The 258,753-nt window shown below is 53.2% G+C and overlaps 81 protein-coding genes and 1 non-coding gene across 82 annotated transcripts; 41 read left to right on the top strand and 41 right to left on the bottom strand.

The window, feature by feature from the left end:
• Positions 1–8,572: 8,572 nt before the first annotated feature.
• On the bottom strand, positions 8,573–10,367 carry BDP81DRAFT_396536 (major facilitator superfamily transporter; the record flags this gene model as incomplete). Its single annotated transcript, XM_060588201.1, has 4 exons — positions 8,573–8,892; positions 8,965–9,203; positions 9,262–10,104; positions 10,165–10,367. 4 exons carry the CDS (start codon positions 10,365–10,367, stop codon positions 8,573–8,575), a joined length of 1,605 nt encoding a protein of 534 aa, XP_060442399.1.
• Positions 10,368–13,258: 2,891 nt separating this feature from the next.
• Positions 13,259–14,529, top strand: BDP81DRAFT_451773 (uncharacterized protein; the record flags this gene model as incomplete). The annotated part of the gene is made up of 5 exons (XM_060592674.1): positions 13,259–13,274; positions 13,344–13,658; positions 13,707–13,799; positions 13,853–14,094; positions 14,152–14,529. 5 exons carry the CDS (start codon positions 13,259–13,261, stop codon positions 14,527–14,529), a joined length of 1,044 nt encoding a protein of 347 aa, XP_060442400.1.
• A 4,425-nt stretch (positions 14,530–18,954) lies between these two features.
• Positions 18,955–19,997, bottom strand: BDP81DRAFT_451774 (uncharacterized protein; the record flags this gene model as incomplete). Its single annotated transcript, XM_060592675.1, has 2 exons — positions 18,955–18,994; positions 19,045–19,997. 2 exons carry the CDS (start codon positions 19,995–19,997, stop codon positions 18,955–18,957), a joined length of 993 nt encoding a protein of 330 aa, XP_060442401.1.
• A 1,703-nt stretch (positions 19,998–21,700) lies between these two features.
• On the bottom strand, positions 21,701–22,788 carry BDP81DRAFT_325735 (glycosyl hydrolase family 61-domain-containing protein; the record flags this gene model as incomplete). Its single annotated transcript, XM_060585001.1, has 2 exons — positions 21,701–22,550; positions 22,634–22,788. The coding sequence occupies 2 exons, from the start codon at positions 22,786–22,788 to the stop codon at positions 21,701–21,703; spliced, it is 1,005 nt and encodes a 334-aa protein (XP_060442402.1).
• Positions 22,789–25,259: 2,471 nt separating this feature from the next.
• On the top strand, positions 25,260–26,942 carry BDP81DRAFT_396540 (uncharacterized protein; the record flags this gene model as incomplete). Its single annotated transcript, XM_060588202.1, has 5 exons — positions 25,260–25,482; positions 26,023–26,204; positions 26,382–26,439; positions 26,529–26,653; positions 26,718–26,942. 5 exons carry the CDS (start codon positions 25,260–25,262, stop codon positions 26,940–26,942), a joined length of 813 nt encoding a protein of 270 aa, XP_060442403.1.
• Positions 26,943–26,946: 4 nt separating this feature from the next.
• On the top strand, positions 26,947–27,536 carry BDP81DRAFT_61225 (uncharacterized protein). The gene has a single exon (XM_060596050.1). The coding sequence runs from the start codon at positions 27,164–27,166 to the stop codon at positions 27,488–27,490; it is 327 nt and encodes a 108-aa protein (XP_060442404.1). The 5' UTR covers positions 26,947–27,163; the 3' UTR covers positions 27,491–27,536.
• A 9,149-nt stretch (positions 27,537–36,685) lies between these two features.
• Positions 36,686–38,097, top strand: BDP81DRAFT_353506 (pectinesterase). Its single transcript, XM_060586249.1, has 2 exons — positions 36,686–37,464; positions 37,521–38,097. The coding sequence occupies exons 1-2, from the start codon at positions 36,846–36,848 to the stop codon at positions 37,886–37,888; spliced, it is 987 nt and encodes a 328-aa protein (XP_060442405.1). The 5' UTR covers positions 36,686–36,845; the 3' UTR covers positions 37,889–38,097.
• Positions 38,098–45,625: 7,528 nt separating this feature from the next.
• Positions 45,626–46,915, top strand: BDP81DRAFT_325734 (uncharacterized protein; the record flags this gene model as incomplete). Its single annotated transcript, XM_060585000.1, has 1 exon — positions 45,626–46,915. One exon carries the CDS (start codon positions 45,626–45,628, stop codon positions 46,913–46,915), a length of 1,290 nt encoding a protein of 429 aa, XP_060442406.1.
• A 754-nt stretch (positions 46,916–47,669) lies between these two features.
• BDP81DRAFT_482865 (major facilitator superfamily domain-containing protein) lies at positions 47,670–50,210 on the bottom strand. The gene is made up of 9 exons (XM_060595033.1): positions 49,857–50,210; positions 49,771–49,801; positions 49,365–49,448; positions 48,689–49,298; positions 48,366–48,591; positions 48,275–48,309; positions 48,139–48,219; positions 48,006–48,066; positions 47,670–47,941 (listed from the first exon to the last, which is right to left on the bottom strand). Exons 1-9 carry the CDS (start codon positions 50,059–50,061, stop codon positions 47,736–47,738), a joined length of 1,539 nt encoding a protein of 512 aa, XP_060442407.1. The 5' UTR covers positions 50,062–50,210; the 3' UTR covers positions 47,670–47,735.
• A 546-nt stretch (positions 50,211–50,756) lies between these two features.
• Positions 50,757–52,349, top strand: BDP81DRAFT_462960 (Six-hairpin glycosidase-like protein; the record flags this gene model as incomplete). The annotated part of the gene is made up of 8 exons (XM_060593956.1): positions 50,757–50,771; positions 51,078–51,136; positions 51,167–51,296; positions 51,387–51,480; positions 51,667–51,832; positions 51,866–51,933; positions 52,036–52,252; positions 52,283–52,349. The coding sequence occupies 8 exons, from the start codon at positions 50,757–50,759 to the stop codon at positions 52,347–52,349; spliced, it is 816 nt and encodes a 271-aa protein (XP_060442408.1).
• Positions 52,350–52,612: 263 nt separating this feature from the next.
• BDP81DRAFT_482866 (uncharacterized protein) lies at positions 52,613–55,118 on the bottom strand (the record flags this gene model as incomplete). Its single annotated transcript, XM_060595034.1, has 5 exons — positions 52,613–53,766; positions 53,835–54,069; positions 54,122–54,744; positions 54,802–54,882; positions 54,947–55,118. 5 exons carry the CDS (start codon positions 55,116–55,118, stop codon positions 52,613–52,615), a joined length of 2,265 nt encoding a protein of 754 aa, XP_060442409.1.
• A 112-nt stretch (positions 55,119–55,230) lies between these two features.
• On the bottom strand, positions 55,231–57,585 carry BDP81DRAFT_433127 (X-Pro dipeptidyl-peptidase). Its single transcript, XM_060590834.1, has 4 exons — positions 56,523–57,585; positions 56,296–56,465; positions 56,076–56,244; positions 55,231–56,022 (listed from the first exon to the last, which is right to left on the bottom strand). The coding sequence occupies exons 1-4, from the start codon at positions 57,440–57,442 to the stop codon at positions 55,479–55,481; spliced, it is 1,803 nt and encodes a 600-aa protein (XP_060442410.1). The 5' UTR covers positions 57,443–57,585; the 3' UTR covers positions 55,231–55,478.
• A 199-nt stretch (positions 57,586–57,784) lies between these two features.
• Positions 57,785–59,500, bottom strand: BDP81DRAFT_353513 (ASST-domain-containing protein; the record flags this gene model as incomplete). The annotated part of the gene is made up of 2 exons (XM_060586250.1): positions 57,785–58,570; positions 58,625–59,500. 2 exons carry the CDS (start codon positions 59,495–59,497, stop codon positions 57,884–57,886), a joined length of 1,560 nt encoding a protein of 519 aa, XP_060442411.1. The 3' UTR covers positions 57,785–57,883.
• Positions 59,501–61,200: 1,700 nt separating this feature from the next.
• On the bottom strand, positions 61,201–61,858 carry BDP81DRAFT_473437 (uncharacterized protein; the record flags this gene model as incomplete). The annotated part of the gene is made up of 1 exon (XM_060594654.1): positions 61,201–61,858. One exon carries the CDS (start codon positions 61,856–61,858, stop codon positions 61,292–61,294), a length of 567 nt encoding a protein of 188 aa, XP_060442412.1. The 3' UTR covers positions 61,201–61,291.
• A 2,141-nt stretch (positions 61,859–63,999) lies between these two features.
• On the top strand, positions 64,000–64,653 carry BDP81DRAFT_451784 (uncharacterized protein; the record flags this gene model as incomplete). Its single annotated transcript, XM_060592676.1, has 1 exon — positions 64,000–64,653. The coding sequence occupies one exon, from the start codon at positions 64,000–64,002 to the stop codon at positions 64,651–64,653; it is 654 nt and encodes a 217-aa protein (XP_060442413.1).
• Positions 64,654–65,273: 620 nt separating this feature from the next.
• Positions 65,274–65,798, bottom strand: BDP81DRAFT_396551 (uncharacterized protein; the record flags this gene model as incomplete). The annotated part of the gene is made up of 1 exon (XM_060588203.1): positions 65,274–65,798. One exon carries the CDS (start codon positions 65,796–65,798, stop codon positions 65,274–65,276), a length of 525 nt encoding a protein of 174 aa, XP_060442414.1.
• Positions 65,799–65,961: 163 nt separating this feature from the next.
• Positions 65,962–66,886, bottom strand: BDP81DRAFT_433137 (acetyltransferase). Its single transcript, XM_060590835.1, has one exon. It carries the CDS (start codon positions 66,809–66,811, stop codon positions 66,305–66,307), a length of 507 nt encoding a protein of 168 aa, XP_060442415.1. The 5' UTR covers positions 66,812–66,886; the 3' UTR covers positions 65,962–66,304.
• Positions 66,887–67,109: 223 nt separating this feature from the next.
• BDP81DRAFT_61390 (Tim17/Tim22/Tim23/Pmp24 family-domain-containing protein) lies at positions 67,110–68,810 on the top strand. Its single transcript, XM_060596053.1, has 9 exons — positions 67,110–67,308; positions 67,368–67,394; positions 67,527–67,580; positions 67,637–67,705; positions 67,770–67,788; positions 67,894–67,916; positions 68,278–68,366; positions 68,426–68,527; positions 68,589–68,810. The coding sequence occupies exons 1-9, from the start codon at positions 67,266–67,268 to the stop codon at positions 68,628–68,630; spliced, it is 468 nt and encodes a 155-aa protein (XP_060442416.1). The 5' UTR covers positions 67,110–67,265; the 3' UTR covers positions 68,631–68,810.
• Positions 68,811–69,238: 428 nt separating this feature from the next.
• BDP81DRAFT_396554 (asparaginase) lies at positions 69,239–70,791 on the bottom strand (the record flags this gene model as incomplete). The annotated part of the gene is made up of 2 exons (XM_060588204.1): positions 69,239–70,522; positions 70,654–70,791. 2 exons carry the CDS (start codon positions 70,789–70,791, stop codon positions 69,239–69,241), a joined length of 1,422 nt encoding a protein of 473 aa, XP_060442417.1.
• A 533-nt stretch (positions 70,792–71,324) lies between these two features.
• On the bottom strand, positions 71,325–74,050 carry BDP81DRAFT_451788 (WD repeat domain-containing protein; the record flags this gene model as incomplete). Its single annotated transcript, XM_060592677.1, has 2 exons — positions 71,325–72,980; positions 73,028–74,050. The coding sequence occupies 2 exons, from the start codon at positions 74,048–74,050 to the stop codon at positions 71,325–71,327; spliced, it is 2,679 nt and encodes an 892-aa protein (XP_060442418.1).
• Positions 74,051–76,262: 2,212 nt separating this feature from the next.
• BDP81DRAFT_325893 (uncharacterized protein) lies at positions 76,263–76,757 on the top strand (the record flags this gene model as incomplete). The annotated part of the gene is made up of 1 exon (XM_060585015.1): positions 76,263–76,757. One exon carries the CDS (start codon positions 76,263–76,265, stop codon positions 76,755–76,757), a length of 495 nt encoding a protein of 164 aa, XP_060442419.1.
• Positions 76,758–76,965: 208 nt separating this feature from the next.
• Positions 76,966–78,922, top strand: BDP81DRAFT_494134 (uncharacterized protein). Its single transcript, XM_060595376.1, has one exon. It carries the CDS (start codon positions 77,174–77,176, stop codon positions 78,563–78,565), a length of 1,392 nt encoding a protein of 463 aa, XP_060442420.1. The 5' UTR covers positions 76,966–77,173; the 3' UTR covers positions 78,566–78,922.
• A 310-nt stretch (positions 78,923–79,232) lies between these two features.
• BDP81DRAFT_325400 (uncharacterized protein) lies at positions 79,233–80,117 on the bottom strand (the record flags this gene model as incomplete). The annotated part of the gene is made up of 2 exons (XM_060584973.1): positions 79,233–79,703; positions 79,761–80,117. 2 exons carry the CDS (start codon positions 80,115–80,117, stop codon positions 79,233–79,235), a joined length of 828 nt encoding a protein of 275 aa, XP_060442421.1.
• A 313-nt stretch (positions 80,118–80,430) lies between these two features.
• On the top strand, positions 80,431–82,592 carry BDP81DRAFT_61474 (Gpi16 subunit). Its single transcript, XM_060596054.1, has 2 exons — positions 80,431–80,836; positions 80,887–82,592. Exons 1-2 carry the CDS (start codon positions 80,484–80,486, stop codon positions 82,280–82,282), a joined length of 1,749 nt encoding a protein of 582 aa, XP_060442422.1. The 5' UTR covers positions 80,431–80,483; the 3' UTR covers positions 82,283–82,592.
• Positions 82,593–83,421: 829 nt separating this feature from the next.
• BDP81DRAFT_451793 (subtilase) lies at positions 83,422–86,729 on the top strand (the record flags this gene model as incomplete). The annotated part of the gene is made up of 11 exons (XM_060592678.1): positions 83,422–83,553; positions 83,612–83,953; positions 84,003–84,066; positions 84,126–84,237; positions 84,287–84,344; positions 84,395–84,454; positions 84,507–85,804; positions 85,861–86,073; positions 86,130–86,307; positions 86,389–86,558; positions 86,618–86,729. 11 exons carry the CDS (start codon positions 83,422–83,424, stop codon positions 86,727–86,729), a joined length of 2,739 nt encoding a protein of 912 aa, XP_060442423.1.
• An 825-nt stretch (positions 86,730–87,554) lies between these two features.
• Positions 87,555–87,642, top strand: BDP81DRAFT_t234. The gene has a single exon. It is a non-coding gene; the product is annotated as a tRNA-Asp (tRNA).
• A 2,289-nt stretch (positions 87,643–89,931) lies between these two features.
• On the bottom strand, positions 89,932–91,819 carry BDP81DRAFT_451794 (major facilitator superfamily transporter; the record flags this gene model as incomplete). The annotated part of the gene is made up of 3 exons (XM_060592679.1): positions 89,932–90,481; positions 90,536–90,773; positions 90,829–91,819. The coding sequence occupies 3 exons, from the start codon at positions 91,817–91,819 to the stop codon at positions 89,932–89,934; spliced, it is 1,779 nt and encodes a 592-aa protein (XP_060442424.1).
• Positions 91,820–92,970: 1,151 nt separating this feature from the next.
• Positions 92,971–93,473, top strand: BDP81DRAFT_408356 (uncharacterized protein; the record flags this gene model as incomplete). The annotated part of the gene is made up of 2 exons (XM_060589046.1): positions 92,971–93,175; positions 93,241–93,473. The coding sequence occupies exons 1-2, from the start codon at positions 93,157–93,159 to the stop codon at positions 93,471–93,473; spliced, it is 252 nt and encodes an 83-aa protein (XP_060442425.1). The 5' UTR covers positions 92,971–93,156.
• A 389-nt stretch (positions 93,474–93,862) lies between these two features.
• Positions 93,863–95,039, bottom strand: BDP81DRAFT_473448 (oxidoreductase ucpA; the record flags this gene model as incomplete). Its single annotated transcript, XM_060594655.1, has 2 exons — positions 94,054–95,039; positions 93,863–93,896 (listed from the first exon to the last, which is right to left on the bottom strand). Exons 1-2 carry the CDS (start codon positions 94,812–94,814, stop codon positions 93,863–93,865), a joined length of 795 nt encoding a protein of 264 aa, XP_060442426.1. The 5' UTR covers positions 94,815–95,039.
• Positions 95,040–95,277: 238 nt separating this feature from the next.
• BDP81DRAFT_325867 (dehydratase) lies at positions 95,278–97,259 on the top strand (the record flags this gene model as incomplete). Its single annotated transcript, XM_060585012.1, has 3 exons — positions 95,278–95,722; positions 95,788–95,999; positions 96,054–97,259. The coding sequence occupies 3 exons, from the start codon at positions 95,278–95,280 to the stop codon at positions 97,257–97,259; spliced, it is 1,863 nt and encodes a 620-aa protein (XP_060442427.1).
• Positions 97,260–97,317: 58 nt separating this feature from the next.
• Positions 97,318–99,728, bottom strand: BDP81DRAFT_462976 (fungal-specific transcription factor domain-containing protein; the record flags this gene model as incomplete). Its single annotated transcript, XM_060593957.1, has 4 exons — positions 97,318–98,319; positions 98,375–99,422; positions 99,477–99,571; positions 99,630–99,728. The coding sequence occupies 4 exons, from the start codon at positions 99,726–99,728 to the stop codon at positions 97,318–97,320; spliced, it is 2,244 nt and encodes a 747-aa protein (XP_060442428.1).
• A 263-nt stretch (positions 99,729–99,991) lies between these two features.
• On the top strand, positions 99,992–101,581 carry BDP81DRAFT_433161 (malate/L-lactate dehydrogenase). The gene has a single exon (XM_060590836.1). The coding sequence runs from the start codon at positions 100,190–100,192 to the stop codon at positions 101,258–101,260; it is 1,071 nt and encodes a 356-aa protein (XP_060442429.1). The 5' UTR covers positions 99,992–100,189; the 3' UTR covers positions 101,261–101,581.
• Positions 101,582–102,145: 564 nt separating this feature from the next.
• BDP81DRAFT_396567 (uncharacterized protein) lies at positions 102,146–103,657 on the top strand (the record flags this gene model as incomplete). Its single annotated transcript, XM_060588205.1, has 2 exons — positions 102,146–102,559; positions 102,974–103,657. 2 exons carry the CDS (start codon positions 102,146–102,148, stop codon positions 103,655–103,657), a joined length of 1,098 nt encoding a protein of 365 aa, XP_060442430.1.
• A 394-nt stretch (positions 103,658–104,051) lies between these two features.
• BDP81DRAFT_462978 (methyltransferase domain-containing protein) lies at positions 104,052–105,028 on the bottom strand (the record flags this gene model as incomplete). The annotated part of the gene is made up of 2 exons (XM_060593958.1): positions 104,052–104,221; positions 104,278–105,028. The coding sequence occupies 2 exons, from the start codon at positions 105,026–105,028 to the stop codon at positions 104,052–104,054; spliced, it is 921 nt and encodes a 306-aa protein (XP_060442431.1).
• A 331-nt stretch (positions 105,029–105,359) lies between these two features.
• BDP81DRAFT_433164 (uncharacterized protein) lies at positions 105,360–106,337 on the bottom strand. Its single transcript, XM_060590837.1, has one exon. It carries the CDS (start codon positions 106,142–106,144, stop codon positions 105,662–105,664), a length of 483 nt encoding a protein of 160 aa, XP_060442432.1. The 5' UTR covers positions 106,145–106,337; the 3' UTR covers positions 105,360–105,661.
• BDP81DRAFT_433165 (uncharacterized protein) lies at positions 106,318–109,517 on the top strand. Its single transcript, XM_060590838.1, has one exon. The coding sequence runs from the start codon at positions 106,740–106,742 to the stop codon at positions 109,347–109,349; it is 2,610 nt and encodes an 869-aa protein (XP_060442433.1). The 5' UTR covers positions 106,318–106,739; the 3' UTR covers positions 109,350–109,517.
• A 3-nt stretch (positions 109,518–109,520) lies between these two features.
• Positions 109,521–111,570, bottom strand: BDP81DRAFT_379029 (autophagy protein). Its single transcript, XM_060586810.1, has 2 exons — positions 111,001–111,570; positions 109,521–110,462 (listed from the first exon to the last, which is right to left on the bottom strand). The coding sequence occupies exons 1-2, from the start codon at positions 111,304–111,306 to the stop codon at positions 109,911–109,913; spliced, it is 858 nt and encodes a 285-aa protein (XP_060442434.1). The 5' UTR covers positions 111,307–111,570; the 3' UTR covers positions 109,521–109,910.
• A 6,797-nt stretch (positions 111,571–118,367) lies between these two features.
• On the top strand, positions 118,368–119,267 carry BDP81DRAFT_61631 (uncharacterized protein). The gene is made up of 2 exons (XM_060596056.1): positions 118,368–118,537; positions 118,605–119,267. The coding sequence occupies exons 1-2, from the start codon at positions 118,524–118,526 to the stop codon at positions 119,122–119,124; spliced, it is 534 nt and encodes a 177-aa protein (XP_060442435.1). The 5' UTR covers positions 118,368–118,523; the 3' UTR covers positions 119,125–119,267.
• A 446-nt stretch (positions 119,268–119,713) lies between these two features.
• Positions 119,714–123,652, bottom strand: BDP81DRAFT_462981 (uncharacterized protein; the record flags this gene model as incomplete). The annotated part of the gene is made up of 6 exons (XM_060593959.1): positions 119,714–120,212; positions 120,265–120,918; positions 120,967–121,068; positions 121,122–122,663; positions 122,722–122,831; positions 122,891–123,652. 6 exons carry the CDS (start codon positions 123,650–123,652, stop codon positions 119,714–119,716), a joined length of 3,669 nt encoding a protein of 1,222 aa, XP_060442436.1.
• A 2,552-nt stretch (positions 123,653–126,204) lies between these two features.
• On the top strand, positions 126,205–127,102 carry BDP81DRAFT_61638 (uncharacterized protein). The gene has a single exon (XM_060596057.1). The coding sequence runs from the start codon at positions 126,577–126,579 to the stop codon at positions 127,036–127,038; it is 462 nt and encodes a 153-aa protein (XP_060442437.1). The 5' UTR covers positions 126,205–126,576; the 3' UTR covers positions 127,039–127,102.
• A 1,704-nt stretch (positions 127,103–128,806) lies between these two features.
• On the bottom strand, positions 128,807–129,473 carry BDP81DRAFT_408365 (uncharacterized protein). Its single transcript, XM_060589047.1, has 2 exons — positions 129,171–129,473; positions 128,807–129,091 (listed from the first exon to the last, which is right to left on the bottom strand). The coding sequence occupies exons 1-2, from the start codon at positions 129,319–129,321 to the stop codon at positions 128,994–128,996; spliced, it is 249 nt and encodes an 82-aa protein (XP_060442438.1). The 5' UTR covers positions 129,322–129,473; the 3' UTR covers positions 128,807–128,993.
• Positions 129,474–133,407: 3,934 nt separating this feature from the next.
• On the bottom strand, positions 133,408–134,163 carry BDP81DRAFT_61677 (uncharacterized protein). The gene has a single exon (XM_060596058.1). The coding sequence runs from the start codon at positions 134,005–134,007 to the stop codon at positions 133,624–133,626; it is 384 nt and encodes a 127-aa protein (XP_060442439.1). The 5' UTR covers positions 134,008–134,163; the 3' UTR covers positions 133,408–133,623.
• A 1,529-nt stretch (positions 134,164–135,692) lies between these two features.
• On the top strand, positions 135,693–136,590 carry BDP81DRAFT_61691 (uncharacterized protein). Its single transcript, XM_060596059.1, has one exon. It carries the CDS (start codon positions 135,869–135,871, stop codon positions 136,367–136,369), a length of 501 nt encoding a protein of 166 aa, XP_060442440.1. The 5' UTR covers positions 135,693–135,868; the 3' UTR covers positions 136,370–136,590.
• A 625-nt stretch (positions 136,591–137,215) lies between these two features.
• On the bottom strand, positions 137,216–137,935 carry BDP81DRAFT_61742 (uncharacterized protein). The gene is made up of 2 exons (XM_060596060.1): positions 137,777–137,935; positions 137,216–137,601 (listed from the first exon to the last, which is right to left on the bottom strand). The coding sequence occupies exons 1-2, from the start codon at positions 137,839–137,841 to the stop codon at positions 137,352–137,354; spliced, it is 315 nt and encodes a 104-aa protein (XP_060442441.1). The 5' UTR covers positions 137,842–137,935; the 3' UTR covers positions 137,216–137,351.
• Positions 137,936–137,966: 31 nt separating this feature from the next.
• BDP81DRAFT_61750 (uncharacterized protein) lies at positions 137,967–138,320 on the top strand. Its single transcript, XM_060596061.1, has one exon. The coding sequence runs from the start codon at positions 138,092–138,094 to the stop codon at positions 138,287–138,289; it is 198 nt and encodes a 65-aa protein (XP_060442442.1). The 5' UTR covers positions 137,967–138,091; the 3' UTR covers positions 138,290–138,320.
• A 30-nt stretch (positions 138,321–138,350) lies between these two features.
• BDP81DRAFT_325387 (uncharacterized protein) lies at positions 138,351–139,163 on the bottom strand (the record flags this gene model as incomplete). The annotated part of the gene is made up of 2 exons (XM_060584971.1): positions 138,351–138,970; positions 139,028–139,163. 2 exons carry the CDS (start codon positions 139,161–139,163, stop codon positions 138,351–138,353), a joined length of 756 nt encoding a protein of 251 aa, XP_060442443.1.
• Positions 139,164–139,912: 749 nt separating this feature from the next.
• Positions 139,913–141,411, top strand: BDP81DRAFT_325904 (WD domain-containing protein; the record flags this gene model as incomplete). Its single annotated transcript, XM_060585017.1, has 2 exons — positions 139,913–140,130; positions 140,193–141,411. The coding sequence occupies 2 exons, from the start codon at positions 139,913–139,915 to the stop codon at positions 141,409–141,411; spliced, it is 1,437 nt and encodes a 478-aa protein (XP_060442444.1).
• Positions 141,412–143,130: 1,719 nt separating this feature from the next.
• On the bottom strand, positions 143,131–143,532 carry BDP81DRAFT_61765 (uncharacterized protein). The gene has a single exon (XM_060596063.1). It carries the CDS (start codon positions 143,441–143,443, stop codon positions 143,186–143,188), a length of 258 nt encoding a protein of 85 aa, XP_060442445.1. The 5' UTR covers positions 143,444–143,532; the 3' UTR covers positions 143,131–143,185.
• BDP81DRAFT_61766 (uncharacterized protein) lies at positions 143,533–144,152 on the top strand. The gene has a single exon (XM_060596064.1). The coding sequence runs from the start codon at positions 143,622–143,624 to the stop codon at positions 143,964–143,966; it is 345 nt and encodes a 114-aa protein (XP_060442446.1). The 5' UTR covers positions 143,533–143,621; the 3' UTR covers positions 143,967–144,152.
• A 2,892-nt stretch (positions 144,153–147,044) lies between these two features.
• BDP81DRAFT_473458 (uncharacterized protein) lies at positions 147,045–148,830 on the bottom strand (the record flags this gene model as incomplete). The annotated part of the gene is made up of 3 exons (XM_060594656.1): positions 147,045–147,458; positions 147,513–148,289; positions 148,343–148,830. The coding sequence occupies 3 exons, from the start codon at positions 148,828–148,830 to the stop codon at positions 147,362–147,364; spliced, it is 1,362 nt and encodes a 453-aa protein (XP_060442447.1). The 3' UTR covers positions 147,045–147,361.
• A 5,153-nt stretch (positions 148,831–153,983) lies between these two features.
• BDP81DRAFT_325083 (membrane-associating domain-containing protein) lies at positions 153,984–154,558 on the bottom strand (the record flags this gene model as incomplete). The annotated part of the gene is made up of 2 exons (XM_060584946.1): positions 153,984–154,205; positions 154,286–154,558. 2 exons carry the CDS (start codon positions 154,556–154,558, stop codon positions 153,984–153,986), a joined length of 495 nt encoding a protein of 164 aa, XP_060442448.1.
• A 2,298-nt stretch (positions 154,559–156,856) lies between these two features.
• On the top strand, positions 156,857–158,953 carry BDP81DRAFT_482888 (very-long-chain acyl-CoA dehydrogenase). The gene is made up of 2 exons (XM_060595035.1): positions 156,857–157,028; positions 157,083–158,953. Exons 1-2 carry the CDS (start codon positions 156,932–156,934, stop codon positions 158,906–158,908), a joined length of 1,923 nt encoding a protein of 640 aa, XP_060442449.1. The 5' UTR covers positions 156,857–156,931; the 3' UTR covers positions 158,909–158,953.
• A 705-nt stretch (positions 158,954–159,658) lies between these two features.
• Positions 159,659–161,540, top strand: BDP81DRAFT_353564 (uncharacterized protein). The gene is made up of 5 exons (XM_060586251.1): positions 159,659–159,712; positions 159,778–159,882; positions 159,939–160,104; positions 160,240–160,381; positions 160,431–161,540. Exons 3-5 carry the CDS (start codon positions 160,083–160,085, stop codon positions 161,077–161,079), a joined length of 813 nt encoding a protein of 270 aa, XP_060442450.1. The 5' UTR covers positions 159,659–159,712; positions 159,778–159,882; positions 159,939–160,082; the 3' UTR covers positions 161,080–161,540.
• Positions 161,541–161,737: 197 nt separating this feature from the next.
• BDP81DRAFT_433206 (SNF2 super family protein) lies at positions 161,738–165,287 on the top strand. The gene has a single exon (XM_060590839.1). It carries the CDS (start codon positions 161,905–161,907, stop codon positions 165,061–165,063), a length of 3,159 nt encoding a protein of 1,052 aa, XP_060442451.1. The 5' UTR covers positions 161,738–161,904; the 3' UTR covers positions 165,064–165,287.
• Positions 165,288–165,639: 352 nt separating this feature from the next.
• On the bottom strand, positions 165,640–166,861 carry BDP81DRAFT_462987 (family 8 glycosyl transferase; the record flags this gene model as incomplete). The annotated part of the gene is made up of 2 exons (XM_060593960.1): positions 165,640–166,625; positions 166,825–166,861. The coding sequence occupies 2 exons, from the start codon at positions 166,859–166,861 to the stop codon at positions 165,640–165,642; spliced, it is 1,023 nt and encodes a 340-aa protein (XP_060442452.1).
• A 4,682-nt stretch (positions 166,862–171,543) lies between these two features.
• Positions 171,544–177,871, bottom strand: BDP81DRAFT_396581 (ATG C terminal domain-containing protein; the record flags this gene model as incomplete). The annotated part of the gene is made up of 3 exons (XM_060588206.1): positions 171,544–171,561; positions 171,624–177,614; positions 177,698–177,871. 3 exons carry the CDS (start codon positions 177,869–177,871, stop codon positions 171,544–171,546), a joined length of 6,183 nt encoding a protein of 2,060 aa, XP_060442453.1.
• A 1,871-nt stretch (positions 177,872–179,742) lies between these two features.
• BDP81DRAFT_433213 (flavin-containing amine oxidoreductase) lies at positions 179,743–182,304 on the bottom strand. Its single transcript, XM_060590840.1, has 3 exons — positions 181,834–182,304; positions 181,040–181,625; positions 179,743–180,962 (listed from the first exon to the last, which is right to left on the bottom strand). The coding sequence occupies exons 1-3, from the start codon at positions 181,984–181,986 to the stop codon at positions 180,064–180,066; spliced, it is 1,638 nt and encodes a 545-aa protein (XP_060442454.1). The 5' UTR covers positions 181,987–182,304; the 3' UTR covers positions 179,743–180,063.
• Positions 181,898–183,812, top strand: BDP81DRAFT_433214 (uncharacterized protein). The gene is made up of 3 exons (XM_060590841.1): positions 181,898–181,957; positions 183,179–183,639; positions 183,689–183,812. Exons 1-2 carry the CDS (start codon positions 181,931–181,933, stop codon positions 183,449–183,451), a joined length of 300 nt encoding a protein of 99 aa, XP_060442455.1. The 5' UTR covers positions 181,898–181,930; the 3' UTR covers positions 183,452–183,639; positions 183,689–183,812.
• Positions 183,813–186,168: 2,356 nt separating this feature from the next.
• Positions 186,169–186,693, top strand: BDP81DRAFT_61955 (uncharacterized protein). Its single transcript, XM_060596066.1, has one exon. It carries the CDS (start codon positions 186,317–186,319, stop codon positions 186,578–186,580), a length of 264 nt encoding a protein of 87 aa, XP_060442456.1. The 5' UTR covers positions 186,169–186,316; the 3' UTR covers positions 186,581–186,693.
• Positions 186,694–186,806: 113 nt separating this feature from the next.
• Positions 186,807–188,643, top strand: BDP81DRAFT_325519 (acyl-CoA dehydrogenase; the record flags this gene model as incomplete). The annotated part of the gene is made up of 4 exons (XM_060584984.1): positions 186,807–187,625; positions 187,770–188,046; positions 188,123–188,231; positions 188,307–188,643. 4 exons carry the CDS (start codon positions 186,807–186,809, stop codon positions 188,641–188,643), a joined length of 1,542 nt encoding a protein of 513 aa, XP_060442457.1.
• Positions 188,644–194,423: 5,780 nt separating this feature from the next.
• BDP81DRAFT_62050 (uncharacterized protein) lies at positions 194,424–195,809 on the top strand. The gene has a single exon (XM_060596068.1). It carries the CDS (start codon positions 194,779–194,781, stop codon positions 195,628–195,630), a length of 852 nt encoding a protein of 283 aa, XP_060442458.1. The 5' UTR covers positions 194,424–194,778; the 3' UTR covers positions 195,631–195,809.
• A 1,531-nt stretch (positions 195,810–197,340) lies between these two features.
• BDP81DRAFT_353586 (DNA repair protein/CtIP) lies at positions 197,341–199,959 on the top strand. The gene is made up of 2 exons (XM_060586252.1): positions 197,341–197,456; positions 197,513–199,959. Exons 1-2 carry the CDS (start codon positions 197,369–197,371, stop codon positions 199,582–199,584), a joined length of 2,160 nt encoding a protein of 719 aa, XP_060442459.1. The 5' UTR covers positions 197,341–197,368; the 3' UTR covers positions 199,585–199,959.
• A 783-nt stretch (positions 199,960–200,742) lies between these two features.
• BDP81DRAFT_325784 (uncharacterized protein) lies at positions 200,743–203,691 on the top strand (the record flags this gene model as incomplete). The annotated part of the gene is made up of 3 exons (XM_060585008.1): positions 200,743–202,287; positions 202,338–202,607; positions 202,660–203,691. 3 exons carry the CDS (start codon positions 200,743–200,745, stop codon positions 203,689–203,691), a joined length of 2,847 nt encoding a protein of 948 aa, XP_060442460.1.
• Positions 203,692–204,418: 727 nt separating this feature from the next.
• On the top strand, positions 204,419–205,263 carry BDP81DRAFT_62081 (uncharacterized protein). Its single transcript, XM_060596069.1, has 2 exons — positions 204,419–204,656; positions 204,981–205,263. The coding sequence occupies exons 1-2, from the start codon at positions 204,519–204,521 to the stop codon at positions 205,224–205,226; spliced, it is 384 nt and encodes a 127-aa protein (XP_060442461.1). The 5' UTR covers positions 204,419–204,518; the 3' UTR covers positions 205,227–205,263.
• Positions 205,264–205,775: 512 nt separating this feature from the next.
• On the bottom strand, positions 205,776–211,020 carry BDP81DRAFT_62093 (uncharacterized protein). Its single transcript, XM_060596070.1, has 10 exons — positions 210,549–211,020; positions 210,308–210,442; positions 210,216–210,245; positions 210,094–210,158; positions 209,603–210,044; positions 209,174–209,546; positions 208,116–209,113; positions 207,923–208,066; positions 207,379–207,868; positions 205,776–207,329 (listed from the first exon to the last, which is right to left on the bottom strand). The coding sequence occupies exons 1-10, from the start codon at positions 210,720–210,722 to the stop codon at positions 205,879–205,881; spliced, it is 4,302 nt and encodes a 1,433-aa protein (XP_060442462.1). The 5' UTR covers positions 210,723–211,020; the 3' UTR covers positions 205,776–205,878.
• A 2,701-nt stretch (positions 211,021–213,721) lies between these two features.
• BDP81DRAFT_62137 (uncharacterized protein) lies at positions 213,722–216,077 on the bottom strand. The gene is made up of 3 exons (XM_060596071.1): positions 215,925–216,077; positions 215,026–215,587; positions 213,722–214,970 (listed from the first exon to the last, which is right to left on the bottom strand). Exons 1-3 carry the CDS (start codon positions 215,933–215,935, stop codon positions 214,059–214,061), a joined length of 1,485 nt encoding a protein of 494 aa, XP_060442463.1. The 5' UTR covers positions 215,936–216,077; the 3' UTR covers positions 213,722–214,058.
• A 708-nt stretch (positions 216,078–216,785) lies between these two features.
• BDP81DRAFT_433236 (Mur ligase) lies at positions 216,786–218,533 on the top strand. Its single transcript, XM_060590842.1, has one exon. The coding sequence runs from the start codon at positions 217,124–217,126 to the stop codon at positions 218,369–218,371; it is 1,248 nt and encodes a 415-aa protein (XP_060442464.1). The 5' UTR covers positions 216,786–217,123; the 3' UTR covers positions 218,372–218,533.
• Positions 218,534–218,692: 159 nt separating this feature from the next.
• On the top strand, positions 218,693–219,810 carry BDP81DRAFT_494177 (uncharacterized protein; the record flags this gene model as incomplete). The annotated part of the gene is made up of 2 exons (XM_060595377.1): positions 218,693–218,898; positions 219,080–219,810. 2 exons carry the CDS (start codon positions 218,693–218,695, stop codon positions 219,768–219,770), a joined length of 897 nt encoding a protein of 298 aa, XP_060442465.1. The 3' UTR covers positions 219,771–219,810.
• Positions 219,476–221,295, bottom strand: BDP81DRAFT_433239 (uncharacterized protein). Its single transcript, XM_060590843.1, has 2 exons — positions 220,465–221,295; positions 219,476–220,341 (listed from the first exon to the last, which is right to left on the bottom strand). The coding sequence occupies exons 1-2, from the start codon at positions 221,063–221,065 to the stop codon at positions 219,851–219,853; spliced, it is 1,092 nt and encodes a 363-aa protein (XP_060442466.1). The 5' UTR covers positions 221,066–221,295; the 3' UTR covers positions 219,476–219,850.
• Positions 221,296–221,893: 598 nt separating this feature from the next.
• BDP81DRAFT_462997 (ICE2-domain-containing protein) lies at positions 221,894–223,339 on the bottom strand (the record flags this gene model as incomplete). Its single annotated transcript, XM_060593961.1, has 2 exons — positions 221,894–222,682; positions 222,818–223,339. 2 exons carry the CDS (start codon positions 223,337–223,339, stop codon positions 221,894–221,896), a joined length of 1,311 nt encoding a protein of 436 aa, XP_060442467.1.
• Positions 223,340–225,435: 2,096 nt separating this feature from the next.
• Positions 225,436–226,378, bottom strand: BDP81DRAFT_62185 (uncharacterized protein). Its single transcript, XM_060596073.1, has 2 exons — positions 225,735–226,378; positions 225,436–225,654 (listed from the first exon to the last, which is right to left on the bottom strand). The coding sequence occupies exons 1-2, from the start codon at positions 226,069–226,071 to the stop codon at positions 225,527–225,529; spliced, it is 465 nt and encodes a 154-aa protein (XP_060442468.1). The 5' UTR covers positions 226,072–226,378; the 3' UTR covers positions 225,436–225,526.
• Positions 226,379–227,908: 1,530 nt separating this feature from the next.
• BDP81DRAFT_325324 (fatty acid desaturase) lies at positions 227,909–229,261 on the top strand (the record flags this gene model as incomplete). Its single annotated transcript, XM_060584962.1, has 3 exons — positions 227,909–228,103; positions 228,234–228,512; positions 228,587–229,261. 3 exons carry the CDS (start codon positions 227,909–227,911, stop codon positions 229,259–229,261), a joined length of 1,149 nt encoding a protein of 382 aa, XP_060442469.1.
• A 938-nt stretch (positions 229,262–230,199) lies between these two features.
• BDP81DRAFT_62194 (MSP domain-containing protein) lies at positions 230,200–231,866 on the bottom strand. Its single transcript, XM_060596074.1, has 7 exons — positions 231,635–231,866; positions 231,505–231,575; positions 231,420–231,442; positions 231,307–231,365; positions 231,139–231,254; positions 230,931–231,071; positions 230,200–230,877 (listed from the first exon to the last, which is right to left on the bottom strand). Exons 1-7 carry the CDS (start codon positions 231,672–231,674, stop codon positions 230,479–230,481), a joined length of 849 nt encoding a protein of 282 aa, XP_060442470.1. The 5' UTR covers positions 231,675–231,866; the 3' UTR covers positions 230,200–230,478.
• A 1,097-nt stretch (positions 231,867–232,963) lies between these two features.
• On the top strand, positions 232,964–234,130 carry BDP81DRAFT_325561 (ubiquitin-related domain-containing protein; the record flags this gene model as incomplete). The annotated part of the gene is made up of 3 exons (XM_060584988.1): positions 232,964–233,048; positions 233,130–233,349; positions 233,488–234,130. The coding sequence occupies 3 exons, from the start codon at positions 232,964–232,966 to the stop codon at positions 234,128–234,130; spliced, it is 948 nt and encodes a 315-aa protein (XP_060442471.1).
• Positions 234,131–235,093: 963 nt separating this feature from the next.
• On the bottom strand, positions 235,094–235,662 carry BDP81DRAFT_396597 (60s acidic ribosomal protein-domain-containing protein; the record flags this gene model as incomplete). Its single annotated transcript, XM_060588207.1, has 4 exons — positions 235,094–235,140; positions 235,207–235,342; positions 235,416–235,493; positions 235,594–235,662. The coding sequence occupies 4 exons, from the start codon at positions 235,660–235,662 to the stop codon at positions 235,094–235,096; spliced, it is 330 nt and encodes a 109-aa protein (XP_060442472.1).
• Positions 235,663–236,333: 671 nt separating this feature from the next.
• BDP81DRAFT_62248 (uncharacterized protein) lies at positions 236,334–238,387 on the top strand. The gene is made up of 6 exons (XM_060596075.1): positions 236,334–236,651; positions 236,705–237,090; positions 237,143–237,309; positions 237,358–237,571; positions 237,624–237,809; positions 237,861–238,387. Exons 1-6 carry the CDS (start codon positions 236,438–236,440, stop codon positions 238,011–238,013), a joined length of 1,320 nt encoding a protein of 439 aa, XP_060442473.1. The 5' UTR covers positions 236,334–236,437; the 3' UTR covers positions 238,014–238,387.
• Positions 238,388–240,165: 1,778 nt separating this feature from the next.
• Positions 240,166–240,711, top strand: BDP81DRAFT_396599 (uncharacterized protein; the record flags this gene model as incomplete). The annotated part of the gene is made up of 1 exon (XM_060588208.1): positions 240,166–240,711. The coding sequence occupies one exon, from the start codon at positions 240,166–240,168 to the stop codon at positions 240,709–240,711; it is 546 nt and encodes a 181-aa protein (XP_060442474.1).
• A 418-nt stretch (positions 240,712–241,129) lies between these two features.
• Positions 241,130–242,853, bottom strand: BDP81DRAFT_396600 (AMP-binding enzyme; the record flags this gene model as incomplete). Its single annotated transcript, XM_060588209.1, has 4 exons — positions 241,130–241,234; positions 241,290–242,158; positions 242,215–242,251; positions 242,311–242,853. 4 exons carry the CDS (start codon positions 242,851–242,853, stop codon positions 241,130–241,132), a joined length of 1,554 nt encoding a protein of 517 aa, XP_060442475.1.
• Positions 242,854–243,687: 834 nt separating this feature from the next.
• BDP81DRAFT_62306 (uncharacterized protein) lies at positions 243,688–245,766 on the top strand. The gene is made up of 5 exons (XM_060596076.1): positions 243,688–244,011; positions 244,079–244,564; positions 244,638–245,326; positions 245,409–245,492; positions 245,562–245,766. The coding sequence occupies exons 1-5, from the start codon at positions 243,831–243,833 to the stop codon at positions 245,655–245,657; spliced, it is 1,536 nt and encodes a 511-aa protein (XP_060442476.1). The 5' UTR covers positions 243,688–243,830; the 3' UTR covers positions 245,658–245,766.
• A 604-nt stretch (positions 245,767–246,370) lies between these two features.
• Positions 246,371–247,682, bottom strand: BDP81DRAFT_396602 (uncharacterized protein; the record flags this gene model as incomplete). Its single annotated transcript, XM_060588210.1, has 3 exons — positions 246,371–246,653; positions 246,705–247,560; positions 247,628–247,682. 3 exons carry the CDS (start codon positions 247,680–247,682, stop codon positions 246,371–246,373), a joined length of 1,194 nt encoding a protein of 397 aa, XP_060442477.1.
• Positions 247,683–250,765: 3,083 nt separating this feature from the next.
• On the bottom strand, positions 250,766–251,725 carry BDP81DRAFT_433262 (uncharacterized protein). The gene has a single exon (XM_060590844.1). The coding sequence runs from the start codon at positions 251,335–251,337 to the stop codon at positions 251,080–251,082; it is 258 nt and encodes an 85-aa protein (XP_060442478.1). The 5' UTR covers positions 251,338–251,725; the 3' UTR covers positions 250,766–251,079.
• Positions 251,726–253,884: 2,159 nt separating this feature from the next.
• BDP81DRAFT_325245 (DNA glycosylase) lies at positions 253,885–255,063 on the bottom strand (the record flags this gene model as incomplete). Its single annotated transcript, XM_060584955.1, has 1 exon — positions 253,885–255,063. The coding sequence occupies one exon, from the start codon at positions 255,061–255,063 to the stop codon at positions 253,885–253,887; it is 1,179 nt and encodes a 392-aa protein (XP_060442479.1).
• Between the last annotated feature and the right edge of the window lie 3,690 nt (positions 255,064–258,753).

A 258,753-nucleotide genomic window follows, 5' to 3' on the forward strand; every position in this document is an offset into this window, starting at 1 on the left:
GCAAAATGAGGAGACGCGCTAGTGTACTGACCTGAGTCGACCCGAGGACTAATTGACACCTATCCCGCCGTACTCAAAAAGTAGTAGCCCCGCCAATTGTCTTGGCTATAGGTTCACCGGTCTTACCTACCTTACTTACAAGCTGAACTCTTGAGACTCAATTCTCATCGACTTGGCATTTCGGACAAACACCACCCCTATCAACGCAATCATGACAAACATGAACACAGCCCCAAACTCTGCGCATCGCATCGACGTAAACACCAGGAGGCTACGAAACTCTTGTGATTTTTGTACCCGCTCAAAGTTGAAATGCGATCAATCAAAACCAGCTTGTCACCGCTGTCTTCGCCGCGGGCGAGATTGCGTCTACAGTCGGGTACGGAAAGCTGGCAGACCACCCAAGGTTTCAAATAAACGTCACAACGCCGCCGCCCCGATGTGGGAAACTCAAGCAGACCGCAACAGAATCGACTTCCTCCCGTGCACGCCCAGCCCGAGTGATGCCTCTTTCGGCAGTATTAGCAGCATCAGCAGTCGTATCGGCAGTATTGACTGCATGGCAGACACATCGGCAACCGACTTCTCAGACAGTCGGACGTCGACCCCCTCAATCGGCGAAAACATGGAGGCGAAGCTTCTCGACTATTTTGACGGCACCCCATCCAACTGGAGCCAACGTCCGGGATGCTTGCCAGCTCCTCAAGATCTCGATTGGTTGCTGCTTTACAGTATCGATATTACCAGCCCTCTTTACGACACAAATTTTCCCATTGATGACCTACTCACTTTGGATATGCCAAGTCCCACCTTCACCTCATCATGCTTCTCAATGGAACAATCATCGCCCTCTCAACCAATGCATCAGTATATGGGCATTTCAACTCCAGATTCACTACCAGATTTCAGAATGTCTTATCCAAATCACACTTCAGGAACCGAACAGTCAAAATTGAGCCCGGTATCAACGCCAGATGTAGGGCAAGGAAGCGAAATACAACAGCGGCTCACTGATCCGATGAGCGCCCCTGAACCCACATCTCATCCCACAAAGGCCAAAGACTGCAGCTGCTTGTCTCTCATCTGCCAACTACAGGAGTCTGTCTATCATCACACGCAACTTTCCAGTAAGATGGACTCACAAGTACCACTCGGCATCCTCCTCGACATTGAGAACTCCATACACCAGACGGAAGAAACCATCCGACACTGTGAAGACTGTAAGCCACGTTTATCTCACTTCATGCTGATGCTATGCCCCGTCATCGACTGGGTCGTCGACAGTCTGGGCAAGGTTCTGCTCCGTGGAGTTGCTCCCGGCAGCTCATCACCGTCATACGAGCCATTAAGCAAAAGTTCGCCGCAGGTCGGCGACGCGGGTCTAAGCGGCGGTAGTGGAATTCCTAATCTGTGTATCTACGAACTGCTCAAGGGCCGACTTCGGAGACTTGGGCGGATACTCAACGGGATGGGTGACGAAACACAGAAGGAGTCGGTTGATGAGCCTGCATACTTGGAATCGGAATGTTTGGTTGAAGCGATGGGGACTATGGGGCAGGATATCCGCACAAAGTTGAAGTACCACCTTCGGTTGGTGGAACTATGGTTGTCTTGATGTAGCTTGAAGTGAGAAAATGACAAATGAGTATTACCACCTGGTGAGCACGTCTCTCGGAGAGCTTCTGTGAACAAACGAAGACAACTTACACTGGCCCATGACTGCTGGGGAGGCTTCTGGGCTGCAGGTGACAAGTGTCAAACTCACTTTGTGTTGGATCTCTGAGCAGTCGGCAGAAAAGATGGATCCGGAAGGCGGTATGGGCACTTACAAACGGCCCTTTCACTTATATACCACTTCTGGGAGATCGTGGGCTCTGCCCACAATCTCCTCCTTCCACCTCTAGACGCAGTAATAATAGACTATTATTGACACTTCGTTCTAACCGTACGGTTGCCCTGCTGACTTGTATACTAACACTGATCAGTGGTTGAATTCCACTACCTTAGATCAGTAAGGGCACACGGGCTTCAGAAGAGTTAGTTCCGATTTGGTGATCAGCTCTTTACTTATTAATTTAGGTGACTGGGACTCACTGGTAGAATCCGGTCCGTTCTGTACTATATATATTCTACCTTCTCGATAGCGGAGGTTTCGAGAGCTCATATCGTTAATTACGATCATTTCTACTAGTCGACCGCCACGGAAGCAGCAAGATCACTAACTTTAATATATCATACCTTTATCTTTAGTCGTCCGACCTCACGGCTCTCTTTCTACTTGCCGTGCTCCAATTACGGCTACGAGGAGCGGCAATTTTTACGACCTCGTTTTTGCCTCCTTCCGTCTCAAGAGAACAACCAGAGACCCTTGGGTTTTGTCAGACGAGGGCATCGACCGTTTGCTGTGAAATCACCGCCAAGCCAGATTCCACGACCTTCCGGCTTCCTCGCCAACCTTTCGACCTTCCAGCCCGTCAAACAGAAGCAGCATAATTTTTCAACAAACGGAATCCGTGGCCAACCAAGTAAACGACGCTTCGATTACGCGGCTTAACGTCGACGCTGACCGCCGAGTTAAGTGTGGCCGTCGAGCTGCCTCGCGGTTCCTTCTGTCTCTTCTGAAGTCAACCTTATATACTATACTCCTCTAATTATATACTTTCTATCTTCCAGTACTTTGCTTACTATAGCCGCAGCGTTAGATTCTGTAACGCCGTCGTTGCCTTCCTTGCCTAGAGGTCACCTAGCCTCGCTCGTTAAGTCCCCGTTTCTAATTCTACCTAAGTACTACTACGAGGTCGACTTTGAGTAATGGGGTAACTACGAGTTCGATGCGGGCTAACTGATACCTAAGAAAGCCAAGAGCATTGCGCTCTGCATCCTCGCCTGCTACGAGCGTCAGCCCAACCTCATTGGCGAGCTTCTGTGGAGGGAGTACAAGGCGGACTTTGAGATGTGGACCATTGATGACATTAAGCTCATCGGTAGCCCGATCTTGAAGAAGTTGAGGGACTACCTTGTTGACAATGGTGTTAACGTTGGCGGCGCTATAGGAGGCTACCACCACCGGCTCTGCCGGCTAGTCGAGTTGGATAATATGCCGACGTGGACCGACGAGGAAATCCACGCGGCCCGCAACAAGTCTGCCCGTCTTCGCGAGATTACGAAAGACCTCAAGTTCCTTGCCACTCTGCTCCCCGATAGCACTTCGACGGCAGACCTCCTTCGCGAAGTCAGAGGCACTGCCCCTCCTCCTCGAACACCCGCTCGACCTCAAGCTCGACCTCCTGCCCAACCCGCGATTCCACCGGTCACATCGAACCCGCTGGGCCACGACCTTCCTCCTTCGGGCCAACAGCTCCTCGGTAATACCATACTCGACGAACACCTCGTACGTCAGCAATGTCGAAGGAAGTAGCAGCTAGGATCTTCCAGGCCTGGCTCAAGACTGTGCCAGGTCAGCATACAGTCGTATACTCAGACGGCTCCAAAGCTCCTGACGGGGCTACAGGGTTCGGCTTTGTTATCTACCGCAACAATAAACGTATAGCCCAGGGCTGCGGCCGTCTCGGCTTAGCAGAAGTGTTTGATGGTGAGGCGGAGGGGGCGAGGGCTGGGCTCCGACGGGCTCTTCAGACCTCCCAAGGCCAGCCTATACACATCTGCATCGACAATACCAGCGTTATTCAGGGGATTCGCGGTAAGGTCCCAGACTCCTCACAAGCGGCCTTCCTTGAGATCCAGGAGGTAGCTAGGATACACGATATACAAACCCATTGGTCTCCTGGGCACCAAGGTATTAAAGGAAACGAAGAAGCAGACAGCCTAGCTAAGGAGGGAACAACTCTACCAGTCCTTAGGGGCCAACTAGCTACTCTATCAGGTATCAAGTGGCTTGCTAAAGAGCGGCCAAGACGCCAATATAGACGATGGTGGAAACAAGAGGCAACTCCCCGCTATACCCAACTAGGGCTCAAGGCTACCCTTGCTTGCCCTCCTGAACTTGGCCTCCCTAGGGCTGCCCTTCATCACCTCCTCGCGGCACGGTCAGGCCACGGGGACTTTGAACAATATCACCAACGCTTTAACCACACAGAAGCACTACTCACCTGCTCCTGTGGATGGGTTAAGGAGGCAGACCATCTAGTCTACTGCCGAAAGACCCTACTGAGGAGGCAACAGTGGCCCACCCTCTACCCCTACAGCCGCCAGGAGCCCGTAGGACCTATAGGGTCCCTCGATCGCTACTTCAAGGGGCTAATCACTGACTCTGAAGGCTTCCAGGCCTTCCTCTGCGTGACAGACTTCTTCCAGAAGATCTGCCCGCGGTACTAGGAGATAGGTCATAACCTATCCTCCAAACGACAGACTACCTCCAATAAGAAACCAGATGGTTATAACGGAACTAGGGCACCAGTGGGAACTAGGGATGGATAGAACACATAGTAGCTCACGAGCAAGATTTGGAGGACGTCAGGAGACGGCGTGTACTATATAGTATATAGCTAGAGCCTGCGACCCTTCACGCCACATACCCTTCGGGAGGTCTGCCGCAAGGGCGGCTGCGCCCTTGCCGCCATGGCGTTAAATAGAACAACAAAAAAAAAATCTACCCCCTTCGGCGATATCACATTTCACGTCTTGCTAAGTAACACCTCTTTCTTGCTTTGTCTGGCGGATATGGATAAGATGGACGTCTACTTTAACAATGTTACTAACCTCATGGTGAAGGGAGACATCACTGCTCCAGTCGTTCGCAAGTGGGGTCATCTATGGCTGTTGCTTCTCGACGACGAGAGGGTAATGGTCCATTACCTCACGGAGAACGAATTGCGCCGTCTACACCGACGCTTTGGACATCCATCGGTCCCGCGTCTGCTGAAGGTGCTTCGGCAGTCAGGTAACGAGGTGGAGAAAGTGGCCCTCGAGCACATCACGAAGGCATGTCAACAATGCCAGTTGAACAGCCAAGCTCCAACCAGGTTCAAGTTCACCCTGCGCGACGAGTGCGACTTCAACTACGAGGTCATCATGGATGTGAATCATGTGATGTATCTCGAGAACCGTGAAGGCGTCAAGTGTCCGGTTCTGCACGTCGTCAACGTAGCCACCGGCTTCCAGGCGGCGAAGTTCCTCAATAACATGACCGCTAAGCACACGTAGGAAGTCTTCAGGCTCTGTTGGACTGATGTCTACCTGGGGCCCCCGGACTGGATTGTCACCGACGCTGGCCGGAACTTCCACTCTGCGGAGTTCAAGGCGGCAGCTCGAGCACTTTCGAACGAGGTCAAGGAGGTGCCTGTCGAGGCTCATAATAGCGTGGGCATGGTCGAGAGGCGCCACAAGGACCTCAGGAGGGCATACGATATCCTCATGGCGGAATGCCCCTCCTTGAACGCCGAGTCTGCACTTCAGACCGCGGTCAAGGCAATCAACGATACCGCCGGTCCCAATGGCCTCGTCCCTACACTACTCGTCTTCAAATTTGAATGAACCATCGCCGGCGCAAGGCCATGCGATTCGAGAAGTTATTATGAATCACCAGTGAGCCCCGAAGGGCATTGGTTTTTAATCTAATAAATCGTCTTCGGAGCTTTCCCTCGCACCACAGACAACTCTCCCCCATCACCAGAGATCACCCAGCGTGCTGAAGCAGTCAAGAAGGCAATGAGGGAGATCCGCCGTCTCAACGCCGAAAGGAAAGTCGCAGACGCACTCGCCACTCGCAATGGACCCGACATCACTTCAACCATCACTTTACCATTGCAATCAGACGTCAAGGTCTGGCGGGAAGGCAGGGGATGGGAGGGCCCATTCAAGCTGATCTCCACCAACGGCACCACTTGTACTCTCGACTTGCCGAGTGGTCCAACTGATTTCCGCGCTACCATAGTCAAGCCGTGGTATGCGGAAGCAGTCGATACCTCGACGGCGATGGAGCACGTTGAGCGCCCACCAGGAGGGTTGCCTGCTAATCAGCCTGTTGAAGGTGCCGGCCGCGCAGACGAAGTCATTCTGGATGAGATCGTCGTCGCTGCACCCGGGCCAGACGAGTCGTTAGACCGACGCAGCAAGCGGATCCGTCGACCGCTGGGAAGACGGAATGCTACTGCCGTCGTCCACTTGATAACCAAGGAAGCGGCCAACCTTAAGCTAGCTGCTCAACTTCGCAAAGATGGCACCATCACCGCACCCGGCAAGCCTTTCCAGGAGTCCACTAAGCTGGAGCTCGCCGGCCTCATTGAGCGTGGCGTCATCAGGTTCGTCAATTTGGGCCCTGAACACGAGGGCATCAAGATCTTCAAGTCCCGCTTCGTCGACGAGATCAAGGGCATCGGGTCCAAGCTATACGAGAAAAGCCGCCTCGTCATCCAAGGCTACAACGACGACGGTAAGAAGGTCATCCTTACGCAGTCGCCGACGATTCAGCGTGCAAGCCAGCGTCTGCTTCTGGTGCTCGGCCCTACACTTCTCCCCCTTGGTTACTTCATCTGGGGCCGTGATGTCACTCAGGCATACACCCAGGCCAAGGAGGCACTCAGAAGAATGATTCTCGCCTACCCACCTACTCGGATCCGTGACAAGTATCCCCCTGGCACTGTGATCCACGTCGTCTGGCCATTGTACGGCTTAGCAGAAGCGGGCACATACTGGTACGCGACATACAGCAAGCACCATATCAAGAACCTCCAGATGGTAACTTCGACGTATGATCCATGCTTGCTGATCTCAACGGCTGAAAGTGGCTCATTCGGCATCATTGGCATGCAGACTGACGACACCATGGGTCTGTCTGACAAGGAATTCGTCAAGAAGGAAGACGATGAGCTCAAGCGCGCCGGACTTCTGGCCAAGCCCAAGCAGATGCTCACAATTGACGAGCCGCTGATCTTCAACGGTGGCATCGTCTCTCTGCTAGGCAACGGCAACGTCACCTTACGCCAGAAGCACCAAGGCAAGAAGCACCAAGGCAAGAAGCTCAAGTTGGTCGATCCCGTGGCACGAGACGCGCAGAAGCAGTTTATCGAGCAGCGGGCGCGAGGCGCCTATATTGCGTCGATCTGTCAGCCCGAGGCGTCTTTCGACATATCGTACGCGGCTCAGCATCAAGTGAATCCATCGCCAGACGACTACGTAGCGCTAAATCGTCGTCTAAAGTGGCAAATGGATCACTTGGAACGCGGGCTCACATTTGCGCCGTTGGATCTACCCACCGCCAAGCTCTTCGTCTTTGTGGACGGCTCATTCGCCAACAACGCCGACATGTCGTCTCAGCTTGGTTTTGCCATCATCCTCGCCAATGAGACCCAGACAGACGACAGCTTCACGATCCACGGCAATCTCGTCCACTTCAGCTCCATGAAAAGCAAGCGGGTCACTCGCAGCGTTCTGGTATCAGAAGTCTACGGCATGGTCGTAGGAGTCGATATGGCTTACGTTCTGTCGACCACACTCGAGCTCATCACTAACCGGTTGGACATGCCGAAGATCCCAACCATTGTCTGCCCCGATTCGTACTCGCTCTACGAGTGTATGGTGAAGCTCGGAACGACAAAAGAGAAGAGACTCATGATTGATATCATGGCTCTTCGGCAGTCGTACGAACGCCGCGAGCTCTGCGAGGTGCGTTGGATTAGTGGTGACGATAACCCCGCCGACGGATTCACCAAAAGCAATGCCAACAAGAGCCTTGAGCGATTCGTCAGCGATAGGACCATCACGGTCAAAATGGAGGGATGGGTAACGCGCAGTTGAAATAGCAGCACACTACAGGCGGCAAGTCGTCCAGCGAACGTATACGCCTCTCGGGCTTCGGCTTGGAGAGAAACGCACGTGTTCGGGGCGCAGTTAGACCGATAGAAAGCTCTTTTTTAACTACGCTGGATTCGTCGATTTCCGACGAGTGTTGGCATTCGAATTATCGAATTAGAGGTTCAGGAGAAGGATCTGGGGAATGGGATTTTTGGAATTTTTGTACGGTAATTACAGCGGAAGCTATCCCAAATTTTCAGTAATCGGTTGTGGCAAGGCTGGAAAGGGGATGCTACCCCTGGATTCTGCGGTCTCGACTTTAACCGTAGAACTTAGCCCCAAATCCACTGCCTTTTCTGCTCATAATTAAAAGACTGCTAGTGTTGGATCTCTGAGCAGTCGGTAGAAAAGATGGATCCGGAAGGCGGTATGGGCACTTATAAATGGCCCTTTCACTTATATACCACTTCTGGGAGATCGTGGGCTCTGCCCACAATCTCCTCCTTCCACCTCTAGACGCAGCAATAATAGACCATTATTGACACTTCGTTCCAACCGTACGGTTGCCCTGCTGACGTGTATACCAACACTTTGGCATATGTTCAGTCCAGTTAAACGCCCCTAGTCAGTTTATACTTTAACCTGGCGGAATACATCTTCCAACGGTTAAAGCCATTGCCGTGCGTACCGTAGAGATTGGAAAGCTGACGTCGCACTCTCGTTTTCGCTATTCTTACTTTCTTCACGGGCAAAACAGCGGTAAAATGACTGAACACGCGTATTCTATCACTGTAACTATGACAAAAAAGATAGCCTACAATCAAGCTTCCTGTACAATGTCATGATCGTACTCGGGGTTAACCCAGTCCGGCTCTCCCGCCTTCTGTCTAAGTGCACCTCCAAACTTGTGCAACAGACCCAGCGCCGGTATGCAGAAGAAGATTGTAATGATGCCGTGTCCGGCAAACGTCCAGGTGTAGCCCACATCCGTGACCCAAGGTGCGATGAAGAAAGGATCGATGAAGGCGCTGAGGTTGAGCAGCACCGCGTAAAAGGTAACGACTGCCATGCTCTGGAGCGGATACGCGTCGACAATGTACGAGCAGATGGCCGTGTTGCCCATTTGGATTCCTGCGCCGACTATGATTTGAGAACGAGGTTAGTCTGTGCTTTGGGGCTTTGTTCTTGGGAAAGGGATTTGGATAAACATACAAAGAGCAAAGGCAACCTGTCCGACCATCCAGTGGTATGCCTTGTCGATGCTTACACCCCAAATAATGAGGCCGATGGACGTGAGAAGAGCCGCGGGATACGCCAGCCACAGACGCATCTCTGCAGTCTTTACGCCTCCGTTGCTCTTCGCGAGCTTGATCACAAGCCAGTCGCTCAGCTGCCCGGAAAAGAAAATTTCTGAGATTAGAGTTCCGACAATCAACCCGATAAAGAAGAGTCTGCAACGTCTATTTTTAGCTCCCGATGCTCAACTTGTTTGGTTCCTATGTCACTTACCCCTGGACTTGCGGCGAGTAATCAATGTAGGCTACGGGAATCATCGTGATGACCGACAACACCCACCAGTACCATCCGAAGCAGTACACTCCCGTCGCGATGGGCACCACGGAGAACTTGAACAACTTCCCGAACCGCACAATCGACGCCCACGGCTTGGGATGCTTCATCGCCGGCACGGGCTTCAGATTCAAAAAGCCCAACTTCTTCGTCCTCGCAACTTCCATTGCCTCCGGCGCCGCCGTCGAGCCAATAGCCTTCTCGTCTACGGCTCCGCTCGTGGCACCAGACACGACGCCTTTGGTCTTGGAAAGCATGTAGTCCCTCGGATACAACGTCTCAGGCAGAAAAGCGAGCTCTGCGACGAGGATGACAGCAAAGAAGATGGCCGTCATCCATTGAATCCAGTAGTGATCAATCAAATCCATGAACCCACCGATCAGCGGACCCGCAAGGAGACCCAAGTCGATGGCCAATACCCATAGACCGACCTTTTGTCCGCGCTCGTGCTCGAAGAACATGTCGTTGATGATGGCCAGACCGACGGTCGCAGCGGGACTGACGCCAAGCCCTTGGAAGAGGCGAGCAGCCATGTAGCCCCCGTACGAAGGGGCTTTTGCGGCGCCAATGGTCGCGGCGAAGGCGACGATGGTGCCTGCGATGAAGATGGGCCGGCGGCCGATGATGTCTGCGGGGGAGGACCAAAGCAGAGGTCCAATGGCGAGGCCCAGGGCCGGGATGGCGACGGTCCAGTTTACCATTTCGAGGGTGAGGGAGTATTGCTCCTGTAGCTCGGGGAAGGAGGGGACCGTTGTTGTCGTGATGTAGGTGAACATGAAGTATCTGTGATTGAATGAGGTCAGCACCAATATTGTTCATTGAGACGCGAGGGACCAGACGTACAAAGCCATCACAATGGCGAGGATAGTATTCTTCTGGAAGGCGGACCAGTTGAGGGGGTCCATAGCGTCGCCCGCTACGGGCTGGGGGTGTACACTGAAGCCATCCTTGGTAAGTGTAACCTCCTGTGTCGTCTTCCCGATGCCGTTCTCCTCAGGTCGTTTTGGTGTACCAATCTTCTCCTTCTCATTCACCGAGTCTGCCATTGTGAGTTGCAGACTCGTTGTCTTTCGTAAGGGTTCGTTGTTGTGGCGCAATCGAATGATCAAGTGGTTTGTGAAGGTGATTAGGACAATGGGAAACGCTAGGGGTATCGTTAGAAAGACAAAAACAACCTCCAAAACCACAGTGATTCAGATCAATCTTTCATTGACGAAACGATGGGACGGACCTGCGCATATGTATATCAGAAAGTCTGCACCACCACCCTCCCCTATCTACAACAGTCAATGATCAATCGATAGCCTGCAATGCAAGGACACCATCCGCACCCTTGTAGCCTTGTCTGTACCTCAACCCACAGCAGACATTGACCCAGGACTCCGGGAGACAAGCTTTCGGATGGGCACAAGATTTGCAGCATCCTCAAACCACCATAACAAAACCCCTGCCATCGAAGACCGTCCCCCCAAAGTTGTGTTAGGCAATGCCATTGAATAATTCCTTCCTCGCATCTCACTGGTCGATTCCTGGTTTCCTGTCCTGGCATGAATTGCAACTGGGCATCTCTGCTCGGTAAGTGGTCGCAGAACGTCAAGAGATAAGGCCGGGGGGTGGAGAAATTGGAAGGGAAGGGGCCTTCGGAGGGACGGGAGTGTGCCGGGGCAAGAGGGGAGGACCCGCCAAGAGATAAGGAAGATTGCAACGGCAGTCCTTCAAGTCCTTGTCTCTCCCTCTCAAACCCTCTCCCTCCTTTTTCATCCCAAGTCCCACGCTTCGCCAAAACTGGCATTACCGCTGAAGATGACGCTTCCTAGTCAGATTTTCTGCCGTTCGACTGATAAGATGCCGCGTCCCAAGATGTTGGAACTGACGTTTGTTGTCTCGATGCAGAAAGTCTGTCGCAAGACGTGCAGCTACCTGCTTAAGTTTTTGCGGGGAATCTTCAATCGTCTCGCGTGGCGGTCCGGGTCTAAAACTCGTGTCACTCACGACCTTATTACTGGGTCTGAAGATGACTTCATGCTTGATGATTCTGGCCTTTGGCTGGATGAGATGCCGGCGATGCGAAATCGAACAGTCATTGAGCGATTAATCGACGAATTTACACATCTCATCTCGCGAACGCTTTAGGGCTTATCTTGGCGGGGATGACCAACGTTTCGTCGGACATGGCAGATCTTTCTTTCGACGCCGAGACCGATCCTTCTTTACACAGTAGAAACACAAGCCCGGCACTTGAGCCGTTCTTCATTTCTAGGCGACTGCGACTCTGCGTAAGGCCGATGAGGGCAAGTCACTCACTCACTGCCTCCCTTGGCGGTACTAGGGATGGCCAGACTCACTGAGCCTAGACTTTTCACTCGTACTCATGTAACACTCGAATCTGTGACAACATCTAGCCTCGTAAGCTGTGGCACTCATGTGTGACGAAGACAATAGAAAGGGACGAGAAACACGCTCAAGACTACCGCGCCTGAGTTGAGTCGACCAACCCTCTATGATTGGGCTAAGATGAAGCGTGTTTGAGCAATACAGATGATTAAAAACCATGCAACATCTTCATGCCGGGCGATAAGAGAAATCGCTCGGCGGGAGCCAATAGCGACTGCAGATCGGACTATCCCCAGACATCACCATCCCACGCCACATCATCAGGACCTGCAGGGGAGTAATCAGTGCGGCGCAAAGAAGGTTGTGGCTGGTTAAGTCCGACCTCTCGTGGGTAGGTACTCATCTCATTCATAACCCAACCACAATCCCCCCCAAATCAGCAAGACAAATCTTGCCTTTGATGATCTATGAAGAATCAGATGAGTGTTACTTCTTACCGGGTTCTGTCTAATATGAGACGTTTGGCAAATGAGCACAGTGATCCCGGATATCCGCAACGTCGAAGCGCTTCACGCAGTGCAATCAACTTCATTGAGGCCTTTCAATTAGTCGGCTAGTATTAGTATTGGTTCTTCTTATTTTTCTAGGCACGTAAGTGCGTCAAAAAGCTCACCCTTGCAAATATCCTAGTATAGGTTGGTATAATACTTGTTGGTATTCCTATCACAGGGATGTTGATTCGAACCGTAGGGTCCTGTGGGTGACGAAGTATCAATATCTCTGTATTGATTGATTCTGCGTAAGGAGTAGAAGGGAGATTCCAACCGGAGGTTGGGTGGGTAGTCGAGTTCTAAGTGTACCCCCTCGAGGTGGCCCATGCTCTGCCCCTACTCGCGGCCGAATTGGACTTCCAATCCGACAATACTGGTGTCAGGCCCATCCCAGTACACTCGTTACAACGATTGTCACACTATGCCTATGAAACAATATGGTCTTACACAAGCATGACTAAGTTTGCCAAGGATATGTGTCACGAGTTATGGCACACAGCAATGGGCATACGGAGTGTGGTAAAGTGGCTTAACCTATCAAAGTGGAAATAGACAAAAGAGAAAGGTCTATATACAGGATGTATGTGATATACACGTGATACAGCACGTGACGGGCGCTTCGTGAGATGCTTTCTATTCCTGTTACGTGACACACCCCCCAATTGCTCCCGCTAGGGAGCTATTGTGCCCAGGATAGAACCTCTGAATACCCTCACAAAGGCCCGATTTGGTCGAATGTAAACAAAGGAAAAATAAACGCAAGGGATACGCGTCTTATGGAGCGCGTTTGTTGTGAATAGCTCCCTCGTCTGAAGTGAATGGGATCCCAACCAGGAATAGCGCGTAGTCTGCTGCTTCCGGTGTGTGAATTAGTGAGGGCGAGGCTGCCTGGCCGCCTCGCGTATATCCAAATTCTCGCGGCGCCGCCTGGCTGTTGTTTTTCTTTCTCCTTTCAACCTCTCGCAGTTGCCGTAGGTGCCCCCGTCTGCTGCGCGCGCGCACCAGCGCCGTCGAATCGCTTGCTAATTTTATTCTAGATACAAATATCCAACATGCCCGGTAGCAATAGTAAGTTTCGCGCAACTTTTACGATGTGTCCCATGTGCGGATTGTGCGGTTTGCTAAAAGTTTGGACAGACGACGTTATTGACAAGCCCCTCGTGGTGGTCTCCCCCCCGCGGCCCGCCTTCCCTCCCGCGCATCCGGGCCCCGTTCCCGAGCTCCCTCTCCCTGGCCAGGAGGACGTTGCGGCTGCTGGCGGTGATGCCGAGAACTCTAAGGAGTTCGAGGCTCTCGTCGGCGGTGAGGACGTGGGCGATGATGAGGGTGAGGGCGGTTCTGGAGGCTCCGGTGATGAGCTTTCCGACCCCCCTCCCTCGGCGTCCGAGAGTGAGGAAGAGTCTGAAGAGGAGGAGGATGATGATGATGAGGACGATGTGCTCTCCGAGAAGGGTATGTGGTGTGCCATTATCTTCGAAGTTCGCTTCTGACGTTGTTTAGACTCCAAGAAGCGCAAGGTCTCTGCCCGCTCCGCCAAGAAGAAGGGCGCCAAGAAGCAGAAGAGAACGCCGAGAGGCCAAGGCAAGCCCCGCGGTAAGTGTGGTTGGTTCTTTTCGCTATTCAGGACTTGTCTGACGTGTGCTTAGTCCCCAAGAAGCTCCTGGGCGAGGCTCCCGAGGAGCGGGATGTCCAGTGCCTGCCCTGCCTTCGGGCAGCCCTCCGGTTTAACAACCGTGATGACGGTGGTCGTTGTCTCGTGGGAAGTCGTGGCCGGTGTGCGCGCTGCTTCAACGGCCGTTCGGCCGAACATTGTGTCGACGTGCCCGTCGTCATGCGGCCAATGGCCTGGGCTCTCACAGAGGCCATCGTGGGTGGCGCTTCCGCTCTCGTAAGTACATTGTCTTTTGCTGTTACTGAAATCGCACTCCTGACACGGGTTTGAAAGGAAATCTCCAAAATCCGCAATGCGGTGAACTGGATAATGGCCCACCAGGGCGAGTACGAGGATCACATCCGCTTCTGGGCGGACAAGTTCCCCCCCCCCGCGAGCCCCCCGGCCCCTCCCCCGAGTGCGCCTGTGTTGTCTGTTGCGCCTGTTGTGGTCGTTTACGACCAGGCTCCTGTCGCTCCGCCCGCTCCCACCCCCCAGGTCGTTGACCTGACGGTCGTTCCGCCTCCGGCTCCCCCTGCTGCTCCGGCTGCTCGTGGTTTCGAAGACTTCGAGGCGCGCAAGGCGCGGTTCCTGGCGCGCGTTTCTTCCCTCCTCGCCGCCGACGCCATGGTTCCGGCGGTTTCGTTCTTCTTGGACCAGGAGTTCAAATAGTGGGCGCAAGCCCGAGTCGTGTTTCTGTGTGCGTGTGCCCTGCGGGGCATTGAGTTTTTCTAGGCGTGGCCCAAATTGATTATTTCTGACTACTTTGGCTGTTTATGATGATTTCTCGCGCATCGTATAGGTTGAGAAGTGTGCGGAAATGTTCGAACTTGGCTCGTGAAAGGTTTTTGGTAAGTCCATCTGCTGGCATGTCTTCTGTTGACATATAAGCAACCTCGAAGCTGCCTCTGGCGTGCTCTTGTCTGAGCCACATGTTCTGTATATCGATATGACGAAGCCGGGTAGCTATTCTTTCCCCTTCCCCCACGACGAGTCGAATCGTCTGCTGATTATCGCAGTTGACTGACCATACTTCTCCTAAGTCTAGGGCAATGTCCATAAAAAGGCGCTTCAGAGCCATGGTCTCTTTTGCGGTTTCCTCAAGGCAAAGAAGCTCAGCCTCGGTAGTTGACGTTGTAACCGTCGCTTGGCGTGCTGATTTCCATTGAATTGGGCCGCCAAAAAGGAACATTATGTATCCCTGTGATGATCGTCGTGTTGCCTCGTCGTCTGCGAAGCTGGCATCTCCAGCTAGAAGCAATGATTGCGCACTCGGTACGCTGCCGTAGGAGAGCGCAAGATATCTTGTTGCATAGAGATATCGGATACACTGGTTGATTGCTTTGATGTGGGTTGCGCTTGGGTTGGTCAGGAACCGTGATAATTGCGAGCAAGCAAAAGCGACGTCTGGTCTGATCATTATGGCTGTATAAAGCACACTTCCGACCTTCTCCTGGAAGCTTTTTATTTCTTCCTTCGTTGCCTGCCCCTCGTTTGGTTTGAACTCGTACTGCGGAAGAGGGGTGGCTGGATTTATTGAATCCATGAGGTCGAAGCGCTTAGCAACCCGTTCGATGTATGCGTCGTGGACCAGGTAAACCTTGTGAGCAGTACGGTCTCGTATAATCCGCACTCCGAGGAAGTAATTGATCGGTCCATTCTCCTTGAGGTTGATGTATTCTTTTATGCCGTCGACGACCTCCTGAGCCGCCTCTCGGTCGTCTCGATGGTATAGAACTATGAAGTCGTCGACATAGAACACCAGCATCACCTTCCTGTCTGCGGTTTGGTAGATACAGATCTCCTCGTGGCTGTATATCATATCCATACTACGAAGTATGGAGGTAAAAGTCTGGAACCACAAGATTGGCGAGTCTCGCAGACCGTACAGAGCGCGTTGGAGTCTGCCTACTTTGCCAGTGATCTTGTATCCCTCGGGGAGTTCAACAATCACTGGTTTTTCGCTCTTGATGGGCGCGTTGAGGAATGCGTTGATGGCATCATACTGGTCAGCCTCAAGGTCGAATTGGGCAGCTATTGCCATCACAAGCCTGAAGGCCTTTGCGGCGAGCGTTGAAGCGTACGTATTTTGTAAGGGGTCGAGTGGTTGCATGTCCCCCCTTACACATATACGTGCTTTTACCTCGTAGACCTCGTTGTCAGCGTCGTGCTTGTAGGTGTATACCCACTTCAATGGAAGTGGGATCCCTTGTTTGGGATCACGGTCGACCTCCTCCCATGTGCCAATATCCTTCAGCTTTTTCATCTCAGCGTCCATGGCATCCCTGAGCAGCTTCTGTAGTTGCTGTGGGAGGTGTTTGATATCGCTAAACTTCTTTGGTGGGCTCAAGAAGTCAACTTTGTTGGGCCGTGGTTTTTGACCCATGCCGGGGCGCTCCAGGTAGGTCCTGTGGACTGCCCCTTTTATCACTTGGTGAAGTGTTGTATGTCCTACACTGCTTTCCTCCATAGCTTTCTGCTGATCAGGCATGAAGGTGGAGAAAAAGCAGTCCCAGCGGCGGTTGTGGTAATCGCCGTCTTCTGTATTCGAATGTAAGAGCGTCGCGAAGATGCTGCCGTCGAAGCGTTGTGGAGGTCTGCGGGCCCGGTTTGAACGTCTGGGACCTGACGGAGCTTCACTTGGCACTCGCTGAGGCGGTTCTTGTGAGCTCTGTTCTTGTGTAATAGTAGAGGTTTGTTGTGAGGGTCCCCTGCTGACGTCGACTTCAGCGTCAGGAATTGCATCCTCGTGATCGGCACCTCGTCTGCCGCGTGCTTCAGCTTCCTGCTGAGAGCCGTCAGGAATTAAGGGCTCAAGAACCTCCGCGGTATGTGTAAGCGCTCGTGGGGAGGACTGTGGACTGCGCAGAGCCGTCTGTGACCCGGTTGCTACATCCCTTCCTCACCCCCACCCCCGAGCTCGCGCAAGGGGGTCATCTCAGGGGTTGGTAGTGCCGGCAAGGCTATGTCAGCCTCGTCAGTATCATTAACCGCACCCTGGAGTACGTCTGTCGGTTGCTCAGCGTCCTGAACAGTTGAAAATCCAACAGTAATACTATCCTCGACCACAGAGTTGTCTTGAGTGTTGGCATTTCCGAAGTCCAGATCCACTTCCCCGAGTGCTCGAACTAGCTCATCGTTGGCGTTGAAGAGTTCTTGCATTTCTCGGATTACCAGATTTGCTTGTTCGCCCACGATAGCTTGCTCCTCGTGTGCGGGATCATAAAAGACTTCTTCGTTGAACCTAACATTCCTCGTAACAAACACCTGCTCGAGCGCGGGCACCCAGACCCTGTATAGGTTGTGCGTTTCTGGCACATATCCAACCAGGTATCCTATATGCCCGCGGGGAAGCACTTTATACTCCTTCCGACGTATGCCCCTCTCACGATCCCTGTGAAGAGGGTATGCTCGGCAACCATATGCGTAGAGACCGCCAAGATGCGGGGTAACCGGTTCGGAATCCCGCACTCGGTGGCCCGTCTGCCACCAGCGTTGATATCGCTTCTGCCAGTTGATTTCCATTGTGATGGGCGAATCTCCATCGTTGGCCTCTCGTGGGGTAATATTATGGATAAAAATCGCTGCCAACACTGCTTCGTCCCAGAGATTCTCAGGGAGGTTCGCAGAAAGGCGCATCTTGCGAGCTTTGGTGATTGCGAGTTGACCTGCTCTCTCGGCATTGCCTACTGGTTCCTTCGTATGTGGAGGTGGAAGCTCTATTCCAATTCCTAGCTCACCACACCACGTCTCGTAAGCGCGTCTGACGTTTGCGGTGAGGAGGGCGGTCTCATTGTCGCTTCTGAAGAAGCAGATTGGGGTTCCTTTCTGACGACGGATCGCTGCCTCGAGGCTCTGCAGTGCGAATAGCACTTCCTCCTCGGTTTTGTTCCTCAAAGGGAACCCCTGAGCTGTCCACTGTATTCGTCTGAGGCGATGAGCATGTATTGTCGTCCACTCAGAGATGGCTCGAAGTGGAAGAGATCCCAGTGCACACGGTACCATGGCCGTGAGGCTCTTTTTGAGGGTGGTCCTCTTGAGATCACTGACTTGGCTTCGGATATTGCACATGCCTCACACTCAACTTGTGATGGGGGTTTAATACGCACACCACGAGTCTTGTAGAGGAGTTGACGAAGGGCATTAGGTCCGAGATGGCCAGTCCTGAGGTGCCAAAGGAGCGCGCTGTCAGATCTCTCACGGGTGCGCTGGTACGAGCGACGGAATTTTCCACGGCTGACTGGTAGCATAATACCAGCTGGGCTCTTCAGGACACGCTTGAGGTCTGCGGAAGAAGGGTAGGATTGGAGGAGCTTGTATTCGAGGAAGACTAGGTTGTTCTTTCGGATGAGCTGCTTCTTGACAGTGCTCTTGCGGAGCGTTCCTTGTCGTAAAGTGCAATCCAGACCGCAGTACCAGAGTGCGCTTCTGTTTAGAAGAGTCTCCGAGACTATGTTGACATGGAATCCCTCAACGTAGGCAACGTTCTGAAGCCTCAGATCGCATGTTCCCTCCCCCTTAGGTCCGTCCAAAACGCCTCTCATGATACGAGTACCGCGTGCGGTAACAGGCAGTGTGGTAGTTCCTGATTCGACGTAGTCATCGTCGCCTGACAGCACACAGCTCTCGGGTTCAAGTAGGCTCTTATCGTTGACTAGGTGCATTGCTCCACAGCTGTCCATTACCGTGCTCTGGGACAACGGATGAGCGCCACCCATAGGGGTACTGAAGATTGCGTTTATCTCTGCCTCCTGACTCTTCATGAGTACAGCGACGATGTGGCCGTCATCCTGGTCTGCCGTTGAGCTCGCAGTGGGTTGGTTGGAGGATCCCTTCGGTTGCCGAGGCTTCTTTGGGGTTCCATCGCTCTTGAGCCAACCAACTTTCTTGAGCTCACCATGGAGGGATTTCCATTTGTTTGATTTGACCGCGGCAAGGACTTCCTCCACATGGCTGTCTGTCATTCGCATTGGCGACCCACTGGTGTTACGGCTTGTAAGTGCCCATTCCAACTTTCGGCACGCCGAAGGCCTCCAGCGGTGTGCGTGATTGCAAGGGCAAGTAACGTCCCCCTTGTCGTTTGCGTTCTCAACTGAGTCAGAGCGTCCAGCGAAAGTGGAGTAAGCCCCTCCTTGACCTGAAGGCCGTTTGGTGTGCGCCTCCTGGGTTACCAGGCTAAACGCATACGCAATCTCCTCGAGGGTCCTGGTGTGTGTTTCGAAGGCCATTGATTCGCGGAAAGTCTCATAAGTGCGTTGGCCCCATGTAGGGTTGAGTCTGGACTTAACCGCATCCAGGAAGTCGATTATGGCGATCTCTCCGTCAATTTCCGGGATATCGTACGTTTTGGCTCGGAGGTAAGCAGACTGCCACTCCTCGTACCAGCGTTGGGGGTTAACTCCGGTCCTCGCTTTGCTGAGGACTTGTCTGTACTCCTGGCGAACCGCACTCCTGACCATGGCTTCGGAGGGCGCCAGTTCCTGCTTCAGTCGTCTGACGATTCGTTGTACGCTGAACTTGACGCCGTTCTCGGTTGCTTTCTGGAATGCGTGTTCGTAGAGAGTGGCGTTAACTGATTTTCCCAACCACTGGGCGAGGAGTTTGATGTGCGTATTAACACTGTTACGTTCAGGGGCCATGATTTGATGGTATTTGGCAGAGAGCTCCCATTCCTTCTGAATATTCTCGAGCGTATGGATCCTCTTCACGGGTGCGGTATGGGGATAGATTTGATTGCGTGAAGTAGGTGGCATAGCTGGTATCGTAAAAGGAGTTCCAGCTGGATCCTGTGGGTTGCTCGTGCTCGAGGAAGTCGAAGGGGTCATGCTGGGAGTTGGGGCTGGAAGTTGCTGGCGATGGATTTCCCAGTCCTTTTGGTCGTTTTCGAACGCCTCACGGCGTGCCTCGTAGGCTCTTTGTTCTTCTTCATTACGGGTTGAGAGTAATAGTTCGAAGTCAGAAGGTGAAGTGAACGCCGTGAGAGGAGTGAGGAGTGCGTCGGAGTCTGGAGCGTCTGGGTCGACGTACTTCCAGACCTCGAGTCCCTCACTCATAAGGCGGAAGGCCTGGAACCATTTGATCCAACTGTCGCGGCCAGTCAATTTGGCTTGGCCAAAAGTGGATGTGAAGATGTCGGTCATCTTGAAGAGAACGTAGGAATCGTGTTGATGAGTGCGTTATCGTGGTATGGGGTCTTAACTAAGAGCTGGGCTCATAACTGTCACGAGTTATGGCACACAGCAATGGGCATACGGAGTGTGGTAAAGTGGCTTAACCTATCAAAGTGGAAATAGACAAAAGAGAAAGGTCTATATACAGGATGTATGTGATATACACGTGATACAGCACGTGACGGGCGCTTCGTGAGATGCTTTCTATTCCTGTTACGTGACAATATGCCAGTATAAAGGGTCTTCCACTCACTATATAGATAGTCGGGATATTCCCATAGCCACTCGTTCTTCATACTCATCAATACATCCCATTGACCACCTACCTGATAATCGCTGCCCAACAACTGGCAACTGACGGCGTTGCCTGGTCGTCTGCGTAGTGTTGAGTGGTGTACTGCCCGGGATCTTATCATTTTTCAACCGGTCTTGGCATGGTAGATTCGCAATACCCGAGAGAAGCCAGAAGTAGGTTATTTGACGAGCATCGTCTGAATGAGAACCCCGTGTGAATGCTGCCGTGTGCTAATACATTTATCTTGCCACCCGAAAAGTGAAGCTTGCATTTCGCTGATCGAAATTAAATACGGCCGGCACAGAATGGCTCATACTGGTGATACAAGTTCATGAATTCAACGTACCTAGAATGAAGTCTTTGCATTCATGAGAGACAAATTGCTACATTATCTTTTGAAGTTTCTAAATAGGCATACCTCATTATGGAAGACAGCACTACTTCAGTTACTATAAGGCGAGCACTGAGAATAAAAAGGAGCCAGCCGGCGAATAAGATGAGAGGCGCACTGAAACTAATCTGAACGGGAACTCACCTACAACTTGATGTCGAGAAGAGCAGAGAATAGCAATTACATAAAGTAGGTTGCAAACATCACCCAGCGAAATGTTTCCCAATCAAGAGACCTCAATCAAGCTCACTTTTGCTTATGATTCAGCGAGTCGTCAACTCCTCGATCAAATCTTCGGGTGAACCGGCGCGGACGGACCATCCAGCACGCTCCAAACCTAGGGGGAACCCGCAAGGAAACAAAGTTCAGACGAGACATGGATACCGAAAAATGACCATCGTTTCCAACATATTATTCACCTGATGCTCGAACTTCAAGTACTCGATATGACGAGGTAACAGGCACCGAACTCCCGGAGGAATCGGCTCTCCACCCCTAAGAGAATGCCCCACAGATCTGCCGGGCTGATTACTCGCCTTCCCGGCTTGTCCAGGTCTTTTGGGCGGATTACTAACACAATTAAGGCGAATTAAACTGCATGTAGAATGGGTCATGGGATAAGCATAACAGCGACGGTTGGAAACTCTTCATCACATTTCAGGCACAAAGCAAAAATAAGTCACAAAGGCGAGGGAACATCAAGTGAGGTGTATAAGCAGGACCATTGTAGTCCGCCCTTTCCATTCGTCTAGTATACTCCGGCACGGCCGTACGTAGCTAGGTAGTAAGGTAGAAGTCTTTTATCCAAAGTCCACGTCGGTGATGTACACGAAAACCAAGTGTTGTTATAGTATATACAATTGAAAAAGTCCAACAAAGCAATCATGTCTTCATGAGCCTAGTGGGTTGAGCTACCACCATCACCAAAACGGCTCAGTGTTCGCTCGAAGTGAGTCTCGCTGCTCGCTCTCGGTTGAGATGCGAAATTTAAACGCGGCGGACGATGTCACGAGCGTGCTGGCGTGCCATGCGGCGGGCCAGGCTGCGCTTGCGCTTCTCGGCGCAGGAGGGCTTGCCAGTGGCGGCAGGCTGCTGGGCAGAGACAGAGCTGGAGGCAGGGGCGGAGGTGGCGACGGCCTCAGCGGCGGCAGTGGTGGTGGCAGCGGCGGCAGAGGTGGCGGCAGCAGCGGAGGTGGCGGCGGGAGCGGCGGAGGAAGCAGAGCCGGAAGAGCCGGAGCCGGAGCCACCGAAGACAGAAGGGAGGGCAGGGCCGGGGATGGAGTAGCTGGTCAGGGAGTTGTAGATGGAGATGAGGATACCAGCGTCGGAGGCCGTGTAGAGAGCCTCACCCTTGGTACCAGCGGGAAGGTCAGAGCCGGAGCCGGTGACCTCAATGTTGAGGCACTGGGGGTAGTTCTGGGCACCGTTCTCCTGACCGGCGGAGTGAAGGGCAATGATCTCGTGGCGGAGAACGTAGTTGCCAGGCTTCAGGGAAGTAGGGATGGTGACAGCCCAGGAGTTGTTGGCAGCAATGAGCTCATCGGAAGCCCACTTGTTGGCGGAGGCGTCAACGAGACCGGCCTCGGCGATCTTGAAGAACTCGAGGGAGGTCTTGTCGACGGTAGAGCAGTCATCACCGCAGGAGGCGAGGTAGTCGATGACGGGACCCTTGTGGGACTCGGGCCAGGTGTTCCAGAAGATCTGGAGCTTGTCCCCAGCGGCGACCTTAGCGGTGAGCTTGGCGTTCTCGGAGTTCTTGTGGCAGATGATGTCGGCAGCGGCGTAGGAGGCGGGTTCGACGAAGCCGTTGTCGGTGGCGGTGTTCTTCCAGCCGTAGCTACAATATTGTCAATATCAAAGTCGCTGATGAGGCTCTCTCTCTCTCTCTCTCTCTTCCGAGCTGGATGCGGGTCTGCTTACACGTCGGGGGGGTTGCTCATGTAGGCGAGCGAGGTGACGTCGTAACCGGCGAACTGCTCAGAGCCATCGGTGAAGTAGTTGACGTGACCGTGGGCCATGACAGAGGCGGCGCCGGCAATGGCGGAAAGGACAGCGGAGTTCTTGAAGGAAGGCATTTTTGCAGATTTTCCAAAAGTGTGAGTTTGGTGTTGTTGGATGTAGTTTCGGTCGGTGGAAAGAGTGGATATTGACTTCAAGTCGTAAAGATAGTGAACTTCAATCAATGAAGTCTTCAGATGAAAGAAATGTGCTGAAAAGCGGAAAAGAGTGTGGGAATGGAAAGCTGCGGGAATGAGCCTGTTGGATGAGGAGAAAGAGAGTAAAAGCAGACGATGTGAACGAAGAGGAGAGGACCTTATATCTCGAGATGAACTGGAGTAGCGCTCATGGTCGTGGGTCGTGGCGTATACTTGCGTGGCGTGGATTCAAGCAATTTCGACCACGCCCATCAGGAGACAGCACCGATTCTCATCCCATGTAAGCCATGCTAGCACCACTGCGGTCCCGTCTCCGTCCCTCACGGAGCAGAGCCAGGGGCCATGTCCAAGGAGTCCCTGTGCAAATCCATGGCCAGGCGGTGTCCAGGTTGCGTTGCCCAGGCACAAGTTGATTGCGAACGGGTTGTGATGAAGTGGAATGGCAAGGCGGGGGTTCGACGTTGAAGCAGGAGGCGCCCACCCTGCATCGAAAAGGAAGGGGGCCGTGGGGCCGGCGTCTGCCCCCCGTTGTTCACCCGGGATCTAGAACCGCAAGCAGAAGCCGAAGCGAGGCCATCGCGGCTGGAAACGTGCCCATAGGTGGAAAGGCGGGAAACAAGCGGGGGCAGTGGCCATGCCGAGCAGCCATGGCGAGATCAAGCCGTTTCAGCATAAATGAAGGTGGTGACTTGTTGCATCCCGCAGTGCAGGGTTGAATCAAAGGTGACCTAGTGCACGTTGGCCGCTGACGGCGCGGCAAACAGATCTATGGCGCCAAAACGGCGTGCTTACGGCGGGCATCTTGTTGCTCGCTTGTTGAGAGTGGTAAGACCTGTTGGTTCAGAGGTGGTGGCATAAGAGCGACGACGAAAATCATAGTAGCATCTGCTGTGAAGATCTATGATCCACTCAAGGTTAAGCTTAGAGAACGACCAGCCTTCTTGGGACTGACAAAGACATAAATCGTAGGTTACTTCGGAGTCGGTGAGCCGAAGCGCACTTGCGCCCACATCATATTGGGTCAGATAGCAAACTCTAAGCCAGGCTTGCAGTAAGCATAAGTGGCAGTGAGGAGCAGAAATGAGATTGAGGGTGACGGGATGGCAGTTCGTCTGAGCGTTGGAAAAGGGAGGTGGGTCGTCAGTGCTGGCTGTTGACTGATACTGGCGGCAGGGCAGTGCTTGGCTGGCAGCACACTGCAGCAGCAAGTGACCCTCGGCTGACTGGCTGACTGGGCAAATGCTGGCCGGGTCTGGACGAGTTCCAGTGTGAGCCGATACCCGATTGACTGGAGACTTGGAGATTGAAGCCCGGGAGGGATGGGATGACGAGTCGAGGCGGGTAAAGAAGCAAACTGGGGTGGATAGCAGTGGAGGAAACGGGTTGGTACGTCTGTGGTGAGGCGAGGAGGGATGCAGGCCGTAATTCTTAGGGTTTGACGCCTTGTTGATGGATGATCCAGCATGCTGCATATCCAGCTGTTCGCAACAAGGAAGCATGGCAGGCTTGGCGATGCTTGGTACTCATCTCGAATGTCTGGCTTCCCACCTGGACTCCGACCTGGAGTCTTGGGCCGTGGACGACGGAGCCGAACTGTGAACATCGTCGAGCCCCCTGGTGTCCGTTCTCGAAGCAGCGGATCTGTTCATGGAGCCTTGCTGACCACAACCTCGATACGGACTTGCATGCAGGCTTCGTATCAATAACGAGCAACAGGCCATTCACCCCCGAAGCCATTGCCTTCCTGGTTCGAACTTCACGGGGCCCAGTGGAACTGCCGGTGGGCGCTTGCGCGAGCGGTGAGAATCTCGACGATGAACATGGTGGAAAAGCCGAGAATCGAGATGAACTGGTGGAAAGAAAAGGGCCAACTGCCGCCTAGTCCCAGCAACGCAAGCTGGGTGACCGCATGTCGTTGGGCTTCGGGACAGCAATCTATTCGCGACTTTGTGTAAAGGTCTCCATCTGTGCTCGACGGGGTTCAGGCGAGTAAAAAATCTGTCTCTTTGGTGTGTGTGTGTGCAGAGCAGTTGCCAGTGCAGTGTCCCGTGTGGTGTCACCAAGGGGTAATGCTGGTCATGCAGCCATGCTCATTGCTGCTGGTTAATGAATTCGGTCTGGTCAGGGGTGCAGCTGGAAGTTGGTGATCGTCGTCTCCTGCTTCCCGCAGGGTGCAGCCGCAACTCTGTGCTTGGACCAACCCTTTTTTTTTTTTTTTTTCTTCCATTCTCGACTTTTCCTCGGACTCCTACTCTGACTCATCGGGATCCTATGGGACTTCCGAGCTTGGCGGGAAGGAGTGGCCAATAGTGTTGCAGGGCTCCTCCCCTTTTCGGCCGTCATGTCCGTAGAGGTTCCAGGGGCAAGGCTGGGCAGCTGCGTGGGAAGGCATGGCCGCATGGGTTCTTGCCGCTGGGCGCAAGTTCGGACGACCCAGCCAGGGCTCATCTCAAATCGTTGCTGGTCGAATCATTGATAGCCATCCTTGCGCCTTCCTGGAGACCCAATCCGCGCGGCCTGAAACTGCAACCTCCACTTCCACCTCCTTCCTCTCCACGTTCTCGTGGGTACGTACCACCGCAGGGATGGAGCTGGATGGATCCATGGATCTCTGTCAGTGCATTCCCCTCCTCGATGTATCCACCCATCATCAATTCTTGGCAGCCATGGGCCAAAAATGTCCATTTCTTCCTTCCTTTTCTCCTCGGTTCAATTTATTTTGATTGTTCTTTCCAAGTGTCCTGCACGGCATCGCCAGCTTCTGCCTTCCGAGCCCCTCGTTTCACGCGGCCCGTGCTTCTTGCCCATCCCCAATTTTTCGAGTACACTATTTTCCAATGCTTTCCTAATTCCTCTCCAATAGGACGGATATTGGGTCGAAAAAGGAGATGCTTCCCTGTCTCACTGCCTTCTGTCAATCTGTCTAAAGTGCCTATGGATCAATATCTCCGTGCTCCCATGTCTCATCCCGTGTCTGTTTATCCGATGACGTTATGCTTCCATCAATGTTCCTTCCCCTCCAGGCCCCGTCCCTCCCACCTACCGTGACTTTTGGGGGCCCCTAGCGGCCACTTACCGAAACCGGCCCACTCGACGCGTCTCTTACGTAGACAGGGAGAAGCTCACACACGGGCATAGAACCACTTCCTGCAGACACATTGAGAGGCGCCGAAATCATTCCCATCCAAAAGACATCACCCGACTCGGAGACCACTTCCGCCCACTTCACCAGACCCGTGTCCGCTCTCCGTAAACCGCAACGTTTTGACAATGCCGCCCAAGGAGGCCACTGCCGCCGCGCCCACCGCGTCGCGGGCCAAAACACGGCCGCAAAGGTACGCAGCAGCGCCTAGAACTTCTTTACAGTCTCAAAAGAAAACGCATCTCATTGTGCCATCTCACAATCGCCATTTATCACAATATGAATACCGAAGTCTTCTTTTTTGTTGCCTTGGGATCCAATGCCGTGACACTACTCCGTACTCCCAACGCTGACATCGTGACACGTCCAGCCCGCCAAGAAGCCGGCGCCCAAGTCCCGCAAGCGCAAGTCGGACGCCGCTACCGACGGTGATACTACCGCCGCCGCTGCGCCGGCTCCAAGAAGCAGGCAACCAAAAAGGCTGCTGACAAGAGGGATCCCCTCCCGGACCTCTCAGAGATCCAACTCCCGGGCGACGAAGATATGAGCGTCGCTGTCTGGGACACGTGCGACATTGTCCGCACCAAGATCCGCGCCATACTCAAGGAGGGCGTCACAAAGACAGCCTTCCTACGCGCCATCGTCAAGGCCGCGTACCCCGCCGGGTCAGACCACAAGATTGCCCCTCACTAATTTCATGAACAAGAAGGGCCCCGCGTCCGGCAACACCAGTAGCGTGTTTTATGCGGCCTATGTCTTTTTTGAGAAGCTTCGTGTGAGAGATGGCAAGCCCAAGACGAAGAAGAGAGAGGAGATGGAGGAGGAGTGGCCTACTGGCATGGACACCAAGCAGCAGCTGGACGGTTGGGTTACTTGTCTCGCCGGTGAGAAGCCTCACATTGACAAGTACGGCAAGACTCGTTTCCACTAGCCGTAGGAGGCTGCGTAATTCACGATTTTGACTTTATGCTTCCTTTTCTCTTGCTTCGTTTAAGCATGTTTTCTTTGGGATATCAAGGGCACAATCTGGGCTAGTGCGAATGATCACAATCTTTTAAGACGAATCATACCATTGCATAATGATCTACAATGGGCCCAAAGACTATCCGATATATCTCGAATATCTCGGCCGTGGAGATGTAAGCTAATCATATGCGGTTGGAAAGATGGCTCGAGTACCTGGACCCAAGCGGAAGGGACGGCCACTTTACCGATATATCTGCGACGGGGGTGGGCCAGGGATACCGGGCCACCGGCACGGACGAGTCATCGGTACCCTACGGAGTACCTCGGCTTCCCCCGACCACGAACACTGTTCACAAACGCCCTGGCCGCTACCATCCTGGCCCGTCTCAGGGCCCGATGCTCCATCCAAACCAGTCAAGCATTTCATTCCATCTCTCGCTCGCGGCCGGCTGGGCACACTCTGCCCGTTACTTGACACAAAGCTTGGCCCCTCGTAGGCGCCTTCACCCCTGACCCACTGCGAACAACGACGCGTTCGAACTTCGGCTTTTATCCATAATACCCGGTCACCGGTTGGCCCTGGTTGGGATTTGTTTGTTGGGATGTCATGAGCGGGAAGATCGGAAAAATCGGAACTGATGCTTGCTGCTCTTCATCAATGAAAAGCAAGCCGTTGTTTTCGCGTCAGCGGCTATTGTTTCAACGATAGGGGAATCGTCCACCGCTTCACAGTGGAGGTCGACATCCATGGCAGCATGGTAGTATGATATCAGTTGGATCCAGTGAATCATACATTCAGTACGGATGTGCCTTTTGATACAGACTCGGAAAGGGGGCTCGCAATGTGCCTTAGACTCTTCCATCTCTCGAGGCCCAGGTGGATGTTTTGAGGACGTATCTTTGCTTCTGAGAGATTGGCTTCCATTTACACAAGGTACTGCTACATGCAGGGAGGCTATGGGAGTGCTTTGTGTTTCTCGGGAATACAAGCCGAGACTAAATGGTAGAGTCCTGTCTCCGCCGTGTCCAAATTTCATTACCTAATATACCGTAGGTCAACGTACTAGGCGAATGATAGCTATGTCAATTGTGTGGTATGAACTACTTTTCAAACAACGGATTGGCACAAAGAGATCGCCCAATATTTCACAAGGACATTGATATTCTTGATACCGTAACAGCATCGTCTACTGACTTATGTGCCCCCCTAGGTACCCTGAGTTGTGATTGCCTAAGAACCCAATCGCACGCCCCATCAAAGCACTTCAACAACGCCAATCTCAAGATCTGCTGATTCCTGGGAAACTGCCAACTCAACTTGGGTTGTCGGTCATTTTCCAGGAATTCAGCAAAATTTCCGCCTCCAACGGGTTTGTCGTCTTCACCACCCTGTGCTGGCCCTTGCTCCCCAATGACTTGATGCTTGCACCTTTATTCCAAAGAAGTCTCATCATCCTTTCATCCTTGTTATGAATGGCACAGTACATGGGCCTCCGTCCACGACCGATGGGTTCCAGGGCAGCTTGCCTCTCCAGGAGCAAAGTCGCTGATTCGTACTCGCCTTCGCAAACGGCCTTGCATAGAGGCGTTTGCCCTGCACCGTTTAACACTTCGACGTTAGGTCATGCTTTTCCTTTTGTGAGGAGGAATCTCAAGGCATCCGGACGTTGAACAGCCAGATGCAATGCCGTGCTGCTGTAGAGGGTCTCAAGTGGTTGATAAGGGCGTACACCTTCAGTCAGCTTTCGAACGATGCGGTCGTGTGTTCCATCGTCTTGAGACAGTGCCCAAAGCATCATGTGATGCCCATATCTGTCGATGACATTCTTCAACTTGAGACAGGCATCGATGAACGAGTCCTCGACAAGGAACATATGCTCGTTGGAGTCATGGGATCTAAATTTACATCTAGAGATGATCAATACCGGACTAATGCCAATGTCTGCACCACTCTCTATGAGCATTGAAAGGGTGGACGGACCCTACATATTGTTTCCTGGATAGACCGAGGCCTCCGATATTGCCGCGATGTACTCATAAGGTCGGATGTTTAGTGTAGCCAACAAGAGATCGACTGTGTCCTTTCGTTTAAGCCGGATAGCCTCATTCAACTCTTCCAGTCGCCGAACTCTAGGCACGCGAATAGAAGCTCCAAAGCTAATCAGAACTCTCGCAAATGTTTTGTGACCATGTTCCAAACAGATAGAAAGAGGCGAAGCACTCTTTCCGCTAGTCTGGTTTGGATCGACATCAAGGTTTAACAAGATGAATAGCACACCCACCCAGCCTTTCCTCGCAGCCATCGTCAAGACATTGAAAGCCAACTTTGGAAATGGCAGACTCTGGTGCGCCGTATGAAAGGCTACCTGTGCAAAATAAGACAATATGTTTGTCAAAGTGTGAGATCCCAAGGACCCTGCCGGTTTCGTAATATCAAGCATAGGCTGGGTGGCCTTCTCTTGAATGGTGCCTTGGATAGCGTCTTCACTCAGAGACGTGAGCTGGTCTAGAAACTCGTGATAGTTCTCAAGTATTGTTTTGACCTCAGGAACATATTTTCTCATAAAATCACGTCGCTGGTACAACGCTGCAAACAATGTCCTTGAGTCGGCTGACCAGTCTTGCTCTTTACTCGTGGCGTGCGTTGATCTCAGACCATCGCATAAAAGCCGGTAAAAGGGGCCGATGGAATGCTCATTCAGGCGCTCAAAGTCACCCATTCCAAAGTAGCATGCTAATTTGAGCTGATTAATCGTGCTTCTACCGTCCCTTTTGGTGAGGTCTCTCGAAATCTCAAGCTCAAGGTCGTCGGTAGGAAATTGACTCCCCAACGCTGGAACCACACAAAGCATAGCCTCTGGATGTGTTCCCAGATTAGCATTTACAAACACATCCACCAGCCTTGTGACCAAAGAACTTTCCATGATGGTGTAACCACCGGGGCGGACGACTTCGGATTTGGCATCGTCGAAGTCATTCCCGAGAGGGCCCCAAAGTAATTCATTTTAAGTCCGATTAGAAGGCTCGTGAAAAGTTCTTGGGCACAAATGTCAACCAGGGAACTTTTCGTCCGAATGAATGCGACTTCGACTGAAATCCTTTCAGACTGGCTGTCTTTGGCTTTCTCTACTTTCGTCAGCTGGTCTTGTAAGGCAGTCCAGCCCCAAAGTCGAATGATCTCTTTTGGAAGGGGCTCACACCCTGTCGGATTGGAAGCCCAATTCGACCGTAGAGCAGGGGCCACCTCGAGAGGGTACAATTACACCTCGACGGTCCACCCAACCTCCGGTTGGAATCTCCCTTCTACTCCTTACGCAGAATCAATCAATACAGAGATATTGATACTGTCACGAGTTATGGCACGCAGCAATGGGCATATGAAGTGTGGTAAAAGTGGCTTGTATTAACCCAAATAGAATCGAGCAAGGAAAGGTGCTGTATCCCATCGGGTGCAGATGGACAGCACTTTCGCCAAGACCACGAAATACCCATTGTTTACCCACTATTACCCCGCATTTAAAGGGGTACTTGACAATACGTCACTCACCCCTATGCTCTTTTGCCTATTATCATCACTATTATTACCATTTTGATTGATGCTATCCCATCGGGTGCTGATGGACAGCACTTTTGCCAAGGGCGGGGTAGAGCCAATAAGGTGTTGAGACTCTATTAAGTTAACCAATAGGGTTATAGTACCTCTATTGCCTATATATTCTGCGTATGCCAGAGGTACCAGCAATTCCTATCGATACATAACGGTACATCACAGTCTAAGCAGCCCTTTCGAGTTGTCTGCCGTCTTCGCCGTATGAGGGTATTCCCAGATACCTCGCATAGAGCCCTCCTACTTCCACAATAGGTACAAGGTGAAGATACCTTTCGTGACCCCTTTCTATGCTGCTCCCATGAAATAGAGGTATTCCTCTTGTCTGTAGCCCGTCTAGGTCGTGATAGTCTTCGCCCGCCTGCTAACGGGCCAAACTGCTGGATAAGCTGGGCAGCAAGCAATTGCCGCCATTGGTAGTGGGTTTTAACCTTCTACCACCTAGGCTTGCCCCAGAGCTGTAGTAGAAAGCTATTCACAACTACCACTTCCAGCAGGAAATTCCAGGCAATTGACTGCCAGCCCCCTCGGCGAATAGGGTGGTATTATTGATAGTAGGACCTCATCTGGTCACTAACATCAACCCCGTTCATCTTGTGGTTATATTCATCGATTGCCTTAGGTACTGGAAGGTCTTTGCGGACGTCTGGGCCAAACACCTGCCGGGCAGCCTTCTTAGCAGCAGTGTCCCCAGCTGGGCGGCGGCGGCTGCGAATAACCTCTTGGCTGCTCTTGAAGACAGTTGAAAGGAAGAGTACAAGGGCATTGTCCTTCCAGGTGAACTGGTTGACCTACTCACTAGTTAGATAGGCTGGCTGGGCTGGGCTGGGCTAGGAAAGACGGGCAGACAGCTTACCTCCCCATCTAACGTAGGGATACAGTGTATTTGACCCCAGGGGATACCCCGTCCTTCAGTCTCTTTCTCAATAACTAGGATCTTATCTATCCCACTATCCTTCCGGCAGGTACCAGAAGCACCAACTTGTTGTTTCCGTAGGGCACTAAAGAGACGTATAGAGGAAAAGAGGTTATCTAGGAAGACGTGGTAGGTTGCAGCTGGAAGTAGGGAAATAAGGGTAGTTACTACCTGCTGCGTTGGTGTCAATTGGGCCAGCTTTCCAGCAGCTGGCCGGGCAGACTGCGCCTGGGGGACTAATGCGTATGGGCCCTTCCCGTGTACGTTCCAAAGCCACCGTATACAGTAGCCAGACTGGGCAAGGATCCAGATCTTATATCCAGTCGGGATAGGCTTCTTTTTAATTGTTGTTGTCTCAAGAGATCGACCTTCAAATCGGACCATAGCCTCATCAACTGTAAGATCTGAACCAGCTGTATAGAAGGAGTCCCCAGTCACTTGGATATGGGCTGACCACTGGTTAACCTTTCGATATATATCTGGCATTTGATCCCGGCCCTGGCCTTGACGCTGGCGCTGGCTGGGCTGGACGGGCTGGTCAGGCTGGCCAGGCTCGAATTCTGCACTGTTGAATATCCGTAGTCGCCGGAGCAGTAGTTGGAAACGGTCCCTGGATATAAACCTCGTGAATAGGTGGATAGGATCCTCTCTCTGCTGCTGGGTTGACCAGTAGGTTGATAATCTAGATTCCCTATGTATTCCTATATATAATAGGATCCCTAGGAATAGGTAGATCTCGTCTGCTGAAGTCTTCCTCCACTTATATACTCTTGACGTTCTAGGCCAAGGGCCCTCTTTGGATAACGGTGCCGCATTCGTCCACTGGGCCCACTGCTCCACGAGGCTCTGCGGGACGTATTGGAGGAATATTTCTAGGGGACTTGCTGGAAGCCCCCGTACCTCTTGGGCCCGGACTGGCACGTCAAAGGGTCTGAAGGAGCCCGGAGGACCATGCTCAGTAGCCGGAGGTTCGTGGGGCCGGACTGTTGCTGCGTCACATTGCTCTGGCGTACAGTCTGTATTGCAGGCAGCAGCAAGGTCTTCTGGGTGGACCTCAACTACTATACAGCTGCGTACAGAAGTAACAGAAGCATTAGATGCAATAGAGGTATCAGAATCGCCAGAAGACATTACAGCATCAATCAAAATGGTAGTAATAGTGGTGATTATAGGCAAAAAGGCATAGGGATAAGTGACGTATTGTCAAGTACCCCTTGGAATGCGGGGTAGTGAAGGGTAAAAAGTGGGTATTTCGGGGTCTTGGCAAAAAGTGCTGTCCATCAGCACCCGATGGGATAATGTCTTCTAGTGATTCTGTCGGAACGGCAAGGCTGATAAGGAGCAATGAGCAGGTATCGTGGGCTGGCTGGCGCCTGCCCTGGGCGAAGTGGGACAACTGGCTTAGTCACCACGGCCGGTTAAGGTGGGGCAACCACCCAGGCCGTCCCCACCTACTTCGACCGACCCCTGCCCACAATGTAAATAGGAAGAACAACAACAGCAATTATCACGGACATCGACGTGATTGTTGCCGAAGATACACCCTCATGAGGAAATGTATCACGCCTGTGATACCAACACCTAGTATTAATGGCGGTAGTTACTTATAGCCCAGCTTATTTAACAGTTTGGGCCATTAGTAAAAGGACGGCAGAGGTCACGGCCTAGACGGGCTACAGACAAAAGGAATACCTCTATTCTATGGGAAAACTACAGGAAGGGATCAAGGGGGGCTAATTCACTTTGTTCCTACTGCAGTAATAAGAAAGCATTAAGGGCCCGCCAGACCCTAGCTGAGATATCTGGGAATAGCCTTATATAGAAGAAAAGGACGCGGAAGGGCTGCTTGGACTGTAATGTAGCTTTATGTATTGAAGGGGACTGTAGGTACCTATGGTATACCCAAAATATATAGGGAACAGAGGTACTGTTACCCTATTGGTTGACTCGATAGATTCACAAGTCACTATTGGCTCTATCCCGCCCTTGGCAAAAATGGAGCTATCTGGCACTCGATGGGATATCAGCAAAGATTACTGGTACCTCTGGCACACCCAAGATTTATAGGAAATAGAGGTACTGCAGCCCTATTGGTTAGCTTAATAGATTTGCAAGCCCTTATTGGCTCTATCTACCCCGCCCTTGTCGAAAGTGCTGTCCATCCGCACCCGATGGGATAGGAACAAATGAGAGAATCACGTGATAACGCACGTGATGGACTGATTACAGAGTGCTGATGCTATTCCTATTTCGTGACAGATACTTCGTCACCCCAGGGACCCTACGGTTCGAACCAACTTCCCTGTGATAGGGGTAATACCAACACCTGCCGACAGCCTCCCATCTCACCACGTATCTAACAGCTATTCAATTCTAAACAGACCGCCCTTTCGCCAACTCGACGTGGTTTTGAGAAGCACTACGTTGTGCTTTAATTTACCAATATTCTTTGTGATTTGTATTCTCTCTCTATAGAGTTCTGTCGAAGTACAGAAAGGGAAGAATTATCTTCGCGTAAGGTGAGCTTGGGAGCGTTCCTCATTTGTTTCTCGTTTCTCAACTAGGTAGTGATTGGAATCCAGCGTGAAGTTATCTGGGAAACGGTTTATTGCTAGAGAAGCTAGGCACCGAGACTTGGAAGTTTGGAACTCGCGCTCTTGACGTTGAACGTTTCGAAATATCTCCTGCCACTCACATTTGATACCTATCGAGCTCGCCTCGTCAATAAGCATGACTTGGGCATTGACAGGCATTTCAAAGAGGTTTCGCATAAGGTCGCAGCGATAAGTTAGATTAGGAGCAATAGCATTGGCACAGACAGACTCTCGACGCTGCGACCTTGCCTGTCTGTGAGGATCTCCTATGTTGCCCACACCTGCGGCACTGGCATCGTCGTAAAGGGTTTGGCTGATCATAAGCCTGAGACAGCTAAAAACCAAAGGTTCTATACTGCAGTTACATGAGCAATGAAGGCAAGACGTGAGTAATAAGGATTATTGGAAATCGATTTCGTTCATTTCAGGTAGGTACGTTTGCAAATTGAACTTGTCAGGGCTCGTGAGAATCACACGCGGGCGCAGCTACTAATACAGTGATAAATTGGCACCTAAAAATTCCATACATGCAAGGTTACAATATCTTGTTCCGTTCACGAAACCCGACTTTCTGGTCACCTGTTAAGTGATGCCGCAAGGGAACAGCCACACAAGAACCTATCATGCGGGGGGACTAGGCGCCATATACTACAATTTACTATGTCAGAAAAGCGTTTTGACTGAACTCGCAGAGCTCAATGATTGCATCTCACTCAATTTCAATCGGATGTCGGCAACGAAACATCCATGTCGCGTGAACTTGTGGCCCGAGAACCCTCAAGTGCAAATATGACGTGAAACTTGCTAAAAGTCCTTTAACATTCAATTGAGCAATACGACCGGAATTGGGCTCTTCTTAGACTGTAAGCCTTGCCGATTGCCCGATAGCGTGGAATTTTTGAGGCCGAGATACCCGCAACCCCTGGGCCTGCTGCGCCCCAGAGTGCATGCAACTCGAAAGTTTCGCTGGCTGGATGAGATTACTGGGTAAAAATATCGAGAGAAAGCTTACTCTCCAAAGTCACTGTGAGAGCAGAGTTGAATTTGAATTAGAGATCCTACCTAGCTGCATGGACACTTAGTGTTTGCTGATTGTTAGCCCTAGATAGATGGCGCCTGTGTCACGTGCGACTTTGTCAATACAACGATCGCATGTTTGTAGTGATTTGATTTGACTTTGCAACCGCGGCTGGGGCCTCAACCTAGTCCAACGACACAGACAATCAACACGACACTTAGCTGAGAGTAACTCGCTTGTGTAAATGCAGATATTTGTCGGCTAGCCGCGCGAATAGCAGTTGTTGCATGGGAGGAGTACTCTGCGTTATGTAATAATTGGTAAATGACAGGCCTAGAAGGTCTCAATTTATCTAATAGAAACCCATCTTCCGATCACCGTTGCGGCTTACCGTTTTGTATCATTACTGGACGTATCCTTAGACTTTTTTATTGGTGGAAGGAAGCAAGCAGAAGTTTGGACGATCATAGGAGACTACAGTTGCATTTGAGGCTAATAGTTACATCGGCCCAGTGCGGCCCTCATAAGTCTCAACTAAATTGCCTTATTGAGCTATGTCACTTGATACAGTTGTCAGGTGCGGTTTGGTTCACTATTACTTTTCCAACAAACTGCCAAGCGCCCAGCCACTATATAGCTTCGTGTTAATGGATAGCTCTCCAGAATGGATTATCATAGGCTATTACGAAGAAAAAAGGTCGATAAATAACGTAAACTCGGGTGGCTCGGAGGCGTAGAGGCCCAACAGATCGAATGTACTATCATTAATTTCAACTCCTGCCGCCATCCGCGAGAGTCGCAAACCTGATGCACACCCTGACCCAGCAAAAGCTGTGGCGCTTTCTGTTCCTTCTAGTAGAGTTGCCGCACAGGACAAATAGGCCATAGATTGGGCCTGATGCCGACAATAGCTGACGACAGCCAAAGCCACGATGGAAAGTTTAGTGTTCTTGCTCGGCCAAGCTTTCTCTAGTACGTAGTCTAAAAGCCCAAATGTTTCGTCAGCTTCACATCAGACGATCCACACAACCCCTATCTCCCCTGTTGGGATGAGGATGCAACGGCGCTCTGGGCTCATCGCGACTGTCTGACTCGTCGGTCGCCTGCGTCGCAGTGGGCATTGTTCTAGAAACGATACCAAGCCAAAATCGCTCTCGGATTACTGAACCTCTTTGCCCATTGCTGGGCTGGCCACCCCGCAAATTTCATGCTCTCCACCATCGACTCTTTGGCGAACTGCACAGTCAACCTCCGTGGCGGTACAAGATGGGGTCATCGGTAAATTAATCCGCCAACAGGATGAGGCCGGTCTAGAAGGCTCGGTTCCAGAGTAATGAGCCCCCTGTGGCCGCGGACTGCATCTACGGGGTGTACCCCAGCTAGCACTCTATCCCTGTTAAAGTTCAAAAGCTCGGGATTGGTTGTTTAATCGGGTTTAATCTACGAAGCAACTCATGTCTGCCGATGGCCGTCTCCACCAATCATGCCCGGGCAGCTGGAGGAACCCGGCATCTAACAGAACACGCGGAGAGGGAGGGAAGGCGAATCTCTCGTAACTTTTGAACTTTCGCATCCAACCCCTCGGCACTAGAAGCCTTGTGGGCCTCTTGATTGAAGTACATAAAGGAGAGCCAAGCCGCTCTATAGCTGCTAGACCGGATGATCTCCTCTTAGGCCAACCTTGGGACGAACCAAGACCACATTCTTTTCCATTCTTCTTTTCACTCGACATAATGAAGTCTTTTCTTACCGCTCTTACCTTCGTCACGGCGGCGCTGGCAGCCAGCCGCACCTCCGCCCCCTCTGGATGCCTGACTGTCAAGAAGTCTGGCGGCCAATACAGCACCATCCAGAAGGCCGTCGACGCCCTTTCTACCACCGACTCCGCCAAGCAATGCATCTTCATTGACCAGGGCACCTACAGCGAGCAGGTCCTCGTCCCCGCGCGGACAGCTCAACTCACCATCTACGGATACACGGCCGATACGAGCAGCTACGCCGGCAACAAGGTGACCATCACCGCCAAGAAGAGCCAGGCCGACGGCCTCAACAACGACGCCAGCGCCACCCTCCGCATCAAGGCCAAGAACTTCAAGCTCTACAACGTCAACGTTGCCAACACCTACGGCAAGGGCAGCCAGGCCGTGGCTCTCAGCGCCTACGCCGACAGCGCATACTATGCCAGCGCTTTCACCGGTTTCCAGGATACCCTTCTCGCCCAGCAGGGCAACCAGCTGTACTCCAAGTGCCTCATTCAAGGTGCTACGGACTTCATCTTTGGCCAGATGGCCATGGCCTGGTTCGAGAGGTGTGACCTTCGTGTGGTGACTGCCTCTCTCGGCTATGTCACTGGTAAGAGCTTCCTGACAAGCCGCTATCAAGTGACAGACAGCTAACAAAGACAATAGCCAACGGCCGTGCCAGCTCGTCCTACACGTCCAAGTACGTCTTCAACAGCTGCAACATAGCAGCCGCCTCCGGAAACACTGTCGCCGACGGGGCCTACTACCTCGGCCGTCCCTGGGGCCAGTACGCTCAGGTCGTCTTCCAGAAGACCTCCATGACAGGCATCATCAACTCCGCGGGCTGGCACCAGTGGAACGACGGCGACCCTCGCACCGCCAAAGTCCTCTTCGGAGAGTACCAGAACACCGGCATTGGTTCCCAGGGCACTCGTGCTAGCTTCTCCAAGAAGCTCAGCGCTGCCGTTACTCCTGCCAGCGTTCTGGGCAGCAGGTACACCAGCGCGGCTTACTACGATTCCGCTTACATGTAAGGGATGATCAGGATTTCATAAGCTGGAAAAGCTTCGGGTCGCCGGGCAGAACCATACTCATTCTTCGTATATACTCTTTTACTAAATATATCCGCCAGTTCCAATTGGAACTATTGTGAATACCAACCAACGCATTGCGTGCCGTCCACATCAGTCTCGGTATGACTTTATTTTCATCTTCTGGTGGACTGAGTCCCTCTTCAGCACCCGTGACGTAGCTCTACTCTTGAACCATAATTGCAGTCGCAGTATGCGCATCAATTCGTGCCCCGCAATCGACGGCTCTTTCACAGACAGAAAGTGCAAACTCAAAAAGAAAATGCTGCGCGTCCACTGTTTCTACACCCCGCGTGGAAAAGAATGAGCTGCTTTTCTGCTCATCGTGGACTGACCCTGCTAGTTATGGCCCGTGGTGAAACATTGCAAATTGAGGCTTAGTTTCAGGTACAAAAGGACGGGCGAGGAAAGAAAAAGGGCCTGGGCCGCGCAACATCTGCCCCCGCGCCAAGCGCTATGTTCAGCTGGTGTTACGTGACTTAGTTAACAACTGCCCACACCAAAAAGTTCTGCCTGTCCACAATATCGATTTCATTTCTGTTCCCGGCGGAGCTCAGAAGCTCCTTGTCCTGAGGACGAGGACAAACGCGCCATTATTTGCACTACATATTAAACTCAATCTCGGAATCAAAGCTCCGACAAATTGGCCATGGTCTACGCATGTTGCGAAGCCGAGCTAAGTCTCGCTTTGCATACGAAAAAGACTACCCGATGATCCAAGTTAGCTTGATCGAAACAAATGACTGACAATTTGCAAACGCGCTACTCAAGTTTCACGCAGAATCACAGAGTGTCGAGAAGTTTCGGATAGCATTGCAGTGAAAACCTCGCCGTCTTGGTCAGCGCACAATCCATGGAACACAGTTGCGTACTTACTGAGACACTCAGTTGTCTCTGACGGAAAGAGTCTAGAAGCGGAAAGAGATTGTTCAAGTGGCTCGCAAAGTAGTCTGACCATGAAAGGTGAGTTTCGTAAATGAGAAACGGTGTCGGTGCGATTTCTTCTAAATTTGATGTGTGAAGTGTACTGAGGTATTTTGGTTTCTGACTAAATAGCTCAGCTTAGGACATTCCGCCAAGGAGCATGATCAATCGGGCCCTACTGCCAGGGTAAGTGGATGTTCGACTGTAATACCCTGTGATGATCTGTGGTCACGTAATGTCAAATTAGGCACGGTGATCAGCCAGAATTTTAAGCAATGCCCAGTGGATTCTCGGAAATAGATTCTCGGAAATGTATTCTCGGAAATGGATTCTCGGAAACCTAGAAGACGAAGGGAAAGTTAGCAAGCCAACTTCCTCGATGAGCTTCATAAAGAACCAAGTAGGCAAAGTTGATTCAAATCAATCTCCGCCGAGCCACGGCAAAATTTCCCCTAAGTCTATGTCGAGATAACTGAAGAAAAACGAGAAATGCCTCTATCGCAATAGGATCAGTCCTAACGAAGCGACAGGGTTCGAAAATCAATATCTTTCAAAGGTTAATGCAGTATTCTAGAAATCAGGCGAGTTTCCTCCGCGATTTCAGAGGTAGCTATTGAAAAGTCGACGTATCTTCGCGTTGAAAGTACGTACATATGACAGACGCTCTTTTAGCCACTCTTTCAACTCTCACATTGGTTCAGCATACCCCTGGCACTACAAAGTTGACACATGGGGCGAGAAACTGTCGGAATTCAAGTGAGACATAGCTATTGTCTATGGTTTTTTATAAGAACATAGTATGAATTATAGCTACTAGGCTTTTGAGTTATAACTAGGTGAATTGTAATTAATAGGGGGAATCTGCAGGAAATTCATCGCGGGCCAAGAGCAAAGAGAAAATGATCATTATAGTCAGTCGCAAATGACTTATTATACTTAGAAAAGGAAGAGATCACTTGTGTTGAAGTGCGGAAGTGGAATTGGGCGGGTATGCTCGGACCAGAACGAGCAATCTGAACCCATAATAATCTGGGTGAGACCAACCAATGAAAATGCAGGAATCCAGGTGCCTCAGATGAGGGATATTCCTGGCTGCATCTGGAAAGGAGAGAACACAACATAGACAACAATATAATAACAATAATCCACGACAACTTGAGTCTCCCTGGGATACAATGAGATAGCTTTCAAGACGTCGTTCCTGAAAACATCTATATCCTCTAAGACGCCAAAAGGCTCGCTAAGTTATTGTTACGTCCGCTACAGTTGGTCGCTGTGGGCGCATAGCTATATAGTGCAGAAAAAGGGACAATGATGCCGGAGTTATCATTATCGAAGCTTTTACTTTGTGCTATAGTTGGTTGCCTTGACCTGCTCGTAACACTATATTTATTAGTAATTACTAGGTAGATACCGGTAAGCGCTCACTTTAAGTGATTATTATAATCACTTTATTATATAACGATGTTACGACCCAACATGCATGACCAAATTCAGGCCTGCCCCGTAGGTCACGGCGGCTATAGCGCACTATATATATAAGTGAAATAGAAATACCAGTAACCCTCCATAGAACGGAAGAATGTTACGGCCAGCTAGTCGTAGGGGTAGTTTGCAGAAGTTGAGGCTGCGGAACTGGTAACAGTAATCATTGTCGTGGAATAGTTTCAAGGAAACTATGTCTGTCAATCGTAAGGGTGGGTAAGGCTTCGGTGATCAATCGTAGTCTTGTCAAGGTAGTAGCTGAAAGCGGATGTTAATCCTGATACGAAGTTAATTGCTGAAGAGCTATGGAAGTCTGTCCTAGAGTCCGGCTCAAGTCCATCCTTATATACAAGTCCTGATTCTGAACATGTCCTTTGTGCTGGACAGTGTCCTTGTTTGGATATGTTGGATAGCTCATATCCTGGTTATCCAAGGATCGCTTGGATAACTCATATCCAACATATCCTTATCCTTATCTCTTATCTCTTATCATCACGTGACTTGTCCATAGTTCTTCCGTTCCGTGAGAGGGTGCCTAGTGTTCCTTGTCCTCTGCATAATAGAGGAGACCAATTTCTTTTCCGAAATTTGCCCGAGTCATTGAACAGGAACGTTAGGTGAAGACGGTAGCCTGTAATATAGTTTAGATTAGTATAGACCATGTCGGCATAGCGCCCGGCACGTCCTTTTGTTACCAGACGTTAAATACATCATCATCATCATCAACAACTTGTCCTCTGCATACATGGTGCGCTGTAGCCGCCGCGAACCTGCGGGGCAGAGCCTGCGGGGCAGACCTTGTTCTTGGTCATGTATGTTGGGTCGTAACACTGGGCTCTCTTTGATGGACCCCCCTCCTCATCCTCTTGAGGTGCTGGACGTTTCCCTTTTTGTTTCCCTTCAAGCAAAACCTGAGATTCCTCTATACTAAGCGCCCCTCCAAGCTGGACCCGCGTCCTTTTAGCCCTTCGGCGCTTACCAAGTGTAATATTCGCATCCTCAAGGGTACGAAGCCGATCAGTCAAAAGAGTGATTGAGTGCGCCATTGCCTGCGCACCCTTTGACAATTGCTCAACTGCAGCAATAATTGGCGTTGGTGAGCTTCCTTGATGAGCAGTGATCCGACTTTTGATAAAATTGGACTGCGAGACGGTTTGTTGTGGGTTAGAGGGCGTTTGCGACTGCCAAGGTGGTGGTGTTGAATGGTTGGCCACAGGAGGTGTAGGCGTCCGTAAACGTACATCAAGCTTTTCAATAACATGCTCTGGGTCCCATGGTGAAATTCCAGCGCCTTGAAAAACAGCCCTAATGTTTTCTTTATTAAAAACTTTGTTGTGGGCCTGGTAGAAGGCAATAAAGAACTCCGACTTGGTGATGTGGTTTATGGAGGCTTTGATGAATAGGTTGATTTCATCACCATATGCGCGTTTTAAAGGCGAATAAAGGGCAATATCTAATGGCTGTAGTAGATGTGACGAATGTGCAGGCATACTGACGGTTATAATATTGTTCTGCTTGCAGTAATTGTCGAATTCGGCCGATAAATGGCTCTCGTGGCCGTCGATAATAAGCATCCGGTAGACGCCCTTCGTTTGGTTCTTAGTATGTTTGTCGAAGTGTTTAATCCAGTCAAGACCCGTCTGATTATCCGTCCATCCATTATTGGTAGGTTTGATAACCCAGTCGCTAGGAAAACCTGATTCCGTGGTCCAACTAGCAAGGTGATATGCGCCTTTGACAATCACGAACGGAGGGATGCACCACCCGCCCGAATTGATACATTCAATGACTGTAGCCCATTCACGGTTGCCAGGCTGGACAGACTTTGCTTTGCCGCGTCGATCAGCGCGTGTTACTACTATTGACGCGGTGATCATGCCCATCATAAAGCCAGTTTCGTCGAAATTATATAGGTCCCCCTCTTGGATGCCATACTTGGCCATCATATTGCGTAACAGCGCAAACCACTTTGATATAACCTCAGGATCTTCTTGAAGAGCCCTTTGATAATCGTATGGACGATTAAACTTGGTTTTCAGAGCAGGCTGCGAGTCCACAAACCGCCTGGCCCATCGCTTGCCAACAGGCTTGCCATTACGCGCTCGTAGCAGGAGATTGGCCATATCTTCCACACCAGCGAGACGCAAGGGAAACCCTCTTTGATCCTGCTCAATAACGTATTGGAGAAGCGCTTTCTCTTCGATCGCATCAAGTTTATGTCGTTGGGGTTGGGCACGTTCGCGTCGGGGTCGATCGTTCATTCTATGGCGTACGGAACTTTCGGGGACACCGTAAGTCTTCGCAGCACGCAACATACTTAGTTTTCGGCCGGCGGCGCGGGCTGATCGGATAGTCTCGATGGCTAGAAGTATCTTGTCTTCTTGTGTGTAAATTGGCATAATGGTTGTGGAGTTATTACGCGTCAAAGGTTGGAGTGGTTTAATGCAAACCGCATTTGGGAAAAAGTTCGTCGCTGACTGATATTCGTCGCTGACTGATGAACCACGTTACTATATGAGAATTAATAGATCTTTATTTTCCTGGGATAGACTTCCGAAAAGTCATGCTTGCGTTGGTGGTTGCTGAAGAAATTCGAGCGGCGAGATGTCCGATACATGGCGCTAGCGCAAAGCAAACGATTGCTTAGAAGCCCTGGGCTGTCTTTACTCAACTTCATGGATTGTGAAGGTGCACGCAGACTTCAAGAGTTATTAGTAGGCGACACTTTAAAACGTTGGAAGACACTGAATGAGACGGTATGTCGATATAACCAGGACAATTGCTTGTAACATTGTTGGAAAACGAAACTGAGGTTATTCGGGCTACGACATCTTGATGACCAAACACACATGTCACGTCAGGTGTCAAGAAACATTAAACATGAAAGTTTAATCGTAAAAATTGCTGGAGTTGTATGTATCTGGGATCAGAAATTTCTTCCAGCGCGAGGCAAGAGTTGCTGATTGACGTGTGCAAGCGAAATCGCCGAGAGATGTTGCCATCCCAACGCGGGTGGGGTGAATCCGACATCGTGTTAGTGGGCATCGATAAGCATTCTACCTACTTCAGTACCCACACATGGCAGGTATGCCCCCCTGACTCGGAATAGTCTCAGTGCGCTTTTGAGTCAAGGAGAATTCGAAACGCGCAGCGAATAGAGGATTTGAAGTGAACCGGAGCACACATCGAGCGCGGTAAAATACGTGACTTCTGACGGCTTGCCTTGAATACCAGCGGTTCACAAGGCCAGACAGCGCGTCATTGTCTCAGCTTACTTAATTAGGCACTAAGTCGTAAGCAAAGTCGAGATCCCACTCTAGATCTCGCTGTGCTAATGCACTCGGTATCAGACTTTTCATGAGACCCAAGTCCCAAGCCTCGCTTTTCGCTGCGCAGTGCACGTGTTGTTTTCCAGGTGTCCCGTGATTTGCTGCCGATCGAACGATAATCAGGCGCGGGGGCCATGCTCCGGCGACCATGAGCATACCGTCCCGACTTGGCAATTTTCTCGGCCGGGCCGGAGCACCTCCGGAGATAATGCGTAGGGTGCTAGGAGTAGCGTTTGCCCGCAAGCTATGCACAACTCAGTCAATAGTCAGAAAACAAGGTTGATGGAGGTGGGTAACGAGCGAAAAGTGAGGGGCCGTTGTCTTAGATGCAACGAGATGCCCAGCTAATGCAGAAGCTATTGGAGTTGTTGGACGATGCGAAGACTAGCATCAAAAGCTCATCGCCGAGTGGCTGTGAAACTTTGGGGCTGAAGTTTATGCTTCGGCCGGAGCCTCTTTGTACATAAATCCGAGAGCTGTACGGATAGGTTCCGGGGCTGTTACGACCTGTGGAGATCATACCAACAGTGCTGCTGAATCACTGGGCCCAGAACCTAGATTAGTCGGGACCGAAGCTCCAATTTACTACCCGAAAGCGAGCAGGGGATGACGTTTGCGTTGCCGCCACCAACGACCAATTATCAAAGACAAACAAGGTCTGTGGAATGGACACGCAAGCATGCCTCCTGTGTCAACCCGCCTAGCACCTAGAGCAACTCTCAAGACGTTTGCCTACGGTGCGCAGTAGCAGCATTTCAAATTCCGTGGTGTAATGTGCTCGTGGCATGCCATCGTGAAATTAGCAAAAATATAATGATATATCGAGCCCTGTCATAAGTTTAGCAGTGCTCGTAGCTATTGTCCTAATTGGCCAGTGACAGCTGTCTGTGCGTTAGCAGTGTTAATTTTGGCTTTGGTTCGAACTTCGTAGAATCTTAGATTGGCGCTGGTCAAATTACGGATAACACTATTGCCCGAGAATATCTCTTGAATCTGGGGGATGGGGATTAGTTGATTATTAATGAGTCTAGAACTTGGTCAGCATCCAAAGAGTGGTCAAGAGAAAGGATGAACTGGGACGACCAACAGGCCGGGGGAACGGCTAGATAGATGCTAATGAAAAAAAAGTCCGGTGCTCGGCGAACTTAAGCACCGATGCGCCGTCTAGCGGCCGGGTCCATATTAGATAACTCAAACTAAGGGGGCCACCCCTTGCGCCCTCTACCGACGCATCGGAAGACTTTTCGACCACACCAACACCCAAGTCAACCCACTTCCCTGTTCTATCGCGGGTTCTTCCATGCCTGAAAAGGAGGCCAAGTTGCCAACGAGGTTGCTTCGGCCCTTCGCTACCTCGCATCTTGGACTTAGCTCCGAGGTCATGGACGGCAGCCTAGAAGAAATCCGAAGCTATCCATGCCAGTTTAGACTCAATAAGAGTCACGACGAGGAGGATGATGACAAATAATGGCATCCAAAGTGCTCCGAGCCCCGGCGGATTCACCGTACCCCGTTGACCGTCCGTCTCGGCCGGTCTCCGCTCTCTCAAACTAATGGGTCTCCCTTTATCTACGGAGTAATAGTATACCTACCTTTCTGGCGCCACATAGGGAGCCACATAGGCCAACATAGGATCTTCGTTTTTATGGTCCTCTTTAAGACTACGAGTCTCCCCATTGTTGACTTCAGCCCTACCCCTTGGCACATCATCAGTTGCTTTCCTTTCACACCACATCCGCAGGAGATCAACTACCCAACTACACTAGATTTGGCTCTCAACATATCTAACCTAGCTGTGCGATATCGCCTCTCGGTTGTAACGTGCCGGTAACAAATCAGAACGAGAAATTCATTCGCCATGTCACCCAACAACGTCCCACTGAGGACACCACTCTCACAATGGAGTGCTGCCCAACGAAAGGGTATCATCATACCTATGGTCATGTCATCAGTACTGATCTTGGTCCTCGTCCTTGCCAACATGTCATATCTCTTTGGAGCAACATTCGAGCAAGGGAAGCGCACACACGCACTCAAGATCCTGGCCGTTGACCTGGACGGGGGCGCCATTGGTTCAGCAATTGTAGGCGCATCAAAGAGCTTCCAAGCCGCCAACTTCCCGACCATCGAGTTCGGTTCCGCTTCAAAGTACTCGACTCCCGCAGCGGTGAAGAACGCAGTATGCAAAGGAGACTACTGGGGGGCCATTTACATCAACGAGGGTGCCTCTGCGAAGCTCGCCAGCGTCATCAACGGCACCTCGACCTCAGCCTACAATGCCGCCGACTCAGTCACATACACTTACAACCAGGCCCGATACCCTGCGATCGCCGACTCCACCATCAACAGCAATATCCAAAAGGTCGTCGGCGCATCGAGGGCCTTCTACTACCAGTCGCCCAACGGCACGGCTGCCCTCCGATCTCTGAACACCAGCAACCCGGCAGCCCTCGCCGCCTACCTGAACCCGATATCGTCCACCCCCGACCTCATCGGCGCCCAGGCGCAAGCGAGCCGCGTCTTCTTCAACACCGTCAACATTATCGTCCCCACCCTCGCCCAGTTCTTCTACATCTTGGCCCTGAACGGCATCGGCATGAGTTCCGGCCTCCTCGCCAAGATGAGAGTCCGCGACGTCTGGCTCATCCGTTTCGCCATCGGCAAGATCTACGGCTTCCTCACCGCCGTCACCGTGACGGGGTACCTCTGGGCCTTTAGGGAGAACTGGGCCGTCGGCGGACCAGAGTTCGGCAAGACCCTCCTCGTCTTCTGGCTCTACATGGACGTGCAGTGGCAGGTCTTGGAGTCCCTCATCGGATCCTTTGTGCCCATGCAGCTCGTCCCCTTCTTCTTCCTCACCTGGATGCTCACCAATGTCGCGAGCAGCGTGGTCCCCTTCGAGATCGTGGCGGGCTTCTACAGGATTGGCTACGCCTTCCCGGCACACGAGGTCTACTCCCTCTTGGTACAGGCTTGGACTGGCTGTGCCGATCAGACGCGCGTTGCGCTGCCTGTTCTCTTCTCGTGGTGGCTTGTGGGCCACGTCGGCTCTGTATTCTCCATCCGCAAGCGCTGCGCTGATGCTGCTGCCATTGTTGCAGCTGGTGCTGCCGCTGCTGCAAAGGCACCAACCCCGGCTCAGCAGGACGACACTGTCTCCATTCCGCCTCGCTCTGCTAGCACAGAAGTGACTTTGCAGTCCGATGAAGAGCAGGTCAGGAACGAGAAATAAGCGATGGAGCTGCATGGATTGTGAAAGATATGGATTCGAATTTGACCGCTGAAGGGATTGAAGTTTTATGCGACAACATAGCGGACGGCACGCTTGATACCCAGCATAACATAGAGTTATTGGATTCTGCATCGAGACAATTGGAGAGTCCGATGTTTGCTTTTAGTGCTCGGATGATATAGACCCAACTTAGACATAGCATCTTCCCTTTATAAGGGATTAATTCAACCCATCTCAATATGCATTTTGTTCGACCTTGAATTGCTATTGCCGAATGAAGGTAAAGGACAGTAGTCACTCTAGACTTTTGTTAAGTATTACGGACATTAAGTTTCTTATTCCACTCCTAAACGTCTCCTGATGTATTTGTAAAAGAATACCCAGGAAGGGAAGAAGGAGAACGAAGCAAAAAGAGTAATGCTAGAACTAGGAATGGGGAAAATTAGAGGAGTAGGAGATAGAGTTAGCCAACGAGGGCGGGAGACATATTCTGTTAATATAACTTCTCGGTGACTTCCGGCTCCTTGACTGATTACATCAAGACAAGAGCCAAGGACATTGGAATGACAGAGGCAATCAAATTCCACTCCCCAGGAAATCCGCCGCTGAGACCATTACCCAAGCCTATGGGCTCGACGTTGCCCGCCAAGTAGTGTGCCATGACACCGGGAGCGCGACTTTTCAGCGCTCATACCTTGATCTCACTAAGGTCAAGTTGAGCTAGAACCCCCAAGAGGTTTTAATGAACTAGCAAGTGCTCTAATCTTCCCATAAAGTCGTAAAATAGATAACGGCTACATAGAATCACTGTAGAGATGTTCTACACCTTTGTCTCCTTCTCGCAAGAAACTTCGACATGCATCATGTCGTCTCCTTTGATATCTTGTACACTGCTGGCGTCCGCGTCGGTTCTGTACTTTCCCTTCTTGATATCTCGACGCCACAGGTACTGGCCAACCATGAAGAGAGTCCACCAGATGGCCACGAAGGTGGTATTGACTGTGAATCCTTTCCTCCACTTGGGAGCTAAAGTAGAGGGAGACTAGTCAGCCTGGTTTCGAGCGTCTAGATGTTGTGATTGTTTGCTTACCCTCTAGCTTTGGAAAGACGGTGATTGGGTAGAAGCTGAAAAAATTCCACCCGCAAGTCATCTGAGGGAAAGGTTGTTAGCAGAGACTTCGTTACTAGTTAGTGGTGGTAACGACGGTGATGTTTCTACTTACCATAGCTCCGGTAGTGAAAGCTTTGGCTTCGTTGTCGTCTTTCATAATCATGTTGATCCAAGGGAAGAATATCGGCGTGAACTTTGCAAGAGTAAGCAACCATGAGCGTGTTGTCCACACATAAGCACAGACTTACACAACTAGTGAGGCCAAGCATGTAGTAGGCGGCAACTGTATTGATAGTGAGCAAGCAAAAAATAGCCACGTCGTTTAGAAGGAAACCCCACAGTGCAGCCCAGTCGGGATGTCCCAGATCAGGAGACATACGTTTGCGAAGAAGAGGATGCTTGCCACGACGCACATGACGGCCCAGATGGGGTAGATCATACACAATGAAGTGGTAACGACACCGGCCACGATGGAGATTGCTTGTACGCCGGCGGGGATGACATTGATCTCAGCAACAGTGTATGTGCCATGCAAGGTGGCCTCGTGCTTGAGCCAGAGTGCCATCTGACCAGCGACATAGGAGGTGCATTGGAAGTTGAACAGATGGCGATGTCAGTTTCGTGCGAAGTCCGGCCAGAATGCTGCCCATGACTTACAAGACGTAGGTGAAAACGGCGAGGTAAAAGTGCCAATGAGTAAAGACGCGCTTCAGCATCTTCTTCCCAATCCTCTTGCTCTCCTTGACCCCGTCATCTCTCATCCGTGCTTGAGTAAGTTTCTGCTCAGCATCCGTAAGCCACCAAATCTTGGGACTCGTCGGCAAGCCAGGGAACAGGAAGAATCCCGCAATGGAGATGGGCAAGCTGATGATGCCGTCAATGATAAAAAGCCACCGCCAGCCGGCCATGCCGGCGACGCCGTTGAGGTTGTTGTACGCCACGGCCTGCAGGTATCCGCCAAACATGGCGCCAATGTTGGACGAGACGTACCACACGCCCGCGCGCTTGAAGAGCTCGTCGCTGCGGTACCACGAGGTCAGGAGGTAGATCGCGCCCGTTGCTGCCGGGGTCTCGAGGACGCCGAGAAGAAAGCGGATGCCATAGATGTCGTATTCGTTGCGGACTTTGCATTGAACAAAGGTCGTGATGGACCAGAGGCATTCCATTGTGGGGAGGTACCAGCGGGTGATGTGTGGGCGGGAGATGATCATCATGGAGGGGATCTCGAAGATGAGGTAGCCAATGTTGTAGAATGTTCCAAAGAGTGAGTATCTAATAATACTTGTTAGATAATAGCAGACTAGGCTGTGGTGGTTCATCAATTGAGGGTTTACTTGCTGGTTTCCTGTGAGTTTCAAGTCCTCTTCCATGCCAGAGACATAGGCGTGGTTGATGTTGGCTGAGTAAAGCCATTTTACAAGACTGGCCTCAAGTTAGTGCTCACATTTAAGGAATAATTATCAGCAAGTCATACTGTTGGTTCCACGGGGTCGTATACGACAAATAGTGGTAGCAATTATCACTCGTCTGTTGGTGATCCTATTGCTTGCTCTTCTTGTTTTTCTATCTTACATTGTAGGCAGGAGTCGGTCGAAGTAGGTAGTGACGGCCTGGGTGGTTGCCCCACCTTTATCCGGCCGTGATGACTAAGCCAGTTGTCCCACTTCGCCCAGGGCAGGTGCCAGCCAGCCCATGGTACCTGCCTATTACTCCTTATCAGCCTTTGCTGTTCCAACACATACACATCAAACAGCAGAGTGAGAGAAGAACGCTGTCTGTTGAGAACCTTCATTAGCTTTAACTCAAGCACAGGGATGAGTGGAACTGTACCAAGCTTCCGGAGCAACTTCTTCTCTTCCTTGGAGTAGTGGCTAGGGTACCAATCGAAGATGTAGAGCCAAGCCACCCACAGCGACTTTGTCTGCGGCTTGAGCGTCGAAGAGCTCACAACCAGCTCTCGATCATCGAGCGGCTTGGTTGTGGCAACTGGTACCGCATTTCGAGCCGTCCTGTCGAGGCTGACCCTGTCCGCCATGTTGGAGACGTGCTAACGCGTGGACGGTAGTCAGGTCCCTGTGAGATTGAGAGGCAGTCCAGGTTGTAGATTATTGTAAAGGTCAAGAGGACCGAGTATAGAAGTCCAGTCGTTCTAAAGTCTCGAAAGCTCAGAGTGAAGTTCTTAGTAATATAACCCCATGCTTTATATCATAGAAAATAAGCCGTCATCCTCAAAGACTTCGCATCTGTGGTGACAGGCTAGAGTAGTCCGCCGACTATAGAAAGGCCAAGCTATGTTGTCCCTAATGCCCTCCCCGCAATCATTACCCCAGTCTGCACATGCCCGATTCTAAGAGCGGGGTATAGGGGGGGTTTACTTACGGTCGACAGCCGTACTTAGCCAACAACGCCCGCTCGGGGGATTTTCCTCAGGAACGAGGGGCATCGATACCCCGACTGCTACGTTACAAATAGGCTACTCAATTTATAATACATCGCGAGGATATTTCACCAAGAGACCAACCGCAGGACCGATTCAATAAAATACCTACCTTCGCTTCCGACAGCCCGTTAGAGTAAATGAATCTACCTCAAGGTGTTAGTATCTATCAATTATGTAATGGCTCAGGTTTTTAAAAGATGTACAAAATGACAACTTTAGTATCTGTTGCGTCTACTCTCAAAGCAAAAAAAGATTTACAACTCCAGGCTTAGAGCAAAGAAGTATCCAGCATGGCCGCTTCTATTGTAGAAAGCTTGCCAGCCAGGTTAAAGCACACTCACTCTCATAACGACGCTACGGACAGGTCGTCACTAGTTCCTCGTCACGACAGCATGTCCTCCGAACCACCACTTTCAATATCAGCCATACCGTCAAAAGAACTATCGCCAGACAGAAATAGTAAACCCTTATAGTCTAATGCCGCGGTAGAAACCAACGAATGGTTAACCTTTTAACCATTCATTCCGCTCTCTACTCATCTCACTAAGCTATTCAAAGAGAACCAAGTCCCTTCAAGAGCAGATATCATCAACATCTAAAAGATCCGGAAGACTCCAATCGCCTTCCTAGAGATCATACCCCAGGACGGCCCCAATATAGGCCACTACGAGTTCTAAGACCCAGACTTCTAGACCTATAGTTTCTTCCCAGGAACGCTATATACCCTATTAGAGCGAAGCATTAAGTATCCGCAGATAGTAGGACTCGCCGATGCCGGGCCCGGTATTAAATTCGTAAGTCTCCGCCAGTATCTGCGGGGGCTATATAAGGTCTAGGCTAATCCTTTATACAACATAGCCGGCCGGACGGATATACACGATATCGGCTTTATTATTATGCCAGCTTTATAGAGAGACTAGGAGCTAAATAGTAACGAGAAAAGTCTCGCTTCTATCGTCAAGGCTACTTATTCTCTTACAACTCGGTATATCCCCGCCGCTAGAGCTATCCGCAGTTAGGACTGCCTTTTAAAGAAGGGAATCACCGTAACGGACATAACGACGAATCTTCTCATAATCGTCGACAGCCTTTATAATCTAGACCTCCTATTCTACGCCGCAGCGCATATAGGCGATAATATACTCGCCGATATCGCCACCACGCACGCACATACACTATTCTAGACGCACCTACATCCAGAATCCGTAAGCGCGCTCGCAAAGAACGGATACAAAGGTCAGCTCTATTCGACATACCACGTCGCTAACATCGATCCTACCACCGGTAATCTCAAATGGCGCTGGACGGCACAGGGGTACGCGAACGATTCCACGTGGGCCCGTGGCCAGTCGTGGGCGATCCTGGGGTATGCTCAGACCTACCAATAGACTCAAGACAGAGCTTTCCTCAAGGCCGCCTTGGGTACTGCGGAATACTTCCTATACCGCCTCGACACGGCGCCGTCATGTATGGATACACCGGTGGCCAACGAGGAGACATACTATTACTCTCAGGACGGGCAGCAAAAGAAGACGAAGGGGCGGAGGGTTCCTCTTTAGGACTTTAAAGCGCCGATACAGAACCCCATAGAGCCTCTACGAGACTCATCGGCCGGGATAATTACTACTAACGGCATGTTAGTGCTATCACAGGAGCTCAAGGGCATTCAAGAACATGATTTAGCACAGCGGTTCTTCGACGCGGCGGTTGATATCGTTAGAGACACCCTCGACTACTCTCTCGCAAATAAAAAGGCTCAGTTCACCAGAGATAGCAGCAAGGCGGGGTAGGAAGTCAAAGACTCCATCTCTAGCAGATGTTTCGACGGCATCATCAAGTACGGAACGGCAAATAACAATGAGAATGCTAGACGAAGGTACTAGAATCATGATCTCGTTTACGGAGATTTCTATCTTGTCGAATTTAGGAACAGGCTTTTAAACATGGGATTGGCGTAGAGTTTTAGTGTCGGGATTCCGCTCATAGATCTGGCTTACGTGACCTCAATAGAGATTGTTTGTTTTCACCACCCTCCACCGTCGTATTCGGTTTCGAAGATGCCGTCATCGTCTGATGATCCATTCCATGTCCATGAAGTTTGAACTGTTGGTCAAGAAGCATCTGGGATATGTTGCTCAACTCGCCGCTACCGATGCTGCTTCTGTTGTATAGAGAAGGTTTGAGCCATTGGCTCAACACCATTCAACCCTAGTCCTGGGGGTGCGAGCATGGTGTTTTGCGGCGGGTTGGAGAATGATGCCGGGTTGTTGGGCGGGAGTTGTTGAGCTACAACAATAGTGTTGAGGCTGCCTGGAGGCTCAAGCTGTGAATCTGTAAACCGCTTGTTCCGCCCCTTGGAAGCAGTTCCCCCATGCCCGCTACCATTCCGTCTGATCTGGGGAGATGCCAAAGGCTCTTGAGGAGCCGTGTGATCGATTTCGGTGGTGTAACTTAGAACGTTGATGTTGAAAGACGCATCATCGCGGCAACTGGAATGCATCTCTGTGAGCTTCCTCGAATACTTCCCAGCCAGGTTGTCTCTCGCAGGCTCCAAACTATGCGGACCAGCCCACCGCGTCGCCATATCATTCAATATCTGCACCAAAGTCCAGAACTCAGAAGCCAGTTCGGTCCCGAGATCATAACTCCAACGAAGGAGGAGAACCCTGGCAGCGACATAGACACAGAATACGAACTGGCTCGAAACAGGCATCGCCGCCGGCGCGTGCTTCAGATAATTATCCGCAATAATGGCAATCTCCACGGCGGCAGCCTGGCACGTGTCCGCGCTCAGGATACTCGGCAGCCGAGCCCTGAAAGGCCACTCCCTCGGTGGGAAGGCGATTAGCTGATGGAGCAGGATCATTGAGGTGTTATGCGTGACGTGCGCCAGCGTGAGGTTGGGGTCCATTCGCGTCGACTGCCGCGCCATGTTGGTCTTCCACTTCTGGGGCAGAAGCATCTTCCAGTGGACCAGGCGCAGGTCGAGCTCCTTGAAGCGGGTGAGCCAGCTGCTTATGTCGCGCTGGTCTCGCATGTTGATCCTTTGCTGGAGAAAGTAGCTCGTGACCCTGCTGAGGGACTCGGTCGCCTCGATGCAGTAGACGAAGGCGCCGACGGTGGACATGTCGACGCTGGCGGCCGGTGCTCCCGGTGATGTTCCGGCGTCGGAGGGCGTGTGGATTTCTTCCTCTGCGGCACCTGTCTGCAATGTCGGCGCGTAGTGGGACGGGATAAAGGCGATGGGGTTCCCGATTCTGCCGGCGGCCTTGTCCCAGATACCGAAATAGGGCGTCACTCCTTGTCTTCTTTGCGCCATAGGACGCCGTCGCAGGGAAGGCGGCAGTGGACGTCGTCCGAGTTGAGACTTGTGTTCCAGCCCATGGTAACTGAGATGAGTCTATCGAGCTTGAAGACGTTCCAGAACACCCGGCGCCTCTCTTCGGCTTCAGTCCAGCTGTCTGGCGGAGCGAGCGAGACGAAAGGCTGAGATAGTGATGATCGGTCGGCATCGTCGTGTTCGACGGTCAGTTGGAGATACTCGACGGTTCGCGTTAGTGAACCAACGAGGGACCAGGCTTGTGCGACCTCGCCACTTCCGATCTGTTGATATTAGCGAGGATCATATGAGGCAAGTGGGCATCGAGACACATACGTCATTGAATGCGACAATGATGAGAGCTTGATGGCTTTCCACGTTAAAAGTCTTCATCGAGGTCGATACGATCCAATCTCTAGTCATAGTTCTTTGCTGGTGCGAGCCGAATACGCTGGTTGCAATATCTTCATCTGATATGTATCTTGACGCAGAGAGGACCACGGCATGTAACACTGCCAACACAAGTTTGGCTTCTGCGGGCTCGCGAAGTCGACGGCGGAATCTCGCCTCGTGTATAATCGTAATCCACGGGTGAATGTGTGCGAAATAAGCTTTCAGTACAATCTCCAGGTCTTCCTCATCCGGCAAGGCAGGGAGGCCAGGGCTGGAGCCGCCCGTGAAGGCAATGTTAATCGGCTCTTGATCATCGAGTCGACGCCGCTTGGCTCGTCCTAGTGACTCGATCTCTGCACGCTCTTCGCCAAGTGAGCTTCCGTTTTTAGAGTTGAACTTGTGTAGCTCTTTGGCGAAGAATGCCATTATGCTGTATGCACTATTCTCAAGGCCGCCATTGGTGCCATTGGCACTGTCTTGATTGGGTGAGTGATTTAACTCGGATCGTCTCTTGTCTCTTGATGTACTCTTAGTCCGTTGTTGGTGAACGGTTCTTTCTAAAGCATCTGAGACCTTGTAATCAGTAACGATGAAGCAAGGTTACTCGGTATATCGAGACAAACCCAGTCTCCGATGCAGGTTCTCAATGGCCCCAGCCTTCATCCCCGGCTTGGACCGTTTCGACTCGTAGACACAATCGCTACCTATCACAAGTCAACTCCTGAAAGAGGAAGGTTCATCATCTGCAGAGTGAAACTAAGGACCCACCTGTCTTGCGGCATTGCTGACATGCTGGCACTTCTCGAGAACACCGCAGCTTACGGCGCCGGCAACAGTTGCAAGCGAGCGCCGCCGCAGCCTCCGACGCGCCCCCCGAGTCATCATGGCCCGCATCGGCGGCTTCTTCGCCCTGGTGGCTCAGCTCAGCACCGTTATCCATAGTCAGGCATTGGTCGGGGACAGGAAGCGAGCTCCGGGTTTCTGCGAGTTACGCGTAAAGTAGAGCGGAGGCTGGTATAGTTATGGTTCCACGGCCAATAGGCCGCGCTCCCGCTCGACATAACCCGAAGACCGAGGCGGCCCCGCACCGTCTTCCCCCGCATTGCATATTGGCGGCTGCATGGGGATGGGGCCGTCCGGGGTTGCGGGGAGAAGGAAGCTGAGAACGATCAAAAAGAGGAATTCTTCCAACTGAAAAATGCTAAGATTCTCGGCCGAGTGCAATGTAACGTACAAGAGTGGGTGCCGCGTGTCATTCATTTGCCATGTGGGCGATGATGACTGTGAGGCTCCCTCCCGTTCAGTCGTAGAACCTCCACTGAGCCTCCGTGTCCGGACTCAATGGCTGGTTCAGGAGAAGCGCTCGGAGCAGCTCGATTGGCATCGTGTTCGCCCTCAAAATTTTATCGTGGAGTTCCTTCTCGCCCATCAACCCCTTTGTCAACACCTCCTCCCGCAAACCGTGCATCTGCAATGCCCCCAGCATGTATCCAGCCTGGTACAGAGGGGAATACTCCCCGCCAAAGGATCTCGTGACCTCTCCCTCTGCGTTGGATCGCTCGTGACCGACCCAGTCGACCAGCAAGTCAACGCACTCTTGGGGCGTCATCTCGCCGAGGTGGTACTTGAAGGAGAAGATGATTCTCGCGCACCGGTGCATCCGCCAGAAGAGTGTTCCGATCTTGTCTTCGGGGCTCACGAAGAAGTCGCCTCTGTTCCAAAAGACGAACTCCCAGTACATGGCCCAGCCCTCGACAAAGAAGGGCGTCGAGAAGAGCTCGCGATAGGGATGGTGACGCTTGCCCATGAAAAGCTGCAAACGATGACCGGGAATTAATTCGTGGCTGCGATCACGTCAGCAATATGTTCTAGAGGGAAAAGAGGAGGAGAGACTGACAATGCCGTCGCCCGTGAGAAGTGAGGGTTGTTGCCGCGCATAACCATCATCTTCAGGTCATGATCCATGGCGGCGGTGGGATAAGAGACCCAGAAGGAGGAGCCACCGAGGAAGAAGGGCGATTCCTTTTGACGTTCTGCGGAAATCATGAACATACGCCACGTCTCGCCTAGAAGGAGTCAGCTTGTCGTCCCGCCGAGAAGCTCATAGGAATACTTGCCCGCGATTTCTGGGACCGTGACTAGGTCGTGCTTCTTCACAAAAGCCATGCCCTCGTAGGCCAGCTGGCGCACCATTTCAGGCTGTTGACCGGGCTCAACATATGAATTTTTGACATATTCCTGTGCCGCCTTCCAGTTGTCGCCAAAGCCAGCGTCTGGAGCCTCGAGACTAGAGAGTGAGAGTTATTTCCTGATCCGGGGCAAAGGGCCAGTCGGCTTTACATACCCCGATACGCTTCCTTGACTCCCTTCCGGTCGAACGGAGCCCACCTTGATGCTGCGTGAAGCCTTCTTCATCTCCTTTTCGCACCAATCGTACTGTTCCTGCGCCAACTTGAGGAGCTCTTCAGGCGTGTAGGGTATCATTTCCGCTTCGAGCTCAGTGATCAGCCCGGAGCGCCCGATGGGTTCAACTGCAGCACGGATAGACCCGGACCCGTTTTTCTCAATGAGCTTGGTGTCTATCGCCGTCTTGATGCCGGTGAAGGCCTCGTCCAGTTCCCTCTTGGGCGCGTCACACCAGAATGGGAACAGGGGGTCGTATGGGGCGTAGAATCCATAAGACTCATCGACGTGGCCTCGGATTTGGTCAATGGTGCTCATAGCACGTGAGAAAGTCGAGTCATTGGCCTTGATTTCATTGGTTTTAATGGCTTTTGTCGTTGCGGTAATCTTCTTGGCCGTCTCGTTTAATATCATGGCCGTCTTTTTGCTTTCGACCGGGACCATGTTTTGGCGTGTTTCACAGATCTCGATGAGCGGCTGGAGAAATGGTAGAACCGGCTTTACCAGCTCGTCTCGCTCGCGATCCAGAAGCAAGACTCGGAGATTACGCCTCAAGTAGTTGCGCAGCAGTAAAAGGTTTACCTTGTCCTCCTGATTGTAGGTATCGAATGGAGCCTTGAATAAACTGTCGAGCTCCTCATTGTAGTATCGTTCCAGTCGATGAGACCTCGTGGCTGAGAAGTTGATACTGTAAAACTTGTTGAGATTCTTCTCGTCCGTGGTAACACGTGTGATACGCTCCGGCATGGACTCCGGGTTGGCAGTAGCTGCATGTTGTTCACGGCTGTCGCTCACATCAACCCACTCGCCATCCGAGACACTGGCCAGATGAGACCGCGTTACGAGATGATGTGCGGCCATGGCGATGACGTGTAGCTTGTGTTCCTGTGATAAAGAGAATTCTGAAGTTGGTGAGATTCGTTACCGAGACGTAGCATCCGGCAGTGATGATTATATGCAAAGAATGCGGGGAAAGCTTCGTTCTTGAAGCAGCGGCCGAGACACGAGGCGTGAACTCCGGACGGGAGGCCGCGGGGTCTTATCTCGGCCCCAGTTGCCGAGTCTTAGAGGGAACGTTGCAGCACGGGCATCATTCCTTCAGTGGGGCCGATAACATCCCTAGTGGGAAGGTCATGCCAAGCTCATTCGCGATTCACACACGATTCATTCGCACTGCGCCAGACTCATTCATTAAAGATCATTCTGAGATTACATTATTTAGCTAAGCAATTGATCTTACGTGTTGTAAGCGAATTTGATATCAGTCACAAGTGAGTGCGTTGGTATGAACATCAGACCACTCTAGCACTGGCTCTCGACAGCGACAACCTCACTGACACCAGTCTCAATGCCCTCACCAGCGCTCTCGACGCGCACAAACTGAGCCGAAACGGAGAAGGTAGCCTTGGTCTCGAAGCCAGTCTTCTTAACGGAAGTCTTCTCAGTCAGCACATCCTCTGAAGCGCCGGCGAAGACGGTCCACTTGTTGTTCTCCGTCGCGCCGTTCCAGCTCATGTAGACCTCGGTCTGGTTGCCGGCGTCGCAGGCGAAAGCCTTGGGCGCGTAGTAGGGCTTGCCGACCCAGGGGTAGCGGTGGTTGCGGTAGCTCTGGACGATCTTGTCCTCGCCAAACTGCGCGGTGAAGACGCACTCGCCCTCGGCGTTGAACTCCTTGATCTTGGGCGTGCTGCCGTAGCCGATGACGGTGTGGCCGCTGCCGTCGTTGAGGACCTGAACGTTGCCCTGGGAGACGGCAAAGATTGTGTCGTTGGGGTCGATGAGCTCCTGCTTGAGGGTGGCCTCCCAGGTGGCGGTGTTGACGGTGAGGAAGATGCCCGAGGTCTCGTTGACGCCGCTGCGGATGCCGCTGTTGTCGTTGTTGAAGAGGGAGATGAGGGCGGTGCCGTTGCCCTCGGCGTGGATGCGGGCGTCGTGCTGGTAGCAGAAAGACAGGCCGTTCTTGAGAGCGAAAGAGCCGCCGGTTTGGCCCTAGGTATTGTTAGCTGAAGCCCGTGTTCAGGCAACGGTAAAGCAAGTACTTACGTTCAGGGTCCACTCAACAGATCCATCCTTGGCGATCTTGAAGATGGAGCAGTAGTGGCGGGAGGAGATGAGGAAACCACCATCAGCGAATCTCTCGATCGAGTTGATGTGGAAAGGTCCCCAGGGGTAGGTCTGGTTGAGTCCAAGGTCCTCCAAGGGGTAGGTAAGGGCAGCAGAAGCCAGAGAGATCTCGTCCAAGTGGTCCAGGTGGCTCCACTGGAAGAGGATCTCGTTCGTCTTGATGTCGATCTCGAAGAAGAGCGAGTCCACGATCCAGCCATCAACAGGGCCGCCAACGGAAGTGAGATCCGTGTGGGTAACGTTCACAGCAGGAGCGAACATGGTGCCCTCGGGGGTGATGTAGTCCTCGTGCATGTCCAGCCAGCTGCCGCCGGTGAGACCGGACGAGTCCCAGCCGGTGAAGGTCTGGAGGTTCAAGCCGTTGGCGTACTGGTCCAGAGTAACATTGTAGATGTTTTTGTAGGTCTGGTCGTAGATGAAGACAGCTCCGTATCCGAAGCCGTAGGGCTCCGGCATCGTGATTCCGGTGTAGAACGTAAGGACGGGCTCTCCGAAGAGAGTCTGGGCGCGCCATGCGGAGATGTCGCCGTACGGGCCCTCCCAGATGAGCTCGTTCTCATTGCTCATGATGAACACGGAGTAGTTGTGGCCGCCGGAGCCGGACTGGTCAAAGAAGAGATGGCCCTCGGCGATGTCACCGGTCTGGGTGATCTTCAGAGACGGGGGCTGCAGAGCGGGCTCTGAGCGGTAGGTCTGCCACGGCCAGGGGTTGCTGGTGCTGTTCTGGGCTGAGGCGGCATGGTTCAGGCCGAGCAATGCGGTGGCCTTGAGGAGGGAGGTAGAGCGGACCATGGTGACTGTAGGCTTGGTGGTATGGTTGACAGGAAGCGAGGCCTTGAGAAACAGAACAAGCCAGACTCAAGGAAAGGAGTCTCGTCGAGGCTTTTGTACTCTGTAGTTCATCTTCAAGGGCATTCGTGTGGTTCCCAACATCGGTCGATTGACTCTGACTTCACATCCGACTTTTTCTTCAACAAACACTATAGGCTGCCCTCGCCCCTGTCATGGATCCAAGGTTTTCGACCGTTTTTCTCGCGATCTTGCATGGTGTGTGGGTCTGTTCCGAGAAGTACGCCGGTTGTACCTGAGAGATCATCGTCATTCGTCTCCATCCAAAAGGCAATCAGGATCTGATAAGATGAGATTGATAAAAATCATCATCAGCAAATTCCCTCAAAGTGCCGGCTAGGGGGGGATCTTCGTATGTTTTTGGTTACATCGGGTCCCAGTCTATAAATCAAAGAACCCACCGTGGAGGCTTCTTTGCTAAAATTTCCACAACTTTGAGGAGTCAGCCCGCAGCGGAATTCGGTGCTCGGTGCCGTTTGCAGAATGTGAGATCCGACTTCCGATCATGCCAGTTGCATGTCTGCGAATGGCAACATTACTAATGGTAACTACCTTATCTAGACGGACGCCTTAATTCACATAACGCCATTGCTTCGGAGACTTCACTCGATGCTGTCAACTTTAATATCGAGGAACGCCTGAGAAATTGAAGTTGAATACCCCAGGATTCTGCGAGAGAGTGGGCAACAAATGCCGCTGCCAAGTGAGCGCCAAGTTGAGTCGGACTTTTCCCGACGGGCGGGACGGAAAGTAATTAAGCATGGATATTGGTGGATTTTAGTCCAAGTTACTACTTAGTACTGTGCTACCTTACTAGTCCCGGGACCAAGCTCGTTTTTGGACAGTCAATTCTCGGGGATCGAGGTGGATTAACGGTCTTCGGTTTCGGTCGCTCACATACTGGCCGACTGCCGGATCCTCTTTCACGATGATTTTGAGCTATCTATGCTATCTATGACGGCTGCTGTAGACGAGGAGCACAACTTGAGTATATCTAGGAAGACAAGAATACTACAAGCCGAATTTTCGGCCAAAAGGTGGCCAGAAGTATTGCATCAATGGAGCAATTTGTGCCAATAGACCAAGAAAATTGTTCGAAGCGGGTCATGTTCGAGTATTATCCCACGCTTGAAAGCCGACGATGTAGCTGAATGGTAGGCAAGCTTTTCACGCACGCATCAAGTATCCGCTGGCGACTCAACTCTGATAGTAGTTTGAGCCATGATGGCATCTGCATGTGTTGCAGAATAGGCCATGCAAGGTCCAAAATAAGCTTATCCTCTGTGCTGGGACAACCACATGGCGTGCTTGGTCCACTGTATGGTGCAATGTAAGGCTCGATGCATCCTGGGGTAACGGCATATGCCCATCTGAGCTTTAAAGATGATGAACAACTTGAGTCATGCTCGAATCCGTGTAAGTTGCTGAGAGCATGGCAGTGAATTCCCACTGCTAAAGACCAAGCACTCATGGGTGCTCGGATGAGGTCTCTTTGCATGAGAAAGGAGCTATATGTGCGCAAGTGATTACTACATTTGAGTTTCAGCTCGTTCTCTTTTACTGCTACTTTCGAAGCCGCGAGCAAGCATTCACGATGAACCACGTCACGCACAGAGGAAGTGTGTTTCAATTTGTTGTGCCTCACCACTAATCACTCTTTTATCGCAACCCGATTTATCATGAGTCTATGAACGCCTCACCTTTCCTAAAGTACCTTAGCACGAGACCGGCCAACCTCTAAGCAATCTTTTCAACATCGAGATCAAAATCGCCATCGCCTCGCATGATGCAGCTTTCACCTTCCTTAGCCCAATCAGAGTCACGACAAAGCAGAGTAGCAGCCCGACACTGGCACTCCTGTCCAGGCCTACACTTGCCCTCAGCACAGCACGTCCACAAAGCCTCAACATGCGCCTTTCCAGAAGGAGCAATCGACTGTATAGTCGACTTCTTGCCAGTCTTTGAAACGAACTGAGGCTTTCCCGTGCCAGAGCAGCTGTTGCACTGGACGCGCGAGTTGGTCTCCAGCTCCATGATGTGCTTCGAAGCGACCTGCGAGAGGACGAGCTGGAATTTGTAGTTCTCGAGCAGGTCAGGGCAGTTTCTGGGGACGGTGGAACAGACGGGGAGGTCCATGAAAAAGCGGTCGCTGATGTAGTTTAGGTCGAGGGCCGCACCGCAGAGGACGAAGGCTGTTTCCGGGTGGGGGATGAGACGCATCTGAGGCTTTCGGAGGCCGTTGCTGTAGACGTTGGAGCAGTGCTGCTCGCAGCAGACGATGAGGATCTCGACCTTTTGACACATTTTGGCTGTTTGATGGAGTTTGGGCGCTTGTGGTGACTCAGGTTTGATTAATAGTTGTCCTAAGAGAAATGATGATGATACTGATAGCTCTCGAGATGTATCGATAGTTGAGTGATGTTGATAGTTCGGAACTGTAGACACATTGATTACAAGAGGGTTTCGTTGCTCGACACATCAGATATATAAGCAGTTGAATCAACCGCCAATGTTGCCTGTTCAGGGGCTCATCTGAAAGGACTCGTCAGGCAGAATAACCGCTTGTGGTCACAGAGTCCTTGATCGAGTCGCCTGGAACAACGACGTCTGTGAGGAACAACCATACTGGCGTCGGACTCGACGAGAATGATCGAGTATTAGGTCGACATTGAGCAAGTTCTTTGTTGGAACAAGAACTCGGTTCAACTTTCCAACCTTAAACCTCAAAGGGACCCGTACAAGGCCTTGATTTCTGTCTGAAGTCATCGAAGCCCGGGAACGGGAAAAAGGAGTCGAACATGTGGATAAAGAGGATCAAAATTTCCTGCGCGCGAGATATCAAAGGCTTGATGCTCCATCTGCGTGCTGCCGTACACCATGATCTGGTGCCATTCGAGATCGAATAGAAAAAAAATGAACAAAGAGTTTCGAGCACCTTTGTAGTGTTTGGTATCTAGTAACTCAATATCACGATTGATCCTTTCCCCGACTTGACTTTCCACGAACTGTTATTACACATTACCTGATAGAATGATTTCAGCAATCGCCCGAACAGATCTTTCATCTCCATGGGCCTTTTCATCATGTTGATGTGCTCAAATGTTTCTCCCAATTCATGACTTACGTATCCTTGACCTGGAAAAGAATGGAGGCTTTGTCAGAGCTTGGAAAAATTCGCCATACAACCATCTTACCTTCAAGTACAGACTTGACAGGGAAGAAGCAGTTCACAACTTCGCCCACGGTACAGAGTCTCCAGGCCGCATAGTCTGTGCTAACTTTGCTGTTTTCGTAAGTAGTTAAAATGCTTCTTGAGGGTTGAAATTGTTGGAGCATCGACCTCTTTATTGTTGATCAGCCAAACGTCCATACAAGCGATTCCATCTTCGGAGATTTGATCGACAGTTAGAAAAGTAGATACGCAACCGGGCTTGTGACATCTCAAATTCGAGCTCACTTGAGGAGGACTCGAGCCTGTCATACATGCACTTGCAAGGGGCCCAGAACGTGGTGTCATCTGGGCGGCCATGGCCAACTTTCAAGAGCGTCCCTGGCGAACGGCTATTCTGGTGTCCAAAGGCATGGCAGGCATGGCAGGGACTTTCACTCAGCAATATATGCATGATTTCATTTCATCTCAAAACAAACGACTATTGGGACCACTCTGCTTGCTTTTCGTGTTACTGGTACCTGCAGCAAGGGATTAGCATACGAAGCCCCAGCAAATAGGATTGAGGGGACCAACAATACCACTGGAGAAAAAAAGCGCAATGCAAGGATCGAGATCCCGGCGCGGTGGCCCGCGCCGTATTCGCCCGTTCGAGACCGGCGGACTACCGTCAAGGGGGCGGTGCAGTTTTTACGAACTTGAGGATTATTTTTGGCGCGTCTTAGTGCGTTGACGTTTTCATCCAAGGAAGAAAAGCTTTTTTTCCTCATGGAACGATGGATCATTGGATCTGCGACAAAATATCTGACCGGAACGGCTGCAACGGCATCTCAATGGGCCCCATTATGAGACATACCAAACAGCCACAGCATCACAGAGCCGTTGGGATCGGGCGTTTGTTGGATGGCCTTAATGACCGCTAGGGCGGCTTCCGAGATGAGGTGGCGCAAGACTCCCGTCTCAGACCCCGCTCAGCTCCGTCCAGGGGCGTTGTTTAGACCCGGGGTCAAGGCAGCCGTTTATTGGCAACTCGAAATACAAAAAAGTCTGCGAGGAAAGGATCTTTTGACGACGAGGAATGGTCTGGCTCTCTTTTCTCTCTTCATCCTTAATACCGGCTATCAATCTCGAAGCCTACACTACCCCTCGGGTCATTACATTCGTTCGAAATCAACACAATCGTTTAAGCTGCTCTTACATCGCTACCGGAGCTACTATACCATCTTATTACACAAATACATCAAACCAAACATCATCAAATCGAAACCACATCAAAATGTCTTTCAGATACATCACCTCCCTCGCCATCATGGCCACCGCCGTCCTGGCCAAGACCGACCTCGCCGGCTGCGTCTCCTCAGACTCCGTCTACACGCCCACCCAGGGCGGCACACCCTACGCAACCCGCGTCTGGTACGTCCCCGGCACCGGCGAGATCTGCGCCGCCCTCGACTGCGGCGGCGGCCGCGCCCCTCCCAAGACCACCGTCCCCGGCTGCCCTTCCTACGAGGGCACCGAGACCTACTCGCCCTCCTTCCTGCCCCTGCAGACCAGCGCCGCGGTCGAGGCCTCGACGACCATGGCCGCCGTCACCACTGCCGCTCCGGAGACTACCGTCAGTGTGACTGACAGCGCTTCTGTCGCCACCGTCACCGCATCAACGGACTCCGTTGCCGCTGAGAGCGAGACTTCTGCCTCTGCCTCTGCTGTTGTCATTACCTCGAGCGGTTTCAGCAATGCGACCATGACAACCATGACGACCTCTGCTGCGTCGGGATCTGGAAACCAGTCTGCCCGTAGCACGCGGGCTGTTGGTTCTGCTGCGACATCAGCTGCTACCAGCAGCCCCAATGCTGCCGTTCCTACCGGCGCGTCTCGCGAGCTGTTCGGTCTCGTGGCTGGTGTTGCTATCGGCGCTGCCTTGTTGTAGGGCGTATGTGGATACATGTATATATGGACGTGGCACGAATAGACCTCCATAGCTGATACTGCGAAGCTGGTCATGACTTGAACTTTTAGGACTCAATATCATAATGCTGTAATAGACTGGATAATTTTCTCATACTCACATGTGTTCTGCTCACCTAAAGTTGCAAAGTGAGTCCTTGTTCGAGTATTAATCATGCCCCAAAGGTTCGCAGAAAGAATCTGCACTCCATGCATCCACAGACTTTGGCTCCTCTGGCTTTGGTCAATGAGGACTCTCTTGGTGGCTGGGTTGTCCTTAGCAGACTAGGAAGTCAAGACCCTAATGCCAGATGTTCGCAAGAGATGGCGTTGGTGTGAGAGGCGTAGGAAGCTCACCTTTTCCAGCGTTGGGACATTGACCGTGTTATTGCTGTGTCGACTGGCAACAACATCCAATATGCTACTGCACCTCGAAGCTCAGCCAACGCCCCAGTGTTGACTGTTATTCAGCAATGCGTCAAAAGACGAATGTCACCAATCAACCCTGTTGGAAGAACTCTTGAACGCCTTCGATTCCGCTCTAACCGATAAAACACCGTCAAAGAAACCTGCGGCCTCGGTTCATATACACCTAGACCAGACCTACCACGGAACCTGCATGAACAACCACAATGTCGGGCCATGGGACCGCCTACACAAATTGATCCTGTCCGGAGCAACGCAAAGCTGCATCATAGTATGGGTCCAGTACGGCGACAGCAGCTGGTAGCCTCCATCTGGATGTTGCCTTGGAACCCACGACTCCCACTCATTGAACTCTCCAGCCCACGCACCTACGTCGCTCTTGCTGTTGTGACCGATGAACTTTCCCCAACTCTTGTTGAGAAACCCAAAATACCCTTGCTTCTCGACGCAATACCACATGGTGGCGGGATCGCGCACGCCTTGGAGGTCCATGAGGACTGGCCTGTCATCGACCAGTGTGATGGCTTTGCCAGACTCTTTGTCGATGATGTAGAAGTACTTGCCGGGCCAAGGTATGTCGCTTACTTGATCGTCTTTGTCATCATCGCCTGCTATGGATGTTGTTGCAGGTGTCATGATCGGAGTGTGGAACTCTGAAGCCGTATCAGAGCCTGTCTCGTCTGGCTTGGTCTCGGAGGCCATGATTGCGGTGGCGAGGGCCTGGACTTTGTGACGACGACGGCGTGTCCAAGAGTCAAAGATGAAGTGATGCAAAACTCAGAATTCAACGAATAAAGTAGCTGCCGTTGGAAATGAATGAGTCGCAGAACGGGGCTTTGATGTGAAGGTGGATTAGCTGTCCGTACGTCAATGAGATGAATGTCAATAGAAGTGAAGGTGAGGTGAGGTACATGACGTGCCACATGAGTTGATCCGCTGACGGAACGGAAGACTGCTGTTGATTCTCATTGGTTGGGCTGTCTCGGTTCCAATGGGCCAATCGAGTTTAGCTCGCTGAAGGCCTCCAGCACTTGCAATGTCTTACATCGACAGACTCGTAGGCATTGCTCATTGTTGATTTGTTTTCAGACTCTCATTCTCCTGGAACGATAGAAATTGGAGTGTACGGCGGCCGTTGCCTTCCGGATGTTGCGCTCGTGAGGTCCTCTTCATTCACTGATTGTGGATTCACAGACCGCGGTGGGCGTCTAGGCGCTATCCAGCTCCCTACGAAAGTACACCCTCTCGTATTCATCCTCCGTCCTCCTCTCTGTCTCGACGAACCCCATCTTGGGATACAGGATGAGGTTTTCGTACATTTTGATGTTGGTGTACAATTGCAGAGATGTGCATCCAGAAGCTCGAGCCACGTCCTCAGCGCATTTCATCAAGACTCGGCCGTAGCCGCGGCCCTGAGCCTCTGGGGCTACGACCAGGTTGTTGATATGCAGTGCGCTGGCTGATGGATCATGGCGAAGGAGAATGGCGCCGACCACTGTGTCATTCTCGTCTTCGCCAAGTATGTAGACCAGTTGCGTCTTGATGAGTTCGTAATAGTCAGCTTTCATGGGCGCTGGTTCTTTGCCGATACGGTCGATGTACTTGGAGTACGCAGCTCTGGTCATGGATTGAATGTGAGGTACATGTTCCGCATTGGCTCTCTCCAGAGTGCAGCCTTTACGAGAAGAGGTTGGTTCGAATTGCTGTTCGGCCATGGCTCAGTATTGATAATACATTAAATTGAGTTGCAGATAATTCAGTTGAACATTCCATCTCGTCGCACGAGATCTTGTGTTCAATTAGTCACCAGGAGTGACTCTGACTTGTTGTAGCTTAAGACGGGAGGTACATTTCCCAATTGGGCCAATGACGAGATAACGCCGATAGTGGAGAGCTGCTGACCCCACTGGCCAATCGGAGGGGGCGAAGGGCGATAAGATAACAAATCAGACGAAAAAGTCCGCCGTCGGAGAAATCATTCACGACACCCGTCGCATCCTGACCCGCCGTAGCCACCCAAGCATCACCAAAATCGCATCTTGAGCCTGGTTTTTCACCATCCACGTCAACCACCACCCAGCGAACCCACACCGAACCGTCGCGTCCTAAAGCTCCCAGCTTCACGCCAACCATCACACGATATTCCGACCGCACACGAAATCATTCACAATGGACCACACCCGTGATCCCTGCCCCTGGGTCATCCTCAATGGTAACGTCCTCAGCCGATCATCCTCGCCCCCTGGAAGGACAAGGCTAACGATTCTGAAGACTTTGGCGGTGCTTTTGCTATGGGAGGTGAGTAATCTAGCCACTTGCGATTGCCGACATCGATACCCTTCTCGAATCTCGAATCCAGCCCGTTTCCGAATCTCGAGCTTCCGAATCGATTAATCTCGCCACGACTCTTGCATTCTGACATACATCTAGCTATCGGTGGAACGGTATGGCACGGTATCAAGGGTTACCGCAACTCACCCTATGGTAAAGCCTTCCCCTCTGCGCAGTTTTGGAGATGGTGATGATTAACAGCGCATCAGGTGAGAGAAGAATCGGTGCCATCTCAGCCATCAAGATGCGCGCTCCCGTACTGGGAGGAAACTTCGGAGGTAAGCACATAACTCTATGGAGGACTCTTGATCTCGTGGAAGACGCTAACACAGTTTTCTCTAGTTTGGGGAGGTCTTTTCTCGTGAGTAACTTCGACGATTCCCGAGATATCGATCCCGAACGCCATGCCATTACGGACTTTCTGGCGACGTTTAAACATCTTACTGACTGTAATGATGTAAAATAGAACATTCGATTGCTCCGTAAAAAGTATGAACCGCTTCCTCCACACCCGTAAAGTCACAAGATACAAGAGAAGCTGGCTAGGCCTCACACTGGCGAAGATTGCATTGCAATATTGCGCGTCAGCTTGAGCTACCATTTCAAGGCTCCAGGCCCGGAAACTGCAAATATCCCATTCAGAGCTTTGGAGACGGAGCAGAAGGCGCTGTACCTCGACTCTAATGCTCTTCAAGGCCTTGATAATGGGGTTGTGGGTTGCGGCTTGATCGAGCAACTGGCTAGACGACAGCTTGCCAGGTGCCTCCTAGCCAGAGCAGGGCCAGCAATTTCCCTCTGTATCCTGTGACACGGGAATCCGACGTCTTCGACGCTAATATTCTATGCTTAGGTCTTCGTGGACACAAGGAGGACCCTTGGAACAGTATCGCAGCTGGTTTCCTCACAGGTGGTGCGCTAGCCATCCGTGGAGGATACAAGGTAAGGCTGCTTGTCCAGCTGATCTATTGTCGCAAGTTGCTAATATAATGGCTCGCAAGGCCGCCCGAAATGGTGCCATTGGTTGTGCGCTGCTCCTTGCCGTCATCGAGGGTGTCGGTATCGGTTTCCAGAAGATGTTCGCGGGTAGCACAAAGCTGGAGGTGCGTTGAAACAGTCACAAGCGCTTGACTGGCGAAGCGAGACTGACAATTTGCTTGGTAGATGCCCGCGCCTCCTCCTTCCGACGAGAGAGCTCTTGCATAAACGATCGATTCTTCGCGAAGCATCCAATTTTACCGACGAACGGCGGGTGATCGAGACGACCGCCTTGCCAACGAGAAGAATAACTCGGACCCCTCTCTACTCCACAACGCTCGAAGCCTGTTTTTTGTCCTTTTGACGAGGGCTCGACAAGTTTGTTTTCCACATCACAAGGGAGCGAAGCAATTCAATCCCAATTTTTGTAATCCATTGAAAAAATCGCAACATCGGAGAGGGTGGCGTTACATGTAGAATAGGGGCAAAAAGTTTGCTACCAGTCACCGGAGACTGGAGACAAGGGGGTGGACGGCCATCTTGATCTCTGAGGGGATCTTTAACCCATAGACGAACGGCGTGCGGGAATGCTGTCGTCTTGGCGGCAGGTCAGGGACAGAGAGAGTCTGACTGCGCTTGTCCTTGACGCGGCTGGGGTTTGGATCCGAGGAGAGAGACAGTCTCTTCTCCCATTTTTTGACACGAGTACTGAAACTGTATGGGATAGAGGTGTTCATAATTGTACCATCAACTCGCTGATTTCTTCTCATCTCTTGGCCTTATTCCACTTGATCATTTCCCGAAATCTAGATCTGCGTTCCGCATCCCCCTTGAGCTCACCACTTCTCAGAGTACTCCCTCACATCAACCCCCTCAACACCATCCCGATAAATCTTGGCATACGCCTTGCCATCATCGTCAATCCAAGCCCTGTACATCCCATTGCAGTTGAAATCCTGCAGAACCTCGGACCTCACACCCACAACGTTCCCCTCCTCGTCCCTCGTAACCGCAATCTCGATCCCGATGATGCCGCCCTCGCCCTCGCCAGTAACCTTCCACCGCGGACCCGCACTACTCTGCAACTCCCCGCCCGGGCCAGAAACAAACGATACGGCGTCAGCCCCGGAAAGCGGCTTCCACCGCGCCACGGCGCCGACGGTCCGGCCGGCGGCGACGCGCATGAAGGAATCTCCATTGCCCGTGCCGGAGGCTGCAATCGCCCTCGTGGTCTTCAGCCCCTTACCAAAACCAGCTACGCCGCTCGGCAAAGGGAAATAAGTCTTCAACGAGGGAAGGCAATCAGCCATCAACGCCTTCAAACTCTCACTCAACACAAGGAACCCATCCCCACCAGCACCAGCAGCGCGGGCAAACGCCCCCGTCGGATCCCCTTCCTCAACCCACTCCTCAGCCCAGAACCCGGCCCCGACGACAGGCGTATCCCCAATCCGGCCCGTCAACTTATTCGTCAGCCCGCCTGTACTCGTAGCAACGCACACGACGCCCTCTTCATCCAGCGCCACGGCGCCGACGGTGCCTTGCGGGAGGAACTCTGTCGTGCTGTACGTGCTCAACCCCTGGCCTGCTTTCTCCCGCTCGAGGGCGCGGATGTGTTCATCCCACCGCCGCTGGGTGAAGAAGTACTCCGTAGAGACGAGGTCCAACCCGTACTTCTTCGCGAGGGTCTCGGCTGTGGCGCCGTGGAGGAGGGTGTGTCCCTGTGCTGAAGGGGCGTCGATGCCAGTAGCAGCAGTAGTAGTAGCAGTACTCAGAGACGAAGAAGAGGGATGGCTACTCTCCGGATTGCCACCCAAATCCTCGTCCCCGTGCTCCAAAATCACTTTGGCGAGTAGAATGGGGTTCCGGACGTGTTGCAGCCCCGTGACGCCTACGCCGCGCTTGGCGAAGCCGCGGGAGACCATGACGGAGGCTTCGAGCTCGTTGATGCCGTCGCGGGTGAAGACTGCGCCGTGGCCGCTGTTGAAGAGCGGGTTGTTTTCTAGGAGGGTGACGGCGTGGGTTGCTGTTTCTAGGGCTGAGGGGAGGGCGCTGCTGGTGGTGGTGGTGTTTATGCTTGTGAGGGATGGGGTGTTTTGGTAGGCGTTTGTTTTGCTGACCTGTATGTGTGTGAGTTACATGTGTGAGGGAGTTGAAGTGCATGTGGTGAGAGTTTGGAGTAGGGACTCAATCTGGTTCTCGGGCTGGGAAAGGGTGGGGAGGTGAGTTGATTGATGGTTCTTGAACTTACAATCGTCAGCAAGGCGTGGCGGTACTCTGCGTATTCTGGCGGCTGCAGATTCGACGGCTTGATGTTGCCCGCTCCGCCGTGGATGATGAGGCGCGGCTTCACCTTTACGGCGGCCGGAGACTGACGCTTGTAATCCATCTTCTGTCTCACTGGTTTATCCTTAACGATCTCTTAAATCCAAAGCCGATAAGTAAGAAACAGGCAAGCACAAGTAATTACCTCGTGCAAGTATTTCATATGAGATGTTCTGTAATGCCAGCAAGTCAAGTTGGTGTACGGAAGTCGTCTCAAGTGAGACGTGAGGTGGGAGCGAGAGTCGTGGTTGAATGGTAAGATAAGACTGTCTGAACCGGCAAGCCGAATCGGGAAGCTCAACGGCCGACGCTCGGCTTCAGCTTGCCGATGGTCGGATCACGTCAACGGAGGGGTTGAAAGTGCCATCTTTGCAGTGTTAAAATACGAGTCAGGTGCAAGAGCAAGTAAGTAATGGCACTTTCACCAGAAGCATCACAGGTAAACGCAACAAGCTCTAAGAATGCATTGATTTTTGGGGTATCCATCTACTTTTCTTTCTCTTTTTGTACAATGTACCGTTGGACATGCCGCTGCCCAATCTCCATAACGCCTTCTAAAGTATACCTGTCTGGATAATACTCAGATGGTCTCTCCATCTACAAACGAGCAAACACGGACCCGATGATTTCCCGGCTCTTGAGGAGGTTCAGGACTCTCAACCTCTCATTGTCCAAGTGCGCTGAATCCGAGGACTGTCCGCAAGGCAGATGCGCGGCCGGTGCGCCAAATTCCTTTTCGAGGAAACGGATCGCGGGAATAGAGCCGCCCTCGCGAATGTACAGGGGCTTCTTGGGCTTCTGCGTATTCGTGTCCGTCGTCTCGACCGGCTCTGCCCCGGCACTGCCGCCCGCGGTCTCTCCGCCCTCGAACACGGACGACCACGACTGCATGATGGCCTCCTCGAGCGTCTGAAAAATGGCGTTCGTGGGATCACCCAGCCACGGCTCGGCTTTGTTGTCAATCTTGATGGTCAGCGAGTTCTTGGACTCGAGGTGCGCGAACTCGCTCTCGAGGTACGAGCCCAGCGAGGCGATGACGTCGTTGACCTCCTGGCCCGGCACCAGACGCAAGCTGATGTTAGCACTCGCGTGGCTGCTGACCAGGCTGCCGTCCGGTCCTGATACCTTATACCGGTGGATCGTCAAGTTGGGTTCCCTCCAGCGCGCCATCAGCGCCGCCTTGAGCTTGTCGGCGGGCCCCTTTTCTGGGTTCTGGCGCATGAGCGTTGACGCAATGTCATCGTAGCGCGTCTCCTCCTCGGCCGTGACCGGGAGGATGTCGTCGTAGAAGCCGGGGATGAGCACCTTGTTGCCGGGGCCCTTTAGCTTTGACAGCGTGGAAGTAAGGTCCGACAGGGGTTCGTCGTTCATGTAGGAGCCGTCTACACCAGAATGCTGGTCGGGCAAATGTGAGTCGATGCAGACAGTGGCGTGAAGGACACCGCGCAGACCGTAGGTCAGGCAGGGGACCTCATCGTCGAGCCAGTAACTGTTGGCAAGCAGGATGTAGTCGACGTCGCCGATAAGGTCCTTGTTCTTGCGAACAATCTCCCTGAACCCGCGAGAAGCCGATTCTTCCTCTCCTTCGATCAAAAAGATCACGTCGTTGGCAAGCTTCTTGGTTTGCAGCAAGTCCGTTACAGCGAACAACGCAGCCATGATCGGGCCCTTGTTGTCACTGACACCTCTGCCGTAGAGATATCCGTTGACACCCTTCATCTGGAACGGGTCCGTCTCCCACTTGCCCTTCTTGGTATCTGCCGGGACAACATCGTAGTGACCGTAAAACAGAATCTTCTTCCGCTTCTCAGCCGGCTCCAAAACGCCGTCAAACTTGGCGAGGACAACGGGGTTATGGGGACTGCTTTCCGTGCTCAGCATCTCGACATGACCGCCAAGCCTCTTGAACAAGGATCCGAGAAACGTTGCACCTCTTCGGCAATCCTCTGCGAATTCTGGGCGTGATGACACTGTCCGGTAGGACACAAACTCTCCAAGAGTCTTGATCATGACATCGTTGGCTTCCTCCACCTCCCTTTGTTGATCCTCGTACTGTGAGCAGTCAATGTGCCAGATGGCAACATCATTGTCGTTGGCGCCGGTGATGTAGTACTGTCTGTTATTGTATGTTGTTACTGCTGATGACAGGACCTTGCCCTCATGGGCCTTCCAGCGCGCCACGCACTGGTACTTTTGGCTAATATTCGCGACCTGCTTGTCTTGGTACTTGCCGTAGTGGGCAGTGGTGTGTTTCTATGGATTGTCAGCCATGAAGCAATTAAGAAGACCAGAGAACTTACACTCGAAGAACCAGAGCGAGAGGCACTTAATAGATAGCCCCAACCCATCTGTAGTGTCATCACATCGCCCCTGTGACCCTTAATCACTCGCAACTTGGATTTGGTGTCCAAGTCCCACAGCTCGATAACTCCCTGTAGCTTGCCAGCATACAGGAAAGACCCGTCAATCGCAAGAGACATGACTGATTCCGCATCGTCGGCGCCAAGTGACATCAGTTCTTGAAGGCCGGGTTCGCGGTCGTTTTCAGCCGCCTGATCATCCCCTTCAGCGCCAAGCTTCCACAACTTGATGGTACCGTCTCCGCCGCCCGAGATGAGCACCTCCTCGTCAGGCTCCACAAGCACCGTCGGGCCCTTGGCCATGAGCATCGAGTAGACATAGCCATAGTGGGCAAACATCTGTAGAGCCCCCGGATGAATTTCCACCACCTTTTCAGATCGCGGGATCAAAGTCCACCTCTCATCGTTACGGCGTGGCGTCGTGGTGCCTCCTACAGCTCGCGAGTCGAAGAACCTATGATTCCGACGGTCGGGATGTTGTGCAGAGTCGTGGGCGGTACGGTTATTCGGATCGGTGAGGCTGACCCATTGTATCGAGGTGTTTTGCGCGCCAACGTACACCGTCTCGTGCTGGGCGCTATAGGCCACGGAAAAGATGTCGCCAACGTCGTAGGTGCTATAAATCTCGTACAGCCGCTTCATCGTCTTGGGGCACCAGACGTTGATGAGAGGGTCTCCGGCGCTCGAGAACAGCATTGAGCCGTCGGGGGTGAGGAACAGGCTCAGCACGCTGTTCTTGTGCGCCTGGACGATGCGCTCCTGGTGGAAGGTGGCCAGCGACCACACGACGATCTCACCATCCTGGGTGCCGGCGTATATGCGATCGTTTTCGGAGCTGACGGCGAGGGCGAGAACGGAGCTGTCGTGCTTGAGATTGTGGAGGAGTTCGGGGGCGACCTGGGGGCAGTCGTCCGTGTCGCTCAGGTTCGTGGAGAGGTCGGAGGCCGCAATGGCGGACCGCATTGTGTCTTCTGTCGCGCGGGGAGGGCGGAAGCTTGTCAGCGGTGGTGTTTGGGAGAAAGAATGCGACGGTCGACCCAATGGTGAGAAAGGAATGGGCCGATCGAGTTTGAAGGAAAAGGAAGAGTCAAGTGGCGTGTCGAGACAGGAAGCAAGAAGTAGCGAACGTCAGGCTGTGACGCATTTCCCAAGATGAATCGGCCAAATTGGCTGCGAACTCGCAACGAAAATGGCGAATGACGAAATGCGCCTAAAGGGGAGTCACTCCGCCCACCACCCCCCAGTGGAGCGTGGATCCCCCCGTAAGGGACCTCTCCCTTAGGGGTGGGACGCTGTGGACGTCCCAAGAATTTGGGCTGAGTGGATCGTCCCTAGGTGCAGTTCCTGCCAGCCCAAGTGCTCTAGCTCTCGTAGCTACAAGGTCCACTGCTGTTTTCTCAGGGGAACTACAGGGACCAATGTGACACGAATTGTCACTTTGAAGCATCAACGTCTCGTGACACCTGTCCTTGTTTGAACTTTTCTCAAAAGCCCAGCAATGAAATTGACCAAGTTACAATAAGAGACTGAGAGAACTCACCATCTTCGTATTCTTCAGAAGACTCGGAGCCAACCGATAGCTCAACCAGGTCCCGGTGAATCTTCCGGCACCCCTCGCAGTCGTCCTCGCCTGGAGCGTGGTGCTCCCCCGACTTGTATACCACAGCCATCTAGATCCTCGAGATCGTTGTGGCTGTGTCCGCAATCCTGACTCGGGGTCTCCGTACGCTAGGGGAGCAAAGATATCCGTAGATGTGCTGAATCCGCTTCGATCCTGGGGTAACTCGCCCCAAGCCAAAGGTGGGGAGTTTTTTCTCTATTTGTACGGACGTCCTGATGGCTTTGACTCTCTCACCGCTTCATGACGCAACATTGGAGGGGATGGTATCATACGCCCGTGATAAACAAAGAGGATACTGCAAAACTTTGGTATGATTAGGTATGATTCAGTTGAAGGAAACGAGATTAAGGAAAACGGGCGGCCATGACCTTAAGCGTCAAGGAAGAAGTGTCCGTAGGACCGAGATCGGTTGCGTGATTTCACATTTAACAACTTCCATTGGTACGAATACAAACGTCGGGCGCCAAGCACTTATTATCGCCTGGATCTCTATTCGTACAGTACGGACGTGGAGTCTGTCCGCTTCGGCATCCATCCCAAGCCATCCACGATCCTCCTCAGCTAGTGACACCTAGCTGAGACAGCCCGGGATGCTCGCCGACCTCCCTGTAAGCCTGTGAGATATGGCAGAGGGCCTCAACAGCAGGCAGCGGCGCAGCTCACCGCAAGATTGGTATCTAAATGTGCCAGCATAGCAGCACCAGAGTGACCAGACGGGCAGACCCCCAATCCACTTCCAGGGTGCGCGTGGTGATCTTCCGAAGCCGCGGCCCCCAGCAATCTGCATTCTGTCCTATTGGAGGGCACCACGCTCCCGGCGACGAAAACGGAGCACCAGTGAACGGCCAAGTCTGTCCAAGAAGGGACACGGACCGGCAAGGGTGTTATTGAAGCAGCTGTGCGTTGGATTCACCCGATAGGCCTCTCTTCTCACACATAGTCACAGACAACCTGCAGATCCGAGACGTAGGAGTCTGCCGTAAGCCGTCTATCATTGTTTGGTTGAATCAGACGGCGGACAAGATATCATTGCACAAACAATTCTACCTGGGTTGAGGTGGTGGAGCAGTAGCTGATCATGGGGCTCAAACATTCGCCTTACTCCCTAAAGTTTTCACCATCGATCATCTATCCAGGGAATGCAAGGGAATCTTGGGGCATTGCGAAACCGCCTTGTTCACAGTAGACCGGGGAGAAACAGCGGCGACGCTGACTTGAACAGACATGGAGCCTCCGAAGGCGTTGCCTTGGGCAGACAAGACTGAGATACTTTACACTACGACCTTCAGCCAGGTAATGAACCGAACGGGAGGTAGCCAGCTGGAAGCCTACTATAGCAGTGGCCAATGATAGAGCTGCATGATGACTGTCATCCGTCTTAAGGCTGACCAGCAGGATTGATATATCTCACCCACCAACTTCTTCCGGAAGACAAATTCACGAAATCCAAGCGTCCCCTGGAAAATCGTCCTCAGTTTGCACAAATTCATCAAAAAGCCGAGTTAAGAATTTGGAGACTTACAGACGTTGTCTTGAGACTGTGCAGTCACCGCCATGAACACTCCACCACCCAAGAAGAGCAGGATCATCCGCCCTTTAACGAGGGAACAGTCAATACACGAAACAGCAATCTTCCTTGCGGGCACAACAAGCAAGAGAGACTGGCGCAAGGGTCTCGCCGACTCACTGTCCCATCTGCCGGTGGTCATATTCGACCCCTTCCGACCGGACTGGGACAGCACCTGGAAGGAAGACATCTCGGACGAGAGGTTCAACAGTCAAGTCAAGTGGGAGCTGGACATGCAGGAGAGGGCCGACATCATTGTGGTCTATTTTGAACCAGAGACAGAAGGCCACATTAGCTTGCTCGAGTTGGGCCTCTGTGCTCACTCGGGGAGCAAGGTCATCGTCGCTTGTTCTGAAGGATACAAGAAGAGGGGCAATGTTCAAGTCGTCTGTTCGAGATACGAGATTCTGCTTGTTGAAAGCTACGAGGCTCTGTGTAAAGAGCTTATACAAGGACTGGCGCGAATCGGTGTGAAGGCTTGATGAAAATAGTCTTGCTCTTTTGGAGATCTCTACTTCATGCCGTAATTAATGTGTGGCCTGGATGATTCAAGCTCGGAGAAGAGGCCGCTGTTCATGTGTGAAACACTGTGTAGACACGGCTCTATTAAGTCCGACGACGTTCGACCCGCTTTCTCCGACATGGCGGGCCGAGAGTATTTCCTTTCAGCGGGTCCCGCTCCAGACTCGATTTACGCTTGACAACCCCACTTGCCTAATCCGACATGGTTCGCAGGCCCTCCAAACACCCAGAGCTTCGAGGGCAACTCCTTCGCAAACCAACCTCGTGCATCTATCTGCTCCAAATATCTTAGCTTCCCTTGCTGTAGCTTCTTACCAACGACCTCTCCTTCATACCTTTTTGTCTAGTGTAATTGTTAGAACACATTTCTGTTAAAATGGACGACCAATTCGGAGGCCGCACAGACGACGACCTCTTCTTTGACGACTTTGAGCCCGTTAGCAATACCCAGACAGTCGAAACTGTTGTCGCCCCTCATCCTCCACCCCCTCCTCCCGCAGCTATCGCGACGCCACCAGTCGAGCCTCCGAAACCCGCACCCGCGCCCGCGCCTATTGCGCCCAAGTCCGTAGAGCAGCAGCAACAGAAGCCGCAAAAGCAAGCCCCGGCCAACAAGAAGCCACCAACGGCGCCGAGGGGTGGTCTCGCAAACTCCAGATTCGCCGACCCGAAGCCGGCCCCTGCTGCCCCGCGCACCCCTCGTCAGCCAGCCCCCCCGGCCGCCGCCGTCTCGACTCCCCCTCCGACCGCGACCGCGACCACTCCCCAGCCGCCGACCGGTCCCGCGGCGCAAAACTCATCTGCTCCCGCTGCTGCACCGACTGCTCCCGTCGCCGATGCTGCTGCCGCCGCCCCTTCCCCAGCCGCCACGGCCGCTACCCAAGGCGACGCCGCCTCGCCAAAGAGCAACTCTCCCGCGCCAGCAATAGCACCTCACGCGCCCCGCGAAAAGAACGCCGCCGCCGCCGCCGCCGGCGCAAACACGGCCCTCAACGCCGAAGCCCGCCTCGGCTCAGGCGCGAACCCGCGCACAAAGCTAAGCGAATCGCAGCTCGCCGCCAAGATGGAACAGATGCGCATCCTCAACGCCGAAAAGACGCGCAAGTTCGAACAGGCGGAGCAGGACGAGCGCAGCCACGCGGAAGCCTACGCGCGCGGCATGGAGGAGGCGCGGCAGCGCAAAAAGGTTGACGAGGAGAGGCGGCGGCGCGGCGAGGAAGAGCGCCGGCGCATGGATGACGAGAGGGCCAAGAATCGCGAGAGGAAGCTCAAGGCGATGAGTATCAAGGAGGGCGGGTGGGATGAGGGCAAGGAGGCGCTTGCTGCTGAGGAGGAGAGAAGGGGGTTCCGCGGGGCGAATGGTGGGGTTCGGGGGACGAGGTCTGCGGGGCTTGCGGGGAGTCGGTTTGCTTCGCGGGAGGATGAGGCGCCGCAGGGTGATCGGTATGCCGGTGGTGAGGAGCGTAGAGGTGGAAGGGGTCGTGGGAGAGGTCGTGGCCAAGGGCGGGTTGGGCGCGGCGGTCGGGGCGGGTATGGGAATGACCACGAACGGGGAGATTCAAACGGTGCTCGTGAAGCCAAGGCACCTGTCGCCCAGGCTCCCGCGCCGGCGCCCGTCATCAGCACCGAGGAGTTCCCTGCCCTGCCTGGCAAGGCTACGGGCGGTGACATTTCGCCTCCTGTGTTGTCGCCTCTCGGCAGATGGGACGACGAGATGGAGGCATTTGACGAGAAGCTCAAGAGCGCCGCCGCGCAGTCTTCTTCGTAAAGACTATGCCTGAGCTGACGGTAAAGCTTTGCGACGAGGAATAGCATAACGAATTGGATCACAAAAAACACAGCGACGACGCATTTTGGATACGCTACGGAGGGGGGATGACGAGGAATTGGAGTACATTATAGTTCGCTTCTAACTAAGCATGGTTCCTTGTCAAGCGGGCACCCAGGCTGCGAGTCTCGTGTTTAGCAGGTACCGTTACGAGCGTAAATAGAGAATGCCGTCCGGGACTACCCAACGTCGCCACCTATGTGCCCTTAACTTGGATCCTTCGCACCGTTGAGACCATAATTCTGGTCATCATGCTGTCGCCGACTGGACCAGTTGTGATCGTGGGCCTAGAAGACTTAGTATGAAGCAAATCGACCTCCAGTGGCATTGTCACCCACGTTTTACATCCTATAGGTATCCTGCTGAACGTTTGTTTGTTTGTTTGAGTTCGACAGGCTTGACTCGTGGATCGATGAGTGTTGGCGTCCGGTCTCGGCAATATTGATTCATATTTCAAGCGCTCTGGGTATCTTGCTGCTCTTCTCCGAAATCTCCCGGAGAGCGTCGACCTGATCTCCGAGATCGGATTGTTGCCCAACAGTTCTTCAGTCTCTGGTTCGGGTTGAGCTGCGATCTTCTTCGACTTTTTCTGTTCCCCCGGATGGGCCTACCATCCACCGCCACCGCCACCGCCACCGCGGTATCCCCTGCCACCCCGTCCGCGGTACCCTCCACCGCTTCGAGGACCTCTGGGGCCGCCGGACCCCATGCCATCGTCATCCATCGGTTGCCGTTGGCGGTGGCGCATCTCCTTGGGGAACGCGTCAAAGGTCTTGCGCATCTGGGCGTAGCCGAGATGCATCTTTCCGTAAAAGTGATCCGCTAGACGGCGGTCGTTATCCAGCCTGCTGAGGTAGGCGCCGCAAACATCGCAAACTTGCAGCTTCTGGTGACCAGACGGGCCTGAGGTGTCTGAAAGGGCCTTGAGCTCCTTCTCGCGGTCCAGTTTTGTTTGCTGTGCTTGGCGTACTCGGTAGAATTCGTCGATCGCGCGGGATACTTCGGCCATTTCACCGAGGATTTCGACTTCGAGGGTGCCGTTGTGGATTGTGGAGGAGAGTTCAGCGATGCTTTTGAGCTGTCATTTGGTTAGCTACAAAGTACAGTATAATGCGGGAGAATGCTGAGGCCGTACCAAGGCATTTGTTTGGCGGATCTCGTCGGGCGTCTTCTCTAGCCTGCGCTGTGCAGAGTCTATCCTCCGGTTGCAATCGTCGATGTACTTTTGAAGGTCGCGCATGTAGTCGTACTCGAAGCCGTACTTTTGCTTCTCCTTATCTGACAGTCCTTCGTACTCCGCCTTCAGTGCTTCAGAGTGTTGCTTTGGGCAAGGGCCGAGATCTTGCTTAGTATTCGTGAACAGATCGTGAGGGCATGTGCCGACGAGGAATGATCTGCAGACTTTGGGGTCTGTCATGGAGAGCGAGGCCGCCCGGGTGCTAGCCGAGCCGCCCATGAGCTGCTCCAGCAGCTTTCTCTGTTCTGCCGCCATTGTACGTGATGCTCAATAGTATGTGTTATGATTCGTATCGTGTGTCGTCTATCGTTCTTGGGATTATGTTTCGTGGGCGGGTCAATTGGGTATCTTGGATAATGGAGTGTAAGGAAATTCGCAAAGTTCTGGGGAAGAAAGCGTGTGGCGCGGGATGAACCATGGGCGGAATGTGGAGAGCTGTAAAAGGTACTTTCCCCAAGGTGTGGTTACATAAGAGGGATTCTGCCAGACTCCACCGCCTCGGCATCCCTCCAAGCGACCACCTACACGACCTCACCTTCAACGATACTACATGCGCCGCAGTGTAGGGGAGAGAACGCAGCAGACGCGAATCTCGTTCTTTTGCGCTGCGACACTCTCTCCATGATGCGCCATCTCCTGGCGGCCGTTCTTTTCTCTTGCCTGGCCTCTTTTGGCCTGGCTGCGGATTACCACGAGCAGTTGAACCTCCGCCCGCTGCCCCTGTCCGCCCTCCTTGCGAGCTTCAACTTCCGATCCAATACGTCGCTATCCGATTTCGACTTGCAAAACTTTCGATACTTTCCCCGGTCACTGGGACAGATACTACAATATGCCGGGACGAGAGAGCTTCATCTGAGATTCAGCTTGGGAAGATGGGATGCTGAGAGCTGGGGAAGTCGGCCTTGGGATGGTCAGCGCGAGGGCGGGACTGGTGTGGAGCTTTGGGCGTGGCTTGAGGCCGAGACGGACGAAGAGTATGTCACTCATGTCGCAATGCAGAGTAATCATACTAACACATATATAGGGCCGACCAGAAGTGGTTGACTCTCACCAATGCTCTTTCAGGACTCTTCTGCGCATCGCTCAACTTCGTCGACGGAACCCGAACCACCAGACCGGTCATGTCATTCCAACCCGAGGGTGACCACCCCGAAGCGTCCATCCCCAACATGCAGCTCCTCCACGGTGTTCTGCCGAAAGAGGTAGTGTGCACGGAGAACCTGACGCCCTTCTTGAAGCTGCTTCCTTGCAAGGGAAAGGCGGGAATCTCGAGTCTGCTAGACGGCCACAAGCTCTTCGATTCCTCCTTCCAAAGCATGGCCATCGATATTAAACCTGTCTGCCCCGAGGGCCAGGAGTGCATTCTGCAAATCGAGCAGACTATCGATATGGTTCTCGACATTGACCGATCCAAGCGACCCAGAGATAACCCGATTCCCCGTCCACCCCCTGGACACGAGCTCAAGTGCGATACCTCTAAGCCTTACCACAACGACGAAACATGTTATCCTACCGGTCTTACCACTGGCCAGGAATGGACATTGTCCCAGATCTTCGGAAAGTCAATCAAGGGCACCTGCCCTCTGACAGACGAAGACGTACCGCCGGTCTGTATCGAGGTTCCTCACACCCGAGGTGTGTACACATCTGGCGGAGCTACAGAGATCTTGAACCCGAATGGAGCATCGCGCTGCTTCAAGATTGGTGCAGAGTCAGAGCTGGAGATTGTTCTACCTCTGGAAGATAAGGAGGGTCAGGACCCCACGAAAGAACTGGTCGAACCGCCCACTCCTCTCATCTACGCCGAGCGCAGTTTCACTGGACACGGACAGGAGCATGGTGGTATGCAAGCCATTCTCACAAACCCAAGCAAGGACACAGAGGTTGAGTTCATCTACATGGAGTCACTTCCCTGGTTTATGCGAGTTTACCTCCATACACTTAACGCGCGCATTGAGGGATCATCGGGTTCGCAGCCGTCAATCGTCGAGGACATTTACTACCGCCCCGCCGTCGACCGTGCAAGAGGCACACAGCTCGAGCTACGGATGCGTATTCCTCCTGCTTCTACAGTCTTCCTCACCTACGACTTTGAAAAGTCAATTCTTCGGTATACAGAGTACCCGCCGGACGCGAACCGTGGTTTCGACATTGCCGCGGCAGTCATTACTACACTCAGCCCCCGTACGCAAAGTACACGCACCACCACGCTGCTGCTGAATCTGCCCACACCGGACTTCAGCATGCCTTACAATGTCATCATCTTCACCTCGACGGCGATCGCGCTCGCCTTCGGCGGCATGTATAATATCCTAGTTCGGAGATTGGTCGGCGCCGATGAAGGCCCCAGTCCAGTGCTCAAGGCCAAAATAGCTGGTCTCTTGGCGAAGCTCAAGAGCATTCGGTCAGCCAAGAAATAGAGAAATGTGTTTGTGTTATCCGTTCCGATGTTCGGCTTTGTCAACGTTCCGTTGACGTAGACGCGTGTTCCGCACCGATTGTTGTCCGAGCTCACAGTCTGTTTGCCATCGTATCCGATCCGAATCCGTCTGCCACGAGGTTTGCCATACGGGGATTTGACATGATTCAGGGGCTGTGGAACGGCCTCTTCCCGTCGTGTAACGCAAGTTACGCTGTCTCTATCGTCTGACAGACGTCCCCAATCTGCTGTCATGTCCTTCGGCTACAGTTAGGCAGGAACCTGGACGGGTGATACGATGCCTTGGCGTCTTCAATTGATCCTTCGTGACCCTTCCCTACCCTGTTGATTATACCCGTCGGCATCGTGACCCCGGGAATGGCAAGGTCTTCCTGCCTTCGGCCCTATCTGCAAACTCGTCAACAACCTCGCCTTACTATCCGTAAGTCCCTGCTGGTGCCCGACTTCACCACCTCGATGAGGTCCAGTCTACTGATGTCTATTCTAACAAGCGTAGGTGTGCTGTATGAACAATCTCACTACTACTCGTCACCGCCTGTTCCACACGAATGCCGTGGACATGGCAGTTGATGCAGGTAGCCAAGAGCTGCCAGCCTGTCCGATTCTGCGCGACGAACGGCCTACGAACGAGATCTCCCTACGTTTGTGTGCCTTGTGAATGGCAGTTCATCAGATTACGCCCATTTTCCCACTGCTGATGATCGACTTCGAGTGTCGAGATGTAGCCCGAAAACCGCATGTACTTCTCAATCTTGCGACTGTCCTTACGAAATACACAAGCTTAAACGCTAGGTCAGCCTTCAAAGCCTCTTCTCCAAGCTGTGATGCGCCCATCATCGCGCCCATCGCCCCGGGGAGAAGCGGTGTCAGAAAACCTGTTTGTTATATGAACGGGTATATATGTTTGTTTCCATTATGGATCTTGAACGAGGCGAGTATGCAAGTGTCCTTGCACCCGGCATCTTACATGGGTCTGCTGGGTCAGTCTACTCATTCATTGCCAAGAGCACAGCAGGAAATTTTACAATACATATGATGCGAGAATTACCTTGCTCCTCCGTCTCTTTTGTTCTTCACTAGACGATTTCAAGAGCTAGTGTCTGTTCCACGCTAGCCATCATGCGCCTGACATCAGCACTCGCGATCTTATCTCTTGCGGGCGTGAGTCTGGCTCGCTTTGGACAACAGCAGCAGACCCCGAGCCTGAGCCCATCATCCAGAACGAGACGCTTTATTGTGGAGCTGGCGAAAGTAAGATATCACGGCGTTGGTCGTTCCGAGACATCACTAACAAAGTCACTCGGCATAGGACTCAGACTTTAAGCAGCTCACGTCGGATATATCCTCCTTCCCCGGTGCGACAGTGTACAAGACATTCCGCAGCGATGTCTTCACCGGAGTCAGTGTCGAGCTGACGGGAACCAACGAAGAGGACCTGCGTTTCCTTCGGGGAGCGAGCAACGTTTGGCCGTCACGCAGAGTCCAGAGGGCCGTGGTCGAGAGTAGCCAGGAGTTCAGCGGGGATGTTTCGGGGAATAACTACAACATTCACGGTATCACTGGTGTTCAGAGGCTTCATGAGAAAGGTATCCTAGGCAAAGGTGTCAAAGTTGCTGTTGTTGATGCTGGGATTGATTATACACATCCCGCTGTAAGTGCCGTTTCCCTTCCTGACTAGAGGGTGATATCTAATGTCTTAGCTCGGGGGTGGTTTCGGTAAGGGCTTCAAAGTCATGGCCGGCTATGATCTCGTCGGCGACTCAGGTGAGAGCAGAATCACCAACACGTCTTCAAATAGCAAGGGCTAACAAGCAAATGTGAAGACTGGCCTGGTAGTGATGGACCCAAACGGCCCGACAAGGACCCATACGAGCAGGATTCTCTTGGTGGGCACGGCACGCATGTCTCTGGGATTGTTGCTGGAAAATCAGATACGTCAGTATTCGCATCCGAGGCTTGGAGCAGGAGGATAACACAATCACAGCTGGCAAGGAGTTGCTCCTGAAGCCAACATCTTGTCGTACAAGGTGTTTTCCGGAACTGTATGCAGCAGTCTCTCTATCCCATATCCTTGCTGACGCTGTGAACACAGAGTGGCGACACAGATGAAGAGACCTTGATCGAGGCGTTTCTGATGGCTCATAGTGATGGCGTAAGTCTGATCATCTAGAAACATGTTGTTGTCTCATTTAACCCCGTGGTAGGCTGACATCATCACCTCTTCGATCGGCGGCCGCGGAGGGTTCTCGTCCAACGCCTGGGCGGAGATTGCTTCCCGTCTCGTGGATCAGGGCGTCGTCGTGACTATATCCGCGGGCAACACGGGCGAAGGTGGTGCCTTCCTTGGGGATAATGGTCAATCTGGACGAAGTGTACTCTCAGTGGCGTCAACAGAGCCCTCCTACGTCCCCGGAATGCCCTTTGAGGTGACATTTGACTACGGAAACGGCGATATCAACAAGTCGAGGTACGGGTTCTTCTACGGCGGCCTCACTCACAGCTTCCCACTCAACTCGAGTCTTCCCATCACCGCGCTGTCCTACGACCCCCTGAACACCACAATCGGGTGCCGCTTCCTGTCACCAGGGACAGTAAACTTGACTGGCGCTCTCGTGATGGTTCCTCGTGGTGGCTGCAACGGATTCAACAAGCGCTATGCCCTCCAGTCTGCCGGCGCGAGATACATGTTGCTATTCAACGATGACGAGATCTTCCCGATGCCCAGCAGCTACGATATCTACCGCACAGAGGGTATAACCGAGCACGCCGCCGGCGTCGAGATTCTTGCCGCGCTGGCAAAGGGCGCCAAGGTTACGGCTAGGTTCTTCAACGAGTCCAACTCGGATCTGGTCAACCTGAAGAACCCCGCCGTCGTCAGCTCCTATTTCACTTCTATGGGTGGGCTGTATGATCTCCAGATCAAGCCAGACATCGCGGCTCCAGGTAGCAACATCTTCTCTACCATTCCTCACGGCAAATACGGTCTAAAGTCAGGCACGTCGATGGCTACGCCGTACGTGGCTGGTGTAGCGGCACTCTTCATCTCAAAGTATGGAGGCAGAAACATCCACGGCACTGGGTTCGGCAAGATGCTCTCGGCTCGGATCCTGTCCAGTGGCGACTCGCTTCCGTGGAATAATGGGCTGAACATGACAGAGTACGGGATGACGCGCGCCCCGGTCTTCCAACTCGGCAACGGCCTGGTCAACGCCACCAAGGTCCTGGACTACCGGACGGAGCTTTCGTACGCCAAGTTTGCGCTCAACGACACTACGAACTTTCGGGCGTCACACTTTGTCATGATTACAAACAACTGCACAGGTCCCATCACTTACAGCTTCTGCGTTGAGGCTGCGGGGACGTATGAGGTTATCGATGATAGAGACAACATTAAGACGGGGCCCCAATACACGGGTCTGGTACCGTTGGCCACTCCGTTAGTCCCGAAGGTGACGTTTCCTGAGGAATTTACAGTCGGCCCGGGAGAGACTAGAGAGGCAAAGTAAGCAACCCTCGTTGCCTTCCTTGTGACTACTTTCAACTAATACCTTGCTCTAGATTCACCTTCGAACAGCCCAAAGGCGGGAACCAGACAGCCATGCCCCTGTACAGCGGCAAGATTCGCATCCATGGCTCCAACGGCGAGCAGCTCTCGGTGCCTTACATGGGCGTCGCCTCCAATCTGCACAAGACCTTTAGAAAGATGTTTGTCGACGACTACCCGTACGTCAACTCGGGAGCGGATGACCTTCCTATGATGTATAAGACCAAGTAAGGCCCAACCGACATGCCTCTTATAGCAAAATTGCTGATGTGTTGGTTCCTAGCTTCTCCTTCGACCTCTCCTTGGAAGCGCAGGATTTTCCGAAACTCTACATGAACTTCCGATGGGGTTGCGCCGTCTTGCGCTGGGATATTTTTGAGCATGGCTGGGAGGAGAAAAGTTGGGGGACGTATCCCCCTGTTCCTGGTGAAGGTGGATTCGTCGGGCATGCTGCGACCTGGGTAAGTTCATCGCATCCGATATATTCCATGGCATCATTTTAAGGTATTCGTTTGTTTGGAAAACGCTGACTTAATACACAGGATAACGAGAAGCACGCCACCGTCTTCGACCCAGACAATGACAACGAATTCGACCTCACTCGAGGTCCCATGGGAGAGTTCTCGAGGGAGGATTACAATTATTCTCCCTGGCGAGCTTGGTGGCTTGGACGATTCTCTAACGGATCAAAGATTAAGCCTGGAAATTACACGTGAGTTATCTTGGTGTGAGTATGCCATCCTGTTGCCAGACCTAATGAATCATCATCAGCATGCGTGTCGCTGCGCTGAGCCCGTTTGGAGACCCGAACAAGAGCGACCACTGGGATATCTGGAGGCGTGATTTCGAGGTTATTGGCAACCAAACGTCGTCTGACAATTAAGTCACAGATCCTGACTTGGAATGTGGGTGTTGCTCGTGAAGCTGGGGACGACTTGCTCGGGAGCTGAACGTCGTCCAAGTAAGAACTAGACGACTCCCATTGGACGACTCCCCGCTCCTTAAAGGTGCATTCGTCACACTTGTTTTCTATTCAAGTACATAGGTAGTAGTCTAGGTCAGAATAAGGTGGAAGAACTAGAGTGTTTGTGCGCCACTTCCATCCCACAATGGTATCGACTGCGGCATTTGATGAGGTCCGCCAAGGCGCTGTGATGAACGAGTCATCCGAGTTTACAGTACCGAGCGCCCTTTATTTCTCTATTTGTACTTGATGAGTTATGGATACGATGCAAATCATTTTATCCGGGCGTTGGATCGAGGTCCACGATACGATGACAGAGAGTAGAGGAGAGAACCGTGGTGAGAAGTAGCTTTGCATTACTGCCGCCTTGAAATCCCTGTCCGGCGCGCTCAGCGAATGGGAACAGTGCCGTCTGCCCAATCGAGCCTTCGTCTGCCGACGCCGCAACCTTATTCTTCACATGTTCATCCAGTCTTTCTTCCCACGCCACAACCGAATTCTATTCAACAACACTGGCTCATTGATCAATCAAAACGAACATCAACGCGGATTTTTGGAGAGAGAAACTGGTAGCAGACGCACGCCCTGAATTACAGCCCGAACGAGGTAGCAGCGTAGCTGCCGTGGCCGACCGGAGTCCCCACCCGCGCCCTAAGGCTAGTGTGGGGTCGTGTCCTACCTTAGTTATAACCTTGATTCGCTTGCCTTCCCAACCAGCTATCATTGGATGTCAACATCCACCAATCCCCGATAGTCTAGTGGTGAGGATATCTGCTTGTCATTGACTTACAAGGATTCGCAGGGGACCGGGGTTCAATTCCCCGTCGAGGAGTTTCTTTTGCCTTTTGTAGCTCTATCTATGAGTATTGCGATGTTTTTGAGTGAACGCTGGGTTCCCTGGCTTGGTTCTTGTGTGTTATGATTGTTGGTGGTGTTGCTGTGCTTTTGGGCGCAAGGTGGATGTAGGTGGCAAGTTGCAGTTCTGCCTGTGGACCCCGGGGCTGCTGTCAAGTGCCCACTTCCCGACGACCTCGCACCTTCCTCTCCTCACCGCAGCCACTGCTCAGCTCAACTGCTGACCACGAATTCTTGCATTCATGACTACCTCAACATATGATGAGACTCAAACGATGCATGAGAATTAGAGAACCCCTGCGCGACTAGATGGGGCTCTCCCAGCGCTTGTACTTTGCAAGAATCCTGTGAAGCCTGAAAACACGCCCCTGAAGCCGAATTATACCTTTTCGACTGGAGGCATGGCCTTTAATGATGAACAAGAAGGTTCCGATTCGGTTCTCGAGTTGTTCATAGACTGACCTGTAGCACATGCACTAAAGGGCTCGGAACACTTCGCATGCTGGTCTATTTCGTGTCTGACCAGAAACACCTTGTCGACGAAGTCGCTGACCATCAACGGCCTCTTGCGCATTTCGGCCGGCCTGCCGCCCGAGACTTGCGCCTTTAGCTCTGTGATTTAATAGCCCACAACGATAAGCAGATTCTCCTTAGAAGCAATGGCCTCCACCACGCGCTCTTCGGTGACCTCGAGGTCAAGGGGGTCGACGGTAAAGACTGGCTCTCGACCGAGTCCAAACCAAAGATGGACTGGAGTTTTTCGTACTTGGTCTCAACTTCCTTGTCTGACTTCTCCTTTGTAAATCTGGACGCAGTGGGCGTATATTCTGCCATTTTGATTACTACTACTGTAGTTACCATGACTTTATCTTTCTCTTCACTTAAGATAGTCTATTGGTTGACGAATACATTCCGGGAGGCATAGAAGGCAATGATAAGAAGGGAAATAGTCATACCTTAGGTGAGAAAATAGATACTTCTATGTTAATCGGAATCTGATCCTGTTACCCGATGTCCTAGCTCTCTCTCTCTCTCTCTCGTTAAGCTCCATAGCCGATGTAAAGTGAGTAACTTGATATTGCTCTTTGAGGACTGAGTTGCTGGCAAGGGCGTCTTGGGACCGCCCATCTTCATGCTAGGGCAGTCGGAAATCTCACGTCCTTCTCTAAGCTCATGCATGCCTTTGAACTCCCAGCTACGCGACTTGCGCTGTCTAGCGCCGTCGTTTTTGTTTCGCTGCTCGACCATAGTAGAGACTCGAAAGTCGGGGGTACATGTATCCTAGCCTGACTCTGTCTTGAAGGTATCATAGCGCTTAATGACGTCGGGCTCTTCTACTTAAGAATGGTCGATGTCAGTCAAGCCAGCAGAGCTTGAGGTATCGATGTGACTCTCCAGCTCCTCAATTGTCTCGAAGAACTGCACAGGGCACTAACGGTCACGGCGGCAGCCCGTACCTGATCATCAGCGTCGGGCTCGGCGATGGCTTCTTGGGGCACGAACAGGCCGACATCGGGATTGATGGATGGTCTAGCTCTCCACTAAGCGACCAATCGTTATTATACCACCTGATCCTCGTATTATTGCACCGCGAATAATCTTACAGCCGAGGAATAGGTGAAGAAAGAACGAGTGTGGCCGTCTGTGGCTCTTTGCACCTTAAACGCCACTAGGTTCTCTTGGTCCCCTACCAAGCTGGCCATGCGCTGCGTCGAATTCACGGCCAATCTCTATCAGGCCAAATCATTGAGAGATGTCTCTGTCGGGGTTGAAACTGCTCTACTATGGCTGGCAGAACTCTTTTCATGCCGCTGGGAACGGCCAACCGCCATTCCGGTATCCTATCTAGTCAGGCAACTGGAGTATGGGGCACCTTTTATGAACAGTTGTGAGAAGCTGAGACGTTGCAGGCTCTTTTTCATTCATTTACTTGGCATGGAAGGATAGATTACGTGCACATTCCCAGTTCTTAACGTCGCTCAAGAAGTGTGGAGAGAGGAGACTAGGCGGGTGAATCTTATAATTATGTGTACCAGTTCTTCTTCCCAGACGCTTGCTTCATTTACAGGGACCTCTTCCCCAAACTTCCCACTTTTGTTATTTTCCTCGAGTTCCCACGCCCAGAGTGAACACCCATCGGGCATTGGGCTATCGTACAATATTACACACTGGTAGCCTGTCGGGGCAAAAGTCAGAATTCCTTCCCAAGTGATTAGTATACATATTCCATCCGGTCAATTCCATCCTAATTATAACACAGCCTTTGTCAAATATGATCACCGAAATGCTCGGCAGGCCACCTCGTGCGCCAAGCAGGCCCATAGAAGTAGACCGCTGGAACGAAAACAGCAAATGCGCTGATCAAGCCGGTGTAGATCATCATCGCGTTAAAGTAACCCATGTCCACAACCCAGTCGGAGATCTTGAATGACAGAACGAAAGCCAGCAAGCCTCTGAACGAGGCAATATTGACCAGGGCCGGGCCCGCGAGGTGGGGGTAACACTCGAGGACGTAGACCGCGCCGATGGTGTTGGCACCCAAAAAGCCGAACGCCATGAGGCCGAGACCCGTAAGGAATGTGAAGTAGGAATACTCTGCCTGGTTCGAGCCAGCCAGACCGAAGATGATGGAGCCAATGATACCAGCGAGGGTCGGGATGATGAGGTTCACAAGTTGGTTTTCGGGGACGCGGACGCCGCGTTTCTTCGCGATGCGGTTTGCCATCCAGTCGGCGGCACTTCCAGTGACCAAGGCAACAGCGACAGCGGCAATAAGAACCGGCACGAGGCAGAGGCCGAGGTTCATAAAGTCCCATCTGTATCGGTGTTAGTCAGGTTTCTCAACCACATCCGGGAACCCAAGTACTTACGACCAGGGTGCAGTCAAGAGAGCTGGGGCCACGGTGTATCCAGCAGCGAAAGCACAAGCAATCATGACGCTGTTAAGCATAGTGATGAAGAAGATTTGCGGATAGAAGAACGTGCGAAGAGTGTCGACGAAAGCATTCCAGCCCTTGCGCCAGTCCATCTTGCCGTGGAAGAGAGCAATGTTGTAGCGGAAGGTTCTGGGGCCACGCTCATGACCAATCTCATTGCGAGGAATGCCATCTTGAAGTCCAAGGTTAGCCGATACCCTCAAAGACTCTGTATAATTCCAACTTACTCATCTCGGCACGTGTCCGTTGCCATCTCGTCTCAGGCATAAAGAAGTAAACGCCAACGAGGAAGAATGCCGCGCCGATGGCCGTGATGTAGTACATCCACCGCCAGCTCAAGTCGATAATCATGTACGGCGCCGCGATTCCAAGAACGATGATGATGAGACCCTGAGCGGCAAAGATGGAGGAGATCCAGGCATTGCGCTGGTGCACAAAGACCATATCCTGGATAATGAACGGGATCAAGCTCTCAACAGTGCCGGCACCAACAGCCTGGACGCAACGAGCCAACAGATGTGACTGCAACGACTGGCTGCTGCCCGCCCAGAGGCATCCAATGATTGCAACAACACCGGTGCTAAGAACGACGGGGCGACGGCCGACGGAGATAGCCATTGGCACGAGAACCAAGTTGGACAGTCCAATCACCAAAACAGGAAGCGAAGCCAAGAGATAGATTTGAAAGATTGGCGGCGCGCTCGGCAGATTCGAAAGCACCTTCAGGGGGTCGAGGCCCGCAGGGAGACCACCGCTGTCGGTCAAGGGCTTGAGGATCTTCGGGTCGAGACCGGCGTACTCGAGAGCAAAGACGGGCAACATCGCACCGAGAATCAGCTCGGCGGCAGCGGCCAGCGCACCGAAGCAGCAGAGACAGAAGCATCCCAGGACTTTGCGCGACATGGGCAGGTTGAGGGGATCCCGCGGATCCTTAGTCGGTGCCGGCTGTAGGATGAGCTGTCCGTCTTTGTAGAGGACGCCCTCTGGAGCCGCCACATCAAACGTCTGGAAGGTCTCTCCATGCTTCACCCCCTTGTTGATGTCTGTCACGGAGCTGTTGCGGCTGCTAAAGTGAGATTTCTGATTGCCCTCAAAGCCTCGCTTGCCGTCCTTTTCGTCATTGCGTCGCCAGAGCGGTTCGAAGAAGCTGGAACCCGCTGATGATCTCGCGGCCTGCACGGGAGCGGGTTGCGTAGTTTCTTGGACGTGATAGTCCATGGTTTCTTGATTGACTTGTCGCGAATCCGGTGCGGCTGCAGCGTTGAACTCCAAGCTGAGCCTTGGTTGTGTGAACAGGCAGGTAAAGGCAGGAAACGGTGAAGAGATCCAAAAATCGGAAGAAAGATTCACATCGAAACAACACAGAGGAATCTCTTTGAATAACATGCAAAAGCCACGAGGGGTCTGGCCATGTTGATACCCTGAATTTCAACACAGACCAAGACGCCATGGCGCACCGAAACACGGAACGCGTTCAGAACAATGCACCCACACAGACAATGGCCGCAATATTTGACATTGCCCCGCAAGATATGGTTAATGGCTAGCCTTGTAGGGCAGCACTGCATCCCTCAATGTCTCTTAATTAGACCAATATTTGAACTTTCTTCATTATTGGATGTTTCGTTGACGTCGCCGGGTCTGTGTTGATGCATCTCTGCTTCCGGTTTACCCCCGCATGCTGTTTCGCCAACAAACAAAGAACGGATGAACAGGCGCCCGTGCCGAGCCGGCCGATCTTGCTCAATACCGGAGTGCTATCAAGACCGAAATCTGGATGACCGGGACCATACATCTATGTGGCAACCTTGGAGAATAGTGGGAACGCACTGAGGCAACCAAGCTAGTATGTACTAAAGGAACCTATGACCGCCTTTTTCATTATCACCGTCACTATCCTTACCTGCCTTTTACCAGGATACCTTGAGTGTATTTGTCAGGGAATACATGACAGGAACCAGCTGGAAAAAAAAGCAAGAGCGACGTGAAAAGATGTAGGAGTAATGATAGAACTATAACCCGAGAATGTGCTGAGCGGTTAACTATTTTATTATCTGTGCCTCTTGACGAGGCAGTGACGACCAAGTAGGCATTCCCGGACCGTCCCCGTCTACTTTAGCTTGGCTATGTGAACTCAAGCTGCAACTCAACCAGTCTTGATGAGATAGTTCCTCAATAATTTGGGATTATGCGCAAGAGAAACAATCTCCGCGTCTTCGAACAGTGGACTCACACGGAATCGAGTCCGTCTTTCAAAGCCGCTGCGACGGGGTTCGCCCGTTCGATGCGTGGAGCCGGTGGGCTCAGGTCGCGGGGTTCACCCGTTAGTGTCTTCCAACCACCACGATGGCCATCTCAGACTCGCGGCAGGGCACAACACAACTCGTTCCGAAGTCGATTCAGCCACGAAAACCATTGTTGAATCTCCAGAACACCTCCGATTTCCCTAGTACAATTCGTCAATTACTGGAGCAAAGACAATTTCACTCAGTCAAGAAATTTGGGAAAACAAACGCACTGTCCCGTTCTCTCAACCCACCCAAGACGTCTTCACAATGACTGTAGTCCATATCGGTAATATCCAAAACCTTACTTTCTCTCATGTCCCATGAGACGATTCTAACCTCCCTTTTCCAAAGTATTATTCAAGTTCCGCCCCGACGTTCCGGAAGAACACAAGTCCACATTCGTCCGCGAACTCAAAACCCTAAAGTCCCTCCCCTGCGTCAAAGACCAACGCCTCATCGTCGGCGGGCCCTCCATCACAGACCCCATCGAGAGGAGCAAAGGATACCAATTCGCGCTCCTGAGCTTCCATCAAGATCGGGAAGCGCTGGAGTCGTATCAAGCTAGTCCGGAGCACCACAGGTAAGGTCACCCCGCGTTCTCTGTCGAGGAACCCCAAGTGTAGAAGTCGAACTCGAAGCTGAAGCAAGTTTGGGGGTTCTAGAGTGACGAGCACGTATTTGTGGCCGTTCAAGGAGGATGTGACGAGGTTTGACTTTGAGGTTGATCAGGAGGATGAGTATATGTGCGAGTTCATGGCAAAAGGATTGGCGAATGGGTCGGCGTAAGGTAGGAGGAATGGCGTCTACGTACAGGTCGGATGTTGCGATTAGAGTATAGACTTGTTAGAAATCCAAGCTCAAGCACGAGATTCTCATCAATACCATAAAAAGGCTTTTGCTCCTCGCTACAGGCATGTGAATGAAGCAAGATGCTTGCGTTGGTCGAAGATCACGAACAGGACCATTCTTGACTTCAGTCTAGGAACTCTTCCCTCAGGTTGTAGAATCTAAATCCAAGTAAGTGACTTCTCGACCTTACGTGGCAACGACTGGGAGAACGTAGATGATACAGCATGCGCACCCCATGATGAATTACAACTCTAAGTACGCCCCGTAGATGAAGTGATCCCCCCATCAATAACAATCTTCTGGCCCGTAACATACCTCGCCTCATCACTCGCCAAAAACGCCGCCGCATTCGCAACGTCCCACGCATCTCCCATCCGTCCCATCGGCACTTGCTCCTCTCGCATCCTCTTAAACGCCTCATACCCGCCGCCGGTGCTCCCATCCTTGGCTGGAAACCTCTCCGCCAATTGCCTCGTATACGGCGTCTCCATCAATCCAGGCACAACCGTATTCAACCTTATCCCCTTCTTGGCATACACCACGGCCGTCGCCTTGACAAACTGCATCACAGCCGCCTTGGTCGTGTTATACGCAACCTGCGGCTTGCCAATATACCGCATCCCCGCAATACTCGACACACAAACAATACTCCCGCCCGTCGCCTGCGCCTCCATGATGGGCAAGACGTAGTGGCAAGCGAGGTACACGCTCTTGAGATTCAACTCCACCTGCGCATCCCACGTCTCCTCGTCCATGCTCGCCGCACAACCCGGCTGCGAGCCACCGACATTAGCAAGCAGGATATCGATCCGGCCGTGCTTTGCAACGCACGCGTCCACAAGCGCCTTGACGGACGCGGAGGACGTGGCGTTGGTCGCGACGACGTCGCATACACCACCGGCTTCCTCGATGGTGGTTTTGGTCTTGGTGGTGGATTCGATGGTGCGGTTGCCGCCGAAGATGGCGGCGCCTTGCGCGGCGAAGGTCACGGCGCAGGCGGCACCGATACCCCAGCCGTCTGAGCCTGTTTGGCCGAGGCCGATGACCAGGGCGACTTTTCCTTGGAGGTTGAGCATTGGTGATGGATTTCGGCGGATAAGGAGGGTCTGCTGGAAGCGGAAAAGCGGGCGGCAATGTTCAAGATGCAGTGACAAGCCCTCGGCGAATTTGCAGAGATACCGAACAAAAAGTCATCTTGAAGCTGGATATAAGTAACAATGGTGCATGTGCCTACATGTTCTATGCATCGGGCATATCTCAAGGTCCTATGAGGACATGTCCGTCAACGGCCCCGTTGTCCGCGAGCACTTAGACGGAGAAATCCCGACGGCGCCGAAGACGATTCGGCCGCTTTGCTCGTGTTATTACCGAATTAGACCGGACGATTACGACATGCGGAGTCCCCACATCTACAACACGACTCCGGATAAGTCTGATTCGGACCAACCATAAGATGAGGGATTGTAATTCCCGCCATCGCATTACATCGTTCCTTCGAGAAGTCGCTTTACACTCAAAGACCCCGAAACCACAGCAGATATGAGCGACCGGGCATCAATCCCAAAGAAAGAAGACGGCAAGGCCCCGGTGACGGGAGACTATGACCTCTCGACGCCAATCGACCCTAACGCCGCAGGGTTGAGACAGGGCCTGACCTCCTACGGCGACGCTCACTTCTCACTGTTTCTGCGCAAGGTCTTCATCAAGGCTCTCGGGTATAGTGAAGATGCGCTGTCGAGGCCTATCATTGGCATCGTCAATACATACTCGAGCTTCAACCCGTGCCATGCAAACGTCCCACAGCTGATCGAGGCCGTGAAGCGCGGCGTCCAGCTCAATGGCGGCCTGGCGATTGATTTCCCGACCATCAGTATCCATGAGAGCTTTGCGTCGCCGACGAGCATGTATCTGCGGAATCTGATGAGTATGGATACGGAGGAGATGATCAAGGCGCAGCCATGTGACGCAGTGGTTCTAATTGGAGGTACGTGAGCTGTGTTCAACTAAGGTAGGTTGAAAGATGAGATGAGTGTTGACTGATTCGGACAGGCTGTGATAAGACAACGCCTGCGCAATTGATGGGTGGCATATCGGCGAACAAGCCTATCCTGCACCTGGTCACTGGCCCTATGATGCCAGGAAGCCACAAAGGTGTGAGAATTGGTGCTTGCACAGATTGTCGCAACAACTGGGCCGCCTACAGAGCTGGTAAAATTGATATCGAAGACATCTCGGCTATCAACGACGAGCTGGCACCCACCGTAAGTGCATTCTGTCACTAGAAAGAGACTCTCGTTTGCTGATCGCTGTGACAGGGAGGTACCTGTGGTGTCATGGGTACCGCATCGACCATGGCTTGTATTCTGGTAGGTCTGGGAATGATGCCGTTCAAAGGTGCCACAGCCCCAGCGGTCTCATCGACAAGACTGCGTATCGCCGAACAGACCGGAGGCCTGGCTGTAGCCCTCCACCAGAAGAAGCTCAAGCCGCAAGACCTGCTGACCCGCGAGTCTTTCCTCAATGCTATCACCGTCCTGCAGGCCATTGGCGGGTCGACCAACGCCGTTGTACATATGATGGCCATTATAGGTCGTCACCCTGCTGTAGCCGGCACAATCACGCTCGACACGTTCGATGAAATCGGGAGAAAGACACCGTTGTTGGTTGATCTGAAGCCCAGCGGACAGAATTACATGGATGACTTCCACAATTCTGGCGGCATGCTTGCACTTTTGCACCAGCTCAAGCCCCTGTTGCATCTGAACGCGATGACGGTGACAGGCAAGACGCTAGGAGAAGAGCTGGAGAGCACGCCATTCACCCCCATTCCCCGTGATAGCTTGGTCAACTGTCTTCAACCTTTCAACGATCCTCTATACCCAGCTTCGGCCTTGGCCGTTCTCCGTGGCAACATCGCCCCCGGTGGAGCTGTCACGAAGCAGAGTGCGTCAAAATACCGCCGACTACTTAAACATTCCGGCCCAGCAGTCGTCTTCGCTGGCTCCGCCGATATGGCCCTTCGTATTGACGACCCGGATCTTGAGGTGACGCCCGATAGTGTGCTCGTTCTTCAAAATATTGGGCCTGTCGGCAACCCAGGTATGCCAGAGGCGGGTCTTATTCCCATCCCTCGGAAGCTGGCAAGTCAGGGAGTCGAAGACATGCTCCGCCTGTCTGACGGGCGTATGAGCGGCACAGCAGGTGGGACTATCGTTCTGCACATCTCCCCCGAAGCGGCGGACCCCGAATCGGTTCTTGGTATCGTCAGAACTGGCGACATGATAACCTGCGACGTGGAACAACGCCTTATCAAGGTTGAGATATCTGACGAGGAGATCAAACGAAGAATTGCCGAGAAAAAGGAAGCATTGGCCAAGGAGGAAGAAAACGGTGGCAGCAATGCGCCTTGGGTGGCGAAGAAGAGAATCCGCGGCTATCGGGGGCTATACCTGCGTTCCGTCATGCAGGCAGAAGGGGGGGCTGATTTTGACTTCCTCACAGCGAATGGACCATCCCAATAGTCTCAGACAATTAGAATCCAATTGATTCTTGTATAGTACATGCCCAGAAACAGGGCCATCAGGCAATGCTTGGGTAAGTTGGTATAAAGTCATCAAACAGGCCTCGCATGATGCTGTCCAGATTTGTGTTGTCACCTGTGTGCATCGGATCGCCGAATGCAGTGTTGGCGAGAAAGGATTCGAACGGGTCTTGATGGAGGAAACTTTCCGAGCTACTTCCAGTAGCAGAACTCATCGACAGTGGTTGGGTAAGGCCTTCCGAGAAGTTTAGTCTTGGGGGTTCCACCCCACCAAGGCTGGCACTCTCGTTGTACGGGCTTATTGTATGCGAATGCGCCGGATCTAATCGCAAAGATCGGCGTTGAGTAGGGGGTTCTACATCGAAGGTTTGGCTTGAAATATCCTTGACCCATCGGATGGTCGCCCGAATCATGTCGTCCAGGATATCGCGGCAACGTTTTGCGCCAGACCAGTGCTCGCCCGTTGCGGCCAGAACTCCTAACCCGGCGCTGAAGTCAGACATGAGGGCATCCAAAGCCGTCTGCTTTGCTATTTCGGGCACCATCTTCAGGCAGTAGAGCATAGTTATGATGCTGAGGACTGCTGAGTGACAGGTGTTCCACGTATGTATGAGCAAATTCTTCTTGTACAGGTGATCGAAGAGACGGATGACCTCAAGAGCGGCTCCGAAGCATTTCTTGAGGATCTCGGGTGATGGATTCGGGATGGCGGGGCTAGGCCGCAGAACGAGCATCCGCAGGCCGTAGCATCTGATCTGGCAGATGGTGCGAATGTAGTCCGAGTCGGGTGTGTTGGGAATTTGGCTGTACCACTCGTCTAGCTGTTCCAACATTCCTTGCTGCCACTCATTGATGTCGATAACTGCTGGGTAGGCGTAACGTGGTGTGTCGCGAACAATGCTATTCGCAACGTATTTGAACTCTGAGTTGAGCTTTGCTAGGCGGAATAGATGTATCGAGAAGGCCATATGACCCGGGGGTTGATGGGCAGGTGGCTGGAGTGATCCCTGCAGGGAAGCATCTTCTAGATGCTGGGGAAGCTGAGAGGATGTTAGCTAAGTTTGAGTGACAGAACCTATACTGAGATGGACATACCCGAAGATCACATGCCTCGTCTCGCAGTCCAATGGGGCGTCCCATCATGGTTGCGATCATTCTATCCAGCGTAAAAACTACCCAAAATATTCTAGTCCTCATCTCTTGTTCGAGAAGGGAGATACCTGCGTTGGTGTTGATGTCGCGCTGTAGGCCCAAGTCAAGGACAGCAGCGATGCACTGATAGTTCAAATACCAAACATTGAGACGCATGTTGGAGCTGTGCATCGTAAATATCGTGAGCAATAGAAGACATTGTAGTCCCGGAATCGAGCTGTCAATGCTGATCCGATCGAAATATTGCATCGCAGATAGGCAATATGACTCTCCGGGAAGACGTGCTCTCACTCGACGAGAGAGAACCGTAGACCCCAGAGCGAGGACCATGAATACTTGGAAGGCCCCTGTGGGAGTAGACTCCATGTCAATCCCGCTCTCGTACATTTGATCCATCAAAGCCATGAAGCTTGGTTGGTGCAAAACTGGAAACTGGCAGTTGATAACGTCAAAGTAGTTATCTGCTAGCTGTCTAGCGTGATGTCTGCTTGGCAGTGACATCGGGCCATGCATTGCCTCAACCAGAGCGGTTGGTATGGACGGGTTCGATGCTCCGGCTCTGGCTGGCCAAGATTGGTCATCCTGTCGACTCGAAGTCAACATCAGTCGGGCGAGGAAGTATCCGCTCGACGGCCCGATATACTTCGGGTCTTGGCTACTACCCAACGACACCATGCCGATCTCGTGTGATAGCGTACTGCTAGTGATGGGGTCGACCAAACGGGGCCCTGAACGGATGGTCTGAGTGGCTTGTGCTGGCTCCGAAGGTTGTATTGGCTGTGCTTGTGGAGGATGACTGCCTATGAGGTTGAGACTATCCTCAGGTGATGCACTGTTGACTCTGATCGTGGAATCCCTTGCAAAGGTTTCGTCACCATCGAGCTCTATGTCAAACTCTCCAGACGGACCTTGGCTCAGGTCGACGTCCGGACATCTTTCCCTTACAATGCTCTCGAGCCACTTAACTCTCTCGATCAAGTTCGAAATTTGGCTAACTGAATGTTAGAGAAGTCTGCCAGAGAGTGAGCGTTGAGGGTGGCCATACGCTCTAGGAAGATCCCGAAGGCGGACACTTTCGCCGTCGGTACAAGCAACTCCAGCCTTCTTGCAATTGTTACATGCGGGCAATTGCCCATCGCACTATCAGACATCCACTTAGTACTATGCCGTCTGCAACGGGGTTCGGAGGTCCACTTACACGGATCTTCCGCCGCTGGCACCGAGAGCAAGCGAGTCTCAACCGCGCGGTCCTGCGGGCCTGGCGGGTCGTCGGCCGGGAGCTGGTTTCCTCGGGCATATTGCGTTCTTCGGGGCAGCCAGTGCTTGGCTGGTTTCCGTCATAACGATAAGGGAGCGATGTGGTGTTTGGGTAGGTTGGAAGGAACGAGGCGGGAATTCTCCGAGGTGGAACAGAGGATGAAGTTGGGAGACTGCAGACACCTATGTGGTGCGGGGAAACCCCGCGGCCTAGGGTCCTTTGTCAGTCTGTTGTGCCGGGGTTTGCCCGCACCGTCGACTGATCTCCGTGCAAATGCGTTTGCTCAACTGCCTCCTTCCTCGCGACGCCATTTACATTACGTTGGTACCTTATATCAAGAGGGGATATTCTATACTCGGGTGTTTTGACTCGTCGTCAATCAATCCGGTCGCCGGTTATTCAATCGAACTCGTTGTGCAGTACTCCACATCATCTCTTAACCTCGCACGGCACGTCGTCGGGAATTCTGCGCCCCAAAGTCCGCACAAGCATTCGCCAAGATGGCCGACGAGTCCCGAAAGATACCCGTGCCTGCCTTCGAGGCCCGCCGTCTCGTTGAAGATATCCTCAAAGGCAATGGCGTACCCGAAGAAAACTCAAAGATTGTCGCCCGGTGCCTCGTCGCTGCCGATCTTCGGGGCGTTGACACCCACGGCATGAACCGCATTCCTTCCTACATGGAGCGCGTCCGCCAGGGTGTACTCAACGCCACTGCCCAACCCGAGTTGAAGCAAGTCACACCCGTTGTGGCGCACGTTGACGGCAAGAACGGCTTCGGCTTCGTTGCAGCGGAGATGGGCATGGCAGCCGCCATCGAGTCTGCCAAGACTTTCGGCATTGGCATGGCAAGCGTGTCGCATTCCAACCACTTTGGCATGAGTGCGTGGGTGGTGCAGCAGGCCCTTGATGCGGATATGATGAGCTTGGTCTTCACCAACTCGAGTCCTGCGCTCCCGGCGTGGGGCGGGCAGAGCAAGCTCATGGGTGTCTCACCGATTGCTTGTGGTGCACCGGGGAAGGACAAGCCGTTTATCTTGGACATGGCCCCGTCAGTTGCTGCCAGAGGCAAAATCTACAAGGCCAAGAGACGCGGCGAAAAGATTCCCTTGGACTGGGCGCTGGATGCCGAGGGCCGTCCTACGGATGATCCCACGGCAGCATTGGGAGGTGTCATGCTGCCGATGGGTGGTCCTAAGGGTTCGGCATTAGCCATCATGATGGATGTCTTTTCTGGTGTCTTCTCTGGCTCAGCTTTCGCTGGTCACGTCACTAACCCGTACGACCCTTCAAAACCGGCGGACGTCGGTCACTTCCTAGTCGCCATCAAGCCGGACCTCTTCATGAGTCTCGACGACTTCCGCGAAAGGATGGACTACCTGTACCAGCGTGTTGTTGGGTCAGACAAGGCGGCAGGAGTAGACAGGATATACTTTCCGGGTGAGATTGAACAGCTGCAACAGCAGGAGAGAGAAGAGACGGGCATACCCTTAGTACAGGCCGAGATCGATGCTCTCAACGAGGAGGCAACAAGAGTTGGCGCTAAGCCTTTGGTAACTCAGGCAGCTGCATGAAATACATCGCTTTGATAATTGCCACTGCCGGGAAAGCGCGCGATATCCCATCACAATGAGTCTTCATCGAACGGGATCTTGCAAGGTTATCTTGCATGGCTTCCAGTTCGAATGGAACTAGTAGACAGGTTGGATAAATTTCTCTTCTGGCATTCTTGGTGATCTTGAGAGGCAGTTGACCAGGCTGGACTGCCGAGGCCAGCAAGCTTCTTTATTTTCAAGTCGTCATCGTCCACGTATTCTATTCGATATGTGGTATCAAGGGGAGAAGGGCAGAGATAGTTGCAGATATAACCTAGAACTGTCAAACGGCAATCGAGTTAAGTTGTATTTCACGACATACGGCACAGACATTTTCTGAAGAGTATTATGGCAGCCACTGGTACGAGCCGTGTCTTTCTCCTAGGCCATCGATACCCTCTTCCAGATCCAGCGTAATGTGCCATCTTCCTGCCATTTCTATCGCTTCAAAGTACGTATCATGGACCTGAGAGTGCCGTGCTGCATGAAGCATAGCTCTTTCTCTATCTGAAAGACAGCTTGACCTTAATACAGACTCGGCAGGAGAGTCAGCCCTGCCCCTTTCCTGGGAAACCGAATCTTCAACCACCCCTTCCTTTCTTCGGCAACGATTTGTTTCTCGGAGGAGGTCACACGGAATCAACGACTAAAGCTTCTTTCCAGTAATGCAGGTGCCGCTGAACAGGCTATCAAAGTGCTCGGTGGCTTGGGGTCGACCAGATCTCGATTCTTCCCACATCATCTTCCTCGCCCAGACATCATCATCGTCTCCATCTCCAACATCCATCCACAACTTCCATACCGTCCAATACCCATTCATTGTATCGTTCTTTTTTGGAGCCCCCATCATCAACAGTATCCATCATGAGATTCACTACTCTCGCTACGTCCCCGTTGCTGTTTGGCTCAGCTTCACTCGTTGCCGCAGTGTCGCCTCCTTTACCACAAGACGCATATACTCCCAGAGGCGTCTCCAACATTATCCCCCAAGGCACCAAAGTCCATCAGGAGCACGAAGATCGTACCTGTTTCATCCTCGGCACTTTCGACCCTGACTTTGACGAGTTCAGTGTTTCTCTAGTCGATGGAATTGTCAACGGGCACCTAACCGATGGCTTCTGCCACAATCATGCTACGGGAGTCGTCAAAGATAGCAAAGGGAACAATTGTGTCTTTGACGACAGACTCAGTGGTCTCCGCTGCTCCGCCGAATCTCCCACGACCAGCTTTAATCTGACCATTCGCCAACCACCAGCCGTCAATTATCCCAAGGCATCAGTACGCCCTCAAATGACGTCGTGTACTTCTCTGCTGAGAACCGTATGCTTGGAAAAGGTGAAAGCTCAGTGCGCCTGGTGCTTTCATCACAATACGGATCCCGATTGTTCCCAACTTACCTTCTGCCCATGGCGCTTGAGTCTCCAACATAGCATCACCAGCTCGCCTTCTCCCACTCCAATCTCTGATGGAACTCGGTGCACGGGGGTCAAGCCTTCACTCCCAGCCTGGCACCAGTATCTGAGATGGTGTCGAGATCATCCTAAGTCAGACAGGTGCCCCTATCTGCCGTGGACATTGAATCCCAAGACAGTTCATTCAGACAACGCATTCAACGACGTCATTGGCTCCATCTGGTGTCAAGTCTTCGGTCGGTGTCATCATTCCGACATTTCTGGACTTACGCCGCCAAAGGCCGTCCAAGCAATTCAAAACGCTCTGGAACACGTCTGCACGAGATATCCTCCCACGTGTGCCTTGATCCCTTCCGTCATGGAAGTCGTCCTGTCTTCCATGGAAGTCATCGCCGACGTCGCGAGGCTGTACAAGGCTATTCTCACAGGCCAAGGTCTTGAGGACTTCAATCGCCCAGCTTTACCGGAATTATCCGAGACCAGCCACGGCACCTCTGCCCGGGCGGGGCATTCAAACGACCAAGGCAGCTTTGCTGTCATCGACAATGTCCTCCATTCAGCTATTTTGGAGTTCATCTGCGAGGAGCTCTGCAGCCCGATCTGTGATCACATCCCCTCAATTATGAGAATTGTCGATTCGATATTGAAGGGCAATGCCGACTTGCAGGAACTTACCAATGCGTTCCAGTATTACCTTGCCAGAATCACCCCAGCTGACGTCCAGACCATAACAGAAGGAGCTGAGGACATCTACGACATCTTCGCCACCACGCCATCAAAAATAGAGGACCTGGTAGACGCTATCAAAATCGACTACAGAACGCTCGGCCTTGACGGCACCTGGAGGCTGCTCCGAGCTGGCTTATCCGTTTACTTTCGTCTTTCTCCGTCTGACGAACACAAGCTATTTCAAACACTTGGAGACATCATTTCCCGTTTTGATGCATCCGGTGCTTCGAACTAGACCACGGAGACTTGATGCAAAGGATACCCAAAGGTTTGCTGGAGTTTGAGGACACGATTGAAAGACAAAGGGGCGATTGGTGTACGTAATACACAAACCGACGATGTTGCATTGGTTGGTGTGAATCACCTGTTGATCAGGGCACAATGGTCATGGGTGATGGGTTGAAGGACTACACGCTAATGGTGACTGGGGATGAGCAGTATAGCTAGCTACCTAAGTCACATAATACGAGCATCGTTTATGCCCAGCATGATTGAATGCGAGAAAACCCCTGCCCGTTGACGAACATAATCGCACTATGCTGTCATCTTCCCCAGGCGTCGGACATTGGATCGTAGGCCGGCCATGAGGTGGCCGGGCCAGCGCCTGGTCGACTTTCTTGTGCCATGGATCACTTGGTAAAAGTTCCGAAGATGTGTGGCACTATCTGAAACCATGTCTCATCTTGAGGCTGACGAACGTCAATGTTTGCCCATGGTCCTGCAGACCTAAGGTTTTGACCAGTGTTGCGGCATAATTGGCAGCCGTTCAAAGCGCGCGGCCAAACCAGGTTGACGATACCTAACATGGTTAGCATCGATGTAGAACCCTAAGTCGTTCTACTCGACTTTACTTACGCTGATAGAGGCGGATGGGTCGGCTCTGCATCACCTCGACGTGTTCGTACAGATACCATCTGCCCCCTTTCTTGAGATAGGAGTAGAGCTCGGCAATGTTCTTCTCCGGCTCAGGGATGCTGCAGAGGCAGAGAATGGAGACGATGCAGTCAACGCTTCCCTTTTCAATCTTACCATTCCACGCCGTCGGGTCGGAGAGGGATTCAATGCCGGTGGGGACGATCTCGTACGTGCCCTGCAGCGCTGCGGCCTGGACATTCTTCCTCAGCGCGGGGTGCGCCTCGGTGTTGGGCTCCACGCCGTAGACTCTCGTCACGCCCTCCGCGACGCGCCTCCTGACGCCGCCGCGCGCCATGCCAGCCGCTGCGTCGGCCGACTTCTTCTTCTCATCACCTTCGCGGCCCTTGGCGAAGATGTCTACCCACATCCCCGACCCGGGCCCGATCTCCAGCACGACGCCGCTGACGGGCGGATGAACGGGCTCCTCGACGACTTTGCCGTCTGTGACGCGGCCCTCGAGGAGAGCGACCATCATGTCTGACCTGCCCACGCGGATGTTGGGGCCGAGCCAGGCCCAAAAGGCGGAAAACCAGGCGTCTTGGACACGGGAGGGGGTCGTGAGGGCGGCATAGTCTCCCTCGCGGAAGAGGCGGAGGATGGTGGGGGGAAGGTAGGAGAAGGCGTTTAGGAGGAACATCCAGGGGCCTACGAGGGCCCAGAAGATTGCGGTTGCTTCAGCTAAGGAAGACATCTTTTGCCGTCTGAGAGAGTAGTATCTGTGGTGTGTTAGAGATGGGAATCTGGCAGGTGAGGGGAAACGAGCTCAGGGGCTCAGGGGGGAACTTACAGACTGACCACTAGGTTATATACACAATCAGAAGAACGGAATACCCGAGGGAACCTGGAAAGTGGTGTGTCCGGCGAGGGCTGGCCGGGTTATAAGTGGGAGCTTTGCAGGGAATGGCCGAAATGCCGATTGAGAAAAGAGGTATTATTCAGCCGGGTATATGCATCTATCGAATACAGTGACAAGCTGTTGATGCCATTATCGTACATAGCAACCCCACCAACCCCACCAAACTCCCCTCGGCGTCTAGATCTAGACAGCTTCCTTTGACACAACTCTCTCTCTCTCTCTCTCTCCGTTTGCGTGATCTTGTCTTCTCTCTTCTTATCTCTTGTCTCTTGTCTCCTTTTTACATCCATCGCGACTCCAACTTTTTCTCGACTTGTGCACAAACAATCGCAACATTGGCTTCGTTAGCACTTCACACCATTCGACCTTTTCAAACGTCTTCGCTCCTGTGGTGGCCGTGTTGGTTCCTTATCTACGTCTCGCGCGAAATGCTGACTTCCAACGTCATGCAAGCTAGGGGTGTGTCATTCACGACGATTGGCCAGCCTGCGTCCATCTCGCATCCCACGCTGTCAAGGAGCGCTGTGTCTGCTGGCGACTGCTCGAACTCGTCCGCGTTGACGAGGTGCCGTTCCCAATAGAGACAAGTCTCTCTGGCAGCTCCATCGGGCTTCGAAGATACCTGTCCATCTGAGGCGCTGACGCCGTGCAATAGGCAGCTGCTCTGAACACACCGACCCCACTACCTGTCAGCATTGATATTCCTTCTGCGACCAACTGATCAGGGCCAGAGAGGCAAAGAGGCAAAAGCTTACCCGCCATTTGATGTGATGGTGCCTGACGGTGCGGATCGTTGAGACATCGTGGGGAAGAAAAGGGGTAAGAGATTATTGGTGTTTGGAGTGACTGATTTCTTGCAGATTGCAATGCACGACTACAGCTGTAGGAAGATGAATGTTCGCGATAGTATCTACGAGATACCTCATATCCTCGGCACGGAAAAGCTTCCATACATATAGGGAACCTGAGGATACCATTTCAATCGTTGGCTTGCGCAGTTGGCCTCCAGCAAGTTCTGCGCAATTGAGGGAATCGCAAAGGCACGAACGCGCTGCTTGGCCCACGTCTGGCCTCAGTGAGGCTTTCCAGATCTTCCTCAATCTCAATTCATAAATCGTGGGGAAGGGGGAAGAACACCTCACGCATCACTTTGCGCGACGCTACGCGACGCTGCGCAATCCTTCAGTCTTGTAAACTACCATCTTGAGTCGTGTTCGAAGGAGGGTAAGGGTATTTTCGGTCAACATGATCGTCATCATTGGCTGCACCTCCATGCGTTGCCTAGATTTTGGCGCGGATCGTTGCCCCCCTGGCATGGCGCAGCTGCACACTCGAACGAGAGCAACAGCGCAAATGCGCCCTTTCGAAATGTCACTGTGGCTTACTTTCGAGGCCATTTCAGAGCCTGCTCTCCCCCTCCTTTCTCCCTTTCTCCCTCTCTCCATCTCTTTGTCGTTGTTTCTGACGTCTTTTTTCCACATTTCGTGCTTCGCAATTGCGGAGTTGCTGCCGGTACTTGGATTTTGACGCTATTTTTGTGGACAGCATGGGATACAAGACAGTCGCAAGCAGCCGTACGACGAGGCTTGATGCAACACAAGGACAGGATGGTGTTGCATCATCGAGGTCATCAGTCACCCCGTCAGCGAGGGTCGATGAGGCCTCCAGGGACCTTGCATATCAGTTCCTTCACATGGACCGCTCTTCACGCCGCGCAACGAACGTCAACCACATCACCGAAGTTTCCGCGATGCTTTCACCCTGTGCTGTCTCTTCAGGGCGTCCGATTTCCTGGACCCTCGATATTCCGTTGCAACCTGGAGACCGCCGACACTCGTCGTTTGAAGCAGGAAACATGCCTAGCCTGGCATATCGTGTCAAGCCGCAACAACCACAGCCGCATAACCCGAGGAAGCACCAGAGGGGAAGCCCTTCTGTTGACAGCCTGGAAGAGCGGCCGGGTTCGACAGAGGAGAGACACTGCAAGAGGATCTCGGGCGACTCCGGCTATGGGTCAGATACGCGGCGCCGAAGTCGCGACCGAAGCGGGGATGCTTCCGATCGCCAGAACATGAGCCTCGGATGCGTGAAGATCCAAGCCGGACCAGGCGAAATCCTCATCCCCCGCTGTCCATCACCCCAGTTAGACAGCGACGAGGCCTTGGGCATCCCACGGCGACGCAAGAGGCATCTGCGCAGACATAGCACCGCTGTTGTGACTGCTCCGACTAATGGATCATCTCCCGCAGCAGAACAAGAGATCGGACCTGCAAAGCAGAATACGAGAATGTGCGAGAGGCTAGCGACCCAGAGAGAAAGACTAGCAATACGCAAGGGGAAGATGGACACAGAGAAGGAGGGATTGGAGAATTCCCTCTTCAATTCCATCAAAGGTCTGCGACGAATGAAAGGAACCACGACTCTGCGCGACCCAGTTGACAGCTCGCGACCCCCAACACCGAATATCGGGGTCACGAGAGCGCCCAACACCACTTCACCAAATGTCCCGCGTGTTCCCGAAGATAATCTTCCACAACGACAACCTTCCCTCATCGGGCCACCACCCATCCGCAGAAGTTCCACCTTTGCAGATGATGATCTCACTCGGAGGGCAACGAATCGCTTTTCCCTATTGGAGGACGTAGATGGCCACCCCGTCTTCCGTCCAGATACACGCATCGCCAAACCGAGCCTACATCTGGAGACTTCGATGGACTCTCCCGCAAGGTTCGAACGGCCCATCCAACCTGCCTCGCTAAGAATGCCACGACCTGTCTCCGGCCCTCCCAAGCTACCCGTCAACTGGCACGCAAACCTCACGCCTCGACCCTCTTTTCTTCCCGTCGAGGAGCAGTCTGACTCGGCCAACGACAGCGGAGACGCATCATCCGTCGAGTCTAGCGTCTTCTCAGTTCCAGCCTCACCAGTAGAGCCATGCCAACTCGACCGGGATGATCCGTTGGCACCGCACATGGGCGTCATTGTCGGCAACATCTTCCAGCGCTACCAAGAATGGAGCGTCCGCGAAAGGGGCGGCGGACAAGGCCGACGGACCTCGGGCCAGCGCGCCAATACCAACACGCCCGACTCAGGTCGCTCGTCGAGGAAGCGCTCACACTCCGACGACCTACCGGACCAAGACGCCTCGGACGGCGGGGACTCGAACGTGATCCCCGGGTTCAAGAAGCCAAAGGTCCCAGCGAACCCCTCGAAGCTAATGTTCGCGTGCCCCTTTTGGAAAAACGACCCCGATAACCACCGCCAATGCTACAAGAAAGTCCTCAGCCAGATAAAGTACGTCAAAAGCCACCTTTACCGGTTCCACGCCGCGCCCATCACCTGCCCCTGCTGCGGCGCCGCCTTCCAGGACGAGGAGACACGGGACCAGCACGCGCGTGCACGACGCTGCGAGGTCGTCAACGAGGGGTACATCACCAACCACGAGGGCCTCTCCCAGGGCCGGATGCGGCAGGTCTCGAAGCGCGCGAACCCGAGTCATAGTCCGGAAGAGCAGTGGTTCACCATCTGGGATATCGTGTTCCCCTCCAGGCAACGACCGTCATCGCCGTATATCGATGGTGTGCTCTCCGAGGACCTCTGCAGCCTGCGCGAGTTCTATACCAGTGTCGGGACGGATATGATGCTGGAATACCTGGCCTCCCGAGACCCCGACTCGGGAAACGACGAAAGGAGAGCCGCCATGTACGACCGCGTCGCGTTCAATCAGCTACAGGAGAGGATTTACGAGGCATGGATGGCGCGTCGCAGTCTTCGACAGATTCACGATCCCAACGTCTCCACCACACCGCCGCGCACAGAGTCCGATGAAGCAAGCCGTGCCTCCCCGGCCAACGGGGCATCTTCTACCAGGCGCGAGGACGATCCAGTGCCACAGCGGACGCAGACGCAGACGCAGACGCAGGCGTCGCAACATGGTTCGCAAGAGGAGACGATCGTCCAACCCATGCCGGTGCCGCCGGATATGGCTGTGCAGTTCACAGGCCAGGACTTTGGGGAAGCTGATTTCAACCGCGATGATAACATGTATTACGACACGCATACGCAGGCGTTATTTGCTGATTTAAATGGGTTGTTGCCTAGTGCTGGGCAGACGGAGTTTGACCAGGGCGGTTTTGTACCGCCGTATATCAGGTAAGGTAAGGTAGGCGGGTAATATAGATCTGAGTTTTGTGTTTTGCGTTTTGTGCTTCCGACCGGCTCGGAAATTTCCATGTCATAACTTGATCAACTATGAGATCGCTTTGAGAGGAGCATCTCTAATTATTCATACTCGATTTAATCAAACACAGTTCCAAGACGAAAATGAGCTTTCCTCTGCTACGTGATTCAAGTTTCCTAACGACTCGTGTATAACGAGTACAAGTGCCGGGAACGAGCATTCGCAACCCTTGTTACGCGGCAAAAGAGATAACCCAAGTATATGGCTGCCGTGTGTAAGTGAGATGATTCGAGTGCACTGCCCACGTGAAGTTGACTTGGGTTCACAGAAAAATTAAGTCGTCTCTTCGCAAAAGTTATGATGTGTACAGAGTACATACTCATGTAGCCGATTACGTCTTTTGAAGAATCCTTCTTTCTCAAGCTCTAGCGACAAGACAATCCCCGTGAACTCCAAACCCCAGTCCAATTCGTAAGATGCCCATTGCCACGTCCATTCGTAGTACCGATAACCCCATCTCCATCTGCTCATTTTTGCTCACAACAACACGACAGCCAAGCAAAGCCAACCATCCGGATACGCCGCCTCGCGCATCAAATCCTCCAACGGCGCCGAAAACGGCACAGGCGAGCCGTGCAGCACGACGTTGGCGAGAACGGGGTCCCGGCTGGAGGGGAATAAGCTGGGCAGGTGAGACTGCAGCGCGCGGCCTAGGGTCTGGCGCGTGCGTGTGCCGGGGACGACGGGCGGGATGAGGGTTTGGAGGACTTTGAAGGCGCCTGGGCCTGGTGTGTCTCCTTGTGCTGGTGCTGGTGCTGGTGCTGGTGATGCTATCGGCGCTGCTGCTGTGGGTGACGGGGGTATGGCGGCGGCGGAGGTGGAGGTTGTGGTTGTGCCGGCCGGGGGCGACGACGGGATGTAGACGCGCAGGGGTACGTTGCGGAGAGGGGTGGGCGCGTTGAGGAGGAGGGCGTTTATTTTTGAAAAGGAGGCGTAGTCGTTGTCTTGAACTGCGTTCCAGAGGGACGAGGTGTCTGCTTTTGAGAGGGACATTATGCGTTTTGCGTTGCCGTAGCGGACGAAGTCTGCCTGTTTTTGGGGGGGCGGGTTAGGTCATGTTGGGTGAGAAGTGGGTTTGTGATGCGGGTTGTGTCTCTTCTGCTGTGGAATCCTTCCTTTGTGTGTGTTCCAGTGTGAGGTGATGACGGAGAAGAATGTGGAAAGTGGAAAGATGGAGGGGCAGGTGATGTGATTTCTTGTGGCGTTGTGTAAAAGCAAAAACAGCTTGGATGAGAGACACATGTCTGGGTGACGGGGAATGGGCATGTCGCTGGGAAGATGGGTATTTGCTTTCTCGGTGCATAGGGTGAGACAAGGGAGAGGGTGGGAACGAAGACATGACGGGAGAAGAGGGTTTGAGAGAGAGAGAGGGTTTGAGAGAGAGAGAGGGTTTGAGAGAGAGAGAGAGGGTTTGAGAGAGAGAGAGAGAGAGAGAGAGAGAGAGAGAGAGAGAGAGAGAGAGAGAGAGAGAGAGAGAGAGAGAGAGAGAGAGAGAGAGAGAGAGACAATGAAGAGGTTGGAGATGGAGATAAGGAGGGAAAGACATGTTTTGCGTAACTCTACTTACCTCTTTGACGCAGTTGAGGAAGGTGTCGCCGATATCCCAGCTATCGCCGTCGCTGACGGTCAGGCGCCATGGCAAGGTCGGCTGGTAGAGGTCGACGAGAAGGCCGAGGGGCAAGTTGCGGAGGAGGAGGTCCTCGTGGTGGAAGGCGGAGACGGGGTGGCGGAAAAAGGCGGAGCAGCGGGGGACGAGGAGGGCTAGGTAGGAGAAGCGCGGGAGGGAGGTGACGAGCGGAGTGTTTGGGGCGGAGGGGTGGATTATGTGGAGGGGGATCTGGGCGGACCAGAGGGTTTGGGGGATTGTGGACATTATTGTAGAATGGTGAAGTTGTGGTGAGAGTGGTAAGAGTGAGGTTGAGATGAAGGTGGGAGGTGGGATGGAGAGTTTGGGTGGTCGCGATGATGTGGTGTGATGAGAAGATGAGAGGCGGATGAAAGACGACGGGTCAAGGAGTCATCGTAGGTAGTAGTGTGTGACGCTCGATCGGGTCTTCAATATGGCCGGTGACGAGTTTGCAGGTATGCGAAGCAGTGTTTGTAGGCCGGATGAGCACGGCACGGAGTCTCAAGGGACTGACGTTGCAGGTTGTCCGGCGTTGAACAAGTGACGGTCGGGACGGAGGCGGAGGTGGGGCACCCGAGCTCCAGGTCAGACTCACCAGCCCGGCCGAAACAAAGCCCCGCCATCCGATGATTACCTAAGCTTACATAAGCTTGCCCAAGCTCGTAGCAGCACCGCGTTGCCTCTTGGGGTTACCCCGGCCATCCCTGGAGCTGAGACAACCTTTGGAGCTTAGCTGCCTGGAGCTTTGCTGCTTTACCCCAACTTGCAAGCTGTCCAGCCGCCCGGGTGTCTAGAAGCTTACCCTGCACACCTCCGGCTCCAGCTCGCACACCATCGGCATTATTTCGTCCTACTTGACCTTGTCCCTTACGGAGCACGGAGTATTACTTAGTCCCAGTAGGAGGAAGAGGTGGTGGTCGGGGTTTTTTCTCTGCCTGACAGCGGCTCCTTCCACGTCCACAGGAGCGGGTATAATTTGACTGTGTAATCGGGCTATATTGACTGTGTGCCACTACCAGCCAGGCCTACCACACTTACTACGTCTGTGCGCGCCCATTACTACTTAGAAGGATACTTTTGTAAGTGACGTCTGCGGTCGTAATTGATATAATTGACGTACGGGCGTAATTGACGACTATAATTGTCGATTTCTATGGTCGTAATGAATGAACTTGAAGGACGCCTTAATTGAATATTCGTATCGAGGATTAACTAGACTTTTCTACCTAGTTTTGGCCTTAATTTCCTCTATCTTCTTTAACTGTAATGTTGTAATAAGCGGTATTCTAGTAAGAGTAGAGGTGGTATAGTGGTAGGCCTAGCTAGTAGTGGCACATGGTCAATTTAGTCGGACTGCACAGTCAAATCATTCTTACTCCGTCCACAGGGAACGTCCCTCCTTGAAGTCCATGCTTTCCGGGCGGCACTAGGACGCTGAGCTGAGAAGATGCATGCTACTGCAACTACAGCTCGTTGTGGTTTCAACCTCAACAACATCGTCTCCTGCTGACCGCTGCCAGCCTGCCATTGGGATTTTGCGCATTTTGTTGGTCATACTTGCAAGCATCAGAACCGAGACATAGTCATCCATGGTCGGCGCAACGCATCAATCGTCTTGAAGCAACTGCTGATGGACGGCGCTATCACGGCGAGATATTGAGGAGAGGGCCCCCTGACCATGGAATCCTGATGCCCGCGGCAAACCTCTTGAAGCAAGTCCGGCAAGGCGAGCCAGACATCACATCCTGCATCATCTCGCTCTTATTTACACGCCGCCTGCGAGTGTCGAATCGCTCCCCAGAGAATCAGTTTTTGAGCCTTGGTGCCTGCGGATCTTCCACGACGACGGGTAATCCAATTCCGTACCTAGTGAAAGCCGGCTTCCAAGATTACTGTTCGATCCAGGCATGATTCGTCGCCCGCCTCGCGCGCTGCGCGCCAAAAGGAGTCGCACGCCAAACCTGGAAATCAATTCAACGGCATGTCGTGGTCAGTCGAGGGTGCACATGACCCGGCCGATCACCCTCGCTTCGCGTCGACCGCCGAATCGTGGTCGCTTACATGCGTCCCGTCACTTCGCATGGATACATAACACCCATCGCTATTTTCAACGCTGCTTGGCCATTTTGCCCGCCTTGTCCAATGTCCGCCGGCCCAACACTATCCACTGGGTTCCTGAATGGGTCACCGACGGGAAGGGATCTAGGTATCCAATGACCAAGGCTATCTCTCTGGGGGTTGTCTTCTTTTTTCTGCTCACTGAGTCGTCAATCATTTGAATCGCCGTCCACCACTCGCACTACTTCGCGCGCTACCACGCTACGGATACAGACACTGTCACTCCTCGCACACCCCGTGGTCTTCTCTTCGATCCGGCGGCCGATGCTACGCGACACGCCGCACACGCAGGTAGGAAAAAGCAAGAATACACCGCGTGCCACGCTGTAGCTCCGAGACAAGAGGTTTGGTTACACGAGAACGAACGAGAGGTCCCCACCCTCTGTGTCTCTCTCCTCCTATGATTTTCAGGCTCTCTCTCAGACTCTCACTCTCTTTGGCTCTGAGCTCTCTGAGCTCTCTGAGCTCTCTCTCTCTCTCTCTCTCTCTCTCTCCATCTGGGGGTGTTATCAACCAACCAGGAGCTTACACAACTCGCACACCCCTCCCTCGTCGAGCTCTTTGCCAACGAGCTCCAAGCTCCAGCCTCTCCGCCGTCTCATACACAACTTCTTTCCAAGACATTCCTTTTCAGTAATTTGCTTTTTTTTCTCTTCGCAAAGCTCTTTATTTTCCCCAGTCTCGGGGCAGTCTTGGTCGCATTCGGGACCGTGTCGGTGGCCACAGCACGTTATGGACAAAATTTCCCCGGAATAAATCTCACCAACCCAGTCAGACCGTTGGACCACGAGGTCGGTGAGGTGATCATTGATCCGTTCACATGGCGTGGGGCGGGGTTGGGAGGCGAGGGGGACCAATATCCTTTGGAGACCAAAAAGCCAGGGTTTTCGTTCGACATGTCCGCGGCCATAAGAAGTTGCGACTGCAGTATCTCACATGAGCGCACTCAATCTACATCTCCCCATCTCCAATCTGAATCCGCGGCGGTTTGACCGCCCTGGGAACATGGAGATGGAGGGGGGTGACGAGTCAATGTGTCCCCAACTAAACTGGAGCGAAACCCTTTTTCCTCTCTTACTTTCAGGCTTTCTCATTTCAATTTCAGCATATCATCAAGAGGGGGGTTCCATAATGGCGCTTTAATGCCGTCCTAGCGCAGTTCACTAATCGGCAATCGACGCGAGCCATCAGATTTCCAAAGAATACCGCGCAGTAGTACCAGCAAACGCACCCTTGTCAGTGTCCCGCTGCTGGTTAGGCACCTTCACACACTTCTCACACTTCATATCTCTTGGTATGCCATCCAGGGTTTTAGCTTTACGGGAGTCAGAATGGAAAGTGAGTCTAGCACCTCCTTTTGCACTACTTTACTTTAGTAACTTTGCTAAGTCTTGGTTTCTGTTTCTTTGCTTTTTCTTCTTCTCCGCCGGCCGCCGTACAGGTTGCAGGCTGACGCTGGATTATATCTGGCATGTTCTGCCCTTCCCGCCCCCATTTCCAAACTTCTATGCGTGCTTGGTACTCCGTAGAGTCTACATAATACTTGGTCAACACCCCTCCCCCTCCTCTCGTCACTTCTCATTCCTGACAGAATCACTCAAACGAGATGGCTGCGCAGCACATGCGCTGCGACCTTCTTTCATATCCTTGCATCTGCGTCCCTCTCTCTGCTTGGCTCTGCCGCTGACGCCGCCGCCCTGCTCTTCTTCTTCTTCTTCTTCTTCCTCTTTCTCTCAGTCTCCAGTCCGTCCGTCCCAAAGTACCTTTGAGGTCGAGTGACTTTTGAGTGACAAAGTCAGCCAGAGCACCAAATTCATCACCTCCTACTCAAAAACCCACAAAGCTACCCTTGTCATCAACCTCTCTGCCTTGCTCACACACCCCCCCCCCCCCCCCCCCTTCTCCGTCCCCTCTCCCTGCTACTCTCTATTCCCTGTGCTTGTTCCCGTCACTTTTCCATCACATTTTCGCCGTTTTCCCCATATCCCACGATGGCCGCAGAAGGCCGGGAATCTGAAAATCGCCAGAATAAAACGCAACCCCCCAAATCCATCTTAGCCTCCAAAAACCTCCAACTCCCAAAGGTGTGATGATTGACCGCCCGAAAACCGTAAACTCACATTTCATAACCCCCTCCCCCCTAAACCCGGCACAAACTCCCAAACAGAGTATGGTCTTCCCGTCGCCTTACCGCCCCATCCCGTCCTTGCAGTCCCCTCCCCCCGTGACTTTGGTTCTGGTTCTGGGCCTCCCGCCGCCCACGTCCTAGAACTCCTAGTCTATGTTCGTAGGCGACCATCACGTCCACCCCTTTCCCGCGTCCCGTGTCCCGCCTGCGTATCGACCGCCCGCGCCGCCGGCCTGGCCTTGCCCAGCCCCCCCCCCGGTCAGTCGCTCATCGCCGTGCCCGTCCATCCCGTCCATCCCGTCCGATAGTGCAGAGAAATGGCGTACTTTTATTCGGGTAACCCAAAGCAAGCAAGGTGCAAGAACCCCCCCCCTCTCCCATCCCCGTCACTCACTCACTAAATAACCGCACTATCAACCTGGATGAGCTCTACCGCTACCGTACCCATGCCCCCGGGAGAAGGGGGCCACACGGCTCAAGAAAACTGATCCCATGGCACTGGGTCTCGGTCCGTCAGTCCCCGGTGTCCCCCTTACGGGTAGGTAGCAGGCTTTACAGCTAAAGCGGTATCCTTGGTTCCCTTTTCTCTCCCTTATTTCAGGTTTCGACGTCGTGTCGAAAAATGTGATTTGGAGGAGCGGAACACGACGACGGAGGACCACGCCGCCGCCACGCAGATGACAGACTCGGTTGACACCCCATCAGACGCCACGACACATCTCCCCATCACCGGTTCCCTGAATCTCTTGGGGGGGGGGGGGGGGGGGGGGGTGTTCTAGGTCGTTTGTCGGTCAAGTGCGGAGGGCAAGAATACTACGCCAGCGAGGCCGATCACATCTCTTCCCCCCAAGCCAAGCCAAGCCCAGCCCAGCCTAGAGCAACTGGCGCATCGGGGTGCATGAATGTGCCTTGCCTTTTGCTTACCTCTACCTACTTTAGAGATTCATCTTAGCTTGTCGTGCGCATCTGCCTGCTCTGCCGCTCAGTTGGCCACATTCTGTTTGATCTGGGCTCGTAGCCGCGACGCGCGGGAACGAGTAGCAGAGGTTCAACTGACCACGTGTGGGCATGCCAGATTCAAGTGCCCAAGTTGAATTAACGCGAAGATAGCTCCCTTGGAAGAGTTGACTTGTCTAACGCGTCCTTGGCCCCCTATCTTGTTCACACTGGAGGGCAGCTTAGGTAGCCTGTAGATATGTGAAGTGACGGTTGAGAAAGATGCGCCGCCTAGGTTCTATTACCACTGCCTAGATTAGGAATCCTTTTACCATCGTCTTTGAACTTAGTCAAAGTAAGACTTGGAAATAAAAGGGGTTAGGTAAACTGTCAAAGTGTCAACCGCCATTTGGCAGGGTAGGGCAACTATAATGGTAACCAGAGGGCGAAGAAAAAAAGAAAAAAAAAGTGATGAATGACTGATGCAACTCCTAAGCGATTCCGATCCCCAACCCGCCAAGTCCCGCACCCAAAATCGATCACAAAAATTTATTTTTTTTATTTTTTTTTAATTTCTCACACCGGTTTACTGATTACCTAGGTTACAACATACGCCGGAGGTAAAGCGCAAGGGGGAATATTATAGATGATAGCTTTTGTTCGTTTCCCGTCCGCCCGTCAGCTTGGGTACGGGAGGGACTTTCCCAACATGGACGGACGCGACGGACGGCAATTTACAACTCACGGGAGTCCGTAAACAGTGATGGTGACCAGTGAACTGGAACATTCTTACTAAGTGCAGTCCAACGGGGTAGGTGACTAGTAGTAAGGTGAGGTAATCGAGCCTTGTTATGCAGACGTCTCTTTTCGTATGCCTTGTCCTGTACATGTGGTGCGCGTGCCTTTCGGCCGCAATGCAAATAGCGGCACGATATACGGTATACACAACAGCATCGGCGATCAGGATACCCGAGACCTTGGAGGCGGGGGGGGAGATTCCTGGCCTGGCCCTATTGTTGGTTCCCTGATTGCCTACACTCAAGGCAGGTAGGGATGGTTCCCACCTCCTCGGCCTGAAACAGGTGAGGCGAAAAAGGCGAAAAAGGACAGAAAACTGACGTATCTATATTTCCTTCTGAGCGTAATGTGATGGAATGTGATTAGATACTTGCATGTAATTCTTCCATTAGGTAAGTGTGGTGCGACGGGAACGTTACTTGTCATGTCAGTTTCTTATTCAAGGTGCGGCACGGATTTATCACGCACGCGGATTGCGTGCGTGTGGGGTTTGCTGGGTTTCGGTTCTCGGAGTTGGCTAGAGGTTTTGGAGGACTGTGTCGATATATGAAGAGCGCGCAAACCTCGCCATCGCTCAGTTCTCAAGAATTTGAAAGTCGCGAACGGACGCAACGCGCGTGCGTTTTGCAAACAACCCTCCCCCTCCCCCCCTCTCCCCACCCCTCCCCCGATTTTTGCGGCGCTGGAGAGGCTCTTCAAACGGCTTGGATAACGAGTCAAACGTCTCCTTTTTTGTCAATTCCTTAGTTTTTTTTAGGTTTTTTTTTTTTCCCCAGATGTGCCCTGGTGTTTTGGGCTTACGATGTATATGCGATTGAGAATGTCAACGCCGTCGAGGAATGTGTGAAAAGCCAGGATAACACTTCGATGCCGCTGAGTTAGACGGAGCTGTTATATCAATATCTCGAAAAGTGATTCTTCTCAATTCTACCAGAGTCAAGGCATTGCAGTGAAGCTATCAATAAGCGACGTGACATCGATATGCCACTTCGTCGGAGAGAGGATGGGTTTGACCAACTCGTAAGGATCAGGAGGAATTGGTGCTTGATCCTCATCATCCCAACCCCCCTCTCGACCTCACACGTTTGGGGCAATGTCAATGTATTTATTTCACGCAGAATAAGATCATCACCACACCACGAGCCGGGAAACCCAAATTCAGGGCAATAGTTATAAATACGTACTAATATACGAGGAAAACATAACTCGAGAAAGAAGGCACTCCACCACGCCTCTCTCTCTCTCTCTCTCTCTCTCTCCACATTTGGTATCTCCTCCGCTAAAAAGGATCTCACCCTAGAAATATAACAAGCCTGTCAATGGAAGGAAACCTTCCACAAAAATGTCCCTTCCCTTCCCTTCCCGCCGCCATAAAAACCTTCCAGACAAACCCCCGCCATGGAACAACCAGAACTGAAAAGACAAAACCAAACATTTGGTGAATCCAGTTCTCCGATTGGGTGGGGGACAGACGACAACAAAGATGATGATGATAAGGTACAAAAAAAGACCCCAGAAAAAGGATATATAATAGAAAAGTGTGCAAATGCTGCCAGATACATAGGTGCGCAAACTCAAAAAAAAAAACTCTCGATGCAATGCTTTGTTTGAGGGGGTTGTTGTTTAAAAATCGCTCTCTCAGAGTCGAAAGCAACAACAGCAACCAGAAGGGAGAGAGAAAAAAACAACAGAAAAAGGACAAGAACAAACAAACAACAAGAAAGGGCGCGAACCAAAGACTCGCTACGAGTCTTGTCTTTTATATGCAATTCCTCCCCAAAGAGTTTCCTCCACCGCCCCAGCCCCAGCCCCAATCCCTTTCCTTTCCCTTCCTTTGCCACCGAACCAATTTCAAAAAACGACCCTGCGGAGGTCCAGCGTCGTCTAATAACGACAGAGAGTGGTTAAAGATGCTCTTGTCCAAATCCTCCGTTTCTCCTTTCCCCTTCCCCTTACCCCCCAATGCTGCCTTGTCCCTGCCAACCCGCCTCTTTCCTTCCTCCCCCGTCCGTTCCCATATTCGTCCAGCTTCGAGCGTAGGTATAATGTATATAGTCGCTAACACGTCGGCCGTGAATGAATAAAGTTTTCGGTCCAGTAGAGCCACACTCTCGCCTGATGCGTATACAAGGCAAAGTGACATGTCGCAAAACCAGGGAGGATCCAGTCAAAATACCAAAAAAAAAAAAAGGTGGCGAGATTCGAGGGCTGTGGTTTTTTTGTACTGCGTAATCGCATAGGGGTTCCTATGTAACAAAAATGATTTTTCCGGGTTTCCAGGTTTCCCCGGGGGGGGGGGTTAAAGGGTCTCCAAGTAGGTACGAGAAATGAAGTGAAAAAGCAATATTCGAATTCGCAAAACGCCGGTTCATGGATGTTTGTTGTTTGGGGTATGAAGAATTTCATGACCAAGAGCGGAGGGAGCGTCTGTCCGTCCCCCGTCTCTTTTTTCTCTGGCCCGCGCGTACACACATACGGCATTTCGTTCCGCCCGGTTTTGATTCCTCCCAATTAATTTGTTGCCTTTAAAACTTTCCATAATACCAAATAGTTCCGTCCCGATCCCAGGTGTTTCTGTCGTCATTTGAATCGCGAGCGTCGCAGGGGGAGCTTTCTTCGTGTACTGTTCTCCGCCTGGTAGAGGGGGGCGCTGCGTCTGGGGGTTTTCCCATTTTACATCTGCATAGGGTGGTGTCCAGGGTGTCCAGGGTGTCCAGGGTGTCCGTGGTAGCTTTGTCCGTGATTCGGGGGATGACCGTGACCCGATCCGTTGTTCAGCGAGCGGTGTCCCTGGTTTGGTGAGTTGTTCGCGCTGCGGTGGTTAGGTTCGATGAAGGATGCCATGGACATGGGGCCCGGGTGGTGGTGGTGGTGGTGGTGATGGGCCGGCGGCGCGGACGTGGGTGGCGGGGGCGGGGGGATCGTCGGCCCCGTGTAGCTGTTGGTGCTGCCGAAACTGCTGGAGCCAACCCTCGGGTTTTCGGAAAAGAGCTCCTTTTCGATGTGCTGCAGGATGTGCATGTCAATCGTCAATGAGCTAGATGACTGGGCATGCATCTCGAGCATGCTGATGGTCCGTCGGAACAGCATCTTCAGTTCTTCCCTCGACACGAGATGGTGCAGGTAAGGATCGCGGAAGGCGGCCGCCAAAATCAAAAGGTTGCCCCATTGCCTGTGATGGTCAGTATGATTTCATGAAAGCCACGGAAAAAGCCACAACTTACGCATGGGCTGTGCCAAAGATGTTGGTGACGAGAAGTCGCTTGCTGTCGACACCGTGGAAGGCCCGAGTACTCTCAATGAGGGCCTTGATACCTCTGTCGGCATATGCCTTGACTTCTTGAGTGAGCTCATCGTGACCACGGATCCCGTGAGAGCCCTGCCCCACAAACGCGGTCGCATCGTGTTGGGTGAAGACGCCGATGTGTCCCACCGTTTCCTTGTTGAGCACGCCGGAGCTATCAGACCGTTGCTTTAGCCTGTCCGAAACTTCCAGAACGAATCTGACAAAGGGTCGGTAGATGATGACTCGAGCACCCCAGTACTTGGCACGCAACCGCGCATCAATGAGTTCTTTTGCCGGTTCGTCGTCCTCGTTGAAGTGGAAGTCCTTTGATACCCACTTCATGCTTCTCAGTTGCTCCTCCAAGTCCTGCACTTTCCTCATCTTGTCGGTGATCGAAACGTGCAAGTCCTGGGGATCGTAAAGCAAGTTGTGGATCGTGTTCAGCGTCTTTCGCAGGTACAGCTGTCCGATGTAAGAGTCTCGTACTCTGAGAGAGGTTTCGTTCTCTATGAGCTTCATGTTGGGCCAAGGCATGATTTGCTCGTAATCGAGACATCTTGATCGTGGGAGTTCAAGTTCCGCAATGATGTCGCTTGAAAGTTGTTAGTACGAACCAACAGTCGGGTATGGCAAAACCTACTTTTCGAGTTGCAGGCAACTCCAGTATGCTAGGAGGACCATGTTATCGCGCTTCTTCTCAACGGGGTTAAAAGGGTCCATCTTTGAGAAGCGGTCCATGTCACTGCTTGACATCAGTCTCTCATCATCTTAGTAATCCGTGTTGAGTCAACTTACCGACGCATAATCATGTTCAAAGCTCGGGCGGCATTGAAGAACATGGCATCACTCTCCAATACTCTGCCTAGTTGACCATGGTACAGACCAGCAAAGATGAAAGTCTGCGCGTGCTTCATCGTCCAGCCGGCCATGTGGTTGCCCATAATATCAGAGGCATAGGCGAAATACTCGAGACCAGGAATGATATCGTAGTTGCGCTTCAACGTCGAGCTGGACTTCAGGCTGCCGGCGCCGCTGCCCTGCAACGAAGGCCGTCTGCTGGGAAGACTGTTGGCCTGCTCCTTTGGCGAAGGTAACCCGGAGGACGAATGCGCTGAGGAATATGATGGAGGCGACGCCTGGGCACCGGGGGAGGACGGGTATCCGTTCCTGTTCATGGGAGAGTTCTGGCTGTGTTCTACCATGTCCCGGGGAAGGTCCGGGATCTTGGACTGATGGAGGCAAATCTTGCCCAAGGCGAGAATGACCAACACAAGGGCGTTTTCAATTGTCCTGTGCGGCCTGCCAGCCTTCTTTGGGAGCTGTATCGGTTCTTCTGGTTGATCCAGTGCTGGCGAGGACCGCTTCCGCTTGCTTGACATTTCGGGGTAGCTGCTCGTCGGCGCAACAAACTTGGCGACGCCGGGTGCTGTCGGCTTAGGCTTCTTCTCGGTCTGTGCAATGTTGTCCAAGAAGCGCTTGACCAGAATTCTGAGATCTCCAGACAGGATAATCGGGTGAAGGCTGAGGACGTGCTTCTCGAAGCTGGTGATATATGACTTGACCTTTTCTTCAGAGAAATCCGGAGCCCCGTCGGGTGTGAGCGTCCCACTGGTGTAACCCATGCTCGTCGGCGGGCTCAGTCCTCCGACCTGGCCCCAAGCCTCGCCCGGAGAGGGTGAGTTTCCAGTCTCTGAGAAGTTGTCTTCCATGACATCCATGGTGCCAAACGCCTCCGAGGCCGCAACGCTTGCGACGCCGCGACTGGGATCTTGACCACTCCCTTCTCCACGCCCGTAGAGTCGCAGAACGCCGCGCTTCTCTTCCTGAGCAATGGGGTACTCTTGAGGATACTTGACATTCTCCCTCTCCAGAATTCCCTGAGTCATCTCCTTAACGCCCGGCCAGAACAGAATGGTGTCGGCTCTGGTTGTGTGGTTTACCGGAATCGAAGGGGGACCCGGCGCCACAGGTGGTCCAGGTGGGTTGTCGGGCGCATCGTCGTTATCCATATCCGTATCGTGCATCTGGTGGGCCAAGTCCGTCTCGCCAACAGCCATGGGCTGCGGCTCCGGCTCGTGCATGTCTTCGTCGTGTTGAGGGTAGTTTTCCACAGGGGGCGCGGGGACCGGTGATAGCGACTTCACATTCGACTTATCGGCTGGGGAGTCATCCGAGAGCGGCGCCTCGGCTTCCATCTTGATGTTGTGCATGTTCAGCCTCTCTTCCATGTTTTGCATCCACCTTTGCTGGGCCGCAATCTGCGCCTCAAACTTGGCCTCCATTGCGCTCTTCATCTCGGAGATCGCCTCCAGAATATCTGTTTGGCCCTTGTCGATTCTATTTCCAATATCAGCAAGATACATTATTTGAGGGAGGGGAGGCAAACTCGACTGACGCCTTTGGAATCGGATCACGATATTTGCACTCGACACCCTTTTCTCTGCAACTTTTGCAAGGCTTAGTTTCATCACATTTCGCCTTGAGCTGCCGACAGCTGTCACAAGCCTGGAACACATGGTCAGTCGCAAATTGACATATATAAGTGAGCACTCGCGCGGTCGCACCTGAGAGGCTCTTGTTGCCTTGCGCTTGGCGGTGGAAGAGAACTGGGCGTAGATCGACTCGGGAGGAGGTTGCGTTTGGTACTGCGGCTGCTGCTGTTCATAATGCTGAGGTGGTGGTGGCGGCGGCTGGGCCACAGGAGGAGGAGGAGGAGGAGGAAAGCTGCTTCGGTAGCCCCCCGGCGTGGGGGGCATCTGCTGTGGCCCGTTATCGTAGCTCATGTGTCGTCGAGAGTCGTCGGGGTACGGTTGATGCGAAGGATGCGGCGGCGCAGAGTGCGGTGGAGGAGGGAGGCCGTCCTGTGGCCCGCCTCCTGTCGAGTGAGGCCTTCGTGGGTGGGAAAGGTTCTCGTCGTGCGGTTCCCTCTTCACGCCGCCAGGGTTTCGGTTTGGGAAGGGTGGGTAAGGCGGATGCGCAGGTGAGGGCGGGTGTCGATAGTGGTCCTGCATCGGCGTGTAAGGAGGCTCTTGCTCATGGTGTCGTCGGTCGTCGGGATGATGTTGCGGCGCCGGGTGAGGAGGGTGGTGAGGCTCGACGGAGCGAGGAGGGTACGGAGGCGGCTGCTGCTGCTGGTGGTTATATGGCGCAGGCGGCGGCGCGTGTTGTTGATGAGGCGGAAGAGGATGTGCCTGGTGAGGCGTCGACGGGTGCGAGGGCGGCGGGTGGAGTGGTGGTAGATGGTGTTGCGGTCCGCCGGTTGGTGACCACGAGTTGGTGCTCGAGAGACGGGGGCGTTTGTTGTCAGGCTGCCCCGGAGGATCCATGCTTGATATATATGTACATACGTACAAATGCTTATGAAAAAAACAAGAGACGAAGCGAAAATAGGGTCAGGCCAGATCCGAGGAGAAGGTGGCGGCCATGGAAAAGCTATGGGCAACGAGGAGGAATAGCCAGACGTCCAGGTCCGGTCCGGTCCGGTCCAGGTCCAGTAGTCTCTCAAAGCTGGGCCAGCGCAACGCAACGCAACGCGACGCAGAGACGGGAGCAGCAGTGGACGGGGATGAGGAGAGGAGAGGAGAGGAGAGGAGAGGAGGAGGAGCAAGACGGACAAGCGAGTAACCAAGCGACCAAGCAAGCAATCAATCAATCAAGCAGGAAGCCTGTGCGAGTTGAGGGAAGCCGGGACGGGGAACGGAGATCAGGTTGGGTTCTGGGTCTGGGGCAGCAACAATTGGAGGAGGCTCTCAGTGTTTGGATGAAAGCATGGGGCCGTGGTGGTTCCTCTTCCTGATGGCGGCGTGTCTGTACGTACGGTAGGTAGTGTACAGAGTGTGGTCCACGGTTTACCGGTACGGAGAAGTGCAACGTATGTGTACGAAGTACGCACGGGAAGGGTAGGTCGGTGTGAAAGTCGGAGAGGTACGGATAGTAGAGGAGGGTGAGGGTGAGGAGTGGTAAAGGTAGGAGGAGGTACTTGGCAACCCAATGTCGGGGATCTAAGTCGTTGGGAGTCGAGGTATCCGTATCCGTAGACCTGGATGTATCCGTAGAACCTATCTTGGGTGTCAAGGACCAAGGACCAAGGAAGGTATCCGTAAGGTAGGGGGGACTGGGAGTCGGGGAGTGGAAGGGCGGAAGAGGCGCGGCGGCGAGGACGGGAAGGGTCGTCGATTCGACTCGACTCGACTCGAGAAGTCTTCTTACTCGACTTGGGGACCCGATGTGGTGAGCGGTTTGAAGTGTTCCCGGCTGTGTGGTTCTTGAAACTTGGGAAATGGGATTTTCCCACTCTGCGAATGCGCCCGGATGCCCAAAGAGTCGGCTTGGAACTCCAAGGGGGCGGGGATCAGCGCGTTGGGCAGAGATGGAGCTTCCGCTATTTTTGCTCTCTCCTCTTTCTTCGGGTTGCGCTGCCTTGGAGGTTTAGCGGGGGTGAAGGTGTGAGCGAGGTGGGGAGGGGGATCTCTCTCTGTTGACTTGCGCGTACGTAGTAGAGGAGGGAAGAAAAAGAAGGTCGAGAAAAACGTCAAAGTTCTCAAGCGGCGGCGAGACGGAAGGATGGTGATGTCCTGGTCTCTCCCATATACCTTGCTCCCGCGCAGAGAGTAGACGAGCGCCACGGATACAAGGTACACGCACGAAGTGGAGATGTCGGCACGAGGTACTCGGTACGCTTGCTCGACGGAGTATCCTTACTCTAATGTTCGATGGCGGGTTGGGTGTGTAGACTCGGATGTAGGGTGCGAGTGAAAAAAGTTGGAGGCAAAGGCAGAAAACGGGCACCACCCGTTCCAAGGCGGTCTGCTTTTGGTGGCCTGATCTGACTCTTGTTGACTCTCCTCCCTCTTCGGCCCTCTATGCTTTCTTGGAGCTCTCTGGAGCTTGGCCGAGGGGTACGCAGTGTGGTATCTCAAAGTATCTCAACCTCAAGGATGTGTGTGGGATGTGGTAGAGACCGGGAGGGGAGAGTGACCGATAGAGACAAGGCAGGGAATTACTTTCGCGACAAAGTCCTTCACTCTTGGACTCTTTTTCCTCCAAGAAAAGAGAGTGGGAGAGAGACACAGAGAGGACCACCTGGGAAATCCAATCGACCCTGCCAAGTGAAAAAGTCTCAGAAAACTAGCAGGGCTCAGGGGGGGTCGATGGAAAGAAAATAGCAAGGGTGGGTTAGGAAGGACGAGAAGGGGGAGAAAAATAAATAAAAAATAAATAAAATAAAAACGTAGCAGCAGCGCGGCGACTTCACACTACCTGGACAAAGTCTGGGATTGGGGGGCGGGGGGGGTCGGACTAGGACGAGGGATCTTCGTGAGCGAACGAGGGGGGGTGGGCGTCCTAATACCTACCGTACTTTTCCTTTTCGTCTACGTACCGATTACTCCGCAGCACGTCGTCGTCGTCGTCGTCGTCGTCGTCGTCGTCGTCGTCTTGGACTTGGAGCTTTGCGCTCGCTGTGTGGGAAAAATGGAGATGAAGGGAAACTAAGGGAGGGGCGTGTCGTTAATATCCCATCCTCATCGACAGCCTCCGCCGTTTCTCCCACGCGCGCCGCCCTGGAAATGGACGAGAGGGTGGAACTGGGTGCGTTCCTGACGGGGTTGGAGTGCGTGTCTTGCGTGTGAAGCTGCTGCTGGCCCGGCCTGATCTGCTTCCTCCCACAGCCTACAGGTAAATCCTCATGTTCACGCGCATGTACAGACAGATGTAGGGTACTCTACGTGTACTGCACCGCGCAGAGTACCGTTTGGGGAGAGACCTATGCCCCAGGTCGGTATGCTTGTCTTAGGAAGGTCTTCCAACAGCCTGGGAATCCGTTCTTGTGTTGCCCATGGCTTGCTTGGTTGTTTGGTTGCTTGGTTGCTTGCTGAGAAGCTGCACTGCGTACCTGGACGGCGGATGCGGTGCTAAGGATAGAAACTCTCTCTCTTCCCACATGAACCACGCGCACACACAAACAGAATACACTTGCGCAGCAGTCGCACTAGTCGTACGGATACTGCGGTAGCAAGAGTCGACCACTCAATGTCAGGGATGGGTAGTGACCGGCTAGCAGACCGACTCATGGCATTCCCATTCCCATTCCCATTCCCGACACCGCTTCCCACGCTTGTTTGGATCCGACGCAGCAGCAGTTCTCGTCGGCTTTCCAAGGCACAATGCCAGTTCCGGACGGGACGCGCCGCACGGAGATGCTGTCGGAAGAAAAGGGGGGGAGGAGGGGGGCCGGCGCGCAAATTCATGGATGACCGAACCTCAGAGACGTGAACATCTTCATGCTCTCTCTTTCTCGTCCAGCCTCCATCATCATCTTTGTTTCTTGCCATTCTCTCCGAATCTCTCGGTGTATGCCGTCCGGTGTCTATTCATAGAGTCATGGACCGGCGCATTCTGGATCATACTCCATGCCAGACAACTGGGGAAAAGTGGTCACGGGATTCGAGAAGGAAATTTGCTTTCCAGTAACGGCCGTGCAAAGGAATGTCCAAGTTCCGCTTTTTCTGGGGCTCTGGTTCCCCTCTTGTCTTGTCTTGATCACTACGTCGCTGGTGGTCCCCGAGGGGCCAGCTGTCCCGGTGTAATGTACGGTGAGCTGACGTGTGGTTGCGGTGTAAAGGAAAGACGGCAGGTCCTTGTAAAAGAAGGGTCTGCTGTAATATTAGGTTTTCTTTCGGTTTGGAAACCCGCGGGCGGGCGTGCGATGTGATGCTATGCGAAAGCCGTCGGGATGGGATGGGATGGGCAGGCAAACAAAACGAGTGCGGAGCAGCGACATGCAATCCATGCTCCAACTCTCCAACTAGTATCCGTTCGCAATGCGCCGCCTCGACTCGTCACTTGACCGCTGCGCTGTGCTGTGCTGTGCTGCTTGCTTGCTTGCTTGCTGGTGCTGGTGCTGCACGCGCGATATCTTGGTATTTTTCGCGGGTGCCCACCGCTAGACTGGCCGACGTTTGGATTGGACGAGGCTGTTCGTGGCGGGCGTGGCGGGCGTGGCGGGCAATTCTTTCCAACTTTTTGCCTTCCTCAAGCGAATCGACGTGAGTCGCGAAGAGAAACAAGCGGCGACGTTATTTTAGCGGCTTGAATGTCGTACACAGGGCTCTTCCTTGGTGGCGGGCGCGAGGCGAAGAATACCAGGGTGGGTGTGCGAAAAAAAGCCTCTTTTTACTCTCCCTTAAGTTCCCTCTCTGAAGCATCTCAACCTCTCTCTCTTTTTCTCTCTTCATTTCTCGCTCGCTCGCTGCTCAGGTCTGGGGTTGACTAATAATCTGACGAATAGCGTTCCCCATCGGTGATATAAAACCCAAATGCATGGACGAAAAGGCCCGTTCGTTGCTGACTACGTCAAGGCGGAAAAGGCCGGAACAGAAGGGCTGAAGACCGGAGCTTGCCCCCGCCGCAGTAACTGACGAATGTCGAGAGAGAGAAACACGGTGTGGTGGGCAAGCAATGTTGCCGCAGGACGGACGAAAGTATGCGACTCGCCAAAGTAAAACCAGAGCCAAGCCGGCTAGTTGTTGGCAAGCATCCTGATAGTGTGGGATACGGATACTGTATATCGAACTGCTGCCCAGTACTCCATAGTAACGATTCATTTGCAGAGACGGTGAACCGTCAAAGAGCAGAAAACTTGCTCCAAAGCTGTGGTCCAAGGGACCGGTACCTGGGAAGCACGGAGGCTGCCTGGAAAGACTCGGAGCGCCGAGGGACCTGCCTTGCTGGCGCTCGACTGGGGTGACTGAGGTCGGTCTGAGCAGCTTTTGAGATGTGGGATGAGATGGGATGGGAGGGGAAGGGGAGGGGTCCTCGGCAGGCGGGCGAGGGGCACGGGGCGTGCGGAAAGCAAAAGATGACAGCAGCCTGTCCAGAGTTGCTTGTTGCTCATTGGTGCCAATGGTGGTCTGTGATGACTTTTTTTTTTTTTTTTTTTTTTTTTTTTTGGCTCGAGGATGGAGGGGACAGGTTAGGTTAACCATCACCAAAAGTCACTCGCGAGTGGAAAGCCAGCAGAGTTGAGGGTGGTGAGCAAAGTCCATTTGCTCGCTGACGCCCGCGTGAGAGGAAGCAAGGGAGCAAGGATATATGCTGCCCGTCAGTCGTGGTTAGCTGCCGAAATGGAGGTGAGGGGCCCGAGACAGACTGACAGAAGCAGTCTTGCCTGCGGATTGCCCGCCCTATCCTGAAGTCGGCGGTGACGGAGAAGCCAAACTTTGAAGAAAAAGTGTTTATGTGATAAGTGCCAGCCGAAGGTTGGCCAGAGTAAAGTTGGCCAACAGAGTTGAAGTCCAAAATCGTGCTGTACGGATACGGGTATCGCCCATCCTATCATCGTCGACACGCTCGTAGATCCGTACGTGTTTCGGTCCATTGATACGCAACAAGAATGCCTTCCCGAACGCTGATGGGGGATCTCGCTCTGCCACTAGGGGCGCAATGTTTGCCCTTGGTCTGCTGACCGGCTGGTTGTTTGAGTCTGATTCTATTCCGTACATCTTGGTCTTAGTCTTGCACGTCCTAGGCCTCGTCGCAACACTTCAAGCCTCTTCTGGACAACGGCGGCGTTTGCGCAACGGGGTTGAACTTGAAAATTGATGGAGCTGTTGGAGCTCTTCCCTTGCGGGGCGCAGTTAGAAAGGCCGCTCCTGTCGGCCGGGTCGGTCAAGACTCCAAGTCACCTGACCGGCGGCGGTGGTCTCGACAGGTGACAAGCATGTGTACTCGCGATGCGGTGACGTCGCAGGGAGAGAACCAGGTGTCTTTCAAGTACTATCAGCCCCTCACTTTCTCTTGGAGGGGGGATCGCTGGCCGACATCCCGCGCCGACGGTCCGCGTACTTGATACCGCCTCCCCTGGCGGTTGAGGCGCAACATGCGGCACAGCTCGAAAGCGCCGGCTCGTACACGATACATCGACCTGCGACTCATGGCTGGCTTCTGGTATACCTACTGCGTATACGGACACTGTTGGGCAGCTCATGTTCCACATCAACGCTCATCGGGTTCTGCAACATGATCTTCGTCTCCCCGAACCATTCGACTCCCGAGTAGGTAACCATTCGAGGGCACCGACTTTCAACTCGAACAGCCCGTGGGGCCTCAAGTCTTCGAGGACGCGCCGTGAGCCGTCTGCAATTCGGCAAGAGGATCCCATCGCTGTGGAGCTGATTAGTGGGTTTTGACCCCAGAACGGTTTGAAATTTTCTTTCTTCTCCCCCACCCTCAAGTCGCCGTGGCCCCTCCTCTTCCCACCTCTACGGTTTGTACTTTGTCAGGACTTCCAATGAGCATCAAATGCTGCCCTGAAACTTCCAGAAAACAGAGGAAAGTGTCTCGGAGTTTGTTGGCTGTCACTGGTGGGTGGTGCAACTCCTTGCAGCAGGGTCCGTTGCTTGTCTGGCCGAGAGCTTGTCAAGACTTGACAAGATCGCGGTTGCTCCATCCTGAGTTGACTCGTTCTCTTCCAAAAGCCCCTTTCAACATCGACCTGGTCCAAACGAGAGGGCAAAGGCGCCAAGGAATCATTTTGCGTGCTCGGCAAGTGATAATCGCCTCAAGTCCGTCCCGGATTCGGATTCGGCAGCGCCGGCGAGCTTGAAGGCACGTGGTCGTAGACTCATCGGCCGTGTGTCGAAAGTCTGTTCATATCGACAGAACCAAACATTGGTCATTCTTGTGTCGTCTGTAACAAGGTTTCGTAGGGCAACGTGGGCTAGGAACGCTGCCATGTTGCCCTCTTCTCCAGGTACCGTGCCTTGTCTCTCCTAGTACTTTGAATGGGGTACCTTCGCGCATCAACACACACGACGCGCATCCGTTACTGTACGACAACGACGTTCTGTCATCGTCGGTGCTTAAGTGCGTCATGTCCAACACGCCAGGCCTGAGCTCGGGCATGCAGTTGCAGGTACGGATACAGCCACTCTGTCCCAGGATACTTTGTCCCAGGAACATGTCGGAGGCCGTAAATCCCATCAACCAGCCTTGGATTATCGATAATTGACAGCTCATCGGGGGCTTTTTGGGCCGCCGCGGCCAATGTGAGATAGCTGTGTGCGACAGATGCGAGTGCTGATAAAAGATGCGGCGGATATGGTCCGCAAGTACATGCTTTAGTCCCTTGCCGCCCCAAGCATCAGAGCGGCTCCCTCCGACTTACTCCAAGTTCATTGCCGCGTCTTGCTTGTTAGTAAGAAGCTCGTCACCCAGCAGGGGGGATGAGAAGAGGGAAAAAGCCACTCCTCCAAATCTCCTTAGCTTCGAAAACGGGTCAAAGGCTGCCGAGCCCAGCCCGAGCGCAAGGTACCGAGGGAAATCCTGTGGAAGATCCCTGCCTCGTCCAGCGACTGACATTTGGGGTATGGTCAACGTGACCAGCGCAATGTTGCCGACTCTAGTACAAGCGCGCTTTTGGTCGTGACAACTCTGCGTGCGAGGCTGGACAGTGAGGCGTGCGGTCGCCAGTTGTATCACGGGACATGGTGACATGCAAGCGGTGTGCCTCTCCGGCAAGCAATTGCTGAGACTCTTTGCTGAGGCTGTCGTCATAGCCATGTCCATTGTTGCCAGTCCCGAACTCTCAGTAATCATTCCCATGAATCTCCGCCCATGCCTAGCCACCCGTCATATGGACAGTGTAGGGCAATGTGTAACGCCGTTACGCCAATGAACCGTATTCAAGCTTGTTCCCTGGGCGGGCTGTCGGCATCTCCATTTCGTTGTCGGGAGTCATGGAAGCACCCGTCGCAGTCGAACCGCCTCAATAAATGCCCGACCATAGTGTCTGAAAGATGAATGCGACCCCATGGCATGGGGCTGCGTCCGAAAGGGGCACCGAGTAGCCATTGAAATGTGCCCTCGAGGTGTCCATGGCGAAGAACTGTAACAGGAGGTATTCGTTCTCTGCGAGTGATGTCGCAGGGGCTTCACAAGGCTTTCCCTGGAAGTCTTCAGTAACACCCAAAAATAAGTATAACATAACATATCTTTTCTCCTCTGCCGCTGTTGATATCAGACATACCAGTTCGCACCCCATGCCTAGATCAAAGTGCTTTCGCAGCTATTGCAACCTGTTATCGAGGACAATGAGAGTGAAAGTGCCGAGCGTAGTCTCTTGTGAACAAGGGCGAGGCGGGTGAGCTGGTCAAGAGGTATCGGAGTTCGCACCGTTGAAAGTGCCTGGTCAATTGTCTCCTCCAAAGTCCCCAAGCTCAATGCTGGGCAGAATACCTCACAGCCGGGCCCCTCGAGATGAGATCACTTCGCCAGTTAAGGTTTTCGGCATGCAGGCTTCTTACATAAAGTCCAAGAAACACCGTTTGCTGCCATTGATGACTGGACGGTTTTGGGTATCTCAATCGACCGTGCAAGTGACACAAGATGTGAGCCGATACGACCCACCCAACGAGGCGCCAGCGTTGTTTAATGACATCCAGCTTCGTCTCGCATCTGAGAGACTCCATCAGGAGAACATACTCGCCTAGCGGTATTGCTTTCAAATCAGTCACCGCTCTTTGTAGCCCGCGGTAGTGAGTAGAGTTCTTGATCTGCAGGCTCTGACGACCATCAGTGGGCCGGTGTGGTTGACGAGGATGGCCATACGTCCAAATCGGCTGGTTCGTAGGTTCTAAGTCTAATCAGCAGAACGTTGTTAATCTACAAACCCCGCAAAGTCAGCAAGCTTGAGGTCAAATTTCCTCATTTCGTCAGAGAATTATGCACACTTAGGCGCATATCGCAACTGCCGCAGCACAAGCGGCTGCTCACCCCTGGGTTTACGCCCAAGAAACAGTACGTGAACTGTTGTGAGGTGTTCGAGCTGGATCTGTATCCGCATCACAACTTTCCTTATGAGCTGCCATGATCGCCAAGTAAGGTTCCGGGGCGCAGGTGCTATCCTGTTGATTCCTTACCCTCGATGAGATTATCAGGTATGGCTTCAGCTCCTCTCCACCAACGTGACTGACCGAGCTTTCTAGCTCAATCTGCTGCCTGCCGAGTAGCCGCCGTAGGCAGACGCTGCACAATGACAGCCATCAAAGCAGATATTCTAATCCGCGCTAAGTAGCAGACATGGCAGTATCGGGAATGGGGTGACTTTGACTCGTAGGTTGCATTGCTAGGCTGTTCCCTGTAGCATAAGCCTGCCGACTTGCTCTCAACGTCCGTGGGCTTAGCTGCAGGAAGCCGTGCAGAAGAGCAACGCGGCGGCATTGTGAGCTGCGTATCAAGTACGCCGGACAGAGGTAGGGTCCTGGGCAAGCGTCCGAGCACAAGCCCACCATGAGGTTTCGAGACAGGAAGTCGATGTCTCCAATCTGTTATTGTGCAAGAAAGGATACAGTGTCGTCAGAGACAACAGGACGAGCGCACACAACCCATCAGAAAATCTGTAGCAGACATATCCGCGAAAGTATCCTTGTAGGGATAGCAGGTCGGCGAGTTGTGCCGGGGAAGACGGAAGCTAGACTTCTGTTCGTCTCGTCTCAAAACTGCCCGTAGTATAGTATAGACTGTATCCGCAGAGCGGCTCGACCAAATGCGAAGCAACCGTTGGGCGGTTAAGGAACTCAAAGGCGTGTCCGCGAAGGAAGTGGCTGTCTTCCATGGAACGCGGAATGCGGGGAACAAATCTAGTTGGAGGATCGACAGGGTTCGCCTTCAATAGTCGCATTGACGACCGAAGTTTGTCCTTCGCGACGCCCGCCGCTGTTCCTGGCTGACCCGAAACTAGCCTGCCGTGACTGCCACCAAGTTCGCACAGCCATTGTTCTTCACCATGGGGGAGTCGATATTCGTAAAGGCTGATGACTTGAGCGGGAGCCGTCACATATAGGCGACGTGCATGCCCGGCCGGCATCACCTCCGGCAGCAAGCCTTGGAAGTTGGATCAGTATCGGTGATTGCGAGTGAGCCTCTTCTCCGATTCTGACTGGCGCGGTCGCTTTCCCAAAGGGCCCAAAAGAGCAACCCGAGGAGATGTTGGAGGTTCGGAGATTGGTGCACCGCCGACTGGAGACGAAGGTTTACCAGGGTTTGCTAGGGTATTTGAGAGAACCAAGGCGACCATGTCGCAACATTCAACGCATTGTAGATAAGACGCAAGCCTGGTCTTGACTCCTCACTCTCAATCTCTTCTCAATCTCTTGAGTTTTCGGGCGGCGGCAGGCGTCGGCTTCGTGCGTCAGAACGAATTCGTTCCACTGTTCCACAGAATACCACCGTAGTGCTGATGGTCGGTCTATCGAAAATGACATTTGAACGTTGGCGATGAGAAGAACAGCCGTGCCGATTACGGTTTAGGTCGCAATGGGCGGGTTGGGATGGCCGTCAGAGGTACAAAGCACACCTGGCCTAGATATGTTGCACTGTTATCATAGGAGCGCCAGTAATATGGACTGTTTGGTTTCTGGCAATTCCGTTTTGAGGCCAGCATTGATTGCCGCAGAAGGTTCCCTTTCAGCCCAAAAACTACCCGAGCGATTGCCTGAGCCGCAGAGGGCTTGCTCGTAAGGGATATAATCGGCCATGTTCCCTGCATTATCCGATAGCTTATTTGCAGTTGCTCTGAAGTATCAGCACGACTTAACAATGGTATTCGGGATACACAGCTGCGGCTGAGAGGCGAGGATTTGCATCCATGAGACGGATAGGTGAGGGTTGAACGCGAATCCATAGGATTAGAGTAGCAACGTAGACCCGCTGGGTACCCCTCGCTTTTGTCATTTCTCAGGATCTTCCGGTCTGCAGCGCACAGGACCTGTCCTCCGAACCTTGTGTCAAGATGCCTTCGAATTTCAACAGCAATCCCGCAGGGTCTTGTGTTCTTACGAGCTGATGCACCAGGCTGTCCACGAGCGATGACACCTTCGCATCTGGAACTTGGAATGCGCCCGCCTGACTCTTAAAGAACTCGGAGCCTCGGTTGGCGGTGTAAGATATTCGACGTTGGTCCAAGCTTGATCCATTTTCCGATCGCGCACTTTAATCAGGCCATTACTGTCACACCGAGACCAAGGCTTAACATTGGTCGTCTTGACCGGTCAAACCAGTAGGCGCCTCCGGTATTTTCCTTGCGACTTACGTGTGTGCAAGTCGGCCAAGTCGAGGGACTCGAGACTCGGTCGTTGGAAAAGGCTTTGTGACTTGAGTTGCGACAATGCTTTTCGACCGGCATTGTGTCGATCATCCCGAGCTGCATTGGGGTCCTCGCATGGCATCCGAATTTCGGAGGCAGCGCCACAGGCGGGAAGGCAAGCAACGCAACGGGAGCGGAGCGCGCAGTGTCTTAGAATAGCAGCCGCATTGCTTGATGGACCAGTCTTCTTCGCTTCAAACAAGAGCCTGTGATGAACGTGATTTCTTGTACAGCAGGCGAATGACACGTATGTCGGTCAAGAAAGTCGCAGCAGCTGGAAGCCACGTGGATCAGGCGCCGTGTTGTTAGAACTTTGCCTCCGTGGTTACTTAAGACGTTCTAGGTAGTTGTTGGAAACGACCATGACTTGCGTGAGTATATTGCCGTGTATTCGGTACGTCCAGCTTTCACAGCGCCCGGGCCGAATCAAGTCCCCGTCGAATACCGTCTCTTGTTTTCTGTTCAACCCCCGAGACAAAGAACAAGTGGTCGCTTAGCCAGAAGCTGAAAATAAGCCACCGTCATAATGAAGGGGATTGCTCCATCCAACCACGCTGAGATCATGGACATGAGGCCGGCATGTCGGATCCATTGGTGGGCTGTCGGTGAGCATGGACACAAGACACACTGCGAGACGGTGACCGTTGGTCCAAACAGTTGTCATTTTTGGGGTGCTCCGCTTCTTCCTTTGCTTCCTTTTCTTCAGCTCGTCGGTAGATGCCGTTCTGACAGACGTCGTCCCCATTCTCCGTGCGCATATTAGGTGGCCACGAAGTCTAACGGTCGGGGAAATCAGTCAATGACAAGTTGGAAAGGAGATCCTGGCACTAGACCGGGATAGATATTCTTTTGGCCGTTACGACGCTCATCTTTTTTTGCGAACGATCCGCCGTGATATTCTTCAACAGAATCTTGGCCCGCTCTGCAGTGTTTTGAGGTACAGTGGCGCCAATACTGCCGGCGACGAATGGTACTGAGCGGTGCAGTACTCATGACAGTGGATGATACGACATGTCTGATCGCTTCGCCTCCGCCCATAGTTATCATATCCGAAGATCTCTCAAGCTTGCGCGGTCTTTGGCGGTCCCTAATTCATTAGGAATCCTCTTGCCCAATACAGCTATTGCACGCGGTATCCGTATGCAGGTCGAAGAAGTTGTTGGCACAAGCGATGTGCTGCCAACTACAACATCGGTGTACCGTTGCATCTACGGTCACATGACGAGAGCGACACCGAAACTGTGATACGCCCCCTTGCGGATCGCGTGGCCCTCAGGGATGGGTCAAACTCCAGCTTGAGCCTGATGCCTGAATGTTGCAAATCTAGGTGGGAAATGCTATCAAGCAGCCAAGGGGTTCTGACGTGCGAGGACTGTCAAGCGGTCAAAGCGTAACACACATGGTTGAACAAACTTTCGTCGCTAGGTCGATGAATGTTGATCTCGATGCCCAACCACAACCATGGACGGCGTTTCCGACTTCCATCTCTATTGAGGACGGCACAATGCCTTGTTCTGATAGTGTACCCCTAAATATCTCCGCCGGCCTAGTGTCGCCGCCAGAGGCAAAATTTTCGTGTTCCAGTTCACACACAGCGGGCGCCGAAAAGGGGGTTCTGTTACGTGGCAGTGTAGGCCATGCTCAGTGCCAACAGCTGAGGTGGGCAGCAAGAGCAAGATTCTGTTTTGTCCAGATTTTCAGAGGCTCAGAGCTCACGGAACTGACTTTTCTTTTCTTGCAAGGGAGTCAAGCCGATCTCCGATTTCTGATTTCAACCAAAGCCCTGGTCGAGATACGCCAAGCTGGATTGAGATTCCCCTTTGTTTGTGTGTTGGGGTCCTGGGGTTTGCCCTCATCGGCTTTCAGAACTGCTTCTGATGCGGATCCTAGGACATTGTAGTTTTCTCAAATTTGGCGAATATGACGAGCTATGAAATCAGAATGGGCGCGATCTCGTACGATTGTGTCCAGCAATAGAATCCAGCTTGTTGACTGACGAAACATGTGTGCTGAGTCCGTCGCTACATTCCGATCTCAGCCGCAAGAATAGAGTCTGAACCCTTCACTGAAGCTCTCCGGGAGCGGGTGAAGTGATCGGGCGACATGCCGGATGAGACCCCCACACCGGTAGCCGGACACCCAGATCCGTACCCACCTCCATTCCGGTCCGGTGCGTCGGATGCGACCTCAAGTCACAACGGGGCACCTAGTTGAGTATGAAAAGCGGTCAGACAGTATTGCTTATGCTTAGTAAGCCCGCGCTCGTGAGACTCAGGCGGTGTTCTCAACCTTCATGCCAGAATATGTGTCTCCATAACGACAGAACTTGGTTAGGACGGCGTTTCACGGGTCTTCGTTGTTCTCATACTTCGATATGATGTCGTCTTCAAGTGACCCAACGGCCGGTGATGCATCGAAGGCTAGCCCGGAGGAGGCCAACAGTGTGTACTTCGTAAGTGTACCCCACTCGAGTCGGGGAGTCGGCCATATCACCGGAATGGAGTCTTTCGCTTCATATTGAGAACGTACGATTTTACGATCCGTTGTGATATGAGTTCTTCGATTGAGCACCAACGGCTGCCAGGGGTCGGACTCTTGACGGCCGAACATGCCTTGCCTACAAAGTTAAGAGGTCATCATCCGCGCCAAGATACTGCGATATCTAAAGTTTCTTTTTCGTCAAACTTGACGTAGTGCGGGTTTCAATATTGATGACATTTGGTTGTGGGCATGAACTCTGCGGCCCGTGGAGAAAGGTCGCCATCGCTGGCGGTGGACGGGGGAATTGAACTCGCGTCATTGTTTCCGTTACGCTGCTCTGACCTGGTATCGAGGTACTACTTCCAGGAATGAAACGAGACTTTTCAATCCTCTCCTCGCACTCATCTCTGTCTATGCCGACACAAGCAAGGTCGTGAATGACTCCGAGCTGCTCCCCTTGTGTCTGCTACACCTCGGAACAAAGAGAAGGGGATTTTGATCGGTCCTAAAAATAGACGACACAGCGTCTGACGTCGCGAGCTGCTTCGATTCGTCAGACTTCGGTCGAGCATAGACGATGTCGTACGAAAACGGTCGACAGCAGACGGCTGGCGCGCAAACTGGTGGGTATGGCTGGTGGCTGCTGAGAGTCTATCGCAAACAACTTTCAGTTTCCGCCCCGAGTCTTGGTGGGTATCTTGTTAAGCGAAACATTTGTTCCAACAAACTTCATCGGACTTGGCCACGATGTAATGTCTCTATACAGAATCGTACATCATGAGAATGAGGACCCACGAAAAATACATAGATATGCTGGGAAACACACCTGCGTTGAGCTCGATGAGCTTGCTCCTTCTCTCGATTGACCGAAAGGAGAGAAACATGCAGCATGTTCGGATGTAGAGCGTTTGCGAAGTCAAGAGCAGTCTGTCAATGAACCGATTGTTCGAAGCGCTTTAGGTATACGATCGAGGCTGCTTAGAGCTTAGAATGCGATTCCTGGTAGGGACTGGGCGTCTGGCGGCTAACTCGTTGTGTGTCTCGTTATGAAAAGAACTGCTGAGCTTGGTTATCGTTGGGATGTGCTGTCGCTGGCCACGCCCGGATACTCGTGTCGAGAGTGCCGTGGATCTTGTGACCGATGTGTTTGCTACTCTTTCTAACAGTAGCAAACAATGGGCAAGGCTGTGTCAGTCGACAACTATCTCCGTGCATGCAAGTACCAGATGCCGAGTTGCCGTGTCTCTATTGCTCCCCGATCGCTAAACGAGGATCCATTCTTTTTCCGGGTTGCTGGCAACGGTCGCCAAGTGCAAAAGTACCAACAAGTGAGTTGTGACAAGGGTTTGGAATGGAGTGTTGGAACCAGCATCTCGGAAAGTGAGAGATCCAGAGAGGCTCTAGGCATTATCGGGATCGCTCAGTTTTTGTCGTTTGGTAGCTCTTTTCCAGGAACCAACGTCAGCAAAACCGACAGGGGCTGCCTCTTGGCTCACGTGTCCAAGCACAGGATGCGTTGATGTGTTGGTCGTAGCACGTGGTTCTTGAACCGTCGGATCGCTATCCGCAGATGATTCGAGGCCCTCGGTGAAGACCATATCGCCTTTACTTCCTAAGACGTCTCTGCCAGCCTCTTCGAGCAGAATGCCCAGGGCGATCAAGGCCGATTCGTCCATACTTCTTTCGTCAATATTGCGAGCGCCGACTTGGTACGAGAGATTGCGCTTGGGGCCGCCAAGGGCAGAATAAAAGTAGCTCGCATAGGTGTGTACCGATTTGAGAAGATCAGAGTCTGGCAGGGATGTGTGGCCGCCATCTGCGAGGTTCCGGTCATGTGCCATGTAGACATCGAACTCGGCAAAGCGCTCGGGTGCTGACTTGCGGCGGAACAGAACCTCCTCCGGAGCTAACGCGGAAGCGTTGAGGGGATGTCTAGTCAGCTTGGGCGGTTTGGAGATGGCGTGAGGCGTCTTCTCATCCCGAACAGCGGCATTCAATGCGGTGTCAAATATGATTCTTCCTGACAGGGAGTTGGTACTAATTCAAATAGAAAAGCCTGGACTTGGGTCATGCTTACCTGCAACGGCATCATAGACGTTGGCATGTCTTTGCGACCGCTTGGCCTCTTCTATTGGACGTTGAACAAGCTCGGGGTCATGTGCATCAGACTGGTCGTAGATGTCTGAGCGGCTATCTGTCAGTCGTTCCTCCATGATGTATGGTCAGGTCCCTAGTTGATAGCTGGTAGATCCCGTAAGATTGTCGTTGCCGTTGGTCGACGAAAGCTGGCATACAAAGACACCAGCGAGCTGTTTGGGCGGAAGTGCCGAGTACTGTCTAGTTCGATGATTGCTGCCGGTACCTAGTTGGCTCTCAAGACAGCTTTTCTGGTTCTCTGCGGCGGGCCAAAAAGAGGCGGAATATTGGGGTGTCGTCAACGCAGTCAAAGGAAGATGTCTCGAGGAAATTGTGAAGACGTTGGGAGCGCTGCCTGAAAGACAAGAGGAAGAATTGAGTCTTTGCACCTGCCCTTCAAATTCAATTCCAGGTTGGGCAGGAATGTCCTGACCGACCTTGCCGTGCTTGCCTTGAAAGAGAGTGGAAGGTTCTGAAGGGTGGGTCCAAGTGCAATCTGGCCAATGAAAGGAATTGAATCTGGTTCCTTCCTACCTTAAACTCCCAGTTGGCTGGCCCATTGCAACTGGAAAGGCAACCGCAAGCCACAGGGCAGCCACAGCAGCCCACAGGGGATAGTTGCGCTGGAGCTGGAGAGAGTCGATTGCTGACATCATCACGACTACATCTGGCAACCTCATCCTCTGTGAGTCTTACCTACTTCAGCCTCATCAGCGCTTTGAACTTCAACCACATACCTTCAAGTAACATCAAGCTCACCTGAGAATAATCAAAACGAATTCTCATTCCCGGTCACCTTGTCACTTCAAGGCCCAGTCCCAGATGAATGCAGTCCCGTTTGTTTGCCCGCTCAACAGGTGAGCTGAGCCCGGACGGCTTTGCGCAAGCTACCACTTCCCGGCTCGTCCGATCCTTTGCTGCCGCTCCGCAGCACCGGTTTGACGGAGAAGGTGCCGAAATCGAAGGAGAGGGCCGCCATGTGAATCTTTGGGCTCACCGCATTGGTGTTAATGCACTGGCCTTGGACAAGTTTGACGGTCGTTTGTACGTATCACTGCTCTATCCTCTGCCCCTCCATATTATCTAATACCAATACTTGATGGCAGACTTCTTTCTGGCGGTGCAGATGGCTCTGTGAAGCTGTGGAATCTTCATCAAGAGAGTAATCCATACAAACCTCACATCTTTCAACCCATCGCCAACATTGCCAGGTCCATTGGAGATGAGACGAACACACACAAGCACGGCATTACTCATCTTGACTTCTACCCTTTCGACAATGAAGCCTTTCTCTCCAGTTCCTTTGATCGCTCACTCAAGCTGTGGTCTACTCAACGGATGACAGTGTCCGCCAATTTCGACCTCAATGCCAATATCTACACTCATGCCACCAGTCCCATCGCCAACCATCTCTTGGTCGCCTGCGCAACCCAACACTCATCTGTTCGGCTGATTGACCTCAGGTCAGGATCATCGATTCGCTCGCTGGTAGCCCACGGGGGCGCTGTTTTGTCGGCAGCTTGGAGTCCTCGTCAGGAGCACGCTCTTGCCACTGGACATGTCGACGGGAAGGTCCGCGTCTGGGACATACGGCGCGCCTCTGGCTTAGTCGGCCAGCTTGATCAGGAGGATAGCCTTGGTGTCTTGCACCGCTTCGACCATGCTATGGCCTCTGGACTCGATTGGAAACGTATGCCTCATTTCCGCAACTCAGCTCGAGCCCACAACGAGGGTGTGAACGGCTTGACCTGGACCGACGATGGCAAGTACATCATATCAGCCGGCTTGGATCGTCGAATCCGTGTGTGGGATGCTGCTACTGGCGCAAATACGCTAGCTAGTTTTGGTTCCATGATACAGAATCGACAGCCAAAGACCGTCAATATGTTTGTCACGCCCGCTCGATTGACCCCATCACGTCGGGATCTGCTGTTCTACCCCAACGAGCAAGAGATCCTGGTCATGGACCTACACGAGGGCACCCTGGTGACGCGTCTACGAGTTCCTGGACCTTCGGCGGCGGCTGCACATCAGAATAATGGCTTGAACGTCAAGAATCGCACAATGAGTATGGTGTGGCGTGGTAGTGGTGGTTCCGGTCTGCAAAAGGGACCTATAATGGGCGGTGGGAGCTCTTTTGGTGCCGTCTACACGGCTCACTTAGACGGCCAGATACGTTCATGGATGCCCCAGCTGCCTGGACCCGAAGACGACGATGATACCCCGGATCCCCAGGATGCCAATGAGGAGGAAAGAAGCCGCAAGCGCAAGGCACTAGATGACGCCTTTAGGAGTCTCATGGGCAAGCAGATTACGTTTAGTTGACGCCGTCTGACTTTGACGCCTCGTTGGCGCGTCCATCTCATTCAATTCCCATTTTTAGACAAGAGAGGGAATCCAGAGTCTCGTATTCGACGTCGCCGAGAGCATTCACGTCCAGGTATCTACTAAATGCTGTGTGGCGTGCATTTCTCGGCCCTTCCAGGCGCATCGGAATTCGCATCCGCCCACTACTGGGAGGCTGAAACTCGTCATCACGTAGCCGCGATGCGTAGCCTACAAGCTCCCCCATGCGTGTCAACTCGGACTTTGACATGCGAAGAGGAGGAGTGCGTCTGCAGTTTGTCAAAGCCAAAGGCCACCTCTTCAAAGGACTCACCTCTCAGCAGTGGAGAGGCTACATTTTTTTAGCCCTGCTATTCAGCTTGGTGGAAGAGACCACTTGGCAATCATGCTTGACGCAAAACTCGTCGCGGCCTTGCGTTGAGGACGACTCATTCGATGGTCGGAAGTAGCGTGCCTAGTTGCACCCTCGACATGCCGACATCAGTATCATCGGCACTTCGTGCCTGTCGCGGTTACCATCGTCTTATTACTCAGTCGCCCTGTGGGGATCACTCAGATCATCACCGCCCAGATGTCCATGCATCAATAGCACAGCGCACCCCTCAATCAATCCTTTGAACCATGGGAACACTCTGTGTAGTGCTGTTACATCGCTCCAATTACCTCACATTGTGAGTACTCCGTACAGGGCTGGAATAGGTCCATTTCACCATTTCGTCGCCCTCTTCTCCTCCGTCATTCGCCCGGCACTAGAAGCTCCCGACCTAACGTACCCCCGGCCAGCCCTGACCACACCGGAAGCCTTCCCCGTCGCTCCTTTTTCGACCTCCTGCATTAGTTCCCGCGCCGCCCCAGCATCATGGTTCTTAGAACGCATCTTACTCGCCATGGAGGGGGAAGGCCTCTCACTCACGCCCAGATTGGTAGGACCGTGCAATTAAGCTCTTTTCTTCTTGGGGCTGGCTCAAGAGTGCATCGAGATGGGCAAATTAGCAAGAGACCTCGGACGCGGCAGGGGTTATGAACCGCCAGGGGTCAGTCGGTGGTCAATGGTCATGAGCGACCCAGAACACCACCATCGTCGGATCGGAACCTGGGGAGGGAGGGGGAACAGACGGGGTTGTCGAAGATCAGATGCACGAAATGAGTAACCCGATGATTCGCAACAAACAGCCGGGTGTCTCCCTCGACGTCAAAGCTGAAAGGTTTGGTTTATACTGACCGAATTCGCCATTACGGCCTAGCGTTCTCAACGGCATACGGCATCAAACTTGTTGTGCCGCCCCGGCCTGCTATGAGACGAAATCAGGGTCTCTCGTCCACCCAAACTCTCCTCCAGCCAGAAGAGCTAGTCGTCACTTTGTGATTGCTTGGCTCTCACTCAGCGAACGTGCCTGCGGAAATCCGCTCTACTGCAAAGATGACGGTGCTAGCCCGCATAGCGCTACGACGTTCAATCCTCACCGACTGTGCACCATCTCTCGCCCTACCACGCCCATTCCGTCAATTTCGCCCTATCCCCAAGAGGCCAAGACCATCGTCCCAAGCCCTCTCACATGGTCTCGCCTTCCTGCAAGCCAACCGTCCCACGTACGGCTTGGGGCTATCAGACCCTCGTGCCCCCATACTAGATATACACTAGACGTTCTTTTCCTTCCGTACTAGCCGTGCCAGCCCCACGAAACTATCTCTCCCCCCCTGACTTTACATTAGCACAAGGCGGATAATGCAGGGGGTTTCTTTGCCTATATGCCTATGAATGCGGTATGATTGCCTCTCCCGCGTGCGCCGTCCAGCGCGCCCGAACAAGAAGATCTACGGACGGCGTCAGAACATCATTTTCGGGGCCCCCACTTCCCTTTTTCGATGGCGCGCTATCAGGGGGGGTGAAGGAAGGGCGTTCTAGATTCGATACTCCTACGACGCAAGCCTTGGACGCAGTGGGCGCTCTTGACTCGTGGGAAGCGGGCGTGCCGGCGCGCGGGTCAGGAAAGGAGGCCACGCTTGCCATGGTATCGAGATCGTGGGTTGAGTAGGAACGCGCGAGAGGTTCGGGTACTGCAACCCGAAGGGGGAGACGTCATATCCTTCCTCCCCACTTCCTTCCTTCCTTTCTTCCTGCCCTCCCCTCTAATTAGCCCTCCTCTCGGAACTGTGCCGGGGTGGTATTGGGCCAAAGAACGGGATACATGTATTCCGACCCAGGCAAGGCAAAAGGTTTGGGGCGCGCGGTGGAAGATCTTCATGGACGCCCGCGGACACCCGCGACATGCTCGATATATGGCTTAGCTTCGTCGTTTTTTTCCCTTCCTTTGCCTTACGTAGGGCAGATCCTTTTCCTGCCGTTGTATGTGTGGGTGCGTGTGCGCGCGCGGGCATGTTCTCTATATTTGGCGGTATTCCCGGTTGATGGAGGACTGGCCGCTTTGATGGCACGTTGTGAGTTGTTCATATGGATACTGCCGCTGGTGACTGGGTACTTGATGATTAGGATTTTGGGAAGAGAGGCAAAAGGGGTTTGCTTGTTACGGTAACAACGTAATCAAACAGGAAGGTTGTCAATTTGAGTTTCGGGGGTTGGGGAGGGTGGCGGATGGGAGACCGCCTCCCCAACATGAGCCGGTGAGACGTCTCCGGGTTTCGGTGGTGTGGCCGGGCCGGAAGGCAGCTGTTTGGTTCCGAGGTTACGGGTTCGGGGGACGGCTATGTTGACGTCTGTTCAAGCTCCGGCGGTATTGGGTACTTGTTAGTTGTCGCCTTCAACATGTATTTGATGCACTCTGGACAAGTCCATTCCCGTGGAAGTTGTCCCCCAAATGGAAGATTTATAGGTCGTAAGGTAGATTAAGCAAGCTCGGTTGAGTTGTTTAGATAGCTTTAGGTATCACCGTCGGGGTGGGGATTAAATGTGCTGTATACAGGGCTCGGTCAAGACATGCTTTGGCATCATTCATTGTTGGCTACTTACGTTGTACTATCCGTTGGCTGTTGATAACGCGTTCAATGAGAGGACAGCTACTCCTCTACTTGGAATGATTTCAATGTCCCCGATCGCTCTTTCAGTGACGGCCACCGAGCTCGCTGACATTGAAGTCATGAGAACTTGTACAGGCGGTGAAGCAACTTCCTATCAGCCTACCGGAATTCCACGAACTACGTCCAAGCAGCGCTTTGTGACAGAGCTTCCGGTTGAGAACTGATGGCTAGAAAGCTCAACTTATACTTGAGGCCATCTATATAAGCCCTGCTCATCAGGAATAAGGTGGAGAACTAACTCCGTTTTCACAAGCCCTGTGCACCATCGGGGGATGGTAAATATGTGTGTGACAGTGTGGAGTTATAACGCTGTTGATTTCGAGACTATCCGAGGCCGTACTCACCTCCAAGATCACTTTCTTAGTATTTTAGATATCAGAGCTCTAAATGCTGTCACCATATTTCTCCCATTGATAGAATATACCGAAAAGAATATATGGACGGCGGTGACTTGTAAACATAGATGTTTGCGCCCCTGGGTAGATTAATCCCGTGAGTGAATGCTAGAAACGACATGTAACGGCTCAACAGGCGACTCAGCAGCCAACTCACGGGCCCACAGATCGGATTACGAGATTGAAGCCTGGGAGAACTATAATTCGTCTCAGGTTTGAGTGGCTAGAGAAGAAACACAAGTATTAGGCGGGCTCAATTGCCACTTGTATAAGAAAAGCGGCGTGGCCTGAGGAGGACGGAGCTAGGTGGGGGTTGTCACTTACTGGGACACCAGACTGTACATGTAGACAGCATCCATGCCGTATGAACCTGGGCCGAAGATAAGATCGCATTCCTTGGGAAAGTCGTGAAAGATGCTAGTTATCTTCAACTTGGAGCCAATGAAACGTCCACTGCATCGAGCAAGTCGTTGAGGATACGGCCATTGATTTCATCTCTCTGGGTGCTAGCAGAGACGGCTCTCTATTTACTTGCCTACGAGGCAAGTTTGAATGGAGTTTCTTCCAAGTTCCCGTTCGATGAAGGTCAGAGTTGGAACGTCTCACGCTTTGCTCAAATATATGACTCCGAGGCCGTATCAACAGCAGATTAAGTAGATAAAGATGGGCGTTGGCCTTGGACTTTTGACTCTCTCTCTCCACCCTTGGAATCAGGAAGGAGACAGGAAGCAGGCTCTAGTCTCTCTTACGACCTGATATTTTTGCAAGCAAGTAGTTTAGACCGAGCTTGGGTACTTCGGTTCTCCCCATGCATGTTTTGCAAGGATAATGTGTTGATCATATCAATCTTGCGCCTGAATTCGGAGGCGTGACTGCATCGGCCTGGACAGTCTATCGTGACACTGAGCCGGTCCAGTAGAAGAAGGCGTGCATTCAAACAGATCCGTCATACAAAATATGCTAGGTACTCTAATCATTCTAATCGCGATCCTCTATGGCGGCTCATGTAACAATGGCAGTTGTGCCCGCTTAGACTATCCTGCTGATCTTGTGGACCGTCCACAACTCGGACGCTTTCATCTCGAGCCTCTGCCTGCCATGAGCTTACCCAAACAAACTGCTGTCCACTAGTTTCTTGGCCTTCTTCTTCCTACTTTAGCCTCCACCAAGCTTCGATATGGGGCGTATGGCCTGAACATCACAGATGAGAAGATATACTACTCTATCTGCATCATATCAGAAGCAGTTTAGGCGCTGCTGGGCGCTCGTGAGGCTAGGACTAATGACCAAGACAAGACCAAGCATGTCTGGCTAGAAAGGAGTCGTGGGATATCGAGTATTTTTCTATCGAAACGTGGCCCAACATGTGTATCCAACGAACGTGAATTTATGTGTCCTTAATCAAGTGAAATGAGAGGGAGAGCAGACAAATGCTGATGTTCTAAATAACCGTGAATAGATAAGGTTAATACTAGGTAGCTATAGGAGGAAGCAGAAAATAAAAGAAAGAAATACAAACAACGTGTGGTATTTGAGAAGTCGGGATGCATGGTTAACGAGCTCGGAGTACGCGTCTTCCTCCCGGGGCTCACATGTGGAGTCCGTCACGATATTAGAAGCCCTTTCTCGGAAACGGAGCATAGGTCACGGCTAGTCCGAGAAAGAAAGTTAACAAGATATTAAAAGCGCCGGTAACTTTCTACAGAGTGTTCGTTGGCGAATACATGACCGAAATCCAGGGCGAGAATACAGGGCTAGAATACAATACCAAAATACAGGGTCGATAGAATTTAACCTAATCGCTACGTCCCATAAACTCCTCTGCTCATAATCGCATCGTTATCGGTTGAGGAGAATATCCCACGGGTTACACCAGCGACGGGCGACCCATCGGTCTTGTCCAATTTGTCAGGGAAAACTCAAGAGAGCAAAGAAACCCGGGATAGTGGATAAGAGACGAGATGAAATAAGGACGAGATAACTGAGACAGAGGGGAAGGTGGACGAGTAAGAGGCAAAGGTAGGCCATATGAGATGTCGTTCTATTGAAAACTGGACCGACATTTGAGCGCTCAACATTGCTTTACCCGCGAAATTGTGATGCAAAATAGATGAGCATAAGCCACTAGATACCTGGGAAGGATACACTGGATCAACCAACTTTCACCAAAAAGTCGAGAAGTTCAGCAATAATAATTTCATTAGGTCATATCGCTATGGTACAGTTGTACTAGGTATCATTTCATTCAATCCTCCACATCCACAACCCCTTACAATCCACGGTGGGTATCCTGGTGAGAAGGGATCGAATTCCTTCTGCCGTGGTCTCCATGGACACCGCCGTGCGCAGTCTCGGGTTCCCCAATGTGCTTAGCGAGCACGGAAGGAGGTACCTGAGCGGCATCGGTAGGATCCTTGGCGTGAGAGGATGTTCCAACCCTGGGGTCTGTTGTCAGCCCCCATCGTCCAGGATCGTTTTTTTGCGCTCGCTGAAATCGCTTACTGGGCGTGAGTCTTATTTCCTCCAAAAGTTTTTGAGCCGTCGAGGTCGGAGTCGACGCGAGGATCAGCCTTGTTCAGGAAGTCTGACTTGTGGCTGTGTAGGTGTTAGCTAAGGTTCAAGGCGAAGGAGTGGAAAGTTGAGACTTACGGGCCAGCAGTTCCTGGGGCAGGGCCAGTGCCGTGGACGCCACCAACGGCTGAGCCAACGTGGCCAGCTGCGTTTTCAGTGTTGGAAACGCCGCCGGTGTGACCAGTGTTGGGGTTACCGGTAAGGCTGCTGTTGTGGGTGTTGGAGCCGACACCGTGGGTGCCGGTGTGGGTGCCGGTGTGGGTGCCAGTGCTGCCGACACCAGTGTGGCCGGGGGCGCCGCGGTGGTCACGGTCAGAGTCGATGCGGGGATCGGCCTGGTTGGCGATTTTGGAGTTGTGGGTGCCGTGGGTGCCGGCGGGGTCGTCGTAGCCGGTGACGTTAGAGCCGGTCAGACCGCCGGTGGTACCGGTGTGAGTGCCGTGGGTACCGGTGTGGGTGCCGTGAGTACCAGCCAGACCGGAGGTGCCGGTGTGAGTTCCGGTGTGTGTGCCAGTGCTGCCAATACCGGTGTGGCCGGCGGCGCCGCGGTGGTCACGGTCAGAGTCGATGCGGGGATCGGCCTGGTTGGCGATTCTGGAGTTGTGGGTGCCGTGGGTGCCGGCCGGATCATCGTAGCCGGTGAGGCCACCGGTGGTGCCGGTGTGTGTGCCGTGGGTGCCCGTGCCGGCGAGGCCGGAGGTACCAGTATGGGTGCCGGAGTGGGCACCAGTGGTGTGGTGGCCGGCGCCAGCGGGGTTGCTGGTCAGGCCGCCGCCGGTGGTGCGAGTGTTGTGGTCCTTGGAGTGGTCAGAGTCGACGCGAGGGTCGGCCTTGTTCAGGGCGTCTGACTTGTGACTACATGAGGTGTTAGGTGAGAATTCAAGTAAGAGTGCGGAGAGTAAACTTACGGGCCAGCAGTGGTGGGGGCAGGCCCATCGTAGCCACCAACGCCGGTGTGACCAGTATGAGTGCCCGTCACGTTGGAGCCGGTAAGGCCGCCGGTGGTACCGGTGTGTGTACCGTGGGTGCCCGTAGTTCCGTGGGTACCGGTGTGGGTACCAGTGGTACCGGTGAGACCGGAAGTGCCGGTGTGCGTGCCGTGAGTGCCCGTAGTTCCGTGGGTACCGGTGTGGGTACCAGTGGTACCGGTGAGACCGGAAGTGCCGGTGTGCGTGCCGTGGGTGCCCGTGGTACCGTGGGTGCCGGTGTGGGTACCAGTGGTACCGGTGAGGCCGGAAGTGCCAGCAGGGTTGGCGCGGTGGTCACGGTCAGAGTCGATGCGGGGGTCGGCAGCATTTGCTGCGCGGCTGTCGTGTTGACCGTGGGTTCCCTCAGGCGTCTCGTGCTTCTTGTCCGAAGACAGAGCGTCCTTAACCTTGTTGACAATGGAAGACATATTGGGCTATCTGATGATTTGGGGTATCAAAATGAAATCAAATGGTTATGAAAGAGGTGGTTGTGGGTGTAAATTGGTTGTGAGAGTTGGGTGTTGTGGGGTATCTTGTGTTGTGGTGAGGAGAGAAGAGAAGAAAGGACCGGACTGAGGAGGAGAGGTTCTGGAGGTTATATAGAATTAAAGACCATCGAGAAGCTGCATCTTCAAAACTCCTTTCCGATGGTAGATCATACAATTACGATCCCGATCCAGCAAGCAAGCCCCGTGGCTGGCCACTTCTCGCTTACTCTGTGACCACCCTTGCAACGTCTACGCTGTGACTGACAACAATCAAGGAACCTGCATCACCGCGCCTGCTTGCCTGCTTGCCTGCTTGTCTAGGCCAGTCCAGCGCCGATGCCCATACATGCCGGCATGGATTCGGTTTGGTTTGGAGGAGAAAGGGCCGCAGAGGTGAGGGACAGCTTGGGCACTTACTTCATACATCGTCATAGGTCTTGGACGCAGGTGTCTCATTCGGGATACAAGCTTCAAAATTGTCAGCCAGTCGGGGTGAGGCGTTGGCCCAGGACTAGCATGGTCGGTAGTGTGGTACATCTGCTCCGGAGGAAGACCGGGGTCCCCCCCCCTACCATACTGTATGTATCCCCCAGGCTAATGGGAACTGGTGAACTAGACCCAGTTTGCCATGGCTGGATGACGACCCAGAAGTTGTCTGGCGTGACACTGCGCTTGTTTCCGTCAAGCCTTTTTGCTTTGCTTCGTAGGAACCTCCCGTTTGACATGGCACGCATGAGAATAGGGTACAAAGGTACTCATGGCCCCCCGAAGAGGGCTCCCAAGACTCAATACCTCCTAGCGCGTAACATGTCAAGGATTCGTCGTCATAGTCTAAAGAAACGGCGGGTCACGACGGTTCGAGAGGGATGAAGATCTGTGGCTGGTGACGTTATAGGGCTGCGAGATGGACAGCAAATGTGGCGAAGACGAATGGAGAAGAATTGGGGACGTGTGGCTATTTTGGCTCGGACTGGAGTAGCCATTGGTAACCTGGGAAAGCATGTCTCTTTTCGTTCAGGTACGCTACCACACGTGGTGGAGGAGGGGAAGCTTCAGAGAAATCGAAAACTAGGTACCTAGCTGTTCCGCCTGGCGCTCCTGTTCGTCTCTCCGTCACTCCGTCTCATCCAAGCGTGACAAAGTTGCCAAGCTGAGCTGGCATCTGACTGGGGTAGCACAGCGTTGGAGACAAAAACGAGAGACGGACCAGCCGCCGCGCGTCGTGTCTCACAGCCTATTCAGCGAGAAGTCTCAAGTTTTTCCAACTCCTACGAGCATTTGAGTGAGAGTTGTGAGACATTGGAGATCTCACAACGGGGCCCTACGAAGGTACCTCTACATAGGCTACGAGCCTGAACCGGGCAAACGCAATCCGTGGCGGCGGTTGTACGAGGGAAAAGACGTGATCCGAGCTTTCTTGTTCGTGTCGTGTTCCTGGAGGCGAGAGGTCTGAGAGGTTGAGGTGCAGAGCCCTGTGGACTTGTGGAGTGATGTGACATGGAACGAGGTTTGACGTTCCCGAAAGCGTATGCTCCAGCCCCCGCCAGGGATATCCAGTCCTCCACAGAACCAAGGCAACGGAAAGATACCCCTCCAATGACGCAGCATGGAAGCTCGGTTGAGCGGTCCCGCGTGTGGCGTTAGCTCAATGATTGGACACCCGGACTGGAGACCGGAGATGATGGGAAATTGTGATGTGGCTAGTGACCTCTGATCCTTGGTGTTTTCGTTGTGAAATTGTGCCGTGGTGTGGCGTCACATACTCCATAAAATGCGGTCATCGATGCTCAGCTCCTCGAAGCCGTAGCGCTAGCTAGGCCGGAATGCCTGCATGTAACCTGCTCTGACCTTCTTCCTTGACCCCGCCTCAACGCGGCTTTGCGGGGCATTACGCCATGCGGCTCTCATCGGACAGCCAGGAGGAAGCCGGAGGAACATTGAATGATGAAGGAGGTGGGAGGTGGGAGGTGGGGGAGAGTGAGACATACAGAGACTTGTCCTTCCCACCACATCTCTTACTGAGCCAAAGTAGCTCGACAACCATTTCTCGTCAGTCATTTTTACCCCTCCATGTCTCTCTGTTTGTTTCTAGGGTGACAACACAGAGGAGCTGATAACATGACAATCCCCGTCTCCGGTTGGGAGATCCTGACAAGGAACCTGGATGCAGAAACCCAACCGCCCCTTGCCCGCCCTTACCTTTTTGGCCCCCTCCATCCAAATAACCTCCAGAAATAACCGTGATAACCTACTATCAAAGAGAAAGATCGCCGGGAATTCGGTCATACCAAAGGCATATTTGCGCAATTCCCATCCCACCACGCAGTCACAACACTCAAGCCTCGTAAACCTTTGCCGTCGTTCCTTACAGTGATCTGCCAAACCCCTCCTTTCTGCAAGACCCCCGCACTAAGTCATCTTCTTTGGGTATGCGTGACCTGGTTTTCTTCGACGCCAAGCTAGTGGGAAAGAAGAAAAAAACGCGCTGGTCTTCCCGCAAGTTCGGGCGCCCTCTCTCTTCAACCACACGTTTACGAGAACAAGCCGGTCCCCGAGGGGTGTTTGCCAAAAGTTCGAGCTGCTCTGCCGTGGTAACTCGAGGAAGAGTCTAGTCCCAAGTTGGAGCTAGAACTAAGGTGATACGGCAACAGTAGCTTCCAAAAGCGGTCGGAGGGGGGGGGGGCCCAATTTCTGCTCGGCCGCCCAGACGTCTAGACACCAGACGTCGCGGGTCTCCCCCCTCTGCAGTGATCGCGGATCGTGAAAGTTTAGAGAGATCTCACTTATTGTCAGGGAAGAGCTCGGAGGGCGGGATCCTACATAATTTCAATTGCAAATGGTACAATGCTTTCGACCCAATGGTTTCCCGATGTCTCCGTCCCAACCCCGCTCACGGGAGCAGTAGACTACAGTGGCTTGGGGAGTTTCGAACGAGGTACGGATCAAAGAGTATGGGGAAACCTGCTTGACGCCTCACGCCCCCCCGAGACACGGGCCACGGTCTGTGGTTCTCTCTGCCACTCTGGTCTGGAGCGGTCCAGAACTGCAGATTCCGTAGACCCCATCACGGTCCATCAATGATCAAGGGTCACGAGGAGCCTTTCTCAAACGCGTCTTCGCCGGATCACACGTCTGTTTTCGGAACGGGCAAAGGCGGTGGCCGCGGCCTGCATAGGTGAGGTAAGAGAGACGAGACCCAGCAAGCCCAGGAGGCGGTCAGTAACCGAGGCTGGGCTTTCGCCCTCCTGGTAAGAATGCTGTTGGTGAGACTTGGCTAGTTTGGTTTGCTCGCCTCCCTTCATCTCGCTTCCAACGGCTCTGCTTTCCATTCCGTTCTCTGGTAATCCTCTCAGATCCTGCGGCACTTCTTTGCCTAGTCTTCCCACGTTGTCTGATCCTTCGTTGCGTGTTCGCTCAGAAACTACGTCATTTACGAGGTTTAGCCGTCTCCTAGACTTTAGCGTCCGCGATCGCTTGTTTGCTGTCTATCACAACATCCCGATATTCCTCTTAGCATCAGTGTTGTCTCAAGTGTGTAGAGATGTGCCGCTTTCACTATGGCGCGGCGATTGGAGCGGCAGCGGGGCTAAGAGTCTAAGTTCATGTGAAGTCGACAAATGGTGCAGATTCGTGGTCCGTATGATCCACCTCATTCAATGAATTGAGGCCTTTTCGAGACAGAAGGGTTGGCAGTGGTGATCGCGATCCCGCACATCTCACGATCCAGGGGATTGAAGTCAATTTTGCGCACCACTGTGCAGGCCCTCCAGGGTCAATGTATTTAGTAGATGGCATGTGCCGCCATAAGCTCAGTGGTCTGTCTACACAAGCGTTGGACTCCGTTGATAACCAAATGAGACCGGTCTCATCAAAAAGTCAAACGGTTCTGTGCCGTTACACACGTTTTTGAGAAGCTTGTCTCACGCCGGGCTGAAAACTTGACGCATCGCATTACACTGCTGCAGGCTCGCTGGCGTCGACAAAACAGACTATCCCAGACATGAGCTGCAAGATCGTCAAAAAGACCTCGATAATGTCAGAAGACTGCGATTGCTTTGGTATCTTCGAATGGAAATGCTTCCAACGGCGGGGAACCCGCAAGTGGAAAATGTAACAATAATCATTCTGAATACATGCCGCTCTCTTGCGCCTACCTCTTCATCACACAGCGCTCATATTATGAGGTCATATCACGACGGGAGATTGTTTGATAGAACGGCCTGATATCTGCCTTCAAAGTGGGCTGCAGTCAGCATTCCCGAAACGTCGCGGCACTCATCCGGACTTCCTAGAGCTGCGGCCCCGACGGGAGACCCACTTGCCCCGGATCGCCTATTTGCCAAGAACCGCGGAGCTTTTTGCTCGCGCCGGCTGCTCACAGCCGGATCGGGTGGTGATGCTAAACGGATAAGGAACTCTGAATCGGGAATAAGGTTATCAGGGGTTGTTCAGATGCTTCTGTAGGTTGTGGCTTGACTTGTGGCTGTATCACGCAGCAATGCATATATGATAGCACATCTCATTTTGTGTGGTTTCCTCTGATAACTGGATCCCCTTCATGTTGATTCCCGAGACCAGGAAAGCTGGAAACATAGCCCTTGCCGTAATAACGAATAGATGTTTACAACATTACATCTACAATGGGTGAGACGGAATGAACGTTGGCGGGTAGGTAGTGTACGTCTTTTCGTCGTCTAATGCGTCTATAAGCCGTTCCACTCACGGTGATGTAACATGCTCACGGTAACACGATATTCATGAACAAGGTAGCGTATAGTGGTGGCATAATTCGATTGTATTAGGGTGTATGATACAGTAGGCAGGGTATTATCGGGTATCAGATCTTCCAGTGAAGAGTCAAGCCATTCTCTCATACGTTCGTAAACAAAGCAAAAGCAAAAAAACAAGAACATAATAAGCCCTCCAACTCCTTCCTGTTGCCCTTATCCATCAAGGACGTAAGCACAGGACATCATAAGAAGACAGATATGGGTATTGCCACACGTTTCGTTTGGATTGTACAAGCCAACGAGAACAGTGCGCCAAGGGTATCAAGGATGTGTCGGCATTCGAGAGGTACAGCACGCGCTGCCTTAGACGCGCGAAGAGCGGTACCAGCGGCGGCGGCCGGCGGGGCGGCTGTCGGCAACGGCGGTGCGACGACGGACCCAGAAGAGGCCGACGAGGGCAGAGGCGAGCCAGACGATGGCGGACAGGAAGCAGAAGGCAATGTTGGCCTTGTTGCGACCGCAGGCATCACCGCGGGGGTGGAAGTTGCTCCAGTCAAAGATGGGACCGCAGCCATCACCGACAAGCTGTTGATGACCATGTTAGTTTTGATCGGGAGTTGGCTTGCAGTAGTACGAGAGAGTAAAGTAGTAGAGAATGAACCTACGTTGACGAGCAGACCAAAGGCGACAAACCAGAGGATGCTGAGGAAGATGTCCATGGGCCAGTGGATGAAGCTTCCCGAGAAGGGGAGGAGCCATATCAAGGCGAAAAGAAGCGACAAGCTGGCCACCACGATGGTGTAGATGTAACGGCCATTGTCCCACGACGAGGTGTTTTGAGTCGCGTGGAGGTAGGCGCCGGTGATACCAGCCACGATGGCTGCGAACACGAGCTGAGCTCCGCGTAGGATGAATTGCACAATACGATCAATCGCCATTGTGATTGATGTTGTTGGATTTTTTGCAAGCTTACAAGCTTTTGTAAGAGGGTTTGGAGTGGCTTGGGATGATGGACTTGTCGCACGGAAGGTCTGCTGATCTTGTTGTCGGATGGATGAAGAATCAGAGCGGAAGTGGAAACTGTGAGATGATATTACTCTATTTATCAACCTCTCCTCAGGATAGGCCGAAGAAGAGTCGTGCGACAAGGACCAGTAAGAGGAGAGTCACATCAGGATGACGATCTGGTGGGAAAGCAGGTTTGGTAGGCCATGGCGCTGGGGGTCTGCAGACTTTCTCGTCACCGCCGAGCACAGCAGACGCGTCTGGATCACGGCTTGAATGTGCCGATACTTTTTGACTAAACCGCTGGGCCTACCCATTTCGACAAACAACATCCATCCCGCAAAGGAAATAAAGGTTGTCTAACAGGAGGGATGTGTAACGACACAAGTCCCGAGACCTTTGCTGCAGGACGACGGCGGTACACGCGCAGAGTCCCTGCCAAGATACGATACCTCCTCCTCCTCCTCCTCCTCCCGGCACCCGTAGCACACGCGAGAAAACGGAGCGAGGGAACAAGGGCGGGACTGGCTAAGAATGTCACCGGGGTTTGGGCTTCGTGGCACTCTGTCTGCAGTCCGTGTTGGCTTTTCTTTCTCTCTCTGAGTCTCTGCCCAGCCTTGTGAGGTCATCAGACTGGGGGCTGGGATGGCCAGAGGAATAGACAATGCCAGGCTAGCATGACTCTGATAGGATGTGGCTGTCTACCACCCCGGTCGTGAAGTTTGAAACAAGCTTTTGCCGGGGGCCGCGATACTTACGATCCTTGCCCTGCACTGCAGGAAGCGCGGTGATTGCCCCCTTTGTTGACCTTTTTTTTTTTCCTTTAGATAACCGTTGGGGGTTTTGGCTGGCGATTTGGCTTGTTGGTGTAAGATTGGCGACATTTCGAACGCCGTCAGCCAATGCGACGGCTTCCTGGGCAAAGGAAAGGAAAATTGCAAGGCTAACAAGGCCGAGACCACTAGGCCGAACTACCATAAATGAAAGCAGCAGTACTCGTGTAGGTTGTAGCACATCGCGGCCTGGGGCTATTGGAAGGATGAGATCCAACCAGCATGACTTCATCGGACGATTCAACTGATGGAGGCATTCTGTGCCGTAATTCTCTTCGGTCTGAAAGACACAAGAATGAGTAATACTTGCGCAACATTGGGACTGCGGCATCGCCAGAATGTGACTTACAAGAGGCCGCCCTTCGAATGGCTTGCGACGTGTGTGGCGATCGTTGTGGCTCAACTGGTTCCAGACTCCCCCAGATCAGCAAGGAAAAAGCAGGCTTGGGTGCCATTTTGAGGGGGCCGTCACGCGGCCAGCGCGGTGCAACATGTTTGGCCAGATGTGGCTGATGCTGCCCTGTTTGCGTTGGAATGTCGTTGTCCCAAGATGATCACCAGAAATCATGGTTCACCGAACAAGGTGAGTCTGACGTCACAGTCACATCGAATATTCTGGGCCGACGGCTCAGCGGCCCAACCAGCTTCAGCCACACGACGCAAAACGCCTCTCAAGCGGCAAGCCTCATGAGCCGTCTCCGAATCCGCAAATGAGACCAATCTCTCCTGCCTTAGCTCTTGATGTGCGGTCGGACATTGGTGATTGATTCAGGACTATTGCGCTTGCTTCTGGTAGCATCGTCTCGTCGTACTGGCGTTGCTACATATTACCGACTAGGTAGTCTTCATGCAGCCTCTGGTACCGCCCATCGATACTAGGTAGAATGCCAGTACCCAGACATTGGAAGCTCGAGGCTAGCCCTTCGCTATTACGTAGGGCCAAGCGCAAGTCCGGCGATGGTCCTAGTTGCGAGATTGAGGGTCGTCGGCTCGATCTGGCGGTGAGTGGATCGCAGCCACGCGTTCGATTGGGGATATGATGTTGTCCAAGACTAAAGATGTGAGCTTCCGTGCCGAACTTGCCAGAGGAGTGAAGATCGAGGGATCATTGTTGGGCCGACCACCGGGAAGGTTGGCTTCCCCTTTCAATCAAGATGGGATGGAAATACTTCACAGGATCGTAGCGGAGACTCGGCCGAAATAGCTATCGGCCCCGAAAGACCCGCTCTCGGCACTTTGTGGGTCCATCGTCGGCTCTTGCTCTGTGGGGTCCCTCGGTAACCCCACAAATCACCGGATGTCTCACATCATACATGGCCCAGAATTTGGGGTACATCCTGGTCTGGATCGGGGGTTCAATAGCCATGCACCTGTTCCTAGTTCACCTGAGTTTTGAGGAAGCTCAAGACAGTAATTAAGACTCTCAACCATCCTAGCCGCTTGCCGGAGATCGAGTGTCCGACATACGCCGCCATGAAACCCTCTAGTTCGAATACCGGCTTTTTCCAGGAACTCCCGGTTCTGCCGAACCAATTCTTCGACGATGCCAGCTTTCAGAGAGCCTTGAGGCGTACGTATTTTAGAAGGCGAGGTGCTTTCGTCCCATGGTGCTAACCCTGTCTAGTCTTCCTAGCAAAGGACATTATAGAGCGTGTCGAAGTCGACATCGCGCAACTGGGCGAGGATGTACTATCCGACCAAGTCTTTTCCTGGATCACAGACTCGGAGAAGAACAAGCCGTACCTTAAGGGTAACGGCCGTGACTCCCTTGGGCGGCCTACATCGGAGCTGGTCGTCGGCGAAGGCTGGCGCAGCCTGCAAGACTTTGGTATCAGGAAGGGCATCGTCGCTACAGGGTACGATGCTTCACTTGGCTCGTCCGCCCGCGTGGTCCAGTTCCTGAGGATTCACTTGTGGGGGAGTTCGGCTTCCAACGTCACCTGCCCATCGGCTATGCAAGATGGGGCAGCTCGGCTCCTGCAGCTTCATCTTTCAAGAGACATGGAACCAACGCAACGAAAGGCATTGGAGAATGCGCTTCAACATCTTCTGTCTAGGGATCCAAAAACTGCCTGGACTAGCGGGCAGTGGATGACCGAACGAACCGGCGGAAGCGATGTTTCTCTCACCGAAACAGTTGCCCAGCATATTCCATCCTCGGAAACGGCCCTCGCAAGTGCAGCGGAGAACATTCCTCTAGGCCCATGGTCCATTTCCGGATTCAAGTGGTTTTCCAGCGCCACGGATTCAGCCATGACCGTCCTCCTCGCGAGAACGCAAAGCGGTATCAGTGCCTTCTTCGCCCCAATGAGGCGACACAGCCCTACGGCATTAACAATGACTGGACGGCCCAAGGGCGCCGCCGGAACGGAGCTAAACGGTGTCCGGATCCAAAGACTAAAGAACAAGTCTGGTACGCAGTCGCTTCCCACGGCCGAGCTCGAGCTCGATGGCATGCAAGGTTGGCTCCTGGGCCAAGAGGGCTGCGGCATCAACGAGATCAGCACCATCCTCACTCTCACGCGCATACACTCCGCCGTAGGTGCTGTGGGATACTTGGGTCGAGGTCTGGCTGTCGCGAGGGCATACGCCAAAGTCAGACAAGTCGGCGCAGGTAAGGGTCAGCGGATGCTCCTGACGGAAAGCCCACTACACATGCAGACCTTGGGGGAGATGACTGGGGAGTATCACGGTCTCATGCTTCTGACTTTCTTCACGGCATACATTTTGGGGTTGGACGAGAACCCGCAAGCGGGCAGGTCTGATCTATCGGATGCTCTTGCTGCCATCACACCAGACCAGAAACACATTGCGCCCCTTTTGCGCATCCTGACACCGCTCTGCAAGGCCTATGTCTGCAAAAAGTCGATTCCGCTGCTGTACAATTGTATGGAGGCTCTCGGAGGTGTCGGGTACATGCTGAACGAAGACACCGAGTACCTGAACATCGCCAGGCTTTACCGCGACTGCTGCGTGCTGTCAATCTGGGAAGGCACTACGGATGTTCTCGCAACAGACTTCTTGCGAGCATTGAAGCATCCAAAAGGAGGACAGGAGTCCATGGATGCGCTTGACGCTTTCTTTGCCCAAAGCCATGCCGAAGGAGAGGCCAATGGTTGGAAACCAAAAGACTCGTGGAATGCACTCAAAGCCTCCCTGGTGGAAAAGTCGCAGGCGGATCTCATTGGAGATGCAAGACAAATCCTCTGGGTCGTGGCAGAAGCGCTCATTGGCGTGTTGCTTCGCGCAGACTATCAGAAAGATGAGAGCCAAGCAGCATTCGATGTTCTCTCTCGCCACCAAGCTCGCTGTGGCGGTGAGACATTTGGGAAACCGACTCGAACAACGTCGAATGAGCCGCAGCTTGGTACACAAGACAGATTGGAGAGGAACTTTACCATCGTGTACGGTAGATCGGGCTCAAACAAAGCGCCTCTTTCAAAGCTTTAGAGCCGCATTGCCTGCCATATGCAGAATATTAAAGTTCAACATGTCATCATTCAAGCTGATGTGAAAGACGCAAACCGCTCGGCAGTCCCACGTGGTGTCCCGAGAGGTCCGTGATGTGGGCGATGGTCTATTCGCCCGATTTACACCAACTCGATGCCCATCGATCAACGACGGAAAGGACAAAGCCGGGAGGCCGGTGGTTACATCTCTAGACGACGGCCTTGAGCCAAATCTCTTGTAGATTGCAATTGATGTACTTGCCATTGTCGTCCTGCTTAGGCAACTTAGGCCACGCGGAGAGTAGGTAACAGCAGATCCTAGCTCTCTGACTCCCCGACTGCCACACCCACGTTACTATTCTCAATCAAAGAGGCCCAAGTGCCACGTCCCAAGTCTCGTGTGCCGGTGGCAGCAACGTGCCTATGGCAACCTCACTAATTAGAGTTTCTATCCGGGCGCCCAACCGATTAGCGTTGCTCGATTTGGATTATTCGCAAGGAAGCTATCTTTTGTCCGCCCGCAAGATTGCCCCCATGTTCAGTGTCTCTTCGGCGTGGGATCTTCGGAGAGGGGTTTACCCGGGATTGTTATAAGCTGTTTTTCTTCCTTATGTGTGAGGGGGGATGCTCTTGGATATTCTTCTCAATCGTCTGCCCGCTTTCTCCACCATAACTTTCCACCGATTCCATCTGAGCATCCACCGACCGAGATGCGGATGCTCGCCACACTCAACACGAGATCATGTTGGAGCCAAGTCCAAATGTGCACTTGGAAAAAGACGACAGTTATCTCCCCGAAGTCTGGGTAAGCCGCTCTGGTTTCCTCGGCCTATAATCGACACTTGTAGCTAATAAGGTATTGCTTGGCAGGCCTGGTACGCCATCGGCGTCTTCATAATCCTCCTACGATTCGCGGTTCGTATTCGTACCGTCGGGATTCGAGGCTTCCGCGGTGACGACTACTTGGCTTTACCCGTGAGTTACTGGAAGAGAAAACTCCTCAAATTGGCACTGATGTTGATGCGTTGCAGTATCTCGTGTTGTACAGCATCAATGTTTACGTAGTCCAAATATGCTATTACACAGGAGCCAATATCGACATCACTGAAGATGCGGTGCCATCACTATCAGATCACGATGTCGCAGTTCTCCAGCTGGGATCCAAATTGGAGTTCATGTCCTGGTATACATACCCAGGTAAGCCATATTCATTACCCTGCGTATTTCGGTGTCTTGGAATCGCTAGAGATTAACAATGTCAATAAAGGTTGCATCTGTAAGAAGCCTTACCTACACCCAAGTTGACACACCGCCCTGACCCGGAAATCTTAGGGGTCTTGAAGTTCACCGTACTATTCTTCTACAAGCGTCTAACACTTGGAATTCTACGGAGACGGAGCCTGGTCGCGTTGTTCTGGATCTGCGGATTATCGTACATCGTTTTATGTCTCACGGTGACACTCAGCTGCCAACCGTACGTGCCCCGCGACAACCGCGATCACTTTCCTGACTATGATGAACAGCTACTCCGACAACTGGCGAATCCGGCCTCTACCAGGCCCAGAGTGCACCTTCCGACCGCAAAACTTTTGGATGCTGTTGTGGCTCAACGTCTTGACGGACGCGGCCCTCCTCTCCATCCCCGTTCCGATCCTCTGGCACCTCCGCGTGTCCTTTAAACGCAAAATCGGCGTCAGCATCCTGCTTTCATCCGGCGTCTTCGTCATTTCGACGGCAATAGTTCGAGCGGTCACGACCTTGGGCGGTGCGCCGTCCGTCATCAATATCAACAGGTGGGGGTTCCGCGAGACCGCCGTCGGCCTCATCACCGTTACCCTGCCGGTCCTGAGCCCGCTGTTCACGAGAGCGTTCTGGCGCCACGGCCCGTATATTCGAGACTACTACGATCGGCTCCGCGTTTCGAGGACGCCTCCTAACAACGCCAGGTTTGGCAATTGGCTGGGGACGATGGTTCTCAAGTACATTGATGAGGAAGAGGGAGATGTGTTATGCAGCCCAAGCGCGGCGAAACAGTTGGAAGAGGCGGGGTACCGACGGGAATATACCGAGCGGGCAGGGTCCTACAACATAGGTAGCGGAGAAAGCTACGAGCTGGAAACGAAGAGCGGTGATACGAGTACGAAAAGCTTAAAAGGCATGGAGACGGTTTGACAATTCAAAGTATAAGGGGGTTTGAAGAGAATATGGCGCTGGAGCATCGAGGCATACCCCATCATGATTGACTTTGTATACACTGATACCCAAAGGGAGTAATAGGACGGGTTCAAGACTGGAAAGTGTGTAGGCCAGGAAATGCTGCTGTGCTGGTGTGGAAATGCTGTCACCTCTGGCGAAATGACAGTCAAATGAGAGGATCTCTAGAGAAGCTTGCAATGATTTGCTGTTCCAAACATGACCATGATTTGTCTCAAGTGCTTAAAGTACAGACCAGTTGAAGATTCCTACGTCGGGCTTCTACGTGCTGACCAGATAACACGAGTCTCAGAGGCGCGTAAAGCCAAACAGACACAGTGTTGCAAGCTTGACCCCAGTGTGAGACCATCTGACTGAGGTATGCGGTGCCGCTGAAACACTATCCTTGGTTTGGCAACTCGTATGGGCAGACTGTAGGTTGTGAGGAAGAGGAAACAACTCGCCGAAAACTCCGCCGGCATCTTGGCCGGCGGGATGAGCTCCGGTCGCCCCATAATCCCGGGCGGAGTCATGGAGTAAACCGATGACTCATAGCGTTTTGTAGAATATGATTCTCCGATTACCTGGTAAAGCCGTAATATTGTCCAAAAGAGGTGGTGACATCTCCGGTTGCATCCCCCGCATCCTTCAGCGCTGCCTAGGCCTATGACACCTGGAAACTTTACCCCAAGGTGCTAATACCTTGTCTGTCGCGTACCGTCGCGTCCTTATAAACCCCCACCATCTTCACATCCTGCTATCTCACACCCATGACGCCATGCGATTTATGCGACCGCAGCCACAATGACCGGACCGGTCGAGAAAAACGCGATAGTGATATCAGATGGCGAGACGGTATCGGAAATCGACGAACCTAAACATCCGAGTAGCAAAGCCCTCGGGAAACGAAAGGTAGACATTGATTTCGAGGAGAAGGAAGTCTGGGATGCCGATTCCGACTTGGAGCTCCCTAAGCCCAAGAAGCAGAAGGGCCGGCGCGCCGCAACTGGCAAGGGGAAGAAAGATAAGGCGAAGGGAAAAGGCCGGCCATCCAAGAAGAACGGCGTGGTGAAGATCGACGACACCGAGGAAGAGGACGACCTCGATGTGGCGGAAGCGCCAGACTACTTGAAGGAACGAAGGAAACAATTCGATCAAACCCGGGAAAGGCTGCAGGAGGCAGGGCTGTTGCTACCACCGGACTACTCGGACGTCGTATTCCCCGAAGATGACCGACCCCAAAACCTCGAGCGACGTCCCCATTTCGACGAGAGCACGAAGATCAAGCCCTGCAGGCCATACGAAGATGTCGAGCTCGAGTATTCGGCAGGTATCATACCGGCGTCTATTGCCCAGTACTTGCGCGAGTATCAAATCGTCGGCGTCAAGTTTCTGCACCGTCTGTTCGTCTACCAAAGGGGAGGGATCCTTGGAGATGACATGGGTCTCGGCAAGACGGTCCAGGTTGCGACATTCCTTACGGCAGCTTTTGGCAAAACCGCCGATGAGCGGGACAAGAAGAGGCTCAAGAAGATTCGTGACGTGTCTGGTCGCTGGTATCCGACAGTTCTGATCATCTGCCCAGGATCCATCATCGAGAATTGGAAGAACGAGTTGAACCGCTGGGGATGGTGGAAGGTTGACGTTTTCCACGGCGCAGGAAAAGAGGATGTGCTGTCCGCTGCCAGAGCAGGCCGGATAGAGATCATGATCACAACCTATTCGACGTACAAGAATCACAAGAGCTTAGTCAACACAGTCAAGTGGGACGCGGTCGTCGCCGACGAATGTCACCAAATGAAGGAAAGGAGCTCCGAGGTCACCAAGGCGATGAACGACGTGAACGCGCTTTGTCGCATCGGCTTGACGGGTACGGCGATCCAGAACAAGTACGAAGAACTGTGGACTCTCCTGAACTGGACCAACCCTGGCCATTTTGGCATTCTGTCGGAATGGAATACCACCATTACGAGACCTCTGACGCGGGGCCAATCCCACGATGCGACCTTGAACCAATTGCGGGATGCTCGAACTACCGCGAGAAAGCTTGTCACAAACCTGCTCCCAGGCTTCTTCTTACGCAGGATGAAGACGCTGATCGCTCACCAGCTGCCAAAGAAGAGCGACCGAGTCGTCTTTTGCCCCCTCACGGACCAGCAGCAGGAAGCGTACAAGAACTTCATCAGTAGGCCTGATGTCGAACTTCTGCGCACCCTATCGGACCCGTGTGAATGTGGCTCCGGCAACAAGCAAGGGTGGTGTTGCCGCAAGACGCTCGACGACGGCACGGGGTGGCAGTCCATCATCTTCCCCTGCGTAACGACTTTGCAGAAGCTGTCAAACCATCTCACTCTCCTGATTCCGGCTACGGGCAACGAGCAAGATGACAAGCACAAGAGAGAGATGCGCACGCTTCAAACCTGCTGTCCAGACACGTGGAAATACCTCTACAAGAACCGGGACGCGATCATGAACCTGGCCAACCCGGAGTTTTGCGGAAAGTGGAAGGTCTTGAAGAAACTCCTCAAGTACTGGCATGACAGCGGGGACAAAGTGTTGGTCTTCTCGCACAGTGTTCGCTTGCTTCGGATTCTTCAGCATCTCTTCCACAATACCAGCTACAGTGTCACATATCTGGATGGGTCGATCAGCTACGAGGACAGGCAGAAGGCTGTGGATGACTTCAACTCTGACCCGACTCAGTTCGTCTTCTTGATCTCGACCAAAGCTGGTGGTGTTGGCCTGAACATTACATCGGCGAATAAAGTTGTCATTGTCGATCCTCACTGGAATCCTTCGTACGATCTCCAGGCCCAAGATCGCGCATACCGTATCGGTCAAGTTCGTGATGTCGACGTCTTTCGACTCGTCTCTACCGGAACCATTGAGGAGATTGTCTACGCGAGACAGATTTACAAGCAGCAGCAGGCAAACATCGGCTATACAGCTTCATCCGAACGTCGCTACTTCAAGGGTGTTCAGCAGGACTCTGAGCGCAAAGGAGAAATCTTTGGATTAGAGAACCTCTTCACGTACCGCGAGAACCAGCTCGTGATCCGTGACATCGTCAACAAAACCAACATCGCAGAAGCGAAGGCTGGGACCGGTATCGCAATGACCACTGTCGACATGGAGAAGCTCGCTAAGGAGGAAGGCGAGGAGCTGGGCAAGGTGAAGCTGGAGGGGGGTGCGGGTGCGGATGCGTCGGAAGACGGCGACATGGGCCAACTCGCAGCGTTCCTGGCCGCAAAGACTGGCGAAAAGGCAAAGAACCAACAGGCCAAGAGCGATGCCGTGCAGGCTATCTTATCTGCGGCGGGCGTCGAGTACACGCATGAGAACTCGGAAGTGATTGGGACGTCCAAGATCGAGGAGCAGCTCTCGCGCAAGGCAGAGATGGCCGCCAGCTCCGATATCGAGGGGGAGGGCGACAGCGCTCTGTTTGCGGATATTCAGGTGTTTGACGCGCAGGCGCAGAAGCTCAAAGGCCTCTCGTATGTCTATAACCCGCCAGAGGACGTCATGAGACGGCAGTTCTGCTCCATGGCGCGCGAGTTCGGGTTCGCGACGGCGACGGAGTTTGCGCTTGTCGTCGGCAGCTGGACGCAGGCGCAGAGGCGGAATTGCCTGGAGGCGTTTTACAAGATTCGCGAGGGTAAGATGTTGGCGGAGGAGACTGTCAAGGCGGAGACGCAGGCGGAGGAGGAGGCGGCTGTGAAGGAGGAGGAGGAAGTCAAGGCCGAGGTGAAGGATGAGCCTGGGACTGAGGTCAAGGTTGAGGTGAAGAGGGAGAACCTGACGGTCGATGATAGTAGTACAGAGACGGACGACGAAGATGAGAACGAAGACGTCAAGGAGGAAAGAGATGCGGAGAGGAAGCCGACGGTCAAGGATGAGGATGGTGGTGGTGGTCCCAAGCGGACGCCGATTTTCATCTATGACAGTGACGATGATGAACTTTGATGGTGTTTTTGGGCAGTGGCTATGAGATACCCCACGGCGTTTAGCGTCTTTGGAGATGTTTAACTAAGAGTAATAGAAAAGAAGCTTCGCGGCTTCGATATCTAGAGTAGCGGTTCAGGGAGGGCCCATGCTGTAAAATGAATATCGTCAAAACAGGCGGCGTTGAACGAAACATCCACCCCGGCTAAGACCGAATACAGTTGGGACACTACGATGGCCACTAGGTTTTTGAAAAAGTATCTATATTGAATCACAACGCCTTTGGAAACTCGTAAGAGTATGTAGTTTTTCAATTTTTTTTTTGAGACGTGTGGTTGGTTTGGTTGGAAAACGTGAGGTTTCCTTCCCACTCAAGTATGCGACCAATACCCCGGGTATTATTATTTTCAAACCTGTCGTCGACGAAGACATGTATCTAATGAGCCTCCTTACTCATACCAGTTATCCCAGAATCTCAGAAACTGAACAGCAAAAAAGAAACATCAAATGCAAATAAAGCCATAAAGGCAGCAGAGCATCTTCTCCCGTCATGAACTCCCCGCCACGATGCTCATCTCATTCCACACTCGCCAATGCTCAAAACTTGTCATCAACCCCCGTCGCAACCTCAATCGCCTTCCTCTCCCGGTTATAATCAACCCACCACCGATGACTCTCCTCCGTCCCCGTCCACTCCCCCGTCACGGCATCAATCTCATCCCACGGCTTGGGCGCCAAAATGTAGTGAATATTCTTCACCTCCTCGTCCCGCCAAATCTCCCCGTGCACGCCCTCCCACCGCAGCGTCTTGAGCGCATTGTACACGTACGGCAGCGCCACCCACCGCCCCCGGTACAGATCCGACAGCAGGCTCTGGTCCGCGAAATCCATGTCCATGGCCCCTTGCTCCATGTGCTTCACAATCTGCCGGAACAGCGCCTCGGACGGGTTCACGACCTGCAGCCCGCCGTTCATGAAGCCCAGCGGCGACGCCGTGACGGGGTCCGGGCCCGTATGCTGCGCCGTCTCCGGGTCGTTGTGCTGTGTGCTAAAGGCGCAGTTCTCGGGCGTCCAGTCGGATGGGTAGTGCGGCTTCTTGAGCGGGTTACACACACACGCGTGGCCGGCGGCGAAGACGCGGGTGCTCGGGTTCTTGACAGCTAAATCATCGAGCGTCGGGCTCTTGGGGGGGCTGCCGCCGATGGCAGCGCCGGGGGTCTGCTCGGCGGCGAAGTCGCCGTCGTCGAGCTCGAGCTCCATGAGCTCGTCCATGTTGCGCAGGACGAGCATGTCCGAGTCGAGCTGGACGACGCGGGAGTACTGCGTCAGGGAGAAGGGGGAGAGCTTGCTCCAGCAGTCGTAGAAGCGCGGGTCGTTGGAGTAGTCGCGGCCCTTTGTCGGGAGGAGGTACTCGATGCGCTGGGCGGGGATGCCGCGGCGCTCGAGGGCGGCGAGGCCCTCGGCGGGGAAGGTGTCTGTGTAGAGGGCGACGAGGGGGTAGGCTGAGCCGGACTTGATGAGGGAGTGGTTGAGGGTGAGAAGGCCTGAGAGGTAGTCTAGGTTGGTGATGAGGGTCGTCCAGACTGTGGGTTGCAGTTAGCTTTGGTGTTTTTTGGGGGGGTTATTCACCGTTTGCGACAATGCGACGGAATTGGGAGCTTGGGTATGTGGGAAAGCAAGTGAGGTTGCGGAGGAAACACAAGGGAAAAATGTTTCAATCCCATGTTTTCTTGCATTGCGACAAAAGGTGCAAAGGCGCAAAAGGGAAAAGGGATCACAAACCCTTGTCCGACTCTACGGCGCGTTTCCCGTCCGACATATTGGCGGTGGTGGTAGGAGTGGTAGTGTCGGTGATTATCGCCACGATTGCGACTTTTGCCTCACTTTTTCAGAGAGACGACCTTATCTGTTTGCGACTGTTCTGTATGTAATGCGAGCCGCGCGTGCGTATGCGTGTGTGCGAATCTGGCGGGGCAGATTCCGATGGTGGAGGTGGGGTAGATCTCGAGATAACACGGTCTCGAGTGACAAGTAGTTGTCGGAATCACCGGGATGTTTTTTTGTCGTGGTTGATCTCTCTCGAAGCTTCCCTTTCTACGATATCGCGCGCTGATTCTTGCGTCGTTGGCGTTCTGGGACAGTCGTCGTCAAGCTCCTTCCGTGATGTAAAGCGAGAAGTGTGTGAGAGGGAGGAAAGAGAAAGAGAGAAAGATGGGGAAAAAGTCGGTTTCACGAGATTAGCATTTTCACGGGAATGCAAAATAGTGCTCAATGGCAACTGCTTATTTAGTGTTTTAGCCAAAGGTACCTGACCTTACCTTACCTCCTCCTCCCCCCCTTCAGCTGGCTATCCTCGTTGCGGGATTACGGATACAGAAACGTAACAAAGCGCAAGCAAAGCAACAAAATAAAGGCCCCGAATGGACCACGAGTCATCCCCACGATGTGGTATTGGACGCGCCGCCAAAAGGAAACTTTTTTGCCAGAATGGGTTGGCTTTTCCTTTACCTCCACCTTACGGAGTCCTCGCCGGGCCTGCTTCCTAGTTCCTGACATGAGTGGTAGCTAGGCTGAACCGGGGTTGGAAACAGAGAAATCGCTGATAGACAGCGACTGATTCCGATCGGCCGTCATATCGATGACGCCATCGTTATTTGGAAAATCGGATGCCCGAGAAAGTAGGTAAGGAAGTAGTACCTGAGCGGTTTGGGGGAAGAGACTATGACAGCTAATAAGATTGGCTTACAAAACAAAACGGATACCTCCTCTCAAGACACACAGATAGCGAAATGTATCCGTAAAAGAGAAGCGGGCCGGAGAGATTCGGACGTACTCCTCTTTGTCCTCCACCCAACCTGAACTCTGTCTGAGTTGGTCAGAGAAAGTGACTCGTTGATCATGGTGGTGGTGGTGGTGGTGAGACGGGCCCGGGTTTGCGACAAAAGGGCGTGGAGCAAAGTGACAACTATCCGTATCCATTCTTAGTTATTCTATTCTTTTTTCTCGCATGGATTAACATGGCATAATAAGAAATGCCCATGTTCAAAAAAGAGGGGTTGTTTTCCCATGGCTTCCGTGTGTGAGAGTCATAGACTTCCTGCTCAGCTTCCGCCCAGAAATAATACGGGCAAGAAACAACACCACGGCAACTTATCATGGAGTTCATCCCTGCATTTAACACCTCTAACCTAATGCAACTGCGTTGTTTCCCGGGGGCCTAGGCAAACAAAGACGCTGGGCTAGTGTTCGGCACGGTATCGATTCCTTAGCAGTATATATTTTTGTAGCTTATAAATTTACTAAATTTTAATATAATATAAATAGATTTCGCTTATAAATAAATAGCTTTATAAAAAAATAAATTAGAGAGTTTCTATTAGTTTATTATAACTAACACTTAGAATATTTACTAAAATTCTAAAACTTATACTTAATTAGTACTCTAAAACTAGTACTCTATAATATAAGAAATAAATATTAATATTTCAATGAATATAAGGGCTACAGATGTTTTATAAATATATCTAGACTCATAGATTTTTCACAATTTTAAAGATATATTTATAATTTATAAATGCAAGTATCATAGGAGTTACGTGCTTAAGACGTTACATGGTAATAAGAGGCTCAACTGAAGTACATATCTACTGAGATACAACGCTTTGTACGCACGTACAGCTCGAACGTAAATACGCTTTACATATAAATGTTAAAGCGTCAACAGGCACATATGCCCGTATAAACTTAATAATAAATACACGGGCTTAAGCATAACATCTGATTACATGTGATTACATGTGATTATATATAATTACATGTGATATTTATATTATATATAGACTATACTTTCCCACTATATCATAGAATAATCATTAATATAATTAATTATCTAATTATCCCAACTCGTACCTCAACTTCTTTACCTTTTTTCTTTTTGTCTATCTCTAACCTCTTAGTGTAAATTAACCAAAACGCTGTTTTTTATTGAATATTATATAATGTTTATTAATATAAATTTATAAATAATAGTTAATCTAATATTTAATATACTATTCAAAGTACTTTTTAAAATAGTAAGTATTAGTAATAATATATTAATTATAATATGTATATTTAACTTATTTGTTTTTTTACAAACTCAAAAAAATTAAACCAAAAATGAAATTAATATTAAAGTATTGTATTTTAAATTAAAAATACATAAAAGTATTATTAAAAATAATTAATAACGTTATAGCGGTAAAGTTAATTAGTTTAAATTAACAAGTAGTTAATAGTAAACAATTATTAATAAATAACAAATTGGTATATAAAAAATATTAATAGGTAATAAAATTAAGTAGTAAAATTTTTAATTTTAATTAGTTATTTAATTATATAATTAGGCGTAGTACGGCTGAATCAACTATTTGGCTAATATATATTTTAAAATGATATATTTTAGGTATTACTTATATATAACGAATTATAAAAAAATTTGCAGTATTTACTAAACACTATGCTAGGTAAAGCTCAATAAAAAGATGCAACATTGTCAGCCTTCTTTTCAGCAATTAGAATCCGCGAGTCACTTTTGTAATTGTTAAGCTTGCCCCGTTCCCGTTTCCCGACGTCCGGACTACCATCTTTCCGTTCCATGACACTGCACAAGTTGCAACCTTTCATGGCTATACACAGCCAGAGCTTCCCGTGTCGCAAACAGAACTTGCCGCAAGAGCTTCGGGAAACCCCCCAAAACCCCATGTAAGGAGCTTTCGTCAACGCGCAGCTTAGATCGGACGGCACAACCAATTACAGAGCTCGATGGCCGTTGACGTGCTTTTGCGATCCCGGTGCGGCCCAGTAGCTGCATCCAGCATGTGCGCACTGCGCGCGCGCGAGAGCGAGGCGCATCTGCTGGTATTTGCATACCCTTACCTTAGGTACTCCGTAGGCAACCCTGCTCCGTAAGGTACCCCTCCTCACTATGGAGAACATCGGTTTCCGAGATTCCGGCGTTCAAAAACTCCGATTATCGTCGCGGTGATTATCTCTCTCTCTATAGGTACTCACGAGACTCGTTAGTCCGCACGCCTGGAGTGTCCGGAAAAAAAAAAGTCCCCTTCCTCTAAAAGAAGATAGATACCCCAATGAGTGACGATCAAGTTCATTTTGCTGTCTGGCAATGTTGACTTTCCTGAAGTTACCACCACTACATATCTTCATCACCACACACCCACCTCGTAATACCGCAAAAGGGGTTGCTTGTCGTTTGAATTACGCTACATCCTTTGCGGAATATTTCTCAGTGACGGGATTATCGTTTAGTACGGATACATACTAGAATATACGTAAAACTCCTTCAGTCAATCCTGTAATAGGACTCCCCTTCAATCGTGTAGAGCTTTTTCCTGGGGGAAAAAAAGCCGGCAGGCGGCGCCAGAAGACGGCCTCGCCTCTCTGACAGCACTCGCCTGGCAAAATTTCTTTAATGACAATAGAGGCCTGATATCACCCACTAAAAAATGAATAAAGAGGAGTGATGACTCAGGCCACGATATGCTGGACAAGTCTGGCAATACATCCTTAAACAAGAAACATTCGGATTACGGCTGTGAGATGACTTTACAACCGCAAGATCTCCGCGCACTGGAGCTACTACAATCATCGTCAGTTTGCCCGTCTCTACGTATTGAACTGAACTGAAACTGAACTATCGACGAGAGTTCTGTCGACTTCTGGGCTGGCAGTGGGCTCACACTTACTATCAACCAGACAAACATACGCCAAGATGGCCGCCCCCTTAAATCCTGAGTCTCGCCCATTTGGGTGATTCTCATCCCCCGCGCGGAACCCATCATCACATTGGCATGGACCTAACATTCACAACAATAACCAAGAAACTCCATCCTCGTCCCTCCGACTGCTTCTCAACGGAAGTCCAACTGCACTGCTCTCGCAATCACCTCGTAAAGGAAATTTCAACTGGTCAAACTTCAACGAAATTGTGATGGTTAATACCCTACGAGCGGGTTACAATGATTCAAAAGACAGTCTACAACGCTCTTTTGCCTCTCAAACTGCCTCCCCCCCCCCCCCTCTTCCCCCCTCTCACCAAACAAACAAAATCAGAAACCCTTTCCCATTCCCGATTCCCCCATATCCCAGACCGAGTCAACAACAACAAAAGAAAAAGAAAGGTCCAAATTGATAATGACCAATGACCAATTAGAAAAAAAAAGAGAGAAAAAAAAAAGAGAGAAAAAAAAAAGGACTGTAACCCTGGTTAGAAACTTTCAAGACTTAAAATAAAAATAAAAATGGGAAAGTCCCTCCTTCGCCAGTCTATGATGCGAGTCTTCCATGCGGTCGTATCGGAATTGTCGGTTTGACGACAACGCCGCATTCAAATTCAATGAAACGATTGAAGAAGAAAAAGTCCCGAATGCCTTATTCCTGGTATCTGGTGTATGTAATGCGCGTGCATTTCTTTGTAAAAAATAATAATTTCCACAGGAATCTTTAATGCCTCTTGTATTTCTAATCGAAGAGTTAGCAGGGACGACTTCATGGAACATCTGACTACAAGCTGGGTCACTCACCTCCTCGGCTCTCCGCCTGTTCTGCGGGTCCAGGGTATTCGTCGCGCCCATGAGCGTCTGCCCAATAGCCTTGCTAGCTCCAATAGCCGGTCGGAAGATAATGGTAGGCGCCCTCTTCAACACGGCCTTGGCAAGACCCTGCGCGCTCTGGCTATCCATCACCTCGCCCGGAACCGCAATGATGGCATCGCGGGCCATGTTCAAGTCTCTCGTCAGGCTCGAGTAGCCCCCGCGCAGCCCCTGAATGACACCGGTGGGCTGATCCGCGTACAGAGAGATCTGCTTCTTCTCTTCTGGGTCGAGATCAGCCTCTTCCCATGTGTTGTCAGTCTGAGGCTTGTTGAGGAGGCCCTCGGCGCCCTGCAGCGCATATTGCGTTCCGATGGCCAGTTTGGCTCCGAATTTGACCATCTCAGTGCCGGTGGTGCGAGCAAACGCCGCTGCGCCCTTTCCGATGCTTCGAACGATGCGTCCGTCTTTCTTGTACTCCTTGATGGGGACCTCGATAAGCTCCTTGAATCCGCTGCCAATATTAACGATACCCCTCACTGGCGCGAGACCTGCGAGGACGCCAGCTAACTGAGTGCCCTGGACGTCCGGCATCCAAATGTCATTGAGAATCTTGCCCATTCTGTCGAATCCAGAAACGCCGTAGATAATAGTGTGTCGCAGTGTCAGACGTGCTTCGTCCAAGATGATAAAGTTCATGAACTCCGTGGTCCGGCCTGATTTGAGACCTGCATAGTCGACTCGCTTGGGCTTGAAATCCAGCTTGACGGGAATATCATGAACTTCGACTCTCTGAAGGAATGGTACATCGCTCGTCGAACTGTGCACGGGAGCGCTGTCGTCCTTGAACTCGAAGAATCTCGTAATGAAGTCGAGTGCGTCTTGGTCAACGTGAAGTCGAAGTGGCAATAGAGTGACTCTCAAAACCATCTCTGAAGCCGCAAGATCCGGCTGTGGCTTGATGATGAGCAGTTCCAGGTGAGCCATGCTGGTTCCCATCTCCCGCTCGCCAGCGTCTTGGTCATAAGTCATAAACTTCTTCCAGGTAGAAGTAGGGACGTGGTCAAACACATCCAGAGTCTGGATCCGTACGTCGATGGAACTTTGAGTCTCGCCAGAGTCAGGTGGGAAGGCAATCAGATCAACGTTGACTCCCTGCAGCTCGAACGTGATCTTGTGGTGCTTGCTCCGATTCAACCTCAATCTCTTCTTGGGTCTGGGTGCTCCCGTTCGGCCGGTCGCCGTCGTGAAGGCTGTTGTTGCGAGAGACTCAGTCTCTGTGGCGTTGTCATTCAACTCCTGGTTAACCATCTGTGCGAGCTCTCGGGGGTCTTGCTTCGATGAGATGCCGATGTAGATGGAATTGAAGAGGAAATCCCCAATCACCGTCTCATCCTCCTCCGCGTCGTCTTCAAAGACCGCACGCTCTGATCTGCGGCGACGTTCGTAGGCCTTATCCTCGACGTCTCGCACAGCCTTCGAGATGACATCGCGCGTGCGCTCCCAATCGTATCCGTCAAACAAATTCCAAATGACGTGCACATCGCGGACTGAAACTCGGAGTGGGCTCCTCTTAACAAGCTCCTTCGGCGCTGCGTCGTAGCTGTTCCTCGACGAGTTCCAAACCTGGGCTCTACCGTCGGTCTCGGGTCCCTTGCCGAAGAAATTCTCGTGAATCACCAGGTCACTGCCATCATCGGAATGGTGTGATGCACTTGCGTTGAAGCTCGTAAGCAACACCCCATCGTGTGTATCTTGAGTCGTTGTAGCGTTCGATGTAATCGAGCCCTCTGCGTCAAAGAGGGCCTCCGAAGGGCCGGCGTCCTCATAATAACGTGAGTCGATTTGTAAGGGGCTGTCATTGCCCGACATATCGTCTTCATCACTGCCGCCTAGCTCCTGAGCGAGCTCAAAGTCTTTGTCAAAGTCATAATCGCCTTCTGCTCTGCCAAAAGCTTCGGCAGAAATCGAAGCCAGCAGATCCTGGACAGGAACAACTGAGGTGCGGTACTTGTTCTCCTTGCTCGGGGGAGTAGGCGGCGTCAGCGCATTGGCCAGGGTGATGAGGGTCTGGGTCGAATCGGCGCATGTCTCCAGCACAAGTAGATCATCACGGAGTTCGACATCGACATATTTTTCACCATCGTCACGGCTTTCCGACACCTTGACCACTGCCTTTGCGGATGAGATGTAGCAGATGCTCACGTAGCCTTGAGAAACGAGTCGCGAGACCTGGTGGGAAGACATATCCGCGGACTGCCGACGGTTTACGGTAGAGCTTGCTCCTACGTTGGTAATATCGTCAATGAGCAAGATCGAGGCCTTGTTGAGATCCAAGTTGGCCGTGGTATCCACATCTTTTGGAAGAACCACTTGAAGCCGAGCATCAGTCAGGGCGATGAGGAGTTTCGAGGGCAGCCCCAACGGATTGAGGCCGATCAAACAATCGCGGAAGACCAAGTCGACCGTCATAGGCTTACTATTCGGTCGAGCAGGGTCAGTCATACGAGGAGGTTGAGGCTTCTTGCCGGTCAAGGCAGAGTGTGCTTGTTCGCCAAGATTGGCCACAGATGCGGCAAGGCTGGCTTCGAAATCTTGTGGTGTAGCATCCTCCGCGAGTCCAAGGACATCCATGATCGTCGGCACTCGATAGTCGACCGTAATATCGCGCATCTTGATCTTGATCACCGGCTCCATCTCGTCTCCAATCATGCGTACCATGAGGACAGGGCCTTGGGTGAGCGTTCCCGGCGGTAATGTTGTTGAAGAGCTCACGAGTTCTTCTCGGTGGTTGCGATTCACGGAGATGGCGTGGACGCCGAATGCCACCAACGAGGGCACTGTAATCTGAGCGACTTCGAAGTTCTGCAGGTTCGCGTTGATCATGCCAAGCTTGCCGCCCAAGTCGACGACAGCACCAAGCTCCTTGACCTCAGCAAGAAGGAGGATGCCAGGCCTGTCGTCTTCTGGGAGATATTTTGCGACGGTCGCCAGTCGGGCCACCTCTTCGCCCAGCGCGGGAAGGCAATTCAGTTGATGTATGCGATCGACCCTTACGTTCAGCTGGTCGAAGGTCACCCGCAGAACCCCACCCTTGCGCCTTTGTCGTAGGAGCGTGTCCACCATAATCTCATCATCACCCTGGTCGAACTTGACCTTGGATGGGATGATGAGTTCGAGGAGCCTTTCAAGGTCCTTGTCTTTTGGCGTTGCGAGATACTCGAACCGTACACCTCCAATCTCGGCCGAAATGGGCGGCTCTGCTCGGGAATTCCTTATGTACGGCCCTGCCAAGCGAACTTTGCTGATTGCAAAGCCGATTCCCAAATCTCGGCTCACCATCTTGACCGCACTCGTCTCCAATCCAACGCTGCACTCTCTGCCCTTCAGTTCGAGATTAAAGCCGCCTATCCGCATATCAATCTTGTTTTCTGCCGAGGCCGACTTGTCATCCGGGTTGATTGGGGCGTCAAACCGAACTCCTCGGGGTTTGGGAGGTGGTTGTACCGGCGCTCTGACGGACGGCGAAGCATTCGATGACATCGAGGAGCTCATGTTAAGGAAACTGCTCAAGCCACCAAACCAACTGAATGTCTCGTCCAGTCTTTGTAAATCGAGCTGTATCAGTAGTGGTAAAGTAGTTACTTCTGTCCGAATTGAGTCGGCCGACTTGACCACCTTCACAGTCACGTCGGAGCCGGCTGAAGGGAACTTGTCCATAACAGAGGCCCTCATCTGAAGGCTCTGGTCGAATGAGATGATGTCGTCCCTCGCGTAGCCGAAGCGGAACTTTTCGAGATCTACGGTCGTTTCTAGACCCTTCTGCGATGACTTGAGTGATACGTTGAGCTTATCGAGATCCGTTCGGAGGAGAATCTCAGGTTGCATCTGCAAACCAGGGGAGCCCAGTATTCTTTCCGCCGTATCGGCAACACCGCCCAGTTGATGGAGGAAGTGAAGTGAGATTTTCTCAAACACAACGTTGATATCGGGCATCGTTGATTCCTGCTGTGACTTTGCAGCCGTCTTTGGAGCTGGAGCAGGGGCAGGACCGTCTTTACTCTTCAGTGCATCCAACAGCTTTCCAGCCACGGCCGCAAGCAGATATGCCAGTGAAGCGTCGAATCGTATTTCCAAGGGCGACAAAAGAACCTCCAGCGCCCCATCATTGTCTGGCTCGGCGAAGGGAAGCTCGGTTGGCATTGGCGCAAAGCCCGACCTCGATGCCGACGGAGGAGAATACACTGAGAACGCCCCGGGAAGCTGAGGCGCGACTGATCTCGCCAGGCCAGGTGAGCCTGGTGTTTGGCTCAAAATGGAGGCTTGGGCATCGGCTGGCACATGTGCATGCTGATGCAGCGATGGAACGTAGAGGGAAATGTTTTGTAGAGAAACGAGTTCTTTGACCAGTCTCGTCGGTCCTCTTGGGGTTGCCACGTCGTCGGCCGGTGCTGGCGCATCTGCGAACTCATCCCTTGTGAAACTCGTCCATGGCGGCTCCTTTGCATCCTCAAATCCAGGATCGGCCTGATCTGTTGGAGGCGGCGATTGAGACCTTTGCGATGCCGGCGCTTCCATGTTATCAAGAGGTTTGGACTCAGGAATACTCGGAGCTGCTTCGAATGCTGGCGCTGTGTGTTGTCTAGGCACGGGGCTCGACTTCTTCAGCTTGGGAGAGGCTTCTGGGCTCGGATCTGCATCCCACCCTCCTGGCATCCGCGATCCAGATGGCTCGGCCTGCGAAAAGGCACTCATGTACATGCTCTCGGCTTCTTCGTGCGTAAAAACGTGAGATTGCGCCAGATCATCTACCTCGCCAGAGCTCGAGCTCTGAGGGGCTGCAACGGATTGCTGCAACGCCTCCGTAGGTCCGAAGTCACCCACATCATTCAGCATGTCATTGTCTGCTGATTGTAACGACGGCTCTGACCTCGCTTCTCGTTGGAAACTGGCCCACGGTACAGGCCCATCTTCGTCTCCTTGGATAGTGGACTGGGATAATGGAACGTGTCTTTGAGGAGAAAATTCTTGATATATCGAGGCTCTAGGCGTTGTCGGTTCCTCCTCTTCTACTTGTTCCTCTGGTTGACTCGAGAAATCGTAAGGGATGTTGAACGCTTCTTCGCTGTCCTGCAATAACGCATCGTCAACCTCGGACAAGTCTGCAGAATCAGAGAGGAAGCTCTCCTGCATGGTCGGTCGAAAGGTACTGTGTCTTGATGCCGAGGTGCGCTCGCCGAAAGATGGTGACTGAGAAACGGCTGGAGATGAGACGGACGGAGAGCGTGCAAACTGCGAGAATACAGTTGCCTCCGAAATCAAATAGGCACGTATCTTGGACAACGCAATGTGCCGCTTCCCATCTTTCGGCACAATCGTCGGCGCACCCTCGTCGTTGTGCGCCTCCGCGGTGACACCTTCAACATCTATGCGATCTAACGCGAGCTGGAAAGTGACGAGCTCCGGCGTTGTCGAGTTCGGCTCGAGGGGGACTTCGACATCCATTTGGAATGTGACCCCTCGGATGCGCACCTGGATGCGGTCGACGATGCCCTGGAGGAAACCGGCCAGGAATCCCGGCAGGGACAACGGCTGCCCTGTACCGAACTGGCTTCCATCGTCGCTCATCGAACTTTCGCTCATTGTGGAACCGCCCAGATCCTGTGTCTCGGCCGCAAGGGCGTCCTCCAACCTCCTCTTCTCTTCGGCAAGTTTCGCATCTTTTAGCGCCGCATCTTCGTTCAGGAACGACTGCGCGAGGTTGACCGTATTCGGCAGGCCCCGAGTATCGTCACTCCTCGCTGCGGGCTTTGTCTTTTTGTCGTCGCCGAGAGTTGACACCTTCAACCGGACGTCGACACCGTCGATTTCGATAATTATAGGGCTCGTGTAAAAGTCGACGGGGATGGTAACGTTGAGTTTTAGCACTTTGGCTTTCTGGACCTGGAACGAAGCGGGGAGCTGGAGAAGTCGTTCGAGTTTCTAGAGGGTACGCAAGGATCTTGTTAGTCCTCCGACTTGGTCATGACCCTCAATCAAGCGGCCGGCTGTGAGACGGGACATACCTTGAGGCGCACTCCGACATCCTTGAACTCGGCCGTTGTTGTCCTGCCCAGCGCAAACTGCAGGTTTTCCATGTCGAGCGTCTCCTCGTCCAACAGCTCCAGACGTCGCAGGGCGTAAATGAGGAGGCGCTTCGACAGAGTCGAGCTCCTGAAGCTCTGGAATATCGTCGCCATGTTGAGCTCGGTGTTCGCAACCCTCGGTGGGTTGCTCGGTTGGGGGGAGAAGAGCGACGGTAGCCCGTGGTTTATCGATCGGCTTGGGGGTCTCGGAGGTGTAAGGGAGGAGGAGGATAGCCTCAAAGTTACAGTAGGTTGGCCCGAATATGGTCCTTAGGCTGGAGGAAGTAGAAAGCTGCGCTAGTCTTCAAGCGAATTCGGAGGGTCAATACGCTGCGGTTCACCGGGCATGGGTATTGCAGGCTGTAATCGCCGTGTTATCAAAAGACACCCTGCCCAAGGCGGGGACGTTGTTCATGGTGTGCTGGTCATCCAGAGAAAGGTTTCGGTACGACGGAGGTTCAGATGTCGAGATAGATCGTGGGTGAAGTGGAAACTAGGTACAAGTGAGGAGGCAAAGGCCGACGGGGGCCGGAGAGGCGGAATCAAAGAGGTCGGAGATGTACAAGGGAAAAAAGAAACAAGAAGGACAAGAAGGTGTCAGGTAGTTCAAGGTTGGACCCAAGCGCTTTAGTTGGGCAAAGGCAAATGCAGATGGAACCCCAAGAAGAGTAAGGTACAGAGGAGGAGACCTTGGTGTGCTCTTGGACAGCGGCAACGGGTGGTGGTGGTGGTGGTGGTGGTGGTGGTGGTGACAGAAGAGTAAAACCTAAGGCAGATAGGTCATTGATGCCCGGACGTTGTGATGAGGCAAAACCGTGACTAAGGTAAGGCAAGGTGAGGCAAAAGGTAGACAGACTGTTGACTGGGCTGTACATGTACAGATGGGAGGCAAAGGAGGTCTGGACAAAAAGCATGCATGAGAGCATGAGCAACAACGAAGCATGAGCAATGAGGAGTAGGAAAGGCGGGACACAGGCATCCAGGTCACTCCCGTCACTCACTCCCAGCCAAGCAAATGCACTAAAGATTGGTTCCCCCCCCCCCCCCCCCCCACTGCCTCTAACAGCGCGTGACTCTGGCTGAGTTCACGTCACCGTCAACCGACAGGGTGTGGCAGGGGTCCTCTATCAGTTGACTTGCTCCAAAATGGGCCTTTATCGATAAGGTAAGGTAGACAAGGGGGGAGAGGAATGACCGTGGCTGAAGCCGATAGGACGGTTTGATGTTGGGGGCATTCAGGACCACCTCAGTGAGGTGGGCACTGGAGAGGGGGAGGGGAGGGGAGGGGCTCCATCACCTGTGACTGTGAGGAATGTCCCCTCCGTGGTGGTGCAGTGACCTGCGCGTCCGTTCCACCTGATTGATGCAGAACCCGCCACACCTCCCGTTGCTCGCCTCGATCTCATAGGTACTTAGGTATTCTCACATCGCGGTACGTACCTCTTTGTCTTGTCTTCAAACACCAAACACGAATAACCAAAGATGACTTCAACTACACAAGAACTTCACCCACTGACATGTTCCCTGACTGTCCGGACTCATCCATTCCATTCCATGAGGACAACTGTTCTATGTGCTCTGCAATTTCTTGTAGTATTATGGCAGCTATCTCTCATATAGTAGCCCAGGCATATATACATAGGTCAGACAGTGTTGGGGTTACGTACAGTACCTAAATGTACACAACTTTGTCTTTCCCTCAGAGACTCATCTGCATGTGAAGTTGTCATGAGAGAATGACAGACCCACATTCCACCAGCCATCAAGTTGTCTAACTTGTCTTAGCCAATTTCAACACAATCCCCATTACAAGACTCGGATCAACAAGGAGCAGACAACAAAGGCGGAGGACGGTCTGGTCTGGAAAGTGTCTGTCACATCAGCCTATTTTACCTGAGTGACATTGTTTCAGACCATCAGTGCTCAGATATGCAATCCAGACGTAAGAAGTCTTTCCAAGATTTCCCCAAGCGGGGATGAATGCAGGATAGCAGTGTTGAGGCTCTTCGCCCTAAGAAAAAAAAAATATTATACTCATTGTAAATAGTCGTTGAAGAATCAAATGACGGCCGTCATCGTCGTGGTCATCTCATCTACAACAAAGAGAACGCAGCACAAAGGCCCTCGGCAGAGTGACTGACCCTGGCCAGAATGCAAGACACCAACTACTCCCCCCACCCATCACCCACCATGCAGGATTCGCCTTACGATTCGCCCAATCCCGAGCCATGCCACCACAATCATGGCTGACCGAGAGACGGCTCCGTTGGCTGGGTTGACCGCAATGGCGACAATCGGCGCTCTAGCTACTGGTCCTGTTCTGGCGTCTTGCTGCTCGCCCGTCCGTGGGCCTCGGCAACCCTTCGGCCGACGCTCTCACCGCTCCAGTAGGCTCCCGTCGCCGTCCCTAGCGCCACGAACGGCGCCGTGTGTTCGCCCGCCAGCCACAGACCGCCTTCCGGTACGCCCTCCCGCATCGCTTCAATGTCCTTGTCGCCCTCCGACAGTCCCGTTGGGAAATTGCTGTAGCTGCCATTGCCAGCCAGATCGTCTCGCAGCCAGTCCGTCGACAGACTTCCCGTCGGCTTGCAATCGGGCGAGTTCTCGTCATAGTGTGGTAGCCGGGAGTAGTAAGGCCTAAAGAAGTCGTACAAGAAATAGTTTCTCTCTGGTATCGTTTTCAACCTCGACACTCCTTCCGTAATGAACTTGGACTCCTCTCCGAAAATGTAGAACAAGAGCGTTGGGTGCGAATGCTCGCCCATCGAGGCAAGATCAACAATCTCCTGGTTCCATCTCTTCGGGTTGGTCTCTTGAGTGTATGTTGGCGCAAGCCATTGACAGAAGCCCTGCACCACGCGACCCTCTGCGTCGGGCTCAAGCCAAAACGCTTTGGGAAAGCTGATGTATACCTTTTCCAGGCATCCATATCCAATGGCCTGGATTCCACGCTCGAGTCTCTCCGGCAATGGCGGTTCGAATGCTTCAAGATTCTTCTTCAGCCAGCCCAGGGGTGCCGTCATGACGACGTCGTCAAACTCCAAAACCTCACCAGTGTTGGTGTGAACCCTGGGCTTCGGACGCTCCAATGTTTTGAGCTCCACCTTGGTAACGATAGTATCGTACTTGACATCGGCATTGTGCCTCACGGGCTCTGCAACTCGCTCGAAAATCTTTTCGTATGTACCGGCGCAGAACAGATTTTCTTCCATAGGTCAGCTGCAGCTACCATCACAGCGAACCATGCAAGTCTATTAAGACTCCACGTCAGAAAACACTTACCTCCATCTATGCATTCCTCAAGCCAAAAGAACTTGAGACTTTGGGTCGTGATTGGGCTGCCAGAGAAAGCGCCCCAGAGCTCTGCAATCTGGAGAACGGTTTTCCGCTTTTCGGCGAAATTCTCCTCATTGTCGGGAATTTTCTTGACTACTCTTTCTTGGAAGAAGTCCCAGAGACTCTCATCGGGGTGTATGCTGGCCGTGTTCTTGTTCGAGTGTTGAAAGGCGTCCTGGACAATGTCCCACATCAAACTCGAGTAGACTTCGCTCTCATCCAGCTTAAACAAGTTCCCTGAATCATCAAACACATACGAACGGTGATCCCAGCTGCCCACGGCAGTTCCAGTCTCTTTGGCCAAGTCATTGATGGGATTGTCGTCCGTGCCATGGATCCAATTGGGACCGAGGTCTACAGTGTGGCCATTGGGTAGTGTTTCCTGGAACATACGTCCTCCAAGTCGTTCTCGGCCTTCGATAATGGTCACCAGCAGGCCATGTTGAATTAGGATATCAGCGCAGCGCAGACCGGCGAGGCCAGCACCGATGACAGCAATGTGAGGTTTTGGACCCGACTCTGATTGTTTGCGCTGTGACGTGTCAGGAGTAAACTGCCTGGACAAACATGACATGTGGCTTTTGTCTTGTACACTGAGATGCATATAATAGATCAAAGGTACGGTCGTGGTAAGAATCAGGCGGGTTCGCCCATCAGAACAGACAGTCGGTGGCCCCGGCCCGAAGCGTCCCACTAACAACGTTGGGCACGTGGTAGACAAGAAGCAGTAGCAGACTTACCCGCAGAAGTGAGTCCATGGTCAGCGATCTGATCAACAGCTTGTCTTGTCCGGACCCAAAGAGGCTCTGGGCTCGGCAGGTCTCTAAATCCTGGTAAATGCGGGATGTACTCCGGTTGGTAGGGCTGGTGTAAGAGACTGAGTAAGCGTCCATGGCGGCAAGTATCCGAGGAAATGCAAAGAAAGAGAGAGAGAGAGGGTATTGTAGTAGTATTTGATAATCTGGTCACGGAAGTCGATCAAACGGGGGAGAGCGCGGGCGAACTAAGCCGCAACGCTGCCGGTTGAATGCTAATCCACAGTGGAAACAAGTGAAGTCACAGGATGCGGGCCTGCGGATGGGTTTGGGGAAACCCCAGACTGAGTGAGACGGAGAAAAAGGAGCTATTGCGGTCTTGAGGGTTGAGAGAAGAGGTCAGGCGGAGGAGGCAGCAGAACGACCGTGGGGAAGAGAATGGGGTAAGAACGTGGTGAAATATCTTGCTCGTAGCGGCTAAGACGTTCGGGTCAGGATCCAGGGTGGCAAAGTCGATATATAGGACCCGTGGATCTGGGTGCAGCGGCCGGGAAGGTTAAGCGCGAGGAAAGTCCAGATAAGGTATGGTGAAGGTGACGGGCTCCCCATGTTGATGACGGAAGTGCCTTTGATTGAGCCAAGGTGTGCGCCACATAAGGTAGTACCGATTGGAGGTGATAGTAATACCTTGCGTGGCCGAACAGGTTCGTGAAAGACTTGAAAGGTGCATCGGACGGAGAAGGTGGTGGAAGGAAGATGACTGGGGGACATGTTTGCCATTCCAGAATCCGCAGCTTGCCAAAAACCACTATGATCCTTTTCTTCCGACAAAGGTTGTCATGCAGATGCTGTTCAACACACAGCAACTCCCAACTACACCTCCATGTCATCTTTCCCCTCTCGAGGCACTGGCAGTAACAAGTACTCGGGGCTGTCGCCGACTAGGCTCGCGTAGAAACGGCGTAACAGATGCTCCAAATAGCTGGGGGTGTAGGCGCCGTTATGCTCCGACGGAACGCCTTTCGCAATTTGGCTCAGCCTATAATTGAGCCACCAACACGTGGAAAGTAATTGCGCTTGACGCTTGACGCTCGACTGGTTCAGCGGCGCCATCGCTCCTGAGGCTTTCCGCGGGGAAGAGGTGACGGTTGGCCATGCCAGGTATTCCATTGGGAGGCGACGCAGGGCATATTCGTGTTTGTGTAACGGGAAAACGAGGGGGGTGGCAAAGAGAGAACTAAGAACTGAACTGAGGAACTGGAGAGGCAGAGCAGAGGGCAGGGAGAATAAGATTCTAAGGAGAGCATCGGCATCGACGGTGATAACTTACAATGCAATAAGCGATCGGGCGGGGGAGACTGCGCGCGCGCTAAGCCTCGATATCATGCGGGATAACGAAGGACAGAGGCAGAGAAGAACGAGGGACTCGGGCGTAGGCGTAAACGAAGACGGAGGCGCAGAGGCAGACGAGAAAGGCCCAGGAAGGGACAAAGAAAGAGAGGCCCGGGAGAGAGAATGTGGGAAGAGGTTGATGTTGCTGATCTGGGACCAGTTTGGATTTTCGGTGAGCTGCAGCTCCCGTCATGAAATTTTTTGGCAGTGAACCTGGGCGTTCAGGGTCTTTCTGGCTGGGTCTTTTGGGTTAGATCCCAGTTGCCAGGAAAGGGCGGGATCGGATAATGAAAGTTGTGCTGGTGTGCGGTGGAACTGGAAACGGTGGAACCTGGGAAGCCCGTCGACGGCGCAAAAGTGTCGTGAGAAATGGAATGCTGAGGTACTTTGCTGCTGTACCTACATTACGTTTGAGCAGGGAAGGACCAAGGTACTTCTGATATCTTACTCCGTATCTACCTTGCCTTACGGAGCACAGGTGAAGAGAAACTGCTTTGTAGAGAATCAGAGAATGAGGGAAAGTGGGTGCAGAATCAATACTTCCAGCCAAGGTAGGCACGAGTAGGGTGCCACGGTGCTTGGGAAGGTGGAACACGACGAAAAAGAAGGAGGGGCATTTCTCTTTGGGACCGGTGACACTTCACTGCTCCTTCTCCACCAACAGCGTCATTCCTCCACCTTAATCTCCATCCATGAATCCATGCTCTCCCCTTCCACCTGTCACAGACTCACCAAGTCACCACATCCCTCTCCGCCAGCCTACCTCTCGTCGACTGACACACGTTCTGTTATGCCCACCCTGTCACGATGCCGACCAACTGACTCGATGCTCTGCCAGGAAACGTACTGAAACTGCAAATAAGAGGAGCCGACGATACCCTCAAGCTTTCTTACCTACCTTGACAGCAAACAAAGTGCCAAGTGCCAGCATCCAACTTGCGGCATCTTTTCCTCAAAGGAGCCACACCTGATGCTGATAGGCCCTCCAACACGCCCAATCGGGGGGCCTTGCTGACGCGCCTAGGTCAAAATCCCGCCGATCATGCCATCTTCTACAAAGTACGGGCAGAGTCCCTTCTATTACCTACCGTGTACGGAGTACGGATAACCAATCTCCCTTCCCACTTGCCGGGCCCAGCCAAGTACCAGACAGAGCCTCATCCCCAAGGTCACGATGCCTCGGCCATCATCGCTCGTCCTCTTTGCATTCTCCTAGTGCACACCGGTGCCGGCAAGTCGCAAGATGACAGCCAGCCACCTCAGCCACTATCATCTACCGACGCTTCGGAGAATCACCTGTCATGGCAATCTGCCTTTTGAGCCCTCGTCGCCCTCGTCTTCAACACGGCAACCCAACCGTGCGGGAAGATCTGCGGGTTCCCCTCGGAATGGGGCTTGTGCCTCAAGGTGGTTGCCGGTTGTCTGTGTCATAAACTCACTCGAAGCCCTCAACCTCTTTCGCTTCCACCGCCACGACTCTAAATGAACTCTAGTTGTCGCATCGCACAAATACGGCACAAATATAGATATCTCACACAGTGACGTGGTCAACCTGCAGCGCGACACCTTGATTCATATTGTCGCTTTCGTCCTGGGCCCTCTGTTGAAAGCAACCGAGTTGAACTCTTGCAACAATATCTTCCGGGGCCAATTTCTAGCATCAGTCTTCCTCGTCGGTTCCCCGTTCGATAAGACCCGGGGAGGGCCGGAACAGGGTGACCGGCCTGATCGAAGCCGTGGCGGGGAGTCTACTCCGCCCTCCGGTCCACTTCCCGCTCCTTAGACTTGAGGCGGCTGTGGACGACCAACTTCGAGACAGCCGCATGACTTTTGAGACACGCTCTGGCCATTGTCGCCTCCCACTTGCTCCTAGGATGGTTTGTGGTCGAAACTACTGCGGGAGCAAACATGACGCACTTTCATGCCGTTATATTTAGCATACTCGGAACGGCTTTTCTTGGCAGCATCACGTCAGGTATCTTTTGCGGCTTGCGTTCCTACAAGAAGCATCGGACGATGTCCCAGGTCTTTTTGATGTCCTATATGGCGTCGGCAACGTCTTGTGGTCAACTAAACTTGTGACTGCTATTGGAGAAAAGTGTCAGGAGCTGGCAGTGAGTAAAGCAAACGGTGTCATCGACATCAACACCAAAGGCTCTCTCAGTCAATGGGCTTGAAGAATCGGACTGGTCCTGTGGACTCTGGAGATATCCCGATGGGCCCGGATGCACCTTACAACTAGCAAAGGATACGGCATCCCAAAGCCTGTGGACGTCATTCTTCCACTCTGGGCGAGAGCCCATGTTGTGGTTGCACTAGCCATGTTTAACTTTGCGTATGATCCGAGTCGTACTTAGAAACCGGCTTGGACCGATGTGCTGGGATGAGATCACGCCATGAAGAGCCAGGGACCAGCCAAGTAGGAAAAAGCAGCCTTACTCGTGTCTACTGTACGCAGCTGGACAAAAGATATTCACGATGGATATATTCGCCTACCTACGACAGTCCGATGTTGGTGAAAATTATTCGCATGGTCTGATGTCAAGGTCAGCGTAATGTTCGCCGTCTGATCAGAACCAAGGAACTCCTCAAGACTCTGAGAGCTCGGGGGCAGATCTCTCTAAGCCACGAGTTACAACATACACGTCCTTGATCACTTTATCTGGGAGGCTGCAGTATCGACACCACATACCTGTGAGGCCTTATCGTGCGTGGTCAGGCAGCCCTATGTGAACAGATTTGGCTGATTTTCTGTTTACTGAAAAGGGGACCTCGAACCTCGGAATCTCAATATTGAATTGAGAGATGCAACTGTACGGGGGAGACGGCCCCTCTGCGGGGTAAAAGCTTTCCCGCCTTTGTGGGGAGCATCAACAGGGGGGGGGGCTCTGTCGCGTCGCGCAGTCTTTCAGACGTCTCAACCAGCGACCATGTCTACTTTGGAGCCAAGTTTCGCAGCAACTTTTTCTCTCAAGATTCCCATCAAACGGCAAGTCAATTTCTATTAGGGGTCTCTTGGTTTCGCTAGGGTGATTAATCAACAAAGGCCGCGGTAGACTCCGAAAGTGCAAACACAATGGAAAGCTTCTGGCCTAGTCAACATTTCGACATCCTCCCCGCTGCCCCCCCGGCCAGGCTAAAGTGCCATCCCCCAGACGCCGCTTCATTCCCCAGCCTCCCGCCGTCCAATCACAGCTCCGCCGAATATCAGCACAAACCCGGAAGGTCGCCCACGCTCCACAAGAGCCGAGGCTCGCGGCACCATTTCCAAACATGGCTGGACGCAGTCCATTCCCCCCAGACCGATGTCATCCGAAAGACGCACTGCCTCCTCAACTAAAGTGGCCAGACCGCCGCTGCGACCTGCTCAGACTCTCTCTTATCCTCGTGAATCCGCACTCTGACGAGCGAACTCCAACTCCCCTTCCTACCTCGACGGACATCCATACCACGTAAACGAATCGAACCTACAACTCGACTGCCAGACCGCCATAGCTTGTCCCATCGATTGTCCCCCGTTAGTTCGAGTAACAAAGAGTCCAAGCACGAACTCCAAAACGCCCACCATGGCCGCAAAGACGTTCTCCCGCGATGAGGTCGCAAAGAACAACACGGAGGACTCCCTCTGGTGCATCATCGATTCCAAGGTCTATGACCTGACCGACTTCGCCATGGGTCACCCCGGTGGCGAGGCCGTTCTCCGTCAGGTCGCAGGCCAGGATGCCACAACCCAGTTCTACAACCTCCATCGTCAGGATGTCCTCACAAAGTACGACAAGACCCTCGTCATCGGCACCGTCGAGGGCGAGAAACCCCAGGTCATCGTCACCGGCCCCGGCGAGCTCTCCCCCGTGCCCTACGCCGAGCCTACCTGGCTCACGCCACAGTTCAAGTCCCCCTACTTCAATGACTCCCATCGCTCCCTGCAAAAGGCCATTCGCAAGTTCACCGACGAGCACATCACCCCCGTAGCCCTCGAGTGCGAGGAGAAGGGCGAGACCATCCCCCAAGAGCTCATTGACAAGATGTCTAAGGCGGGCGTGCTGCACATGCGTCTCGGCCCTGGAAAACACCTGCACGGCGTGGAGCTCCTGGGCGGCGCTGTCAAGGGCGAGGAGTTTGATTACTTCCACGACATGATTCTTAGCCAGGAAATGGCCAGGACCAACTGTCGTGGTTTCCAGGACGGTATGCTTGCGGGCATGACGATTGGCCTGCCGGTCGTTCTCAATTTTGCCAACTCCGAGTCGCTGCGCAAGCGCGTCTCGGATTCAGTTTTCAGCGGCAAAGAGAAGATTTGCTTAGCCATTACCGAGGCCTTTGCTGGAAGTGATGTTGCAGGCATCAGAACCACTGCGGAAAAGACACCTGACGGAAAACATTATGTGAGTATACCATTTTCTGTTCCCACCCTTTTCTGCCTCTGCCACAACCACAACCCCATGCAGCCATCACGACTCCCTCCACCACAACCACAACAATACCACAACAACACACAGTGATGATTTACTAATTAAACCATTGAATAGATCGTCAATGGAACAAAAAAATGGATTACTAACGCTACCTACTGCGGACTTTTTGTTGTTGGCGTGAAGACAGACAAGGGCCTTAGCGTCCTTCTTATAGAGAGAGGCGAAGGGGTTGAGACCAGGCCTATCAAGACATCCTACTCTCCGGCCGCAGGAACGGGTTTCGTCACATTTGACAACGTCAAGGTCCCGGTAGAGAACTTGCTGGGCCAGGAGAACAAGGGTATCCACGTCATCCTGAGCAACTTCAACCACGAGCGGTGGACCATGGCTTGTAAGTCTTCGTCCCTGGACGCCACGTCCACCCTAGCTGTAAGAGGGGTAGAACGAGCTGACCGTGATATTTCAAGGCGCCACTATCCGCCAATGCAGAACCGTCGTCGAAGAGTGTCTCCTCTGGGCAAACCAGCGTCTCGTCTTCGGAAAGCGTCTCATCGACCAACCCGTTATCCGCCTGAAGTAAGCACCTCAACCCCCCTCCCACCCCCTATATTCACCTGCGATCTCCCACTTACACACTTCTCCCCCCAACAGGCTCGCAAAGATGATCGCCCTCGTAGAATCCCACCAATCCTGGCTCGAGACGATTACCTACCAGATGAACTCGATGCCCTACAAGGAACAAGCAAAACACCTCGGCGGACCCATCGGCCTCCTCAAGATGAGCGCCACCCGCGCCGCGCACGAGATCGCCGACGAGTCTGTCCAGATCTGGGGCGGCCGCGGGCTCACGCGGACGGGCATGGGCCGCGTGATTGAGATGTTTAACCGCACGTACAAGTTTGATGCTATCCTTGGTGGCGCGGAGGAGGTGCTTGGTGATTTGGGGGTCAGGCAGGCTATGAAGTTTATGCCTAAGTCGAGGTTATAAGGGGGAATCTCTTTGGGGTCTGGATATCATGTTGTATGATGATCGGTGTCCCGTTGCGTCTCATCCAAGGGGTAGGCTACGCTACACCAGGCCGAGATGACGCCTTGTGCGAGAGACGGAGACAGGATGAAGAAGGGGGGTTTAATTTGTCAGCTATATCTGTACTGTAAAAGGAATCAGTCTGGAATAATTTCACCAAACTTTCTTCCATGAAGAGGCATTTGAACAAGGACAAGACATTGGATGATCACATTTTCCCCCTCGACGGTCAAAGAGCCTCTAACGCTCCAAAGACAATCCTGACCTGAACCTTCTTCCCCAACCCTTATCCCTCTCGTGAGTTTCAACAGAGTTCGGATATACACCGGGGACGAGACGACCTACCTGTGCTCAGAACCGGCATCTACTGCGGGAGGTAAGTAGGGTTTCGTTTCGAACCGGGCTTGATTTGCTCTTTTCGGAGAAGGGGGCAGAGACGCCGTCACGGCACCGTCTCCGGTTTTTGTTCTCACCATCCCCTTCAGGGCTCTCTCTCAAAGGGATCGAATAGCTTCCATCTTTTGCGTATCTTATGTATAACACACTTGACAGCATTTCCTAGTCGTCGAGGTAATACAATTCGGGGCTCACGGTCGACCCCTTCCGTCTTTCATGCAGGTTCAACAGGCAAACCCCAGAGGGGGGCCATCGACTATACGGAGTACCAAGAAACATGTACATACTTGGTTGGCCACCCACGACACCTAAGCACGGATGTCAAAAACCAAACGCGGGCGTCCAAAGTTTACCCAACGGAGTCTGACAACGGGGAGACTTTCCAGCGTTGAGACGACGCGCTTACCCCCAAGTTTCAGAAACATTTGTCTTTCCAGTCGTCAACGTCCCCCCATCTCATACGGTGGGCAGAACAAAGAACTTCTGACTTATGACCGTAGCCCCCTGCTTGGACTGTTAAACCACTACATCAAGACGGGCGACGGACATACATCACGGGCACTGTAACAGACACTGGACCAGAGCAAAGAACACAAGAGGTTACGACGCAAACTTTCCATTCCCTGCCCTGAACGACAGCCATGACCGCCTAGAACGGCCCACACTGCCCAGGTCGTTCGTTACTTTTGAGAGTCCATTTCCTTTCGCAAGACTGCTCAATTTGCAACGAAAGACCAAGTCTATCAGAGGTCGAAAACTATGCCGGCCCACAAAAAAAGAGGCCCTCCCACTCTGCCTGCTTACTCCCCCTCCTCTCAGTTATTTTTTTCCGTAAAAAGAAAAACCAGAGAAGAGGTTCAGCGCAAAAGCTTGTGTCTCCCTTTTGCGTTGCTGTGCCATCGTCATCCAAACGATCCGAACCAAACCCCGCATTTTGCCGAGGTTGTTGACGGACCCAATGCGAAAGGTGTATCTTGGTGCGTTAAGAAAAAGCCGTGATTCATATGCCGTTGTCCGTGTAAAACTTTTCCGCGGGCCGAGTCCCAGAGTTGTTTGCCGTGAGAACATGAGAGCAAGGAAGAAAAGACGAAAAAAAGACGTAGAGAAGAAGGAAATGTACAAAGCATCCGTCCGCAATGCCTAGTTGATATCGCAAAAGTGAGCCATGGTGGCCTCGAACCCGTCGAACTGTCTCGAAACCGAGTCTACCGGGAGGGCAGACAACTCATCACCGATAGTCATCGCAGACTTAGTTGTTGGGGCACTGGGACTGGACGTGGCCGGGCTGCTGGCACTTGTAGCAGATCTTCTCGCCTCCGGAAGACTCCTTAGGGCAATCGCGGGAGAAGTGGCCGTTCTCGCCGCAGTTGTAGCACTTGGAGCCGTTGGTGCAGTCGCCTTTGTGGTATGTTAGCAATGTCAAGGTGGTCCATCCGGGGATCATCCCAAGCACTCACGAGACATGTGGCCGTATCCACCGCAGGAGTAGCAGGTCTTCTGGCTGGCACCGCCGTAGCCACCACCGCCGGAGTAGCCACCACCGTAGCCGCCGCCGCCGCCGCCGCCGCCGCCGCCGTAGCCGCCACCGGCCTTGGGGCAGTTGCGGGCAATGTGACCGACCTCACCGCACTGTTATTTCGTATTAGTACCAAAAGACATCGCGGTCAAGGCAAGGCAAAGCGAACCTTGTAGCACTCGGAGCTGGAGGGGCCACCGCCACCGACGTTGCCTCCCTGGGGGCAGTCACGGCTGATGTGGCCAGCCTGGCCGCAGCGGTAGCAGGACTTGGTGTCCTTGGGGCCCTCGGGGCAGTCACGGCCTTGAGGCATGTTAGTCAACGATCTCATGAACATCCTGAGAAGAACTTACTCATGTGACCCTCGTCTAGAGCAAACGTCAATCAGTCATCTCGTCGGCAACACACAGATACATCAAAACTCACTGCCGCAGTTGTAGCTACGTCAAAGTTAGTATGGAGCAACGGGTAATAGAGATCATGCCAACGTACCACTTGGCGGCGCCACGGTTAGGGCACTCGCGGGCCTACACAGAGTCAGTAAGTCGGAAGCTAGGAATCTTGACATCCTCCAGCAAGTCGTACCTGGTGACCAGCAGCACCGCCTAAATATCTCTGGTCAGACTCTTGCGCTCATGAATTGTGATGACGTTTGGGGGAATTGCAGGATCAAGGTGTCACTGGCACACCAGCTCAGAGTCAGTAAGACGACGCAGTAAGGGCATACACGCGGCCTTCTTTGACAGATCTGGTCCGGAAATGCGAAGCTGGCAAAGCATTTACACCAACGTCAATGCTTTGCCAGGCCTTCTTCCAAGTGATAATTCCAGCTTCGTGCCGAGAAGACCCCACCAAACACAAACTCGAAAAGTCATGTAGTTGCTTGATAGAGCCCCCAGCGCCAGCTTTTGCCAGCAACCTCGAGATCCAGTGGACACAGGAATGTGAACTCGGAAATAAGGGGCCCAGAGGCAAGCTGCATAAATGAAACAGCCACCAATGACAGGCGGGAGAAGCTCAGGGTGGAAGCGGTGAGACCTCGGTGAACCAATGGCAACCAAATCTCGGAATAAGGTGCGCAGTTGATACCGAAAGCCACAAAGCCACCCACAGAAACGAAAGTGGAAAAAATTGAAAAGCATGAAAGCAGCGCGTAGGTTGGAAAAGTCGTGAGACGGGGGGGGGGGGAGGAGGAGCGCTGAAGCTGGGAAGGCTACTCACAGGTGAAGCAGGTGCGAGCCTGGGGGGCGCCGGCAGATCCCTGGAAATCCATTGCGATTGATATTGGGTTGGTGAGGAGTAGTAACGGTACTGTTCAGAACTGGAAGAAAGACGTTAGAATAACGGCAAAGTCGATGAGGTGAGTTGAGATTTGTCGAGGGGAGGAATTGAGCCAAGCTTTTCGTGTGAGAAGGGAAAAAGATCTGGGAGGCGAAAGACGGCTTGTCGCAATGTGGTTGACGTGGGGAGGGGCAAGTGGCATGTGTGTGTGCGCGTGTGTGTGCGGTGCGCGATGTGGGGAAGTTGGAGATGGAGGTGCGTGTGCGCCGCCTTCGTCAGATACAAGAGGTGAATTTGTGGTTGACAGCTGGCAAGCTCTGGGGGGGGTTTGGTGATGTCGATGACGGGATCCCAGTCGAGTGAATAATATCCCAAATTGGTGAAAAGAGGGGGATTTCCCCCTCTCAATGGACGACGGCCAAGAAAAGAGGCTATACTCACGTATGAAGGGCGGATAATCGAGTCGTGATCAAAAAATCTCTGCTCGAAAGAAAAAAAAAAAGGAGGGGTGTTTTTTCGTAGTGGTTTTGCAAGGTTTGCGATGGGTGGTGGTGGTTTTGTGTTGTGGGAGAGAAGGGGAGGGAAGCGGTCGTTGCGGCAGGGAGTGGCCAAGGTTAAAAAAGAAAAGGCAGCGAATTTGGATTGTCAGACCGCCTTGTGGAGCCCAAGAAAATCTGGTAGATGGGCAGGCGCCGGGGCACCAATCAGATAGGCAAGTCCCTTTCTCTTAAGGGGAAGAGCCCGTCTCTGGATGCCCCTTCTGGCCTTTCCTTGGGCTTTCTGGCTTGGGGCCGGGCAGGCGGCATTTGTGTTTTGATTGTAACTTGGTGACGGGAAGTGCCCATGATGATGAGTGTGTGTGCGTGTGCGTGTGCGTGTGTATGGCGGATTGACACAGTTGGTTTTCACCTCACTTCAACTCTCAGTACACTTTGCCATAGTACTCTTCAGCTGATGCCCTTGAATGTTGTCATTACTAGCGTTATATAAATCTGACCGGCTTATTTGTCCGTCTTACAAGACCAGACACACCTATATCACTGCCTGTCAATATGATTGTGACATACCTTACCGGCCTCACATCTCAGTCGAGTAGGTATTCCAACTAGGTGCCTGTTTATCTCCCGTTCCCCTCACACACCTATGATCGTGGCTGGCCTGCCTTGTTCTGTGCTTGTGCCTAGCTACAGCCTACAGCTCCAATAACCTAGCCTCCAATGCCCCACACACGCCGGCACCTTTTTCCCATAGCCGAAGATGAGATTGTGCCGTCTGTCAGCTTCAGATAATAGGGCACAATGACACAGTTGGAACGCCTTTGGGCATAATCAGGCTAGGCAAAAGGGGGCACCAGCTATTAGTTTGCCTCACCAATGCAGCGTCGGGAAGCAACCCGGGCTTGCCATCAAGGGCTATGGTCAAATTCATACCACATTACGTAGGTATTCCCTGGAGACTTGGGTGCTGCCCCCCCATGACGATGAAGGTTCAAGAAGTCGAGATGAAGACACTTGAAGCTCAGGTTTCTTGATAGCCTAAAGAACCTTCCAATAAGGCCGAACAGGACGGGACACAAAACTCTAACATTTCCGATGGGGGGGAAAGAGCCCAAGAGGAACGGAGAAGAAGCCGTCGGGGGGCAATGGAATAGCTTGGTTCGAGCCCGTTTCTTCGTAAACTCCAGGGACGGTGAACTCAAAGGCAGGTGACTCTACAAATTCAAGTTTCCATCGTCGATGCTCCAGACCGGGTTGGTCACGGTAAAAGTAAAGTGCCTTCCTTTACTTACTTCCAGTCTTGCTTGAGTCGATCGAATGAAGTGAATTGCTAGAGTTAATCGTGAGACCCCCCCCCCCCCCCCCCTCCCCCCCACCATCCGTCGCTGTCCTCGCGCAGTCCGTATTTCACTTTTGCCCCTCCAATTTTTTTTTTTCGACACTTTTTTTTTTTCTGCCATGGGGAAAACAAAAATACCAATCAGAAAATTCAGCATGTCGAAGGCAGGTAGGTGGGGTACCCCTGGGTAAGATTCTAAAAATCGCCGAGAGGCAGGTCAAATGGCAGCATTGGCAGGCCAAAATGGCAGGCCAGGCCCGGCCCCAAGTTACCCAAAGGCCCCAAGGCACTGTGAAATCCGATGCCCCAAACCTCGCTAAACCCCTTCCATCCCTACGAGGGGTCGGAAATCCTTGATTTCGTGCCACTGTGCTCCCGTCCCTTGCATCTCTCCCTGTCCTGACATTCAAGGAGGGTGAGGTGTGATGAGGGGCTGCTCATGCTCATGCTCCTCTCAGGCTCTCCATCTCAGTGGTCTCTCACTCACGCTCCCACCTCACCCGATGAGTGGGCTCTGATAAGTTTCCCGTCTCACAAGCCTCTGCCTCTGCCAGACTGCCACAGCTCCTGCCCCTCTCATGCAGCCTGCACTCTACAGCCTGCAGAGCCTGAGAATGGAAGAGGGGGGAATCTCGCACACTGCGGATACGCTGGCTCACACTGTGTCGTCCATCAGGCAAGGCTCATCTTGTCCTCGAGTGTGAAGTCGTCGCTGGTAAGTGCTGCTTCGAGCCGTAGCCTGTAGGATGTCCTGGCTGTCCATGTAATGTCTGAATAATCAACCTGAGGTTACACCGTATGAGCACTCTTTGCATGCCCCTAGTCCGCGTATTGTTAACCCTGTGCTGGGCAGTCTCGGCTACATCTGCCTCAGTTTCGTACCCCGCGATCCCGGCCTGGCCACTCGTTGGTGTTGCTGGGTGTGCGTCTGTGGGATGACACATGCCTCACTGTGGTCTCTTCGCACTGCTGGTGTCAGTGGTGTGTGCGTGATTCTAGCTCCAGCTTTAGCTTCAAGAAGCTCGTAAGCCCGCTGCAGATCATTGGCGGAATACCGAAACTCGAAGATGCTCCTCAGAAAGCTTCCCGTGTCATGGTGTCTCTTCGTAGCTCTTTCCTTCGAATCAAGAACCATCTGCCTCGACTGTTGCCCTGTCGCTGCTCTAGCCTCCAGGGCACAGGCTGATAAACAGCCCTGTCGGAGATGCCATCAGAGTAGGTTTAAACCGAACCGAAGCTTGGACGGCCCCTCCAGATCGGCAGCGTCCCCTCATCAAAAGGCAAACCCCATTCACGGAAGAGAGAGGACCAAAAGAACAAAAAGCCTTGATCATCGGCTCCGTCCTTTCCACCCCCCTACTCACCTCGGAACCCATTTCGTGATACCTCACTGGAGGAATAAACGCACAAATCCCACGACTTTCATTCCATTCTCGAGTTTCGGAAACGCATTTAGCCATGCCATCCAAGCGAACCAGAGCAGAGGATTGGTTCTTTCCATCGAGATGCACTTCCGGTCCAGTCAGATCTGCCGCGTTCAATCTCGGCCAGTCTTCCCTTTCAGGTTGGTGGTAAGCTTTTCGCCCGGGCCTGTGAAGTCACGTAGACCGGATGAACCCGGTCACCCATTTCAACCGACAGCCACTTCGCTTCGTACTTTGCTACGCCGGCAACCCTTCCCTTATCCGCGACGCTTGCACAACTGCCAAGAAACATGTCCTGGCCTACCCGTTCGTACTGGTCTTCCGCACGACGTTCAATTCGACCGTCTTCGCTTGTGCCCGTTGTCGCCGCAATTGTTGGTTGGCAACGATATTCCATCGAATGTTCTCTCGCTTAGCCAGCCATTACGCAACAAACGCGCAACGAAATGGGTGCACCGTGCAACTAAACCCATGTCTGCTGCAGCTACAAGCTAGGTATCGTTAACTGCGGTTTGTGTCCAACCGCTGCGACGCAGCAGACGGGCTTCCTCGTGGACCTCGTGGGCTCCAGGCGCATAGTGCGCAGACCTGTCACCCGAGAAATGAAGCGGCGATGGTCGCGACCTGCCCGAATCAGCTCCATGGGCGGACGCCGGGAAAACATGACGGCACCACTGTATCTCTGCAAATGTGAAGCATTTTCGAATGCGACTTGTGTGGAGTCTCTACCGGACCACTGGCCTCTTCGAGGCCGCACCTGCGACCCAAGACGCTAGAACGGCAAGTAACCACAAACCACCGCAGCAGTATGCAGGAGAGCCCGTAAGTCATAGGGGCGGCGCGGAGACCAGCAATGGGGCCTGCTCATGGATACCGGCATTTGTCCGCTAGATTGTCTGCCACATATCTCTCGAGCGGAGACGTGGCATTGACAGGCGTTGAGAGTCCCGCTAATTGCTGTAGCCAAATAGGTATCGGGTGCGAGAGATGTTGTGGGCTGCTAGTAAGTATTTGTAGCTTCTGTCAGTCGCAGAACACCAAGCATGTTAAGTTGTTAACTAGGCCGTGCATGGAGAGTCGCTGGCCACGTGCGATATGCTTTTCCAAGCTTGGCTTTGCGTTCCTGTGTGTGGTATTGAGAGCAATTCTGGGCCGTCCCTAGTCAATACAGCGCGAAAGCCAGGCTGAGCACCAGATGTCTTTGCCCAAGATCCCGCAAGTGTTCTCAACCCGAGATAGGTGGTGCGTCTGGCCTCGTCTGTGATATGTCGTTTTCCCATAAGTCAGGTATTGCAAACGTGGCGCTTTGTGGTCATCAGATTGATCAGTGATCCGGTGTTCCCGCGAGTATGCAAGGTCGAGGGGCGAGAGATATGTGAAGCCCGGCATTGCCAATTTGAGCTTCAACCGAGCTCTTGCAGAGTCAGAAACAAGACATCTTTGTGGTCGACGAATCAATCCATGTTGTAGTCTACCATGACGATCATTCGCTGGGGTTGGCGACCGTTGAAGAGCTGCCGGGCCGGACGACCGTAGTCCGTGGGGAACTTCGGGGGGCCCACTGACCAGAAAGTGTCTTCACCTTCAATCTTATTAGCCTTGAAACGTTTGGAAGTATCCGTAGATATATCGGAGTAGCCGTGCAGGCCCACCAGTATCCGTATCACAAGTCATTCTAGCCGTACCAATTGATCGAAGGCATGTTGCTCTGCATTTCCATCCTGCGCCCCGCCCAAGGTCTTCTCACTGCGGCAGTGGCTCCGATGCAGTCTCCATTGCAAGGTTTGTGCAAGGAATCAGACCGCCGGCCTTCGTACTTGGGTCGTCCCGAAGTTGCAGTGATATCGGGAGCTGCGAGGTTATAGGAAGTAGAAAATAGGGCTTCCGGAACTCGGAAAATTGCATGATAGGGTGCATTTCGGAATCGAGATGCAGAAACACTCGTCGAGGAGCTCTGCATAAAATGGTGTTGGAGCAGAGCAAGCTGCTGTTAGGTGGCTGAAGGAAGAGCGCGGTAAGTTGAGAAGTGGCTGGTTGGGGTGAATCAGCCACAGTCGCACAGACCAGAGTGTGGCGCGTAGATCAATCTGATAATGTCTTGGCACGACGCGCTTCAGGGAAGGCGCGTCTTAATTTGGCGTCACACGCACCCACGTGAAACCCAGCTTCAACTGACATCCACACAACCACAAGCAGACTTCCATGTATCCTAGTAGAACTGCTGTCGTAAATCATGGAGAACTTGTCGCCAGAAGGTCGGGCAGCAATTCAAGATGCTTTCGAAGCATTGCGTGAAACAGTGAGCAAGCAACTGGATAACGGTATGTGCTCGTAGATACCCTGACGTAATGATATTGTGATACTAGCTTCTCAACAGAGATCGAGCAGAGGCTTAAGGAGGGCGATCGATCACGCGAATTTCTCACAGAAGAGCTTGAAATATTGAGATCTCGCTCTAACGAAGTTGATCGGTTGGAGGAGGAAAACCGAAAGCTTAGGACGAAACTCCTCCAAATCCATCAGCAAAATCGATCCGTCGAGTCATCTCGAGGGAGCCCTCGGCCGAGTTATGTGACCAGCGACCAAGCCACCAACACAGACATTGCGTCTGCAGAGGCTTCTGGAAGTGGAGGCGATCTAGAGAATGTTCTAAGGGAGAGCCACAAGCTACGCCGGAAATACACTGCTCTGGATCAGAACTTCAGAATCCTGAAAGCAGAGTTCAACAAGAGAAGGGACGAGAGGAAGGAGGAGATCAAGAGATGGGAAGACTATGCGACAGAATTGGAGGCCAAGATCAGCTTTCTGGAGCAACGTGATGATGGCACTGATGCCGCGGCGTACACAACAGAAGCCCTTCCAGAACAAAGTAGGCCGCGCGCTCACTTGACTTCGAGGTTGACGCTTGATCCCGAAATTGGTATCTTAACGACACCCAGCAACTCGGGGGCCTTGCGACAATCTTCTGCCGACAGAGCCCCCGTACAGTCAGATGGTGTAGAGACGCAGGATCTGCCTGCCTCAGACTCGACGGAGGGAGAGACGACTGAGGGCAGTAAGGAGGCCGATGCTGTCACTCTTCCGCCGTTGAGACAGACCGCCAAAACGGATTCAGACATTCGCATCAAACCAGAGCCCTCCTCCGACGGTCCTGTTGTCGTCTCCGAGCGCCTTGTGGGCAAGAGAAAGCACGCTGATTCCTCCTTGCAACAACAAGGACGACGCAGGATAAAGATAGAGAGCTCGAATCTTGCTACGGACCCTGCGACCAGCCAGCTTCAGCAAGAAAGTATGGATCTAGATGAGGTCGGTCAGAGACTAAGCACGCCACGGAAGAATAGGTTATTGGCCGATGCCCTGGCCACGCCTGGTCAACTTGACATGGAGAGAGCTCAGACGGCCGCACCTGTCTTTGTCAGGCCGGACGACACCAACACCCCCACAGCCAGGATATCCAATTCAACAGCAGTGCTGACACCGGTCAATCCTAACGCTCGTCCGGTGCGCCCGTATGAGTTCAACACCGCGGAGAAGCCAACAAGGAAAGGACTCGCCCAAGGCATAAGAAGTCTAGCCGAGGACGGAGTTGTTTATGATAAAACAGGTCGTGGAGAGCCGGCAGGGCTTTTCCGCACTCCGCAACCTCCCGGTCGCTTGAGCACGCTGTTAAATGCACCGTCTCCTGAGCAGGCTCCTGCCATAGTACGATCAGCACCTCGTCTCCGGGATACAGGGCGAATGGCGGAGGAGGGACCTCAATTCCCTGAGCGTCGGGAATTGCCATTCAATAAGGAGCGCCGGGAGAAGTTTTCGATAGGAGCCCCCGTCAATCGAAGGGAGCACGAAGAGAACACGGAGCCTGCCACAACCCGCGGGCAGTCCCGAAATCGTGCGACGGTTGGGGCACAGCTGTCATCCCAGAAGGGGTCACTAAGATCAAAGCCCGCCTCATCTCTGCGGCTCGAGGACTTCAAGGTCAACCCGAAGTTCAACGGCGGTTCCGACTATGCATTCTCAGAGGTGGTCAGGAACAGAGACGACAGAGCCTGCTTGCCTGGCTGTACAGACATGAATTGCTGTGGTCCACAATTCCGCGCCATGGCTTTAGCCCAGAAGAACAACGTCGAGCGAACTCCGGCAGCAGACACCAAATTGTTTGAGGATTATCTCGGTGACAGAATCACCATCATTTTGGGGATGTCCAAGGTGGAGAAAGAAGACTTGTGGATAGAGGCCAAAACATGGCAGCTTGCGAATGAGTTGGGCAAACATCGTCACAGTTATGCTCGAAGGCCATCTCCTCCGGGATTCTGGAACGCGGATTTCCCTACTACGCAGGAGGATGAGGCTGAGAGGGCAGAAGGCGAGAAGAGGGAGAAGCAGATGGTCCAAGAACGGTACCGGGAAGCGATGAGAGGAGGAGGACGCTGGATTTTCAAGGATGAGTGAGGTAGCTGTCGAAGACGGGCTCTTAGCGAGGTGCATAGGAGCGTTTTGGTTCCAACAGCAGATATTGATGGTCTAGGTATAGACTGGGTTGTCGTAGCAAGACTTCCAACTAGATAGAGTCAAGGCCGAGCTGGCATGCGCTTCATATTGAGGGGTGAGTGACTAGGATTCTGCAGGCCCCAATACCAGTAAGAAGTCGCAAAGCTTTTGTGCAGACTCGAGCTATGGATCACTCAAAGGCCGCAAAGCCCTCGAGTTCCGTCCTGGCACGGAAGAGTGAATGCTGTCTTAGCGAGACGAGGTCTTGACTTAGCACAGTGCTACGGGGCACGCTGGAGCTTGTTGCAATATCCGTGAGCAGAATGCCAGAAATATAGGTATCATGTAATGGTAATCCCTTTCGGAATACCTGTGAGAAGCCAAGCAGGTGGGCTCATCAAGCTTCACCGAGCTCACCTCGAGGCTCGAAGGTGTTCACCGGTCAAGCCAGCTATAGTGGGGCCGATTTCGGGCAAATTGCGGAAGAAGAGAGCCAATCCAAGCCTGCGATGATCGAATAGTGATCTGTGCGCGAGGCTTCGGCTCAGGCAATCGCATTGCGCCAACAAAGCCCGGAGCCCGCTGCCCGCTAGCTCCAGGTTTACGGTTCTACCTCTCCCGCGCGCGGCTTAATTTTTTGTCATCTCCATTGGAAGCAACCGCACAGCTAACTTCGTAGCCGTCGCCCCGTCCCAGTCTTCGACCCTTCACCGTTGCTGCCTTTCATCGCAGCTCGTCCCTCCGTCTCTGCGCGATTAATCACCTGTGGCGAGCGACTTGTTCACTTTATTTCTTCCCCCCTTCGCTCATTCGCAATACTTAAAGTCGGGCCCATTTTCTTCCCAACGGTTCCCCGCAACCCTCACGAGAGCGACGCACGACTGAAGGCGTTTGGAAATATTACCTTCGTGCGTCCCACACGATCAAACACCCTAATACTCGATACACGAACCGACCTCCGACCAATTTGTCGACGCTCCATTGCGCACGCGCCGACAACCGTGTTGAAGGAAGCTGCAGATTCAAGGCAGTGATAGTTCCAGCCGTGGACGATCACTGCAAATACACGACTCCCAAGCCGGCAGGATGAACAATCGTCATCTGCCGGCTGGGCAAGCCATGCCGGGGGGCGGAGGGCCAGGAGGAGGAGTCGATATGGGTGGTGGACCCGGAGGAGGCAACAGACGGAGGATGCAGCAACAACCGACGTATGCGCAATACCAGCAGTATCAACAGTATCAGCAGCAACCCATGTATCCAAACTACATGAACCCCTACGCTCAGCCGACGCCGTACTACCATCAGCTGCCGCATCAATATCAGAACGGAGGCATGCCCTCTGGCTACATGCACTATCAGCAACAGCAGCCCTACGTGCGGTCACCACAGGCAATGCCTCAACCTCAATATGTCCCCATGGCCGGCGTGAGCGTTCAACAGCCGTATTCGCAACCATCGCCTGCTCTGTCAACGCCGTATCACCCGCCTCCTGTACCTGCTGCCAACCCTGTTCAGTCGCCGCCTCCGCCCCCGCCTCCACACGTTGAACCTACGCCAGAGCCTTCAGTCGTCACACCTTCTGTAGTGTCCTCGGTCGTATCCTCATCAGTTGTCACGCCTTTCGCTGAGCCATTCCACCCGGCAGCGGCGCACCCTGCCCCTGCCCCTACCCCTGCCCCCGCTCCTCAGAGTCCAGAGCTTCCCAAAGACGTAAAGGAATTCCGCGCACCAGTAAGTCGATCATATCCTAGTCATGTTGGCTTCGTAGCTAAGCAAAGAAAGCTCCCTTGGACACCGCCCGAACAGGCGCCGTTCCCTAGAAGGGCTCCCAAGTCAAGACGACGAAGAAGATTGATGAGCGCGAATGCTCAGAATCTGACACTGCCTGTGGAGCAGCACGAGGGCGCTCTTGAGTCGGCCACCAAAAGCGGCGCGGAAGACAGCTCCCAAGCGAAGACCGATTCCAAAAAGGCGGCGCCCTGGAGCTCCAAGGACACCGACTCTGAGAGCGCGACCCTGAGAGCAGACTCCCTGACGTCTGAAACTCCTAAGGAGAGTAACAGGTCGGCAACTAGCGTCTCGAACATGGGTAGCCCGAAGGTGAATGTGCCGGCATCTGAGGTTCCCAAAGACAGTGCCAGACCCACCACAAGCAACTCCAACGCGTCGGCGTCCCGGCCTGCCGTTCCTGTCGTCCCAGTTGTTCCAGCTCTCCCGAAAAGCAGCCCCAAGGAAGCTAAGGCAGCAAGCATCAGCCAGCCCGCAGAAGAGCCCAAGCAAGCAGCATCTCAGGAGGCGAAGCCTACTGAAGCAGCGGAGGGCACGGAAGTTGCTGGTGCGGAGCAAGAGAAGGTCAAGGCTCCCCCGGCAGCTCCCGCCAAGGCGGCGCCGAAGTCATGGAGTGGACTGTTCTCCGCAGCCGCCGCGGCAGCTGCTCCCAAGGCGCAGCCCACTACCAACGGCCCTGCTGCTCCGGCGATGGCCAATGGTGCCTCGACGAATGGCGATGGTGTTATCAACGGTAGCGCACCCGCGTTCTCAGCAGGAAACACGAACTCCCTCGCATCTGCCATCCAGGACTTCCGCGTTAGCAATGCTGCCAAGGTCCAGTTCATCGAGCCGAGAGGCCTGATCAACACAGGCAATATGTGCTACATGAATTCAGTTAGTATCCTGTGCCCATATAGCCATGCATTGTGCTAACTCCAGATTAGGTCTTGCAAGTTCTTCTCTTCTGCGCACCATTCTTCAACTTTTTGGATCAGGTCAGCAAGAAGGCTGTACATAAGTTCAAGAGCGACACGCCCGTCATAGATGCCATGATTATGTTTATGAGGGAGTTCCGGGTCATCGACTCGACTGAAACAGTCGAGAAACTGCGCCGGAAGCTTAAGAGCGAGCAGCTGGAGCAATACGGCGACTCGTTCATTCCCGAGTTTGTATACAAGGCCATCCAGCCTCTCCCGGCGTTTGCCAGCATGAGAGTATGTTATTCCATAACTCATTTTTTTGCATGTCGCTTACCTTTTTCTGTAGCGTGGACACCAGCAAGACGCTCAGGAGTTCCTGGGTTTGATTCTCAACGCCATCGACGAAGAATGCGCCCAGGTAATGTCAACGAGTGGCTCTACCAACGGGGCCGCCGAAACCCGGCCTACATCCTCCGCCGCCAGCGTTGTTGAGTCAAACGATGGCGCAGATGGATGGTTTGAGGTTGGGTCCAGACAGAGAGCAGTCGAGACGCGCTCCTCCGGGGCCAGCTCGACGACGCCCATCACTCGGTTGTTCAGTGGACAGTATCGATCAGAGCTTCGCCGTCCCGGTGTGAAGGATTCGGTGACCACCGAGCCTTTCCAATCTCTTCAGCTGGACATTGGTGCTCCGTACATTCACAACGTTGTCGACGCGATAAAGGGCCTGACGGTACCTGAGAGACTTCAAGGCGATGCTGCCCCCATGACTAAGCAAACCCTGATTGAGACTCTGCCGCCGATTCTCATCCTTCACTTGAAGCGCTTCAAGTTTGACACCGAAGGAACGACCAAGATTGGCAAAAAGGTCGGATACCCTCTCGACTTGCAGCTTCCGGCGGAAGTTCTTTCAAAGAGACGACGCAACGCTCTTGTCTCTGAGGGTGCCGGCATGCCCAAGTACAGGCTCATCGGTGTCGTCTACCACCACGGCAAGCAAGCCAACGGTGGTCACTACACCGTTGACGTGCGAAGGCAAGACGAAAACGAGTGGATCCGCCTGGATGATACGATCATTCGGCGTGTCCGCAGCGAGGACGTGGCCGAAGCCGGCGCGGAGGAGGATGCCAAGGACACCGGCCGATCGGGTCCTGCCTCGCGTGATGCGTCGACCAACCGGTTCGGTGCCATGGCAGACGACGACGAGGACGACGATTGGAAGGAGGTCACCACCTCCGCCAAGGGTGGTGACAAGGGCGGCGAGAAGAAGTGGAGCGCCGTCGCCAACGGCAATGGCACCGCCTCCAAGGGCAAGCCGGCCAAGGATAACATCAAGGACAACAAGGTTGCCTACCTGCTATTCTACCAGCGAGTCTGACCGATGAAAGGGTAGTCTGGGGTCCCAACATTCAACCGAAACCGTCGCGTCGATAGGCGCGCGTGGGGATGAGCACGAAAGGCGGTGACCTGCTTCAAAAGGCGCAGACTGAGCCATATCAAGCAAGAGTTTGAAGTCTACGAAGTAGAAAAAAAGGAGAGGAAGTGAGTGAACAGAGAGGATACGGCTGTTGGTGTTATGGTTGTCTCAAATCTAATTTGACTACACACTCGAAGCGGTATTTCAGCATCTGTGGGATGGTTGGAGGGAGAGAGAGAGGGGGGGAAAAAGGCAAAAGTTTACTAGTCATCTACAAAATTCTGTAGATGCTTCTTTACGACAGTTAGTGATCCAAGCTAGGAGGTGTGAGTGAGTAGGGGCGAGGCGCGGTGAAGGGGGGAGCGGTCGGTTTCTTGTCTTTGGGGCGTGGTTATTCGTCCCGGAGTACGAAAAAAGGTATGGGGGTTTAAAGGTTGTGGGAGGGATCAATGAGATAGGACACACGGACCGGGAGGTCTCTGTAACAATAAAAAACCATTGATGACGATTTGTGGTGTTTATTCGCTCGGTGCTTAATGTGAGATGAAAATGCCTCCGATTCCCCCCTGGTGTAAGCCCGCCGGAGCTCAGGTCTTCCAGAAGAGGAAAGTGGGGGTTTATCGAACTTCTTACGGGAGGAGGTGGGATGATGAAATAAGTAAATAGGTTTGCACAAAACCACTCAGAAGTCGACATCCTCTCCCACACACACAGCATCATCAGTCAATAGACATTCATCCAGCACCCCTTTCAGGACTACAAAGATACTCCTGTAAATAAACGCAATAATGGCCGAACCGACGCAAAAGCCGCAATACATTTACAAAATTGTCCCCGAGGCGCCGCCGTCGCCGCTGCCGACTGAGTTCCCCCTCTCGGACCTCGATCGTAACGATGGCTTTATTCACTTGAGCACGGCGAAGCAGGTATGAATTCTTTCCTTCTTCTTCTTTATTCTATGATGCTCTCTATTTCCTCCCCCTTTCTTCCCTCTCTCTCTCTCTCTTCCTGTCTCTTATTCTTCTTATCCATCCTCCCTCTTGCCCAACACTCACTCTCCAGGCCTCACTCGGCGTCGGAAGTTAACCCTTCCACACTCATCGCCTTCCATCCTCATTCCTCATAACCAAAAATCATACAACATGCCTTCATTCAAATCCTTACAACCAACCCCCTTTTACCATTCCTCCCACCCAATCCCCCTCCATCCCCTCCTCAAACTCCCTCAACCTACTCACATTCAAAAACAGGTCCTCAACACAGCAAACCTCTTCTTCGCAACCTCCACAACCCTACACCTCCTCAAACTCCCCTACGCGCCCCTCGCCTCCTCAACGAAATGGGAATTTCCCCCCTCCGGCACCTTCCCCTCCGCCTTCCCCCATCTCTACGGACGAAACTTTGGCGCCGCCGACGTCGAGGACGTAAAGGGGTTCGCGAGAGCCGAGGGACAGGTGTGGAGTGAGGTTCTGGGCGGTGATGCGTGGCTTGTGTAAGAAACCCCTCTCGAGGTTCCTTTCGGGAGATATGGTCAGTCACGTCTTTCGATGATGGTGGGGGTTGTTGGTTTCTACGGGATGATCTCATCATGAATGAGCAAGACAAGAGACTGACTGGAGCCACAACATGATAGGACCAGACACGGGGAAAACTTTGGGGCGGCCGTAGCCATTAGATAGGGGGTGCAATTGCTTGCCATGAATTTGTTTCTAATGCCATCCGCTATCGCAGGGAGCCCAAAAAAAACAAGCTCCCTCTCATGATCCGAGTTGCAAGAAAAAAGACAAAAGATTTTGTTCCCTCCCAGAGTACCAGAGGACTTTTTACTTCCTCCGTCAAACCCAACGTTTACACAGGGAATCTTCAGCGTGAGCCCCTTTTTCGCTTCGTGTCTCCTCTCTCCTCCCTGCTTCAACATGAAAAGACTCATAGCAGCCCTCATCTCATATCAAAAAAAGAAAAAAGTGTGCAACGTTATAAACTCATGCCTCCTTCTCACCCATCCCAGCCCAGCCGTGTGTATACCCACGAGGTATCATTTGCCCAAGCCCTGCGAGTCGACAACTCGCACATGCAAAACAGGAAAAGAAGAAAAAAAGTAAAAAATGAAAGTACAGCCTGGTCATGGCTGCGATGTTATGGCCTCGACTATGACGACCATTTGACGTCCGAACTTGGAGCTCTGCTTCGCCGCTTGTTGGCCATGCTTGTTGGCAGGACAGGTGACGCAGCGGGAGCTAACACGGCGGACGTGTTTCTGCTGACGTTCTCCTTATTCGACAGAGAGCTCTCGGATCTTATTAAAGGAGGCTGCCCAGATGCGCTGCTGGGTCTCGCAAATGAGTGGCGAGGCAACCTGCTCTTGCCCGAGGACGGCCCGGTAGGCATGCTTGACGACATCTCGCCGCTTACCCGCCTGGGGATGCTCGTGACACCATCTCTGCTACGGGGGCGGTATAAGATGGCCTCGCGCTCCTGAACAGCAGTCCTCCGTGGGCTAGCGGCGACCTCAATATACGCGCCTCCTGACCCTGGTGGTATTTGTGAAAGCCGATGATGGCGAGACTGTGACTGTGTCGGTGTGGCGGGCATCGACATGGCATGGTGAAGTCCGGGCGGAGTATAGGACGATTTCCGTCTAGGTCCGGATCCCGAGCGTCGGGACGCTACCGATCCAGAAGAGCCCTTCCTCTCTGAGGGCATATCATAAAGCTCGCTCTCGTTGTGCGACTTGACAAGTTCAGACGCGAGGTTGCGAACCAGCACAGCAGTGTCCTTGTCCGCCAGCATTTGGATCGTATCAAACAGAGACCTGACTTGCTTGACGTTCAAGGAGCTGCTTCCGTTGCCCATGCCCAGCATCTCCGGCTCGCATGCGTCCATAATGTTGCGGACTAGACGGAGTAGATTCAACCGTACGACGGCCTTTTTGTGGCCTAGTCTTTGGCCGATGCCGGCAAACATTTCCGGCTTGGCTAGTGAGCCTGATATTGAAGGACTCAAGCGCAGGAGCTTCAACAGGGGCTCCAGTAGGTTGGCGTCAAAAGAGTTGAGCTTGTTAGTGTGGAAGCAGGCAACGATTGCATCTGTAAACTTGCCGTCGAGCAAGTGACTCTCGACCTTTGCCGTTTCTTCCTGAAGCCAGATAAAAATAGCGTCCAGCGCTGTGACCTGCCAGTATTGGTCGGCCAACAGCGAGACGTAAAAGTCCAGTCCCTTATTCTGCCAGAGGTATCTGCGACCCTTGCTTCCCGAGTGGGCCATGTCGCACAGTATGGGCAATGCGAACTCCTTTGGAGGACGATCGGTGTTCATAATCTTCATCAGCAACGGGATAATTCCACCAACAGCAGCGTCCTCCTGTCGCTCCTTGCTCAGACGGCAGAGGTTGAACAGGGTGTTCAGGACCTGGTTGGAGATCTCTCGGAAGTGCTGGTGTCCCTTCTTCATGCTATAGCCAAGAACATCAATCAAAAACTCGATGGCGTCAGCTGTGTGCAGCGTTTCTATCGTCGTAGACAGCATGGAAAGGTTCTTGATGAATTTGAGCATCGTAATCTGGTGATTTGGTGTCATTCGTCGCAAATCCTTCAGGACGCCTGTGAAGTTATCAGTAAATGACATCGCTGTACCTGATACGAGACTTACTCTTCAACACTTGTCGATCCGCGACAACTTCCTTGACGTAATTCTCAGCCTGAGAAAATAGGTAAAAGATGTTGACGATCCGGCCCTCTATCAGTTCGGAAAGCTCGTCTTCTCCCTCCTCGTCGAGGACTCGGTGGAGCACCAGAGCAAGAGGGTAGAGAATCTTGCTTCTCGAGAAGATTCTGCAAAAGTCGTTCTTCGGTGTTGGGCCCTGAAGTTCAAAGACGTTCCAGATGCCATTGACGCCAATCAAGACGAGATCCCGAGCATCGTCAAAATCTTCGTCGAGGAATTCGACTAGGACATTCAAACCACCAGCGCTGACGAACATTTGCAAGGTCAGAGTGGACGTCTGGTACATTTGCCGAACAAAAGCTGCCGCTTCCAGTCTAATTTCGTTGGAGTATTGGCGGGCCGAGAATTTGGTGATGATTGGAATGCCACCAACGAAGCAGAGATTTTCCTGGATCTCGACATCGTCCAAAATAAGCTGTCAACGCATTAGAACCACACCAACTCATATCGCAAGGAGTAAGCTACGTACAGTGTTGACGACCTTCAAGAGAGACAGAATCATCTGCTGCCTGCTCTTAACTGTACACGGCTCGAGAAGCTCCAAAATCGGTAACAGGCCGTGAGCGCTAAGGATGAGATCTTTGATCTCGGTGTTCTCCCACAGCAGAGCCAGCTACCCACGTCAGTAAAACGCCTCCTGTATGCAAACACGTGAGACTTACCAAGTCTTCAGCCAGCTCGCACAGTTTTTCCTCGCCTTCCGACGTTTTCAATGACCGTACAAGCTCTTCCACCTTGCCTGCTAGCCTGGCGTGTCTGTCCCTGGCGATATTTGCTTCCAGGTCCATTTCGTCCCACCCTGGGTCCATTGAGGCAAACGGGTCATCCTCATCCTCGTCGTCCCCGAGCCACGAGTTGTTGGAATACTTGGACAACACCATAAGGCCGCCATCTTCCGATCCCCGATCACTCTCCTCCCTCTCTGTGACTGCATCCTCCGGCCCGAAAATGTCGGAGAAATCTTCGTCGCCTTCGTCCTCGGCAAATTTTTGAATCTCAATCGATGATCTCGTCCTTCGCATGGGCCGATCTGGCAAAACCGAAGGCCGCAACTTCGCGCTAGGCGGCCGTCTCGAGCTTCCCGGGACGGGTGATTGTGTCGAACGAGGCAAGCTCGTGAGATCTGAAGGATGAAATAGTTGAGGAGAATCGACCTTTTTGATGAAAGGGTTTAGTCCACCATCGTTGAAATCGTTTTCCATGAACAAATCCGAGTAGTCTTCTGTGTTCTGTTCCCTGAATGCCAGGTCTGGGGGAGCTGGTATCTCAAACTTGCTGGGGCCTAGCTGCGGCTTGACAGGGGACTTGGGACGAGACGGGTTTCTCGCATGGCCAGCCTTTCGCGGACTTGGCTTGGACGGCGATTGCTGCTTCATCGGCTCTGGGAACTTGTCGCTCTTCTTACGAGGCGTCGGACGGAGTGTCTGTTCCTGGAATTCGAAATCTGTGAATTGCCTCGGCCCCTTGATAGTCAACAATTCTCCTTCAAAGTCGTCATCGTAACTCTCAGAGTCGTTGCGAGCATCCGTGAGCGAAGCAAATGCCTTGAGCTTATCTGCAGAGAGCAACCCGCCAAAGTTGTCCTGTGGCTTCAAGTGAGGTAAGTGCAGTGCGCTCGGTGAGATGGCCGTTGCGAAGTCGTTGTCCCAGTTGTCGTCATCTACTAGCAAGTCAATATGTCATCCTCAATCGAACTGAGCCGCATAAAAGGAACACTTACCAGCAAGCTCCGGAGACCTAAAGGCTTCAGGTGTTCGTCTCGGTTTCGCGAGGGCCAGAGGTCCTTTGGGCTGAGTGATCAGGCTCGGTCGGAGCGGTTCGTTGGCGCTGTATCTTGACCCGGGATGACCTTGCATCCCGGGAACCCCGCTGTCGGAACCGGTGGACGCCCTAAGTGAGCTTTCGGACGACTTGAGGGCCTTATTCCACTGTTTTACTTCCTCCACAGCTTGACTGAAATTAGCTGGCGCCTTGGAAACGGGGGCATCGCTTCTTCGGCATCCGATGATCCACGCGTGTCGTAAAAGTTTTCGCGCCGTGACTCTTAGGTTTGGATCTTTTTGGAAGCACTGCATCAAAAAGTCGCGGGACGCCTAAATAGTGTTAGTCATACAAACCCAGACGGAGAATAGGGGCACGGGGCGCAAACCGGTGAAATGCCCTCAGGCAATGGCGGATGGTCATCATTGACAATGGCAAAAAGCGCAGGCATAGCTGCAAGATTATGGTATGGCGGCCTGCCCTGCAATAGCTCAATGACCGTGCAGCCAACACTCCAAATATCAGACGCAGGACTGGCGCCGGAAAGTTGAATGATTTCTGGTGCCATCCAATAGGGAGTACCAACGACCTGTGCTTCCTTGTCTTGCCCGCTTGCGAGTGTGCTTGTCGAAACTCCAAAGTCGGCGAGCTTGACCTTGCCGTCCTTGGTGGTGAGAATATTGGCGCCCTTGATATCTCGGTGGATAACACCCTGATCGTGAAGATACTGCAGTCCCTGCAGGACCTGTGTCGTGTAGACGCCAACCAAGTTCTCGGGGAATTTGCCGTATGACTTGCATATTGAGTGAAGAGAGCCATTCTCGCAGTATCTGAGCCGATGTGTCAGCCATGTTCGGATGAAATGAGAGCTCAACCTACTCGAGAATGATGTTGAGGCAGTCTGCCGACTTGACAAAGCCAATGTACTTGACAATGTTGTCATGCTACAAGCATCGTCAGCTCAAGCGCCCTGTACAGTTTCTTTAGTCGGAAGCACCTACATGCAAGTTCTTCAAAAGATCGATTTCAGACTAGAAGGATGTCAGTCTCGGTATCCCACCGACAAGGCAAGCGAGTGAGGGGCAAAGTATACCTCAATCATGCGCAACTCGCTCTTGGGCAGATCAGCAAGCTTGATCTGCTTGACCGCAACGGCCTCGCCCGTTCCCCAATTGAAAGCCTTGTAGACGGATCCAAAGGCTCCCTTGCCGAGGCATTCTCCCAAACGCTGTATGGAGAAACTTGTCAGCTTTTGCGGCCCTCGAGCATAGTTCTCCCCTCCTCTGTCTCCATCTCCACCTCGAGGGAGAGTCTTCAGAGCCGGGTATACGCACATAATCCTTCAAACCCGGGTCTTGCAGCGCGGAGCTCTCTCTGGGGCCCTGTTTCTCCTTGCGAGGTGTTCCTGGGCCCCTCTCGCGGGAGGCGACTACGGCGGCCCTGCCGTTTACATGGTACTGACGCTCGACAGAGGACGAGGCCGACGACGGTGGCGAGGGATTGGGCATGTTGGTCGGCGGACGGGAGGCCTGGCGCAATCACCAGGCAGGTGTCTCGTAGTCGGGGTTCGAGGGTATCGGCATGAACCGTCGCAAAGCAGAAGCGATTCCGTAGAAGAAGGACCTAGCCTTCTCAAACTAGGGTAGCCGAGGAAAAGGATCGTAAGGTCAAGCGAGCGGCGGTTACGGCAAAAGTGAGGGCGCGCTGCACATTGCCCGGCAGCAGGACGGCATGCCAGTCGAATGCAGTTCGGGGTCGTGATTCTCGGTCGTCGGGCTTCGTTCTTCTTTGGCAGTTTGTGGTAGTGTAATCGTCTAGACCATGAAAATGTCGGTGGTCATGCAGCGGGGGAAGGAGAGAGAAACCCAGTCGAACGAGAGTGGTGACGTGAGGGCGGGCGCGCAGCTGGTGGTGGTGATTTCCCCAATGTGAGAGGCCCAGACTGGTGGGAAATGACGGCAGCGAAAACACACAAAGAAACAATCGTGGGTGTCGTAGGCTACCCTCGGAGGTTGCAAAGGCCAGCCAGCTAGTGCCTCCGTTCCGCGATTCGTATTTGAGCAGAGGGGCAAAAGAAGTTTCGGTATGCCCTCCGCTGTCGAGTTTCACGTCGTCGCTGCAGTCGTCAAGGACGGCCGGTCGATCGGGTCAGAGGCGGTCGGTCTGCTGGTCGGGAGCGGTGGAGGGGTTTGGGTGCAAAAGGTCGAGTAAACGAGCGGACGGGAATTGGGCGGCGGGCGGGCGGCGAAGTCGTCGGGTATGGTGGTGGGTTGGTTTGGCAGAGATGATGTCGGAGGGGTTCCCGGGGGGTGGGATGTGGGCATCAACAGACAAAAGGGAACGAAGGTAAAAAAACACACACACACACACACACACACACACACACGATAGACAAAGTATCAGCACCACGCTCTCTGGGCTGGAGCTGGGGCTTTAGGGAAAATGATGTATTTTGTGAGAGGTGATGTGTGAGTCTAGGATTAGGTACTTTTACACGCACACACACACACACACACACATCATACACACCAACACATACAGGCGCGCGGGCCAGAACAATACGGGAGACGGGAGATGAAAGCTGGAGAGATTCGACTCGCTGGTGCAGACGCGCGCAACCGCATTTGGGTCTCTCCAAGGCACTTCGCTGTACAAGTGGGAAGGTTCAGGTCCAGTGGGCGAATGAGCGAGCTGGCGAGTGCCATCAGTGGTCAGGTAGCCGCAGGGCATCGATGCACCCAGGCACCTCACCAGTCACCACTACCTTATCCGTTCAGGCACGAGTTTAAAGGCAACAGGTCCATCTCTCCAGTCACTATCACATACACCACCTCGCCATTATTTACGGTACTACTATCACAATCGCCCACCCCAGCAAAGGCAGATCGATGCAGTGTGATGGCATGTCTTGGCCGCGCTCTGGGATCACTTCACAACTGGCCCTTGCCGGGTGCCATCGGTGCAGAGGAGCAGGCGGGGCCCAGGTGGGACAACCTCGAGGCTTGGGCAATCCGGGCACGCTTCCATTGAATCCCATTCCAAACTTCTCACGCTAACAACGCTAGAAGCTCTCGCACGCCGCCCCCCAGAGACTCCGCCAGCGCGCTAACACGCACCCGACCTGAACTGGAAACAACCAAAAAAGAACGACCTGAGCTTCATTCAATCCTCTTCCTCTCTCTCGCCGTCACCTCACTTTGGCTACCTTACCCATGAAATGCACACTGAACATGAATCAACCAAGGCGTGCTAGAGTAATATCCATCTTCTCGGTCTCGAAAGTCAATGCGCCCCAGTCGTCTTACACAGACACATTTTCATCCTTGCTGATCTTCCCGTCCCCAGATATGGCACGCGTCTACGGATAGACATGTACCTTGCATTCTTGAACCCTTCGAGTGACTTCAAGCGCACAGAAAACCCCGTCCCCTACAAATACAGAACCCAGCAATTGTTTTGTGAGAAACCGCCCTTCGCCGTGGTAACGGCGTGACAGTGTCTCGTCTAGACGAGATCAACATACCCCCGTTACGGTAATACGGATACCTACCCCTACCTTCCCCCATGTCAGCGACAGGGCCACCGAGTCCCCCTCTCATTACCTGACGTCGTTTTTTCTCAGTTCCTCATGGAATTTACTCCGAATATCACTCCTCTCTTCTTGGGTATCCATACGAATACATCCCTTGCCCCCATCCGAGCGCTTATGAAAGTATTCACCTACCTAAACCGTCCACGAATACAGGAAAGAATGGGGGAACGAAAGAACAGCGACACTAGCCGCACTCGCTCCTCACACGTCCATACACACCCAACCCGTGCACTGCTCTGAGGTGAGGTGTGGTGATCAGCGCGGGAACAAAAACACACTAAGGCACGCCGCCCCGGCTTCGTGACATGTGAGTGGCCAGCCCGACGACCTGCATCTAACCTACCTTACCTTACCTTGACACCCAGCCGCGAACGTCTACACCAGATTCAGAGAACCACGCCTTCTTGTCCATTCACGACCCTACTGGATTCAAGTACATACCTAATTTGATCATCCTTGCGATTTCACTTCCCTTCAAGGAGCCGATAATCCCTTTATTACGGAATACATTTCATCCCGTCTCGTCTCATCTCACTCCCCAAGCATGCGGCCAATATAGGTACGACCATCCAAAATAACACAACACGAGCCTTTCAGATTGAATCCATAACGCATTCCTGAGCGCCCTTTGGAGTTAAGAAACATATGGCCTCGTAGATCAGTAGATCCACCAGCCGGATGACCAAAAAGAGAAAACAGCAGAGACATGAACATGCCCGCGCGCGGTCTCACTTTCTGCGACTAAGACATGGGGGGGGGGGACATGACCATTGGGCACTCTTGCTCTTGCTCTTACCCTCACCCTTCACTTCATCACGTCCAATGTTAACAAGCATACCACGGGTACGTCAATCAACATAAACAAGAGCCTCCTCGGGAAAGGAAAAATATGACCAACGGCCACTCCATTTCTCTTGATGGTTCTCCGCCCCGAATAGTGTAGATCCTCTGGATCTTTTTCTCATGGGTTTCTCGCATGCCTCCCTCCCCGTACGGCACCCGTTCTGCTATCACCAAACTCGAGACCGTCACGCTTCCATCAAAGTACACGTATTATACAGATGGCCCGCCCAGATAACTGCATGGCGCCAATATAAACCCAAAAGTGAACCCTGACTGCCTCCCAATGGCAAGTCCTATAGCCGTTATACTCCAAACATCATGCCTTGGAAAGTTTCTTCTACTTCCCAGGGCTTTTTTCGCTTTTTCTTGTCAAACGTAGAAAATCGTAGCCCGAAGGATCGTGCGCGATTCAAGATTCATCTGGCAGAGTCCGGGAAAGCCCAGCACCTGCCCACCACTCGTCGGGAATGTCTTGTCGCCGTGCGAGATGCCGTACAATCTCCTGCATACCCTCCAGTGCGTTGTCGTTGGACGACTCGGTGCGGCTCGGGGGCCCTGCATCGCCGTCGCCATCCCCTTGGCCGCCTGCATCTCGTGATTCCTCGCTCGAATCTCTAACGATGTGGTCGAGCAACTCCGGTAGCGGAGTGGGATCTCGAGTCGAGATCCTGTAGTGCCGAGCGAGCTCCAGTCGCCGACGACTTCGCATCTCTTCGATGTCGCGGCTACTCATAGCCCTCATAGCTCCCGGAACCCTGTCACCACGGACATAGGATATTCTGCTGGGATCATTCGCGTCCAGGTCAGAGACAAATCGCCGGTGCCTGGATGGGTAGTTCATCGACCAGTGATCAGGCCAGCCCCTTCCCATGTGCAAGTCTTCATGGCCCTCGCTATCCGAGTTGTCAAGCCCGGATTCGCAAGGTTGCTCGGTAGACTCCTCAGCCCTTTCGGGTCTGTCTACAGACGTGCGAGAGGATGCGCCGGCGCTCTGTGATTGCGATGCAGAAGCAGACGCAGAAGCCGAAGCCGAAGCGAAGGACGAGCCAGCACTGGGAGGCTGCGGGTCGGGCGTCAACGTGGTCAACAGTGTATCCCAGACGCCATCTTCATCAGGGCTGATGCTTCTGTTACGGTCGCCGAGGCCGTCTGCGAGAGAAGCTTCGATCAAGTGTCCAAACGGACGAATCCGGCGTACGCGCCGGGACGATGCGCGATCGGGTTGCGATTCCAAGTCCGGTCTACGCATACGTCCTGCAAACCTGGCGGAAGTTGCATGCTCGGGACTGCGGTCAAAGCGTGCTGCAACTGGCGGTGCGGGCTACTTGGTATGTCAGTCAACAGCGTACCCCAGAGTCACAGTCAAAAATGCCTACCATTGACATGCGATCGAGCTGTGCCCGACGAAATCTCCGTCGCTCTCTATAGTCGGCGTATGATGATGAGCCCTCAAGCTGAGCCTGGTCGGGTTCCTGCCAGTTGGCATCCTCTTCCCCGGTCGGGGGTGTGACGGTAACCCCGCTGGAGAGCCTGGGCATGCGGTTCAATACCCATTCATCACCGTACATGGAAATCAGGCGAGCTTCGCTGGGCTCATTATTGTCAGGTCGACGATTGCGGGCTTCGTTCACACGTTCGATGATTTCAGCAGCGGGATTACGGCGCTCGGGCACTGGAGGAGTCGATCGCGAGGGGGGTGCAACGTATGCCTCGGGAGGCGGAGGATGGCCAGATTCGATCCATGGATACCGGGCGCGCGGGATAGGTTCGGGGCCGGGAGTGGGGTAGTTATCGCGGAGTAGGGCGGCGCGACGGCGGAAGGGGCGGGCGTCGACGCTGCGGCGGGAGCGGCGAATGGTAGAGCGAGGATGCCGAGTGGCTGCAGACTTGTCGCCGATTTGAGCGGGAACATCTGACTCGACGGGAGCGATGAAGAGTCTGCGGATGGGGAGATATGATGTTAGTGATGGAATGCGAGGCCAGGGTATGAAGCAGTCTGCATTCACCGCGACTGGATTACAACTCGGCAGCGACCGCGGCGACGACGTGGCCAAGGCAGTCTTTGGAGGCGGTAGACGAATCGCAAACGAGAGTATGCGGAGGATTTATGATGAACGAGATGGATATGGATGGAGGCATTGGAGTGGAAGCGGATGCGATTACGCGATGCGACTGGCAGGTCGTCGAGATTGAGCCAGCGTCCCACAGGCCAGGCGCAAAGGCAAAGGTAATGCAGCGCGACCAGGAAAGCCGCAGGGGTAGGCGAGAAACTTACGGGAGTCCCATTGTGACCAACTAATGGCGCGCGCACAACGAATGGATTGAATTCAGAGGCAGCGGGGATGGTAGATAGGCGGTGCAAAGTCTCGGGTTGATCGCAAGATGGGTGCGATTGTCGTCGTGATGAAAGTGATGGAGAATGGGTCCGCGGTACCGTGTTTCGCGATAGATTCGCGATGGAATTGGCGAGTTGCGCGAAGCCGAAATGGCTTTCCCTTCGTGGGGCGGACAGGCGGGAAGGCGGAAGCGAGTATTGGGGGACTTGGGACTTGGGACTTGGACTTGGGGGTTCAGTGACGGACTGGGACGGGGCCACTGGGACTGAACGTGGATTGACGGTCAAGGACGAAATGGAGCAACCTAAGGCGAGAGGACGGGAGGGGGGGGGGGGGGGGGGCAGACTCCGGGACAAAAAAAAAAAAAAAAAAAGGAGGAACAGGAAGGAAAATGGAAAAAAGCGCGGGTCTTTGGGGAATAGCCGCTTTACTTCTTTTTTGTGAGTGGCTGGCCGGGCCATCCCTCCCCGGTCGCAGTCACGGAGTTCTGCCTCTCTCTTTCCCCCTGTGGCGCGGGCTTCCTCAAGCAAGTCATCTTTGGCCAATCACGGAGCCTTTCCGTTGTATGGTCACTGGTCCGTGGTGAGCCTGTGCCTGCCTTGCCTTGCCCTCCACGCCTGCCTCCAATGGAAGTGTGGCTGGAGCGGCACTTGCCAACTTCCATGGATTCATCTCGGTACGTACTCCTCGCCTTACCATTGGAGCAGGAACCTTGCCCATGGCACCTGCTTGAGCTGCTTCGTGCCTGCCGTGCCTGCTTGCACATAACGGCAGCCACTCCGTTAACGTTCAGGATCAGATGCAAATATCTGGAATGCTCATTCATGATCATTCGCTGACATCGTTCGGCACCGGAAACGAACCTCGTGATCCTGATAATCCAAGACCCTATCATTCCCACAGCTTTCCAGTGACTCACTCCTGAGGGAGTAGAAGAGCAACATTGAGTCGTTGCCGGGCTACGAAGTCCGAGCAGCCCTATACGAAAAAGTGTCCGTCGGATCCAGAGCCGAGACCGAGATACGGATAGACCGTTGGTGATCCTCTGGGCTTGAACACCCGGACGCAGCCAGAATCACTCCGGCACCTTCTACCAGACAGGCAAAGGACCAGACCTGGCAGGAAAAAGACAGACAACATGGCGATGAAAGGCATCAGCCTAGGCCTGCACCGCATCTCGCGAGCCCTCGAGGGTGTCCCCCAGAAGTGGGATGCTATCCACGTCGCCGGCACAAACGGTAAAGGCACCACTTGTACGTACCTATCAGCCCTGTGCAAATCTTTTGGCATCTCAAACGGCCTCTTCACATCGCCCTACCTAATCGAGCCGCGCGACGCCATCAAGATCAACGGCACACCCGTGGCGCAAGACGTCTACGCCGACGTCAACCGCAAGATCCTCGCCGACGACCAGGCGCGCCTGTCCCAGGATGTCGCCCAGGAGGCCCTCAGCCTCTTCGAGGTGACCACCCTCATCGCTTTTGGCGCCTTCAGCCGCGCCGACGTGCAAATGGGCATCGTCGAGGTCGGCCTCGGCGGCCGCCTCGACTCCACAAACGCCCTCCGCCGCAAGAGCGTTACCGTTATCACAAAGATCGGCCTCGACCACCAGGCCTTCCTCGGCAATACCTTGCCCGAGATCGCAAAGGAAAAGGCCGGCATCATGATGGCCGGCGTGCCGTGCGTCGTCGACGGCAGCAACCCGCCCGAGGTCCTCGAGGTCTTCCGGCAGCACGCCGCTAGCGTCTCAGCGCCGCTGCACCTCACCACGAGCCAGCCCGGTCTGCTCGAGACTCTGTACGACTCGGAGCTGATGCCGCACCAGGCGCAGAACATGGCGTGCGCCATTGCGGCTTTCCAGCTCGCGTATCCGCACCTCGATCTCTCTGTGGAAAAGGCCCTGCCGATTTTGAAGGACGTCAGTCACTTGGGCAGACTGTCATGGTTGGATGTCGAGGCGAAGCAGCCGTCACGTAAAGGAAATCCCATCCTCATCGACGGCGCTCATAACCCACAGTCAGCCGAGACGTTGTCCACATATGTCGAGCGACGTCTGCGAGACGCCGATAAGCCCGTGACGTGGATCGTGTCAGTATCAAAGCAAGACGGGAAGGATGCCGGTGGCATGCTGCGGACGCTGCTCAGGCCCGGAGACAACGTCGCCTGCGTGGGCTTTTCTCGGCGGGGGACGATGCCGTGGGTCGAGCCTTTGCCGCTGGAGACCTTGAGGGAGATGGCCTCGAGCGCGGGCGCCAAGGAGGTGTTTGAAAGCAAAGACGGTCTCAAAGAAGCTACGAGATGGGCTATTGAGACCGCCAAAGACGGTCCCGTTGTCTTGACGGGGAGTCTCTACCTAGTCGGTGACGCTTATAGAATTCTATCGTGAGCAGTCACGGGATAATCAAAAGTAATTGTAAATCCGCTACCTCACTGGTCTATAATCCATCGAGGATCCCCTTTCCTTTTCTCGTGCCGTATATCTACAGTGTGCGACGCAGGCTACCTTGAGGGTGGCAGCTTCAAAGCTCAATAATGAGAATGAGCAAGGTGTATCTTGCAATGGAGAAGTTGCAACTTTCACCGCCACCAACATCACATGATCCACAATACAATGCACATCAAAGCTCCAGAACTAAAACTCACAAATACTGTCTCCTCACATTTGTAAACAAAAAATTCCCGAATTGGGTATATACGTATCGAAACAATGACAGCAACACCACTCCCGACCAACCTCATCGTCGTCTGCTGCCACGGCATCTGGACCGGCGGCCTCACCAACGGCGCCGCCGAGTCCGAGTGGCTCATCGCCGACTTCCAAACCGGCGAAACCCCGACGTTTATCGAGCACATCAAGGCCGGGCTGACGGCACTGCGGGACGAGTACCCGGCTTCCGCGCTCGTGTTTTCGGGGTACGTGCCGTAGTCCGCCCCCGACCACTTTTACTTTTTAGTTTAGTTCGTGTCTGGTTGTCACGTCACATCCATCAGTGTATTCTCATGTTATCGCCATGCATTTCAACCCTTCTATGGGATAACATCTTATACCTCTATATCTGTAAAAACTAACGTACCCTTTTCCCAATACCAAAAGAGGCCCAACACGTAAAGAAACACCCCTCTCCGAAGCAGAATCCTACGCCAACCTCGCCGCCGCAAACACCTACTTTGGCATCCTCCCTCCTCCACCTCCTCCCTCCTCTTCCCTTTCCTCCACCACCACCATGCCATCTCCACCTCCTCCCATAACATCCCTCATCCACACAGACACCCTCGCCCTAGACTCCTACCACAACATCCTCCACTCCCTCCTCCTCTTCCACCGCCTCTACTCAACCTACCCCCGCACCCTCACAATCATAAGCCACGCCTTCAAACAACCGCGCATCCTCGACGGCCACTGCGCCGCCATAGGGTTTCCCTTGGATAAGGTCAGGTATATCGGGATCGATCCGCCGGGGATGAAGGGCGCTGCTGCCGCCTCGACGACGACCAACGCTACCCCCGGGGAGAGGAGAAACGACGAGGATGATGATGAGGAGGACCGTGGTGACGGTTCCAAAGCGGGAGCCATCGCGGGCGTAAAACACGCCGCGGACGAGTGGACGGTTGACCCGCACGGCGTGGGCGCGAGTCTAGCGGGCAAGAGGAGGGCGAGGAATCCGTGGGGTTTGGGAGATGTTTTATTCGTGAGCGAGGGGGAGAGGAGACAGAGTGGGCTCGTTACGAGATTTGTAGACGGGCATGAGGCGCTTGTAGAAGATGCAAGGAGGCCGTGGGCTTAAGACGGTATCTATACATATTCAACCCCTTTTCTTCAACCTCCTTGAACCCTCAGCATACTCTGCTCTGCTCTCTGTATCTCTCAAATCTTCGACTTCTCCCCAGCTCCCGCCCCAGCATCCTTCCCAGCAACAGCCCCAACCAAAAACCTCACCGAATCCTCCACCATCCCCTGACTAAACGCATGTCCAACCCCCTCATACACCTTATTCTCAACCTCGACCCCGGCATCAGCATACCACGTCCCCGTAGCAGCCGTCAAGAACTCCACAAAGGGCGCCGACATGGCGTACGGCACCAACTTATCCTCGCCGCCGGAGCAGATGAGGAATTTCTTGCCGTGTAGGTGGAGGCCGTCCAGGACGCCGCGCAGACGCTCCTGTTCGTCTTTGGTGAGGCTGGCGGCCCGTTCCGAGACCGCACCGGTGCCAAAGAGGATACCCTTGGGGTCTTGACGCAGACAAGAAGCCACGAGGTCGCGGGGAAAGTCTCTGCTGCCCAGGAACGAGGCGCCGTTGTCTTGTGCGGAAAAGGATGCTAGCTTGGATAACCTCGCGCGGTCCGACAAGAGAGCTGTTTCACACAAGTCGAATTAGTCAAGACCTTCTCTCACCCCTCTCTCATACCTCACCATCTCAAAAGACAAACATATCCCCTATCTGCAGCCGAGAGAAGAAAGAAAGAAAGAGGACTTACCCATATAATCAGGACACCCAATAATAACAACCCCAGCCTCAACCCTCTCCTCCCTAAACAAAGTCTGCCACGCACTATGCCCACCCAAACTAACACCCAACACAAGATGCTGATCAATCTCCCACCCCTCCTCCGCCGCCTCCCCATTCCTTCTCTGCCCCAGCTCCATCTTCACATACCCCTCCACAACATCCAACAACCCCTTCGTATCCGCCACCATGCCCGAAACCATCCCCCACATATCCAGCGCGTGCGTCTTGTTCCCCTCGCGCCAGCTATCCCGTGCCGTCGCCGACGCTGTCCTGGTGCCGTGGTTCTGCTGGTCAAACGCCACGGTAATGAGGGCCCTGGTACTTCCAGACGACGACGACGTCTCCTCCCATTGGGAAATCACCCGGCTCGCGATATCAACCATGTCCTCCTTTGCACGCAAACGCGGATGATGAAGCCAAAGACACGAGACCGCCGACGGCTTCTGCTTGCGCGCGACGAGCTCCTCGAGACCGTAGACGTCACAGAGGAGACCCGACATGTGGATCGTCGTCTTGGAGACGGCGGGCGGCGGGGTGGATGCCCGCATCGGGTTGTGCGTTGCTGCCATGGCTGTTTGGATGCGTAGGTCAAATACGTATCGGTGAATACAATGTTATGAGACGATGAAACTTGCGGAAAGTCTTTTGTCTCTTACATGTATCTCGAAGGAGAACGACGTTGAGAGACCACCGAGGGACGGATGTTGTTAGGATGAAGAGGTGTAAGTGAGAGAGGTGAGGTTGACAAGCGCGGAGTTGCCGAGGCCCCCAGAAAAGACGGAGTTGCGACGGAGCGAGCGCAACGTCAAAGTGGATGCGCCCGGTGGTTATGGCCGAGCAAGCTTGCAGTTTACAGCCCGTCCGAAGGTCAACCCCGATCATCAAAGGACCAAACACTTGCAATAGTGCTCAAGAAACAAGCCATTCTGGAACTTTAATAAAAAAAGATCGTGGCCCATTGTCGATGGAACAAGTTTTACAATCCTCCAAGGCGATCGTCAGCAGTACGACAAGAGACATTTTCAAGACCATTGATTTAAAAGATGAGTTTCCTAACTAATGTAGGTAGTTTGGAAAAAGCCTAGGCACCGGTCAGTGCTCTCAAGCAACAATCATCAAAATTCCCTTGAGCTATTCAGCCGAGTCCGCAAGTAAAAGAATCGCCATTCGAGCATGCAGACTTCCACCCCCTAAACGCCGTATTTCTGTGCCTGTCCTTTCCCTTTCCGTGCCCTTAGCCCGTGTGTCATTACGACCTATGTACGATGATCGATCCGTTTTTGTTAGCCTGCCTGGGCAGACTGCACTCATTAAGTCCTGACAACATAGGGCAACCCCCCATGCCATCGAGAAGCAAATTTTGTCGAATTGTTCCGCGAGTGTTGGCAACCTCGCTCTTAATCCATCTTCCAGTGATTTGTCAGACCGCCATCGTGATCCTCGTTACCCAAGTACAACTCGATCGCGTACAGGGTCATTGTCGCTGCTACGTTTGTCCAGCGCCAGACGTTGCCGCCCAGGTCGCCTCCTCTCAACGTCCACCCATCTGGTCCATCATTCGTTGAAAAGTGTTGCAGAAGCAAGCTTGTGTACATGGCGATGAGAATCGAAGGCGAGAAGTAGGTGATGATCCCAAGTAGCCAGTTGGCAGCGTCTGATTCCTCCAGAGTTGGTTCCTCCATGAGAGCCCTCGCCCCTGATTCGCGGACAGCAGGAATAATCCGGGTAGCGCAGTAAAAGACAAGAAGTCGGAAGGCGAGAGAAATGATGACAGAAGGCGTAATGGTCTGGAACGCTGCGTACAGAAGACTGAGAGACGAGTGAACGGCATGGGGAAGGGAGCCGAGCATGTGAAGTAGAGTCGAGTATGATGCCATGATAATCGGCGGCAAGGGTGGGAAGTCGGGCTGTGAGGACTGGTGTTGATCTGCCTCTGTGGACTCCGAGGGAAGGTAGTCGGTGAAGATCTGGTAGACGCAGAGAACGACGTATGCGAAGAGTAGGGACGACTCGACAGGGTTGCCGCGCCCGCTGCCAATTCCATACGCGCAGAGGAAGAACGCTGAGGTCATGGTGACACCAATCAAGATGGCATCAGAGTTGTCGATCCAAGGGAAGTGGGCGACACGCCAGAGGAAGTAAACGGCACTCGCAAGCACGCTGCCAGAGATAACGAGCAGGATAATCTGTCAAAGCCGTCAGTAAGTCTCGCAATGGCCAAGGTCTGCGATCCGGATCTGTGAGACCAGGCTATGACCAGGCTGTTCGTGACTGGCTTGGGTCTCACAGAGTCGGGGCACAGAAGAGGGGTTTCCACGTACGATCCAAGTGTCGCTTCGTCCTCTGTTGACGAGCCATTTGGTGATCTGCCCGGCAGCTTGAATAACAAGCAGAGTGCAGAATCCCTCGAGAAGCTGGAAGACCGGACTCGAGTACCTCAATGTCTTATCCCAGCCGCCCAAGGTTATGGTCTCAATAACACCACCCTCGCCAAACACCCACTCGCCCCATGACGTCGACTTGGACGTGGTGATGCCTTGCAACGTCCGCTCCACCCAATTTGTAGCTCCAGCGTCGACGGCGAAGCGGCTGAGGGCCCAGATCAAAAGTCCGGGAATGACAACCCACTGCGAAAGCCGAAGGATGACGGATATGGCCCAGCGAACGCGCGACTTTGCGGGGGTCACGACGGCGATGGTCGAGTAGACAAAGTAGAAGGCGGAGAGGGCGAGACTGTAGGCCAGTCCACTGTCCCTACCGCCGACATCGAAGGCGACGGGTATGGAGAGGACTATGCTCAGCAGGAAGATGGCACTGGCGACGATTCGGAGGAACCACCACATCGGCGCGACGAGCTGGCTTGCTGGAGCCGCGCCGACAGAGGGGTGTGTTTCTGACGATGGCCGGCCACTGTGGACGGCGAGTCGGCGTAGTCGCGAACAGTCGAGGGAGACGACACAGAGAGGCGCTCGTAAATGTCGTCGCAGACTTGGAGAGGGTCGAGCTTATTAGTTTGGTGGTGGAGAGCACGCGAGACGGTGAGGGGACCGTTGATGGTGTTTGTATCAGGGCGGAGGTGGATCGTCTCGTTTCGATGGTTCGAGGGCAGGAACTCGGCAGAGGTAGTCAGAGGCTATTGACAGAGTCTTCTATTGCTGAAAATGGTAGACAGACAACTCGAAGCAGAGAAGGTGCGAAGTCGGTCCAGGTCCGGCGGTCGGGAAAGAAACCTGGGTGATTAAGGGAAAACCAACCAAAGTGTCAACCTGCCGGTAGATTTTTGGGCGAGGTGGCAGGAAGCGGACCGCAGGTGGGAGCTTGGGCTTATCGTTAAAGGCGGTTCTGCTCGCCTACGTTCTTATCTTCACGTGGCGCTACCTCAAGGTACCTTACCTGCTAAAATGCCTGGATTTAGGTACCACCTGGGAGGAACGATGGAACGAACCTCTTTAAACACTTTAAGCCTATGGGCGGTGAAGCTGCAGCTTTCAGGCTGATGTGACAAGGCCCAAGCTTTCCCTCCCATCTTTAATTCTCTATTTCATCATGTCTAATTTCTACCTTGTATTCAGTACGGAGTAGAGTAAAGGAAAAAACGGTGACGGCGTTCCATTTTGCTGCGGCAGGCAGAAATGAGACATCATGATCTGCAAGACATAAGACCACAGACTGCATGCAACACCTCACATGCACAAAGAGTGAGGAACCAACGGCCACCGTTTGGAACACCACCAAAAAATCACAAGTAAATCAGTGGGTGTCTCTCCCAGGTCGCATGCCCCTATCGTTTCTCTCTCGTGGCCGCGCTGGGCTGGTTCGATCCCACTTCAGATTAGCAACGCAGGTCCAGTCCATCCCATCTTTTCTCCAAGTCCTGGAATCCCAGCAGGGCCAGCCTGCCCAAGGCCTGACAAGCTGACAAGTTCTTGGTATTATTGCAGCGGTTATTGCAGCGTTGCAGAGGCGCCCTGCAGCTAAACGGTCGGCCTCCACTTGGAGAGGTGCTGGTGCCATTCTAGCCCCCTCTGGTGCCATCCCTGCCCTGGTCCCTTCTGCTCTTCTCCATCTGCCAGTCTGGACTTGAGAGCTTGACTTATCTGCATGTGACAGCCAATCATGGAGAACCCCCTCTTCAATATGTCTCTGCTTCAACCTCACTCAACCAGTCATCACGATATGAAGCTGCTGCCAGTCACATGAACGTTTTGGAAGCCATTTCTATCCTTCAGAGTCAACTTAACATGCCCAGCTGAGGCTTGAGAGGGGTTTGGTCTTGGTTCATCTTATCTTGACGTGCCTCGGACCAAAGCGGGGTTCTTGAGGTAGCTGTGGGCATGGCACTCTCAGTTCAGTCGACGATACTTTGATCGTACTTGATGCTCAATATCTCCGGGCCTGTACCCAAATTTGACCTCTATGTCTTTGCCGGACTAGCGTTGAGTTACTTAACACATCTCGATTCCAGGCAGATGTCTTGCCCTTTGGCTCTTGATACATCTCAACTTCATATTGCTTTCAAGAGCTCGCATTTTCACCTCGATGAATTTGTTTTAGGTCTATTCTAGACATCAACTACCTACAGCGCCGCTTTTGACGCCAGATGCTGGTCTAACATTCATTGCAACAGAAAAAGGCTGTACCAGATGCCTATTCTCAAAGTTCATGAGAGTCATTGCACAAACACAATACCCAAGTCACAAATGCCGACGCCCATCAGGTTGGCGGAGAGTCTAGTAAGAACATTCCATGTAGCCCTTTGTCAAGTTGCATTATTCGCTGGATGATACCCAACGGTCTCCTTGATCCTTGATGCCAAGCACTGAAACCAAGCATTGTAAGTCACACAAAGACGCGTGCCTCGGGGGCATTGTTTCTTCAACCGCTAGCCCTTCGTTTGATGATCCATGCCAAAAGCAGTTTTCGCGACTTTAGTTTTGACGACCATCGATTGTCTACATGCAACGTAGCTAGACACCGTCCACTCAGCTCCTCTTCTCTGTGCAACGAACCCGATCTCAGATCGAACCCATCTAGCAGAGGCAAGGCAGATGGATCGTCTGATAATTGCTGCAGTTCCTCCCAGTTGGCACATCGCTCCCGGTTTGAAGATAGAGTTGCCAGTAGCTTGTGTCCAGCTGACACACCAAGAAATTCAACTCTACCAAACTTGGTCAGTCCCAGCTCTAGATAGACCACGAAGGGGCCATCTTGATCGCATGAATGAGGAGGGAAACATACGACGTCCCCAACTACTGCTCTGGGTAGTAATTATAGTATCCCCTTCGAGGCCCCACGCGCTGGTGCCGGAGGCGTTGCTCAACTGAAGAGTCTTGTACGACGTAGCATCGCCGCCAATATTGAGATACGAGCTCGAGTTGGCGCTCTGTATAGTTCCGGCAATGTTGAAGAACTCCGCCGACGCCTCGGGTCCCAGGACGGGGATCGACTTGTCCTTGGGATAGGCTTGAAGGTACAAGTGGTAGACGGGGTCGGTTACGCCCCTGATCTTCTCAGGCTTAGCGAGAACGATGCCGGCGAGGGACGCCAGGGACGTGGCGAGTAGGACGAATCTCATTGTTGAAACGTTGCTCTTTGGTCCTTCGGGATACTTGCAAGTTAAGAATGATTGTCACCGCAGGTGCAAGAGTTCGAGTCTAAAACCATCATGATGCCAATATCGTTCTTTTGACTGCCTCTTATGTCAACCATCCCAACCCCCTCTTGCGGTCCATCTCCCTCCGAAGACCTGCTCGATGGGCAGAAACTCTCTGGCTATACGGCAGTTGTATATGACGGGTAAATGAAAAGGAGTCAGGACGGCACGTTGAACGAGCCAATCTAGCAGACCAATGTAACGATGCGGCCATATAAGAGCACTATGTCTCTGACGGCCCGCGGCAATCCTATCCGATTAAGTTGGCACGGAGAAAAAAAAGAAGAAAACGTGGGGTTCGCTTCGGCATAAAGCCTCCGTCCCATGTCATACGCAGTTACATACACCACGGACCTCTCTCTACTATCCCAGACGGAGGCGATGTTCTTCAATCATGCTCTTGCTCGCAGGAACACGCATTGCGCGCACGCATTGGTCGTGTGACGTGAGATATCCGTACCTAACCAGGAGAAGACCACGTGAGGTACAAAGTAAAAGATACATGGTTTGGGCCTGGAAGAGCATGGTTTATCCCATCTTCTCACGCATCAAAGCTGCAGAGGACTAGACACGACAGAAAGGGCGTACGAATACCACAACAGAGCTGGTCAAGTGATGCACTGCGATATCATCGCCATTGGCTTCTCGTAGGCGACGAAAATAACAGTTACAGCTTCGTGATACCTCGAAACTTGCAAGATGGAGCATGGCCATCATCTTGATCTACCTTACGGATAGCTTGGATGATTGCACGGCATGGAAAAGGTCGAGATGCGCAACAAGTGGCAACCAAGCCGGACAGGGGAGGGCAGCATATCAGAGTGGAGGGGGAAGAGGTGTGTGGGGATTCAATGGAGGATTTGGATTTCCCCAAATCTCCCCCAATGGCCCCCAACAACGTCTCAAGAAAACGAGAGAAATTTTCAGCAAATCCTTGCTCCTCTCGGCCACCACCAGCTCTAGAGAGTTCTGCCAAAGCCCATCTTAACCGCGTACGGAATGCAGAGGTGAGAGAGAAAAAGAGAGAGAAAGGTACGGATGGGTGGGAGAGGTGCCATGCAGCCAGAAACCGTAAAACACATGTTCCGAACGATTGGCCACAGCGGGGCAAGGAAGGGGACCCCTATGGGCCCTTCCATTTTCATTCCAGCACCCCCCCACTGATCCATGGATATTTGCTGCGCCACAGGTTGCAGAAAAGAGAACAACAGATGGAAAGCAGATCGCAGAAAGAGCAGAAATGCAGAAATGCGGTCGGTACCTGGGGAGGCGACCTTGTTACACCGCTTGACCGCTTCGGAAGGGGACACACACCCCCGTGCCAAGGTAGGTAGGTACCTCTCCCATACCCCTAACTTCTAACAGCCCGCCATCAGGAGATTTGCCATTTTCGAGGCATGATCTCTCTCCCACCAACACTCCATTTCCTGTTGCGCAAAGGGGGAAACACACACAAGCCTTTTTTGTTTTCGTCTCTTTTTCATTGACAAGTGCGCTCGGTGGAAAACTCTCGTTTCCTCACGGACACACTCTTTCTCTTCGAGACCTGGACATTTTTATAAATTAAATGTCCCAGAGCAGCTGATTCGACACTCGTTCTCTTTTCGCCCCTCCTCTCTCTCTCTCTTGGGTCAGGACAGATTGATATCGGCCTTTTTTTTCTTTCTCTCGATACAACTGCCCGCGCGCGCCACACCTCAACACGACACCCACGAACAAGCACCACCACCGTCAACCCCCCTTCAAACACCGCAGCACAATGGCTTCGTCCGCTGCCTCAACCGTGACGCAGCCGTCCAAGCGCAAGTCCGCTGCCGCGCCCGATGGCGTCGCCGCCGGTAAGCTGACGACCGATGCGCCGACCGAAACCTCCAAAGAGAAGGACTTCTTCTGGACTTACACCGAGGAACCGCACCGAACCCGCCGACTCGCCATCATCAAGGCTCACCCGGAGGTATGGCACTTTACGATACGACACAAGCTTCCACATACCCCTTTCTCTCACTCCACGAACCGCAATGCTCTACAGCAGTGGTCAATGTCTTGCCTATAAGCTGCCAAATGACTAACAATTCCATAAACAGGTCACCAAGCTCTGCGGGCCAGAGCCCCTGACAAAGTACGTCGTCGCTGGCGTCGTCGCCATGCAAATCTTCTGGGCCTGGTACCTCCGCGACACCTCCTTCTTCTCCTGGAAGTTCTGGCTCGTCGGCTACGTCTTCGGCGCCACCGCCAACCAGAACCTCTTCCTCGCCATCCACGAAATCTCCCACAACCTCGCCTTCCGCTCCCCGCTCGCCAACCGCCTGTTCGCCATCTTTGCCAACCTGCCCATCGGCGTGCCCTACAGCGCTTCCTTCCGTGTAAGTCTTGAAGAGCTGTCAATGGCAAACGCCCCCCCAGAGACCAAAAAATCACTGACATTGATACCCTCCAGCCCTACCACCTGACGCACCACAAGTCCCTCGGCGTCGACGGCCTCGACACCGACCTCCCCACCGCCCTCGAAGTCGTCTTCTTCGACTCCATCCTCGGCAAGGCCTTCTTCTGCACCTTCCAAATCTTCTTCTACGCCGTCCGTCCGACCCTCGTCTACAGCGTCCCCTTCACCTGGGTCCACTACCTCAACATCGCCGTCCAGCTCGCCTTCGACTACGCCCTCTACTCGACTTTCGGCTTCAACACCATCCTCTACTTCCTCCTCTCCTCCTTCCTCGCCGGCTCCCTCCACCCGCTCGCCGGCCACTTCATCGCAGAGCACTACGTCTACGAGACCGTCACCCCCGCCCAGCGCGACGCCGCCAACAACATCCCCGTCCCCGAGACGTTCTCCTATTACGGCCCGCTCAACTTCTTGACCTACAACGTCGGCCTGCACAACGAGCACCACGACTTCCCCGCCGTCCCCTGGACCCGTCTGCCCAAGCTCCGCGCCATCGCCAGCGAGTTCTACGACGAGCTGCCCCGCCACGAGAGCTGGACCTATGTCATTTGGCGCTTCATCCTCGACCCCAACGTCGGCATCACTTCCCGCGTCAAGAGGAAGCAGGGCGGTCGCAAGGTTGGCGGCGGTGCCGTGGCACACTGGACGCGCGAGGAGATTGAGGCATGAGGAAAAACGGGACTGGAGAGACAGAGAGAGAGAAAGAAAGTTTGTTTTCAATTTGGAAGACGAAATCTGTGTATAAAGAAAAAAAGTTATCTGATGAATAAGTAGCATTATATATATTTAGCTCACGAACCGGGTTATGGATGATAGACCCCTCTTTCGATATGACGAAAGTTTAATGAAACATCAAGTGGAAATACGAAATATATTTGGAAATAACTCTTTGTCTATATGTCTCTTGAAATCCAAAGGTAGCGCAACCTACGTTGGACACAACGACGAAAAGTTTTGTCAGAATACCAAGTCGCCACGGAAGCTATGCTTGCTATCGGGTAACATACATGATAGAACACTTAAAAACAAGTTCAAGGTCTCCAGTACGAAAGGGCAGGACACAGACGAAAAAGAAGTTTGGGATAAACGATCATGATCCTGGCTTTTGTCACATACAATTTTTTTCTCAGATGGCTGTACGCTAGATGAGGAAACTGACTCCAGGCTCCTCTTTCTTCTTCCAATCCACAGGAGTCTGTATTTCAAAAGCCTCAGTGACAAAAAGACGAGAAGAAACTATGTCATGTCGACCAGAATCTTTCGGGTTCTGGGTCTACGGCGTGAAAAAAGAGCCACGTCCGACCATGTTCCTTTGCATCATAGGCTAGGTCGTCTAGTGCTCACTGTTGCTTCCAAGCTCGTGGCTGTGGATCTTGATGAGACTTAGCAATTGTTAGATATGCGAGAAGGCTGCATGACGACTTTCATAATGCCATGTAACCTAAATTTGGGCAAGGGCAAGACAGGTTTCGTCTACGCCGACCTCCTGTTAAGCTAGTTCTGTACCATCAGATATACTGCTCCGGCTGTAGAAAGCAGCTCCTAGGAGCGCTGCGTTGATGTCACTGCACTGGAAGACGAACATCGTCATAAGATCAGTCTCTGAAATCAACTACTTCGCGTGCGGGACGCCACGCCGTTACGACAAAAAGAATCCTCATGGTTACATGTGATTTGACTCCGTTCCATGTCTGTCGATGGTCCTCCTCTCCATCCACCTCACCGCGTCGCCACACTTCCGCTCATCGTGCCATTGTCTTTTGGCAATTAACTACAAGGGCGTCACCGGCAATGCTGCCTCAACCCAGTGCTACTTAGCGCGCTTCATAAGTCCTCCAGTAGAAAGGTCGTGTAAAGGGGAATTGTCAGGGAATACCAAGAATGGTTTAGAAGAAGAAGTAAGCAAGGAGGAAACTGAACAAGCACAAAATAGCGACAATTTGTACCGAAACACCTTCGGCTCCCTGCCGCACTGCCGCGGCAGCCTCTTGGGCCGTGGGGAGCTTCTCGGTCTCGGTCTTGACGCGTTGCCGGAGACCGCTAGTGTCCTGCAGACTTGCAATCTTAGCCTCGGCCTGGGATAGCTTTTGCTTCAGCTCCTCGTAAGTGACCTGGGCGGTATTGGCGACGACGTGACTCGCAGCGCTGACTGTAGACTGGGCCTTCTCAGAAACGGTATCGTCCTTCACATCGGCGGTCGACGGTCGGGGAGCAGGCGCAGGGCTGCCGGAATCGGCATCTTGCTGGGGAGACGAGTAGACGTTGGAGACATCGGGGGTATAGTCCTGCGATTTGTTAGTGTTTCGTTTCAGAGTCGACGAGCTGCCGGAGAACATACGCCGTTGACCACGGACTGGCGATTGGGTGTGGATGCGACAGCTGAAGCGCTGCCACCATTGAGGGACAATGTGTCCTCGGCGTTGAGCCAGTTGACGCGGATTTTTCGCTCGATGAGAGAAGACTTGTCAGTCTGGTCGAGCTGCAATATCAGTCGTTTGATTAGCCTGTGCGCCAGACCTTCGGAGTCAATGTAGGGGTTTTCCTACAATGTTGGCAATGCTCGCAAATTCCTTGTCAGCGGTGATGGAGACGGATTGGACCAGGAACTTGTCGCGGCACTTGGTGTCGAGAGCTGGCTCTGTCTTCATGGCCTGGAGAAGGACTGAATGCTGTTAGTGACATGTGACCACCTGGCGTTTGCGCGAAGCACCTACCTGTAACCTCGACATCTTGTCCAGGCTCAACACGACCCGAGTTGGGGCGAACGCAGTACCTGGCTATGTCGTCAGTCGCTTACGAAGGCTGCACGGGATGCAAGGGATCGTACTGCTTCGGAGCGGTTGTTTTAACCTAGTCGCAAGTTCTGTGAGCAAAGGGTGACGTGACACCCGAGGGATTGAATGGCTGCATACCTTGAAGGCGATGGGGGACTGGTTCGGGTTCTTGATCCGCAGAATCCGAGAGACTTCAACAGTGAAGGGACCTGGAAAGGAGGCAAACGTCAGTACGATGCCGCATGGGATGCGCGCAGGAGGGACGTACGCTTGAAGCTCAGCTCGGTGGGCTCGATTTCGACCGACATGGTGGATTGGAGGTGGGTGCGAAGCTTATGGTGATGTAGAGTAGATGAGGAGAATCCGGCGCAATCGAAACAGGCCTCGGCCTGAGCAACGGGAGGAAGAGAATTTGCGAGATAAATGTGAGGGGGGCGGAGTCGGGGTCGAAGGAGTGTTGCGCGCGGGGCGATATTAGAAAAGTCGATGGATTGTAAGGCAAGGTCAAGGTTTCTTGAAAGAGTACGAACGTAAGGAGGGAACCTGTGGTAAGGTAGGTAAGGTATGGTGAGGTAAGGAAGGCAAAGCAGGCGAACAGGGTAATTGACCACGGTTCGGGACGGGTACGAAGTACGGGCAAAAAAGCAGGTGTTTCGCACGCAAGAGCCCACGACGTAATACACACCACGGCAATGTACTCAGGTAGCCAACGGGCAAACTGGGCTGGACTCGATTGGGATAGGGAGGATGGATGCGCACACAAAGTCCGGCTTCTGGGCAAACCAATTCCTCTCACAGTTCTCGGGCAGTCCAGGCCAGGTTTCATTAAGGTACACTCTAGACTCTCTAGCCCCCCAGTGCCCCCTTACAAGTTTAGCGGACGGTCAATCGGAGTCGCGCTCTGGGGCCTCGGGCCTCCACTCAGAGCTTCCCTTGGGAATTGGGGGCAGGGGTGGTTAATCCGGGCCCGGGGGTTTGATTGATCATGTTCATCCACTAAAAAGTGGAAGGGACCCCTTCATGTGGCGCTTCTAATTATACCAGGTACCAAGACGGTACTTGGCTCCGTCGACGACTACCTCCCGGGCTTCTGTCTTTAGAGTAAGAGAACCATTTCTGTCTTGACAGCTGTGGACAAACAGGACTAAATCTTTAGTGGAAGAGAGAACCCGAAGAGGGAATGGAAAGAGAAAGAAGAAGATCAAATAGGTACCTAAGGTACCTACTGAACCTGACAAAGCACGAGGAATGAAGAGCTCCAGTGTCCGTGTTGTCGGTCCCTCCCGCGCTCCAGCCACTGAGGCTGCCCCTCTATCCACAGCTCCCATCGGAAAAGGCACCTGCAGATGACGTCTCAGGAAACAACCACTCAACTGTGCCTGCCGTACCAGCTTTGTTCATACAGCAACGGGAATATCCCAAATCTTATTCACAACTCAACTCATCTCCGATAGGCAAGCTGAGGAGGATACAAGCCGTGATTCACACACCACTCACACACACTCTTTAAAGACTTCCTGTTCTCATCGAAGCAGACGAATCCAGGTCACCACCCAAGAAAAAATAAGCCCGCCATCCGCCACCACTATCCACCAAAATGACACAGTCAGATCTCAACCAGCTGCTCGACATGGGCTTTGAGAAGGCCCGGGCTGAGCTTGCCGTGAAGAAGACCGGAAACCGTGAGTACCCTTACTGGCCGACAATTTTCAACCCATTGTCGTCACAAATAAGTGTGAGATGGTGTTGCTGACTGGTCACAGTGAACGGAGCTCTCGAGTGGCTCGAGACCAACCAGGACAAGCCCCTTGAGGAGCTTGCTGCCGCTGCTGAAGCCGCCAAGGACGACGATGACGATGCCGCTGAGGTCCAAGCCAACATTGAGGCTCTTGAGAACGGCGGTACGGCAAAGTCTCTCGTCTGCAACGAGTGTGGCAAGCGCTTCAGATCTCAGGATACTGCCTCATACCATGCATCCAAGACGTGAGTTTCAACCACCACCAGTGTCTTTACCCTCATCGCAAGGAACTTCCCCGCGCTCATTACATCTTATTCATCTCACATGAATTGCCTTCTTTACTGGACGTACAAAAAGTGCCGAGTACTAACACCAAATGCTAGCGATCACACCGACTTCTCAGAGTCGACCGAGGAGATTGCTCCCCTGACAGAGGACCAGAAGAAGGAGAAGCTCATCCAGCTCCGGGAGCAGCTCCAGGAGAAGAACGCAAAGCAGGCCCTCCTCGACAAGGAGGACGCCAAGCGCAACGAGAAGATTCGCATGAAGGCCACAAAGGAGACACAGGAGGCCAAGGAGGAGCTGGCGCGCAAGGAGCAGATCAAGGAGGCCGCCAAGAAGCGCCAGGAGAAGCAGGACGACATCGAGGCGAAGCGCCGCATCAAGGCCAAGATCGAGGCCGACAAGGAGGAGCGTCGCCGCAAGGCCGAGGAGGCCAAGGCCGCGAGAGAGGGAAGAGCCCCCGAGGCTCCGGCCGCCGCCGCCGCACCTGCCGCCCCGAAGGCGGTCGCTAACCACAACGAGGCTCGCTTGCGCCTACAGACCGCGGGTGGCAACGTCGTCAAGACTCTGCCTGCTGAGACCACGCTGTTCGAGGTGGCGCAGATGCTGCAGTCCGAGACCGGAACGGCAGTCACGAGCTTCTCGACCACGTTCCCTCGCAAGACGTTTGAGGGCCACATGGATCTCAGCAAGACCTTGAAGGAGGCAGGGCTCACTCCCAGCGCCGTTCTCATTGTCAAATGAGCACTTTTGGAGATGAGAGAGGGCTGGAGGTACCTGGTTCAGCGGGAAGATGCGGAGCAACCAGGGCCAACGAAACTGGGGATCACGGAGGGTTGCATTAGATGATGGCGTTGAGGATGTCAGGGGGTTAGCTAAAAGACACCCATTGAGTATCAAAAAGAATCGAAAACAGTAACCGCAAACAATGTCCTTCCGCAGTCTGTCCGTCGATGTGCGTACCCTATTGCTTCTATATCCTACCAAAGTTGACAGGAGTGTAAGCTGGGAACAAGACCGGCAGTGCGATCATGGACGACCTAAATTAGATAGAGTACGGATATGCTGCACAGTATCAGTGGTGGGTCTGTATGAACTGCGTACAGGAATTGAGTGACATGTAGATGTAATATCGAGGCCATGGCTACCAATCTGCAATGTCCTAGTTGTGTCACGGTAAGATATCCATGGGCACTAGCAATCGTGAACATCATCGACAGGCACGATGTCTTACCCAAGACTAAGCATGAAGTAAGACTGTGCCTCACTATGCTTCATCACCACATCCTAATTGGGACATGCCTATGACGTGGGAAATGGTGATATGCATATGCCGACTGCCCCGCATAGCCGTTGCTTTACGACGGAGAAGCAATCACAGTCACCAATCTCGAGAAGTCAAGGTAGAGTCATAAGCCATTCCAACTCAAGCTAAGCTGGTGTATCATGTCGACGTCCACGGCTCACTCCTATCACCGCGCGGGTCCCGGTATTTTCAAAGCATGCCAAATTCCACTTTCATTTTTTGAGGATGTCCAGTGAACTCCGCGTAGAGAGCGTCTTCACATTATCGTATGAGAGCTACTCTGTCCAGGCAGCAGGATATCGTGCCTCCACCCAATCCTTTATGATCGCGCGAATCGTAGAACCCCCGGATCCATGCAGTTGAAGTTACAAAGGGAAGGAAATCGTCGCAGGAAAAATCGCTTAGTCGAAGAGACCGAAGCCCATGTCCTCGTCGGACTCCTCCTTCTCTGTAGCGGCTGTCAGTATTTCGTTCACGCACAATTCGACTCGGTGTATTGGGGGAAATAACGTACCCTCCTCCTTGGGTGCCTCCTCGGCGGCAGCCTCGGTAGCACCGCCAGCGGCAGCGCCGCCGGCAGCGGGGGCAGCAGCGCCACCACCGGAGCCAACGTTGGAGAGCAGGTCCTTGACGTCCTTGCCCTCAAGAGCCTATGTGAATCTCGAATCAGCCTTCAATTGTCCTTCTTCGAATCGGTGGGAAAATATCGTCGTCGCGTCGTACCTTGGCGAACAGGGAGGTCCAGATGGGCTCGACGTCCTCGATCTTGGCAGCATTGATCAAGGTCTGGAGCTTGTCGGCCTATAATTCCACCATTGTTAGTCTCGGGTCTTGTCGTGATTTTTTGGTATTATTTGTGATTTTATTTTTTCGTGGCGGGGTGACTCGAAGGCGGACGCACAGTGATCTCGACACCATCATCGGCGAGGATGAGGGCCGCGTAGGAAGAGGCGAGCTCGGCGTTCGACATTGTGACTGGTTTGGGCGTTTGCGACTGGAGGTTGTCTTCGCGGATGGTGAGTGTGATTTGCAAAGGAGCAGTCAATATGGCATCGCGAGGTCATCCACCGAGTCAAAATTTGGCAGGGCTTTCAAGACCTAATGAACATTCGGCGGTTTCGGTTAAAGCCTGTATGTGGTGGGTCTATCTTCAAGGTCTTTGATTGGATACAGGTGCGAGCCAATAGGATCCCGGATCGACGACCTGGGCATGCCTGCCCCGCTGCCGTCGGTGACACTTGGGTCATGCCCCACATTGATACCTCGATTTGACTTTCCAAGCAGGTCAGTCACCCCCACCTTCTCTATCAGAAGCGTCGGTGGTTGAGGTGCACCTTTCCATTGGTTTCCGGCCAAGCCAACGAGCGCATCATCCGCATTTTACTTACATACGCAATCCCATCTGCGCATCTTCTACGGATGCCACGGCAGCCCATTCTTTGTCACAGGCTTCCTTACCAATACAACTCTGTTCATCAACACCAACAACCCCCAGTGCACCGGGGAACTACCTACACTACGACGATCGGACTTTAGCTTCCCGTCCCGACCTGTGAATCACCTTTAGCCCCGCTATCGTGCTTCGTTGAATGTTGGATCATTGGCAGACCTGCAACGGTATCGACTTCCAGCGCAAGAGGTGCATGCCTTGGCCGTCCATGATCGCGAACACTCGGCAGTCGCCCATATTCCAGCTCTACAACCCTCCCAGCAACCAACGTCCATCTTGAATTACGTCACGCGAGATGGATACCCCTACGTGCCCCCCGCCGCGGGACGACCGCGAGAAGGAGATTCTCGACAAGCTAGTCGCGATCCGCGACAGACTTCTGCTCTTGAAGCAGGATCGCACGACCTATATTCGAAGCCAGGATGTTCTCCCGCTGTACGAGGAGACGATCGAGCAGGTTCGCCTGCTCAACGAGGCCCGGACGTCTGACCGAAGGGAGGAGAACAGAGGTAATGCGCTATCGTCCCGACTGTGCGGGGTCAACGGCTAACCCGCGCTGCAGTGGACAGAGTCTTGGAGAGCTGTTTCCAACTACTTTCGCTCTTCTTCATGACCATCGGACGAAACAACGAAGCCCCAGCCGCCTATGCCCTGACCTCTACCATTCGGAGATTGTTGGACCACCTCACCGAAGTCGACTTATACTCCGTTAAGGACTTGGAAAGCATCTCACACACCCTGACGAAGCTCGCGCAAAATGTCAAGGCCACCGAGACCGAGTATCCCCCATACCTCATCACCCTGCTTTCCAACAGATTGGAGCTCTGTGACAAGTCTCTGGCGAACCTCCGAAAGCGATTGGAGCGTTTTGAAGACCCCCTGCCGAAGACTTATGAGAAACTGATCTCTATCCTGAGATCCATGTCCCTGGCAAACACCCGAACAAAGGTATGACCAGCATCAAGAAGTGCGCGACGCGACACAACTGACAGTGATGCAGTTCTCGCCATCGGAAGTCCAGAAGCTTCAAGCCCAATTGAGAGAGATCGAGGAGAAGAGACAGGAGGGCAAGCTGTTGACCTCGGACGGAAAGACACCGGGCGGGTTCGACGAGGTCACTGCTTTGCTGGAGAAATGCCTGTTGTGGTCTGATTTCGTTCTTCAGAGGTACATTATACGCCATCGCCCACGATGACGTCGCTAACTGTTGCTCAGGAAAGGAGTGATCCCCGACTCTTTCAAGCCAACGTACGACATCTTGTTCCGCATTCGCAACGAGCTGGAGAAACTCTCAATCACGCAAGCATGGTCCCTCCGTGAGGCGGATCTCTTTGACTTCCAGAGACAATTGGACAAGATCGACGAGAGCAGAATCGATGGCAACTGGGTGGATGATGAGGGCAAGTCTGCAGAGCTCTACGCTCAGCGTGTAAGTCGGACGAATCCAAGTTTTTACAGAGCTCCACTGACAGGTGCGGCAGACGATGCTCTATCTTATCAGAAGAAGCTACGCCTACATCTACTCGTTGATGATCTCGTCAGAGCCCGTTTCAGAAGCCTTGTTGCCAATCTACAATCAGCTCCAAACGCTCAAGCGGTGTCTCATCGAGGTCAAGAACAGCGGCGGTGTGCAATCTGCGAGAGAGCTGTACCCTTACAGCATGAAGGTATGTTGTGCTTTATCAATGAATCGAGCCGGACTAACGATTTGCTCGCAGCTTCACTCGATTGACAACATGCGCCAAGATGGCAAATTCATGATCAACGACGATATCCCGGAAGGCCAGGGCAGCGTCACTGAGCTTCTTGCTGAATGTTTCGAGCTCAACTACGAGCTCAGAGTTGCTGCTGAAGAGCAGGCCGAGGCTTGATGATGATGTGGAAGGGACTTGTTTTGTTTGGCTGGCGTAAACGGACTAGCGATTTGTATCATGTCGGTCTTTTGTGTGTTTTCTCTTCTGGCCAGTGAAACTGTGATGGACACAGTTTAATGGGAATGGTTAAACGGGACGAGGCAAACTCAAGTGTACTCAATTATGGACCAATGACATGATTTCTTTCGACGTTTTGGGAACCTGAGCTCGGAGCTCCCTTTCTGCCAGAGATCGGATGGCACCTCAGCTAACGACAGTGCTCCCGACTCACGGGGGTTTGATGGTACATCGGACCTTGTAGCCTATTCTGCTCACAAGCATACCGCCTCGTGGCATGGCTGAAGCTTGACGTATAGGTTACATTAAGATTCTATCGAGATTCTGTGTCCCTGTTACCCGGCCCATGTGCCTTTTTAGTATGTCCATGATTGTTCCCGCTTTCTAGATGGCCATAACAGCAAGACACTGTCGTAAATCTCGGGTTGAGACCCGCCGTCCATAGAGACCACGCAGGCAGTGTATGGTGACTTCCTACTATCGATGGACCAGGCCCCGAAAGAATATTCAGACTCGTGCCCTTGACTTTCAAAGCTAAGGACGGGGTTAGGAGTCTGCTATCGTTTCATTCGACGAGATGGTCTGCTTTCACCTTAAACCATGTCTCGCTGTCCATAAGGAGACGTTCGGCATACTATAATGCAGGGACTGGGGAGAGAGGAATAGACTGAATTGTCCAATCAGACATTATGAACCCCAAAAGGAGCTCTTGAAAGGCTCAATATCTTTATTAGGCACCGACAACGGCGATAACACGGATAGGAATGCCAACTGGTACTCGCGTGTAGCCCAGCACACGCAGGGGACAGGCCGAGAATATCGAGGTCGGGCCCAAGTCGATTGACAATTGGCATGACGGAGACGACCTCCCATCAAACATTCGGGACAAGTACAGAGTGTGGTACTAAGGTAAAGGTGTTGAAACCTCGTCGTGTTGTTGAGTCACCCAATTCCCAAACCCCCCGGTACCATCGGGGCATCGGCTCCAGCTTTCCCCCCCTCCCCCAATGGACCTTTATCCCCTACCCCCGAAAATGGCGAAATTCCCGTCTTCCTTCGGGCCAGCTCCCGAGCTCCTCCCGTCCTTGATCTCTCCCGGTCCCAAACGTCAGTTGAGAAGTAAAGCTCCAGAAATCAAGGCCCCTCCTCAACAGCGCTGGGGGAGCAGTTTAGAAATCCCACCCACAGCGGGGCACAGCTGGCTACAGTCGGTTCACGCCGGGTTCGCGCACTTCGCGCATTCGAGCTCAACCCCGAAGCTGGGGCAAGGTTCCAGTCTGTTGGTCGGTACGGAGTAAGGTACGCAGTAGCAGTACCTATGTCATCACAGGGCAGTTTCTCAACCTCTGTCCACCCCGGGCGGCGCGAGCAACTCAATGGGGACCTGCGCCGGTCATCGGACCAGTCGAGATTTTTTCCTCCCAAGAGGCCCCCTCCACTGATCAGATCCCACCCCCGACCACCCCGCCGTCTTGTGATGCATTTTCCGCTCCACCGAGGCAATTGGAATCGATCCATGTCAGGCCAGTGCCGAGCAAATTGCTGAGCTACCTAGCTAATCGGCGCAGCGGCGTAGACATTATCGCACCTTGACTCAATGGCGCAAGTGCGGGCTTGTACAGCTCCGAGGGAAGAGCGAAACGGCGAAACGGGGCGGACTTGGAGTTGGAGTTGGAGCTTGGGCGGGCGGCCGGGCGGGCGGTCTCCACCGAGTTCCCGTATCTTGTTAGTGACACTTGGGATCAGACATATAATCACTCATCCACAAATTGCGTGAGATGGGAATTCCGGCATTGATATAAAGAGGATTGGGGAGGGCACTGGGAGAACCTGATTGCGTTTTCCTATGATCTGTTACTACATAACTTTACACACCCACGATCAAATAAACTTGAAGGTTCATCCCTTGCGTCATTCATCTGCAAGCCATTGACATCTCACCGATAGAGGTCTCACAACTACATACCTTATCTTACCTTACACCAGCCACTCAATCCCGAACTCTCATGAACAAAACCTCCATATCAACTTTCTCGCGCACCACACATCACCACAACCTCATACATCAACCAGAAAGCAAATGACAGTAAGAATGTCCTCCACAGAAGACACATCAGCGCACAAGCGCAACGCCTCCGCAACAAGCGCAGTCCAAACCACACCTCCACCTTCCAAACGTCCCACGGCACCATCCTCCTCCTCAGTTGCAGCCCTGCCCCCCTCCCGCCGCGACTTCCCCCACACAATCGCCCTCGTCCTGTACAACGACGGCGGCTCCGACGGCGACTTTACAAACACGACATCCGTCGTGGGCGCCTATGCCGCGCTCGCGGACGCGAACGCCGAGGTGCGGAGGATATCCCGCGCGGGAGACGGAGAAGGGATGCCGGAGCCCTCCGCGGCGGACGCCGCTGCGCGGGATAGGTATCCTGTGCGGTGGCATGGGCCCCACGGGACCTCGTGTTGGGTTGACGTGCATGCTGTTACGCCAAAGAGCATTGTGCCGAAATCTACGTCTGCGTCGCCGCCGCAGCAGAAGCAGGCAGGGGATCAGCAGCCGAAGAAGCTTTATGATTCTGATGAGGGGGAGGATCCTGATCTTGATGATGAGTTGGATGAGGGGGGTCACTACGATTAAGGGAAAACGTTTCCTCTGTTTTTCTCTCTTCCTCCCTGGAGCTACTTGGGAGGGGGAGGGATCCCCTGGGTTTTGACGCATGGGAAAGGATCATACATGGTGTAATGAATCCCAATGGGTCGTTGAATCCGCGGCTCTGCCTGATGAGGTTCACGAAACATTGGTTAGGCATAATGGTTATTAGGTTACGTGTATATGCGGCAGGCGTTCTTATAGATATTGGAAATCCCTCTATTCTATCTTCTTTCTAGGTATCTAAAAAAAAAAAAGATCTCTTCTCTTCTCTTGCGACGGAATCTCTGCTCTCTCTACGGTGTCTCTGATGTATGAACTCTAAGAAGATACCCCTTCTACAGTCTTACAATCGTCTATGTTGCCGTGGGCAATCGCCAAATCTCTGGGGACTAACCCTGATGGTCTACAACTTGGCCTTGGGGGCCTCTTGCTGCTGCATCTTCTCGGCGACGATGCGGCGCTGGATCTTGCCCGTGGCTGTCTTGGGCATCGTCTCGGTGAAGTAAATCTGATACTTGTTAGTTGAAATTCCAGACAAAATCTCATGAATAATGTCAACTGACCTTCTTGGGAACCTTAAACTTGGCCAACTTCTCCTGCACCCAGCCCTTCAGCTCCTCGCCCTTGAGCTGCTGGCCCGGCTTGAGAACAACGGCCACGCCGATGTCCTGGCCGTACATGTCGTCGGGGATGGCGAAGCTGACGGCCTCAGAGACGGCGGGGTGGCGGGTCAAGACATTATCAAGCTCAATGGGGCTGATCTTCTCGCCGCCCTTGTTGATGAGCTCCTTGATACGGCCCGTGATGACAATGTAGCCGTCCTCGTCCTTCTTGCCCTGGTCGCCCGTACGGAAGAAGCCGCCCTTGGTGTACGACGAGGCGTTGGCGGCGTCATTGTTGAGGTACCCCTTTGTGACGTTCTCGCCGCGGATGCAAATCTCGCCCTCCTGGCCCTGCGCGAGCTCGTCACCGGCGTCGTTGAGGATGCGCACGTCGACGCCCTGGCCGAGGCCGACGGTGCCCGGCTTGCGCTTCGCAGGCGGGAGGGGGTTGGAGGTCATCTGGTGGGCGGCCTCGGTCATGGCGTAGGCCTCGAGAACGGGCGCCTTGTACGTCTCCTCGAGCTGGTGGAAGACGGTGGGCGACAGAGGGGAGGAGCAGGAGCGGATGAAGCGGATGGCGGGCAGCGGGCTGGGCGTCGGGTTCTTGAGGAGGATCTGGTGGATGGTGGGCACGGCGGTGTACCAGTTGGCCTTGTGGGTGATGAAGTCTCCCCAGAACTCGGTGGCTGAGAACTTGTTGGGGACGACCATGGAGCCGCCGCAGGCCAGAGGTGCGAGGAGGCCGCAGAGGAGACCGTGAACGTGGAAAAGGGGCATGACCAGCATGGTGCGGTCCTCGCTTGTCAGCTGGTATGTGTTTTGGATGTTCTCTGCCATTGGTGTTAGCCTGGCATCTCAGCTCCTCTCCTTCAAGGCTTGGACTTACTCATCGTTCTGGTCAGGTTGCGGTGTGTAAGAGGGACCTATACATGACATTAGCTTTCCCAAATTTTTGACTCCCAGTAGACCGATTCAGACTCACAACTTTGGGTCTGGAGGTGGTGCCGCTGGTGTGCAGAACCAAGGCAACGTCGTCGACCTCAGCCTTCAACACCTTCTCAGGCCCCTTGCCCTTGAGCTGTCCCAGATCCTTGACATCGAGCGCGACCTCCTTCTTAGCCTCGTCCCAGTACGTCTCAGCAACGGCGGCGTTGAACTTCTTGGCGGCCTTGACAGCAGACGCACCGGCGGCATAGGCGCCCTTGGGAACCAGCACGATGGCGGACTTGACGTCCTCAATGTAGAACTCAAACTCGTCCTGCTTGTAGGCCGGGTTCAGGGGCGCGGCGATGCCACGCTGCCATGAGGCGGCCAGGAAGGAGACGATGAACTCATATGAGTTGACGGTCGCGATGGAGACGGGCGAGGCCTTTGTGATGCCGATGGCGGCCAGTTTCTGCTGGAAGGCCGAGGTTTCCCTCACCAGGTCGCCGTAGGTGACAGTGAGAGCATTGGGCTTGGACGGCACAATGACGGCCGTGGAGTTGGCCGGGCCGTTGATGGCGGTTTGCAGAGTCAATGCCATCTTTGCGCAATTTGCGTACTGGATGAGTTTTATCTCTCACTCTACTGGATGACAGGGTGTGATTGTGCCTGACCGGACGGCAGTTGAAGAGTTGCAACCACCAGCGAATTCGGAGACGCTTTTGGAGTAAGGTAAGGTGAGGTGGTGGACGATCGGATGAACTTGTCCAGACAAGGATAGAACCCAGATGATGAGTCTGGAGTAGGTAATTAGAATACTCGAGGAGCTTATGTGGGTGAGCCGTTCAACGGTAACAACCTGAGATAGAGGTAAAATACAAGACGACGTTGGAAACAAAAGTTGAGGCACAATGGTCGACTGATAGGGAAACCTGACTAGGACGATGATGTGCTCGGGACCAGCCCAGCCTGGGACAAGCAGGATCACCCCGGTCGGCTTTCTCTTAGCCCACTGCCACTTTTGCCCACTGAAGTCGACTGGACCACTGTAATACCCGCCTTCCCAGATCAACCGGTGGCTCGTCCCCCATAAAGACCCCCGAAGAAACATGGAAATGCGCTTGCGCGGCGGGCTGGGCGCTGTGCCGGAACGCGCAGGGGTGGGTTTTCAGTGGCCCAGCGGTCGTCGATGTGCTGAAACCCAGGCGGCCGGGCTCCGCTTTACTGACGGAAGAACGGCAGCAAACCGGTGGGTTGGTTGATTGCCTTACCTAAGGCATTCGTATCCGTTCTTTACGTCAGGCACCTCGCACTTTAAGGTACCTTACTCCGTACCTTACGGTCTGCACATTCGAGGTGCGCTCCCCCACAAGTGGGTCCATCCGGCAAGCTTCCCAGCAGCTTCGACTTCGCCTTGCGAACCAGGCTGAACGACTCTCGTCGTCTCTTTTGCGACAACTTCAATCCTAGCCGCCGACACGCGCCCACCACGCACAACACCTCCGAGATCCTTCGACACGAAGACAGGCCACGACGTTCATCCTTCAAAGTTACCCTATCGCGCCAAAAGCAAGCTCAATGGCTGCGCCGCCGCCTCCACCTCCGCCCGCGCGAGGAGGCCTGTCGCTCTACGCAAACCTCCTCGACCCAGTCGCCGACCCCTCGGCCACGATCTCGAGCGCCCCCGTCCGCTACAACCAAGACGGCACGGTCGCCGACCCGAAAGACGGAACGATTGCGAAGAAGCCCATAGATCCATGTACCACCGCCGCCCTTCTCTAAACCATGTTCTCGAAGTTCACCAGAAACTTACCTCTCTCCCGCAGCCCTCCGCTTCCAGCCCATACGCAGACCACAAGCAAAGACCGCGAAACCAAAACCAAACTTCCCCAAGACGATACCCGGCCCAAACACCCCCGCTGCCTCTACAGCTGCAGCAGCTTCTTCCGCACTCGCATCCTCAACGACGACAGCCGCCCAGCAGCCCCCGCCACCGAAGAGCACCCTCGCCGACTGGGCCGTGACGGAAGAAGACGCGTGGCGCTACAGCGCCAATGCAGGCTCCGGAGCCGGAAGTCACCAGCGTGGCGGCCGCAGAAAGAAGAAGAAGAAGGGCAACAACGACCAGCCGGCCGAGACCAACTGGGACGACATCTACGACCCGACGAAGCCCACAAACGTCGAGGAGTACCTCCGCAGCGACGAGCGGATCCACGAGGTGCAGGAGTGGAAGAGGCTGCTCTACCGCCACCGCAGACGCAAGAGCCTGAGCGATGACAGCGACGAGGAGACGGAGCGCCGGCCGGTGATGAGTGAGTCTTCCCCCCCATCCCCCATCTCCTTTACGCAGAGAGCACGGCACGATCCTTACACGCTCCTTCCCAGACCAGTTCGCCCCTCCAGCCGAGTACTCATTCGTTCCTCCGCCTCCAACCTCACCACCGCCCGCCGAACCACGAGCCGCGGCAGCAGCAACCGGAGACGACGCATACGCCCGCCGCCAAGCTCTCTCCGCCTCCGCAGCACCTCCCCCTTCCCCTCCTCCGGCACCAACCGACGAAGCAACGATATCCCGCGCCCCCGTCCGCTACACCCCCTCCATCACAAAGGAACCGCCCGCAGCAGACGAAGCAGACCCCTCAGACCCAGACTCCCCACCACCAACCCTCGGACTCGGCGCCACCGCCGGACCACCAGCAGAAGAACCCGCCCCGCGCTCCTCCCGCCCAGGCCAAGCCGGCTTCGCCCAGCGCCTCATGAGCAAATACGGCTGGACAAAGGGCTCCGGCCTCGGCGCAGACGAATCCGGCATCGTCAACCCCCTGCGCGTACAAGTCGAGAAGCGCAAGAAGAAGTCGGACGCCGAGGGCGGCGGGTGGGCCGAGCCCGGGAACCGCGCAAAGGTCATTGGCGGGAAACGCAAGGACGAGATTGACGGCAGCAGCACCAAGAAATTTGGCGGGCCCATGAGCGAGGTTATTGTCCTGCAGCGCATGCTGGATAATATGGAGGACTTGCAGGGTGAGATTGCCAATGGGTTGGGGCAGGAAATTGGAGAGGAGTGCGGTGAAAAGGTAAGCTTGGGAGGGAAGAGGGCCTTGCCTCTTGGAGCTCTCTGGGTGTTATTTTCAGCATGCTAACCATATACTCATATAGTACGGCCGAGTCGAGCGATTATACATCGACGTTGAGAGGAGGCAGGTCTTTATCAGGTTTACGGACCAAGTCTCTGCCCTTCGTGTAAGTCTTTTCCCCTTCCCTTGGTCACCTTGTGCAATAGTAGTTTTGCTTACCGAGTTCCCATCACAGGCAGTCAATGAACTCGATGGACGTGTATTCAACGGCAATGTCATAGTGCCAAAGTTCTTCGATACTGAAAAGTTCGACAAGGGTATCTACCAATGACGTAGAATATGAAAAGCGATAAATAGGCTACAAACATTTAAATACATTCTTAAGATATAAATAATTACAACATCGTCGTCAAGAAGAAACCCAATGTGTCCAGTCTAATACGGGGGTAAGATGATATTTGTTCAGGTCATCTCATCACATCAGACAAGTCACTTTCGAAGGAATTAGACACAGTGAAACGTTAAAAGTAGAAAAAGGTATACACATCATGGATCCTCAATACACACTACAGCCCTCTCTATCTTCGTTGCCTATCGCCGCCTTCTTGTCCGCCATCAATCTCACGCCTCCGCCAGGTATCTGCCGTTGCCACTGCCCGTGTTTAACCACCCATCATCCAAGCTCTCGACATGCCGCTCGACCGAACCCTTTTCCCAAAATCGTCTAGGCGGGATATGTAGCGTGACGTGGTCGGAACCGAATGATGGCGGTAGAAACGACGCGACGCGTTGGTCTGTAGGTGCTTTTGGTTCGTCACGCAAAAGAGAGTAAAAAGTTGACGAGGGTCCGTTATATCTCCACCCATCGTCCAGTATTAAGTCTAGAGGTTCTCCTATACGTAGGAGGTTCCCAGTCTAGGGAATGCGTGTGGGGGTTTTTCGCAAGCTGTTAAGACAGGATTGCTGTAAAGAAATTGCACAAACAGTGAAAGATGTATGGAGAACGCCACCATTATCCGAGCCCGTATTTCCAGTGCCAGTCGTTTACAACAGCTGAGTAAGACCGAAGAGAACAGCAGCGCCAAGAATGGCCGTGTTGACGGCGACGCTGCCAGCGGCGCCATCCTTGTTGTTGGTGGAGCCACCAGCGGAGCCGCCGTTGCTGTCACCGTCCTTGTTGGCGTTGGTGTTGTTGGAACGGCACTTGTAGTCACCCTGGATCTGGCGGCCCTCCATCTTGTTGAAGGCATCGCAAGAGGTGTCAATGTCGCCAGTGGACTGGGTGTCGAAGGCACCCTTGACGTCCTCAAGAGCGGGAAGGTCGACCCTGTACGATTGTTAGATTCGTCACTAAAATATAATGTGTCGACAGACTTACTCAGTGAAGTTGCCACGGAGGAGGACGGCACCGCCAATCTGCTTCAGCTTGGGGAGACCGTCAATCTTCTGGAGAAGGGTGTTGTTCTGGATGGTAAGGCCACCACCAGTCTTGGTAAGGAGGGGCAGAGACAGGTTGGTGAGCTCAACGTTGTTGATGAAGGAAACATCACCGTCGGTGGTCTGGGTCAAGTTGGGGGCGATGAACTCGGTGAAGGTGTTCTTGTCGAACTTGATGGAGCCGTTGACGACTTCGAGGGAGTCCATCTGGACCTTGGCGGCATCGGCAATGATGATCTCACCAGCCCAGATAAGGTTGGGAAGGGTGATGCCCAAGTCGGGGCCGTTGGAGTTGATCTCGATGGTCTTGGTGGCGTTGGCCAGCTGGTTGCTGTAAGAAACAAGCTGGTTGTTGTTGTTGATGCGGAGGGAGTCGACAGAGGCGACGTTCAGGCCGTCCAAGCTCTTCAGGAAGGTGTCGCTGATGAGAATGTCGTTAACCTTGGTGACACCGGCGGTACCAAACACCAGGGAGCCGAGGGCGGGGAGGGTGACCCAGTTGATAGAGCCAACGGTGGCGAGCGAGGTGAAGCGCAGGTCGGAGAGGAGGGTCAGGCCCTGCATCTGGAAGATACCCTCAACGGAGGCGAGGGTGGAGGAGGTAAGGCCAACAAGCTGAGTGACGTTGGTAACGATCAGGTCGCCCTTGATGGTCTTGGGGCCGTTGATATCGATGTTGCCGGTGATGTCCTCGGAGATCTTGACGGAACCGGTGAAGGTGGTGCAGGGAAGGGCGGTAGCCATGGCGGCATCGGTGATGGTAACAGTGGCCGATGAGCAGAGGTTGGTGCTCTGGGCTAGAGATAGCGTATTGCGGTTAGAAAGCGTACATTTCAGAGATGGAGTGCTTCGAGCAACACATACCAGAGACAACACCGGCACCGACGGCCGCGAGGGCGGTGATGAGCTTGGAGTACATTGTGATTGATTTGGACGCTGTGGTTTTCGGTGTCAGTTTATCTGTTAAGAGTCGATGGCTCGCGATGGTGGTTTGAACGGAAAGATAATGGAAGCGTTGATTGATTGGAGTCTACTCCAGGTCGGTAACTCTGAGGCGGTGTTCCAAAAAGCTCGACGTTGGTTGTAGAGGGAGAGGAGGGAAGGGAGTGAAGGAAGTTGACGTTCGCGGGTCAGAGAGGAATTGGTTGGATATGGGGCTCCGGTGTTTCTTGTGTGTTTCTGAAGGAACCTGCGAGCGACTCCTTTTCCCCCCAGATGTCGACTATGACCGACGGTGGAGAGAGAAAGAGGCGTAGGGCAGAGAGAGAGGCTGGTGGGACGTGATGGAATTGGGCAATGTGTTTTTGGGGCAGGAGGAAGTGAAGAGGAGGCAAGAGGGCATTCCACGACGCGGCAAGCAATGGATAGCGATTTCCTGCCGAGCATTGGCAGCCGCTCGCTCTCCGCTCTCCTTCTTGCCCGCGACTTCCTTCCTCGTGTTGGGTCTTGTTTTCCGTTTCGTTCCACGACAGTCACGTACCTTGAATCCACGTGTTTGTTCTTCTCTTTCTTGGTGATATAGAAAAGGGAAGCTTTGTTGTTGAAGGCAGGACACGAAAGCCTTGTGTTGCGTACAGAGGAGTGAACGAGAGACGGGAATTGAATGTCAAAACGAACAGAAATGAAGCTGTCACGGAAAGGGAAGAGGAAGAAAATGATCTGGGGAGGGAAGGGATGGAGGAGACTGGACTTTGAGTGGTGCCGCTGGTGGACTGGCGCTATGAAGGGTAATAGAGGTATCCGTATCCGTAGTCAGGTAGAGAGTGGAAGACCCAGGAGGGTGTGGCTTGAAGGGGAAACACTCTTTTTTTTTTTTTTGGAGAAGGGGGGTGTGTGTATGGGAAAAGTATCTCTTGCGCCGCTCTTCCATACAAGTTACTGTTAACAACAGAGAGAGAGAGAGAGAGGGAGGCAAGGAATGGCCCGAAAGAAGGGGGGTCAAGGTAATTATCACGCTGCTATTCGTGGTGCACGCTGCGGGTACGAAGTAACCAAGACAGGGACCAGGGCCGGCGAGGGTGTGGTCAAGACTGGAACTGGGGCCAAGAATTGACGGACCGGCGCCTCCAGCAGTCCAAGGTATCCGTAGTCTGTAGTGTAGACTGTAGACCGAAGCCAAGCCTGGATGAGGGAGCGACTGAGTGTGTGTGTGTGTGAGAGGGAGAGAGGGAGAATTGAGATTGAAGATGGTGTAGTCCATACTCTGTAGACTGTAGTTAAGCACTCATGCGGTTCGCAGCACCAGCATCGGGCATCGTCACTATGGAAGTACTTACTGCGTAGTCTGCCATGTTAGTCTCTCAAGTTGGGTTGATAAAGACAGTCTACTTCAAACTGGGCTCAAGTCCTGTAGGTATTTCAGCTGGCACGGCGCCGAGCTACTCAACTCAGTTGGGAACTTGGGTCTCATCAATGTGCTACGGCGTCGACGGAACCCCCGTGAGATGCCGCTGCTGTGGATATGGTGTCGCGACTTGCAGGTCGTTTTCGTTTGACGCTGGCAGGTCGCAGACAGACACACTGGCACTGGCAGAGTCTGTGTCATGCGTATATCTGATCTGATCATTTGTCTGTCTGTTCAATCTGTCGTGGCTGCAGCAGTCAGTGGGTTGCTTATTTGGCAGGAATTCTGGGAGGAGGATTTCCTCCAGCGAGTTCAGTAACTTCAGTCTGTGTTTTTTTCCTTTTTGCTCGCCGTCTACAGGCACGCCTCCCCCGGCCCCCTTTTTCCGCCAGAGTTTATCTGCCGACTCCAAAGCCTGAGCCTCCTTCCATAGGTACCTTATGGATAGGAAAGGCTCTGCATGGGGGATCTGCTATCTAGAATTTTCCTTCCTTGACGCATCGGGATGGAGCAAAAGGCCGTAGCAAATATTGAATGGTAGATAATCCGATTAGAGTGATGATGGAATCGCAATGAACGCAACAGCCGGCCGCCATGGCATCAAGTTTCTGCGAATAACCCTGCTTCCACCGGTCTGGCGAGATTTGAAGGTCTTGGTTTCTGGCCTAGCTCCGCCCATCGGGAACCACTTTGGAGCAATCCATCTCCCTCTTTGCACTAGTACAGGGGCAAGGGGTAGAGATGAGGAGACCCACCCACACTCTCTGCTCTGATAGTGGATCTCTTCAGAAAAGGGGGGTGTTCCTTGTGAAGATACGTACCGCAAAATACACACAACCCCCTCTCACGGCCACAGCGAACAGTCACCATACACACACATACAATACACTCTTGACACACCACCACACATATGCAAACACACAGCTTCCCGTCAGTCAGACAACTCAATTGACAATAGTCAGCGAAAACCTTACATCTGTCTACTCCAAAAAGGCAATTCGACTGACTAGGTGGACTTGCGAGAGCTGACGTCTCTGCTGATATATAGGACGAACATGCACATGCACAGTCAAAAGAATCAAGACTCTCGCTCCCACGAAATTCCCGGGCACAGAGACGAGCACAGAGGCATTCCTCGTCCAATTTGTTCACTCCCCAAAGACGTAATTCGATCCAACTCTCCATTCTCTCTGTCACGCCTCGACCGAAAATTCTGTCCAGAAGTCAATGCGCTAGGCCTGCCGATGCGAAACCTTCCAGCCATTATGTGTGGTCTCTGCTCTCTGGACCATTCTCGACACGAGCGCACACATTTTACAATACCGAGTGCCCAGGTACGAATACCTATAACCTAGGCGAATGATCAGTAGGCAATGGTAGCACAACCACACAAAAGCAACAAGCACAAGCAAAATAAACAACAACACATAGCAGCCATGATGGATCATCCACCTCGCCTCGCCTCGCCTCGCCTCCAAATGCCTCCACAGATCATGTCTGTACCTTACATAAGTTGCTGCACTTGACCCTGCGCAGTAAGGTCAGGCCTCCCAAAACGGAGGTGGATGGACATGGGAATGGCCGACGGACTCTCCCACTCTCCAGTTATCCATCCCGCACAAGGCCCTGCCAAGGTCAGACGCGAGAAACCAGCCCCAGTATCCACTGGCAAGACTCTGAGACTTTGCGCCGCCGCGGCTGCTGGAAAGCCTGAACCACCAAGACCACCTCCCACTCGCAGACGATAGTAAACAACACTCACCAGTGACCACCCACCACCAATCTACTGCGTTGATAGCGCCTAAGACCCAGTGAGGCCCCAGCCGGGACTTCCTCTCTCTCTCTCTCGCAAAAGTGTCACAACTCAAGGACTACCAATCCACAATTGGCCCTCCTTCCGCCACCAATCAACTCCCACCGTCCCGAGCCAGGCTTCTTCTGGCAATCAATCTGCGGTCCGACCTTCTTTTGTTCACACACCCAGTCCGTATTGGTACCGATGGGTGCCGCCAACAACCCGCTGTCCAAAAGCTCCTGCTCGAATCATCGAGGCCTTGCTCAGCTGGCATCGAATCCCCATCGTTGATCGCCTCCATGATCCATCCCAGAGAAAAAGCCATCGCAAATGGTGCCAAGTCTGTACCAGGTACATTGCCCAGCACGCCACTACCGGCCGCCGCGAACAAGAAGGATGAAAAAAACAAAAACGCAGACTACGCCGGCCATCCATCCACAAATTGTTTCATCTTCCTGAGCGGCACGTTGTTTTGATTTAGAGATCCATCAATTCAGGACTGCTAGCACCACCAGGAGCCGCTGCAGTCAATGACGCAGTTGCTCGGCCATCCGAACACGGCCATGGCCTGGACTCGACAGAAACTGTGACGAGGGTCGGGAAGAAGCAAGTTTAAAGCATGTTAACTTCGGCTCAGTCATAGTGTACGGAGTACGGATGGCCACTCGCAGGCAGATATCAAATCATGCCTGGCTCGCGAGTCGCCTGGCCCTCACGCCCTCAAGCTTTGGCAGGCGGCAGGCGGCCTTGATCAGGACTGCAACCCACAGGCAAGAAGTTGGCAGTGCAGATAGCGCGACGCGTCCAACAAGAGTATCACTTTATCATTGGTCGCCGCCACTCGTTGACGGTTCAACACTGACGGCAGCGTAAAGCGGGTGTACGGGGCTCGCTGCGGTCCATCTGCAATCATCGGCTCTGACAGTCAATCCTATCTGCAGTGTTGCTGCAGCGGTGCAGTGGTGGATGAGACGGAGTCGATACCAGGAACCAACCACGGCGATACGACCCTCATCATTCGTGGGCCCTCACCACCATCAACGGCGACGGCACGACAGTTCACTGTCGTCTCGCGTCGCTAGCCATTTCGACATCTACTTACACGGACGCTAAGGCCTTACCAAGAATACGCCAATACGGTTCTACGAAACCAGCGAGCCCGGACTTGCGAGAGGCGGTTGAGCGCTGACGACTATTTGCCTCCCACCAGTCCATTCTCGCCTGGGTTTTTTCAGCAGCCCGCAACAGCACACTCGGCTGCGACTGGTCGGAACTGAAGCTGCCTCCCGGATTGGTTCTGCCACGATGCCGCACCGAGACAACGAGTCAAAGTGGTATACAAGTACGAACCGATATACGAATACCCGATGGCATTCTTGCTGCCTTTTCGCCCCAACCACCAGTGCCTGTCTCGCTTTCCCGAGATTTGCCATCTCTGTGTTCAATGCAGTCTGATCATCAGCCGATAGATATCCACCAGAAATAGGAGGTCGGAATGACAATACGGATACAAGCGATAGACGAAAGAACTAACAACGCAGGAAGATTGCATCGCTGCTGCGCAGCATATTACCACATGCCAGTGTTCATTTTCGATATCTCTTCCTGCATCTTGTTCCCGGGCGGCTTGCTTGCCCGTCCCATCCCACGCTAGTGGCACACCCGCCCCCCCCCCCCCCCCCCGGCTTGTCCGCGCTCATCCTAGCTTCACAATCTCTCAGGCTTGCAGGGGGGGATGCCCAAGACTTCCAGGTTTTCCAGTGGCTCTGCACGCTGCTCAGGTGCTGTGGCTGCCGTTTCTGTAAACCGCCCAACGGCACGAACGGCGCTGGCTAAACAGGAGCGCTTCCGAAGCACAAAGAGTGCAACGACCGATCTTCCATCGCGGCTGATCTTTGTCACGGGTGGCTGGCTGCCGCACGACGGATATCTGGGACAGATATCTGGACTCAGACGATTGCTTGGTATCCGTACTCCGTATTACTCTGTAGATCGCCTTGGAACGTCGCTCACAGTTTCCAACGCAAGAGTCTTGATGTCTGTCGTGGGGCCACGAGCGCAAAGCAACATGCGTTACCCTGCAGTTTGTGACGCAGATAATACCTGATGCTCTTCAGCTGTTCTGGACTTCTGGTAACAACATGTTCATCCTGCGACAAGACTTCAAACATCGACATCCTTGGCTGACGCACGTTCAACACCCCCCCCCCAAATCCCACGGTCACGATGGATGGCCCAGACGGAGCATCCGCGTGGAAAGCTTTCCCGTTCCTGCCACGAACCGCCTCTTTGCTCTGCCTTAACACGGCCCGCGGCAGCTGCAAGCTGCCGTTGGCCTCCCGTCGGGTCTCGGTGTCGCTGTCGTTGTCGCGGGGCTCGTCACTTTGCTTGTGGCACTCGTGGCCGGTGCGTCACAGTCAACTTGCAACGTCTCGCAAACTCCAAACACAAATGAGAGAGCTGCGCCGCTTTTCCCTCTCTGAGGCTGAAAGAGCTTGAACCGTCCGCACGGCGTATTCTCGGGGACAGGCAAAACCTTGAAAAGTGCAAGTCTAATTTTGACCGTAGCACAAGGCTGGTAATGGTAAGCCTGAAAGCTTGATTGATTCGGGGCATTGGGGTAATCCCAAATACTCCGTACGGAGTAAGTAGTCTTGACTCTTGAGAAGTTGAGGGACGACATGGGTTGCGTTCTCTGTGATCTGTCCCGTAGCCCGCTTAACTCTGACTAAAACAGATTGAAGATGATTTCGTTCTTCACTACCGAGAGCTTTCGTCGGGGAAGCAAGAAGCTTGGCTAACCCTTTCGTCTGGTTCTGGCCTTTCCTGGGTATGTGCGAGAGAGTCGACATCTCGTATCGCCGGGGACTTCGTATCCTTTCCGGACACTCCACATGCCTCATTGGTAATGTCTGCAATTTCTTGCCTTCCGAGAAAAGAAAAAGGCTATTTTACTGTGTGTAAGTATGTAACCCCGACTAATCACTCCAGTGTGCTTATATCAGTCTCCTCGACCCTCCACATGTACCACATAAACACGCTCCGATACGGCGCAAACGGGCTCGCCATCTCCGTCATATCCTTCTCCGACATGTACTTATACTTGCCGCCGCCCTTGGCCTTGAGCTTGGCCACGTCCCGTCCGACAAAGGCCGCCATCCCCCTCTGCACGCCCAGGTCGCCCAGCGAGAACACGTCCATCCTCTTGAGCCCGAAGCACGCAAACATCTCGACGGACCACAGGCCCAGCCCGCGGACGGCGATGAGCTTGTCCCGCACTTCTTCGTAGGGCGCGTCTGCGAGCATCTGGGCGCTCAGCTCCTCCGTCGCAAATTTCTCGGCTAGGCCTTTGATGTACTCTGCTTTCCGCTGCGAGAGGCCTGCGGTGCGGAGGTTCTCGATTGAGCGGGCGGCTACTTCTGACGGTTGGGGGAACTTCTTGGAGGACCCAGACCCGGACACTGTCGACTCAGTTGCTTCGGGGTTGGCTTCGGCTTCGGCTTCATCGTCTGTTGTGAAGAGAGCGACGAACTTGTTCTTGATGGATCGTGCCGCGGCGCCCGAGACCTGCTGGGAGATGATGCCGCTGCAGAGGCTCTCAAAGGGGTCGACTTTTTCAGCGAGACCTTCGGGCGAGAAGACGCGGCAGTAATTCTTCTCGATGAGGGGTTTCATGCGCTCGTCGACCTCGATGAGATGGCGGCACGCTTCCTCGAGGATGTTGGCCGTGGTTGTTCGTTTTGCGTCTCCTCGTTGGGCACTTCCCCCCGTCGGTGCCTTGGAGGGAGATGCCGCCTCAACGGAACGGGACGCGATGACCCTCGACGTCTCGGGTGAGATGACGGGAGCGTTGGTGAGTTTCGGGTTAGCGAGGCGGCTTACGGCCTTGGCCTTGGGCTTCTTCGCGGTGCCGTTGACGCGTTCGGCGATGAGGCCGACGGCGCTTGGGGTGGGTGTCGCCGGGCCTGCGGCCTTGGGACCCCGTTTTCTCGGCGGTGTGACCGGGTCAGAAGACGGGGCCGGATCGGTTGGTGCGGGTTCTGTCGGAGTCTTTCTCTTCCGGCCTTTTGGCGCCGGAGGGGCAGGTGCTGTGATGGTAGGAGGAGGTGGGATTTTGATGTCTGTCTGGGCGCTCAGTCGAGCTGACCTGCGGGACGCCATTGTTCGTGATGACTTTTCTCGTGATGACTTTTCTCGTGATGACTTTTCTCGTGATGACTTTTCTCGTGATGACCTTGACGATGACGAGTGGTGCCGTAGATTCTCAGGTGATGTTGCAGTGATGAGGGCTATTGTCCGGCCGCCGTGAGTGAAGAGAGAGTCACCCAAGTTGAATATCAAGTGTTGTCGTACACTTACAAATCCCCGTGCAGCAGAAAGGGAGCTCACAGAATGACGGCTGGAATGAATCCTCATTCGTACGCCATTGACTTGCTAAAAGGCACTTTTCAAGTTATCCGGTCGACCTAGAGCTGAAATCTGGGTGCGGAGTACGTTGTTCACTTGATTGCAGTAGCAGTGCGTTGCAGTTGCGTCTGTAGCAATGTCGTTGACATTCACGGCAACAACGAGGGCCTTGCCAGCAGTTGAGGCTCTGGAGCCGCCACACGGCTGGCGCTGCTAGTGCTTTGTCATCTGGAGTTGGGGGGCGCACGGGGGGGATGATGAAGTGCTTCTTCACTGCTCTTGGGAACTGCGAGAGCTTCCCGCTTGGATCGACGCATGCCTGCCTGTTGGAGAGAGCGGCTTACTCAGCCAAGGACCTGGTTTCTCCTGTACTTCAGGTATTGTCATGGTCGGACGAACCAACTTGGTCAAGGTGAGGGAGGTTCTGCGACAGAGCACAGTCCCGGGAAGATGGAGGCAGCCCGTGCCTGATACTGATCGGATTGAATGATGCTCGTCGTCCGATATCTCTCAGCGGCAATGTATATTGATCTGTTGACCGTACTGCGATATGATGCCGTTTTTTGTCCGCCTCGTATTCGTCACATACGAGTTGTAGCGTGGACTGCTTTTGCTGGTTTATACCATGCAGTCAACGGTCAATGAGGGCCGTTTTACGGGTATACGAAATCGAATGCGATATCGGGCTTCGATTTCTCTACCAGCACTTGACTAGTAGATGCTGGCAATCGATCACCATACGGCTTGATTTGTGGTCAGAAGTAGCACGTGGACTTCCAAGTTCCTTGCTTGAACGCAGGATGGAGAGCTCCCACAAAACGAGCGTTGGCATGTTGCTATTTGAGGGTGACAGATCACCGTTGAATCGATGATTCGATGGTGCTGTGTGCATAATTGGGCCGTTGCCTCCGGGAGTCGTGGACAGCATGCGGTGCACGCAACCAACAGCCTGAAGAGGCGGGGAGTAGGAATGATCAGCGAGGTAATATTTGGAAAGCAACATCTTTTGCATCCATTCGTTTCCCCTGCCTCCTGCCTCCTCACCTCCTGTAAGCACACCTGGTATTAAGCCGGATCAGGAGTTGACAAGTTGCACACGCAACGGCGGAACTGTGGGGGTGTGGGGGTATGGGATCCATCGTCTATGCCCGTGATGATGCCGGATGACGACGACTGTTGCTCCATCTGATCCATGGCCAGCACGCGGGCTGGACCTCTGGAAGACCGGAAGGGAAAAGCATTGTCCCTTCCGCTGCCCATGAGGAGACCATCGCGGAGCGGAACAGACGAAAAGAGAGGGGGGAAGAGGGACACTGGAGACGAATTCTCGAAAGATTGCTGTGCATTGGCAGTCGGAGAGTTGGACAGCTGGGAGTATCTCCATTTTTCTGTCTTCCGGGTGTGGCAATCGCGTACGTGCGTGAGTGGGATAGTGGATGTGGCGGGTTGGAGATTGACCGCGATCCCTGCCTATCCCTTCCCCCTCTCTCTGTCAAGTCTCCATCCATCTCTCGATTCTCGCCGTCTTCCCGCGCCATGCTTTTTCTGAGACTTTTCCGGGGGGTGATTGGGTTGGCAGGAATGGCCTAGCTTATTGTTTTGACGAAGAATTGTCTTGGGCCGACTCGTCTCTGCTTCTCGCGAATCCTAGTATACAGTAGTACAGCTGCACGAAGAGCTTGAACTTTCTTGGTGCGGGTGATAGGAATTGAGCGTGCCGTGTGAGTGTGTGTGTGCGGCGTGCGTGCCATGGTCAATAATATTAACGGTTGGACGAATCGAGATGCGGATAGCGGTTCTAGCCCAGCCATTCGCACAGGCCAGCATCGGGGAGTCGCTACCTGCGATGGTATGTGGTGCCGTAACATCGGATATTGGGCAAAGCAAGGGTGGAGCTGCGTGCCATCGGCGCCATCTATCAGTGGAATAACATCAGGAACTGAAGTCTTGAGTGACGGGGGAGAGAGCCGTAAACCATCGCCCTTCGAGCCTAGGGTAGCGTGGCGCCGTTGAACTGACAAGGTGACAGAAGTCGAGTTAGTTAGTTGCAACTTGTCATGCTTCTGGGCTGGTTCAGGGACGTCTAGTTTCGTTGGCCTCGGAAGACGAGCGAGTTCTTGACATCGAGTGCTTCTGTATTCAGTCCGGTTAGCGATTCTGCTCTCATATGCACCAACAAAAACGAAGATACTGTTAGTAGTAGGTATTAGGTGTTCCGCGCTTGGGGACGTTGCGGCCGGGCACCCTGGAGAACACTGGGGTAGGCCTGCAATTCTTTCTGCTCTCCGAGAGATAACCTGTCCCTTGGCGGGCGGTTGTGTCATTCAGCTGATTTCCTGCTGGCTACTCAGGCTTCCGCTCCTTCATGCTGAAGATGGCAGGCCGCAAGCCGCAAGCATCTGGGGTTCTGAGTTGACTGTGCTGACAGATGGATGGTGGAAAGGGGGCGCGTGCTTCCCACGAAGCCCCCGTTTGTTGATCCTGGAAAGATGAGCGGGGAGACACGTCGTGGAATTGAATTACAGTTATGAGGTCCTCAGAAATGGACGGGAGAATAGTATCCGTAGGACAAGGAGGGAGACAGAAAGACAGAGAGAGAGCAGAGAAAAGGGCAAAGTACCTTCAGGTTGCGGCACAGTCTCTCCTGAGTCCAGAAGCGCTTGGCAGCTCCGGCAATCTCGCGTGCTGAGGGCAGTCGATACAAGACGGTACTTCTGCTAACCTGATTAAACTTTTTGAGGCTTTGCCATTGGCTCATTCTTCGTATTTTCTGCTGCTGTCGAGCCGCGGGTTGCAGCTGCTTCTTGCGCCTGTTCCAAGGTCAGCCAAAGTACCTACCTTAATGGGCAGGCAGACAATTATTACCTTATGGAACGGTGATGATGTGCGTGCTCAGGTAAGGGTCCAGTAGGCAAAGTTGGCGAGATCCGTGGTTCACCTCAGGCCAAACTCTTCTCTTTCTCCTTTCTCGTTTGCTGTGGACTGAGGCAATAAGCTATGGTCTGTACGTTTGAATTCAGAGAGTGTGGTGCAACACTGCAGAGTAATAGGGTGAGTGGTGAGCTACGGTACATGGTGTAATCTCCAAGTTGACTGTGCCTGCCCTCCATCTCCCGCGTACTTGCATGTACCCTGCCTCTCCCACCAACCCAAGCCTACCTCAGTGCCTGCGCCTGCCTTGCCTCGACGTGCCTTAGCCTATACCATCCAAGCCTGCCACACCAGTCGCTCTTCCTCCCGGTCGACCATTTTTTTTCGGGGCCCTTTCAGCATTGGCGTGGCTCCTTTCTCAATTCCTTCCCCTTCCTGCTGGGCTTACCCGAATGTCCCTCGCTCGTCTTCTTGCCCTCGACAAAACTTCTGGCCGAAATCATCTCGCGTTCCCTTTGAGGACTTCAACAAGGTTGGAAGAGCACCAAAGTACACCTTTGCACATTCGCCTTG

Source organism: Colletotrichum phormii (genome assembly GCF_030913505.1).
Source record: "Colletotrichum phormii strain CBS 102054 chromosome Unknown BDP81scaffold_16, whole genome shotgun sequence".
In the NCBI taxonomy this organism is placed as follows: domain Eukaryota; kingdom Fungi; phylum Ascomycota; class Sordariomycetes; order Glomerellales; family Glomerellaceae; genus Colletotrichum; species Colletotrichum phormii.

Excerpts from the sequence above, each read along its gene's own strand:
- BDP81DRAFT_61225 (XM_060596050.1), top strand. The coding sequence starts at position 27,164 with ATGCGGTTGGAAAGATGGCTCGAGTACCTGGACCCAAGCGGAAGGGAC.
- BDP81DRAFT_353506 (XM_060586249.1), top strand. The coding sequence starts at position 36,846 with ATGAAGTCTTTTCTTACCGCTCTTACCTTCGTCACGGCGGCGCTGGCA. Across the intron at positions 37,465-37,520 it reads CTCTCTCGGCTATGTCACTG|CCAACGGCCGTGCCAGCTCG; the intron begins GTAAGAGCTTCC and ends CAAAGACAATAG.
- BDP81DRAFT_482865 (XM_060595033.1), bottom strand. The coding sequence starts at position 50,061 with ATGGCGGACAGGGTCAGCCTCGACAGGACGGCTCGAAATGCGGTACCA. Across the intron at positions 49,449-49,770 it reads CTCTCACTCTGCTGTTTGAT|TCTTGTAAAATGGCTTTACT; the intron begins GTGTATGTGTTG and ends ACTTGAGGCCAG. Across the intron at positions 48,067-48,138 it reads CTTTCACTACCGGAGCTATG|ATGACTTGCGGGTGGAATTT; the intron begins GTAAGTAGAAAC and ends CCTTTCCCTCAG.
- BDP81DRAFT_433127 (XM_060590834.1), bottom strand. The coding sequence starts at position 57,442 with ATGGCCGCACATCATCTCGTAACGCGGTCTCATCTGGCCAGTGTCTCG. Across the intron at positions 56,245-56,295 it reads CACGGTCCCAGAAATCGCGG|GCGAGACGTGGCGTATGTTC; the intron begins GCAAGTATTCCT and ends GACTCCTTCTAG. Across the intron at positions 56,023-56,075 it reads TTCTCACGGGCGACGGCATT|CCACGAATTAATTCCCGGTC; the intron begins GTCAGTCTCTCC and ends ACGTGATCGCAG.
- BDP81DRAFT_433137 (XM_060590835.1), bottom strand. The coding sequence starts at position 66,811 with ATGGCCGAACAGCAATTCGAACCAACCTCTTCTCGTAAAGGCTGCACT.
- BDP81DRAFT_61390 (XM_060596053.1), top strand. The coding sequence starts at position 67,266 with ATGGACCACACCCGTGATCCCTGCCCCTGGGTCATCCTCAATG. Across the intron at positions 67,917-68,277 it reads ATTCGATTGCTCCGTAAAAA|GTCTTCGTGGACACAAGGAG; the intron begins GTATGAACCGCT and ends TTCTATGCTTAG. Across the intron at positions 68,528-68,588 it reads CGGGTAGCACAAAGCTGGAG|ATGCCCGCGCCTCCTCCTTC; the intron begins GTGCGTTGAAAC and ends TTTGCTTGGTAG.
- BDP81DRAFT_494134 (XM_060595376.1), top strand. The coding sequence starts at position 77,174 with ATGGACGACCAATTCGGAGGCCGCACAGACGACGACCTCTTCTTTGAC.
- BDP81DRAFT_61474 (XM_060596054.1), top strand. The coding sequence starts at position 80,484 with ATGATGCGCCATCTCCTGGCGGCCGTTCTTTTCTCTTGCCTGGCCTCT. Across the intron at positions 80,837-80,886 it reads GAGGCCGAGACGGACGAAGA|GGCCGACCAGAAGTGGTTGA; the intron begins GTATGTCACTCA and ends ACACATATATAG.
- BDP81DRAFT_433161 (XM_060590836.1), top strand. The coding sequence starts at position 100,190 with ATGGCCGACGAGTCCCGAAAGATACCCGTGCCTGCCTTCGAGGCCCGC.
- BDP81DRAFT_433164 (XM_060590837.1), bottom strand. The coding sequence starts at position 106,144 with ATGGAAGCTTTTCCGTGCCGAGGATATGAGGTATCTCGTAGATACTAT.
- BDP81DRAFT_433165 (XM_060590838.1), top strand. The coding sequence starts at position 106,740 with ATGGGATACAAGACAGTCGCAAGCAGCCGTACGACGAGGCTTGATGCA.
- BDP81DRAFT_379029 (XM_060586810.1), bottom strand. The coding sequence starts at position 111,306 with ATGTCCACAATCCCCCAAACCCTCTGGTCCGCCCAGATCCCCCTCCAC. Across the intron at positions 110,463-111,000 it reads TCCTCAACTGCGTCAAAGAG|GCAGACTTCGTCCGCTACGG; the intron begins GTAAGTAGAGTT and ends CCCCAAAAACAG.
- BDP81DRAFT_61638 (XM_060596057.1), top strand. The coding sequence starts at position 126,577 with ATGACCGAACCTCAGAGACGTGAACATCTTCATGCTCTCTCTTTCTCG.
- BDP81DRAFT_408365 (XM_060589047.1), bottom strand. The coding sequence starts at position 129,321 with ATGTGGAACATGAGCTGCCCAACAGTGTCCGTATACGCAGTAGGTATA. Across the intron at positions 129,092-129,170 it reads GCCAGGGGAGGCGGTATCAA|ACACCTGGTTCTCTCCCTGC; the intron begins GTACGCGGACCG and ends AGTACTTGAAAG.
- BDP81DRAFT_61677 (XM_060596058.1), bottom strand. The coding sequence starts at position 134,007 with ATGGATTCGCGTTCAACCCTCACCTATCCGTCTCATGGATGCAAATCC.
- BDP81DRAFT_61691 (XM_060596059.1), top strand. The coding sequence starts at position 135,869 with ATGGTTGAACAAACTTTCGTCGCTAGGTCGATGAATGTTGATCTCGAT.
- BDP81DRAFT_61742 (XM_060596060.1), bottom strand. The coding sequence starts at position 137,841 with ATGCTGCATGTTTCTCTCCTTTCGGTCAATCGAGAGAAGGAGCAAGCT. Across the intron at positions 137,602-137,776 it reads GCTCATCGAGCTCAACGCAG|ACTCTCAGCAGCCACCAGCC; the intron begins GTGTGTTTCCCA and ends TGTTTGCGATAG.
- BDP81DRAFT_61750 (XM_060596061.1), top strand. The coding sequence starts at position 138,092 with ATGTGTTTGCTACTCTTTCTAACAGTAGCAAACAATGGGCAAGGCTGT.
- BDP81DRAFT_61765 (XM_060596063.1), bottom strand. The coding sequence starts at position 143,443 with ATGGCAAGCGTGGCCTCCTTTCCTGACCCGCGCGCCGGCACGCCCGCT.
- BDP81DRAFT_61766 (XM_060596064.1), top strand. The coding sequence starts at position 143,622 with ATGTATTCCGACCCAGGCAAGGCAAAAGGTTTGGGGCGCGCGGTGGAA.
- BDP81DRAFT_482888 (XM_060595035.1), top strand. The coding sequence starts at position 156,932 with ATGAAACCCTCTAGTTCGAATACCGGCTTTTTCCAGGAACTCCCGGTT. Across the intron at positions 157,029-157,082 it reads CTTTCAGAGAGCCTTGAGGC|TCTTCCTAGCAAAGGACATT; the intron begins GTACGTATTTTA and ends AACCCTGTCTAG.
- BDP81DRAFT_353564 (XM_060586251.1), top strand. The coding sequence starts at position 160,083 with ATGTCCTGGTATACATACCCAG. Across the intron at positions 160,105-160,239 it reads GTCCTGGTATACATACCCAG|GGGTCTTGAAGTTCACCGTA; the intron begins GTAAGCCATATT and ends CGGAAATCTTAG. Across the intron at positions 160,382-160,430 it reads GTGACACTCAGCTGCCAACC|CTACTCCGACAACTGGCGAA; the intron begins GTACGTGCCCCG and ends TATGATGAACAG.
- BDP81DRAFT_433206 (XM_060590839.1), top strand. The coding sequence starts at position 161,905 with ATGACCGGACCGGTCGAGAAAAACGCGATAGTGATATCAGATGGCGAG.
- BDP81DRAFT_433214 (XM_060590841.1), top strand. The coding sequence starts at position 181,931 with ATGCGGGATGTACTCCGGTTGGTAGGG. Across the intron at positions 181,958-183,178 it reads ATGTACTCCGGTTGGTAGGG|AATGCAATAAGCGATCGGGC; the intron begins CTGGTGTAAGAG and ends GTGATAACTTAC.
- BDP81DRAFT_433213 (XM_060590840.1), bottom strand. The coding sequence starts at position 181,986 with ATGGACGCTTACTCAGTCTCTTACACCAGCCCTACCAACCGGAGTACA. Across the intron at positions 181,626-181,833 it reads CCATGGACTCACTTCTGCGG|CGCAAACAATCAGAGTCGGG; the intron begins GTAAGTCTGCTA and ends GACACGTCACAG. Across the intron at positions 180,963-181,039 it reads TGAGGAATGCATAGATGGAG|AAAATCTGTTCTGCGCCGGT; the intron begins GTAAGTGTTTTC and ends GACCTATGGAAG.
- BDP81DRAFT_61955 (XM_060596066.1), top strand. The coding sequence starts at position 186,317 with ATGGAAAGCTTCTGGCCTAGTCAACATTTCGACATCCTCCCCGCTGCC.
- BDP81DRAFT_62050 (XM_060596068.1), top strand. The coding sequence starts at position 194,779 with ATGCTCCTCAGAAAGCTTCCCGTGTCATGGTGTCTCTTCGTAGCTCTT.
- BDP81DRAFT_353586 (XM_060586252.1), top strand. The coding sequence starts at position 197,369 with ATGGAGAACTTGTCGCCAGAAGGTCGGGCAGCAATTCAAGATGCTTTC. Across the intron at positions 197,457-197,512 it reads GAGCAAGCAACTGGATAACG|AGATCGAGCAGAGGCTTAAG; the intron begins GTATGTGCTCGT and ends GCTTCTCAACAG.
- BDP81DRAFT_62081 (XM_060596069.1), top strand. The coding sequence starts at position 204,519 with ATGGCCGAACCGACGCAAAAGCCGCAATACATTTACAAAATTGTCCCC. Across the intron at positions 204,657-204,980 it reads ACTTGAGCACGGCGAAGCAG|GTCCTCAACACAGCAAACCT; the intron begins GTATGAATTCTT and ends ATTCAAAAACAG.
- BDP81DRAFT_62093 (XM_060596070.1), bottom strand. The coding sequence starts at position 210,722 with ATGCCCAATCCCTCGCCACCGTCGTCGGCCTCGTCCTCTGTCGAGCGT. Across the intron at positions 210,443-210,548 it reads ACCCGGGTTTGAAGGATTAT|CGTTTGGGAGAATGCCTCGG; the intron begins GTGCGTATACCC and ends TTCTCCATACAG. Across the intron at positions 210,045-210,093 it reads TGCCTCAACATCATTCTCGA|ATACTGCGAGAATGGCTCTC; the intron begins GTAGGTTGAGCT and ends ACATCGGCTCAG.
- BDP81DRAFT_62137 (XM_060596071.1), bottom strand. Across the intron at positions 214,971-215,025 it reads AGCTCGATCGCATGTCAATG|CCCGCACCGCCAGTTGCAGC; the intron begins GTAGGCATTTTT and ends CATACCAAGTAG.
- BDP81DRAFT_433236 (XM_060590842.1), top strand. The coding sequence starts at position 217,124 with ATGGCGATGAAAGGCATCAGCCTAGGCCTGCACCGCATCTCGCGAGCC.
- BDP81DRAFT_433239 (XM_060590843.1), bottom strand. The coding sequence starts at position 221,065 with ATGGCAGCAACGCACAACCCGATGCGGGCATCCACCCCGCCGCCCGCC. Across the intron at positions 220,342-220,464 it reads TGGGTGTCCTGATTATATGG|CTCTCTTGTCGGACCGCGCG; the intron begins GTAAGTCCTCTT and ends TGTGTGAAACAG.
- BDP81DRAFT_62185 (XM_060596073.1), bottom strand. The coding sequence starts at position 226,071 with ATGAGATTCGTCCTACTCGCCACGTCCCTGGCGTCCCTCGCCGGCATC. Across the intron at positions 225,655-225,734 it reads GAGCAGTAGTTGGGGACGTC|AGTTGAATTTCTTGGTGTGT; the intron begins GTATGTTTCCCT and ends CAAGTTTGGTAG.
- BDP81DRAFT_62194 (XM_060596074.1), bottom strand. The coding sequence starts at position 231,674 with ATGTCGGTCGAAATCGAGCCCACCGAGCTGAGCTTCAAGC. Across the intron at positions 231,576-231,634 it reads CACCGAGCTGAGCTTCAAGC|GTCCCTTCACTGTTGAAGTC; the intron begins GTACGTCCCTCC and ends CCTCCTTTCCAG. Across the intron at positions 231,443-231,504 it reads AGTCCCCCATCGCCTTCAAG|GTTAAAACAACCGCTCCGAA; the intron begins GTATGCAGCCAT and ends ACTTGCGACTAG.
- BDP81DRAFT_62248 (XM_060596075.1), top strand. The coding sequence starts at position 236,438 with ATGGATACCCCTACGTGCCCCCCGCCGCGGGACGACCGCGAGAAGGAG. Across the intron at positions 236,652-236,704 it reads CCGAAGGGAGGAGAACAGAG|TGGACAGAGTCTTGGAGAGC; the intron begins GTAATGCGCTAT and ends CCCGCGCTGCAG. Across the intron at positions 237,091-237,142 it reads TGGCAAACACCCGAACAAAG|TTCTCGCCATCGGAAGTCCA; the intron begins GTATGACCAGCA and ends ACAGTGATGCAG.
- BDP81DRAFT_62306 (XM_060596076.1), top strand. The coding sequence starts at position 243,831 with ATGGCTGCGCCGCCGCCTCCACCTCCGCCCGCGCGAGGAGGCCTGTCG. Across the intron at positions 244,012-244,078 it reads GAAGAAGCCCATAGATCCAT|CCCTCCGCTTCCAGCCCATA; the intron begins GTACCACCGCCG and ends TCTCTCCCGCAG. Across the intron at positions 245,493-245,561 it reads ACCAAGTCTCTGCCCTTCGT|GCAGTCAATGAACTCGATGG; the intron begins GTAAGTCTTTTC and ends TTCCCATCACAG.
- BDP81DRAFT_433262 (XM_060590844.1), bottom strand. The coding sequence starts at position 251,337 with ATGGATGGCCGGCGTAGTCTGCGTTTTTGTTTTTTTCATCCTTCTTGT.